The sequence below is a fragment of the Lingula anatina genome, chromosome 10 (genome assembly GCF_051362555.1).
Source record: "Lingula anatina isolate TDL-2025a chromosome 10, LinAna3.0, whole genome shotgun sequence".
NCBI classification, from domain to species: Eukaryota; Metazoa; Brachiopoda; class Lingulata; order Lingulida; family Lingulidae; genus Lingula; species Lingula anatina.
In genome coordinates this window covers 4,308,929-4,533,850 of record NC_141776.1, presented here as the reverse complement: position 1 = coordinate 4,533,850, position 224,922 = coordinate 4,308,929, and the positions used below count along the sequence as shown (strand labels likewise).

The 224,922-nt window shown below is 36.4% G+C and overlaps 20 protein-coding genes and 1 long non-coding RNA gene across 52 annotated transcripts; 6 read left to right on the top strand and 15 right to left on the bottom strand.

Moving 5' to 3' along the window:
• Positions 1-3,373: 3,373 nt before the first annotated feature.
• On the bottom strand, positions 3,374-8,352 carry LOC147759426 (dehydrogenase/reductase SDR family member 11-like). Of its 5 annotated transcripts, none has more exons than XM_086997852.1 (8): positions 8,225-8,352; positions 6,893-7,026; positions 6,506-6,709; positions 5,879-5,973; positions 5,248-5,377; positions 4,743-4,817; positions 4,048-4,113; positions 3,374-3,783 (listed from the first exon to the last, which is right to left on the bottom strand). In XM_086997852.1, exons 2-8 carry the CDS (start codon positions 7,022-7,024, stop codon positions 3,742-3,744), a joined length of 744 nt encoding a protein of 247 aa, XP_086853978.1. In that variant the 5' UTR covers positions 7,025-7,026; positions 8,225-8,352; the 3' UTR covers positions 3,374-3,741. The 5 variants fall into 5 exon arrangements, with proteins under 5 accessions (XP_086853978.1, XP_086853980.1, XP_086853979.1 ...); XM_086997854.1 differs by having other exon boundaries at positions 6,893-7,042; positions 8,225-8,341; XM_086997853.1 differs by lacking the exon at positions 8,225-8,352 and adding an exon at positions 7,892-8,184.
• Positions 8,353-9,768: 1,416 nt separating this feature from the next.
• Positions 9,769-15,432, bottom strand: LOC106155949 (dehydrogenase/reductase SDR family member 11). 3 transcript variants are annotated; one of them, XM_013530994.2, is made up of 8 exons: positions 15,210-15,432; positions 14,504-14,646; positions 13,886-14,089; positions 13,264-13,358; positions 12,026-12,155; positions 11,646-11,720; positions 10,869-10,934; positions 9,769-10,556 (listed from the first exon to the last, which is right to left on the bottom strand). In XM_013530994.2, exons 2-8 carry the CDS (start codon positions 14,633-14,635, stop codon positions 10,515-10,517), a joined length of 744 nt encoding a protein of 247 aa, XP_013386448.2. In that variant the 5' UTR covers positions 14,636-14,646; positions 15,210-15,432; the 3' UTR covers positions 9,769-10,514. The 3 variants fall into 3 exon arrangements, with proteins under 3 accessions (XP_013386448.2, XP_013386446.2, XP_013386447.2); XM_013530992.2 differs by having other exon boundaries at positions 15,229-15,431; XM_013530993.2 differs by having other exon boundaries at positions 14,504-14,637; positions 15,229-15,431.
• Positions 15,433-19,053: 3,621 nt separating this feature from the next.
• Positions 19,054-23,788, bottom strand: LOC106155948 (dehydrogenase/reductase SDR family member 11). 2 transcript variants are annotated; one of them, XM_086997850.1, is made up of 8 exons: positions 23,644-23,788; positions 23,213-23,346; positions 22,315-22,518; positions 21,849-21,943; positions 21,418-21,547; positions 21,033-21,107; positions 20,555-20,620; positions 19,054-20,250 (listed from the first exon to the last, which is right to left on the bottom strand). In XM_086997850.1, the coding sequence occupies exons 1-8, from the start codon at positions 23,705-23,707 to the stop codon at positions 20,209-20,211; spliced, it is 810 nt and encodes a 269-aa protein (XP_086853976.1). In that variant the 5' UTR covers positions 23,708-23,788; the 3' UTR covers positions 19,054-20,208. The 2 variants fall into 2 exon arrangements, with proteins under 2 accessions (XP_086853976.1, XP_086853977.1); XM_086997851.1 differs by lacking the exon at positions 22,315-22,518.
• A 296-nt stretch (positions 23,789-24,084) lies between these two features.
• Positions 24,085-58,062, top strand: LOC106155959 (steroid 17-alpha-hydroxylase/17,20 lyase). 3 transcript variants are annotated; one of them, XM_086997728.1, is made up of 13 exons: positions 24,085-24,179; positions 25,970-26,094; positions 26,400-26,555; positions 26,731-26,811; positions 27,090-27,194; positions 27,404-27,497; positions 27,628-27,783; positions 55,230-55,441; positions 55,697-55,825; positions 56,056-56,157; positions 56,367-56,501; positions 56,833-57,056; positions 57,519-58,062. In XM_086997728.1, exons 3-13 carry the CDS (start codon positions 26,405-26,407, stop codon positions 57,642-57,644), a joined length of 1,515 nt encoding a protein of 504 aa, XP_086853854.1. In that variant the 5' UTR covers positions 24,085-24,179; positions 25,970-26,094; positions 26,400-26,404; the 3' UTR covers positions 57,645-58,062. The 3 variants fall into 3 exon arrangements, with proteins under 3 accessions (XP_086853854.1, XP_086853855.1, XP_013386459.2); XM_086997729.1 differs by having other exon boundaries at positions 25,970-26,117; XM_013531005.2 differs by lacking the exons at positions 24,085-24,179; positions 25,970-26,094; positions 26,400-26,555; ... (2 more) ...; positions 27,404-27,497; positions 27,628-27,783 and adding exons at positions 51,373-52,358; positions 52,597-52,752; positions 52,947-53,027; ... (1 more) ...; positions 53,694-53,787; positions 54,556-54,711.
• Positions 28,953-31,605, top strand: LOC106155961 (steroid 17-alpha-hydroxylase/17,20 lyase-like). 2 transcript variants are annotated; one of them, XM_086997730.1, is made up of 5 exons: positions 28,953-29,164; positions 29,340-29,441; positions 29,677-29,811; positions 30,362-30,585; positions 31,031-31,605. In XM_086997730.1, the coding sequence occupies exons 1-5, from the start codon at positions 29,014-29,016 to the stop codon at positions 31,037-31,039; spliced, it is 621 nt and encodes a 206-aa protein (XP_086853856.1). In that variant the 5' UTR covers positions 28,953-29,013; the 3' UTR covers positions 31,040-31,605. The 2 variants fall into 2 exon arrangements, with proteins under 2 accessions (XP_086853856.1, XP_013386464.2); XM_013531010.2 differs by having other exon boundaries at positions 28,959-29,164; positions 31,017-31,605.
• LOC147759425 (uncharacterized) lies at positions 34,884-36,821 on the bottom strand. The gene is made up of 3 exons (XR_015331514.1): positions 36,468-36,821; positions 35,827-35,946; positions 34,884-35,288 (listed from the first exon to the last, which is right to left on the bottom strand). It is a non-coding gene; the product is annotated as an uncharacterized LOC147759425 (long non-coding RNA).
• LOC147759424 (protein glp-1-like) lies at positions 37,886-44,514 on the bottom strand. Its single transcript, XM_086997708.1, has 5 exons — positions 43,919-44,514; positions 42,315-42,445; positions 40,562-40,672; positions 40,004-40,117; positions 37,886-38,056 (listed from the first exon to the last, which is right to left on the bottom strand). The coding sequence occupies exons 2-5, from the start codon at positions 42,397-42,399 to the stop codon at positions 38,028-38,030; spliced, it is 339 nt and encodes a 112-aa protein (XP_086853834.1). The 5' UTR covers positions 42,400-42,445; positions 43,919-44,514; the 3' UTR covers positions 37,886-38,027.
• LOC106155960 (dehydrogenase/reductase SDR family member 11-like) lies at positions 46,787-51,158 on the bottom strand. Of its 7 annotated transcripts, none has more exons than XM_086997735.1 (8): positions 50,722-51,158; positions 50,313-50,446; positions 49,598-49,794; positions 48,598-48,691; positions 48,151-48,280; positions 47,770-47,844; positions 47,264-47,329; positions 46,787-46,970 (listed from the first exon to the last, which is right to left on the bottom strand). In XM_086997735.1, the coding sequence occupies exons 4-8, from the start codon at positions 48,603-48,605 to the stop codon at positions 46,929-46,931; spliced, it is 321 nt and encodes a 106-aa protein (XP_086853861.1). In that variant the 5' UTR covers positions 48,606-48,691; positions 49,598-49,794; positions 50,313-50,446; positions 50,722-51,158; the 3' UTR covers positions 46,787-46,928. The 7 variants fall into 7 exon arrangements, 4 of the variants coding, with proteins under 4 accessions (XP_086853861.1, XP_086853859.1, XP_086853857.1 ...); XM_086997733.1 differs by having other exon boundaries at positions 49,591-49,794; positions 50,722-51,153; XR_015331444.1 differs by lacking the exons at positions 46,787-46,970; positions 48,151-48,280 and having other exon boundaries at positions 47,293-47,329; positions 49,591-49,794; positions 50,722-50,859.
• Positions 58,063-60,428: 2,366 nt separating the features above from the next.
• Positions 60,429-67,299, top strand: LOC106155957 (uncharacterized). Of its 5 annotated transcripts, none has more exons than XM_086996692.1 (5): positions 60,429-61,306; positions 65,467-65,517; positions 65,724-65,921; positions 66,269-66,375; positions 66,698-67,299. In XM_086996692.1, exons 2-5 carry the CDS (start codon positions 65,496-65,498, stop codon positions 66,938-66,940), a joined length of 570 nt encoding a protein of 189 aa, XP_086852818.1. In that variant the 5' UTR covers positions 60,429-61,306; positions 65,467-65,495; the 3' UTR covers positions 66,941-67,299. The 5 variants fall into 5 exon arrangements, with proteins under 5 accessions (XP_086852818.1, XP_086852816.1, XP_086852815.1 ...); XM_086996690.1 differs by lacking the exon at positions 60,429-61,306 and adding an exon at positions 63,288-64,333; XM_086996689.1 differs by lacking the exon at positions 60,429-61,306 and adding an exon at positions 63,295-64,324.
• Positions 67,300-68,623: 1,324 nt separating this feature from the next.
• LOC106160616 (steroid 17-alpha-hydroxylase/17,20 lyase) lies at positions 68,624-121,559 on the top strand. 3 transcript variants are annotated; one of them, XM_086996682.1, is made up of 23 exons: positions 68,624-68,768; positions 69,944-70,095; positions 106,830-106,910; positions 107,127-107,231; positions 107,517-107,610; positions 108,108-108,263; positions 108,938-109,149; positions 109,353-109,481; positions 109,986-110,087; positions 110,281-110,415; positions 110,738-110,961; positions 112,092-112,144; positions 114,725-114,885; positions 115,087-115,167; positions 115,906-116,010; positions 116,796-116,889; positions 117,337-117,492; positions 117,744-117,955; positions 118,404-118,532; positions 118,916-119,017; positions 119,199-119,333; positions 119,611-119,834; positions 120,315-121,559. In XM_086996682.1, exons 2-23 carry the CDS (start codon positions 69,945-69,947, stop codon positions 120,438-120,440), a joined length of 2,967 nt encoding a protein of 988 aa, XP_086852808.1. In that variant the 5' UTR covers positions 68,624-68,768; position 69,944; the 3' UTR covers positions 120,441-121,559. The 3 variants fall into 3 exon arrangements, with proteins under 3 accessions (XP_086852808.1, XP_086852807.1, XP_086852809.1); XM_086996681.1 differs by lacking the exons at positions 68,624-68,768; positions 69,944-70,095 and adding exons at positions 103,509-103,632; positions 105,090-105,241; XM_086996683.1 differs by lacking the exons at positions 68,624-68,768; positions 69,944-70,095 and adding exons at positions 103,509-103,632; positions 105,090-105,241 and having other exon boundaries at positions 107,084-107,610.
• Positions 74,953-95,121, top strand: LOC106153942 (cytochrome P450 1A1-like). Of its 4 annotated transcripts, none has more exons than XM_086996685.1 (12): positions 74,953-75,090; positions 85,846-85,997; positions 86,972-87,052; positions 87,274-87,378; positions 87,575-87,668; positions 87,963-88,118; positions 88,872-89,083; positions 89,374-89,502; positions 92,830-92,931; positions 93,142-93,276; positions 93,612-93,835; positions 93,991-95,121. In XM_086996685.1, exons 2-12 carry the CDS (start codon positions 85,847-85,849, stop codon positions 94,114-94,116), a joined length of 1,515 nt encoding a protein of 504 aa, XP_086852811.1. In that variant the 5' UTR covers positions 74,953-75,090; position 85,846; the 3' UTR covers positions 94,117-95,121. The 4 variants fall into 4 exon arrangements, with proteins under 4 accessions (XP_086852811.1, XP_086852813.1, XP_086852814.1 ...); XM_086996686.1 differs by lacking the exon at positions 74,953-75,090 and adding an exon at positions 78,375-79,019; XM_086996687.1 differs by lacking the exon at positions 86,972-87,052.
• An 846-nt stretch (positions 121,560-122,405) lies between the features above and the next one.
• On the bottom strand, positions 122,406-129,387 carry LOC106153938 (steroid 17-alpha-hydroxylase/17,20 lyase-like). Its single transcript, XM_086996684.1, has 12 exons — positions 129,364-129,387; positions 128,327-128,481; positions 128,120-128,200; positions 127,492-127,596; positions 127,073-127,166; positions 126,484-126,639; positions 126,025-126,233; positions 125,146-125,274; positions 124,767-124,871; positions 124,082-124,216; positions 123,482-123,705; positions 122,406-123,064 (listed from the first exon to the last, which is right to left on the bottom strand). The coding sequence occupies exons 2-12, from the start codon at positions 128,478-128,480 to the stop codon at positions 122,930-122,932; spliced, it is 1,527 nt and encodes a 508-aa protein (XP_086852810.1). The 5' UTR covers position 128,481; positions 129,364-129,387; the 3' UTR covers positions 122,406-122,929.
• Positions 129,388-133,039: 3,652 nt separating this feature from the next.
• LOC147759423 (steroid 17-alpha-hydroxylase/17,20 lyase-like) lies at positions 133,040-136,719 on the bottom strand. The gene is made up of 3 exons (XM_086996451.1): positions 136,533-136,719; positions 133,684-133,907; positions 133,040-133,303 (listed from the first exon to the last, which is right to left on the bottom strand). The coding sequence occupies exons 1-3, from the start codon at positions 136,594-136,596 to the stop codon at positions 133,169-133,171; spliced, it is 423 nt and encodes a 140-aa protein (XP_086852577.1). The 5' UTR covers positions 136,597-136,719; the 3' UTR covers positions 133,040-133,168.
• Positions 136,720-140,181: 3,462 nt separating this feature from the next.
• Positions 140,182-143,805, bottom strand: LOC147759422 (cytochrome P450 2A1-like). Its single transcript, XM_086996680.1, has 4 exons — positions 143,363-143,805; positions 141,448-141,611; positions 141,234-141,314; positions 140,182-140,430 (listed from the first exon to the last, which is right to left on the bottom strand). The coding sequence occupies exons 2-4, from the start codon at positions 141,599-141,601 to the stop codon at positions 140,249-140,251; spliced, it is 417 nt and encodes a 138-aa protein (XP_086852806.1). The 5' UTR covers positions 141,602-141,611; positions 143,363-143,805; the 3' UTR covers positions 140,182-140,248.
• A 1,050-nt stretch (positions 143,806-144,855) lies between these two features.
• LOC106160662 (cytochrome P450 1A1) lies at positions 144,856-154,848 on the bottom strand. 3 transcript variants are annotated; one of them, XM_013537323.3, is made up of 12 exons: positions 154,499-154,848; positions 151,173-151,327; positions 150,130-150,210; positions 149,131-149,235; positions 148,706-148,799; positions 148,279-148,434; positions 147,813-148,021; positions 147,522-147,650; positions 147,163-147,267; positions 146,317-146,451; positions 145,711-145,934; positions 144,856-145,270 (listed from the first exon to the last, which is right to left on the bottom strand). In XM_013537323.3, exons 2-12 carry the CDS (start codon positions 151,324-151,326, stop codon positions 145,136-145,138), a joined length of 1,527 nt encoding a protein of 508 aa, XP_013392777.2. In that variant the 5' UTR covers position 151,327; positions 154,499-154,848; the 3' UTR covers positions 144,856-145,135. The 3 variants fall into 3 exon arrangements, with proteins under 3 accessions (XP_013392777.2, XP_086852805.1, XP_086852804.1); XM_086996679.1 differs by lacking the exon at positions 154,499-154,848 and adding an exon at positions 152,784-152,807; XM_086996678.1 differs by lacking the exon at positions 154,499-154,848 and adding an exon at positions 151,594-151,616.
• Positions 154,849-157,212: 2,364 nt separating this feature from the next.
• On the bottom strand, positions 157,213-162,831 carry LOC106160630 (cytochrome P450 1A1). The gene is made up of 12 exons (XM_013537280.2): positions 162,711-162,831; positions 162,172-162,327; positions 161,803-161,883; positions 161,437-161,541; positions 160,960-161,053; positions 160,436-160,591; positions 159,867-160,078; positions 159,488-159,616; positions 158,980-159,081; positions 158,576-158,710; positions 157,980-158,203; positions 157,213-157,686 (listed from the first exon to the last, which is right to left on the bottom strand). The coding sequence occupies exons 2-12, from the start codon at positions 162,320-162,322 to the stop codon at positions 157,561-157,563; spliced, it is 1,515 nt and encodes a 504-aa protein (XP_013392734.2). The 5' UTR covers positions 162,323-162,327; positions 162,711-162,831; the 3' UTR covers positions 157,213-157,560.
• A 1,596-nt stretch (positions 162,832-164,427) lies between these two features.
• On the bottom strand, positions 164,428-171,986 carry LOC106160629 (steroid 17-alpha-hydroxylase/17,20 lyase). The gene is made up of 12 exons (XM_086996452.1): positions 171,893-171,986; positions 171,122-171,291; positions 169,377-169,457; positions 169,042-169,146; positions 168,592-168,685; positions 168,241-168,396; positions 167,591-167,802; positions 167,217-167,345; positions 166,476-166,577; positions 166,097-166,231; positions 165,641-165,864; positions 164,428-164,991 (listed from the first exon to the last, which is right to left on the bottom strand). The coding sequence occupies exons 2-12, from the start codon at positions 171,270-171,272 to the stop codon at positions 164,866-164,868; spliced, it is 1,515 nt and encodes a 504-aa protein (XP_086852578.1). The 5' UTR covers positions 171,273-171,291; positions 171,893-171,986; the 3' UTR covers positions 164,428-164,865.
• A 4,608-nt stretch (positions 171,987-176,594) lies between these two features.
• On the bottom strand, positions 176,595-191,140 carry LOC106160660 (fatty acid CoA ligase Acsl3-like). Its single transcript, XM_086998262.1, has 16 exons — positions 190,926-191,140; positions 189,611-189,760; positions 186,447-186,653; positions 185,848-186,025; positions 185,478-185,584; positions 184,929-185,079; positions 184,389-184,469; positions 183,489-183,558; positions 183,091-183,149; positions 182,712-182,848; positions 182,137-182,276; positions 181,457-181,629; positions 180,914-180,988; positions 180,357-180,545; positions 179,752-180,027; positions 176,595-179,319 (listed from the first exon to the last, which is right to left on the bottom strand). Exons 2-16 carry the CDS (start codon positions 189,743-189,745, stop codon positions 179,162-179,164), a joined length of 2,136 nt encoding a protein of 711 aa, XP_086854388.1. The 5' UTR covers positions 189,746-189,760; positions 190,926-191,140; the 3' UTR covers positions 176,595-179,161.
• Positions 191,141-191,998: 858 nt separating this feature from the next.
• On the bottom strand, positions 191,999-207,999 carry LOC106153948 (translationally-controlled tumor protein homolog). 2 transcript variants are annotated; one of them, XM_086998268.1, is made up of 6 exons: positions 207,845-207,999; positions 207,687-207,754; positions 204,744-204,928; positions 203,654-203,769; positions 202,516-202,635; positions 191,999-192,531 (listed from the first exon to the last, which is right to left on the bottom strand). In XM_086998268.1, the coding sequence occupies exons 1-5, from the start codon at positions 207,870-207,872 to the stop codon at positions 202,520-202,522; spliced, it is 513 nt and encodes a 170-aa protein (XP_086854394.1). In that variant the 5' UTR covers positions 207,873-207,999; the 3' UTR covers positions 191,999-192,531; positions 202,516-202,519. The 2 variants fall into 2 exon arrangements, with proteins under 2 accessions (XP_086854394.1, XP_013383558.2); XM_013528104.2 differs by lacking the exon at positions 191,999-192,531 and adding an exon at positions 201,107-201,639.
• On the bottom strand, positions 193,658-200,284 carry LOC106153947 (uncharacterized). Of its 2 annotated transcripts, none has more exons than XM_086998263.1 (4): positions 200,033-200,284; positions 197,116-197,262; positions 195,128-195,299; positions 193,658-194,714 (listed from the first exon to the last, which is right to left on the bottom strand). In XM_086998263.1, exons 2-4 carry the CDS (start codon positions 197,248-197,250, stop codon positions 193,939-193,941), a joined length of 1,083 nt encoding a protein of 360 aa, XP_086854389.1. In that variant the 5' UTR covers positions 197,251-197,262; positions 200,033-200,284; the 3' UTR covers positions 193,658-193,938. The 2 variants fall into 2 exon arrangements, with proteins under 2 accessions (XP_086854389.1, XP_086854390.1); XM_086998264.1 differs by lacking the exon at positions 200,033-200,284 and adding an exon at positions 199,848-199,999.
• Positions 208,000-208,134: 135 nt separating the features above from the next.
• On the top strand, positions 208,135-224,613 carry LOC106153934 (kidney mitochondrial carrier protein 1). Of its 3 annotated transcripts, XM_086998265.1 has the most exons (11): positions 208,135-208,309; positions 209,277-209,382; positions 213,844-213,991; positions 214,325-214,419; positions 217,030-217,115; positions 217,918-218,016; positions 219,061-219,188; positions 219,681-219,741; positions 220,646-220,726; positions 221,735-221,815; positions 222,187-224,613. In XM_086998265.1, the coding sequence occupies exons 2-11, from the start codon at positions 209,325-209,327 to the stop codon at positions 222,223-222,225; spliced, it is 876 nt and encodes a 291-aa protein (XP_086854391.1). In that variant the 5' UTR covers positions 208,135-208,309; positions 209,277-209,324; the 3' UTR covers positions 222,226-224,613. The 3 variants fall into 3 exon arrangements, with proteins under 3 accessions (XP_086854391.1, XP_086854393.1, XP_086854392.1); XM_086998267.1 differs by lacking the exons at positions 208,135-208,309; positions 209,277-209,382 and adding an exon at positions 213,040-213,124; XM_086998266.1 differs by lacking the exons at positions 208,135-208,309; positions 209,277-209,382 and adding an exon at positions 213,144-213,377.
• The last annotated feature ends 309 nt before the right edge of the window (positions 224,614-224,922 follow it).

Below are 224,922 nucleotides of genomic sequence, written 5' to 3'. Positions count from 1 at the left end.
GATCATAGCGCCAAACGGAACAGTCCCCACAGTTTTATAGAGTAATGCCCAGACTGATGTACCTACACAGATGTCACCCCCAATGTATCAAAATCTTACCTACAGGGTACAGGGCCCACTGTCTTTCGGGATACGCTGCTGCAACTAAACAAATAACACTTAGTCCGTTCAGAACGAGGGGTAAATTGCCATCAAAATGCGTTTTTCAAAGCCCTTAGCGAACACCAAACTGGTTTTAGCAGGTAAGAACACCAAACGACCTCCGAGGCACCCACTGTAAACAGCAAAACATCGTCGTCTGTTTCTCTAATTAATTGGAGGCCATAATCGTTTCTTGGTAGAACACTGAAACAGCGTGGCTTTCTTTATTGAGGTCAGATTTCACCTGTACCGCCCAATTAGTCAAAACAGAGTTTACAGATATCCAGAAAAGGCCTACGACGAAGCATATGCCGGGTCTAAAGTGACAAGGGTGATTGACAGCGTCAGTATTTGGAGTGGATACCACATTGGTGCCAAAACACCAATGGTAGTCATCGACGAAAACCTGAACCAAATCAAATTAAGGTATAATCTCGGAACCACTTGACTATCATTTGATAGGGGACACCTTAGGAACAATTTTAGGTTGCACGGTGAGGTTGCCGGTTCACACAGAGCACTTTTAATAGCAGATAACTTACAGAACCACGGGAATGAGCAGCTGCCCTGGTCATTAAAATCGCCACATTTGAGCCACATAGACAATATTTCGGTAGGCCATTACTCGCCGAATCAACTGCCTACATGTCCTACAATAAAACTGGACCAAATTGGACAATTTTAGACCGATGCCCGGAATGTTATTCCAGATTGAACTCAAAAACCTACCCCAAGGAATGCCTTGCCGCTTGAGAGCGCTGGCAACAGCCAGAAGAGGCCAGGCGTAACAGCGACCAATACTATGACTAGCACCTGACATGAGGGTCTTTTGTGGAGCGTATAACTCTTTTACAGACGATAATTTGGAAAATATGGAGATCCAAAATACCTCTTTTAATGGAAAACGTATGACATAGAATAGGCAATGTGTTTTTGTTTTCTTCTCTGGCGAATTCCATTTATGAATTGATGTCACAGTGACATCAAAGAGATAATTTAAAGTTATTAAAACACGACTGTAATCCTTATTTTCATTTATCAGTCAGCAAAATAGGAAAAAACCGATAAAAAATTACTTGGAAAAAAATATTCCATATTAAATGTCAAGTCTGTATATCAGCGAGTTACTCACTGTCTTTGCACGGAAGACGAAAGATCAACGTGTGATTCAAAGTATAGCCACGGCGTAAGAAAAGATTTGAGGATGGAGGCGTTTTTAACTGTGAAAGTGAGTTACTATCTTTACACAGCAGACGACCGATAGACAAATGGATAAGATATATGTAAGAAACGATGGAGGTGTGATTTAAAGTAGGTTAGATGAAATAAAAGATGGGTAAGTGAAGATGGAGGCATGAACGGCAGTCGTTGTCCAGCCGTGGACCTCAGGAGGTCTTGAGGTGTTACATTTATTAATTATAATAGCAAGTTACTATCATTACAAAAAAAAAAAGACGATAGGTAGGCAAATGAATCAAGGTAGATCTGAGAAATGATGGAAATGTGAGGAGTTGAGCGGCAGCTGATTTAGGGCTCGCACCATGGAGGTGCTAAAGTGACTTTAACAACGAGTTTTCATTTTTATTACACTGAAGGCGGACAATAGAGATGTGGATTATAGTCCGTAGATATCAGAGAAATGGATGTCAGATAAAATGGCAGAGGATTAAAAATGATACTTTTTTATGGCTGCTTGTCAACAAAGCTATACAAACCCTGTAGTCAACACCAAAAAGGGCTAATTTAGTAATCTTATTTTACACTTTGTATTGCATATTTTTCCAATTTTTTCGCCACCAAAAATATTAAGATTGATGGTCAACTAGTTGATCTTTTAGTAGCTGAAAAGTGGGAGGCAATACAATTTTACAGCAGTTATAGTGGTCATATATTTTTAATCAACCATAAAAAAATTTGGTTGCTTTAAACACTTGTGTTTCGCATTGTGCGCGTGATGCTTAAAGGCGTGCGCTAGCATTAGAGATGGTAGATATTAACAAACTGAATTAGATATTTAGGTAAAACTACATTTATGCCTAAACATTTGAGGATTCTCTGTGAATAATTCCTAGTACTGATTTCAATTAAGTTTACATATGATTTGTGAAAGATGGTATTTGTGAAATAAAGTATTCTCACCCATAAGGGTGGACGATTTTTCAGCCAAGTAGTAAAATATAATAGGATGCCGCAAATGTATTAACATCGAGCTATTGAGAAATAGAGCTTAAATAACTGAAAAAAAAATCAAATGTGGTTGATATTGTCATCACGTAGAATTCAATGCAGTCCTGAGCTTCAACATGGACATACCAGACATGGCTGCTTGTTCACAAAGTTTCTATGGAATCAGAGAACCAATTAAGTAGAACATGAAAAAGGATCGATGCGTCGAGTAGAGACCCCCGACAAAATTTTCCTCGGGGTTTTTATTTTTATATCATTATCATTATCGATTGATTGTTTAACGTCTAAAGTTAAGTTAAAGCTATGAGAAGAATTTAGGAAGTAACGCAGCCAAATATAGTGGCTATTTCTTTGTTCACTATACAGAATACATGAATAACAACTTAGGCTTAGACTACAACTGCATGTGCGAGTATGTTCCAGCTATTAAAGATGTATGAATAATTTGAGAAGTATTACGCACGAGTCAGCAATGGAGGCTGTCCTAGTAAACTGTAGTTGATACATCATTTAAAATGATGAAACATTTTGGGGCCCTGAGCCTACTGTACATGCCCCCCCCCTCCTCCGATGGGTTGTTATGGCAGTCTCCATAAAATTATAAGGGTTGTAAGCCCTTAATCTATGTATCTCATCAAACCGATTTATATTTTTGTCAGATGATGAATGTAATATATCTAATAACATATATATATACATGTAATGTAGAATAATGGGCTACAGGCATTGATATAGCCCGTGCTGTCTTAGAATAACAGTTAACAGAACGTATGGTTCTCAATATGTTTTCACTTTCGTATTTATTATATGTAGCCTACCGGCAGATGTATAATGCAAAGATCTCAATCTATATGTACAGTACTGGGTACAGAGATTCGAGATAAGTCATGCATTTACCGGTAAAAAAAAATGTTGAAATTTATTGATTATTTATCAATGATGTTCTGTTGAAATATCACACATGTAGCAATTATATTTTCTTGATAAAAAAATGAAAAGATATAAAAAGAAGGATATAAAAAGAATAAAAAAGCACTGACAAGCGTTACCCTGACATGATTTTTTTTCTTTAATTTATGGAAAAATAAAGAATCTTGACAGGTACAATATGCATTAGTCAACATTTCTTCTACCTTGTTTTAATTATTAGTAGGTGTAAATAAAACTTTTTGAGATATGCTTGTTATAATTATAATTATTACAACAGTTAATCGCAGAACTACGGCAAAAATTTGGTGAATACCACTACATTAACCTTTGGACCCATAGGCCAATACGTGTGGAAATACCTTTAAATTCTTCATTGTCGGCTTTGAAGCTTTATTGTGTTATATTCTGGAGAATAAAACTGGATTTGATTATTTTAAAAGGCGTGAACTTGGCAGACGTACAAAGGCGACAGTTGTCCCGGACTTACAAGGTGTCGTGGATGGCGTGGAGGCAAATCTGGCGGACCTGAAAAATAAGGATAAAATAGACGAATAAATGCAGAAAGGCGGAAAATACACTCCCACATCCGACTTTTATGAAGGAAAATTTTGACAGGATACTTTTTTAGAAATAAAGAATTTCAATATGCCCTTGGAGGTCATTTTGTTCTGTCTCTATAGTATGTCCATAATTATTACCAACAGTGGTCTTAACTTTGCTGCCCTCGCTTCTGATTGATTTTTATGTAAGTTTTACATACGTGCAAAAGTAAGTGAAAATTATTTTTACGTTAACACATGGCGGGGCACTGAGGGCAAAGGTCACGGCGGCAGCGACATCGTCCGGTTGAAGACTCTAGCGTTAAATGGTATTACATGAAAAAAAATAGGGTGCATTTAGATTCACACATCGTAAGAGCTGGGTCAGTCCACTTCTGTGGGGAATTTTTGCTAAAGTGTAATCAGTATAACCAGCTTTATCAGCACGCGATATCTAATTACTCCCCAGCTGCTCGAGGATGCGTATCAGACAATTAAGCCAAGAAAATCCCCAGCAGAGCTGGATCATTCCAGTTAGTTCGATGTGTGGACCTAAATGCTGTCATAGATCACTTAATAATTAATCATGTTAGCTGATACAGAAGTGCGTATTCGTTTATTAGAACCATGTAAGTATTGAAACACTTTTCCATGGAAATATTATTTCATCTAATACAAAAATGTTTAAATGTACTAACATTCCATTTCAAGTTATATGAATCTACTTTTAAAATAACATCAGTTTATTAAAACTACCCTCCATACCTCAAATAACCTGTAAAGACTTGACTTGACGTATAGGCTGAGTAGATAAAATAAAGCTTTTGGTTTATACACGTATAAGAGGTAAATGTAACGTATCACAGACCTAGTATAAACTGGCCACAGACTACAACAGGTCCAAAACAGTTGAAGATTAAGCCGCAAGCAATTATTGTAGCTTACATTTTCCGGGCAAAAGAAGCTGTCATCAAGCACTCCCCTTGCAAGCGGTGTGTCGACCAAGGCAGGGCTCAGGACCTAGTGATAAAGCATGATGCATGTATTCTAATAACAGAATGATTATACTGGTCTACATTGAGGTAATCTTTAGTACTTCATTTAGGCTGGTTTGTGCTTGTCTAATTCTATTTATTTATTTATTTATTTATTTATTTATTTATTTATTTATTATTTTCATTATCATTTCATTATTTTTATCCTTATTTCATTATTATTTGTTAATCTGCATTAAAAAAGTATATAATGCTTCAGAGATTAATCATATTATATAACCGCCAATCTATGGCCGGGTAATATATATATATATATACGACCCTTGCTATTCAAATTTCAGTAGCACTCTGCTTTGTACTTGCTTATTTATCTACTATTGAATAAAAGAATTCTAGTCTGAATTGTTACCGCAGCTAATAATTATACTCTCTCTCTCTTTCTCTCTCTCTCATACCGTTGTCCGTATTTTTGTTTTCTGCTGTCTCAGCTCGTGCCGTAGACCCTCTATGAAAGCATGCAGCGCTTGCTTTGTAAGGGTATACATGTGGCACGTGGTACCTTCGTGGACAGTGTTTCCACATACACTGCAATGGAATGAAATACATAATACATTATATATGCACTCGTCAGCAAGGATAACGACATATTATTATAATCACAATAGTATACAATGACCGAGCAAACAAATAACGTTATTAAAACGTTACCATAAAGTTAATATAACAAAAAATGTTATAAAGCGTTTTCTGTGTGCTACCTTCTTCGACACACGACGACTGAAATTATAAAGCCCCTTTTACACCTGTTTTGCTACTGCTTGGAGGTGGGTTTGTCCAAACTTTCCATTTTGTCATCAATGAGCCAAATTAAAATTCCTTCTTGATCAACCTTGGTATCATAGCTAGTGGCTTTGATGGTTTCATCGTGTTTGAGGTGCAATCTTTTAGAGTTTTAACCAACTAATTGCTGGCCTGATCAGCCCATCTATTAGTAAAAAAAAAAAAAAATATATATATATATATATATAGAGAGAGAGAGAGAGAGAGAGAGAGAGAGAGAGAGTTTGAAACTGGTGTATACCTTACCTGCCGATGTTGATAATGTGCCCGTCATCCATGTTCCTTTCTTGTATGGACTGAATGGTCATCTGGGAAACGGTGATGGCAGCGAAAACATTCAACTGAAAAAAGGCATCAAACCTATTTGCGTCGATCAGTCGTCTCCGATTCACTTGAAGATATTAAATTCAAGAAACGAGAAAAAAATGAGGCGCTTCCAATTTGCTAGGATTGGCCATCCATCGCGCCACCCACATGATTTTACATTTTGGCTATACTATGATACCATCAATGAGTACAATAATTAATCTCATTCCAAATTATTAATATCCTAGTCAGACTGACGACTCACATCGGTTGACAAACACCTTTTAAGGAATAAACGCCCTGTTAACTTTCGGTATGCAAAGATATACAATGACTGGACGGAGGCATTTAATGTGCTTTGGTTAACAGTACAAAAATATTTTAAAAAGAAGCTGTAAAAAACAGAACAAAATAAGCACAAACTCAAGTAGATAATTGGAACTCAACAAACAGATATGAGCAGAATAATTTTTTTTGAAACTAGAATGTCTATTTTCACCTGGGTACTGGATCTAATAGAAATACGACCAACAGTATGCTGAAAACATATCAGTTGAGTTCTCTTACGTCAAACATTGTCTTGGTATCAGATAAAGAGCCTGTCTTGCAATCCTGACAGAAGTTAACACCAGCGTTGTTAACACAAACATCGACACCGCCCAACTGTTCCTTGATTTTTTGAAACATGGACTCGATCTCTTCCGTTTTGGTAAGATCGCACTTCATTGGAATCAAACGACCCTTTTCCTCCTCAAGTCCCGCGGCTGCTTTCTGGAATACAGATACCTGTATTTAAGCATCTTTTCACCCAAGGACAAAAAAGTAGGCCCTATCAGTCATTCAATTCGATATCCGATATCCAATTCAGTTTGCTTATCTATATTATTATCGTCATATATTATTATTATTATTATTATTATTATTATTATTATTATTATTATTGGAAATCCATACTTGCATATCTTCCACGTGTCTGGCACAACCAATCACAACCATACCATTCTTAACCAGAGCTCGAGCAATGGCTTCTCCTATCCCTTTCGATGCTCCTGTTACCAAGGCAACACGTCCTGCCCAACGATCCATTTCTGAAACAAATTCATGCTAAAAGCAAATTTTTACTGTTAAAAAATCCGTAGACTCTTTGGAGCGGGACATGGTAACAAAACGGAAAGGGGGGGGGTGGGGGTGGCTCATATACCTTCTGATAGCATGGGCATCTAAAATCGTATATATACGCAAAATAATTTAAAACACACTACTATCGGACCCTGTTGTCTGAGAGGGCATTCCCAGAGATTTAGATCGATCTTACCAGATCGACCTAACTTCCTGGGGGTTCACGCTAAATTGCAGTCAGCCGACCGCGCACGGCAGTTAATTACCCCCTTACAGCTTGTAGTAGGCGGGACGGACATTTATGCCGGTGTAGCGTGCCGTAGAATCCGGCCGGATTATCTGACAGTAATCTAGTGAGACTCCCCACTGGATAGATCGATCTAAAATCTATGGGAATGCGCCCTAACAGTACTCACGCCTATCCACGTATGTCTCACAGCTGGTGAGTCTTTTTTTCTCTACCACCTGCTTCAAGTGCCATCTTTGTTTTACACCGAAATAAGCAGTGTTTCACCTACTGTCAACGTGATAACCGCCAAAAAACGAGGACGACCGGTCAATAGGGAGGTTTCGCTATCCCAACCCGAGAACTAGCCCGCTGAGAACAATTCTCGTTCCGGATCTCGGGGCCTACATGGCCATACAAGGTTTCGCATTCCCGACCAGAGAAATCTGGCAGAATTATACAGATTAATGCAAATTTCTTGTCACGCGCCACCTACTATTTAAAAAGAATAGCAAAAACCCTAGGCTGTGCTGCTTTTGAGTGGTATATTTTTTTGTCTTTATCTATTTTTGCTAATAGGGATGAATAGGAAAATGCTAAAAGCCTACCCTAATTTGCCATTCCTTCAATGGCCCGTTTTCTAATCACTTCCTCATTTTACAAGTTCACGGTCTTTGTCTTTACTGAGTCCCAAAAATTGGACATCAGGGAGGATTCGCCCGAGAACTAGCCCGCCGAGAACAATTCTCGTTCCCGATCAGCCTTCCGACATCCAGCGCCTGCTTCTAGGAATCCGTCAACGAGAACGCAAAAACAAGCGCAAAAAGTGATGACGTTTTACGAAATTATCGAAATTATCGGCACGCTGGTTTTCGGGCGGGATAGCGAAACATCCCTATTATTAAGCGAAGAAGCCGCTCTACAATTCATTTGCCTCTTACCGTTTGTCGTCAACGTAAATGGCAGAGTTACTCTGATATAACAGAGAGGTGGATTTCCAGTGTCCTCACCAACTAAAGTTTGACCCCATTCGATACCAAACTACAACTTGACCTGAAACTGACTCTATACACATCTACATGTATCAGTTAAGGAGTGAATTGACCTCATTTTTCAGGCCAATCATTACAAACTGGGCAATATGTAGACGCTTGGATAGTCTTACAATTCACTGGCTACCTGTTACAGAAATGATTTGATTTTCGGGGTATACATTAATACAACAGAGGGTGATGGGAAATCCTACTGGGTCCAATTTCATCAACTCTGGATAGCACTATCCACTGGATAAAAATCACCTGAGGGTAAAAGCCAGTTTGCACCACCAAATGATAATATCAGAGGCACAAAGAAGTACTTATAGTGTATAGAAAACGTTACTTTATCCAAAGGACAACTTCCAAGAGAATACTAATTTCATCTAATTGATAGTGTTATCCAAAGGAAATCGTTACCGTGCAGGCCTGTAGCCAGCAAATTCAAAAGGGGGGTTGCTTATCTGAAAAAGTGGACCTTTTCCAATGACACTTATGTGTACCTAGATAAAATTTTACCCAAAATGGACCTTTTCCTGACAAAAGGGGTGGTTCTTTCGAACCCCCCGCACCCCCCTGGCTACTGGCCTGCCATGTGTTGATGATACTGGTGGCATTCAATGTAATATCCTCCGGGTAACAGGGAGGATCATTACCAAAAAGAATTTTAATGTACATCACAATAATTGAACTGAAATTAAGTCTTAATTACCGGACCGACAATATATTTTTTGCACTTTGCAAAAAGCCTTTTTTGTGCACCGGGGTTCATTCAGCTTTTATCATATGACAGCTAGCTAGGTCGACATCGATGCTGTCTCGTATTGTGAAAAAACGTACCGCGTAACGGCTTGTCGAGACCAGGGTCCTGTCAGAACTCGAAAACATTGCGTATTGCGAATAGCGATATCACATAGAGGCTACAATAAAGGGCCTATTATATGAGGCGAGTATGGGCGAGTTATGGAATCGAGACGCTTTCGAGTTACGGGGCCCAGTGATATTTGTAAACAAAACAAAAAAAGTTTGAAATGCTACAGGTGTGCGTGCCTGGGTTGAATGTGCTTGTTGATGTGCAATGGCAGTATTGAGGGGGAAGTAAGGGTAGTCCTGACCCCATCTTCGATTTCTGAAAAAGATAACACCAATAGTTTCCTCTTGAAATAACAACTTTTGACCAGTGGAATCATAGTTCGAAACAGTACTAAATGGAACCGATCGCTCTCTAAAACACCACCTTTTCAGGCCTTTTCAGCGGGCCCCGACCCCACACCCCCCTTTCAAATAATCCTGGATCCGTCCCTGGATGTGCCTCAATAGAGCCAGATTAACTCGCCAATAAATTTCAATTAATGATTGTTTCTGTTCATATGAGAAAAGAACTGCTGATCAGTGTGCAAACGGGTTTTTTATCTCACAAGAGAGAGAGAGAGAAAGAGACTACACAGATGTATGTTAAGCTTGTTCTTTTATTCTTACTAATAATGTGTTTACATTTCTTGAATTACAGATATCACTCACGTCTACTGAACATTATGGATGTTATGAATTTAAAATAGATCTTGAGCTTTAAATAAAGAATATAGGGCCTAGTATCATAAATCATAGTAACTATTATTGTTGATGTTTTTTTTTTTTTTTTTTTTTTTTTTTTTTTTTTTTTTTTTTTTTTTTTTTTTGAGATAGGGATTAAAGTTTCTGGGTGTTTGTCTTTACGGTGGAGTTCTAAAGTCTTGTTTATTACTTACTAATTGTGGCTGGCCTTGCTCTTGAATGTACATATAATGTATATATCACTTAAGTGCAGGTTTACTACTCTGCATCTTACAGGTGTAAGTCTTACCTTTTACTAATCACTGATTAATTTTAGTTTAATGGTCTGGAGTAATTCATAAAATCCCGGCTCCAGTATAGTTTTATAGTCCTTTACTATCCAGTATTTTCTCAAGAGACATTGCAGCAATATATAGTCCGGCACATATATGGGCTGTTTAGTGGCGCCATCTATTCTGATGTATAAATTTATTAAAGTAGTAAAAACGCATGATCACCAGCTCTCACATTTAATTAATATACATGAATAAAAGCATTTTGTGTTGTATGCAAGAGTATAACACACTTAGAACAAGACAATGTCCATTCAAAGGGGTGTGCAATAGAAAGACGTGCAAATCTGGCAGCACCAGTTGTCCCTGAATTAATAAGAGTCGTGTATCGCGTGGAGGCAAATATGGCGGACCTGAAAAAATAAAGTTGTTACAATGAAATAAACTGTTGCTCCATTGAAGCACATGATGAATGGGATTAAATATTATAGCTGATTCTATATCTGAGAGGACAATAGTAAGTTCAACATTTAATGATAAAGAATTCGATGTGTCCTTGGATATGAGCTCAGGCTACAGGGGTATTTATAACAAGATCATAGGAAGACTCAAGACAATAAATAACTATCATAGGCCTATGTGTTCATGCAAGACCCTTAGTCTGACTGTAACTTTAACTAGATGATATAAAGTATTGAAGACAAAAGTTTGTCATTTTTTCTTACGTTGACACATGGCGGGGCACTAAGGGCAAAGGTCACGGCAGCAGCGACATCGTCTGGTTGAAGGATCTAGCGTGGAATGATATTACGTGGAAAAATAGGGATCATTTAGATTTGCACATGGTACAAGCTTGGTCAGTCCAACTCTGAGGGGTATTCTCCCTAAATTGCAATCAGTGTAATCAGCTTTAGCAACACACGCTAGTTAATTAATCCCTAGCTTCTCGAGGAGGAGTGTAAACAAGCTGATTCCACGGATTGCACTTTAAGTGCATGTTTATACCCCGCAGAGCTGGATCGTCCTAGTTAGTTTGATATGTGAATAGATCAATTATTAATAATTTGTCATGTTAAATGAAACGGCAATGCGTGTAAAAACCATATGAAACAAATAAATGAAACAGTTTGTTTGGAAATCTTTATGTGCACTTTTTTTGGTTTATAAAAACTATCCTTCATACCTCAAATAATCTGAAAAGACTTGTAGTAAACCCTATTGGCTGATGGATTAAATCAAGATTTTGATTTATTTCAGAGGTAAAGAGACCTATCATAAACAGGCGTAACGAAACTGAGGGTCCGTTTAACATTCAGATCAAATGGTTAGGGTTAGCCCGACCTACGTGGGTTAAAATCTAAGGCGAGGCGCATTACTTGCAAAAATGGATGGGTATCGGACCCTCTATCGTGGGGGATTCTCAATCACGCTACATCGGGCACAGCCTAGTACAGGGCCAAAACGGTTGAATAATAAGCCCACAAGAATTTATTGTAGCTTACATTTTCCGGGCAAAAGAAGCTGTCATCAAGTACTCCTCTTGTCTTCGGTGTGTCGACCAATGAAGGAATGAGAACCTAGTGATAGAGCATGATATTTTAATATCGGAATGATAAAACTGGTCTACATTGAATTAACCTTTAGTACTTTACAGTCCAATCATATTATCTTACCGCTAATCGGTGGACGGGTAATACATATACGACCTTGCTACTCTACTTGTAATACTGTAAAATTTCATTAATTCTGGTCTGTACTTGTCTATTTTTTTGTGCTTATGTATCTATTATTGAATTAACGAATTATAGTCTGAACTGCCCCAGCAGCTAAATATTTTCAGCCCAAATATTACTCTCTCTCTCTCTCTCTCTCTCTCTCATACCGTTGTCCGTATTTTCGTTTTCTGTTGTCTCAGCTCGTGCCGTAGACCCTCTGTGAAAGCATTCAGGGCACACTTTGTAAGGGAATACATGTGACACAAGGCACCTTCATGGACAGTGTTTCCACATACACTGCAACAGAATGAAATATATGGAACAACATACATGTACTCTTCCACAAAGATTACATATCATTCCAGCCTCCATCACGATACTATTCAATGGCGACTACACAGCAACTATTCAATGGCGACTACACGTTATTATAACGTTACCATAATGTTTATATAACCAAAATAAAAGTTGTAAGACGTTCTGTGTTAGTTGGGTAGCTAATTTCTTCGACATAATACAGTAGTTTGAAAGTATAAAGCCCCTGTCACAGCTGTTGTAAAGTTAATTACTTACGCTTACGCTAAATACAATTAGTAATAAAAGGGAAATCAAATAGATGAAAAGTTAGAGTGCTATTGAGTGCAAATTAAGTTTCATCGAGAGTCAACAAGTGTAGAACATTTTTTTAGTGTCAGAAAAAAAGATGGAAAAGGTCAAAGTCAATAACATTAAATGTGATTGGTTAATTCATAACAGATTTTAATTTTGATCACTTTTATCACATGATAACTAAGTTTTGGACATGATTCAAAGTATGAGTAATGCAAATAGTATTTTTGATAAGTTGAAAACAAGGCTCTTAGACATTGCCTACTTAGGAAATGTTCTATGGTAGAGTCAACATGACAATGGAAAGTTTCTGAAAATCACGCCATAAACAATAAAAAGAACATAATTACACGCGTGATCGGTACGGAGATTTAGAGTATAAATATGGGTAAAATTGTAAGAAAAGTGAGTGGTGAATAAATGACTGAAGACTCCAGAACCTGGTCGTCGTTATAATACAGCTGGCTTGCTACCGCCTAGGTTTGTTTTACCCATTCTCTCCATTTTGTCATCAAGAGCCAAAATTCGTGGTTGGTCAAGCTCGGGTGTTATAGCTCAGGACTTTGATGGTTTCATCGTGTTTGGGATGTGATTTTTTAAAGTTTATATAACTTATTATATTGTTGATCTGATCATTTATCTTCTAGTAAATCATGATCATAAACATCTATACTACGGCTGACGCTTCAAACAATAGATAGCACTCTTCTATGTCATATATATACACCATGTATATATAGTGGACGACGAGCAGTTGAAACCAGTACATATTCTATTAAACCTGGCTGTGTATTACCTGCTAATGTTAATAATGTGCCCGTCATCCATGTTCCTTTCTTGTATGGACTGAATGGTCAGCTGGGATACGTTGATGCCAGCGAATACATTCAACTGAAAATAGGCTTTAGTTTTATTCGAGACGTCGGTCCTGTTTAAAATATATCAGTAAATGAAACGACAAGTCATGACCTTCATTACTTAAATCGCTGGTCATTTTTTCGTACTTGTTTTACGTTGAATTATAATATTATTTTAAAATCAGCTAACAATCAGCTAAGAAAAGCTTTGTTCATGCAGAGCATGGCTTGGCGCTAACTTAGCTATTTGCCTACGTATAAGCTATTACATGTACCCGAACTTGACGTTATGGTAACATACAGTTAGCGAAGAAATACAGGGATAGGGTGGATGCACTTATTGTAATTGATTAACAGAAATAATATATATTTGAACAAGACACTAGCATAAAGACTAACAATTCAAAACAAACGTAAGACGAACAAATATTTCCTCGGGACATAGATTCAGAATTTATCACAAAGGAAATCTGTTTTGACATTTTAGCATTTTGACACGAGTTCTGGCGCTTAAAGACAAAGGGGTGAAAGAAAACCCAAACCATATAAGAGTTGTCTTACATCATACATTGTCTTGGTATCAGATAAAGAGCCTGTCTTGCAATCCTGGAAGGTATGATCACCAGCGTTGTTAACGCAGACGTCGACACCGCCCAACTGTTCCTTGATTTTTTGAAACATGGACTCGATCTCTTCCGTTTTGGTAAGGTCGCACTTCATTGGAATCAAACGACCCTTTTCGCCCTTAAGTCCCGCAGCAGCTTTCTAGAATACAGATACATATTTTTTTTTCGTCTAAGGAGAAAAAATATCGATTCTAATATCATGTTTTTGACATCCTACGCAACTAAACGTCTATTTGTTGCAGGAAAAATGTTCGACCAGAATTATCAGACATGTAATCTATATTAAATTAAAAATCCCATGGAGACAGCAAATATGATATAAATAAAAGAGATGGATTAGGCACGAATAGTTTGGGGAGGGTGTAATTGTAATTGGCAGCTAGCTATATATGGTTCTAAATTCGTATATTTTAAAAATATAAAGGACATAAACATGCAAACAGTTCTTAGAAATTTCCCCTTGTATTCTTTATTAATTTTCCACGGATAATGTTTTCCACGGAGACATCCAATGTTTATTTTCTTAACTATATTATTATATAAAAAGACATACTTGCATATCTTCAACGTGTCTGGCACATCCAACCACCACCATACCATTCTTAACCAGAGCACGAGCAATGGCTTCTCCTATCCCTTTCGAAGCTCCTGTTACCAAGGCAACGCGTCCTGCCCAGCGATCCATTTCTGAAACAACTTAATATTAAGAACATTTAGGGTCATACAGCTGTCAAACGTGCAATAGCGATCTATCGCTGCGGAGAAAGGGCTTTCTCCGTATTGCTTGTAAAAAACAGGTATTTTACACACAGGCTTCCTCAGTTAACTTGTACAAGAGCCAGACTGTGATGAACAGCGAACCCCCCACGCTGAAAAGAACCCTGAGCGAATGTTTGACTCAGAGCGGACCTTTTCAAGGCAAGAAGGGCGGTTCGTTCAAACCCCCGGAACCCCCCCTGGCTATGTGGCTGTGCTCTTTTAACTAGGATATTTAAAATAGTACATAAAATCAAAGTATAGACACAAATCAGTTATAACACTGTACCATCCTGTAGTCAGACAGTATTCACGCGTATTCACGCGTGAGGTGCTTGTCCAAGTAGATCTCACAACAGGCAAGAGTCTTTTTTTTTCTCGACAACCACAACCCGAATCAACCACCATCTTTGTTTTGCCCCGAAATAAGCAGGGCTTCGCTTGCTGTCAACATGATAAGCACCGGTCGATATAAAGCGGAAAAAAATAGAATAGAATCTCACCTTTTTACAATCCTCTTACCTTGTAGCGTTTTCAGTAAACGTAAATGGCAGAATTACGCTGGTATAACAGAGGTATGGGTCTCCAATGTCCTCTAAAGCTTAGATTAACCCCGTCGATATCAACTACAAGGTGACCTGAAACCACCTTTATACAGATGTAACAGTTACTTTACGAGTGAATTCACCTCAGGCTTTGTAGACCAAGCATAACAACTGGGACATATCATTCTTAACCAGAGCACGTACAATGGCTCCTTCGATAATTTTGGTAACGCGCCCTGCCCAGCGATCCATATCTAAAGAAATCCCAGAGTATATGGGGGCAATAATTTCGTTGCGGTGTGGTTATTGTAATCATGATTAGTAAAATATATGTGTAAAACAGGTTTTTATATAGCAATTTCATTATTGGTATAACATGCGTATTTATATGAGTTAACATTTCACCCGTCAAAGGTGTGTGGTGATATCAGACCAATAGGATACAATATCCAGAAGCTATATTTGACTGCCATTTGGAAACCTGGATATATTGTGCATTACCGAAAACTAGGTGGTAATTTATAGTCTTATTATAAGTGGAGGCATGTGAATGTATTCTCGATTCCCACGGGTATGAGATGTGAAGTTTTGCACCACAGTTGAGGTCAAACAGGTTCCATTACATTATGTAACTGAACATGGCTATAGACTCGTGACTTGTCTGAAATTTCCCCAGGCAAAAGTGATTTATTCTACTCAGGAGATCGACTCTCTAAGCGTCAAACATTATTATGTATAATTTTGCACCACAATTCAGGTCAAACAGATTTCATCGCGTCCCTTAATTGAACATGTCTAGACACATTTTTTTCTCTGAAATTTCCCCAGGTAAAGTTCATTTATTCTCCTTAGTAGTTCTATCAGCATCAAAAACCATGAGGCAATTTCACACCATAATTCAGAGCAAATAAATACCATCACGTTGTTTATGTCTGCTCCATCTCAGTGTACCATTAACTTTCATAGCCTTATTCATAATAAGAAAGAAGACAACAAGGGATATTGATTGTTCGTGATTTGGCCAAACAAGGCCGCTTTTATTAGATAACCCCACTATCCTTATCATTTTAACAATAATAAAAATGCAACAAATTGTTGCTTGTATTAAATGTGTGGCCTTAGTGATAAAATTACATATCAAATATTCAATAAGACTCATCATCCTAAAATTATCATGTGACGAGTCAGCAAAAATTATTATTTACCAACAATATTGCACAACTTTTTTTTTGTGGGGTTGCAAAGAGGTGAAACTCAATGATAAGTAAACTGTAGGTATGAATGGTAACTTCGGTGATAAAAAAACGAATAGTTGATGAGGAAAAGAGGGTTGAATTTAGAACTAAGCTGGTTTATAATGATGTGCATATCAGACTGAGCAAGATACTCTACCTTGCTATGGTATCTACCCTGAACAGTGGAACGTCTGACTAGGAATATAGTGATAGAAGTGGGAAACTAAAAGTAGGTAACTGAATCGGCATAGCAGCTGCCCATGTCATGTGATATCCAATAAATTTCAGGGCATTGCGTCCGCTTATATCATCAGGTGACTGGAGATTCTATACGCAAAAACCCTTAATTTCTATGTACAGTCGCCGTGACCGCTGTCGGTGCAAACAAGAAACTCCTGGATAAAGACCGTTTTGTCAACGACAACTGCTAAATCGCTAGAGGAAATAATACTTACCGAATAAATGTAACAGTTGGCAATTGTAATGATGATCCTTGCTTGAAGTTGTGCAGAATCTACCACTGTCGTAAGATGTAAACGTGCTGTACGCTTCAACAGATCGAGTGAACTGCTGGAAAGTTCTAATAGAAGTAAAAGCCGGTGAATTTTTTTGAACTGAAGTTTTCAGTTGAAGATTTGAGATAACTTGTAACTTAATCGTATCGTGTGCGTCAACAGAATTAATCAAGCAGAATGGAGTCAGGCAGTGATGCCCCATGGTATAAGTAGCAACATGTGCCTTAATGGAGACCACCTCCTCTGGGGAACAATTGAGCATGTGCAGAATGCGCATGCGCGTAAATAAGCACTGGCGATTGTTGTCGCCATAACATTTCTTTGACTACGCCACACTTTTCTTTAATTGAACAGGTCTGGACTCCTTTCTTCTCTGAAATTTCCCCGGTAAAATGTTTCATTCTACTTCGTAGATCGACTCACTAATCGTCAAAAATCATGATGCATAATTTTGCACCAGAAATCAGGTCAAACAAATTCCATAACGTTCTTTTATTGGACATGTCTAGACAATTGTCTTGTCTGAAATGTCCCCAGGTAATTTTTTTATTGTACGTAGCTTCTATGCGTTAAAAACCACCAAACATGTACTCTGGGGGCAGGGCCACAAATTATGATGAATTATTTCCTTGAAGCAAAGTGACGAATTGTAGGATCGTTGCCATTGTGGGAAATGTCAAATAATGGTAGCTACATTTCAATAAAACTTCCACAATCATGAGAGAACGACATGAACCTGATCATGTGCATCGGAATAATTCTTTAATGTTTTTTTTAATCGTTTCATCGTTGTCATCCAAAGAAAAAGTAATTTTTGTTTATATATATATATATATATATATATCACATTTTAAGCATCTCTTCTTTACGAATTCTCGCATCCCCAAGAAATGCACTGCATGAAGTCACGTTTGGCCCACTGCGCATGCGTGCACTTTTAATGAGTTGCTAGATTGCCATAGGAAAACGAATGGGTTCGCCATTCGTGGGTAATTCGTGATAATTGACAAACTAACGGCCTGATGCCGATAGACAGCAACGCTGTGCTATGCTTCAAGCAACCCCTGACCAAATAACGCTAGGGTTGTTAAAAAAGTATGTTGTACACACGTGCTAAGAAGTTTGCCGTGTACTGCCTAGCTTCCCTCTGCAAAACGCACATATTTTCAGAAATAGTGATTTTAGACGGTAGATTCAGTCAGAAACAAAGGCAAAATAATTCATTGCCGATAGCACCAGCAGATAGCAGCACCATACAGCGTCTGATTAAAAACTCTCAAGGCAATTGAAGAACTCTTACCACTGTACAATGGAGTCCAAAAAAAAAAAAAAACACTTAGCACAATTGTGAAACTGCCCAGTGCAAGGCCAAGAATTCAATCAGTATTTTCAGTCATATTATCAGATTCTACATAAATTGACTGACAATATCACTACTCAGTATTTAACTAATCTCTTAATCCAAAATTCTTCTCATCATTTAATAATAATGCAAAATTCTTCTTTCAGATTGCTATTTATTTTAAATTTTAATGCTGCAACTGTTCCAAAATAATCTTGTAGTAAAGGAAAAATGCAAATAAGAAGTGGAAGACCAATTTTACACACATTATTCAATTATTGGAATATAAAAAGAATAAGATCACGATTTAACAAATTAAAACAATATTTCATGAACTCTTTCATGAATAACATATTAAACAAAATTAAAGTTATACATTAGTGGTAATGGCTTATTCTGGAATATATGACCTCTTCACATCAATAGTACCTGACTTGGTACAGTATAGTTACTTCTTGGATACAGAGTTAGATCTAATAATGTAACAATAAATACAATATATATTGCAATAAACTTCTCTGCACATGTCAGACGCTTGTTACCATGAACTAGCACTACTTGACAATGGGCTGAGCACCAGTCACAGAGTCTGTGTGCGATGCCATCGTTGTGCTGTGATTGGCTAGTTGAGTCATGTGAAGCCCTACTGTAACGCCCTCGCGTATCGCGTGAACGCTGCGCATTTCTGGTCATGGGAATTTACAAACGTATTTGTTTTGTGCATTTATTTCAAATAAGGAATATCACATATAATATGTGACTATTCCATTTAAACTACTACGATATCACACCCATATTAACTGTAAGGTACATGTTGCTTTAAATTGAAGTAGTGAAACCTTAAATAGATAGCAGCTGCAACCAGGTACTGTTTGACACTTAATTAAACCGTCATTTATTAATGTATCCCATTTCATTAAATTTCAAATGCATTGTTTTAACTTCTATGAAGTTATACAAGGCCACAGTGTCTCTTGCTTTGTTGCTTAGTGTGAAAACCAATAGTCATTTCTTGCAAAAATCCAAAATAGTTCCATGTGCTATCGCACTCCAGGTTGCTTCTGTACTGCTTCTAATGGCCTTATTTAGTCGATCCAACGCAGGTTATTTAAATCACAAAAAAAGTGTAATTACAGAAGTGAATTATATAGCAAACTAGAAAAGCACTCAGAGAGCGCAGACCTCCGCCAAGGCAGCCAAGTGTCCATCCAATGCCGTTTCACCCCTCAATTTTCGATTTTTGTTACTTGATTGATTATTGACCCGGATCACCACCAAACACAAATCATCTGTTCTTTGGCCCACATCTGGCACTTCATGAGAATTTCATCAAAATCGGCCCATAACTTAGTATTTTGATTTTTGATTATTGATTATTTATTGATAATTGATCCGGATTACCACCACAAACTAGTCATCTGTTCCTCGGCCCACTTCTGACGGTTCATAACTTTTTGAGTTATGTTGATGACAGACAGACAAACAAAACGAACACATTATTGATTATTGATTGATTATTGATCCAGATCACCACCCAAAACTATAATATCTTCCTTGGTCCTTTTCTGACAGTTCCTGAAAATTGCATCAAAATCGGTCCATTACTTTTTTAGTTATGTTGATGACAAATAGGGGTGAAAACATAACCTCCTTGGCGGAGGTAAAAATAGGAACCAACGAAATACCTTTATTTTACGCCTCGTACAAGGTCTTTTCTCTGCTAAAAGCTCTCGCACTACACATAAAATATAATTTGGTGTAGAATGCACAAGAAAAACAAATGAAGAAGAAGGCGTTTTCCCCATCCAAAAAGTGGTACTTTTCGAAGACGTGACAAGCTTGCAGCAGCAGTTGCCCTTGCTGGGTTAATACGGGTCGTGTATGGCGTGTAGGCAAATATGGCGGACCTGGAAAAGAGAGCTGTTACAATGATTGCTTCATTGATGCTTCTGACAGATGGGAACAAACAACAACAGATTCCATCTTTAGGAGAGCAAATAGTTATTTCAACATTCAATAATAAAGAATTTTATGTCCCCTGGGACTTGTGTTCAGAATACCTAACACGCAAATGAGAAGATTCAAGAAAATCAAATTTCGTGTACTATTCATTCAAAGAAATGGGTATCTTGGTTGACTCTTTTTTTTAACCAGAAAAAATGAATAAACTAAAAAGTACTGAATGCAAAAGTTAGTGAACATTATTCTTACGTTAACACATGGCGGGGCACTGAGGGCAAAGGTCACGGCGGCAGCGACATCGTCTTGTTGAAGGCACTAGTGTGCAATGACATTACATTGACAAATTTTTATGTGGAAAAATAAGCTGAATGAAGAAAACATAAACCAAAACATTTACTTTAAGACAGTGGCACATTAACAACATTTAAAGTGTCTTTTATTAAGCTGAAAGTGCTATGTGATTTAATGAATGTGACAAATAAGCCTTTTTTACGTGGATAAATTATTACAAATGAAGCAACTCCTCTGAATCTTTTATTAAATTCCAATGTCTTATTCACTTTAAATCCATCAAGCCAAAACGTTACCAAAACATTTGTCAGAATCCCAGAATCCTTATTCCACTCATAATTTCTGTTATTTGCAAAAAGCAAACGGAAGGAATGATAGAAGTAGTTTGCCACAAAACCGAGAGATTATAAGCCTACAACATTTGACTGTAGCTTACAGTTTCCGGACAGAAGAAGCTGTCATCCATGTCTTCTCTAGATGTCGGAGTGTCCACCAATGCAGGGCTAATAACCTAAAAGTAGAGCTTAATATTTCAGCAGCAAGATAACAATGTTGGGTTACATTAATAAAATGCTATATAAACTCTTCTAAAATGAAATATCTGGCCACCTATATACCTATATGTATACTAGTGCATTTCTAGAGGCGGGATATTCATAAGCGTTTCCAATACCGTAAAATTGCATTATTCTTTCGGTTCATCTGACTTATGTTTGTCTTAATTAAATTGCGAAAGGTATCTACTAGTGAAACAAGAGTGGACTGTTATTTCTTAATATATTAAATGCATCTCTCTCTCTCTCTCTCTCTCTCTCTCATACCGTTGTCCGTATTTTCGTTTTCTCTTTTCTCAGCTCGTGTCTCAGGCCCTCTGTGAAAGCCTTTAGGGCAAACTTTGTTGGGGTATACGCGTGGCATGGTAAGTCCACGTGGACCGTGCTTTCACATACACTGTAATTAAATAGAGTACACTTGTCAGAAAGAGCCCAAATTCGTTCTTGGTCAAGCTCGGGTGTTATAGCTAAGGGCTTTGATGGTTTCATCGTGTTTGGGATGTGATATTTTAAAGTTTATATTAACTTATTGTTGACTTGATCATTTATCTTCCAGTAAATCATGATAATAAATATTTATACCACAACCGGCGCTTCAAACAATTGGATATAATTCATTCTTGTATACCGCATTCAGAGGACGACGAGCAGTCATAACTAGTACATATTCTGTTTAAACCTGGCTGTACATGTATTACCTGCCAATGTTAATAATGTGACCGTCATTCATGTTCCTTTCTTGTATGGACTGAATGGTAAGCTGGGATACGGTAATGGCAGCAAATACATTCAACTGAAAAAAAAAACGCTGTAGCTTTATTTGATAGTTTGTCCCCGGTTTGAAGTATATCAGTAAATGAAACGACAAGTCGTGATCATTTTTTTTAGAGTCGCTGACCATTTACCGATTAAACAGCTAAGAAAAGCTTTGTTCATACAGAGCATGGCTCGGCGCTCAATTATATATTTGGCAAACATTTTCTCAAAGAGCATATATGCATAAGCTATGCCATGCACCTGAACTTTACGCTAAACACAAACTAAGCACAATCTCAGGTAGACAATTGCAACTCAACAAACAGATATAAAGTTTTGTTTAGATGCGCAAAATACGACCACCAATATTCTGAAAAATACATGTATATATCAGCGGAGTTGTCTTACATCATACATTGCCTTGGTATCAGATAAAGAGCCTGTCTTGCAATCCTGAAAGAGGCTGAGACCAGCGTTGTTAACACAAACGTCGACACCACCCAACTGTTCTTTTATTTTTTGAAACATGGACTCGATCTCTGCCGTTTTAGTGAGGTCGCACTTCATTGGAATCAAACGCCCCTTTTCATCTTGTAGATCTGCGGCTGTTTTCTGGAATAAAGATATTCCAAGAACCCTTCAACAAAGGATAGCACAGTGGTAATGGTATGCAGCAAGCTGTATATTGCCCACTGATTAATTCTATGGACATGGAACACTTATTTAATCTTCTTGAAAACGTATTTCATTGTCCTAAATATTATATATATATATATATATATATATATATATATATATATATATATATATATATATATATATATATATATAGAATTGCAGAGTGACACTTTATAACATTACATTCAACTTTTACTGATGTTATTATTATTATCATTACTATTGTAATAATAATAATAATAAATAATACTTATCATATATATGTATATATATATAACAGTACCCCGCAGGAAAACGCAGTAGATACTCCAGTGCAGTAGACTACTGCAATCATACTGCAAACCGCACTAGCCTACTGCAATCGTACTGCAAACATGCTTCAAATCTGCTTCGATTTGGGAGCTAATTAGCATATTTGAAACATGCTTCTGTCGTGCTGCTAATCTACTGCATTAAGCCCCTCGCTGTACAAACCTATGCACTTTTTGGAGAAGAATTGCAGTAGGCTATGCTGCATTTCTACTGCAAATATGCTCCACAACACTACTGCGTTAATGCTTTTTGCTACTTCGATACTACTGCATTTTTCGTGCGGGACATGCCAAGGAAATATCAAATTCAGCCATACTTGCATATTTTCGATGTGTCTGGCACATCCAACCACCATCATACCATTCTTAACCAGAGCACGTGCAATGGCTGCTCCTATACCTTTCGATGCTCCAGTTACCAAGGCAACGCGTCCTGTCCAGCGATCCATATCTAAAACATACGTACATCATACTGCAATAACTTTATACCAAATAGAGAGAGAGCTTGACCTGACACACACCCACATCTAATACACATATTCACACATAAGATAACTTATTGGTTCTACATTTCATTTTTAGTATCGTCAATAAACAGGTTGCGTAATAACTGAAATAGAATATCACATCTGATGACCAATTACCACCAAAATACCTCTACATTTCGTTCTTAGTATCGACAACAAATAGGGAGTGGAATTACTGAAATAGAATATCATATCGTGATGACCATGGGCCACCAAAATACCTTCAAACTGCGTAGAAAGCCACTTCCGGTGAACTGGAGTCTTTGCTGCAGCGTATCTAACCATTCCTCCTATGATACATGTATTTGGGTCAACACCTGTAGCATTTCACTTTGGTTAAAAAACGTAACGGCTTCTACAGAACAGTGATATCTAAAAATAGAACAGATATTTCAAATATGGTACGTGTTCCTGATGTCGATGTGCTTGCTGTGACAACATTTTAAGAAGACCTTAATACAGTATCTTACTTATATTTAGCCAGAATACCGTTTTAATAAAATTTTGCATATCGAATTTTACTATTGATCATCAGCCGTCACATCCTTCATTTGGCGATCGAGACGTGTCGAAAGCATCGCGCAGTGCGACCGAGGGCAAGCTTGTCGATTAGAAAAAACTCGTCCATACTCGCCCCGCTGTAGCCTCTATGTGATATCTCTATTAGCAATTGCGCAATTAATGCTTTCGACTTACGGGGCCCTGGAAAAAGGCCTTCATCAGACTGATGTGAGGAAATGCTGACTCTCACTGACCGGTACGTACCCTGTACATGTAGTATAGCGCCCAGGACCCTCCTAGAAATGTCAGATCACCCCCCCCCCCCCCATCCCCGGTCCCTATTCATGGCTGGCTGGTGACGGTTGATGTTGATAGCCTCTCGTATCTTGCGCGGGATGTCGGATGACTCGTATTCAAGAATCTTGGTTGAATTCCAGACGATACTGTTGCCAGTGTCTATTACACATACCAACCAATGGTATGAAATTATTTCGGCTTGTGTTTAATAATTTTCATTTATGACCAAAACTTGATAATTGTTTTACCCAGGGAGCGATTTAGACAATCTGCGTCACGGCAATTCCAAGCTGCCATTTTGCGAGGCAGGTTTCGGGCTTTTCTGGCTCCTGGGCACCATCGACCCGAGATACCAAATTTGGCAAACGGATGGAGTACGTGTGTTTCAGTTTGCGTTGAAATAGAACAAGGATATGGCATTTGCAGCATGGGTATTGGTTTGCTTTGGTAATTGTTATTCAAAGTAAAACATGTAAGCTCTTCAGAATCAAATAATTTGGAGGATATTAGAACTTTAAAAGGAACCATTTTTACATAATCATTTGACAAAATGATTTATTCCAATTACTTCAATGTAAATGATTCATTTTGATATTATCGGAATGAAGAAGAACGCTTTTATAGCAAATCTTTCAAGATTTTTTTTCTGACACTGGATTTTAGTTCTTGTAATTATTGTAATTAAATAGGAGTCTGTTTAGATGAGGAAGATATTTTTGAAATCCAAAGCACACATCTCAACACAAAAAAAAAAATACTGGTGTAACGTCATGTGCTGAAATTAGCAAATCCCAATGTACAGCATTTTATATTCGTCTTATCTAAGAGTATAAAAATATCCTAACTCAACGATCTCCCTTAACGCGTTCCGTCAATTTCAGGCCATCAGAGTTTTATATGACAAGCGTGTAAATGTTATTTTTTGTTTTATTTTATTATTTTTTATGTATTTATTTACTTATTCATTTATTTATTTATCTATTTAGTTAGTTAGTTTTGGTTGTTGTTGCTGTTTTTCATAGGACGCTTCTGTATGGTCATTTTTGTTTTCCCTGTGTTTTATACGCTGCGAGATAATATCAATAAATGATAATAGTGATAATTAAATATTATTTAACTATAAAAAAACGCATAGATAAATATAGCTTCGGAGTTGTAAGCATATAAAAAACACAGACAATCTGAAAATGCCATAATACGTGGCCACTTTTCCAACCAACAAGTGCTTGCATACTCGAAGGCAATATCTTGGATGAGTAAGCAGCCTATATAATGACACGAAAATGCCGCACACAAACTTTGTATTGATAAACATGTAGCTTTTCTGACTATCTTGAAGCTAAAGATCCTGACTTGACAATCTGAAAAATCCCCCCGTCGAACGTTGCTGCAGTGGTCCATATTTTGATTCGACTAGTGCACGCATGCTCAAAAGTAATGCCTTGGATAAGTACAGTGTAATCACCCCATTTAATGACACTTAGGGTGCTTTCCCAGAGATTTAGATCGATCTAAAGATTAAGTTTTAGATCGACCTAACTCCTTGGGGGTTCACGCTAAATTGCAGTCAGCCGAGCGGGCACCAAAGTTAATTACCCCCTTACAGCTTTTAGTAGGCGGGACAGACGCTTAAGCCGGTCAAGCTGACAGTAATCTAGTGAGACTCCCCACAGGGATAGATCGATCTAAAAATCTATGGAAATGGGGTGTTAAATGTCACAGACGAACTTTGTGTGTATTGACGTGTAGGTTATCTAAATGACTGGAGGCCAAGGACCCCACACCTGGGTCGAATGATACTGGAGTGCAGTTAGGGGGCCGCTGCAAACAGGTGTTTGAAAGCTGTAAAAGAGAGACGTATCCTGGAAGGAACGGTGAGCAAGGAGGGTAAAGTAGGGTTTGTATAAATGAATAAAATATCTCAAACTTTTCAATGATGTATATAAATGTTGAAGAAGATATATTTCCAACAATGACAAATGTGTGAACAAGTAAACTTGAACAGAGACTAAGATATTAACATTAGGTGAGACTAACATATGGTATTAAAAAAACGTAGAATATGGAGTTGATTTCTGTTTTTTTTTTTTTTTTTTTTTTTTCATTATGAACATTATATTATTTATCATTATAAATATAATCTTTAAAATCATCCGATGAATCAAAATAAATATTTCAGGAACGATGTTCGTCTTGAGTTTGCTGAGTTTACTAACCGTGAGGACCATCTTGGTCGGGATGGCGGTATTCCTGTTGGTAATGACATATCTACAGAGGAAGAAGTTCAAACTGCCGCCAGGACCGCCACAGCTGCCAATACTTGGGAGTTACTTTGGTCAGAGCTTCTTTGAAAACGTTTTGACAGCAACTCTATGTAAATGATTTTCAAAAAATTGAATTTGGTACATTTTCAACTGTTTTTAGCAAACAGGAAATCAATTTGGTTGTAACTTATAACTTTGGTTATATATCATTTTATATAATATTTAATTATTAATTAATTATTGCAGAATTTAGGAAAGATGGCCGACTGTACTCCGTATTTACAAAACTCGGGAAGTCATTTAGTGACTTGTTCACTGTTGATTTAGGTAAAAGCTTGTTATTCTCTTTTCCGCAGTAGTATCATCAAGGATTTTAACTTAATAAAATAAATTTAATGCTTAAAAGCAGTTAGGCAAAGCTCAATGTTTATTTTTTAATCGGCTCAGATGAGCTTTTCCGGAAGGTGTTTCTTTTTACACAAAACTTTAATAAAAATATAGGGATGGTACATGTATGCCTCGTTAGTTCGTTCATAAAAACTTGCTCTATTGCGCATCAGCACGATAAACAGTATGAAGTATATACATACGGTTGACGTTTACAGGTTTTTGGCACAACGTCGTTGTCCTGAAATCTGCGGATATTGTACACGAGGCTTTTGTTGAGAAGAAGGAGATATTTGCAGGGAGGGAAAATTTAACTTGGAAATGTAGGTATCAGTTAAATAAGCACAAGTTGAGATATCATGTTGATAGGGGATGAGACAATACAATCCTGGTCATTTAGAGGTATTCAAATGCGGCTTAATATCCATGCAAAATTACAAGTGGGGGGAACTTGCAATATTGTGAGCAGGGGGGTGTTTCTAATACATTTTTGTAAATTTAATCAAATGGTTGTTATCATACTTTTTGACAGTCAAAGTGTTCAGTGGAGGAAACAGAGATATAATTTTCAGTGACTATGGTCCAGTGTGGAGACTTCAGAGACAGATGGCTTTAAAGGCATTCAGGTAATTTGATCTAATTATTGGCTTCACAAATCACTGTTGAATAATGTTCCTAATAGATTTTAACCCATTTATATATACAGAAATAATACAACATGATGATATTGCATTGCATTATTATTTTATCATACAGGGCCTACTTAGCGAATGATAAATTGGAAACATTTGCTAGGTCTGCTTTTGATGAAGTTGCCACCTTGATCGAAAAGGAGACTGAGCCTTTTGACATAGATCCTCACTTTCAGTTACTTATCTTCAACATCGTCTGCAGAATGGCTTACGGAAAAAGGTAGGTGCCATAAAATTGGGGAATACTGTTCTACAGGAGAGTCCGGTGATTTCTTGATTTTACAATGAAAATATAAAAATTAACGGAACTTCACTCCCCAATCGAAGGGATACGAAATGACTTTTGCTATAGCAAAAATCATGACTTCGGCTTACATGCAGATCCCTTTTTTATTCATTATATTCATTCAATATTATCATGTAAACAATAATTGATTATCGGCCTTTGAATCATATTAATAAATCAGTTATTGATCCAAAGAATAATTAAAATATTTGTTGTAGATGAATGGGTAAATTAAGATAAAGTTTTATTTCGTTTTGATAACATACAAGAAACACACCTGATGAATGATTATTAGAGAATTTTCATTCAGATATAACAGAGAAAATTACAAACCCTAATTACTGTAAACACTTGGCAAAAATAAGTCGTTTTATGGTACTTTCATTATTTTCTACATCTTTTTCTTTTTTTTACCATTCTGAATATGACCATCAGTAGTTGTTGAGGATCATGTGGCAAATATAATTATAAATCTATTAAATTTTTTAAATTATTATTCCCAAAGATACAAATATTTATTTCAACATTTTTTTAAATAATCAAATAAATAAAAATAGAATAAATTAATGGGTTAGTACAGCAACAAAGGTTGATTTATATTTAAAAAAGGAAATCACTTTCAAACCTTTCCATCACTACACCTTGATTAAACATGGTCTGAATAGGGCATAGAAACCAATGAGGGCATATTTGCCCGAAGACTATAGCGATCAATATACATATTATGCATACATATAATGCATACAGTTTGATCTAATCCTTTTAGTTACAAAATTGACGAACCGGAGTTCGTTTGGCTGAAGAGCACCGTGGACAAAACCATGGAAACGGTATTTGGAAGTGTCATTCCCTCTGACGTCATTCCCGTCTTGAAGCATTTCCCTATCCCCTCATCCCTCTCTGTGAAACGACTCATAAAGAAACTGACCGACTTCCAAAATGTCAAACTGGCAGAGCACAAGACAACATTGAACTCGGGTTTGTACCTGTACCGTAGTTTATTTACATTTCACACCATATACAACTGTAGGATCACTAACGACGCTGTTGCACTGAGCCTTTCACGGAATTGATAAATAAAAGTTATTTTGATTTATGCCTTTCATTTGTGAATATACAAGCAGCATATCAATGATTTAGTTAGTAGTGTTCTTTGCTTAGATTATGACAACATTTTATTTCAAAGTGAACCTTAGAGATATTACGGATCAAATTCTGATACTGAAAGAAGAATTGGGAACCGAGGGTGATGACAACGCAAAAGAGTCTCTTACTGACACTCGCATACGTCACACCTTTCTGGATATATTCTTTGGTATAGTGACTTGATCATTCCAATTAATTACTCACTTGATACATGTGCGATGTAGTATTCTTATAATTTATTTGTCACTGCATGACAGTGCGATTGGTGCTCTTTTCATAAATAGTATTTTTAAACATAAAGCATGTACCGCTCAATATATATATATAGTGGTAGTGGTTTCTAGCTGGAACGCAGACCACGGTTGACACGTTGAAGTGGATGATTATGTATGTAGCCGATAATCCGGAGGTTCAGTCAAAACTACACAAGGAGTTAGACGCCTTAGGTATAAACAGTTCAAATTTACTCTTTTATATATGTATAAAAATATATGAATGCAAATGTTTGGCAATTAGGCCTAATTTCAGAAATCTATTTTCCAAAATATTTATTTATTTATTTTTGGAAATATTTAAATTTTCTGGACTCTTAAATATTGCTGTGAACATCTTTGATTCAATTATTGCATCATGTAAAAATAATAACAATCGTATAAAATGCTTTCATGTATCTCTTTTCAGGGGACGACATCAGTGGACTTCGTCACTGCAGACATAAGTTGCCTTACAGTGAGGCTGTTCAGCGAGAGGTTTTGCGTATGCGCCCTGTTGCTCCAGTAGCTGTAGGTCATCAAGCACTCTGTGACACCAAACTTGGTCAGACATAATCCCTCTATGATCTCAAATTACATGCAAAAATTGTAAATACATATGTTGCTTAAACATTGTACGTTATGATCGAACCGAACAAAATCACCAAAGCAGCTTCGATTGCAGTTGAATTGCTATTCCTGTTACTTAGACTGGGTTCCCATGTCTAGGTCGATCCATCTGGATCGGTCTAATTCCCTTAATTGTTGAGATTTAACCGGCTTAAATGTCTGTCACGACTACCGAATTAGCTAGGGGGTAAAGATAATTACCCCCGAACAGCTTTACTAGGAGTGACAGACATTTAAGCCGGTTAAGATGATAGCAATTTAGTGGGACTCCCCAGAGAGATAGATAGGCCCAAATATCTGTGGGAATGGTCCCTTACATACTTAAACTGAATGTTGCTCGATAGCGGCACATTTTGTATTCCATATACGTGCACTATTAGCATGTGTTTAATGTTATATGAATATAACTTTTTACCATTAGCTTAATTTCTGGCATCCGATTTTTGACATTGTCTATAAATGTTTATTCCCATCTATACATGTAGGTGCGTACGATATCCCCAAAGACACTGTGATTTATGCAAACATTATGGCAATCCACCATGACCCGAAAAACTGGATGTCACCGGAGATTTTCAAGCCAGAGAGGTTTATTAACAATGACGGCAGCTTGAAAGAGGTTGACAACAAAATATGGATTCCGTTCAGCAGTGGCAAAAGGAAGTGTGTGGGAGAATCAGTTGCCAGGGCAAACATTATGATGATTTCGGTGGGTGGAAAAGAAAACAAGTGTATATGCTGATGTTTTGATATGATTACTGTGTGCGCTCAATATTCAAAATTTCAGACTTACATTGTACTGGTAGTTTCGATACTATCAGTATCATTTTTACCATTTTGCTGTTTGCTGTTTGCTATAAGAATGAAGGTTTATGCTTATGGTGGCCTTTTTAGAAACGAATATATAACATTGAAATCAAGATTATTTTTCATAAGGTTTTATAATCATAGCGGTGACATTTTGAAATACTTTTTTATATCAAAAAATTTAATTTACCAATTTAATTTCCTGAATGTTTGAATATATACCTATATTTTATTTTGAAGACACTAACTGCATTCTAAGTCATGCATAGTATTAATATTTGTATATTAATTTATTATTTTATTTTCCAATTCTTAAGTACATTTTGTTTACAGGCATTGTTTTTCAGTCGGTTTGAGGTGAGCTTTCCACACGGACAAAAACCAGACTTCGAGCCTGCAATGGCAGAATTTGCCTGTGTACCTAAACCTCAGAAGATCGTCGTGAAGAAAAGAAAGTAATTTTTGGTGTCAGAAATGTTTTAAAACTGACCCGAAGGAAGTTTTCATTGTTTAAACCTATTAATTGTAGTTAAAACGTAACATTCTCCTGTTAAGGACACGCAGATCTAGATGACCGTGCTTTAGATAGTCTAAGGAATACTCTGGGAAGCATTCACGTATGTGGAATTAAATGGACAGGGCGATATATTGCGAGATTAAATGCAATGTAAAATATATGTAACAAGACACATTTATGTACTGGGTAACATTGAATTTCGTATACTGGTAACTTGGATATCCAACTGCAGGTTATCTTTTAAGGGGGAGGGGTATGATAGTTATGGACCAAATAAACCGTAAATTGAGTGATTTGTACGCCAATTTAAATACAGTGAAGGAAATAAAGATGCTTTATTAAAGAAAAAGAGGGGTCATGTTTATCCAATTTTGCTTGAAATAATAAAATGAAGATAACCTTGGTTTTGCCTTGTGTAAACATTTTTTTTGACCGTTTAGACAAGAAATGTAACGATATTGGTTGAATTAACTTTTACGGTCATTTGTCTAGATTTACTTAAAATTCATACCGTCTGATTTTTGGAAAATGGATTATTTCAACTCTAAAGAGTTCATTTGTACGTTTTAAATAACCCCGCACGAAAACGCAGTAGGTAGTCCGGCACAGTAGACCTACTGCGAACACACTGAGACCATACCTCAAATCTGTTCTGATTTCAGCAGTAGCATTCTTCTGTTACCATGCAAGCTTTACAACATCTCAGAAGAAATGAGGTATACTGCTTCACCGCAGTAATACATTACCGCATTTCTATTCTGACTGCAGGAATTTTGATGTAGCATGCGTTCGTTACTGGAGCAGCCTTCTACATGTACTTTAGCCAAAGCGAAGTATAATACAGCAGCCTGGTTTGATAACTAAAATTTTTGTTACTGCTCATTTTCACGGCATTATACCCTGTGTTTCAGGGCACTATAAAGGTAGCTTGCACACTATATCTTTTTATGTGTTTATTAGCTTTACAGTGCCCCTGAAGAATAGCAGCAATTTTGAATATCTGCCATTTAAAGGAACTGCTCCGCAGTGAATCTGCATTTGAATGCCATTAGTCCACAATAAAACGTAAACAGATTTAATTTAGACTTATTTGCTCAATCTTTACTTTATTTAAGATGTTAATTAAAATAAAAATAATATATTTTACAGGAAAAAGATATTCGAAATGTTTTATATTTAATTGCTTATCGAAAAACATCCTAAGATATAAACGCAATACACGTGCTTGTACATGTGCCAGGCGTGACAGCTATGGCCGATACCATTGTACGTGGTGCGCAATGGCTACACTAAAATCAGTTTGCTTCATTCTCAACGGGTATTATGCAGAATAACTTGCAGTCTCGCCAATCAATTCACAAAATATCATGCAAGATTTCGTGGAATTTAGAGGAGATTATAAGGTTAAAAATAATGGCAAACTAGCGAGTGCTTTACAACAACGAATAAAAGTTGCGATAAAAATACTGGTTACTTTTCTCAAGTCAATTACTTGGGTATTATTTAATAAAGATATATTCCCAGCTTACAGTTTCACTTATAAGTTAACCCAGATTCACAGGGATTCTAGCTCTTTCTCATATAGTCTCGCATGTAGTAACGTACTGTAGTTAGTCACTTATTATAAAATGTTATCTAGTATGGCCCTTTCGTAGTGTACCACTTGTAGCTGTCCTGAAACGTACACAGCAGTTACAATTGCTTTCTTATAATTGCTGTGGAGCTCATGTTTTGTCACTGCTGCCTGAGTGAGGTATTATTCCAGTGGTTTTCATCCCCATAACTATCGCCCTAACGAAAGCAATCATGGCTTCGTCTTTTTTATTTATCATTGTCAATTCTTGACCTATGCAGTGAATTGTCTCGGCTGTGCTGAGACATTCACCCAGCACTTGCTCCTGCATACGAATTAAGAGCTCTCTGGTATGTACCGAGGGCATCTGCATGATGTCCCTGTGCAGATATGGCACGAACTAATTCATGTATTGTGGCTGCTGTCTGTTCGTGATATTCTCCCAGTATTTTTTCCTTCATAGCCAGAGCTCTTCTGAGGACGTCCACAGCACCGTCTGCATTGCCCATCTCTATCATTTTCTGACCCATGCAATGCAGTGTAGTGGCTGTACTTTGACTTTCACCTAGCACTTGCTTCATTATACGAAGAGCTCTCTGGAATGCACCAAGAGCCTCTGCGTGGTTTCCCTGTGCAGATATGGCACGAGCTAATTCATGTAATGTGTCTGCTGAGGGCAATAGTAGAGTCAGGATGTTCACCATAGCGGTCGTATGCAAGAGCAACTGCCCGTTTATGTAATGACAAAGATTCCTCTTTTTTCCCAATGAAACTCAAAGCTACGGCTGCCCCGTTCAAAGCAGGCATACCCACTCCGTCTTCCTTACCATCTATTGAGGGTTTTGCATTAAGTATGTCATGCAAGGTGGACATAACGGCTTCCTTCTCTCCTTGTCTGACTTTGATTCCTGAAATTCCGGCCTGTGCAAGATATTTCATGCTTAAATCGTGATAAGCAAAGGCCTTGTCAAAAGAGTTGTTCAGGATATCGAGGCAGCGGGGATAATTTTCTTTTGATTCTTGCAACATTAATACCAAATAATAACAGCATTTACAATAATCTTTATATTTGCAGCGCCCATCTTGTTTCTCATACATGTCTTTTGCTTTAGACAGACACTCAACGGAAGCGGGTAAATCTCTAAGTTCGGCCTGCAAATAACCTATATTACAATACAAGAATGCCAGGTCAAAATCACTTTGTTTTCCATGCTCTATAGTGGTGTCTAGTGCTAGTTTGAAACATCTGAGAGAATCAACCAACCTGCCTATCATACTTTTTTTGCAATGCTGCATGTGCTTTCCTTTGAGACTGGTCGCATTGACTTAAAAATATCAATACAGGTCAGTTAAATATCTTTGTCTTTTTCAAACAGTTTTGTTGCACCGCGGACATTTTCTGTTTCAGCAAAGGCGTACATCCTATTTATTCTGTGCTCCATACATATCATGAATATCTGTTTGAAATGATCCATATTTTCTTCGGAAGCCTCATTTTGAGCAAATGCCTGAATAACACTATGCATAGTATACGTCCCGCTGGCTGCATCATACCCCAGAAACGAAGCGTCACAAAGGGTTCGTAGACAAGTTCTGCAATCAAACATAGAAAGACTAACTTGATGCTTGGTCAAGAGTTTGAATGCATCATCTGCATTAAAGCTTGTTGGAAAAAGTGGTAGTATCTGAACAGATTCTTGCAATTCCATGCCCAATTGCTTATAAGACAGGTTAATACAAACTCCAGCGTTTAGGTGTTCGGGAGTTAAGGGTTAAAGTTGTAGGCCAAAAACCGTTTTTGAGTCCAGCTCTTCGATTATATCAATTGTTCTCTGACCTTGGCGCAGTAAGGAACCAAGAATATGAAGCAGAAGTGCAACAAAGCCACATTTTGCACCCAAGCGTTTGCCGTCTTCACGACACAGATTTTGTGAATACGACTGCAACACAACACGTCGAACGATTGATCCGCTGTCAGAGAGTCAAGATCGTGAGTATGTACCTCTGTGTTTGGTAACTGAATTATTGGGCGAGTTGTACATAAAATGTAGGCGTTGTTACAGTTAGTATATCGCTGCAGCATGCAACCGCTGTAGAATGGTAGGGCGTTGTGTATTGTCCTCAAGAGCACTCTCACAGTTGTCTAGTATGATGAGTATCTTTTTGCCGTACGACGATATCTCTTGACAGGCCTTGGTTATTAGACGATCAACGTTGGTGGCACCACTGCTTAAACCTGCTGATGATTGTAAAGCATGAAGAAGGGACAAGGGGATATCATCTGCAAATGAAACATTCTTCATGTCAGCCATGATTGAACGTATTCCCCACTTTGACACAAAGGTGTGCCCTATTACAGTTGCCAAAGTGGTCTTACCTTGGCCTCCAAAAGTTTGTATTACGGCTAGGCGACGCATGTCCTGAAGAAACATGTCTGTAATCTTGTTAACATCTTCTTTGTGTCCCACAAAGCACGCCGGTTGCTGTGGTATAGAGCACGTCTCCAGAACGGACCCTGAAAATATGACTCATCCTATGAGGAAATATTCACAGATAAGCAGATTAGACACATATTTCTCCCATTTAACTGAAGTGACATTTTTTCTTCAATAGCGTTGATTCTCAATCTAGCTACTTGGTTTCTGTGCGACTTTTCTAGAAGGAAGGTTACCTCAAAATGACACACTAAACTGTCACGAGACGACTCTTGTCTCATGACGTATAACTTTCTCTGCTAGTGACAGGCACCCCGCTACAGCCTTGTTGACGCCTTAACAATAATTGTGGCAATGAGAGCCACATAAAGGCTTTCTAACCATTCGAAAAAAACATTCTTTCTTTAAACCTTGTCACCCCATATTGATTCTTACGGATATATGGTATTAACTAATTTGTAAAACTTCATTACACGATCAATTCACTGACCTCACCGTGCATTTAGATTGAATATTCTTTTTTTGTAGGGATAATACTACTTATAATATTGTTGTCCTCACGCGAACTGTGTGTCAGTAATCACGTATCTCCATACTATCTGTACATTGTTTATTTACCAGAGATATCAGTATGTAGTCACATGAAGCCCCCAAGATGACGGACAGGTTGAACATTATCTTTGACATCTATGGCAGGCTTGTATTTTATTCAATAACAGCTCGACTCTAGGACTTGAGCTATAATTAAAGAACGAAAATTTAATAAATATAGATAAGCGACTGCCATTGTAAAGCAACGAACGTGACCATTTTTGCATCGATAGTCAAAGAAATACAGAATCACCACCCCCCCCCCCACACACACACACACATGTATAAAACGACAGCGTTTTTTCTTTCATATCTTCAATATAACTATACAACGATCGATTAAAATATAAACAAAATGATACAAAATGATATTAAGTTATCGACTCGTGTATACTTATATTGAAGATATGAAATAAAAACGCTGTCGTTTGATCCTATACATTTAATAAGCCGTCTGGATGCCATGTATTTTTTGCTTCTGAAACGTTTTGGTGCAAAGGTAACAAATTCACTATATCGAAAGAATGCCTTGACTGACATTTTAGCTGGAGAATATTTAAGGGTAGAATAGGGCGTCTTAAAGAGGCATAACATGGCATAACATAACAGTGGCATCCTTAGATAAACTGCCTATACATTGTGCATTTATTATTAAGTTTGTCCCTTACCATTAGAGTCCTATGTATGGTAATGGTACGAATGGTAAAGAGCTTTCATTTTTTGCCTTCAAACATTATTCTTCAAATTCCCTCTTTAAACATCTCTGCTCGTGGATCTTTTATCTTCAGTGGTGTCCATTCAGAATCTAAACGGTTTGGGTGCGACTTCTTTTAGAAGGAAGCTCACATGAGAATGACGCATTAAACTGTCACGAGACTACTTTTATCTTATGAGGTATAATTTTGTATGACTGTGACTGGCATCCCTCTAGAGCCGTATCGACGCCTCATTGTGTCAATGGGAGCAAAGATAAGAATGAAGTCACACAGTTCATATAACTTTATAAGGCACGTGTGGTGGCACACGAGAAGTCATCCAATCACGATAGTGCTTATTACCACTGCCAAGGAGGTTATGTTATCTACCCCTGTTTGCTTGTTTGTTTGTTTGTCTGCCTGTCATCAACATAACTCAAAAAGTTATGGACCGATTTTGATAATATTTTCAGGAACTGTCAGAAGTGGGCCAAGGAATAGATTATTAGTTTTTGGTGTGATTCGGATAAATAATCTATCAATTATCAATAATCAAAAATAAAAAATTAAGTTATGGACCGATTTTGATGTTATTTTCAGGAACTGTCAGAAGTGGGCCACGGGACAAATGATTAGTTCTTGGTGGCGATCCGGATCAATAATTAATCAATAATCAAAAATATCGAAAATCTGAAGTGGCATTGGATGGACACTTTGTTGCTTTGGCGGAGGTCTGCGCTCTTAGAGTGCTTTTCTAGTTTGAATATTTACTGCCACACGCCGTTTGTGGGTCTTCATTGGCTTCTTTCGATCAGCATAAAGCCCGTGCTTTTATATTTGAGCTAGAAAATGTTCATACAGGCCTGGACTTCCAGCAACACTCCAGTAGCTTGGCAAACACTTGTATTGATGTAAAGCGGTAAAGGAAACTCTGGCCAACTTTTTGTTTGTCTTGTTTATTATAATGTTACCCGGTGAATTGACCCAGATCTAACGATAAAGATTTCTGATGAAATTCAGTCTCTCGCTTTCACTCTTTCTCTCTCTCGTGTGTGTTAGTGTGTGCGCCACCTAAACTGCTGGATGAGGGCAATATAGTGAGAGATAGCCAAAATCATTCAACCGGAGTTCATGGATGTCTATAACAACATTATGATATTATTATTGTTTTGCTCAGTTAAATCAAATCTACGATATCCTTCTTTCCGTGGCAGCGATCTAGCTGTCAGTTTTTTCTCCCTCCCTCTCTCACTCTTAATAATCCATTAACCGTAGCGTGTTGCCAATGTCCATTTCTGTTGGTACTAAATACGACAAGGTTTATATTTTTGGAATCATAAATAGCAAAATCAGTGAGAAGTGAATACTGTGGTGCACTAAAAAGAACCAAATGCAATGCCCACAATATTTTATTTTCAATTGATATACTTAATTCAGATATAATTTTCAATGATTATCCAAATGAATATTGATTATATATTTGGTTTTGAAATTAATCTTATAACTGTCTATCCTCTCTTGCTATTTTTTATTTCATTTTCTGGTTGTTAATTTCTTCAATTCTGAAAAAAAAGAAATGTATTTTATGAACATCTTGACCCCGTTTCTTATAAGACCACATTTTGGTGCTTTCAGTAATATATAAATAAATCTATTCAGTCATAAATGGCAATGATCAAACACAAGCCGAGAAAACTTGCATACCGTTAGTTTTGGGCCAACCTGGACGTAGGCCTTCGTCAGAATGACGTGAGTAGATATTGATACTCAGTGTCCAATAGGTGGTATAGCGGCCAGGACCCTCTAATAAATGTCAGGTAGATCGACCTCCACGACCCTATTCATTGGTGGATGGTGAAGGCTGATATTGATAGCCTCTCGTATCTTACATGGGATATCAGATGACTTGGATTCAAGGACCTTTGTTGAATTCCAATCAGTACTGTGGCCAGTGTCTATTACATGTTTAGAAATGGCAGAGTTGGTATTGTCTATATACAGTCACTGGTTGTCAGTGTTCACTAACCCTGGTCTTATATTGTCTACCTCTCTCACCAATGTAAAAAAGAATTGCAGTCATTGCAGTTGATCTCACATATAGTCCCACAATGGTCAGCTAACGGTATGAAAGTTTTCACGGCTTGTGTTTGATAATTTTCATTTATGATCCAACTACCAAGCCGATAAACATTTGTGCAAATTTATTCTGTGTTTTAATTTGTGATAAAAATGAGAAGATGAATTTGATGGTAATTATGATAGAAATAATGATCTTTAAGAGCTCCTTGTTACTTTTGACGTTTTGAGTACTTTCACATATTTCCATATCAAATGTTAAATAACGCAGAATAACAAACTCAAATGAACATGCTTTTATAAACTTTTATATAATGCTTTTATAAATTAGTACATATCTTAATGGAATACATGTACCCCTTTTTTAAAAAAAATTAATTATATATCATTGATATAGGCATTATCTGACTTCAAATTGCTAAAGTCATTATTTATAAACAAACCTGTTATTAAAAATTATCTCTAGCCCTAAAGATAATAAATAAGGACTGGACTCTTCAACCAACCCATCTTTTTTTTTTTTTTTTTTTTCACTCCTCTTTTCTTCTCAATCACTACAAATATCCTGGTGAATTGGCTACAACTGTCTTCTGACATTAAGCAAATTATCTGACGCATTCAATCCCATAAGTTTTAACTTCCTCGCTATATAGGTCTAGGAGAAAATAGCTCAACTTTCAACTTAGAAAATTAAAAGAAAAAACCATAAACACCCATCCCCGGGGACAGTTGTATCCAGAGGCATACTTAAATTCCAAAGCCCCCATGCACATCCCTGATGATAGTTTCCCTAAGTTTAATCTCCCTCTTTCTAATAGCCAAGTAAAAAATTATAGAAGTTACATTGGGGGAAGGTTCATTCTTAATTTTCACGCTGTAACTTTTGCTAACTGATCCTAGACCATAAGAGCAAGGGAAATTTAAAATTGGACATAGATAGAGTAGCAGCCCAACCTGTTTAGCTAAAATTCCGAAATGCTCATGCACATCTTTGATGACAGGTTTATCACTTCCAAAGTCTCAACTACCCAACCCTAATAGTCTACAAAAAGATAGCAGAAATTACCAACGCACCGACGCACCGGCTCACAGGCGGGCGGGAAAACGTGATCTCTGACTTTTGTCACAAAAGAGCGGGGAAAACAAATAAAAGTATGTATGTTGGCACTCCGAGACAGAATACTCAAAAATTTCAAACCATCTTAACGGGCGTTATCAACTGACTTGTTCATAAAAGGTTCACCTCATCACTTGAATATGATACCGGGTAGTTGTGTTATGGTTTATAAACAGAGATCTAGAGAGCCACAGGAGGTGATATCAACCTATAGGTAATTTCCTTTTTCTGCATGTTTTACATCTTGGAGATGTTAGCTGTTATCTGTCAGTACTCAGATAGACAGTGTATGCAGTACTTGAAAGATACGGCTTACCTTTCTCGCATGCTGCCCCATAATATCCCTTGGAACAAATGCATTTCGTTAGCCAATTTTGAGGATTAAATCCACACGCTGCACCATTCTTGCAGTAATTGAAGCCACATAGAACTAAATGAGAAATTGCAAGGCTTTTAAAATGCTTCGCATGCTCTTTCAATCGAGATATTTCAATTATTATAATCAAATTATAACAAGGTAACTGATATCTAAGGAATGTATTTTGTACAGAATTCTCACCTGACATTTTTTGTGTACTTTTGCCCAGCCATTTTTGTTACTCTTCAAAATAAAAAACTAGATGTTGCCAATAGTTTGCTAACACTGGACCACTCAGGGCCATCAAACGTACTAAAAATTATAAGCAATACAGAAATATAACTCTTACATATAGAAGAAGACACATTGCTAATGGATAATTTGTGTAAAATGAAGCATATCAATTGGTATCAATTGTTGCAGTAGTAAGCATGCTTTCTAACATTTTGCTGTACATATAACTATTTTCTGTTATCCACAAAAGTCGATAATGAGTGTCACAAGGGTATTGCTTACTAAATTCGCATCTTTCTCCGAAAAAATCAGGGCGACAAAGGCACTGGAAGCCAGACGGATCATTAACGTCTTCTAACCGAGACCCACCATTAGAGCAACTGTCAGGCTCGTCTGAAAGCAGATGTTGCAATGGAATTTTAATGGTAGGCATGCCATTCCACGCGAAGATAGATGAAACTTTTGAAATCCAAATACTTTGAATAGGTAGGTCATGCATATCGTTTCGTTTTCACACTATCACGTCTTGTACGCCTCGACCATGTCTTAATGATTTAAAAGACGTCTACGCAAGTGCTCCGTTCTGGTGCAGGAGGCGATGTGTTTTATGTCCGTGCTCTTGTCATATCAAAGACCATTATAATAGTGTCTGTTTTTTTCCTCGCTTAGCACTCAGCATGTTAAGATTAACATACGAATAAAACCTGGTCATACGGTAGTGCTGGTTATTGTGAATGCTAATTCCGAGAGCTACTTCTCCGCAGGGAGATGGGAATGATTCAGAATTGAAAAGATCCATAAACCCAGGCATGGGATTTTTGAGAACAAGCAATGTACTGGGTTTTATATGTACACTACAGGTCAGAAACGTTGCCTACCTCTAATTCAAGGGGTTTTTTTTCGTCTCAGCAGTTAAGTTTCAAAACGGATCAAATTAATGCAGTTTTTAGAATCTCAATGTATATACTATTCGTACCGCACAGTGATACCCCTGTCGGCCCTCTGAGACACAAACAGGACATGCTCAATGAGAAAACGAACGGGGTGCGTTCGCGATGCAATGCTTCGAGAACAGAAGTTCGCGCCATAAAATACTCGGTTTAAGTAATTAATTTTGAATTCCTTATCACAAAGGCCGTCGATCGAGATCAAAAACGGAAAATTTGTTTATGGACCCTAATTCTCCTTGAAACAAAGCCGAACTAGGTATTTCCAACGCATAGACCGACACATCCACCTGGTAGAAAATTTATATTGTTAGGACGTGTAAGTGGGGGTGGTTCATGTAGTAGTCATCTAAACGTTGACTGAAGAAAAAGAAGTAGACTTCTGGTGGACTGGAATGATATAAAATGTAGGCACTTTATATGAACCCAAAATATGTTTTTCAAATATCTTTGCCTTCCTGCAGTCAATGTCCCTGTCCACGCCTACGTAGCCCACAACCAGGGATCCTTTGGTCTCCACTTCAACGATCTTGGAGAACAACGAAAATAAAAAAACGCACGGGCGCACGGTAAGATGAGATACATGTATAACTAGAAAAGAACTCCTAGAGCGCAGACCTCCGCCAAGGCAGCGATTTTTTATTATTATTGTTTATTGATTGATTAATGATCCGGATCACCGCCAAAAACTATTCCTCTCTTCCTTGGCCCACTTCTTACAGTTCCTGAAAATGTCATCAAAATCGCTCCATAACTTTTTGAGTTATGTTGATGACAGACAGACAAACAAACAAACAAACAGGGGTGAAAACATAACCTCCTTGGCGAAGGTGATGACCCTCGTTTTTTTTCACAAAAAAAAAAAATGAAAATTGATACTGTATCTCGGAATTACTAACTTGCTTTTCTACATTTACATGTATGTCACGCTGGGCCCCGCGTATTGCGAATCGCTCTATCAAATAGAGGCTACAATGTATTGTATGGGACGAGTATGGGCGAGTTATGGAATCGAGACGCTTAATTTGCGCACGTGCGCAACATAGCGAACCTTTCGAGATACGGAGCCCTGGTCTCTATACACTTACACGTATGAGTCAGCTGAGTATGACTGAGAAAGACGCATGTCATCAAGGTCAGAACAAGGCTCGGGCAAAACAACAATCCCATCATTGATTGGTTGATGTTAGATACAGTACTCTTTTATACCACTTCTATCCTGGAATAAAATAAGATATTCAGAAGAGCTAAGTGGTGAAAAAATTTACAGCATCTTACATGTACGGCAATCTTAAAACTTTAAATACGGCTTAAACTACGGTTTATCCGAATGGCTTTTAAAATTCATGTACATGTAGTCTTATGGTACCTGTTTTAGAAATAAAGCTTCGGAATTTGCCAATGGAGTTTGTTGTTACAAGAGTATGATAGGCCCTATTGTTATTAAACACATTAGGGGCAAAGACAACGTCGCTGTCAATACCCATAAGGCTTAGCAGGTGTTATGAACTTTCCAGTCATGTGGACCCACCATTGTATGTATATATATAAGATGGACATAAACTAGACATAATGTGGCTTTATTAGAGAGTGCCTTTTTCTACAGAGAAACTTTGAATTAATTTGCTGGCAGACTGATAGCAGACTCATAGCAACTCTAGGGACTTGTTCCATTAAATATACTGTATACTGGTACATGTTGGACTATCTTCGGATGCTCTTGGAGAAACTGTTACAGTTAATTGAGTCAGAGACTTTAAGGACAAGTACCGGTAACAAGATAAGGACAATTTGAGATAAGCTAATTTTTGTTAAATTATACTCTCGTTTGTTTATTTTGTTAAGTTAATCGATAGTTAAATTTTAAATTATGTTATAGGTTTTTGCTGACACCTAAGGGTACTGTGACCCGTAACAAGCCATACTTGTACCTGTGTTGTTATTATTTGCTTTGGTACGAATTCTTTCTTTATTGTATTCCATTCAAATTGTCGCTAAGACTCGACAAGCTTTTTATACGGCGAAAAAATGCTATCAAGTTATTCTGCCAAATGACTCGAGATGAAAAAAATAAGATCCATTGATGTATGTAGCCTTTATCCTAGTGTTAACAAATACAAACCATATCCCCTACAGCACCCCGAAATTAGTACTGAAAAATTTGGAGACCTTGACAACTACTAAGAGCTGATACGCTGTACGGTTTTACCCCCAAGAAGCTCTTTCATCCTGTATTACCACTCAGGATAGATTAGCATAAAATGAGTACTTACACTGTATTTGCACTGCTATGCGGTTAGACTGTTGCTATGGTTTCATCACAGTTTGCGCTCAAGTGCCCCTTTACTACTCATGTTCTCTCACGATAAATCCCTAATTTACTTTCATCAAATTGTCTACGGATCTCAGTAATTGTTTTGTCACCCATGTACTTATGGTGCAGAGAATCACTAGGAGGTAGATGTAAGTCATGATGGAAGGCGATCATATCTTGTATTACTCCGTATTTGGTCGTATAGAGTTCCCAGCCAAACTTAACATATAATATATTTGAGAGGAAGCACTACCCTCCACCAGAACCACTGAGAAATAGTTCACTGTTTAGTTACCAACAATCGGCGTGTGCAGTAAATCACCATCAAGTTGCATAATTGCACCGATCAAAATATGTCTCAGTTAACATAAAGCTTACCTCGTTTTTCCTCGTTGATGTCAGGTCAGGCAGTGAAACGAATCTTTACCTACTGGTAAATAATATACTGTAAATAATATCAATGTGAAAAACTTGTCACGTGGGAAGCCATCCAATCACAATATAGTAGTGTCAAATATCTGTCATGTTGGAAATCAAATGTAAAGGGAAACATTGAGTGAAAATCTTTCACATCTTAGACTCAATCAAGGGATTTCATAATGCATTTATCGCTACAGCCTATCAAGCGAATGGATTCGAAAGTAATTGACAGTCTTTGGATGGGCTAATAGGCGCTCGTCGGTCCTGCAGGTAGGATCTCTGAGACAAATGGATTATATGTATTTCTGCTACACGAAATACAGCGGGTATTTACAGAACCTGCAAATGATCGAGACTTGATGGGTTCTCGTGTGCCACGATTATCACATAATTATTTTCGATTTGTCATTATCCCTCAATTATGTATTCTCGAGCAGATTTGGGCTAACTTTAATTCCATTCCTAAAGTGTTTTTGATTTATCTAATCCCCAAGCTTTATAGCTATTTCATTTAAACTGTTCATGGTTAATATGTGAACGCCAAAGTACACACCTGTCAGAGGGAAGGGATTACCTTATGCGTTCCGCGTGATTGGCCTTATTTTTCGAGCGTGTTGCGTTATTTGAGCCAAACATTCTGCGTGAAACGTGATTCGGGAAATCTTGAATATATCTTCCAATATTGATTGTCTTGAATATACCTTGGTGATTGGTGATTGAGCTGTCTTAATATTGTCGATCGGTGATAAAGGGGGGTATTCCCTATCTTTGTATTTGATTAATGACACGCACATAGAATGATTTTGCCGTTTATCAAATGTAAGAGTAAACATATGTTTTGATTTGGTTCGTAGAAACACATGCTTACCAAACTGTATGACAAGACAGAGGTAGTAAACAAGCATAGCTTTTCATTAGTCATATAATGGAAGTAATTCTATATTATCAAACGCGTTATAGGGGTTTCCATTTGGTTAAACTCCGACGCCCTGAATATCAGCAGCATTGGTATTAGCTGGATGATGCAAATGACATATGTGACTGGTGTGAGAGGCCTACTTTGGTTGCATTTTTTGGTTGATATTCCAACACTTTCTCGCCCTTACCTAGCTGTTTAGGCATGCGCAACACGCACACACACACACACACACACACACACAACCAAGAAAGAGAGAGGGAGATAAAAATTGACAGCTAGATCGCTGTCACGGAAATAAAAGTGTACTACATTTGATTTGACTGAGCGATGAAACAAAAATTGATTAAAAAGATTGAGTAGAGATCATTGCCTTACAGTAGGGTTCATAATTAAGTTTCTGTTGTTTTCCGTTTTATAACGTTTAAAATATTTTAATCCCTATTTTGTGAATAGAAAGGGGTGGGCAAACAATGGGCACCCTTATCAATTCCGTCAAATTTTAAACAAAATAACAGTAGATACTCCAGCGCAGTAGACTCCTGCAATCATACTGCAAAAATGCTTCGATTTGGAAGCTAATTAGCATATTTGAAACATGCTTCTATCATTCTGCTAATCTACTGCATTAATGCTCCTCTCTGTACAAAGCTATGTACTTTTTGGAATAGAATTGCAGTAGGCTATACTGCATTTCTACTGCAAATATGCTCCACACAACTACTGCGTTAATGCTTCTATGCTACTTCGATACTTCTGCATTTTCGTGCAGGGAATAGCTTTGTTGAGTGGACACCATGACGCCGGTAATTAGGTGTCATTTACAGCAGAGTACTTCAGCCAAAATATCACATTTGCTTGTTATGGTGACAAGATAGCAGTCTTAAGTGGCTAGGAGCAATGCCAACGTCTGCCACGACAATCAGCCCAAGCACTGTTTTACTATTATCGTCGGGCCCGTTGGAGTTTCATTTAGGATCCTGCCATGCGATGTTCTATATAATTCATTTTGTCCAATTAAATTGGAGCTAATATCACTGCTTTTCGCATTCTTTTTATAACATGCTGTGGCAAAATTTAAATGTATTTTTATTGTAGCAAAGACTACGTAAGAAGATACTTACTCTAGTTACTATTATTCTCTTTCAGTTGCTTTTAGCCACGTTCAGTAGTTGGAACCACTTGTTTGTATAATAAAAATGCATTAAAGTTTTCTAATTTTTATTTACTGAAAAAAATTAAGGGGCACATACACCCGTGGAGGTACTGCATACACAACAAAAGGCATCCACAGGGGTTTCCAATTAATATTTTTCCTTTTTCCTTTTATGGAGCTTTTCTATTCTGACTCATTCCCATCTCCCTGCAGAAAAAGCAATCCAAGCTGCGGCATATGTGCCCCTCGTAATGAGCATTCACAATGGCCAGCACTATTATATGACCAGGGCTCCGTATCTCGAAAGGTTCGCTATGTTGCGCACGTGCATTAGTGTCTCGATTCCATAACCGATTCTATTTCGAGATACGGGGCCATGGAATCGAGACACTTGCGCACGTGACACCTGTTTTTTTTTTTTTTTTTTTTTTTTAACATTTTTATCTATTTTTATCGATTGTCCTTAATTTGGGTAGGATATTTGGCACTGGTCATGATGGAAACCATTAGTAATCCGAGTATGGATCCGGATTTGGCGCCATAATATATTTTTCATTAAAACTTCGAGATAGGGTCATTTTTTACTAAATTACTCATAACCAAAATGAATGGAATTCTACCGGTACATGTATGAAATGTTACTGTACACAGTGAGATGGCATACAAATAGAATACGTTTCGAATCATATTATATGTGCCTTAGTTTTAAGTGAACACTCACAAGCTACAACTGTCGCACTACACGCACGTTTTTTTTTTTTTTTTTTTTTTTTTTTTTTTTTTTTTTTTTTGTGATATGCAAAAGAACTACAAATTAAATACAAAGTATTTCCCCATCCAAAATGGCGTGCTTTTGAAAGCATGAAAAGCTGCTGGCAACTGCAGTTGGCCTTAGTTTAAAATGAGTCGTGTATGGCGTGAAGGCAAATATGACGGACCTGAAAAGTAAATTGAAACAATGTACTAAATCCTTACTACCGCTTACGTACCTGATAGATGTAAGCCATATTCATACCAAATCTAATACCGGATTCGATCTTTGAGAAGGCAAATTGTAATTTCAACATTCAAAAATAAAGACTTATGTCCCCTTGGACTTGCGTTGAGAATACTTATCAAGTAAAATGACATAATTTAAGACAGCAAAGCCTCTTGTCTGACTCTTTCTCTGATCAGATAAAATGTTTTAATTATAAGTACTGAATGCACAAGTTAGTGAATTTTTTCTTACGTTAACACATGGCGGGGCACTGAGGGCAAATGTCACGGCGGCAGCGACATCTTCTGGTTGAAGACACTGTTGTGAAATGATATTACAAAAGATGGAAGATATTGAAGGGGTTTCTGATATACAAAAGATATTAGATAATTGGTGATTAAAATTATTATTGAGAAAAATTAAGGTGAATGATGGAAACGAAAACCAAAATATTTACTGTAAGACAATGACTCTTTTATTAAGCCTAAAGGGTGTTATATATAAAGTAACACATACGACACTAGTTAAACGCACAAGAATGGCACGTTAAAAGACTGAAGTATATATCATCAGTATCTTCGCTTATATTTCAATTTGTCTGATTCACTTTAAATCCATTAAAACCCAAAACGTTACCAAAAACTTTGTTCGAATCCCTTTTCCATTTACTTGGTGCCGTGATTTCTGTTATTTGCGAAAGGCAAAGGGGATTGGAATGACTGAAGAATTTTGTCATAAAACATTTTATTGAAGCTTACAGTTTCCGGACAGAAGAGGTTGTCGTTCATGTCTGCTCTTGCTTGCGGAGTGTCCCCCAATCCAGGACTAATCACCTAACAGCAGAGCATAATGTTTCAATATTGGGTTACATTAACAAAATGTTACATAAATACCACTGAATTCATATTATTCTAGCCGACCATCTACGGATATCCGTGGGTTGTGAGAGATGGGACATATATACAAATGCGATAACAATACTGTAAAATTGCATTTCATTTATATCTCAATTGTATCTCACTTTTTCTTTTGTTAATTTTCTCCGCTAAGTGTAAATAAGGAGTTATCGTCTGGACTGTAATTTCTCTTAAATACACATTTATTCTCAATTTCGGTCTCTCTCTCTCTCACATTCATACCGTCGTCCGTATTTTCGTTTTCTCTTTTCTCAGCTCGTGTCTCAGGCCCTCTGTGAAAGCCTTCAGGGCAAACTTTGTTGGGGTATACATGTGACATGAAAAGTCCTCGTGAACAGTGCTCTCACATACACTGTAATTAAATAGAGCGTACTTGTCAGAAACGATAACATGATTAGTTTCCCAGAACCATTTCATCAGTATAAAATGGCGAATAGCTACTTTTGTCTGTCACTTCACAATTTTATGGACGTTTTAACCGTTTGCAAAATGAATTTTTGCCAATTCGCACAAGGTACAATGTAGGCCTACCAGTGAGCCAAATGCATTTTCAAAGCCCGGAGTAACATCTTTGGAATGTGATTTGTTTAATTTTTTCAATAGCTAATAGTCAATTTACTTGGAAAACAGGAAAAAATATGTAAATACTGTTTGAGACCAATGTATTACCTGCTCATATTAATAATGTGCCCTTCATCCCTGTTTTTTCTTGTATGGACTGAATGGTCAGTTGGGAAACGGTTATGACAGCGAATACGTTCAACTGAAAAAAAAACGCTTTAGTTTTATTCGAGAGGCCGTTCCTGGTTGACAGTATATCAGTATAAATGAAACGACAATTCGTGATCATTTTTTCTAGATCACTTTTTCGATCACATTTTTGCACTTGCTGTCCGTTGCATAATTGTATTACTTTAAATGGATAATAACTCTTTGTATGAGATCTATATTTCACAATAAAAACATTGTAAACAACCCATAGGAATATAATATATTCTGTTTTACCACAAAAACGGCAGTTATAGCTATTATTCTGATATCTGAGCTTGTCATCGGACCACGTGACCTCCATAGATGGCTATACTTTGTTATAATCTATTGAGAGATTATAACAAAAAAACAACCTTTTTAGAAAAAAAACGGGACTAACTTTGAATGTAGAAATGGATTCATTAACCATTGGTAAGTATGGAAAAACTGTTGTTTACTAGAGGGAAATTCATTTTTTGGCCCAAAAACGAGCAGTAATTATCCCTTTAAGTGTCAGCTTAACAGCAAAAAAGCTTTGTTCATGCACAGCATGGCTTGGCGCTCAATAAGATGTCTGGCAAACATTTTCTCACTGAACATATACGTATAAGCTATAACATGTACCCGAATTTAACGCTCTGGTAATGCAGAGCCTGCGAAGAAATACAAAGTTGAGGCGGAAGCAGTAATGGTAATTGATTAAAAACAAAAATATTTTTAAACAAGAACTTAATCCCACATTCCTAGATAAAAAGTAACAATTTAAAATAAAGGAACAGACCTAAGCCGAAACATATTTTCCTTGTGACATAGATTCAGAATATATCATAAAAAGTAAAAAAAGTCTGGGTCTAAAAGATAAATGCTAAGATAAATTATAAATGCTACTAAAAAAAATATGAGTTTTCTCACTTCATACATTGTCTTGGTGTCAGATAAAGACCCTATCTTGCAATCCAGAAATAGGTCAACACCAGCGTTGTTAACACAAACATCGACACCACCCAACTGTTCTTTGATTTTCTGAAACATGGACTCTATCTCCGCCGTTTTGGTAAGGTCGCATTTCATTGGAATCAAGCTGCCTTTTTCATCTTGAAGATCTGTGGCTGTTTTCTGGAATACAAATATCCAAAGAACTCTTCAACAAACTATTGAAACTAATCATTCAATTATAAGTGATCCCTTCTCTTATACACGTATTAAAATATTGAACGGGGTGAAATATTTAGGAAATTTCGAAGCTTAATTGCCAATAAGTAAGCATTTGCTGATATTCATGTCTATTCTACATGGTCGTCATGATCGACCGAATGCACTTGGAGATAACAAATTATTTAAAGCCAGTGGAAGATATTGAAAATGAAAAAAAAAAAAAAGAAATACAAAGATTTGGTTTCAAACCTGTATAGACGGAAGACATCACAGTGGTATGCATGCACACTGAACGTTTACTTAATCTTCTGCTTGTCCTTAATATTAGATTTTTTAGAATTTCACAGTGATTCAGACTTTCACTATACCTCTAACAATCAACTTGTACTTGCAAGTAGATGTTATTATTATTATTATTATTATTATTAAACACACCTATAAAACACAAATACCAAGGAAAATATAAAATTCAACCATACTTGCATATCTTCAACGTGTCTGGCACATCCAACCACCACCATACCGCTCTTAACCAGAGCACGTGCAATGGCTGCTCCTATCCCTTTCGATGCTCCAGTTACCAAGGCAACGCGTCCTGTCCAGCGATCCATATCTAAAACATACATCATACTGCAATCAGTTTAATCCAAATACCCATCAACCCACGAAAAGAGGGGGGAGACACGGAGTATGAGGGAGGTCACAATACTTATGACACAGAGAGAGAGAGACAGAGAGAGACAGAGAGAGAGAGAACCACACCTCATATATATGCACACACTAGTGAACGTATTGGTTCTACATTTCTTTTTTTCGTATCCTCAATAAACAGGGATTGTTAATGCTGATATAGAATCATATTGCAATGACCATGGAGCACCAAAATACCTTTAAACTGTGTAGAAAGCGACTTCTGGTGCACTGGAGTCTTTGCCGCAGCGTGTTTACCTTTACTCCTATGATATCTGGGTCAACACCTGTAGCAATTCTCAATGGGTAAAAAGCGTAATACAGAACGGTGATATTTAAAAATAGAACAGATATCACAATTGCGGTACGTGTCCCTGATGTGGATGTGCTTGCTGTGACATCATTTTTTAGGAGACCGGATTTTATAGTACTTGTAATTATTGTAATTAAATAGGAGTCTGTTTAGATAAGGAAGATCTTTTTGAAACCAGAATCACAAATCTCAGCACCAAAATACTGCTGTAACGTCATCTGCTCTTATTAGCAAATTCCAATGTATTTTAGATGCCACTAATTATCTCTGAACATGGCAATGTTTATGTTAGCCTTATCTAAGAGTATAAAAATATCCTAACTTACCATCTCCCTTAACGCGTTCAGTCAATTCCAGGGAATCTACGTTTTAAATGCAAGTGCTATTTATTTATTTATTCTTTTATTTATTTATTTATTGTTGCTTTTTTATAAGACATTTTTGTATGGTCATTTTTGTTTTCCGTGTTATATACGCTGTGAGATAATATCAATAAATGATAATAGTAATGATAAAAAATTATTTTAGCTATTATAACTATAAATAAACATTTAGAAAAATATAGTTTCGGAACTGTAAGCAAATAAAAAAACGAAGACAAAGGCAATATTTTGGATGAGTAAGCAGCCTATATTATGACACGACTTGAAACTTGAAACCAAGGAGCCTGACTTGACAGTCTGAAAATCCCATCGTTGAACGTGGCTGCAGTGGTCCATATATGACGTCTTCTGCTCACATTAGCAAACCCCAAAGTATTTAAGAGGCCGCAGCTTTATCTCTGAACATGGCAATATTTATATTCACCTTATCTATATCGTATAAAAATAGCGTAAGTCAACAATTTCCCTTAACGCGTTCGGCCAATTTCATGTCATCGAAGTTTTAATGATAAGTGTGTAAGTGTTATTTTGTTGTTGGTGGTGTTGCTGTTTTTCTTGGGACACTTCTGTGTGGACATTTCTGTTTTCCCTGTGTTTTATACGCTGTGACATAACATCAATAAATGATAATAGTAATAATTAAATATTATTTTAGCCATTATAACTATAAATAAACATTTAGATAAATATAGCTTCGGGATTGTAAGCAAATAAAATACACAGATGAAGGCAATATCTTGGATGAGTAAGCAGCCTATATAATGACACGAAAATGTTGCAAACAAACTCTGTATGATAAACTTGTAGCTTATCTGACTATTTTGAAGCTAAGGAGCCTGACTTGTCAGTCTGAAAATCTTATCGTTGAACGTGGCTGCGGTGGTCCATATTTTGACCCGACTAGTGCATGCATACCCCAAGGCAATGCCTGGATAAGTATAGCGTGATCAGCCCATTTCAAGACACGTAAATATATTTGTACGTATAGACTTGTAGGTTATCTGAAGGCCTTGAAGCCAAGGGCCCCAGACCTGAGCTGAATGATACTGGAGTGTAGTTAGGCAGACGCTGCAATCAGGTGGCTGGAGGCCGTAAAAGAGAGACGTGTCCTGGAAGGAACAGCAAGCAAGGGTAGTAAAGTAGGTTTTGTATAAATGAGTTTGAATAAATATATTTTAATGATATATACATAAATGTTGAAGTGATAGCCGTGGGTTGCATGTGAAATTCAACAGGAAAACTAACATAAGATATTAAAATTATGTAAAATACAATGTTGATTTAATTTTTTTCTTTTTTAAAACATTATAATCTTTTTAATCTCTTTATCATCGTAACATTTTAATCCATCCATAAAGATACAAAGAAATATTCCAGGAACGATGATCGTCTTGAGTTTGTTGAGTTTACTTACTGTGAAGACCGTCTTGGTCGGGAGCGCGGTATTCCTGTTGGTGATGTCATATCTACAGAGGAAGAAGTACAAACTCCCGCCAGGACCTCCACAGCTGCCGATAGTGGGGAGTTACTTTGGTCAGAGGCTTTTTGTAAACCATATGTCACTCATCCTATGTTAATTATTTGCTAAAAATCTATTTAGAAATTCAAAAAAAATCTTTTTGGTTATAACTTTATTATATATAAACATTAATTTAAAAAAAATAAATGTGATATATACATTTAATATTTATTTTTCGAAATATTTAATTATTAATTAATATTTGCAGAATTTAGGAAAGATAGCCGACTGTATTCCGTATTCACAAAGCTCGGGAAGTCATTTAGTGACTTGTTCACCATTGATTTAGGTAAAAGCTTATAATTCTTTCTTTTTTTCTGCAGAAGTATCATCTAGAATTAAGCAGTTAGGCAAAAGCCAATGTTTATTTTTTGATCGGCTCAGATGAGCTTTTCCGGCAGGTGTTTCTTTTTACATAAAACTTAAATACAAATATGGTGATGGTACACGTTAGCCTCATTAGTTCATTCATAAAAAAAACTTGCTCTATTGCTCAACAGCACGGTAAACAATGTGTAGTATATGCATACGGTTGACGTTAACAGGTTTTTGGCACAATGTCGTGGTCCTGAAATCTGCGGATATTGTCCACGAGGCTTTCGTCGAAAAGAAGGAGATATTTGCAGGAAGGGAAACTCTAACTTGGAAACGTAAGTATCTGTTATATTATGGCAAGATTAATTATCGTGTTGATAGGGGCAAAGTCTTTACAAACCGGCATCTGAATACTAGGGGTATAAAATGAACTTTACATGCATTCAAAACGGTCCTAACTATCCATACAATAGTATGTGTGAGGGGTTTTGCAATAGTGTGAGGAGGGGGGTTCTAATACACCTTTTTTAGATTTAATCCAATCATTGCTATCATACTTTTTTGTGAGAAGGTTGAGATAATGTCTCTTATACACCTTTTTTAGATTTAATCCAATCATTGCTATCATACTTTTTGACAGTCAAAGTATTCAGCGGAGGCAACAGAGATATAATTTTCAGTGATTACGGTCCAGTGTGGAGACTACAGAGACAGATGGCTTTAAAGGCATTCAGGTAATTTGATCGAATTATTGGTTGCAAAACTAAGTCAGCTGAATAACGTTTCTAACAGATTTCAACTCGCTCAAATTAAATATTTCCAGTTGTAAATAAACACGACATGGGCCGTAGGCTTCTCTTTAATATTGTTTTATATTCAGGAACTACTCTGAAGGCATTCAGGCACATTAATTCAGTTGATATCTCTATATATTTTTCAGTTGAACAATGTTCCAAACACGGTTCGCTTTTGTATGCACATCACAGATACCCTTGTTTGAACCAACTTGTTTTATATCTAGATCATAGAGGCAGAAATATACTGGAATCAATGTCTGCTCTACTAATTTCTCTACCTTGTAACTCATAGCATTTTTTTAATTTGTGTAACCCTAAAATACATGATAATTAGCGAAATTCGTTGTATGCTTTATTTTAACAATAAACTTGCAAACACGTAACGAAAATGCATCATTAAGTTAAACTATTTCCATGGCTTACTTTACTAATGCATGTCCATTCTAACTTGAATCATCATATCTGCAAGTGTTTTTCTTCTCAATTTAATGATTTCCCTTTCCACTTTCCATTAGTTGGAAAATGGAAAATTGCCTGAATAATGTCATTCCAGGGGAGATATTTTTTATGTTATTTTAATTTTTTTTAAATTAACTTTTATTTATTCACTCTCAGTATTATGATAATGCAAATACCAATGAAATTGATCGTACTGCATAACGTCATTCAAATGTACCTGAATTGGAATATTATTTTATTTTTCAGGGCCTACGTAGCGAGTGATAAATTGGAAACATTCGTGAGGTCTTCTTTTGATGAAGTTGCCACTTTGATTGAAAAAGAGACTGAGCCATTTGACATAGATTCTCATTTTCAGTTACTTATCTTCAACATCGTCTGCAGAATGGCTTACGGAAAAAGGTAGGTTCCATAACATTTGGGAATACTCTTCTGCAGGAGAGTCCGGTGATTTCCTGTTTTAACAATGGATATATAAAAATAAACGAAACTTTACTCCCCAATCGAAGGGATATGAAATAACCCTTGTTACAATTAAAATCATGACTTTACAGTACAAATCCTTCATATTTTATTATGTCCAAAGATACAAGTCCTTATTCAACATTTTGTTGAAAATATAATCAAATAAACAAAAATAGAATTAATGAATGGGTTAATACAGCAACAAACGTTTATTTACATTTAAAAAACGAATCCACTTTCAAACCTTTCCATCGCTACACCTTGATTAAACGTGTACTGAATAGGGCATCAAAACCAATGAGGGCATATTGCCCGGAGATTGTAACGATAAATATACATATAATGCTTGAATGTACATGCTGTCGCGGATATAATTTTTAGGTCAAAGAAAGGTATGTACACAGATATTTTATTACTGATTTGTACCTGGTAACAGTTTGATCTTATTATTCTAGTTACAAAATTGACGAGCCGGAGTTCGTTTGGCTGAAGGACACCGTGGACAAAACCATGGGAACCGTATTTGGAAGTATCATTCCCTCTGACGTCATTCCCGTCTTGAAGCATTTTCCTATCCAGTCATCCCTCTCGGTGAAACAACTCATAAAGGAACTGAACGACTTCCAAAATGTCAAACTGGCAGAACACAAGAAAAATTTGAACTCGGGTTCGTACATGTAGTTTATTTACATTTCACACCTTATATACAACTGTAGGATCACTAAAAATATTGTTGCTCTGGGTTTTTCGCGGGATTGATAAATAAAAGAAAAACATTATTTTGATTTATGTCTTTCATTTGTGAATATACATACAGCATATGAATGATCCAGTTAGTTTTTTTTTTTTTTTTTTTTTTTTTTTTTTTTTTTTTTTTTTTTTTTTTTTTTTTTTGCTTAGATTACGACATTTTATTTCAAAGGTAACCTTAGAGATATTATGGATCAAATTTTGCTACTGAAGGAAGAAATGGGAGCCGAGAGTGATGACAACGCCAAAGAGTCGCTTACTGACACTCGCATACGCCACACCCTATTGGATATATTCTTTGGTATAGTGACTTGATTATTCCAGTTACTCATTTGATACATGCATATGCATGGTGTATTTTTTTCCAAGATTTATTTGTTACTGCATGACAGTGCGAATGGTGCTTTTTCATGCATACTGTTTTTAAACATGAAGTATGTAGCGCTCAATACAATGTATATGTGTGTGTGTGTGTGTGTGTGTGTGTGAATTATTGTTTCTATATTGATCGGTAGCGGTTTCTATATTTAGCTGGAACGCAGACCACGGTTGACACGTTGAAGTGGATGATTATGTATATAGCCGATAATCCAGATGTTCAGACAAAACTACACAAGGAGTTAGACGCCTTAGGTATAAACAGTTCAATGTTTAATCTTTTGTATATTTATATAAATATACGAATGGAAACAATTGGCAATTAAGCCTAATTTCAGAAATCTAGAAAATGTTGTCTATTTTCTGGACTCTTTTATATTGCTGTGAACATGTTTGATTCAATTAGTGCATCATGTAAAAATGATAACAATCATGTAAATATGCTTTCACTTATTCCTTTTCAGGCGACGACATCAGTGGACTTCGTCACTGCAGACATAAATTGCCTTACAGCGAGGCTATTCAGCGAGAGGTTTTGCGCATGCGCCCTCCTGCTCCAGTAGCTGTAGGTCATCAAGCACTCTGTGACACCAAACTAGGTTAGACATAATCCCTCTATGATCTCAAATCACATACAAAAAATGTAAAGAAATGTGCTGCTTAAACATTATACGTTATGGTCGAACCAAACAAAATCACCAAATCACCTTCGATTTCAGCTGAATTATTATTCCTGTTACTTACATCTTTTAATTGAATGTTGCTCGATCGCGACACCTTTTGTATTCAATATAAAGTGCGTGTTCTATGAACATGTGCTTATCGGTTGTATGAAGAGAACTTCCAACCATTTACGTGCACATGTAGCTTTTATACCTGGGATCATATTTATTACATTGCCTATAAATGTCAGTTCCCATCTACATGTAGGTGCGTACGATATCCCCAAAGGCACTGTGCTGTATGCAAACATTATGGCAATCCACCATGACCCGAAAAACTGGGAGTCGCCGGAGGTTTTCAAGCCAGAGAGGTTTATTAACAATGACGGCAGCTTGAAAGAGGTTGACAACAGAATTTGGATTCCGTTCAGCAGTGGCAAAAGGAAATGTGTGGGAGAATCAGTTGGCAGGGCAAACCTTATGATGATTTCGGTGGGTGGACAAGAAAACAATTATGTATATATTGTGTTTACCATGACACATGGTGTTTTGATATGATTACTGTGTGTGCTCAATATACAAAATTTCAGACATACATTGTACTGGTAGTTTCGATACTATCAGTATCATTTTTATCATTTTGCTGTTAGCTTGCCTATTTCGCATAAGAATGGGAATTTATGTTTATGGTGGTCTTATCAAAAATCAATATATAACATTGAAATCAAGATTATTATTTATAAGGTTTTATAATCATAGCGGTGATGTTTTGAAATACTTTTTTTATATCAATAGATTTAATTTACCTATAGGTTCCTGAATGTTTGAATACATACCAGTACCTACATTTCATTTTGAAGACACTAACTGCACTGTAAGTTTAACATAGCAGTTATGTTTGTATGTCAATTTTATTATTTCATTTTGCAATTCAAAGGTACATTTTCTTTACAGGCATTGTTTTTCAGTCGGTTTGAGGTGAGCTTTCCACACGGACAAAAGCCAGACTTCGAGCCTGCAATGGCAGAATTTACCTGTGTACCTAAACCTCAGAAGATCATCGTGAAGAAAAGAATGTAATTTTTGGTGTCAGAAATGTTTTAAACTGATCCGGAGGAAGTTTTCAGTGTTTGAACTTATTAACTGTAATTAAAACGTAACATTCTACTGGTAAAGACACGAAGATCTAGATGGCTAAGAAATATCATGGGATTGCATGCATTCACATAAATGTATCCGGAATTACATTGACAGGGTGATGAATTGCAAGATTAAATGCAATATAAAAATATGTAACAAGACACATGTACTGGGTAGCATTGGATTTTTTAATACTGGTAACGTGGATATCTATCTGCATGGGGGGTATGATAGTTATGAACCAAATAATTCGTTAATTGAATGATTTGTACGCCAATTTTAATACAGTAATGGCTTTAATAAACAAAATGTTGAGTCATGAATATTCAGTTTTGCTTAAATAAAAAAATGGAGATTATCTTTGTTGTGCTCAGTATAAACATTTTATTTCAAATTGTACCGTTTAGATAAGAAGTGGAACGATGTCGGTAGAATTACATGTAATTATTTCGGTTAAAGCCGTGTAACACTCTGCCCCCAAACGCATTGCTGTTTAACTATCAGATATAAGCCCGTTTTAAACTATATCAACACGTTATCTAATTTACAAGAATAAATACCAAAAAAAAATTATACCATAATTAAAAAAACAGTATCGGTGCTAAAGGTAAAATAAATGCAGTATTTTTGATGATGACGAGTTTGAATGGTGCACTAATTGCTTTAACCTCACCGGTGAAATCAATACTGTCACCTCAAACGCATTTCACAAAGAACTTTTGTGCTAGTAAAGCATTTTCCACCTTGTTGGCTACCGTAAGAGCGCCATCGCAAAGGTTGAACCTGTAGGCCTACATAACATTGACATTTATTCTTTGGGACATCCGTGTAATGAATATTGACCATTCAGATTTATTTACTTTTTTCATAATGCAAATCCATGTACATCCAACAAATGGCTAACTTTTGTCTGTTTGTATATAAACACGCACACCCGCAAGCCTCGTTTCAATCACTGCAAATGTGTCACTCAATATATAGAAGAACGGTGGCAAGGTGGCGTACCCATGCACAGTACTGTAGATCACCTCATGGAGAGTTTCAGCTCGACATTGAACGCGTACAGTGAACGTAGAGTAAGTTGTGGCCTACTACGTCACGATCTGTGGCCTACGGCCTCACGCATGGTCTATTCTGCTCTTTTAGTGTAAAAATGTTTCTTTTACACCGAAAATTAGAACTCGTATCCATACACCACCAAGAGGGTGTCACATCTGATACTTCGAAGCGTGTACCGACACAAAACCTGAAAACCGACTGCGCCATCCGATTTACCATACGGTGAATTCTGGATCATTCGGTGCAGCGTCTGGTAGTTGGGTAGGCATGAACTTCCTTTTAATAAAAGCTATTGAAGTACCAGTTAAAACTAAATCTGCAGTGTTTACTTCCTGTAGGCTAGCAAAATTAGAACTCGTATCTACACGCCACTGCATCGTTACAGGGGCGGACCCAGACCTTTTAAAATTGTACGCACGGATTTTCAAATTCCCAGGTACAGCTAAATGTAGACTTCCGCAACAGATAAAGGATATCCTAATCCATATGTGCCAAATATCATTGCTCAAAGCTTTCACTAGTAATAAAATCATCACAAAGTTTTAAATATTCCGGCAATTTCAGTGCTCTAATGTACTCAGTGCCTGTACACTCATTTTATAGAGAATAATATCATGGTTGGCCTAAATAATTGTACGCACAATGCATCCGTGCGTTTGCCTGGTTACGCCCCTGCTTTACTCCTCCACATTTTTAATGCTGATTCGGAAAAAACTCACTTTCGGACTGGGAAGGCGCATTTTTGATAGCATAAAAAGGTTGTACTTTCATTCAAGCTTCAAAAGTGATAATTATATGTTTATATTTCATTTTAACCGGGGGTATACAAGTGGGGGAGTAATGATTGGATGTAGAAAATACCGTTGTGTGAGACTAACGATGCGGGGGAGAAAGGGGATACAAGGGTGTCAGAAATGACAGGTACTACCTGTAAGAGGGGAAACTGGAATTATTCCATGTTCGGACATTTGTATTTATCTTTCGTAGTCAACTGTGAGTACAATATTCCGGGGGGGGGGGGGCGGATGCGAAGCCGACCCCCCCCCCCCCCCCTTGGCGTGGGGTACGGGGCCCGATGAAGGGGGGGTCCGCGGAAAATTTGGGTATTTTAGAGGGCGAACAATGCCATTTGGTACGGTTCAGAACTATAATTCGGCTAGTCAAAATTCTAATTTGAAGAGATAATATTTGGTGTGATTTTTTTCAGAAATCGAAGGGGGGTTCAAGACCCCCCTGACCCTCCCCTCTAAATCCGCCACTGTATTCTAGCCTGTGGACGCCCAAATAATGCATGTATTTCGGAGTAAAGTTTATAAACAGGAGCTGTACATTTGTTTTCGAGTTTGGGTCTCAGCCGTTAAATATTGCCCACTTGCTGATACAGCATTTATATCATGAGCGTATACATCTAAGACCGAACCGCCTTCTGTTAAAACCGATTTTGAAACAATCACTGCTTGCGACAATAAAAAGGGGCGTAACGGAAATAAAAACGGTGCCCAGATTTCCCCTGCGGTTGCTTGGATTAAGGGGTTTGTATCGCACTCTGCAGCATATCATAATGAAAATCTAAGATATACTGTATTGAACAAGCCTCTTATGCAAGATTTTAATATATGCAAGACAGTATCACGCGGAGTAGAATCTGAGATTTTGGTTTAGAATATTGATGGTGCAACAGCTGGCGCAGTGAGACAAGCTTGAATTTACAATGTCATATATTCCTCAGAAGTAGCATTCTACTGTAATCATGCATGCTTCACAAAATCTCAGAAGAAATGAGGTATACTGATTCACCGCGTTACGTTTCACCGCTTCATGCGTTACAGGAGCAGCCTTCTACTTTATGTGCGAGATAATACACTGTCACCCGAGCGATATATGCCATAACACCTCGAGCGTCCACGTGTGCTGGTCACCTCCCGCCAAATTCTTACGTAATGTCTGACCAATTTGGTCAATTTTTGCTAAATACTTGTCGTGGACGTTCAACTGGCTTGAGAAGTATTTAATCAACCGTCGACACTGACCATGCGCGTCTCAGCTGAGCCACACTTAGCTGGGACTGCTGCGGAAACAAGGTCCCAAGGCAAAACCTCTACTTTTTAGTGACATTTCTGATAAAAAAAAGGAGCGTCGGACCGGAATCTAGTCAAACTAATTTTTCACAAGTGCAAAGGAGAAAGAAATGTACTTTTTGGTGATATTTCTGACAACGAGGCAGTTTCGGAATATATTCAAAATCGACGGATGTTTATTACAAATTCACGGGAATAATAATTCTAGTTTTTATTGTCATTTCTGACGACGAGGCGGTTACGGAATATAGTCAAAATCAAACGGATGTTTATTTCAAGTCCACAGGAGTAGTAATCCTACGTTTTGGTGACATTTTTTTACCACGAGGCGGTTTTGGAATATACATGTGCTGGTTTTCAGAGCATTCATGTGCTACACGTAATTACAAGTTCAAAGGGGATATACATTTGATTTTTACCGATATATCTGGTAAAGAGAAAGAATGAACAGCTTAAAAACAAAAGGTAAATAGCACAACCCTCGTTAAAAAGTTATAGATTTACAAATAATTTGTATGCACGTGTGGCTTAAATATAAACTAATCCCCCTTTTCAAACCATACCCATATGATATGATATGATATGATATGATATGATATCATATGATATCATATGATATGAATTAGTGTAATAAAATGATAAATAATAATTGTTAAACGTGAAAAGTTTATGCTATTTTTTTTAATAGCGTGAGAGATTTTAAATTTGTCTACTGGTAGGTCTAAAACGCAAGTTGCCTCAGTTTTCGGGCCTTACAAGCTCACGGTACCCTTACCGCTGGTAAGGCCTCATAGCAGTATGTACAAAAAACTTGAGACACTTAAGTACCTCGAAATGTCCACGTTCTGACAATCTCTGTGGGTCCTCCGTTGTACCTTGTAGTATGTAAATCCAATTAAAAGTGTTTTCGTGTACCTTCAGGCACGAAGTTCATAAAGTTTTGGTCACTTTATTTCAGCTTCCTACTGCACCGACACAACAGCACGCCATATTGTGGTACACTTGCGGAAAGGACGACCACCTTTTCAAGGTTGACCTCGAAATGGAGTTGACCTGTTTCACGTTTCCAATGTAAACTTTTAGCGCCCTCGGGTGACGAGTTGTGAAAAATGGTGTTTGATCCATGTAGGCAACCTAGCTCCAGTTTATAATGTTTTACAAGCATTTGGCCATCCATTTGCGCTTCTGACGAATTTGGCCTACCTTTGCCTTAAAACCTACATGAAAAAATATTTGAGAAATTTTATAATTATAGTATTGTATAGCAATAAAAATATATTTAAAAATCACGTATTGTTTTATTTTTTATTTTTAGTAGTATTATATTTTCGCCCTTAATCAAAATAAATTCGTCAGAAGCGCAAATGGATGGCCAAATGCTTGTAAAACATTATAAACTGGAGCTAGGTTGCCTACATGGATCAAACACCATTTTTCACAACTCGTCACCCGAGGGCGCTAAAAGTTTACATTGGAAACGTGAAACAGGTCAACTCCATCTCGAGGTCAACCTTGAAAAGGTGGTCGTCCTTTCCGCAAGTGTACCACAATATGGCGTGCTGTTGTGTCGGTGCAGTAGGAAGCTGAAATAAAGTGACCAAAACTTTATGAACTTCGTGCCTGAAGGTACACGAAAACACTTTTAATTGGATTTACATACTACAAGGTACAACGGAGGACCCACAGAGATTGTCAGAACGTGGACATTTCGAGGTACTTAAGTGTCTCAAGTTTTTTGTACATACTGCTATGAGGCCTTACCAGCGGTAAGGGTACCGTGAGCTTGTAAGGCCGAAAACTGAGGCAAAAACGCAAGCAACTATTCTCTTGATGCCAAGAAGGTCACATGATCACTCTGTCTTTGGCTTTCGGCATTTAAGAGACCTCGACTGATTTAACCAAGATGTAGTCGTGAAATTCTAGACTACATCGAGGTTAAATCCGAGGTTTCCGAGAGACACTACGCAGAAATGTCGAGTGAAGCGAGACATTTTTGTGTAGCGGCTCGAGGTTGCCCTCGATCTCCACTGAAGCTTGCCCAATTGGACAGGCTTCAGTGATCATCATATCGCCACGGTCATATAACATCCCTAGGTATGTATACACTGTACTAGTGTATGCGCCAAAGAGAAGTATAAGTAATAGATAGACCCCGAGTCAGCGAGGGTCGCACGAGTGGATGTCACATAACCCCCGCTGACGAGGGGTCTATCTTATTTAGACCACGGTCTATGAACAGGTTATAACGCATTCATGCGAGACGTGCGGTTATGCAAGTTACACCACGTCTGAGTCTTTTGTTCTTCACTTTCACCGTGGTCTAAATACCTGTACAGCAGCCTGGTTTGATAACTATGTTTTTTTACTGCTCAATTTCAAGGCATCTCTATCCTGTTTCATTTTTTCATTTTTTTTTTTTTTTTTTGCAAAAACATTGCGAATATTATCAGCAGGTCTCCTCCTTAATTTCTACTTCACAGACTTAGTCATTATTTGGGCCAAGAGGTTTTTATCTAAAATCTGCAGCAAAAACATTGTGAACATTTCCTTGTGCGTAATTACTACTATGTGGACTTGTGGGCGAACAAGTTAGTACAGTACCTCAATTCTGCTGCAAAAACATTGCGAATATTAACAGCGAGTTTTCTTCCACCTAACTTCTATAACGTGTACTTATTATTAGTCATTTGTGGGAGAACAGAGATGCACATTTTTGCTTTTCGATAGCCTTCTTCTTACATTTTCTCGTGCTTATCATTCATTGTTTTACTATTAACTATCCGATAACGTACGGAATTTGACTATGTATTTCATTCACGTGGCTACGCTGTTGTCCATATGAAGGTAATAGTTGAAAGTCTTGTAAAAACTGATTGTGCCAAATAAACGAATGGTGACAATAATGTGAATGGTGACAATAATATGATATAATTAATAAAGTTAACATTTTAAAACTATTAACAGGGGTCGCTACCGATGGAAGTTGGTATAATTGTTATAAGCATGAATCAAGTCAAGTGCGAAGATCTGAAATATAAAAACGACAAAAACGGAAGAAATGCAAAATATTTGGTAATTTCTATTAGTCGGGAACTGTGAGTACAATATTCAGGTATAAGGACGCACAAGGAAAACATGTATTTCAGAGTCCAGATCCATAAACAAGATTTGTAAAACTGGTTTCGAGTTTGGGTCTGAGCCGGTCAGTATTCTAAAGATTCCCCACTGCTGATACGACGTTCATTTCATGAGTTAAGCCTACATGTAAATCAGACCGCACTGTACAGCATATCTTAATGAAAATCTTTTCTAGGGTTTTGATACATACAAGACAGTATCACGCAGAGTAGAATCTGAGATTTTGGCTTGTACTTGGACATTGTAACGAACATAATAACGAAGGGATTGGTGTCGCGGAGCGAGATTAACGGAGAATCGGTTGAGCGCGAGTTGTTCGTGAAACCACTTGCGTTTGGATCACAGGTACTGCAGGTAGAGCGCATATCGATGCGTTTTTTTATTTTTATTTTATTTAGGCGTGTAGATTTTTATTATTATTATTTATTTTTTTTTTTTTGGACTGGTAGATGGCGATAGCATGAGGCAGACCTTCGGGTGGAAAAGGCAAGAAACTTATAGGGACTAAGTAAAAGAAAAATTTGTTGTCTCAATTTGGAAGCTAGATGAAAATTTCATATGTTTGTTCATGGAGAATTGTAGTATATTTGTTTTTGACTATTATCCGATCGGAAAGTATATCTAGTGTAAAAACCAGTTATAAATCATACATCACGGACCCGTGGAGCTATCAAAACAGCTTATCTGACACAATGGGCGAATGTTTACCCGAATGCAGATGTCTTCAAATGAATTTGCCTTGTTTCAAGTCCCTTCGTAAATTTGTCCATGGTTTGGAACTTGGATGGTGCAACAACGGAATTTACAATGTCATTTCACTATTGTTGGTCATTTTTCTAGCTTAAGTTCATATTTCATACCGTCCGTCTTTTGCGAAATGCGTTATTCAACTCTAAAGTGTGCATATGTCAAATATATATGTTATATCAATGTATAGTTTTTGACTGACGATAAAATTACAGGCACAAAGGACGTGAAAAATTGTAATATTTTGGGAAATAACTGGCGACACGAGATACATCATTATCGAGGAAGAGATCATCATGGTCGATTTCCACAATGTAGTTTGCATATGCACGCATACCGAAACACAGCATTATCGGGAAAGAGATCATAATGGTCGGTTTGCACATGCAAAGTCCCTTATTCCTTATTAATTATCATCAATATAATTTAAATGCATACGTCTGATAACGGGTAGCCTCTCGTTGACCAGGCGATATAATCGGCTTTCTATTAAAGCCGGCGCGACTGTAAAAGATGGGCTAAAAAGCTCGTAGAGACGACGTACACTAGACGTGCAAGGTATATACGTCCTTCCCTTTTCTCACCAGCGACGCACCCGCAAGTAAATACAAGAAGATTTTATACTTTTCACCAGATTACACGTAATGTTAGCGATGCCATGTTTTTAGAAATGTTTTTTGTGTTGTTTTCAGCTTCTGCTATTTTACCGGTACATGCCATGTTATTTTTTGCGCTTTTAGTTTTCCAGATAAGCATTTAGCAGTGGAAAATGAGTTTACCACCCTTCACAGGTAAGTTCACCGTGGTAGTCGTACGCTCTTCAGGTGATTATAAAAGATATCTCCATACAGAAAAGTGAACAATTTTGACAACCATATCATCAGTACGTGGTAGTTATTAGTGTTGCGGCAGAAATCATCCATTTATTGTCCATTAACAGCAAGTTGAGACTTTATGGCTTTATGAATGAATGAATAAATGATGAATGTATTCCCAGGTTTTATAAACGATCTGAGCACAAGCTTATTCAGTCCTTGTTCGTCGGCGGGGAACGGCACCATTTACCCACCACTGTCTTGTGGCGATGGCACCCGATGTGTAACGAACCCGTTGTTTTCGGTAATTACGGGCTCCCCCCAGGTTTGTCTTTGTCCTCTGACGTCAATTCCGGGTCGGAACGGAATGTGTAGAAATAGTAAGTGTGTTTTTAATATTTGTTTTTATTATTTTTGTTTTTGTTCTATTAATTATTACTTTGTGATTTGGGATTGTAATAATCATGCAAGTGAATTTAGTCAGTATCCATCTCTGTACGAGAGCGACTGAACAATTAGAAAATTAGATAAAATGTAGTAGGTCGTAATTTTCTCAACGGTGCAAAACTGAATATACTTTAGTGATTAAGGGAAAAGTTAACATTCATATGATATTTATTTGCTAGGCAAAAGTCTAACACACAATGTTTACCTTTTGATGAATTTTGCCATATAGCCCGAGGTTTGGGACAAAGAAAGGCTAATTCGTTTATTTTTGTGTACGTAGTTGTGGGAACCCGCTGCGAAGTGCGCCTCGACTGCAATAACAGGTCATATGACTGCATTGGTTTAAGAAGGATGGGAGTGGAGAGACAAATAGTTGATTTCCTGATGGTATGTTGGTGGAGTTACAAACATAATGTACACATACGTACACGCCCACAAACACGCACGAAACACCAGAGGAATTTGCTATTCGTACAATAAACATACGAATAATTTTCAGGTTGCTATAACCCTACAACTCCAATGCCCTATAAAATGAGATATAAGATGGTATATCTCAGCGCTGTAAATTCATTCACTTAGTAACGTGACGTATATAACCCATTTAGACTTGGTGTTCTTTTCTTTAGCTAAAAAAAATATCGTTGACATGTAAATTCTGTTGTTTCTTTATCAGCACTCGTTTCACCTACACGTATTCCAATTTCAGCCTATCGTAACGCTTATATGTCAGCTGACAGTGGAATACAACTTCGAAATACCGCAATGGAGATGCAGAAACAACCGATGCAGGCTCCGTGGTAGAGGAGTGTCGTCGATAACACCTGTATCCGTACCAGCTGGAGGAATGCCTTTGAACTGTTCACGCAGTAACAACGCCTGGGTCGAGGTATTAAACATCGTAACCTGGAGAAGCCAAGGGAGTCCATTTGAATTTACCTGCTCCACGTAGGCTCCAGGAGTTTCAATGTTAACATACATTTAAAAACTAACTTTGTTATACACACATATATACAGGTATATATATATATATATATATATATATATATATATATATATATATATATATATATATATATATGCAATTTAAAAGACATATACTTTAGCCTTGATTAGTGCATCAGGGATAGTTTTCTTCGTAGGTAACGTTCTCTTTTCGTGGTTACTATATTGTAATATCTTAAATGTTCATACAAACCGAGCATCGGTGGATCTTGGATTCCCGTTAACGCATATAAACCAATTGTACTTGTTTCTTATACGACTCAAATAAATTCGACATGCGAAGAGATAAACTGAATCAGCCGTAAACGAGCTTTAGACTGCATTTTCTTTAAACTCGATCGATCATCACACGAGTACAGTAAATAGATAGAGCTTTTACTATTACCAGACACTACTTCTAATGCTACTGTCGTTGCTTCTGCCGCTGCTGGTGCTATGTACAGCTGCTCCTCCCCCCCCCCCCCCCCCACACACACACACACACCTACCTCATCCACTAATACTGAAAAGAATAGAGGGAGAGAAAGTATATAAACAAGCTAGCAAAGTCGTCTTATGTACAGGTATACAAAAGGAATATTGTATACAAAAGAGGTTAGTTTAACAATATAGATGCACAATACATAATGCTTAAGAGCGAGTATTATCATCACCCAAATTTCATTATATGCACTACGGGACATAACGTAATGGACCTACAGAATGTTAATATATTCTCGTGGTCTTTTTTGTGAGTTCTATCTATGCCTACATTTTGAACTCTTTGAACTCTTTCTTTCCGCTTGATGAGCGATTGTGCAATTAATTTTCTCCAAACATCGCAAAATGCGATATCCCGCTAACATGCATTTTTTTTTTTTTTCAAATCAACCCTCGTTTGAACATCTCTCATTTAGCCATTCCCATCAAAATTCATTCGCGTGTCTCTCAAGCTTCTTAATATATTCATAGAAAGAGAATAAAACTAATTTTTGTCAATATGAGTTTTAATCAATAGATTCTATGTTGCGTGAAAAATACAGCCAACAAAATACGTTTTTGAAACGGCGTCGAACATTTACGGTTTCGTAACTTGTCCAGATACGCTCGCCGATATATATCGCCAAAATTAGGACCCAAAAGTATTGTTACCGGTCTCTTTTTTCTTTTCTTTATTGATTTTGCTTACAAACGAACTTTTCTCTTCCCCATATTGTACTGGACTTCTTCACTGCTCGGCTGATGTAAGACTTATGACCTTTTACCACACACGTAATAGGCTTATAACTCATTAACTTTGCTCTGCCCCTCATGGCAACAGCCCATAGCAACAGAGGCGTGGCTTAGTCGTCAGTCTGACTGGGGCGCGTGCCGGTTGAAAAACTCATCAAAAACACATTTTGCAGTGCAAACCCCAAAAACATTATTACATCGAATATCAGATACTTTTTGATTATTATAAACACGCAAAAAAAAGCATCAAAAACGTGATTTAAAAGCAATTTAACCCTCCTACGGGCCTTAATAATATACTGCATTGCCTCTTTCATCAGTTATGCAAGCAGTACTTTTCAACACCGAATGCAGTAGCTGTTTTTAAATTTTGAAACCGGTTTAATAATTAAAATACCCACACGTACTTTGCTGTTGTGCAATTTAGGTCATGTATACGCAGGCGCACCCATGTTGCGACATACGTATTAAGACCCGCATGTGGGGGCCGGAGGGATAAGGGGAAGGTTGCTTTTAAACATTGGTACTGCCTGGTGATAACAGGGTCTTGGCATTGAGAAGAGGTGAGAAAATTGTTTTCAAAATGATCAATATAAACGTGGATTATGTAAATGTGTTATATCCAATCTTTTAGAAAAGGTGCAAAACTGACATGGTGGCATTGCATCGCATCGCTCTTTAGTTTAGTCGAATATGGAGTTATAGTCATTATATAATAAGGGTATATCAATTTACGTATTGCCTTTTTTTAATTGTGGTTCTTTTAATAGATTACAGATCAGTGACAACCCAAGCAGCCCACTGAACATAATGAAAACATTGCCTGCTTACACAACTCAAAGCAATAAAATATATGTAGGAAACACGTGTTCCTTTTTTGTCCTTATGAGCATGTGAGTTTCTTTTTAATGGGCGAGCTTAAATAAACTGGGAGCCTATCGGAAGGACATCCCACCATTAATAGGGTCAGTCCCCAAACGAATCATAATAGCAAGAGGAATTTTAACTGAACCACCGACTGATAACTTGTACACATTTATGTCTTGCTGTCAAATTTGATGGGCGCTATAACCTTAATTAGACGTAATTTGATAGGCCGTTTACAGTTGATGTAAACAAACTGATGTACGTGACTAGACTTGGACGGCTTCTTTATGATGCAATACAGGTTATACAACCTCGGTGCTCTAATGCTTACTATTTTGCAAACGGGCATGCGCTACAATCCATTTTCAGGGCCAGTCAGTAGTACAACTAACACACTGAGAATATACCATCACGCTTAGGGTCCCTTTGAATGAAACTGACCCAATTGTGTTTCCTTTGTGTATATAACCTTGAAAAATGATCAGGTCGTGGTTGAAGGCCTAAGGAAACTCTTCACTACGCAAGCATTGGAGCTTGTACAGGGTAGACAGTAGTGATAACTTTTACCGACTTCAACACAAATTTAAAAGATGAAAAAATGAATTTTACATCTGTTCATGTTCGAGAAAAGTCCATATATATTTACTAAAATTAAAGAAGTTTTGGGTCGGAAATTAATTTTTCGTGTATTTGGACTACCCTTGATGAATCTTGGTTAAAACTAGGGTAAATGTTACTCTTAAAGATATTTTATGAAATGATGAGATATATGTCTTTGTTTCCAGGGGAGGTATAAGTACAGTTTTAAGGAAAATGCTTTTACCACACGTTATTTAGATGACAACTTTACAGTTGACATATACGATTTTAGGATGATGGATGCAGCTATAATTAGTTGGCTTCCTGTGAAAACTGTCTTGGTGGGAATCATAGTATTCCTTTTGTTGATGTCATATCTACAGAGGAAGAAGTACAAACTGCCGCCAGGACCTCCTCATCTGCCGATACTGGGACACTACTTTGGTGAGATATATTTGAAAACCAGACAAATACACAAGTAAATGGGAAAAAGTAAAGAACACATAAGATCTTAGAGGGTCAGAAAATACCCAGTAAAGGAGTTCCTGGCAAGAGAGAGAGAGACAGAGTGAGGGAGATATGGATTAGGCCAAATAGCATTTTAATACTTTTACAAATGACAGATCTAGGGAAGACATACATTGTATTAAACTGGGTATTCCCCATTAGTTTCATCATAACCCCCTTCCCACGCCCTCTTCCAACCCGGTGTAACGAAACTAAGTGTCCATGTAAGAGAGAGTCCGCCTCCATGTAGTTATGATGGATAGTGTTAGCCTGACCAAAGTGGGTCAAAATCTAGGGCGATGCTTATCTGTACGAAAGAATGGGAAGCGGACAGTCTCTCTGTTACGTTACACCGGTACTAAATCAGGCATATGTCTTTCACACATCTATACTGTACACAAATTTGAAAAATTAGCCTTATATTCGTACATGTGCACCATTTCAGCTTTTAGAAACGAAGGTCGACTGTACGCCGTCTTCAATAAGCTCGGGAAGTCCTTTGATGACATTTTTACGGTGAATTTAGGTATAAATTTATTTCGATAATTAACTTATCATATCTAAACAATGTTTTATATTAGTTTAAGTAAAATGCTTATTTTCAGCATTTCAGCATTTAAATTAGTTGTCAGTGTTAGAATATGTTAATTCAGTTAGAATGTTTTGAAGTATATATAACTTTGTTCGATTTTCAATCTATTTTGGAAGGCAATAAAATCTAACAATTAAACGTGATTTGACTTCACAGGATTTGGACGCTCTGTCGTTGTTCTAAAATCTGCGGATATTGTTCATGAGGCCTTTGTTGAGAAGAAAGAGATATTTGCGGGGAGAGATGCTGAGAGCTGGAAGTGTGAGTAGCATTTTTATTGAATATAATAAATAAAGAATAGAATAGTGTACGTGTCCCATGCCTCACTGTTAATCATATGTATATAATAGTTAAAACGTCATGATGACGTACAGTTCCCACATCAAATACATAAACAAAGGAATGAATTAATTAACTGTAGTTTGTACGTTTTCAAAGTCACCAGCAGTGCTTTGGAAAAATGTAATTTAAATGAGATTTAGCTGATGAAACACGGTTTGTTTCGTCTGATTAACCCCTTTACCCATATGTTAATCAAGTTGAGCTTATCACTGACGGGTTCAAAGATATAACTTTCGCCAACTATGGTCCAGTTTGGAGACTGCAGAGACAGATTACTTTGAAGGCTCTCAGGTACGTTGACCTTATATTGGTGCGTTACATGGATTGCTTGATTGAAAAACCTGAATAAAGCCCCGTATTATTCCATTCTGCCCTGCCGTGTGCCGTGTATATTTTAAAGTACCCGTTATATATCAAGTATGAGGAATACAAGGGAGTCTTCACATGTTGTTTTGGAGTCAAGAAGACCTAGTTTATTACAATCTCAGGGTAAGTTACACATGAAAACATTAGATATAGTCACAGAGGGTTATCATTGGTTTCGTTATTTAGGACCTACTTGGCGGGAGATAAATTGGAAACATACACGAGGTCTGCTTTTGAGGAAGTCGCAAACCTGATTGAAAAGGAGACCGAGCCGTTTGAATTAGACGTTTACATCCGGTTACTTGTCTTCAACATCATCTGCAGGATGGCGTTTGGAAAAAGGTGTATAACTGCTTAAATTATATGGTTGATACGCACTCGGTCTTCTTGTAACTTTTTTCATTGGATTGTGGAAAACCAATTGATTTTCTTTCTATGGGTTCATTCCAAATGCATCTATCATTCGATCTTCTTAAATCGATCTAACTCTGTGGGGTTTCTAACTAAAAGCATGCAGATTCACATGTTTATACGCCTCCTCCTGGCGATGAGCAGAATACAGAAAAAACTGGTAATTACACTTATAAGGGGTGTGTCAGTCTGATTATCTGATAGTATCCAGGGACCGATTTACGTAGAACAAAAGACGTCGTGCGTTTCTACATTATTTTGACAACTTATCCAAAATATGTAACGGGAAAACCGAAATCTAATGGAATCACTCGTAAATGTGCCGTTTATATTTATTAAATTATTAAATTATTAAATTATTTGAATTATTAAATATTTATTTAGAAATCTGTTACTTAATGGTCAAATAAAAAATTATCATTAAGTGCCAAATGGGTACTTATTAGTCTATTATAACTAGAGTCTCGGTAGAGTCGCCAATGTGACAATAGAGAGGACGTGTGGTTAAGATGAGACGCTATCTGAAATTATATAAATTATATCTGTAAATTTATCCATCCATGATATCCCATTGGATAATCTTTGTATAGAATTGATTATTAAATATCTGCTACACTTAGATGTTGTTCGAAACTCAGAAATGAAATGTTACCCTTTTCAGCTACACAATTGACAGTCTGGAATTCACCTGGTTAAAGGACAAAATTGACGAACTTTATGAAAAACTATTGGCAGGACTCATTCCCTCTGACGTCACCCCTGTTTTGAAAAAATTTCCTATCCCATCATCCCTCATGGCAAAACAACTTACGAAGGAACTGGGTGCCTTCTTTAAAGTAAAACTCGAAGAACACAAGGTAACTATAAAAACGGGTTCGTGACCTGTTTATAAAATATATTTACAAAATGCCTGTAATCTGTTGAATTTAATATTACTGAAGTGAACATTCACCAGAAAGCAACTGGGAAATTGAAGGGATTTTCAGTCAATTTATTATTATTATTATCATTATTTTATAGTTTACTAATTGTATGTAGCCAATATAAACACTTCACAAAATGTACTATATAAATTGTGATAAATAGTTCTACTGAAAATAAGTAGCGTTTAAAGTATGGTCAGTTTTTATTTCAAAGGTGACGCAAGAGACATCACGGACCACCTTTTGCTGTTGAAAGAGGAGCTGACACCTGAAAGTGATGAGAACGCCAAGGAGTCGTTGACCGACACTAGAATCCTGCAAAGCGTATTGGACATATGTATTGGTACGGTTGATTTTTAAGATAGCACACCTGCACTATTTATATAGCACTTCTAGTATTTGGTACTTTGTCGATTAGATCCATACAAGGGCGGATCCAGGATAATGTGAAGGGGGATCCGCGCATGCGAAGTCAACCCTCCCCCCCCCCCCCAACCCTACGTGGGGTTCTGGGCCCCATTTTTTTTTTTTTTTTTTTTTTGAGGGGGGTATTTTAGAGGGCAAATGGTGCCATTTTGACGGTTTCAGAACTATTATTCAGCTAGTCAAATTTCTAGTTTCAAAAGGGGACCAGAAATCGAAGGGGGGGGGGGGGGGTCAGGACCCCCTGACCCCAATCTAAATCCACCACTGCCATACTTGCATATAACTGCAGTTGCTTTTGTATGTGAAGGTATTCCAGACGACTCAGTTGATGCCTTTTCCGTAATTAAAAAGGAATCGCAATACCAAAGTAGCTTCTGATATCACACGGGTCTCTAGATAGTTAACAAAATTTGGGCGATTCATATTTTCGAAAGGTACCACTAGTGACCCTCTTGGTCAAAGAGGAGAGTACGATAAACTCACAGATTCAGAGGTGAAGGTCATACAATGTATGACCCCATCCTCCGCGCAGTGTCAAAATCTGTTTTTCTTGCATGAAAAAAAGCCTCATTATGTGGTAAAACATTTACTTTGCCCATAGCATTAGTGTATTTTTTTTTCTATTCTCCACTTTTAACCAACATTACAGGGAGAAAGAATGAGGTACACCACTGATAATTTAACTTAGACACTTCTTATTACTTCCTTACCAAACATGTGATAGGTTTTAATGGGAAGGAAAATATATGTTTCTGTACAAAGCACATCTATTGTTGGTGTGCGATGCTCAGTATGAAACATGTAATTCATTACAATGCCTCCGATGATTATTAAGCAGACATATATCTCCCCTAGCTGGAACCGTGACTTCATCCGACACGTTGAAGTGGATGGTAATGTATGTAGCAGCTAATCCAAAAGTCCAGACAAAGATTCACAAGGAGATAGACGACCTAGGTACGTTGTAAAAAAAATCTTCTTTCTTGTCTTCATTTCAGTTACAGTTACATGTGAACATTATTGGTCACATATACATATTTTTCACAGTTCTAGAAAACGAGTGTTTGTATGAGTTCTTCACTATTTGTGCATATACTCATTATGTTAATGTCCTTCATACGATTGTTGTATTTTTAAAAAGAACTTCATTTTTTTATGTGACATATAGAAAACAATTTGGACGATCTTCGTCCCTGCAGAAGTAAGATGACTTACTGCGAAGCTGTTGTTAGGGAAGTGATGCGCATTCGCCCTGCGGGCCCAGTGGCTTTAAGACATAAAACACTTTGTGACACTGAATTAGGTAAGACATCAATTTGTCTTGCGTGCATATAAAACTTGGGTTATTGAATTTTCTATCATTATCAATATATAATTAATTTCCCCCATCCGACAAAAATAAAAATAAAAACAGGCGATGACATGAAGTTTTAGGACCACCGATTGCATAAATTTGAATTCCACAGCATCATTCGGCTTTTGCTTACATAGTACCTACTTTTTCTCGTGTAGTACATTTTTTATTGAATGACAATCTGAAAATTAATTTTACTGTCCATGTCAAATACTGACCTCTTTAGCTAGTATTATGTTGTTAGCACTGCACCGTAGGTATGACGCTACACCTTTTTTATTCATCATCATTTAGGTGGATACGATATCCCAAAAGACACTATTGTCTATGCAAACATATGGGCAATCCACCATGACCCGAAAAACTGGGAATCGCCAGAGGTTTTCAGCCCAGAGAGATTCCTAGAGAAAGATGGCAGCTTGAAAAAATTGGATACAAAGACATGGTTGCCGTTCGGCAGTGGCAAAAGGAAATGTGTGGGAGAAGCACTTGCCATGGCAGAAATCATGATGTTCATGGTACGTGTTGTTTTGTTCTTTTAAATGCGTCAGATAGTCTTGGTGAATATTACATTTTATTGATATTTATGAATAGCGTGTGTGCACTACTTACATATACATGTACAGGTATGAATAGTAATTAGTTTCTTTTCCAGGCATTGTTTTTTCATCGGTTTAGGGTAAGCTTTCCACCAGATGTCCAACCTAACTTCGAGCCTATGATGTTTGAAATAAATGCCACTCCCTTTCCTCAGAAGATAACTGTACAAAAAAGAGAATGACAATTTACATCAAAGTGGTTTTAAATGACTCAAACAATATTTGGACCGGTATTCAAATATATTTCGTGGATCAAGAGGCGTAGATGGCCGCATTAAACAAAACACTATTTACCTTAAGAAAGTAGGGTGGTTTTTGTATGTTCATGCTGTGCTCCATTTGATATTTTAAGACCCCTAGTCTTGAATTACGATTTTAATTCAGAGAAACGGTTACCTACGCCCATTCATTCCAACATCCACCCAGGTCCAAAATCCACCGAGCATGTGCGAAGTCACATTAAGGCCAATGGCGTAAAGCTACTGCAGCATTGCTTGTCGAATGGGATTTTTAAAGGAAGAACTGTTTAGCATTTTAAACGATACAGTGTATTGTACAGGCAAAACCAGTTTTAGATATACACTGGAGTAAGGCAATTGGAAAAAACCCCAGGTTTCACGAATCAACATGAAATAAAGCGATCCATTTTGGAGTTAAGTAAATGGTTGGGTAATAATGCACGAGGAGTTGTGAGTTTGGTGAGACAACGAGTAAAATCTATAAAAAGAAACCCACTTTTCCCTTACGTTCTGCTGAACTGCAATCTATTGCACCACCGTACAAATTTAAATGTTTGTTACTTTTGCCATTTTTCTCAGCATTCTCGGCGCATGTGGGTTATCGTTTAAAAGGACCCCTTTACCTGTTACTTGCCATTCAGGGACAAAGTCACACACTGAGAATAAAATTGGAGTCATTTGACTCTCTAGTCAGAGTCCAGCACCCTTGACCCTCGTGGAGTTAATTTTACTCCTATATAAGGGTCAAATTACCCCATTACCAGAGTCTTTAGACTCTCTTATCAGAGACAATCACCCCCTGGCTCTCATGGAGTCCATCTGACTCTAAAATCATTATAAAAATGCGTTCTTTTTTCAAAAAAATTGAGATCTCACGTAAGATATCTGACTGGAGAAGTATGCTGTTTCGCTACCTATTAACTCACTAGCAAGTCAGTTGCACTGCCGCATTGTGTAATATGCAGTGATTTAACTAGCTAGTGCTCCTTTGGGCTGGTCAAAGCTTGGCTTTGATGAAGCATGGTTCTGTCAAAAAATATCCATATGTCGGCAACTACTGTATGGAAGAATTTGAAATTTTGCATCTAAGCAGTCTGTTTTGCAGTGCGTAAAATGAGTTAAGCAGTGTTTTATAAAATTGTTAAGCTGTGCCAGAATGGCGCGAAAAAATACAGACATTTCCAGACAGATTATTGTTTCAAACGGAAGCTCTGTACACAGTACTATTTGGAGTGGAAACCACATTGGTGCCAAAACACTAATTGGTCAATGATGAAAACCTGAACCAAATCAAATAAAGGTATACTCTGGAAACCACTTGACCATCATCTGATATGAGGCACCTTAGGAACAATTTTAGGTCGCACGATGAGATCGCCGGTTCACACAGAGCACTTTTAACAGCAGATAAATTGTAGAACCAAGGGAATGAGCAGTTACCTTGGTCATCAAAATCGCCATATTTGAACCACATAGACAATATGTGGTAGGTCATTACTAGCTGTACCAACGGCCTGCATGTCTTACAACAAAACTGAACCAAATTGGACAAGTTTTAACCGTTGACTGGAATTTTATTCCAGATTAAACTCTAAAAACCTATTCTAAGGAAAGGAATACCTTGCCGCTTGAAAGCTCTGGTAGCAACAAGATGAGGTCTTGTGTAACAGGGACCATTGCTGTGACTAGACACTGACATGAGGGACCTTTGTGGGGCGTGTAACTCTTTTAAAGACGATAATTTGGAAAATATGGAGATCCAAAACATTGCTTTCAATGGTTGTCGCATGACTTTAAATTGGCAATGTATTTTTGTTTACTTCACTTGCGAATTCAATTAGTGAACTGATGTCACAATGACATCGAACAGATTATCAGAGTTTTTTAAAACACGATTTAATCCTTATTTTCATTTATCAGTCAGCAAAATAGGAGAAAAAAAACTGATTTATTATGAATTGGAGAAAATATGCCACATTAAATGTCAATTATGTATATATAGTTATATTTGCGTAGCTTGTAACGATATTGAAAATTTCCATTAGTGGTACTATGTTTTAGATGTTATACAAGTAGATCAAGTATAAAATAAAATAAAGCATATGTGTATATAACAAGCGTGAGTGTGGCACAGAGTGCTCAACAGTCCGGAGCATTTATGCACAATTAAAATAAATAAATAAATAAATAAATAACAAGAGACATGTAATAAGCCCGACTCCGAGTTTCACGGGCATACCCAGAAGGAATGCCCGATCGTCAGGAGGTTTATTTGAAAATGTTTTTTAGCCGTTTATCAACACGGCGTGACGACACTTACGTAGGCTTGACGACACTTTATTACTTCAGTTACGTCACCTTGTGCTGACACATGGTAATTATTTCAGTTCTTTTATTTATAGTATCTGTGTCTATTAAATTGAAAAGACGTCATCAAATGTCTCCAAATTTAAACATAATTAGCATTAGGATGTGCTTGCTAAAGGCCACGAACCTAATAGCGTGTACGTCTGCCGCGAAATTAATTATCTCCTGTAATTATCTCCTGTAGATGACGTGACAATCCTTCAACAAGGGTAATAATTCTGTTTTAATAAAGTGAAGCAGTGAAACATTGGATTTGAGGGGGTACCTGTTATAAATTTGACTAAATAATATCAAATGTATTTGTTTTCACCACTATTTTGTATTTTTTTTTTTTTAACCATTAATCATGTTAGAAGCACTAGTTATATAATTTACACCTGTGTGCTGATCATTTGTAAATAAAAGTACATGGAAATGAGGGTGGGACAACTTTTTTGACCAATGTTATATATATATATATATATATATATATATATATATATATATATATATATATATAACAAAGTCACAATCACCTCAACCTGTCTATCTATAACAGGTTACCAAGAGCTGTTAACTTTATTAACTTAACTCCATTACATTTACAGCAACTTATTCATCTTAGTGTTACAGAAGTAGTAATAATTATGTTTCCGTTGTACGACGTAGCTGATCTTGCAAGGAATTCAGTTTATTGGAATGTATTTCTGAATAACAAGTTAAGAAAATTCACTAGTTCACAAAAGACTCAAAACAACTGTCATTTTTACTTTTAAACCCTTTTGTTATTATTTTGATAAATTTAGTTACAGTATTGATAAACAAAGTATCACGTTTTCAATAATTGATATTTTAAATTACAATCCATAACTGCAAGGTTGTGTCAATTAGCAAAATATAACGTTGAGTCAATGTCACATTATGACGGCGTTTTGACCCAGCAGGCAAACGACATTGATTCTACGTTGAATCAACGTTGATCAACCAAAATGAACGTTGATTCTGCTGGGTGACGTGGCTGGATCAACGTTGATTTTACGTTGAATTTAGGTAGATCAACGGCAATTCAACGTATCAACCTGTTTTCAACGTTGATCCAACGCGACTATGCCTGCTGGGACGTTGCTACTGTGCAATTTAGGTCATGTATTGTAGGCATATTGCGCCACATGTATTAAGACTGGCGAGTGGAGGGGTAAGGGGAAGGTTGCTTTCAAAAACTGTTACTCCCTGGTGTTAAAAGGATCTTGGCATTGAGCAAAGGTGAGAAATACATATGTTTCAAAGGTGATGAATATAAATGTGAATTATGTAAAGCTGCACCTAATGCCTTATCCAATTTTTTAGAAAAGGTGCAAAATCGACATGGTGGGATTGCATCATGTCACTCTATAGTTTAGTCGAATGCAGAGTTGTAGGCATTGATGAGGATATATCAATTTACATATTGTCATTTTTTAAATTGAAAAGTAGCAGAAAAAACCTTGCATTGCTTTCACGTTTGTATTTTGTGCTTCTTTCACTAGATGACAGTTCAGGGAGAACCAAAGCAGGTCATTTAACATACATGTAATAAAACATTACCCGCACGAAAATGCAGTAGTATCGAAGTAGCAAAAAAAGCATTAACGCAGTAGTGGTGTGGAGCATATTTGCAGTAGAAATGCAGCATAGCCTACTGCAATTCTACTCCAATAAGTACATAGGTTTGTACAGAGAGGAGGAGCATTTATGCAGTAGATTAGCAGCATGATAGAAACATGTTTCAAATATGCTAATTAGCTCCCAAATCGAAGCAGATTTGAAGCATGTTTGCAGTATGATGGCAGTAGTCTACTGCAGTTTGCAGTATGATTGCAGTAGTCTACTGCGCTGGAGTATCTACTGCTTTTTCTTGCGGGTACCCGCTAAAACAACTCAGAACAGTATAATCTATGTAGGAAACCTACCGTCCTAGTATTTAGTTTGTGTATATTTTTCCCGTTTACCATTTGAAGATTAGATGCTGATTATAACGACTTTCAACACTGTATTTCTCCTCGAGAATTTCCCCATTAAGGAACATATCTCCTAATTCCCCGATTCAGAATAAACACCCCCTGATTTAGAAGGCGTGGCGATAAAATGTGTCGCTAGATCTTGTAAACTCTCAGCGAAATACACTTAGTGACTATATACAATGTGCCGTCACTTAATTGCTTTCTCGGTTTTATTAATTGACGATAGTAATGGCAGAAGACAAGGAGGAGGAAATGCTGAAGACAAAACAACGTCGGGTCTTTGCGTGACTTACTCCCATCACACTTTTATATTGCTGTTTAAGCAAAAGGCACCGAGATAGCGATCATATAAACCGCTGCCGCTGCTTTCACGTTTGTGTATTCTGTGCTTCTTTCACTAGATGACAGTTCAGGGAGAACCAAAGCAGGTCATTTAACATACATGTAATAAAACATTACCCGCACGAAAATGCAGTAGTATCGAAGTAGCAAAAAAGCATTAACGCAGTAGTGGTGTGGAGCATATTTGCAGTAGAAATGCAGCATAGCCTACTGCAATTCTACTCCAAAAAGTACATAGGTTTGTACAGAGAGGAGGAGCATTAATGAGTAGATTAGCAGCATGATAGAAGCATATGTTTCAAATATGCTAATTAGCTCCCAAATCGAAGCAGATTTGAAGCATGTTTGCAGTATGATTGCAGTAGTCTACTGCGGTTTGCAGTAGCGATCATATAAACCGCTGTCGCTGCTTTCACGTTTGTGTATTCTGTGCTTCTTTCACTAGATGACAGTTCAGGGAGAACCAAAGCAGGTCATTTATCATACAAGTAATAAAAACATTATCCGCTAAAACAACTCAAAACAGTATAATCTATGTATGAAACCTCCCGTCCTAGTATTTAGTTTGTGTATATTTTTTTCCGTTCACCATTTAAAAATTAGATGCTGATTTTAACGACAGAAAATACAATAGAGGCAGTGTGATAATGATAGGGTCGCTAAACGATTGTTGACGGAATATAGTGACTGGCCTGATCCCCTGCTGTAGGTACGCCCCCTAAGAGTACTTATGTAAACAAACGGTCTTCCGTAGCGAATTATATTTTTGTTCAGCAGCTTCGTGCATGCAGCGGATTATTTGTGTGTGTGTGACACTATAGCTAGCTGCATTTAAATGTGTGAAAGCTGTTATTTGATTCATTCTGCTGTGTCGAACGTTGGGGACCAGCCCACTGGTTCATTGACTCATTCTTTTCTGAAGATAGGTGATGCAGATTTTGAGCGCTTAATTATTAACCCTCCTTCTAACAAGAGAAAGGGGAAGGGAGAGAAACAGAGAGGGTGTCAAATGAAATGGGTAAAATGAGTAATAAAATACATTTATTAAAGGGGCTCGAGGTGGAAGAAACGATAGACTGTTTTGCATCAAGGTATGCCACTATAATCCGACATGGCCCATAACAGGAGTGATTACACTTTAAATACAGACTCATTGTTGTATGACTTATATTTGTGCCGACTTATATTTTACTCTCGTTCATTACTTGGAAATAGTTCCTAGAATACAATTATGCCTGTATAAATGTACTTTGTGACATGAAGATATTAATAAATGATTTTTCTGCAGCCTTTGAAACAATAAACCACGAAATAGTGTTCAACAGACTGAAAAATCGTTTCGGTATAGATGATATTGCATTGGCATGGTTCAAATCATACCTGACTGAGCGTGAACAATCAGTCTCAATAGGCACTCACAAATCACCGTCAACACCAATAGCTTGTGGTGTACCACAAGGCTCTGTACTCGGCCCCATCCTGTTCACTCTTTACACGTCACCAATTGACGACATTGTCCCTAAGTACGGTTTTGACCTAATGCTTTATGCAGATGACTCACAAATTTATATTGTTTGCGACAGGCTATCAGATGTAATTCCATCTATCCAGCAATGTATTATTCAGTTGAGTCCATGGCTTAATGCCAATTCACTTGTTTTCAATGATGGCAAAACAGAGGTAGTTCACTTTACCTCTCGTTTTTCTAAGAATGCAGAAAAACTAGAGCTATAAGAAATAGGAAACAGTACAGTCACGGTAAAAGATGAGGTTAAAAACCTTGGAGTAATTTTTGATAATAGGTGCGATATGGCTGCCGACATCAGTAAAAAATGCATAGCCGCTTTGGTCTTTAAAAAATTCCAAACTGTCCCATATCCTTGATAAAAGTCAAATGGAGAGGCTTGTCCATGCCTTTATAACTGCACATCTTGACTACGGAAACAGTCTACTGTATGGTCTTCCTACCTACCAAATTGAAAAACTGCAATCTGTCCAAAATGCTGCAGCACGACTATTGATCAAAACCTATCTCAGATCAAACATTTCACCTATTTTATTCGAACTACATGTACATGTACATTGGTTTCCTGTACGACAGAGAACTGTTTTTAAATTTCTGCTGTTTGTTTTTAAATTCACCAGAGGTGAATGCCTATCATATTTTAACTCAATGCTACATCCAAGTACACCCAGTCTCACCAGGTCTACCAGATCCACCTCCACTCTTTGTTTTACCAGAAATGATAATAAAAAAACAACCAAAACCTACGGCCACAGGGCATTTTCAATTGCAGCACCGATTTTTTGGAATCAACTACCCTCACACAATCGGACTATTGATAGTGTTGAGGTTTTTAAAAAAGACTTAAAAACATTTTTATTTTCACAGTATTTTAATTAATATTTTATCAGAAAAAAAGTTTTATTGTTCAGACCATTACTATTTTACCAGCATTAATTTATTTTAATTGCTTTTTTTACCTTAGCTTTTATTAGCTATATAATTAGTTGTAATCCTGATAATTTTATCTGTAAACAGCACTGAGAGTAGTGTAGTGCGGTTTTAAGAAATAAATATTATTATTGTTATTATTATTACAACACGCCTGTTGAAAGTGGGGCTTTTCGTAACTAATACAGGTCCACTGTCATGCAGGTTAAGTTGTTCAGAAAAACATCGTAGCCGTTCGTCGCCGCTACATTCAGGAAAGCGTATCCCTCGCTTGGATCACCGGCATTTTTGGTTATTTTACAAATTAAGGCAGAAGTCAATTTACGTTTTAGCTATAATGATTCTGAATTTACTAATATTTTGGACCAAATTCGATGTCAGATTCATAGCCATGACGGAAAGCTGCCAGAGTAACTGTTTGATTTTTTTACATTTTATTTCGTTTTTTTACTCTTTTATTATTATTATTATTATTATTATTATTATTATTATAAGTCGAACACTTTTCCATGTTCAACTTCTCAAACGTGTACGTACACTATTCTGGACTATTTTATTTTACCCAACTCCATATACAAATACCACTAACTGCCCCTCCCCTATAAACAGACACACGCCTCCTTGCTTACATTTTGCTGTCTTTGCGTCACTTGTTGCACACACTGAAGATCTCAGGCACGTATGGTACCATTCATTGTATGATAATCTAAGCTAGCCATTTTGCAGAGAAAATTCTTTAGACCTTTCAACACTGCATTTCTCCTCGAGAATCTCCCCATTTAGGGACATATCTCCTGTTTCCCCGATTCAGAATAAACACCCCCTGATTTAGAACGCGTGGCGATAGAGTGTGCTGTCACTTAATTGCTTTCTCGGTTTCATTAATTGACGATAGTAATTGCAGAAGACAAGGAGGAGGAAATGCTGAAGACAAAACAACGTCGGGTCTTTGCGTGACTTACTCCCATCACACTTTTTATATTGCTGTCAAAGCAAAAGGAATCGAGATAGCGATCATATAAACCGCTGCCGCTGGTTTTACAGGTAGACTTTCTCGTTTATCATTTAAATGCCCCCCTCCCCCAGCAGACCCAACTTGAGGAATGTCATAGTAGCTACACTACACGTACTGTATATCAAACATCGGGCCAAGTTATGAAAGGTTTAAGCACAAAACGATAATTTGAGGGTATTTTTTCATTAAAGACAAAATTCAGTATCTATGATGTGTGACGATATAGGGACAAAGCTTTACGTGTACTTAAATATATTCCAGTGACATACAGGTATGGAATTAGGCTCGCGACGTAATTGTAACCTCAACCTGAAGTTTCCCCGTTGAAAGCACCAGGATGAACACTGAAAAGCGGAGTACAAAAATTAACTTTTTTAAATATCGATTACAACATGCTGTCCAATGACTGAGTCTTAAGTACCCGCACGAAAACGCAGTAGACACTCCAGCGCAGTAGACTACTGCAATCATACTGCAAACACGCTTTAAATCTGCTTCGATTTGGGTGCTAATTAGCATATTTGAAACATGCTTCTATCATGCTGCTAATCTACTGCAATAATGATCCTCTCTACACAAACCTATGTACTTTTTGGAGTAGAATTGCAGTAGGCGAAGATTTGGAATAAAATGAGAAAATTTGACCAATTTTTCATAAACAATGGCGGCCATCTTGAAATCCTGCTTTGGTGTTTTTTTTTTTTTTTTTTTTTTTTTTTAGCCCACAACCTCCCTCACCAGGAGATGTGAAAAGGTCATATGATACACAATGTTTTAGGTATGTTTATCAATGATTTGTATTTTTAGAAAAAATGCAAAAAAACAGGCGGCCTTCTTGGATTTTGTCCGTTTCCATGGTTACGTAGGCAATTACCATTTCCACATCATGACTAACTTTGACCAGCAGGCTCTGATCTTTCAAATGATCTATAATTCAGGTCTGTGTATAAAGGGGACACTATAAAGTCCTTAAATAAAGCACGTTTTGGGGTTTTGCCGCTCACCTATTACTTGAATGTGTAGTGTCCGTACCCCCAGATCATAGCCTAAGGGGCGTTCTGTTAATTTGAGCGTAGCACAAAAAGTAATTAATATTGTGTTCTGGATGTCATAGTTAAGATGTTATTCTTTTTATATGTTAAAAAATTGAACAAATTCTTCAGAGTTCATTTTTCTCTCAATGTGACCCCTATTTTGTACCCCTGATTGTGAAACAACCGAAATATATAAATTGTATGTCATAAATAATCAGCATAAGAATTTTTTTTTCTTTTTTAACGATCTGCAACATTTGTTAAAGTTATCAGCAGGACGAAGTTAACACCAGAGGTAGATAGTAACTCATACCGTAATCCTTCTTGTCCATTTATTTAAACCGTATTAAAACGTTTGATACACAATGTTCATTGATGTCATACTTTTGGCGATTTGGTGAAACCATATTTGTACAAAGTAGGTAAGCATAAGTTAAGCAACAACCAGTATGAAGAACAACTCCATTTTTAAGTGAGGCAAGACAGCCTCTTTACACTGATTATAACCTTGATAAAGGCATGCAACAAGGCAAAGTAGTTATGCAAAGTTCTTTCAACTTGTGTGTGAAAGCAACACATTCTTTGTCACTTTTACAAGACAATTAATGGATGCGAGCAGTTAGAGTAATTACAATATACAATCAAAAGGAAATTAGTTAAGAAAGCTTACTTTGGTCAGCCCTTTGCTTGTTCGAAGGAAAGAGAGAGATATCGCGACACGACTCCTTTAATGATACCCCCGTCACACTAGAGGCGGACTGGATTCAAGCGCATTTTTTGTATTCCGACGGTATTCTTACAAGAATTTAGGTCCATTTGAAATATCTTCCCATATGTAGTACGAATTTTTTAATTTAGCCATTCCGGCTTGTTCTGTTTGTTTCGTGCTGATTCCATATAAGTGTGAGGGGGCTTCACTACCTAAGCATTGGTGCTTGTACAGGGTAGACCGTAACAGACTTTAAAAGATGAAAGATGTATTCTACATCTGTTCATGTGCGAGAAAAATCCTTAGATATTTACTTAAAGAAGTATTGTTTTGTAAATTAATTTGTTTTGTGTATTTGGACTACCCTTGATTTAATTTGGTTAAAAGTAGGGTAAAATGTTATTCTTAAAGTTATTTTATGAAATAATTAGATATGTCTTTGTATCCAGAGAAGGTTTAAGTGCAGTTTTAAGGAACATACTTTTACCAACGTAATTCAGATGATAACTTTACAGTTAACATATACGCTTTTAGGATGATGGATACAGCTATAATTAGTTGGCTTCCTGTGAAAACTGTCTTGGTTGGAATCGTGGTATTTCTGTTGGTGATGTCATATCTACAGAGGAAGAAGTACAAACTGCCACCAGGACCTCCTCATCTGCCGATACTGGGACATTACTTTGGTGAGATATCTTTGAAAATCAGGCAAATGCACAAGTAAATGGTTGAAAGTAAAGAACACATCAGATCTTAGATGGTCCGATAATACCACTTAAAGGAGTTGCGGACAAAGTACAGAGAGAGAGAGAGAGAGAGAGATGAGAGAGAGACTTTTAGAAGTGACAGATCTAGGGAAGACATACATTGTATTAAACCCACGCCCACTTACCTTCTTATTTAATATTTAATAGAATTAAATGTTATAAAAATGTGTACTGAACAAACCGGGACTATATCAGGCAACATGTATTTCACACATCTATACTGTACACAATTTAAGAAATTTTCCTTCGTCTACTGTTTTTTTTTTTTTCTTTTTTTCTTCTTCAGCCAAAGCTAAGCACTTTTTTATTCTCAACCTCCCCCCTCGTAAGCAAAATCTTTATCGCCACTGTCCTATATAAAACATCCGACACAGATACCGCTATCGTCAGTAAACCGAGGTGCATGATCTGTCCCTATAAAAAGAAGCGCTTAAGCTTATATCATACACGTAAATTATTAGGAAGATTGTTCATAAAAAGCTTAACTGTCACATTGTTGGCTTTTTTATTTATTTATTGTTTTTTATGTAAAAAAAATTGCTCATGACTCAGTATTGTGCAAGCCCTTCTTTTCGAGGGAAGTTCTCCAACACCCGCTGAAGTACCTACCAAGACACCATGCAGCATCATTTGTGTGACTGTTTTGGCTAAGGGTAATGTCCTGAAGTTTTCATAAAAAATACTACCCTGTGGTTGTGAGCATTATTTTAAAGACTTTGCAACTGCCGAGACTGTTTTATATGTACCAACGTTTTTCTTCCAACAACATATGGCTTTCTAGGATATAGGTATTTTTCTTGATAGGTCTGAAAACTTTGAAGAAATGGCTGCCCTAGTCACGGCTCAAATTTGAATAAATAGTCTTGTATTCGTACATGCGGGTACCATTTCAGCTTTCAGAAATGAAGTTCGATTTTACGCCGCCTTCAATGAGCTCGGGAAGTCCTTTGATGACATTTTTTCGGTGAATTTAGGTATTAGGTACATTTATTTCGTCAATTAGCTTATCATATCTAAGAATGTTTTATAGTTTAAGTAGAATGCTTATTTTTAGCATTTCAACATTTTAATTAGTTGTCAGTGTTAAAATATGTTAATTCAGTTAGAATGTTTTAAAATATATAACTTTGTTCGATTCGTAATCTATTTTGGAAGACTAGAAAATCTAACAATTTTACATGATTTGACTTCGCAGGATTTGGACGCTCGGTCGTGGTTCTAAAATCTGCGGAGATTGTTCATGAGGCATTTATTGAAAAGAAAGAGATATTTGCCGGGAGAGATGACGAGAGCTGGAAGTGTGAGTAGCATCTTTATTTATTATAATAAAATATAATAGGATAGTGTACGTACCTCATGTCTCACTGCTAATCATATGTATATAATAGTGAGAACGTGATGATGATGTAAAGTTGGAAAATGTATTTTAAATGATATTTAGATGATGAAATACTTTGTTTCGTCTCATTAACCCCTGCACTCATCTGTTGACCAAGTTAAGCTTATGACTGGTGGGTTCAGAAGTTTATCTTTCGCCAACTATGGTCCAGTTTGGAGACTGCAGAGACAGATGACTTTGAAGGCTCTCAGGTACGTTGACCTTATTGGTGCGTTACATAGATTGCTTAATTGAAAAAGCTAAAAAAAGCCCCGTAGAATTCCATTCTGCTGTGCCGTGTGCCGTGTATGTTTTAAAATACCCGTTATATACCAAGTATGAGGAATACAAGGGAGATTTCATATGGAGCGGTGAAATATGTTGCCAGTAGAGTCACAAAGTTGTTTTGGGGTCAAGAAGACCCAGTTTTTTAAAACCTCAGGGTAAATTACACATGAAAACACTAGATATAGTCACAGAGGATTATCATTGTTTTCGTCATTTAGGACCTACCTGGCGGGTGATAAATTGGAAACATACACGAGGTCTGCTTTTGAGGAAGTCGCAAACCTGATTGAAAAGGAGGCCGATCCGTTTGAATTAGACGTTTACATCCGGTTACTTGTCTTCAACATCGTCTGCAGGATGGCGTTTGGGAAAAGGTGTCTTACTGTTAAAATTATATGTTTGATACGCACTCGGTCTTCTTGTAACGTGTTTTATTGGATTGTGGAAAACCAATTAATTTGCTTTCTATGAGTTCATTCCCAATGAATATATCATTCTTCTTAGATCGATCTACCTCTGAGAGGTTTCTAACTGAAGGCATGCAGATTCACATGTTAGTACGCCTCCTCGCGATGAGCAGAATACAAAAAAAAACTGGTTATTACACTTATAAAGGGCGTGCCAATCTGATTATCCGATAGCATTCAGGGATCGAATTACGTAGAACCAAAAGTTCCATTGGGAATGAGGCTTATGAATAGATGGCGTACGTTATCTCGAACGACAAAACCTGCATTTTTTTGACAACTTATCCATAATATGTAATGGAAAAAACCGAAATCTAACGGATTCACTCATATATGTATCGTTTTCAACATTTATTTAGAAAGCTGTTACTTAATGGTCAAATAAATATTATTATTAAGTGCCAAATGGGTACTTAAACTAGAGTCTCGGTAGAGTCGCCAATGTAGACAGGGCGTGTGGTTAAGATGAGGTGAAATCTGAAATTATATAAGATTTGATATATACAAGAATGCATTTATTTGCAAAATTATCAATGTGTTGTAGATTTATCCAACCATGATATCTCATTGATTTAAAATATTTGCATAGAATTGATAATTAAAAATCTGCTACGTTTAGATGTTGTTCGAAACTCAGAAATGAATGGTTATCCTTTTCAGCTACACAATTGACGATAAGGAATTTATCTGGTTAAAGGACAAAATTGACGAAATTAATGGAAAGCTATTGGCAGGACCCATTCCCTCTGACGTCATCCCTGCCTTGAAACATTTTCCTATCCCATCATCTGTCATGGCAAAACAAATTACGAAGGAAGTGGGTGCCTTCCTCAAAGTTAACCTCGAAGAACACAAGGCAACTTTAAACACAGGTTCGTGACATGTTTAAAAAATATATTTACAAAATGTCTGTAATCCGTTGAATTTAATATTACTGAAATGAACAGGAAGCAGCTGGGAAAATAAAAGTATTTTAAGTCATTAATTATATATATATATATATATATATATATATATATGTTATATACGAAATTTTATATACGCAGTGTCAGAATCTGTTCATGAACTAGGTTATGTACTATATAATTTGTGATAAATAGTTCTACTGAAAATAAGTAGTCACTAAATTATGATCACTAAATTATGATCATTTATTTCAAAGGTGACGCAAGAGACATAATGGACCAATTTTTGCTACTGAAGGAGGAGCTGACACCTGAAAGCGATGACAACGCCAAGGAGGCGCTTTCTGACACTAGAATCATGCTCACCTTATTGGACATAAATATTGGTAGGGTTGATTTCTGAGATAGCACACGTGCACTCTTAATACAGTATTTCTGATGATATTTGGTACTTTGTCGAATAGATAAGGTATCACATAACCATACTCCCAAGTATAACGCAGTTGCTTTTTACATGTGAACGTATTTCAGACGACACAGTTGATGTTCATTCTATAATTAAAAAGGAATCGCAATATCACTGTAGCTCCTGATATCACACGGGTCTCTAGATAGTTAACAAAATTTGAGCTATTCAGTATTTTCGAAAGAGTACGATAAAGAATGTTTCACATATTCAGAGGTAAAGGTTATACAGTGTATGTCCCAAACCTCCGCGCAGTGTCATAATCTGTTTTTCTTGCAGGAAAAAAAGCCTCAAAACGTTTATATTGTCCATAGCATTAGTGTATTTTATTTTGTATCCTCCACTTTTAAACAACATTACAGGGAGAAAGAATGAGGAACACCACGGGTAATTTTACTTCGACGCTTCTTATTACTTCTATATCAAACATGTGGTAGATTTTAACGGGAAGGATATATACAGACTTGACATTTAATATGGGATTTTTTTCCAAAACATTTTTCATCAGTTTTTTTCCTATTTTGTTGACTGATAAATGAAAATAAGGATTAAAATCGTGTTTTAATAACTTTTTATTTTCTCTCTGATCTCATAGTGACATCAGTTCATTGGTTGAATTTGCCAGTGAAGCAAACAACGTCCATAAAAAAAGATATTTTGGATCTCCATATTTTCCTAATTATCGTCTGTAAAAGAGTTACACGCTCCACTAAGGCCACACTGTTTTAATTTTATGGATGACATCCTGCGCGCGCACCGATTTTCGTCCGTTCTCCAAAAAAAAAAAAAATCCCCCCCCCAAAACCGCCCCCCCCCCCCCCCCCCCCCAAGGAAGTCGGTTGTCGCAAACATCGTTATTGAATTTGCCGGAAAATGCAATCAGCAATTCTCTACTAATTCCGCAAGCTCCATACTGTCATTGTCGACTGCGGAGACATCCTAGTAGTTCCGAGTGCGGAAAATGAACTTTCTGCGCATGCGTATTATCACCACATGGAAATATGGCCGTTTTGCCGTCAACTTCATCTCTAGCATTAATTTCAAAATACACGACAATTAAAGTCATAAAGAGAACGGGGGCCGTCGTTTTGGATTGGTTTGCCATTGATATTGGACATGGAGATATCACCCTTTTACAATTATACGAAAGGCTGGCCGCGGCCAGCAATCATCGCCCGGAAAATTTCAGTGACATTCTGTCCAAAGCAGCACATACCAGTTTCTTTTTGGAGCGAAAAAAGGGTCGACAAGAGCGTCGCGGTATTTGGTGGACTGAAGGTCGGACAGGCCACCCGATAGTTGGCTGCTAGCGTGTGAGTCGAAGTAGACAAAATGGCATCGACCCAAATTACCTTAGTAGTAGGAAGCATAGGCCTATCTTTGCTTCATTTTTTAAACAATTCTGTGAAGTGTTTACAATGCTTTAATTTTCTGAGAGTACAAATAAAGACACGCTATTTATTTGATATTTGTTTTATTGGTTTCTATACCAACAGAATGCATGAAATAACCTTAAATAGATTTGGTAATATGCAGCATATATATTCATGACTTTTTACCTTTCTACGAAGTAGGCCCTATTCACAATGCTTTAATATTTTGAGAGCATGGATAAAGACATGTTGTTAGTTTGATACGTGTTTCTGTGGTAAATTAGTGTTTCCCGCTGTGTACTGAAAACATAACTTTTCTTAAGCAGTTTTTTTTTTTTTGACTGTTTTTTTTTTTTTTTTCGCCCGCTCGCACCGACTTTGGGGTCCCCAGAGGATGTCATCCATAAAAATAAAAAAGTGTGGCCTAATGACCCTCATGTCAGTGTCTAGTCATAGCAACGGTCGCTGTTACACCTGAACTCTTCTGGCTGCTACCAGCACTCTCAAGGGACAAGGCATTACTTCGGAAATGTTTTTTAGAGTTCAATAACATTCCAGGCATCGGTCAAAACAGTTGTTGTAGAACATGTAGGCCGATGATTCGTCGAGTAATGGCCTACCCAAACGTTGTCTATGTGGTTCAAATATCGCGATTTTGATGACTAAGGTAGCTGATCATTCCCTTGGTTCTGTACGTTATGTGCAATTAAAAGTTCTCTGTGTGGACCGACAATCTCACCGTGCAACCTTAAAATTGTTCCTAAGGTTCCCCCTATCAAATGATAGTCAATTGTTTCCCAGATTATTCCTTTATTTGATCTGGTGCAGGTTTTCGTCAATGACTACCATTGGTGTTTTGGCACCAATGTTGTATACACTTCAAATACTGACGCTGTCAATGCCCTAATCACTTAAGACGCGGCACACGCATTGTCCTGTAATGTCTGTAAACTCTGTTTTGACTAGTTGGGTGGTGCAGGTGAAATCGGACCTCAATAATGAAAGCCACGCGGTTTCAGTGATCTACCCAGAAACGGTCATGGTCCCCAATTCATTAGATAAACAGACGGCGATGTTTTGCTGTTTACAGTGGGTACCTCGGAGGTTGTTTAGTATTCTTACCTGCTAAAACCATTTTGGTGTTCGCTAAGGGCCTTGGAATGCGCGTTTTGGTGGCAATTTGTCCCTCATTCTAAATGGACTGATTGGTTTTTGTTCAGTTGCAGCTGCGTATCCCGAAAGACGATGGGTCCTGTACCCTGGTGGTGAGATTTCTATACATTGTATGTGACCTCTGTGTAGGCACATCAGTCTGGGCATTGCTTTATAAAACTGTGCGGACCGTTCCATTTGGCGCTATGATCTGTCTGGCAATGTCTGTCATTTTCGCGCCATTCTGCCACAGATTGATATAATTGTAAAGCAATACAAGGCTCATTTTACGAACTGCAAAACCGACCGCTTGCATGCAAAATTTCAGATTCTTCTATTCAGTAGTTGCCGACAAATGTATACTTTTTTGACAGAACCATGCTTTGCCAAAGCCTAGCTCTGACCCGCTCAAAGGAGCACCACCAAATTAAATCACTGCATATTACATAATGCAGCAGCGCAACAGACAGTGTAGTCAGTTAATTGGTAACGATACACCTGACAACACGCTTTTCCGTTCATATATCTTATATGAAATCGGATTTTTTTTAACGCACTGTTACCTATGGTTACCTTCGAAACTGAAATTTTCCATAATAAATGTCAAGTCTGTATTTTTCTGTACAAAGTACACTAAGTGTTGTTGTGCAATGCTCAATATGAAACTTGTTTTTTACTACAATGCATCCGATGAGTATTAAGCAGACATATATCTCCCGTAGCTGGAACCGTGACTGCATCCGACACATTGAAGTGGATGGTAATGTATGTAGCAGACAATCGAAAAGTCCAGACAAAGATTCACAAGGAGTTAGACGACTTAGGTACATTGTAAAAGCATCTTTCTTGTCTTTATTTCAGTTACAGTTACATGTGCATCTTATTGGTCACAAATACATGTATGTGTTTCACAGTTCTAGAAAACGAGCGGCTGTATGAGGCCTGCACTATTAATGCATATAGTCATTATGTTTATGTCCTTCATCCGATTGTTGCATTTTTAAAAATAGCCTTTTTTGACATATGACAAACAGAAAACCATTCGGGCGATCTTCGTCACTGCAGAAGTAAGATGACTTACTGTGAAGCTGTTCTAAGAGAAGTAATGCGCATGCGCCCTGCAACCCCAGTGGCTTTCAAACATAAAACACTTTGTGACACCAAATTAGGTGAGATATCAATTTGTCTTGCTCGCATATAAAACTTAGGTTATTGAATTATCTGTCATTATCAATATATAATTAATCTTCCCCATCCAACTAAAACAGGCGATAACATGAATTTTAAGGACTATATCGATGGCATGAATTTGAATTCCACAGCAACTTCAGCTTTTGTTTACATGGTACCTACTTTTTCTCGTGAAACAATTTCTTTTTATTGAATGGCAATCTGAAAATTTATCATACTGTCCATATTAAATACTTATCTCTTTAGCTAGTTTGAGGTTGTTGGCAATGCACTGATGGTATGACGCTACACCTTTTTATTCATCATCATTTAGGTGGATACGATATCCCAAAAGACACTCTTGTCTATCCCAACATATGGGCAATCCACCATGACCCGAAAAACTGGGAATCGCCAGAGACGTTCATGCCAGAGAGGTTTTTGGACAAAGATGGCAGCTTGAAAAAATTGGATAAAAAGACATGGCTGCCGTTCAGCAGTGGCAAGAGGAAATGTGTGGGAGAAGCACTTGCCATGGCAGAAATCATGATGATCATGGTACGTGTTCTTTCGTTTTGATTTTTGTTCTTTCAAATGTGTCAGATAGCCTTAATGAATATTACATGTTATTCATATTTAGGAATATCGTGTGTGCACTACTTACATATACATGTAAATGTGCAGGTATGAATAGTGATTAGTTTCTTTTCCAGGCATTGTTTTTTCGTCGGTTTAGCGTAAGCTTTCCACCAGATGTCCAACCTGACTTCGAGCCTATGATGTTTGAACTAAACAACACTCCCTTTCCTCAGAAGATAATTGTACAAAAAAGGGGATGACAATTTACATCAAGGTGGTTTAAATGACTCAAGCAATATTTGGACCGCTATTCAAATATATTGCATGGATCAAGAGGCGTAGAGGACCGCATTAAACAAAGCATGCATTATTAACCTTTAGGGTGTGGGCAGTTAATCGCAAGACATTTAAGAACTATTGTATCCACTAGTTAGTAATATGATGGTTTTGTATATACATGTTGTTCCTCGTTTGATATTTTAAGAACCCTAGTTCTGAATTGACAAATTACCAAAATGCACTGAGCATGCGCGAGGTCACATTATGGACAACCGCGTAAAGCTACTGCAGCATTTCTTGTCGAGTCGAATTTTTAAAGGCAGAACTGCTTGGCATTGTAAAAATAACTACAATGATACAGTGTATTGTATAGGCAAAACCAGTTTGAAATATACACTGGAGTAAGGCAACTGGAAAAACCCCAGGTTTCACGAATTAACATGAAATCAAGCGATCCATTTTGGGGTTAAGTAAATGGTTGGTTAACAATACACGAGAAGTAGAGAGTTTTGTGAGACAAAGAGTAAAAGCTATAAAAATACCCTTTTCCCTAAGTTATGCTGAACTGTAGTCTATTGCACCACTGTACGAATTTAAAATTATTGTCACTTTTGCATTTTTCTCAGCATTCCCGGCGTTGGGGTTATCGTTTAAAACGACCCCTTTACTTGTTACTTGTTATTCAGGTATGAAGTCACACATTACCAACAGCGTGGATAACTTTTATGCATTTATATAATATGGACAAGGGCTTTGTAAAGAATTGCTTTAAATATTGAAAAGCATGTAGAATATCAACTAAAACCTATACAAGTACAGTGCATTACTGTACAGTTGTATTTCACAAACCTAACATAAATACCAATTTTCAAATATGGAAAAGTGATGTATTCAACTTATTAAGTATTTAATTTTCAAATAAGAGTATGTTTGGAGCAGTAATTATTGTATTCCCCAGACAGTAATAAAAGAAATATGTAAACTGATACATTGTTAATTTACCACTTGGCAAAGACAGATGGTAAAATATACCATTGTACCTCGGAATGAAAACATATGTAATATATGAATTGACATGTATTATAATGATGTTTTATATCATTATTGTTAACTTTAGGAATTTTTTAACACCAAGATACGACACCTCTTCTCCTTAAGTATATAAGTGTGACAAATTGCTCAACCTTCAAAATAAGAAATTGCATATATTCGCTCCAAAATAGAAAAAATAGAAAAAAAACTGGCAATTCCAGGTTAAATCATCAATTAATATTATATGTTAAAACTGAAAAGTGGTCTTCGTTTTAAAAGGGAATTGTTGTTCTTTGGCTAACTATCTTTACTGATCAGGATGTATGAAATAATCACCATATCAGCATGTTGCAGAAATGAAAAGAATAAAAAACATTTTTCAACAAATGCATAGTTATATGTACATAGTAGGGCTGCGTACCTAAACGAAACATCATGTACAGAGGTATCGGTACAGAGGTTTAGGCACAGGTCTGGACCTGTACCTGTACCTGAACCAGTGTTCGGGCGTCCCATGGAGGACCGAAGGCCCTATCCCGAGCGGTGGATCCTCAAGCTTTCTGGGGGGGTCTGGGGCATGCTCCCAAGGGAAGTTTTGAAATTTGTAACCGTCTTAAATGCCATTTCCCGCATTTTGAGTGGCAATTAAGTGTTGAAAATGGTAAGTTTAATATGACGTAAACACTTTGACGAATTAACTCCGCTCAGCCCGGAGCCTTTAAACTTACGCGGCAAAAATGGAAAAGTGACTGACCTCTGACCTGCTTTTGAGTTTGTTGACCAATCACAACCCTGGATCAGCCACGCTGTCGTGATGCCTCGTGAGACTGAGGATCTCATATCAAAGATGGCTCTGATTTCACTTTGCAGGACGATATTTACGGTACGCAGCCCTAGTACATAGCCTAAAGCACTGGTGGGTGTAACGATGTTGAAATTGTCCGTCAGTGGTACTATGTTTTAGATGTTATAGAAGTAGCTCAGATATTCAAATAAAATAAAGCAATATCAACAGATGATATATATACAACATTGGTCAAAAAGGTTGTCCCACCCCCATTTCAATGTAATTTTATTTACAAATGATCACCTCAAAGCTGTAAATTGTTAGAAATAGTGTTTTTATTACAGACACCGTGTCTAACATGATTAATTGTTTAAAAAAATACAAAATAGTGGGGAAAATATACACATTTTATACCATTTAGAAAAATTTAAAAGAGGTATCCCCTCAAATCCACTGTTTCACTGTGACGTCTACAGATGTAAAGAAATGTCTATTTTAATTTATTTTATATATTTTATTTAAAAATTAAAAGGACGCCATCAAATGTCACCAAATTCACACACTATAAGCATTAGGGTGTGCTCGTTAAAGATTACGTGCCTAACATCGTGTGCGTCTACCGTGTACTGCAATTATCTCCCTGTAGACGGCGCGACAAGCCTTCAACACGGATAACAATTCTGTTATGTGGGATATTGTCCCATTCTTCTTAAATAAGTTGGGGGAGTTGGTCCACGTTTTATCAGGTTGGTTCCCCTTTGCACTGCACACTCCAATGCATTTCACAGTTGGTTAGTCATCACAATGAATAATTACAACCCCCTACCTATAGAAGTACAGTCATAAGATTATATATGTGTGCATTTTTTCCATCTAACGTAAGAAGATTAGATACAATTATAACGTCAGAAAATACAATAGAGGGAGTGTGATAATGATAGGGTCGCTAAACGAATTTGACGGAATATAGTGACTAGCCTAATCCTCTTGTCGCCTGGTTAGGCACGCCCCCTTAGAGTAAACAAAAGGTCTTCCATAGAGAACTATCCTTTTGTTCAACAGCTTCGCGCGTGCAGCGGATTATGTATATAGTGACGCTGTACAGCTAACTGCAGTTAAATCTGTGAAAGCTGTTATTTAATTTATTCTGCTGTGTCGGACGTTGTGGGCCAGCCCAATGGTTCATTCACTCATTCTTTTCTGAAGATTGGTGATGCATATTTTGAATGCTTAATTATTTGCCCTCCTTCTAACAAGAGAAAGTAAAAGGGGAGAGAAACAGAGACAGTGTCAAATAAAAAGGGTAAAGAGTAATATAACATGCTGTACAATGACTGAGTCGTGAAAGGGGTATTGGACTTCTTTGCGTTAAAAACAAATTCATTTCGAAATCAAAAGAGCATTATTTGAAGGGCGCGTGGGGGGAGGTAAATAGTAACTCATTCCGTAATCCTTCTTGCACATTTATTTAATCGTATCAAAATGTTTGATACACAATGTTCACTAGTGTCATAGTTTTGGCGATTTATTAAAACCATATTTGTACAAAGTAGGTTAGCATAAGTTAGGTAACGACCAGTGTGGAGAACAACTCCCTTTTTAAGTGAGGCAAGACAACCTATTCAAACTGATTATAACCTTGATAAAGACACAAGGCAAAGGAGTTATGTAAACTAGCGTGTGAAAACACATTCTTTGTCAATGTTACAAGACAATGGAGGCGACCAAGTGGAGTAATTACAATATACCCCTGTACAGTCAAAGAGAAATTAGTTATGAAAGCTTACTTCGGGTCGGCCCTTAATTTGCTTGTTCGAAAGAAAGAGATAGATGTCGCAACGCGAATCCTTTTATTAACCCTTCATGAGTTTGTGTAAAAGTGTGAAAAACAGGCAACGATCTCGAGTCGCTATTGATATTGTTCGCAATTAATATTGGAGTATACGCCTACATGTAAACATCAGACAAGGCGTTGAGATCGATAAAAGTGGGGGTTTATCTGAAAAATTAGATGCCATTTTTGTGAAATGACTTATCAAGTGATGTGCATGTACCTAACATGTTTAAATTCTTGATTTTTATTATTTGAAACATCTTCATACACGGCCTCATATTTATATTTCTCTCAAGCCATACTCATTTTATTGTATAACATGGGACTCTAAAGCACAGGGCATTGTGAAAGTTAATTGGCTACAGAGACTTGTTATCCTTCATGCAGTTTTATAGTGTGGATGAACTAGAAACAGGCTTTACTTAGCTTTACTTAATTTACGTAAATTTCAACAAAATCAATCTGCAAGGCTTGCTTTGATTTAAAAGAAGAAACATAAATATGTTGGATGGATTAAATCACCGATACCGTTCTATTTAAACTTAACGTGGTCATAAACACAGTAACACAGATGATATTTATAAGTTGTCTGTCATTCAGCACGCATTATAGGCGAGTAGCCAAACAGTGACTATGATCAATCCAAGTAAAATCTAGGCAAGTATTGTTTACAAAATAGATCATGATGAATAAACCTACGCTTTAACGCTCAATGATATCAAAAATGATTCGTCGCTTTAAAAATGGACCGGTTCAAGGGGCATTTTTTGTTTTAGCTAGGGGGACTTCAGGTAGAAGGTTCAGTGTAGGTGTTTCCTCGGATGATAGCAGCATCACACCCTAGGTCTTAGCGAGTTGACTAGAAGCTTTTTGTCCAAGCATCCTATTTCTACTACTAAACTAATAACTCTTAACCACAAAGGTTTATGCGGTAAAAATATTTAAACTAAATGAGGTGCATTGACAGAGGCACAAGTACAATCCAACGCCAACGTGCAACAGGGGAAAGTCTGACAGTGCATTACATAATATATGAAAGTGCGGTCAATATTAACAGTGTAAGACATCAGTTAAAGAGGAGGGGGTCTTACTATCTTTTGTTAAACGCGACTGTTATTATCTCTCGAACAAGCTTAAACCATGCCTTATATAATTACTGTGTCTCCGGCTGTCGTGCAGAAACGGCATGTCGAACATATTTTGCTTCAGTTACAAACAGGGAAAACTAGCGACTTAGTTGTTCTAGATCGCTCTAGTAAGAAAGCATAAGTGCGGCGGCCGGGCAAAACAATCAACTACCCGGTATAACATTCATATCTTAGCGTTTACATAGGTCGCGCAAAGAGCTAAGTACATATGACGCGCAGGGAGCTAAGCAATTAGCCTTGACAAAGTGGTCCGTTTTTAAACAACAACAAGAAAAAAGAACGCCTTGTCATAGTTATGAGACAAATCGCTTGCAACGTGCAACAAGGGGGGTGGCTGACAGTGTGGTCACACTACATGTTTATGAAAGTACGTTGAATCAAGGAGTTATAAGTTATGGCCCTGATAATGGGTTGACACTCACCGCGTTAGCTGCGACAATGATTATTTCTTCACAGCGATTTATTCATTCAATTATTAAATCATAATTTATTTATTATTTATTAATTTTATTTAATGATTTAAACCATCTTATTTTTATCTATTTTTTTTATTTGATTCTTAATGTAACCTAAGTACAGACTTGACATTTAATATGGAATATTTCAGTTTCGAAGGTATACCTAGGTAAAAATACGTTCTTTTTTCAAAAAACTCCGATTTCATATAAGATTTGTGAATGTAAAAGTATGCAGTCATGTGTGTCACTACCAATTAACTGACTTTCATGCATGTTGCGCTGCTACACTATGTAATTTGCAGTGATTTAATTGGGTAGTGTTCCTTTGGGCTGATCAAAGCTTGGCTTAGGTAAAGCTTGGTTCTGTCAAAAAAGTATCCATATTTCAGCAACTACTGCATAGAAAAATTTGAAATTTTGCATGCAAGCGGCCAGTTTTGCAGTGCGTAAGATGAGTCAAGAAGTGCATTACAAATTTGTTAATCTAAGGCAGAATGGCGCGAAAAAGACAGACATCACCAGACAGATCATAGCGCCAAACGGAACGGTCCCCACAGTTTTATAGAGTAATGCCCAGACTGATGTACCTACACAGAGGTCACCCCCAATGTATCAAAATTTTACCTCCAGGGTACAGGACCCACTGTCTTTCGGGATACGCTGCTGCAACTAAACAAAAAACACTTAGTCCGTTCAGAACGAGGGGTAAATTGCCACTAAAATGCGTTTTTCAAAGCCCTTAGCGAACACCAAACTGGTTTTAGCAGGTAAGAACACCTAATGACCTCCGAGGTACCCACTGTATACAGCAAAACATCGTCGTCTGTTTCTCTAATGAATTGGGGGCCATGAACGATTCTGGGTAGAACACTGAAACTGCGTGGCTTTCTTTATTGAGGTCAGATTTCACCTGTAACGCCCAATTAGTCAAAACAGAGTTTACAGATATCCAGAAGAGGCCTACGACGAAGCATATGCCGGGTCTAAAGTGACAAGGGTGATTGACAGCGTCAGTATTTGGAGTAGATTCCACATTGGTGCCAAAACACCAATGGTAGTCATCGACGAAAACCTGAACCAGATCAAATAAAGGGATAATCTCGGAACCACTTGACTATCATTTGATAGGGGGCACCTTAGGAACAATTCTAGGTTGCACGATGAGGTTGCAGGTTCACACAGAGCACTTTTAATAGCAGATAACTTACAGAACCAAGGGGATGAGCAGCTACCCTGGTCATCAAAATCGCCATATTTGAACCACATAGACAATATTTCGGTAGACCATTACTCACCAATCAACTGCCTACATGTCCTACAACAAAACTGGACCAGATTGGACAATTTCAGACTGATGCCTAGAATGCTATTCCAGATTGAACTCTAAAAACCTACCCTCAAGAAATGCCTTGCCGCTTGAGAGCGCTGGCAACAGCCACGAAGAGGCCAGGCGTAACAACGACCATTACTGTGACTAGCAACTGACATGAGGGTCTTTTGTGGAGCGTATTACCCTTTTACAGACGATAATTTGGAAACTATGGAGATCCAAAATATCTCTTTTAATGGGAGTCGTATGACATAGAATAGGCAATGTGTTTTTGTTTGTTTCTCTGGCGAATTCCATTAATGAACTGATGTCACAATGACATCAAATAGATAATTTAAAGTTATTAAAACACGATTTGAATCCTTATTTTCATTTATCAGTCCGCAAAATAGGAAAAAACTGATAAAAAATTATTTCGAAAAAAATATTCCATATTAAATGTCAAGTCTGTATTTACTTTATTCTTTAAATAATATTTTTATTTATTTATTTATCAAGCCCGTAGCCAGCAATTTTAAAGGGGGAGTGTCTTTTTCTGAAAAAGTGGACCTTTAACCAAAAAATCCCCATGTACAAATCCCCAGGTACTTATGTCAAATTTTACCCAGAGTGGGCCTTTTTTCAGCAAAAGAGGGGGGGGTTTTCGAACCTCCCGAACTCCCCCTGGCTGCGGTCCTGTTTATTTATTTATTTATTAAGACTTTCTAGTATTATCCTTTTTCGGATTCGTTCTATTATTTTATATAAAATGTAACTTTATGTAGTAATTGAGGCAACACGCCAGCTTGCAATGTGAATAAATTGTTTTAATAATGTTTCTTTCTTTGTTATCTCTCAACAGTAATCTATTTTTACACAGGTAGCGATGATGGAAATTTGTGTACGGAGCATCTTTAAACTTTTTGAGACGGGGTGATTTGTTGATCATGCTGATGTACGATGCTGATGCATGTCTATCAAATTCAATTTTTGACCACAGAACACTTCATGTTGAATTAAAAAACTGATACTAAATTAAACTAGCAGTTTTCTTGCAACACTTAAAACATGATCAGCTGCGTGTGCCAAGCTAGTGAACAAAAGGATAGGTGGCCACGGGAGTATAATCCTATCGCCGCAACAAACAATGGGCACCTTCTGGCTGATGTATCCTGCTGTTAATTACACCTAGTCACAGCGGATTGTCGCGCTCGCGCTGGACCACAGAAACAGGCGTCATGGGGTTCACTCGCCTAAGGTATTGTGTGTTATTACGTCTAAACTATTGTGTTTTGGCGTTCGAATTTTGAAGGGATTAGACGGGTCTCCATTGTTTGTCCGCCCCCTTCTATTCATAGTATAGGGATTAAAACGTTTTGACGTTTTTAAAACGTCGTACAACGGAAACTTAATTTTTATTACTACTGTATGCTTACATTTTTTATCACCTCAGAGTGAACATTTACTGTCATTATATATTGGCAAAGAAACAACATTTCGTCTACATGATGTCGATGTCGATGGGCAGCCCTCGCATATCCCCGAACTATGCCACGTTGTCAAGAATAACTCATCTCATAAGCCCCATCAGCTGGGTATGTATGTCACTGCCTGGGTATTGATTATTGATTACAAAATCCATAATAAAGCAACGAACATTGCTTTACCCATACGTGAAAAAAAGTGAAGATAAAAAACTAATATAAAAGGATAAGAATTATCCAATCCTAAGAAAAACGATTTGACCGCTGTTTATAATTTCGAACTGATCATTACGTTTACACATACTAGAATACGAGATAATCCATTTCATAACCATCCACAATGTAATATTTGATTTTGAATGAAAGACTCATTGTAAGGACTGAGATATTAATATTTTATTTGATCATACAGTAGCATTAGGCATATTGCTTTTCGCTATTGTATGATTTATCCAAATATTTTTTTTTATTATTATTATTTTGTCTTGACTGCAGATGTATTGTTTTACTTGATATTATTAATTTATTTAAAGTCTTTTTTATTTCTATTTGCCCTTCCCATAATGTTTTGGAGGCCATTTCTGTGTGTGTGTGGGGGGGGGGGGTGTTGGTGGGTGTGGGTGTGTTTGTGTGCAAATGACTTGCAAAAATGTAATACGTTATCGCATTTCACATGGCTGTATACATTAACATGCAATGATGAACAACAGAGTGAAGAATATATCTTTGATATAAACGTGGGGCTCTTGCTATTCATATAACAAAATTGACGGCCATCTTGAATTCTGAAAAATTACCAATGCCCCGTCCGTATCATATTGTAAAAAAGGCAAGCTTAATTGGCTTTTCTCAGTTTTGTTGGCCAGTTGACATTTTCTTAATGCAAGATAAACAGTGGCATAGCAGGCTTCCACTTACAGTGCTCGAGTGCCAAATGCACTCCCTGGAGATGACACCATCTGCCGCATCTGTTGAATGTCGAATAAGCAGTTTCTGAGCGTTAATAATCATGGCTTACAACTTATCATAAGGAATGTAGATAAAAAGGTAGATATCCTCTAAATAAGACTAAATATTTAAAAAAACGGACTTATTTTGCAGCTTTCTTTTACTTTCTGCCATATGTTTCTAAAGACGGTTTTTTAAAAATAGTTATTAGAATTGCCTGTTATGCATATAATATACAGCAATGCCTCTTTTATCACTTATAATATTATAAGCAGCATTTCCAACACTTTATGCTATTTTTAAATTCTGAAACCGGTTAACAATTAAAATACCAACACGTACGTTGCTATTGTGCAATTTAGGTCATGTATTGCAGGCGCAGCCATATTGCGCAATACATATTTAAGACTGGCAAGTGAAAACAAAAGGGATAAGGAGAGGTCGAATTAAAACATTAGTACTGCCTGGTGATAACAGAATCTTGGCATTAAGCACAGGTGAGGAATATGTTTTCAAAATGAGGAATATAAATGTGGACTATGTTAAGCTACACGCAATGTCATATCCAATCTTTTACAAAAGGTGCAAAACTGACACTGAGGCATTGTATCGTGTTGCTCTATAGTTTAGTCGAATACGGAGTTGTAGTCATTATACTATAAGGATATATATCAATTTACATATTGTCATTCTTTTTTAAATTGAAGAGTAGCAGAAAACTCTACTATTGCTACACGTTTGTGTATACTGTGGTTCTTTCACTAGAAGAGCTTAAATAAACTGGGAACCTATCGAAAGGATATCCCACCATCATATGTGCCAGTCATCAAAAGAATCATAATAGCAAGAGAAATTATAACGAGAACACGAACTGATAACCTTTACACATTTATGTCTTTTTTATTTGATTGCAAGATTATATACAAGAACTTAAGAGCATAATTAAAACAACTGACCAATAATAGTACGGCATCACTTTAAAATAGTGCAAAAATAAAATTGTATCCAAAAGGGTTGGCCTAAAGGGTCAATGACCCATGAATGAACACCCCCCAAAAAATAAACAATTGCGACATTGTGTACATCTGCAATGACTATCTCAAGCGCAATAGTTCTCGGGGTCAAAGCGCTCCGCCAGAAGAGCACCATAGTGCTCTCTGACAGATCGTCTAAACAATTTTTTTTTTTTTGCTATGTGATCCCAAGATGCAGAACTAAACTCAAGCTTTGAACGTACTAAAGAACCAAAGAGAGGCCGCATTAACCGTGGGTTCCTATTTCTGCGAAACTCTCGCCTAATAGCTGTGCATGTCTGATTTGCACGCTTAACTGTGTTATTTATATGTGTTACCAAATTTGACGGGCGCTATAACCTTAATAAGACGTAATTTAATAGGCCGTTTACAGTTGATGTACGTGACTAGACTACGGCTTCTTTCTTATACAGTGCAGGTTATACAGTCTCGGTGGTCACATGCTGACTATTTTGCAAACGGGCATGCGCTGCAATGTGTTTTTCACCGCCAGTCAAACTGGCTCAATATGATTTCCTTTGTGCAACCATGAATATGACCAGGCCATGGTTGAAAGCCTAAGGAAATCCTTCGCTACCAAAGCATTGGTGCTTGTACAGGGTAGACAGTAGTAACAACTTTTACCGACTTTAAAACAACTTTTAAAGATGACAAATGTACCCTACATCTGTTCATGTGCGAGAAAAGTCCTTTACTTTAATATTTAATTAAAGAAGTATTGGTTTGTAAATTAATGTTTCGTGTATTGGGACTACACTTGATTTACTTTGGTTAGAAGTAGGATAAAATATTATTCTTAAAATTATTTTTTGAAATAATGAAATATGTCTCCACAGAAGGTATAATTACAGTTTTAAGGAACATGCTTTTACCAGATTTAATTAAGATGGCAACTATACAGTTTACATGTACGCTTTTAGGATGATGGATACAGCTATAATTAATTGGCTTCCTGTGAAAACTGCCTTGGTTGGAATCATAGCATTTCTGTTGGTGATGTCATATCTACAGCGGAAGCAGTACAAAATGCCGCCAGGACCTCCTCATCTGCCGATACTGGGGCACTACTTTGGTGAGATATATTTAAAAATCTGACAAATGCACAAGTAAATGGGGAAAAGTAAAGAATACATCAAATCTTAGAGGGTTTGAAAATACCGATTAAAGGAGTTCAGGTGTGGCATGAATCGTTCGGAGCGTGAACCATCCGTTCTGCTCATGCGCACAAAGCGCAGGCAAATCTGAGAGACTTCTGGCGTGCACAGTTCGTCTCTATCGACTGTAATAGACATACACTGTTGAGAATATACTGCACGTTCAAACATAAGCTTTAGAAATATTCATATCGTATAGTTGTTCGCCTCTGCTGCAATTTCTCTCAGGTGGCCATATCAACACACAATTATATAGCCAAGTAAATTCAAGACAATAATACATGTAGTGGGTCAACGGCTGAATAACGACGGCCCGTCCACAGTTCATCCACAGGTTCATCCGAGCGTCGAACTGTAATTTGACGCTGATTCTCTACCAAAATTATCAATTACAAATTTTGTATTAAGATATGGATTTTACGTAGAAATATCCCCACTATTGTAAATATATAAATATATAAATATATAATGAGGTGAGAACCGAACAAGCCACATCAATGCTAAGGTGAATAACAACGGATCATTCACGGAACGGTTCATATGCGCATTCGCTGCGTGTACAGTCGGTCAGGATGGATGGTTCACGGTCAGAACGGACCGATTACGTGACACCAAGCAAAGTACAGAGAGAGAGAGAGAGAGAGAGAGAGAGAGATGAATTTGACCAAATAGCATTTTAAAACTTTTAGAAATGACAGATCTAGGGAAGACATACATCGAATTAAGCTGGATATCCCCTCCTTAGTTTCACCGCATCCCCCTTCCCACACCCACTTCCTTTCTAATTAAATATTAATAGAATCAAATGTTATAAAAACGTGTACTTAACAAACCGGGACTAAATCAGGCAATATGTATTTCACGCATCTTTACTGTACTCAATTTAAGAAATTTCCTTTGTCTACTATTTATGTTTTTTTTTTTTTTTTCGACAGCCAAAGCGAAGCAGTTTTTATACTCAACCTCCCCTACTTGTAAGCAAAATCTTTATCGCCACTGTTTTATATAAACATCCGACACATATACCGCTATCGTCAGTAAACCGAGGTGCATGATCTGTCCCTATAAAAAGAGTTTATATCGTACACGTACATTATTCGGAAGATTGTTCGTAAAATCTTAACTGTCACATTGCTGACTTCTTTTTTATTAATTGTTTTTTTTATGTAAAAAATGTTGCTCATAACTCAGTATTGTGAAAGCTCTTCTTTTCGAGAGAAGTTTTCCAACTCCCGCTAAAGTGAATGTTTTGGCTATGGGTAATGGCCGGAAGTTTTCAGGAAAAAATATCACCCTGTGGTTGTGAGTATTATTTTAAAGATATTGAAACTGTCGAAACTGTTTTATATTCACCGACGTTTTTCTTTCAACAACATATATGTATGGCTTTCTAGGATATTGGCATTTTTCTTGAAAGGTCTGAAAACATTGAAGAAATGCAAGCCCAAGTCACGGGCTCAAATTTGAAAAAAAGTCTTGTATTCGTAAATGCGGGTACCATTTCAGCTTTCAGAAACGATGGTCGACTGTACGCCGTCTTCAATAAGCTCGGGAAGTCCTTTGATGACATTTTTACGGTTAATTTAGGTATAAATTTATTTCGACAATTAACTTATCATATCTAAACAATGTTTTATAGTTTAAGTAGAATGCTTCTTTTTAACATTTCAACATTCGAATTAGTTGTCAGTGTTAGAATATGTTAATTCAGTAAGAATGTTTTTAGTTTATGATCATGTTCTATCTGCAATCTATTTCAGAAGGCTAGAAAATCTAACAATTAAACATGATTTGCCTTCACAGGATTTGGGCGCTCGTTAGTTGTTTTAAAATCTGCGGAGATTGTTCATGAGGCCTTGGTTGAGAAGAAAGAGATATTTGCGGGGAGAGATGATGAGAGCTGGAAGTGTGAGTAGCATTTTTTTATCGAATATAATAAATATATAATAAAATAGTGTACGTACTCCATGCCTCACTGCTAATCATATGTACATATATATAATAGACAGAAGGTGATGATGATGTACAGTTCCCACATCAAACTCATAAGCAAAGCAACGAATTAAAAAAAGTGTAATTTGTATGTCTTCAAAGTCACCAGCTGTGCTTTGGGAAAATATATATTTAAATGAGTTTTAACTGATGACTACTGTTTGTTTCATCTCATTAACCCCTGCACTTCTATTGACCAAGTTGAGCTTCTCACTGACGGGTTCAAAGATTTAACTTTCGCCAGCTATGGTCCAGTTTGGAGACTGCAGAGACAGATGACTCTGAGGGCTCTCGGGTACGTTGACCTTATTATTGCGTTACAGGCATTGTTTGATTGGAAAAGGTGAATAAATCACCGTATAATACCCTATAAGTTGACAGATGCTAGCACCAAATTATTTATCAAATAGAACGGTGCCGCTATACTGATTCTAAATCCAGACACACGATATTTTTCAATATTGTCCCATATAGATTGATGTGCAAGATATGTATTGCAGAATCAAAACTGACCCTATTTACAGGAAAACGCGGTCGGAAAACCTTTTATCCCTTAGTCGTTTTAGTATTTATTGTTTGTGTGTCATGTATGTTATGAAATACCAGTTATAAATCAAGTATGAGGAATACAAGGGAGACTTCATGCGGAACGGTTAAATACATGTATGTTGACAGAAAGTCACAGAGTTGTTTTTGGGTCAAGAAGACCCAGTTTATTACAGTCTTAGGGTAAATTACACATGAAAACATTAGATATAGTCACATAGGGTTATCATTCTTTTCGTCATTTAGGAGCTACCTGGCGAGTGATAAACTGGAAACATACACGAGGTCTGCTTTTGAGGAAGTCGCCGCCTTGATTGAAAAGGAGGCCGAGCCGTTTGAATTAGACCTTTACATCCGGTTACTTGTCTTTAACATCGTCTGCAGGATGTCGTTTGGAAAAAGGTGTATAACTGTTGAATTTATAAGGTTGATACGCACTCGGTCTTTTTGTAACGTTTTTCATTGGATTGTGGGAAACCAATTGATTTTCTTTCTATGGGTTCATTCCCAATGAATCTATTATTCTTCTTAAATCGATCTAACTCTGTGGGGTTTTCTAACTGAAAGCATCCAGATACACAGGTTAATACGCATCCTCCTAGTGATGAGCAGAATTACAGGAAAAAACTGATCATTACACTTGTAAGTTCAAGAAGGGGTGTGTGAATTTGTTTTGTCTGCATTCAGGGATCGAATTAGGTAGAACGAAAGTTTCTTTTTCAAAACCTGCGCTATTTAAATGACTTATCCATAATATGTAATCGGAAAACCGAAATCTAATTCATTTATGTACCATTATCAATATTTATTCAGAAATCTGTTACTTAATGGTCAAAGAAAAAAATACCATTAAATTCCAAATAGGTACTTACAACTAGAGTTATAATACACGAGGGGTTGTTAGAAAAAATATAAGATTTGATATATAGAAGAATGTATTAATATACATAACTATCAATGTGTTGTGCATTTATCCAACTATGATATCCATTGACTAATCTTTGTATAGAAAATATTAAATATCTGTTACACTTAATATCGTTCGAAACTCAGAAATGAAATGTGACATTTTTTAGCTACGCAATTGACGGTCTGGAATTCACCTGGTTAAAGAACAAAATTGGCGAATTTAATGAAAAGGTCTTGGGAGGACTAATCCCCTCTGACGTCATCCCTGCCTTGAAACATTTTCCTATCCCATCATCCCTCACGGCAAAGCGACTTTCGAAGGAACTGGATGGCTTCTTCAAGGTTAAACTGGAAGAACACAAGGCAACTTTAAACACGGGTTCGTGTCCTGTTTAGAAAATATTAATTTACAAAAAGTCTGTATTCCGTTGAATTTAATATTACTGAAATGAACATTTGCCAGTAAGCAACTATGTTTATAAATGTACTATATAATTTGTAATAAATTTGTAATAAATAGTTCTATTGAAAATAAGTAGACATTAAATTATGATCACTACATTTTGATCATTTATTTCAAAGGTGACGCAAGAGACATAATGGACCAATTTTTGCTACTGAAGGAGGAGCTGACACCTGAAAGCGATGACAACGCCAAGGAGGCGCTTTCTGACACTAGAATCATGCTCACCTTATTGGACATAAATTTTGGTAGGGTTAATTTCTAAGATAATACACCTGCACTCTTTATACAGTATTTCTGGTGATATAGATAAGGTATGGATAAGGTATCACATCACCATACTCGCAAATATAACTGCAGTTGCTTTTACATGTGAAGGTATTTTAGACGACTCAGTTGATGTTCTTTCTTTTACTAAAAAGGAATCGTAATATCACTTCGGCTCCTGATATCACACGGGTCTCTAGATAGTTAACAAAATTTGAGCGATTCAACATTTCTGAAAGAGTACGATAAATTAAATTTCACAGATTCAGAGGTAAAGGGCATACTATGGATTTTCAATCCTCCACTTTTAACCAACATTACAAGGAGGAAGAATGATGTACACCACTGGTAATTTTATTTCGACGCTTCTTATTACTTTTTTATCAAACATGTGGTAGATTTTATGGGAAAGAAATATATGTTTCTGTACAAAGCACACCAAGTGTTGGTGTGCGATCTTCAATATGGAACTTTTACTCCCGTAGCTGCAACCGTGACTACATCCGACACGTTGAATTGGATGGTAATGTACGTAGCAGATAATCCAAAAGTCCAGACAAAGATTCACAAGGAGTTAGACGACTTAGGTACATTGTAAAAACTTATTTCTTGTCTTTTTTAGTTACAGTTACATGTGTATCTTATGGGTAAAATACGTGTATATGTATCACCGTTCTAGAAAACGAGCATCAGAATGAGGTCTCCACTATTAGTGTTTATAGTCATTATGTTTATGTCCTTTTATTATTATAACTTTTTTGTTTGACATATGCCAAACAGAAAACAATTTGGGCGATCTCCGTCACTGCAGAACTAAGATGACTTACTGCGAAGCTGTTCTAAGAGAAGTAATGCGCATACGCCCTGGGGCCCCAGTTGCTTTAAGACATAAAACACGCTGTGATACCAAATTAGGTAAGATATCAATTTGTCTTGCTCGTATATAAAACTTATAAAAGGTTATTGAATTATCTATCATTATCAATATATAATTAATGTTCCCCATCCAACAAAGACAGTCGATAATATTAAGTTTAAGGACCACCGATTGCAGGAATATGAATTCCACAGCAATTTCAGCTTTTGCTTACATATACTACCTACTTTTTCTCGTGTATCAATTTTTCATTAAATGGCAATCTGAAAATTAATTATAATGTTCATGTTAAGTCAGTATTATGTTGTTAGCAATGCACCGTTGGTATGACGCTACACCTTTTTATTCATCATCATTTAGGTGGATACGATATCCCAAAAGACACTCTTGTCTATCCCAACATATGGGAAATCCACCATGACCCGAAAAACTGGGAATCGCCGGAGACGTTCATGCCAGAGAGGTTTCTGGACAAAGATGGCAGCTTGAAAAAATTGGATAAAAAGACATGGCTGCCGTTCGGCCGTGGCAAGAGGAAATGTGTGGGAGAAGCACTTGCTAGGGCAGAAATCGGGATGATTATGGTACGTGTTGCTTTGTTTTGATTGTTTTCTTTTAAATATGTCAGATAGCCTTAGTGAATATTAGATTTTATTCATATTAACGAATATCGTGTGTGCACTACTTACATTTGCATGTACAATACGTACATGTGCAGGTATAAATAGTGATAAGTTTCTTTTCCAGGCATTGTTTTTTCGTCGGTTTAGGGTTAGCTTTCCACCAGATGTGCAACCTGACTTCGAGCCTATGATGTTTGAAATACATGACACTCCCTTTCCTCAAAAGATAATTGTACAAAAAAGAGAATGACAATTTACATGAAAGTGTTTTTAAATGACTCAAGCAATATTTGGACTGGTATTCAAATATATTTCGTGGATCAAGAGGCGTAGATGCCCGCATTAAACAAAGCATTGTTTACCTTTCGGAAGTAGGCAGACCATAACAGAATGTTGTAGAAATGAAAAGAAAACAAATTCAATAATTATACATGTATAGTTATATTTGCATAGCATTAAGCACTGTTGGGTGTAACGATATTGAAATTTTCCGTTAATGGTACTATGTTTTAGATGTTATACAAGTAGCTCAAATATTAAAATACAATAAAGCTTTTTTTTTTTTTTTTTTTTTGTAGATATATGGCCATTTTAAAACATGCTCGGAAGCAGCCAAACTAATCTTTCTCATTTCGGCCGGAAGGATGCATTTCATGAAAAGAAGTTAACAGAAAAATTATTTCAGGGTTGTCGTTCTTGCTACTCGACTTATAATGTTGAGCATGATCAAAACTGAAATCGAGAAAAAATGATTAGGACCATAATTAAAAATTACCATAAATTACCAAAAATCCACAAAAGTGTGAATGGTAAATATATTATTTGGATATTTCATTGCCAGCATATGCACAGTTTTTGGCATGTGCTTTTCAAATGAAATTAGAATTGCTTCTTATTATGCATGTAACCTAAGGGTCGCCACTGAGCACTTAACGTGTGCTTACAATATACCGCAATGCCTCTTTTATCATTTATATAAGCAGCATTTCCAACACTTTATGCAGTAACTATTTTTAAGTTTTGAAACCGGTTCGACAATTAAAATACCAACACGTACGTTGCTACTGTGCAATTTAGGTCATGTATTGCAGGGGCAGCCATATTGCGCCATACATATTAAGACTGGCAAGTGGGAACAGAAGGGGTAAGAAAAGGTCGTTTTAAAACATATGTGCTATCTTGCTGTTAAATAATCACAAATGGCTAACCTGCTTGGTTTGGCAGCAAATCCTATGAGATGTCACAGGCGTAGTATGATAAGAGAGAGAATTTTTGAAGAGGTGCGTTTGTTTTTGATGCTCTGAGTGATGCTGAATCATTAGATTATATGATAGTTTTTATCGTGACCAACAGAATCCATGCAATCTCCGTGAGAGACCAATTATCTTGTTTTACTAAAGCATACTTTTAAATGTACGAAAAAATATACATTGCTATCCCCAGAATCTGCCAACCATGTCTAGTCAGCCGTTTTGTTAGAAAGTATGTCACGACCTTGCCCTTCCACTGCAAATTGTAAACATTTCATGAGGCACAACTAATGCAATGTGGTCTGTCTTAACACTGACACTAAAATGTCCCGTAGATATTATTCCCATTATTTTAATGGATATTCTATCTTGAAATATACTTATATTGTTTATTTTGGGTTATTTATTTTCCAAATATGGTATAGATAATTTTTTGTTAGCAACTATCATGGCTTTTGCAATGTTTATTGCAACAAACTGCATTAAGGGAATGTCTTTTTCAAATATGGTTTTGGATAAATTTTTATCCGCTGGATTACCATCACACTGTTTATCCAGCCTTTGAGAAACACAAAATTATACAGAGGATAACTATCCAGAGGATTAAAGATTAATACCATGGATAGCCTATCCAGCCTTTATTGAACCGGGCCCAGGTCAGTAACCGCACAAAGAAGGTTTCACTTTAACGCCAACACGCATCGTACAACATACTGCGCAAAGAAAGAAGTTATCAACTTTTCTGCTTATACCCCCCCCCCCCCCCCCCCATTTATTTGAGGGTGGTAAATGATTTACAAGATAATAATATGAATGCTGTCAATAATATACTTCTCTATATTTGTAAGTATAACTCACAAACACACATACATATGCTATATGTGTATATAAAGATAAAATAATGCAAAAAATGTCAAAATTTTAAATAATAATATATTTGAATAATCCCCGAGGCACCCCCACCCCACGCAAAAAAAGCTATTACACTGTATGCTCAATGAACACTTTCATCGGATAAATTAACTATAGAAAACAGGGTATCTAATAAAAATATATTTGTCATATGTCCTGATTAATATATCCAAATTTCACATTTGTAATGAAAATATATACATTTGCGTGAACAGCTTCAGCGTTTCACCTTCAGCACTTTAGGGTGCCGCTGAATTAATGTGTCTTACAAATACAGTTCTTTCTAAACTGTTTCGAAGGCTGAAATAGAGCGTTACACAGTCATACAGATTGTCAGACAGTGTCGATTTCGTCTTTACCCAGTTGTATGTGCAGGTGAACGACAAAAACGTCGTCGGAGTAACGCCAAGTAACCCTGAGTAACTTGAAACGACAAAGGAATGCTATAGTGTAGAGGTTTGTTTCAAGTTCTCCCTGGAGCTTGGGGGTGCGCGACGTAGACCACGTTCCGCTATGACATCAACCGTTCTTGCCATTTATTTGCCGGTAACCTATATTTCTTGTATATACTTCTTGTTTAAGAGGTAAAAACGTCATATTTGTAACGCAGGTGTATTTTATTGTTCTTTCTTTCTTTCTTTTTTTATTTGTAACAGCTGGTAGACCTCTCGTAAATAGTTGAGATATATTATTAATATAGATTTCATGAACTTGTTCTTTGTTGTACTGTTATTGGTATTAAGTATTGTCAGCTTTAAAGATTCATGGTGATTTGTAAGACATGTTTTCTCTTTTCCACACGTAATGCCCTTGCTTATATCAAGGTCAAAGCTTTATGTTTCCTTTGTTACATTGTATCCACCCCGATTTGCAGCCTTCCGCTATAAGCATAAAGAATACCAAATTAAAGTTGCTGACATGAAATGTAAGTATAATAAATTAAAGTGCCTATGAAAAAAATTAGGAGACCCAGGTTAAGTTGAAATGGTAAATGCTTGTTTTTCATTTCAGTGAATTTCTAGAAAAATGTCATCAAAATTTGTGCATAAAGTTTTAGATGTGTTGTTAACAAACAAACCAACACCAATGATTTACATGACCTCCTTTGCTGGCAGAGATAATTGAATGTCTCGTTACCCATTTTAACGTCGGATCAAATTTTGAGAGAGAAGCGCTATCATTACGCTGTCATTTCTTTGTATATAAGGGTTCCGCATAACAATGGACATGTTGTTGTTTTGAACAATCTGAAGATGCAATGATTTGGATATGTTGTCATTAAAATGGCTCCCAATATCAACCATTTAAATGTATTAGTCTGTCCTAAAAACGCCTTTTTCTTAATTTGGGATAAAATTGTAAGCCAAGCGTTTGATGTAATTTAGTACAAGCATTCACTGAAATGAATTTAATATTAATTGGCCTGAAAAATTACCGATTACTTTTTTATTAAACTGGAATGATTGATACTATAATGGTTTGTCTTATGTCAGAAAAGATTTCTTTTGTGAAACAGATTTAAGGTTAAATATATCTTTTTTTTTTTTTTTTTTTTTTTGCAGATTGAGGACAATGGATATTGACGCTATAATTAGTTTACTCACTGTGAAGACTTTTGTTGTCGGGATCACCACATTTCTGTTGGTGATGTCATATCTACAGAGGAAGAAGTACAAACTGCCACCAGGACCTCCACAGCTGCCAATACTGGGGAGTTACTTTGGTGAGAGCTTTTTTGTAAACCATTACTTCCAGAAAAAGTTAAACATTGGGACATTTTTCGTGTCTAAAATATGATGTTTTGGTTGATCATGTATGATGTGATTGAATGTTAATATTTTAATAAAATCTGCGTATCAAACTGAGCACGTTTTGATGTACTTAAATGTTTATGTTTTAATAAAATTTGCGTATCTTATTTCAGCATTCAGAAATGATGGCCGACTGTATTCTGTGTTCTCAAAACTCGGAAAATCATTTGGTGACCTTTTCAGTGTTGATCTAGGTAAATAGAATAAGGCGTTTATTGTTGCGTTTGTGCCACCATGTAATACATTAAGATACTATGCTTAATGGTTTAAGCTTTATGGTTTTCTAGCACCAGGGTGAGGTGGCAATTGGGAAATCTTCACAGTAAGACTTCGTAAGGTCTGCTGGACATTTTTAATGGATTTTAGATTTGATTTTGCTCTGTTTCCAGAGAAGATTTTCAGTGTGAGACCTCGAAGAACCTGTCTTCTCCCTTTGCCTTATTTAAAAGTAGATAATTTTGAACAAATCACAGTAAAACACCATGATTTCTTTGAAACAATTCTTGACCAAAATGTTGATCAGCATTAAAATATACTACGCTTTCTAACAGAAACTCATCTACATCCTATTACATTTCACATATGATATGTGTGACACATTAAAGCTGCTGAAGTAATGAAAACCCTAACACATTTTTCATAGCCTCAATAGAAATTCCAAAGGATATACATTAAAGTAAACCGCGAATGGATTTTAAGTATTTTAAGTACATATATCGACCAAAATTGATTAGGCTGGGCATTTATGGTCGATATATTTGATTTTTAAAAACAATGTATATCAGTTTCTGCTTAGTGCGTTATTTAACATGGCGTGGTTTTACATTTTCATTGTTTTTTTTTTTTTTTTTTAGGTGCTTATAGGGTTAACATTGACTTGCACAGTTTGGAAGCATATGGACTTTATACTTTCTGCATTATTAAATTTCCAGGTTTTTGGCACACGGTCGTGATTTTAAAATCTGCAGATATTGTGCACGAGGCTTTAGTTGAGAAGAAAGAAACATTCGCAGGAAGAGGCGTTTTGACTTGGAAGTGTATGTATCAGTTATATTGATCTCATTGTACACATGCTTTATTTTGCAATCTATTGATATTGTTTATGTGTCTTTAAATAAAAGGGTACGTTGCACAAAATACATCAATTTTAAAATACTGAGTCCACTTTTGACATGTTTAAACAGTATAAATAAAGGTTTGCAGGTTGGGAGTTAACAGAGCTTTTGTTGCCGTAAGTGTTCTGTTCAAAACTGGTCGTGTTATTCATTGAAATTTGATATCGGAGAAAAGATCTTTTCCATAGTGACATTTCGAATGGTTTCTCACAAACCGAGCATTATTATTTTAAATTTCAAATCGAATAACAGAATGAGTGAACAATAACGTACTTTTAATTTCACAGTTCAATTTCAAACCTATAACTTAAGGTATCATTTGAGTAGAAACTGCATTTCAGCTATTTTGAAAACATACAACAGTTAAGGGAAACAGCACTTAGTTCACATATGCACAAATGCATCTAAGAATATTTTACTTGATTTTCCACCTTCTGTCCTTTCTTAATTTAAGTTACATGTAAATCACGTAGATGCATATTCAAAACGCGTTTAATAAGGGTGGTTTTGAGAAATTCTGAGGGAAGGGATGTAATTACGTATATTCAGAAGCCGGCCCTTTTAATTTAAAGCCATAGATATACATTTTTATTCAAAACGCCCAGTGTTTGGGTATGATAATATGAATAATGTCTCACGTCAGTCTATACGTACAGGTTTCTGCATTTTCCTCTCTATTGATGAAATGATGTTTATCATATTGCCAGATGAGCTATTCAGCGGAAGAAAGAGAGATTTAATTTTCAGTGACTATGGGCCCGTGTGGAGACTACAAAAGCAGATGGCGTTGAAGGCATTCAGGTACTTTGATCGAATTCTATTGGTGACACAAATTAGCCAGTTTAATAATGTTCTTAATAGATTTTAACTCGCTTTCAGTTGAGCTCTGAAAGAACGCTCCAGATTGTTTTCTGTTTGCTACCTTTTGTTACATGTACCAAAAGTAACTATTTAGTTAACAGTGATAATTAAAGGGTATTAGAGCAGGCAACTTTGTGGTCACAGTCTGTTTAGACAGGTGATAACACCCCATGCTGTAATGAAATGATAAACTATTGTCTGTTGATAACGCAATGAGCAAACATACATTGTAATACAAAACTTTCATAGAAAGTAACCAGTTAAGTTCTTAAACAATACTTTTGGTAACGTCTCATTATTTCTGGGCTGAACTGTAAATATTTCCAGTTGTAAATGAACGAACTATGGGTCTTAGGGTTATCTATGATATTCTTTTTTCATATTCAGGACCTACGTAGCTAGTGATAAATTAGAAATGTTCACGAGGTCTGCTTTTGATGAAATCGCCGCCTTGATTGAGAAGGAGACCGAGCCTTTTGACATGCATGTCTACATGCGGTTACTCATTTTCAACATTGTCTGCAGAATGGCTTATGGGAAAGTGTAGGTTAATCTATGGCAACTTAAAACTACATATACCCTTGAAAAGTAATAGTAATCAGGACTGCTTATATCACATATCTACCCGAACATAAGCCGTTTGTACGTCTTTGTACAGGGGTTAGCGGAATATCGATTAAAACATGAACCGTATGAATGTCGTCCACTCTGATTTTACTTATTATTTGTACCTCGTAGTAGTTGTTTTATATTTCGAGGTCAAGTTTCATGTATATACCCCATGGTCATTTAAGTTACAAAATAAACGAACCGGAGTTCGTTTGGTTGAAGAGCACCTTGGACGAAAGCATGGAAAAGGTATATGGCAGTATCATTCCTTCTGACGTCATCCCCGTTTTGAAGCATGCCCCTATCCCATCATCCCTATCGGCGAAACGGCTTTTGCAGGGACTGATTGATTTTCAGAAAGTCAAATTGGAAGGACACAAAAGATCGTTAAATTTGGGTTTGTAAATTTTTGTATGTAAAGAAGATGATGATCAGAGTTGATGTTTTGAAAATTGATTAAGAAAAGATGAATGATAGTGTAAGATTTACCGTCTTTACATACGCATATTTAATATTCCCTTTTTTTCCAACAAATCTGTTTCAGTTGAAAATTAAGTTCATTCAACCGATAGATAGTTGTATATAAGAGACCATTCCCAGACCCTATCGTACCAAGGGGATTCTCGCTTAATTGCAATTAACTATAGCGGCTTAGATGTCTGTCACCCTTACTGAAGCTGATAGGGGGTAATTAAATATCGTTTAGCAGTTTTAACAAGAGTACCAGACATCTAAGCCACTAAAGCTGAAAGCAGTTTAGCGAGAAACCCCGATAAGATAGAGCGATTTTGTTAGATCGATCTTGGGATGGGAACCCAGTCTAGGATAACTTTTTCACGTTCAAGATGAGGCCAGAGACATCACTGACCACCTTTTGCTGCTGAAAGAGGAGCTGACAGCTGAAAGTGATGACGACGTCAAGGAGTCGCTTTCTGACCTCCGCATCCTTCACACCATATTGGATATTTTCTTTGGTATGTTAAACACTTAAGATAGCATAAAGATATTTGGCACTTTCATATGATGTATTACTCATATGTAAAACTTTACATTGCTTAGTTATAACTACAGTTTTACTTGATACGTTAAATGTTCACCTCGACAATATTTAGCATCCACATACCAGGTACATGAGTACATGATCATTTTAATTTATTATTATTATTATTATTATTATTATTATTATTAATAAAAGAAAGTACCAGTCAATGTTTTCTCGAGCTTGTCGACTCAAATTTTATGATTATTTATGTACAAATAATACTGCGACCAATATGAAATTAATAACCATTCCAAAGCAATAGCAATATGCAATAGCTAGTTGATTGTTTTATCAGAAAATAATGATATCTTGTAGCTGGAACCCAGACTACATCCGACACGTTGATATGGATGGTTTTGTATGTAGCAGATAACCCAAAGGTTCAGGCAAAGATACACAAAGAATTAGACAGCTTAGGTAAATGTTTCTCTACTTTCTCTTTTCCATATTGAAGTATATCTCAATGACAGCTTGTTTCAAAAATGTAGAAAACACTGTTTCATTTTTAAAATGCTTTTTTTATAATGCTTGAATGTCTTAATGTGATTTTTGCATCTTGAAAGAAATTATTTCAATATTTATTATTTTCACCTCAAAGGGGACGATTTCTGCGATCTTAGGCAATGCAAAACAAAGTTGCCTTACTGCGAGGCAGTTCAGAGAGAGGTTTTGCGCATGCGTCCTGCTGGTCCAGTAGCTATACCTCATAGAGCACTTAGTGACACGAAACTAGGTCAGACATCAACCTATTTGCTTGAATGTATACTTTTGCTACAAATGATCGAATATTCTTTGAGAATATAACATATGTTGTTTCAATCATTTCAATAATTTCAAATTGAGAATGACAGCCCAAAATATGGGCAGGTCTGCCCTAGCGCCATTTCCATTGGAGCAGGTAATAGTTGCCTCCGACCGAGGTGGTTCAGAAGATGACGGTGAAAAAAATTCACGCATGCGTGAAGTACGTCTTGCTTACCACTGAGTAACATATCTAACTTTCTTCCTAGGTGGCTACGATATCCCGAAAAATACTCTTATCTTTGCAAACATATGGGAAATCCACCATGACCCGAAAAACTGGGAATCGCCGGAGATTTTCATGCCAGAAAGGTTTTTAGACAAAGATGGCAGCTTGAAAGAGTTGGACAAAAAGACATGGCTGCCGTTTAGCAGTGGCAAGAGGAAATGTGTGGGAGAAGCAATTGCCAGGACAAATATTATGACAATTTTGGTGGGTAGAAGCCAACACAATTGTATTATATCTTTATATCAGGTACAATCTGGCACATTTCGTGTAAATTTAGGAAAGAGAATCTAAAAAATCAAACATGAATTTCTTTGTATTCTGAATTAATTGGCAATTCATACTGTTACTTTCATAATAAATAGGACCCTTTCGAATGATGCTTCATGTTGTTGATATATATTACTGACGTGGGTACTAGGTAATGCTAGTAGTTCCGTAACCAATATTACCATCATTATTTGTATTTAAGCCACCATTAGTGAACATTTCATTCTAATTTCAAAGGTGACCATTTGCACATGAATTTAACAGGCGATTTGTAAACATAAGTATGAATATATACTAGTATTGTTTACAGACAGTGACCGCATTCTAAAGTCCTTCAAAACATTGACTTGTATCTGTATGCTTAATTGTATTATTTTTCGGTTCTTTAGTATTAACGTTTATTTATTTATTTTACAGATATTGTTCTTTCGTCAGTTTGAAGTGAGCTTTCCGCCGGGACAAAAACCCGACTTCGAGCCTGCAATGTTAGAACTGGCATGCATGCCTAAACCTCAGAAGATAGTCGTGAAGAAAAGACAATAGTATTTGAGCCAGTGCACAAAGTGAATATATTTGGAGCTATTCATTGTAATTTGGAAGCATTTTTCTACTGATTAAGGTTTTTAACTGGTTACGTAACAGCCAAGGATAAAGCGATGTTTACGTCTCACCGTGGCAACAAGAGCTTATTTTGGCAAGGCACGCGCTACATGCTGGCTTGAGAAAAGCATCGTTTCACCTTGGTAGCGAGTTAATTTCTCATTTGCGCATCGTGCTCTTCCCTAGTATAGGCTACCATCCATAAATGGGGGGACGTCGTTGAGCATAAGCGATATTTCCGATCATCTAATTCGTTAACAATGTATTGTCTTAAAATTATTCCGATTTGGAATTAAGACGATGTGGAAATGTTTTCAGTAACCCCATTGGGGCATACGTAAAAATAATTAACATTGAGCAAGTTTCAAAATTTATTCACAGTGGGCGGGGACATTCCATCTCGGGATACCTACTTATCCTGACAAACCTCTGATAGTTATCACCAACACAAAATGTTATTTTTAAATATAATTACTAGGCCAGTCTTATTTTCAAATTTGAAACCAGTGTGACAATTAAATTCCAAGACGTTTATATATTACACCTGTGCAATTTAGGTCATATTGCGCCATACGTATATTTAAAACCGGTGTGACAGGAATGGAGCTCCGCTAGGAACCGTAGTCCGTTTTCCATTTCTCCTTACCGGTGACATTCGTCCTGTATACTGACCCCAATACCCCACTTAAACCTAACCTGTACTAACCATATGGGACCCCGGACTTCCATGAAAAGAACTACCGTTCCTGCCACACTGGTATGTGGGAGCAAGACGTAAGGAGAAGGCGCTTTCAAACATTTGTACTGCTTTGGTGATGATAGGACTTGACATTGTGCAGAGGTGCGAAAAATGTTTCCAAAATTATGCATATAACGGTGGATTATTTAAAGCTATACCCTCTGCTATATTCAGCCTTTTATATAAGGTGCAAAATTGACATGGTGGCATGGTATCCTGTCGCTCTAGTTTAGCCGAATATAGGGTGATAGTTATTATATAATATGTTTACTTCAATTTTCATATTGCCATTTTTAATTGAAATAAAGAGCTGGAAAACAGGTCACTTAGCATCAATTCATTTGTTTATTTTGTCACTTTTCAAACATTTAAGTCAAAGAGGAGGAAACATAGAATATAATAAAGAAGGGTAAAATGACAGAGAAAAAAACAAAATAATCTTAATAGACACGAAACAAAAATATTATCTCAATGTAACAAATATCATTCACTAAGATAACTCAAAGTAATGTAATATATCTATAAAATACGTGTTCTTTTCCATCCTTATGGGCAAATGAGAAGACCAACGGATGAGCTTAGATTAAGTCGGAACCCATGGGAGGGACTCCACCACGACAAAGTGGCCAAGTAACAAAACGTTTCATTTGTGTAAGGGGAATATTAAAAAAATATGGACCGATAGATACCGTACGACTCTAAGTGTTTGTCACCTTCTTGTTTGAGCGTAAGCGTGGAAAATCATTGCTTTTAAAATTTTATTTAGAATATCAAAAGAAACCATTATAAGTATATAACTGAAAATCATTATTTTTAAGGGACCTTACTTAAAGAGCGATTTTTAAAAGATGGAAAGGTGATGCATTCAATTGAGTTTGGAGCAGTACATGTATTTACTGAAATTGCCTCTGACAAAAGCAATATAAATATTAAACTTGAATAACTGTTCATTTTGGCCAAAAAATTAATTTTTTAGAGTAAACAACAATTTCTCAATGCTTACCAATGGTTAATGAACCTATTTCTACATTCGAAGCTAGTCCCTGTTTATAATTTTTTTTCAAAAAAGTTTTTTTTTTTCTAATAATCTCTCAAGAGATTATTACATAGTATAGCCATCTATGAAGGTCATGTGGTCCGATGAGAAGTAAAACAGGTAAAACAGAATATATTCTATTTCTATGAGCTGTTTACAATGTTTTATTGTGAAATATACATCTAATACGGAGATTTATTATCCCTTTAAGAACTTGTAATGCTAATTTACCAACTGAAAAGGGCGGATGGCATAATATACCTCGGATGAAAGAATATGCCATCTTTTTAATGGGAGGTGACTTTTGTGATTTGTTTGAACACCAAGATGGAATAATTGTTAACCATAGGAATTCTTTAACACCAAGAGACGGTACTACTTATCCTATTGTATACCTGTATATACATGCATTTATATGTTTGACAAATTAATCAACCTACAAAATAAGAAATTGGCAAAATATATATTTGCATCATAATAGAATGAATCAGCTTTCCTCGTTTAATCATATGTATATACAACATTAACACGTGCTTATACTCTTATTTTATATTCATATCATTGTTTGTCGTCAAAGCTTTGGTTTGGAATAATAAAGCTATCACCAAAGCAGGTCAAAATATGGACGTTACATCCTGGTTCTATTTCGTTGGCATGCTAACAAACTGTTTCCCTTTTTTCTATGATCAACTTCTGCGGTTTTGGGATGCAGTCAAATGGATACATGGCAGGTTCGAAATCCGGTTTCTGTCCTGGAGGAAAACTCACTTTGAACCGCTGGAAAAACATGGCCTGAAAAAATACGGTGAAATAGTGTATATTCAAAAGCTAGGTGATCGATATTAATACAGTAATCTTTATTGGTTCTGGCGTTCTTTTACAGCGATAATATATCAAAATAATGCTTTTAGTAGCATTTCACATAATACCGTGATGTGTTTCACTTTGTTAAAATGTGTGATTAGATGATGGTTGATAAAATTTATTAGCTCTTTCTTTCCACTATTACTTTGAATAAAATAACCATCTGTCCTTTCAACAATTTAAAACCAAGGTTATATTTCCATTCTTACCATTTTTGCCAATCAAATGCTTTCCATTTAAAAGGGCAATTTGCACGTACCGAAACAGCTTGTTTTTCCTTCTTCTTTCTATATATTCATCTAATTATTATAAAAAAACATTTGCTGCTGATATAGGGTTACGTACCATAATCATCATAATGTCAGCTTTGGCCAGACCTTCGCCGGCACATTTCCTCTTCCCAGAGGAGAACGGCACCCATATCTTGGTATCAATCGGTTTCAAATTGCCATCTTTGTCCAGAAATCGCTCTGGTTTGAAAACTTCTGGTGACTCCCAATTTCTGGAATCATGGTGTATCCCCCATAAATTTGGAAATACCACAGTCCCCTTTGGCAGGTCATAATCGCCTAGTTTGGAAGAATGATAGATATATTTCGGGCAAAACTGAAGGGATAAGTATATATGTATTTAACCGGGAAAACATCTATTGTGTGGATATTTTTACAATATTGCTTCTCGATACAACCTCATGCTCTTAGAGGTGTCGTGCACTAATGGGCTAATTGAAACATTTACAGTTTCAAAAGGAAAGTTTTAAACAGTAGGTAACCATGGAGTCATGGACAAATGCATGTGTAAAACGACAGATGAGAGTATACACGCACGTAAAGATCCACAGAGAGAGTTTCTCAGGCAAGGGCAAATGCACAAATAAAAAAGAGGAGAACTCAAACAAACACACACAAGTTTATACTTAAACAAGTGCGTGCACAATCGGCTTACCAATTTTTGTATCTCGAATCGCCTGGTGCCCGAGAGCCACCGGGGCAGCCGGACGCATGCGCATAACTTCGCGGAGAACCGCCTCGCAATATGGCAGCTTGGATTTACTGTGACGCAGGTCGTCTAGATCGTCCGCTGGGTAAATAAATAAAGCAGATACAAATTTAAGAGAAAGTAGAGTTCGGTTGATGTCGATGTTTTAGAAAAACGAAAAACTTGCCTAAGATGTGTTTCGGGCCGATTTTTATCCCTTTATGTCTGAGAAAAAACATTACTTTTCATTTTTAATCTTGTACGCATAGTTAATAACATTTATGTTTTTTCCATAGGTTTGTAGTATTCGAAAAAGAGAACAAATCACCATCCCTACATAAAGTCACAGACATGTCAAGCTCATCAACAAGTGAGAACGATGTTCTAGTACCCAATGTTTCACTTAAAATAATAAATTATTATTATTATTATTATTATTATTATTATTATTATTTTGTAACTGGCACTTGCGTTTTGGCTCAAATACAAAGGTTGAACAGGGCATACAGATTATATATGTTGGTAAATGGAGTGCATTTTATTTTAAAAAAGTGAGCGTTCCCTAATGTATGAGACGTTTTTACAGTGATACATGCACACACTGAGACAACCGCATTTGAGAGAGAGAGAGAGAGAGAGGGAGAGACCTCACCCAAAACTCCACTAATTTCCTGGTGCATCTTCTCCTGTATCTCCGGGTTGTCCGCAATATACAACATGGTCCACTTCAGTGTTTCTGTTGACGTCAAGACACCAGCTACAAAAACAAAGAAAATAATACCACCCATGCTATAGGATCCCTAAGAGACCTTCCCAATAATCTGTTTCCATGAGTTTTTCAAATGTACCATGTATTCCTTTAGTGACTCTTTCATAGGCTTTTCACTGCAATGAGTGACCCGTGGCGCAGTGCGACTGTTACATAAGTTGTTCCAAAAAATAGAAAAATGCAATAAAATTATGTAGGAATGAAGATTTCTGTATACTTGTATATGTGTTAAGACATATGGGATTAGGGGATTAAAACGTACCAAAAAACACGTCCATTATGGTCTGAATGATATGCTTGTCTGTTAATGTCTCCATCAGGGACCCGTCGCTCCCTGCGTCCAGCTCTTGGCGTACCAACAGCAGTTGGTCGGTAATGTCTCTTGCCTTTCCTGAAAAATGTCGAAATAGGTAAGCTCATATCACCGTAACATTACTAACAGTTAGCAATAGCTTTTTTAGTCATACGACTTGTAGTTCAAATTAGGTTCCAAATTTAAAGAAGTCATGGCAATAAAATGTTATATTTTAATCAGATACTGTAAATATTATTGTGTTACCTTCTCCAAGGGGGTTATGATTTTACCGAAGTTTATTTGTTTGTCAGTGAATAGCAAAACTCGAGAAGTTATGTAAGAATTTTTGATAAAATGCTCAGGATTATCGATTAAAGGAGAATTGGAAAATATTTTTTTCGCTTTATGGATGCATATCATTAAGAATCTAAATTTCTTTTCTGGATAATATCTGATGCATGGAAATGTGATGCTATGCTGAACACATACCTGAAAATATTGTGTTTGTACAACAAGTAATAAGGTAGGTAAATTGACGATATACAAAGTCGAACACAAAAAGGCCTATCTAAAGTTTCAACAAAGACAATTAAAAGGACTGTAGCGTGTCATATGTCTTTTTTATATTTTTGAGTTGTATAATCCATTTGTGTTATAATAGGATGGATGAAACACGTGTATCGTCGCCCTACATCTTTCAGGCGGGCTGGAAAATCACTGTCATAAACTAAGGTCAGCAAAGAAGTTGCCAGGAAAATATCCACCACCTAAGGTTATATGGTTTTTATACTGTGGTAAAGGGATGTACATTCGTGTTGTTATGAAGGTCATATAATAGGTTAATACCTGGTGTCAAGGTTGCCTTGTGCTCATTGACCTGAACTGTTTGGAAATCGATCAGATCTTGCATTGTTCTTTTTGCAACCTGTGTTGACTTGATAGGCACATGTTTCAAAAATGGAAGAAGATCGGCTGGTATGAAGTCTGTGAATAATCCCATCATTTCGTCCATTTTGTTTTTTAGCCAAACAAACTCTGGGTCATTGACTTTGTAGCTGAAAGTATTTTCAAAAACCTGTTTTCATTGACAAAAATAGAAATGCGCTTTCATTTTTTCACATCCTTTTTTCACATCCTTTTTTCTATCAGTTCCTAACATAGCTGATACCGTCTGATCATTTTTTTTTTTTTTTTCATTAATAAAGATTGAATTTTCAGGCTACTTGTTTTACCCTAAAGATGTAAATTGTCTTTAAAATGTGAAAAGACGTCACGACTTTCAAATAAAAGATTAAATGAAGTCACCTTTTCCCAAAGGTCATCCTGCAAATGACATTATAAACCGTCAGGCGAATATATTCGGACAAATCCACAGGTTCCGTTTGTTTTTCCAGCATCTTGGCAACCTCCCCAAAAGAAGACTTTGCAAGTTGCTCTAGCTTGTCACTAGCTATGTAAGTCCTGAAAAGTAGACTACCATCTAAGCACTATATACAGTGCGTTTAAGAGTTAAAGATAAAAATACATAAATTCGTCATTTAGTAGTGGTATTTAATCAGAAGCAATTTAGTTTCGACATTTTCTCTGAAGGACCAGTGCCGGAGTCCGTGTAACAGAGAGACCACCATCCATTAAATTATACAGGTAAGGATTAGCCTGATGTTAGTGAGTCAAAATCTGTGGCGATGCTTACTTGTGGAAATTAATGAAAATCGAACTCTCTCTCATGGGTGGGTGGGGGGGGGGGGGCTCTGCCACGTCACACTGGGTCCATATTTTCTTCTGCTACAACCATACAGTATAAAAACACGTCTTTCGAATCACCATAACTTTATATTTTCCATATCCAAAAGGGTCTCCTTGATGTACAGTTTGAAAAGACTGATTAATTTACCTGAATGCTTTCATAGCCATCCTCCTTTGCATGGTCCATAGGGGCCCATAATTAGCGAATACGATATCTTTATATCCGCCTGACAGCAGTTCAACTGTAGAAAAGGAATAATCTATCCTTATGATATCACATACATATAAATCTTATGTATGATGTGGGTAACTAAACAAAAATCTTAGCTATAACAGATTGGTATTTAATTAAAAAACATTCAAAACAATATCTTCGAAAATCTCAATTCCATTAAAAACTTAACTACACAAAAATTATTTCGAATGAAACTGCGGTATTGCAAATCATTTTATTTACTTATTGACAGTCCGATAGATTAGCTGGGCTTTTCAGACAAAACATTATAACTGCATGCGTTTTGATATAAACAGTTTTGCATCTGCATCTTTTTATCGAATCATACTTACACGACCAAAATAAATTATCCCTTCCTGCAAACACCTCTTTTTTCTCAACCAGGGCCTCGTGCACAACATCGGCTGAATGGAGGACGATAACAGTTTGACCAAAACCTGAAATGAATGGAAGAATTTAAAGGAATGTCTAAAATTTAGTCAAATTGGCTTAAATGCATAAAGAATGTACATACATGTATTTCATTTTATGGTGCGTTTACACTGAAACTACTACAGGTAGGTATTTCGTATTTGGTATTTTGGATTTTCTCTGCGGTGACTTTCGCTGAATGTAATCAGATCAAAAGACTAACATGCTTCCCCCTGGCGTTGAGTAGAATACAGAAAAGCTGCTGATTATACGAATATACGTTCGAAACAAGAGCATCAAAGGCGTCTTAATAATATCAAACTATATCTAAATTTAACTTCCTCGTTTACATGTAGACTTCATTTACCTCACTTATATTTCACGCGGTGTTGCCAGTTCTAATTCAAAATTTCCTTACCCAGTAAGTCTGTACTTATCCTGATGAAGGTACAATGTACATCATACTTGACATAATAATATTAATTATTTATTGTATGAACCATCTGACTTGTACGAAAGTAATTCATGTTAACACAGAATGGAACCGACCTAAGTTCACTGTAAATATATCGCCGTGTGTCTTTGCCATCTTCGTGAATACTGTGAACATCCGTTTGTCTTTCCTAAATGCTAGAAATAAATTAAAAACACCCGTTAAGAACATTGTGTAAAACAATAACAATTGTTATTTGGATAAACGAAGTCAGTTGTATAAATCTATATAAATGCAGATATGACATTCGCTTTTGTACTGACCTAAGTAGTTCCCCAGTATCGGCAGCTGTGGGGGTCCTGGCGGCAGTTTGTACTTCCTCCTCTGTAGATATGACATCACCAACAGGAACACCATAACGCCAACCAAGAAAGTCTTCAAAGTAAGCCAACTTAGCACAGCAGTAACGTCCATCATCCTTGGAATGCATGAAAATTGATGACATATATATATATATATATATATATATATATATATATATATATATATATATATATATATATATATATATAAGGCTTTTTTTATCTTTTCCTTTTTTAATTTAAGGGGTCTGCTTCACAAATCAATTCATACTAAAATATTTTCTATACATTTAGATCTAAATTCAGTCTAACTCAAAAATAATAGTAATGATTACTACCATCCATTTCTTAAAACCGCACTATACACATGCGTCTCAGTGCTGTTATTTATGTATATAAAATTAAAACTACACAGATAAATTAAAGACTACTATAAAAGTAATAATAACTTAAATATAATAAAGTTAACCACGGGTACCCAATAAAGATCGCGGAAAACTTCCGAGTTTTACGGAGGAGACAGGCTGCTTATAATTTATGAATAGACTAATGTTTTTCTATTTGATTATTAGGTATTCCGAACAAGAGGCTGTTGCAATAATCTAGTCTAGAGGTCACATGGATGAAATTCATTTGTATATGGTTTTTATTGGTTTACATATTGTATCCGAGAGAAGCCTTATTCAAGTCCCCGGCACTGGGCCAGTGCATTACCCCATGTACATCCTGAGCAAAAAAAACTACGGTCGGATATAAAGAAAAACAAGGATTTAACCAGTTAAACAAGGATTTAAACAAGGATATAACCAGATTTACCCAGTTAAAATTCTTATCAAATATGGTTTGAGCGCTGTGGCTTTCTATAAGGTATATATAGTATATATATGTTTCAATACCACTGCGGGTATATAAAGCTGAGCTTCTGAAAAATGCATAATTTTTCATAAGTCCATACGCCTTCAATTATGAAAAATTAACACGCTCAACTGATGTTTTACCTAAACTGCCCCGTGCTTGATTCTCTTGTTTAAACATTTCGTTTGGATCAAGTTGTTATGTTAAAACCATGTTTGATCAATGCGTCTGTTAGACTTAAACAAACATATCCGTGTAAGTCAAAATATAGGGCGTCCTGAGAAGATAAGACTATTTATCCTTTTGATTTTCGTTGTAAACTGGTAATTAACGGTAAAAAACAACATTACATCTAGATTTTTGGGGAGAGATTGGTTAATATTTTTAATAACAAAATATGCTAATAACTTTAACACCAGACTTTTCAAAATACTGTCATATACACGGTACTCGAATCTTGATCTGAAAAATGGTAATAGATACCGCTCCTCTTCCAAAATTGACACACCGTTTAAACAGCTAAATATATATTTAATTGAGTATGAAAGCAACATAGCAAAAACAATTACAATTAAATGCAATACGAAGCTTTGACTTGATCTAAAAAAATACATGGGACCAGGTGGAAATGTATGGCTTCTCAGTGGTCAGAATATATAAATTTAGACACACTGACCATAGAGCTCTGAAATTAATTCAGGACAAAAATTACATAATGTATATCCCTTACATTTATTTTCCATCTTTTTTCTTTTTACAATTGACTGTATTTTCGTTGGTTTTCCAATTATACATGAAAGCAACATATCAAAACAGTCGCAATCATTTTATTGTTATATTAATGGCAGTTAATGAGAATTGATTTGTTTTCTACATGTACTACAATGGTACCTACATATATATATATCTTAACACCGACCTATTAACAAGACGCAGGTGACCAGTGAGTGGTCAGTCTCCTCCCACCCTCTCACCCGCCGTTAAATTAAGGCTCCATTCCAGAACATATTATAGGTAAGTGTAGATATATGTTAAGTATATTGTGAATAAATTATTTTTGAGCCACAATTACTTTGTGTGAATTAACGCTAATTCAAATAAAACAAAAAAAGGTCTTTCATTGATCGAAACAAGCACTTATCAAAAGGAAAGAAAAAAAAAACCTCCCTGAATGTCAAAATCATTTATCATGATTAATTTAGATCAAATAAGAATGCCAGTATTATACAAATCTGAGTAAACTGTTGACCGTCTAGTTCGGTGGATCCACAGTTATATTTCCCTTTAATGTACTACACATATATAATAAACTTACCTCTCTGTACAACCAATGACTTTCAAACGCCCTTTTACTTGCCCCTAATATGTCTGCGCACCAGACACAAGTGTATGTGAACTAAGGACGTCTACCATAAATAACTTCATTTGGACTAGAGCTATCAGTTTGTCATCGTGTCTTAAACCCACGTCAAATGACAAGGTCAATTGATAAGATAATATAAGGCATAGCGGGGCGTGGGCAAAGACGGATTACTTATAGTTCCCTAACATCAATATGTACCTGAAGTGTAAATGAGCATCAGTCTTCAGGGACGTAGCCTGAGCAAAATGCCAGGGGGGGGCAGTAAGCGGACACGAGGGGGCTAAGCCCCCGAGGGGGGAGGGTGTGGGAGGGGGTTGTGGAAAATTTTTTAAAACTGTATGTATAATACTGCATTCTGGTGCATTTTCGCAGAAAATGATACCAACTTTGCAATTTTTACCTTTGCGATTATTATTTTTTTTTTGCACCTCAAATCCCGGGGGGGGGGGGGCAGCTGCCCCCCCGGAGGCTACGGCCCTGGTCTTGTAGCTTGTTGTCAAACATTAATAGGAAAGTTCTTCTTTAAGTAGCCAAATGTTCACAAGCACAACGAAGCTCTGTTTTTGCTCCAAAGTAAGTAAGATAAGTCCATATGACTGAAAATTGTCATTTATTAATGTCGAAAACTAATAAGATACAAAGTTACAAAACTGGGGAGATAATATAACATCCCCCAAATTATTTAAGTGGCGTAATATAAAAGTAATGAAATATGTTAATGAGTATAACAAAGATTAATCAAGAAAAATTTGAGAAATCACAACAGCTATAGGAGCAAAAAGTTGACACAAATAAAAATAAAAGGCCATAAGATGTGAGAGAAGCTCACATCCCTGCCAACCGAGGAGTGCTTGTGAAAATATTGGAATGATTAACAACATCTAACATGATATCTGAATCCTATGTGTAACTAAAATTATTATGAGCAACTACAAATCCATATCCCAGGAAGAACATGTACAAATAAAAATAAAGAAACATAAGTAATAATACAGTGTAGCTGCTAAAACGGCGGGTAAATATCTCCGCAGCTAAAAAGCTGAACGACTTCTCACTGAAGCAGCTCGATAGAAATAATTCCCAAAAACATATTTCATAAGAATAAATGTGTGTGCCTAGATACACACCAGCTAAGGCATTTTATAACCCTGGACATCTGTTATCACCTTACCTTGGGCAACTGCTTGAGGTCAAAATGTGCAGACACAAGATCCAAACTAAGACTATTTCCTATAAACAAAACGTTGATGTATTATTAACAAAGTTATTACCACCACTAGAAACAAACAATTTCCTACATAAATGCAATTGATTGTCTTAATTGTAGTTTGACAACTAGAGCGTCAAATCCACTGCATGCCAGCTTCATCATGTTCTGTGTCATATACGTGCATGTCATGCTTATCGGAATTACAGCGAGCTTTAAGATCCTTCCCGTCGCGCGGTACTCTTATCTGTATCGCAACTAATCATATGCCAATGTCCTGCTCTTCAAAAACTAAGTCACATTATAAATCACTGCATCTAGGATGTGCAAATCTCTCTTTCAGAAAATTAAGAGTGACATTGATGAGCTGCATTATATCTTAATAGCTAAAACTTACACAACATTAACGAGTTACGTACGGTGGATCCCACCCACCCAGCATATTTTCTTTTTAAATTCTTACCCAGCAATAGTAGACGACTGACTTGAAAGGGCAGCAAGTAGTTACAATGTTTACAATCCATTTTACTCTAAAGACTGGTTATTTCAGTGGTACTCGTAATTATGATTTAGTTGTATACTGGTATAGAAACGTATGGAATGTTTTAATCCCTATCCTGTGAATAGAAGGTGTGGGCAAACAATGGAAACACGTAGAAATCCCTTCAAAATTCAAACGGAATAACACAATAGCTTAGGCGGTTTAACACAATACCTTAGACGAGTGAACCCCATGACGCCGATATCTGTGGTCTAGCTCAAGCGCGACAATTCACTGTAACTTTTGCTTCATGTATTTATATTGTGGTTCTTTCCCCAGATGATCGTCCATTGGCAACCAAAACAGGTCAATTAGCATAAATTCATTTTTTTATGTTGTCGGGTTTCAAATGTTTAAGTCAAAGAGGAGACAAAACATAGAATAGAAAAAAAGAAAAGTAAAACTCGAAGTAGTGGAAAAACACGTGTTACGGACAGATGTGTTAAACGAATTAGCTTAAATAAATTTTGAACCCATCGGAGGGACCCCCACCCCACCCCCCAACGAATTCAAAGTGCCTATCACCTTTTGGTTGTTTTCTTATACGGTATCCCCTGTGTGACAGAAATGGTAGTCCTAAGAATGGATGTCCGGGATATACCTGTAATATGATTATACTGTAGGAGTATTGGGGTTAGCACATGAATATAATTTTGACAAATTACTCAACCTACAAAATAAGAAACTGGCTATTTATATTCGCATCAGTGCTTATACTCATATTTTACATTCCTATCATAAGTCGCAGTCATAGTTTTGGTTTAAAATAATATTTAGCTATACACCAAATCAGGTCAAACTATGGATGCCACATCTTTGTTCTATTTCTTTGGCATTCTAACAAACTGTTTCCCTTTTTTCTATGATCAACTTCTGCGGTTTTGGGATGCAGTCAAAGGGATACATGGCAGGTTCGAAATCCGGTTTTTGTCCTGGCGGAAAACTCACTTTGAACCGCTGGAAAAACATGGCCTGAAATAGTGAGGATTTAACTGATGATCGATATCAATACAATAACGTTCAGAGGTTCGGACGTTCTTTTACAGCAATAATGTATTAAAGGTATGTTTTATGGTACTCTCATAAGACAAAGTGATGTTTTTCACTTTGTTAAAACGTGCAACTAGACGATGGTTTATTAGCTCTTTCTTTACTGCATGCCGCTATTATTATTTTTACCAGGCATCTCTTTCAACAACATAGAACCAAGAGCCTAAAAACTTTTTACCTCTTGGTAAATTGGTTAATTCCTGTTCTTATCGTTTATTTCTGTAAACGATTTAAAAAAATGTTTTCCATGTTGCATTTGATAAAGGGGTAATGTGGTGTGATCAAACGTAATAGCCACGTACCAAAATCATTATGATGTTAGCTTTGGCCGGACCTTCACCAGCACATTTTCTCTTCCCAGAGGAGAACGGCAACCATATCTTGGTATCAGTCGGTTTCAAGTTGCCATCTTTGTCCAGAAATCGCTCTGGTTTGAAAACTTCTGGCGACTCCCAATTTCTGGGATCATGGTGTATTCCCCACACATTTGGAAATATCACAGTCCCCTTTGGCAGGTCATAACCGCCTAGTTAAAAAGAAAGATAACATGATAACACTGCAAATGTAACCATCTATTTGTGCTTCATTGTTTTACTATGGAATTACCTAGTTGGGAGGAATGATGCATGGTAATACTGCCAATGTATTCATCCGTATATATCGCTTTGTTTTACTATTTCATTAGTATTTTTAATATTTTTCCTTTTTACACTAAGTGACCTTTCCTTAAACAGGAAGTACATTTTCAAGTATTTAAACATGAAATATACTTTTAAAATACACTATTTAAAATGGTATTGCTCTGCTTTCACTTGTAATCAAATTCTATAATTTGTTACAATGTTAAAATTACATTTTACTCTAAAGAATATTTCTTAGATAGGTATTTTTATATCTGTTTTAAATATAGAGTAAATTTACACATATAAGATATATCTCGGGCAAAACTGAAGGAGTATATATATATATATATATATATATATATATATATATATATATATATATATAACTCGAAAAAACAACTATTATGTGGACTTGTATTACAGTATTGCTTCTTTAGATACCCTTTTGTATATATATTTGTACAGAAGCAATATATACAGACTTGACATTTAATATGGAATATTTTTTTCCAAATCATTTTTCATCAGTTTTTTCCTATTTTGCAGACTGATAAATGAAAATAAGGATTAAAATCGTGTTTTAATAACTTTTAATTATCTCTTTGATGTCATTGTGACATCAGTTCATCAATGGAATTCGCCAGAAAAGGAAACAAAAATACATTGCCTATTCTATGTCATACAACAACCATTAAAAGGGATATTTTGGACCTCCATATTTTCCAAATTATTGTCTGTAAAAGAGTTAAACGCTCCACAAAAGACCCTCATGTCAGTTTCTAGTCACAGTAATGGTCGCTGTTACGCCTGACTTCTTCTGGCTGCTACCAGCGCTCTCAAGTGGCAAGGTGTTCCTTGGGATAGGTTTTTAAAGTTTAATCTGGAATAACATTCCATGCATCGGTCAAAATCTGCCCAATTTGGTCCAATATTGTTGTAGGATATGTAGGCCATTGATTCGGAGAGTAATGGCCTACCAACATATTGTCTCTTTGGTTCAAATATGGCGATTTTGATGACCAAGGTAGCTGCTCATTCCCTTGGTTCTGTAAGTAAACTGCTATTAAAAGTGCTCTGTGTGAACCGGCAATCTCACCATGCAACCTAAAATTGTTCCTAAGTTGTCCCCTATCAAATGATAGCCAAGTGGTTCCCAGATTATTTCTTTAATTGATCTGGTTCAGGTTTTCGTCAATGACTACCATTGGTGTTTTGGCACCAATGTGGTATCCACTCCAAATACTGACGCTGTTAATGACCTTAGTCACTTTAGACGCGGCACACGCTTCGTTGTTGGCCTCTTCTGGATGTCTGTAAACTCTGTTTTGACTGTTGAGCGGTACAGGTGAAATCTGACCTCAATAAAGAAAGCCACGAGATTTCAGTGTTCAACCCAGAAACAGCCAAGGTCCTCAATTCAATAGAGAAACATACAACGGTGTTTTGCTGTTTACAGTGGGTTCCTCGGAGGTCGTATGGTATTCTAACCTGCTAAAACCAGTTTGGTGTTCGCTAAGGGCCTTGAAAATGCGTTTTGGTGGTAATTTACCCCTCATTCTGAACGGACTTGGTGGTTTTTGTTTAGTTGCAACAGCATATCCCGAAAGACAGTGGGTCCTGTACCCTGGTGGTAAGATTTCAATACATTGGGTGTGGCCTCTGTGAAGGTACATCAGTCTGGGCATTACTCTGTAAAATAGTGCGGACCGTTTTGTTTGGCGCAATTGCCTGCCTGGCAATGCCTGTCTTTTTCGCGCCATTCTGCCACAGCTTAACAAATTTGTAAAGCACTGCATAGCTCATTTTACACACTGCAAATCCGACGACTTGCATGCAAAATTTCAAATTTTTCTATGCGGTAGTTGCCGACATATGGATACTTTTTTGACAGAACCATGCTTTGCCAAAGCCTAGCTTTGACCTGCCCAAAGGAGCACTACCCAATTTAATCACTGCATATTACATAATGCAGCAGCGCAACAAACCTGGTAATCACTTAATTGGTAGCGACACACCTGACTACACACTTCTCCATTCACATATCTTATATGAGATCGGAGTTTGTGAAAAAAAAAACGCATTTTCACCTAGGCGTACATTCGAAACTGAAATATTCCATATTAAATGTCAAGTCTGTATATACAAACGACCCTCCCTGTAAATGTTTGCCCACCTTCCTTTTTCTGTTTTACAGTTATGAGCGGTCAGTCTTAGCCTTGTTTTTGTGTTGCTGCTAGCCGGTCATGTTCTTGCATTGTACCAATGTTTTTTATGCGCAGTAAGCTCAGGTTTATTTATTTGTACACTTTTAAAATACAGGTAGATTACCTTTTAAAATACTTGGTAAACATGGAGTCGTGACAACCGCATGTGTAAAACGACAGATGAGAGCATGCGAATGCACGCACGTAAAGATCCACAAGAGAGAGTTTCTCGGAGAAGGGCAGATGCACAAATACACAATGAGGAGAATTCACACAAACATATACAAGTGCACCTTTAAACACGCGTGTGAATAATCGGCTTACCAAGTTTTGTATCTCTAATCGTCTGGTGGCTGAGAGCAACAGGGGCAGCTGGACGCAGGCGCATAACTTCGCGGAGAACTGCCTCGCAATATGGCAGCTTGGACTTACAGTGACGTAGGTCGTCTAGGTCGTCCGCTGGGTAAAATATTGAAAGCAGGTACAAATTTAAGAGATAGTAAAGTACTGTTGCTGTTAATGTTTTAGAAAACAAAAAACTTGCTAAAGATTTGTTTCCAATCGATCCTTATTCCTTTCCTATACATCATTTTTAACTTTGTAACCCTGTATGTGCTCAACAGGTTTGTAAGATTTTTAAAAAATGACAACACTCCATTCCTACATAACGCCAGACACTTCAAGCTTTTCAACAACTAAGAACAGTGTTCTTGTACGCTATGTTTCGCTAATAAGAATAAAATTATTATTATTATTATCATTATTATTAGTATTTATATTATGTAATTGGTACTTGCATTTTGTCACAAATACATCGGTAGAAAGGGGCATACAGATTATATATGTTTGTCAATGGAGTGAATTTTATTTTAAAATGTGAGCTTTCCCTCATGTCTGAGAAGTTATTATAGTGATACATGTACATATTGAGACAACTGCGTTTGAAAGAGAGAGAAAGAGAGAGAGAGAAAGACCTCACCCAAAACTCCACTTATTTCCTGGTGCATCTTCTCCTGTACCTCCGGGTTGCCCGCAACATACAGGATGGTCCATTTCAGTGTTTCTGTTGACGTCAGGACCCCAGCTACAAAAACAACGAAAATAATACCAGCCATGCTATAGGATACCTTAGAGACATTCCCAATAAACTGTTTCCATGAGCTTTGAATGTGCCATGTATTCCTATAGTAGTTCTTTCATAGGCTTTTCATTGCAATGGGTGACCCGTGGAGCAATACGACTTACACACCCATAGGGCCAATTCCATAAAAGCATTCTAATTTAGCATGATACTAGGCCTTAGAATGATTCTTAATCCCTAGTTGTATACTTGTTAGCAATCGACTAATCTCTATTCCATAAAACCATACTAAGAAGCATTCTTACTAGTTGCTCGCTAAGATTTGGCTAGAATGGTGTCTTTATAGGAAAATCACAAAACCACAGGGTCAGTTTCGCCAAACAATAGGCAGTGACAGAGTGAAAGTTGAACTGAGTGCAGGCTGAGGGAAGTACATGTCAAGGCATATCCATGTATTCTGCAAAAGCCCTATACAGAAAATAATCAAAATGGCAGGTTCAGCTTCAGGGAAGAGACAACGAAATCCGAAATCCTTGCTACAAGAGCATTTGACAGATGATGAATCGCACGCCAAGCAGTTTGCTGGGACACTTGCAAAGGGTCCCCAACAAAATATTGGAAAGTGTTCGTTGCATAGTATTGCAGGGCTATCATTTCCTGCTGGCATGGTAATGAGGCGTGGTATTGCATGGTAGGGTCAATAATGTCATTTTTAACAATGTCAGTTATCAGGAAAATGCCTTCTCTGGAAAATCTGTATATTTTTACAAGTTCCACATCATCAAAAAAAGTCCAACGGATTCCTTCTATCCCAAAACACTCGTTCCAGCCGCATTGTTCTGCGGGGTTCCACAATTTCTACAATTCTCCTGGCCATCCTTACACCTCGGAGGTATGAGTAGAATGACTTAGAATGATACTAGTGATTTAGAAGATACCCATACCTACTCTAACTTTAGCATGAAACTTAGAACCCTGCTAGACTTAGAATGGTTTTATGGAATAAAGTTAGTATACAACTAGAGATAGAATGAAGTTTAGCAACCAACTAGGGCTTAGAATGCTTTAATGGAATTGGCTCCAGTTGTTCCCAATAATTGAAAAATACAATAATAAATTAAAGGAATGAAGGTTTCTGTATATTTGTACATGTGTTAATATATAAGGGATTAGGAGATTAAACCTACCAAAAAACATGTCAAATATAGTCTGAATGATGTGTTGGTCTGTTAATGTCTCCATAAGGGATCCGTCGCTCCCTGCGTCCATCTCTTGGCGTACCAACAACAGTTGGTCGGTAATGTCTCTTGCCTGCCCTGAAAAATGTCGAAATAAATAACATTATGTCACCGTAACATTACTGACATTACAGTAGGCAATGCATGTAGTGTAGAGCCTTCTAGTTAAAATAAGTTCCAAATGTAAAAAACCCATGACAATATATAGATAAGGTGGCTATTATTGTGTTACCTTCCCCAAAGAGGTTATTTATTGTCGAAGTTTGTTTTGTCAGTCAACGGTATAATTCAAGAAGTTATGAGCGGATTTTTGATAAAATATTCAGGATAGGCGGTTGATATTCATTATTTGTTAATTGATTAAATGATAATGCAAAATGAGTTGTTTTTTTTTTCAAATCATTTAATAGGACGGACGAAACACGTGTGTCTTTGTTCTACATCTTTGATGTAGAAAATTACTGTCATAAAGTGAGGTTAGCAAAGACATTCCCAAGGAAATATCCAATATTTAAAGTAATGTATGCTCATTGTATATACTGGGTAAAGGAACATACATATAAGTGTTGGTATGAATGTAATACCTGCTGTCAAGGTCGCTTTGTGCTCCTTGACTTGAACAGCTTGAAAATCGATAAGTTCTTGCATAATTCTTTTTGCAACCAGTGTTGACTTGATAGGCAAATATTTCAAAAATGGAAGAAGATCGGCTGGCATTAAGTCAGTGAACAATCCCATCATTTCGTCCATTTTGTTTTTAAGCCACACAAACTCTGGGTCATTGACCTTGTAGCTGAAAGTATTTTCAAAAGCCCCTTTTGATTTGACAAAAACGGAAATACACTTTCATTTTTTCACACCCCAACACCCCAACTCCCCAGCACTTGTTTTAGGTGCAAATTGCTTTTAAAATGTGAAAAGACATTACATTTTAAATTGAAGATTAAAGGAAGTCACCATTTCCCAAAGGTCATCCTGCAAATAACATTATAAACCGTCAGGCGAATATATTCGGCCAAATCCACAGGTTCCGTTTGTTTTTCCAGCAACATGGCGACTTCCCCAAAAGAAGATTTTGCAAGTTGCTCTAGCTTATCACTTGCTATGTAAGTCCTGAAAAGTAGACACTCATCTAAGTAAAAACTTCAATAAATTTTCATTTAGTGGAGGGAAATATTTAATCAGAACCAATTTAGTTTCAACATTTTCTTTGAAGGACCAGTGCCGGTGTGATGAAACTAAGGCTCTGTGTAACGGAGAGTCCAACCTGCATTTAATTATACAGATTATAGAGCCAGCATGACATAAGCGTGCCAAAATCTAGGGCGGGGCTTGCCTGTACAAATGAATGGGAACCGAGCTCTCTGTCATGGGGGCTCTCTGTCACGTTACATCTAGTCTCTGTTTTCTGTTAAAACCGTTGTATATAAAATGTCTTTAAAATAATAATTCTTTTCCATATCCAAATGGGTCTCCTTGATCCTCTCAGTTTGAAAAGACTGATTTATTTAATAATCTATCCTTGTGATATCACAGATATTCAGATCTATGGTGTGTTAACTAAACATGACAAATCCTACATAGACTGTTATCTAATTAAAACACATTCTAAACAATATCTTGAAAATCTAAATTCCATTAAAAATGTAAACTGCATTTAGGTGGTACAAATCATTTTACTTACTTATTGACTGTTCGATAAATTAACTCGGCTCTTTCGTCTAAACATTATTACATTCTGTGTGCGTTTTGACGTAAACAGTTATACGTCTGCACCTTTTTCTTGCACCGTACTCACACGACCAAAATAAATTATCCCTGCCCGCAAACACCTCTTTTTGCTCAACCAGAGCCTCGTGCACAATATCCGCTGAATGGAGAACGATCACCTTTTGGCCAAAACCTGATGTGAATTGAAGCATTTAAGTTATTTCATTAAATGAATGCATAAGACTTTGAAAAATAGCATTAACTGAGGGAAGTATATAAAGGCACATTTTTTCTATTATAGATTAAAGTAAAGCACTGAATATTTGTCAAATTGCATTAAATGGATGAAGTATGCGTACACGTATTTCATCTTATATTGCATTTACATTGAAACTATCGTAATTGGGTAGATCGGACTTACTCTGCGGTGACTTTCGCTGAATGCAATCAGATTAAAAGACTAAGAGTGCATTCCCAGAGATTTAGATCGATCCAGAGATTTAGATTTAGATCAACCTAACTCCCCGGGGGTTCACGCTAAATTGCAGTTAGCCGAGCGCGCACCATAGTTAATTACCCCCTTACAGCTTTTAGTAGGCGGGACTGACGCTTCAGCCGGCTAATCTAGTGAGACTCCCCACATGGATAGATCGATCTAAAATCTATGGGAATGGGGTCTAACACGTCTCCTCATGACGTTGAGTAGAATACAGGAAAGCTGCTGATTACACGAGTACGTTCGAAACAAGAGACGGCTTGTTAATAATATCGATCTATATCTCTTTGAATATCTCTTTTATATAGACTTCATGCATCTGACTAATTTACTCATAGTTGCCAGTTCTAAATCAAATTTCCTTACCCTGCGGGACTATACTTACACCAATGAAGGCACAAGGTAACCCATGCTTGACATAACTGTGAACCAGATAATTTATTGTATGAACCAAAAGACTTGTACGAAAGTAATTCATGTTAACACAGAATGGAACCGACCTAAGTTCACTGTAAATATATCGCCGTGTGTCTTTGCCATCTTCGTGAATACTGAGAACATTCTTTTGTCCTTCCTAAATGCTAGAAATAAAATAGAAACACCCGTTAAGAACATAATCTAATGTGATGGCTTGACAATTGTTGTCTGTTAATCGAAGACGGCTTTTTAAGAAATCTATATATTAAGGCAAAACAACGTTCATTTTGTTCTTACCTAGGTAGTTTCCCAGTATCGGTACCTGTGGAGGTCCTGGTGGTAACTTGTACTTCTTTCTCTGTAGATATGACATCACCAACAGGAACACCATAACGCCAACCAAGAAAGTCTTCAAAGTAAGCCAACTTAGTACAGCAGTAATATCCATCATTCTTGGAATGCTTGAAAATTGATAACGTTTATATGTATAGAAAGCATTTTTATCTTTTCTTTCAAGGTACCCAATTCAAATACGAATTCAAACTAAAACTTGTTCTATAAATTTAGATCTACATTCGGTCTACTTTAATAATAATATTAATAATGATGATGATGATGATGACCATGATTAAAACACATCACTTATTGAAACTGTGCTGAACAGGCATTTTAGCGCTTTTTATATATGCATATAAACACTAAAACTACATAGAAATCAATATAATTGTAATAAAAACTAAAATATAGTTAAGTTAACCGAAATTTTCTGTAAATAATTTTTCTCAATTATTTTTTTTAATGATAAGATTTATTAAGAATTATTTTTTTGAATTGTTTACAAAATGGGACCGTAAATTTTGCAGAATACAAACTCAAAACTCCTGTGACCATATGTTTCACTTTTTTATGTGTGTGTGTGTGTGTGTGTGTGTCGTTTTGCTTGAGTTGAAATTGGCCAAAGGACCGAAGAATTCTAATGGGAGTTAGAAGTTTTATCGTAATGCAAAATGGACAGTCGCCCTTTAAAAAATTAAAGGCAAGAGTAATATTTTATAGACTATGCTTTGAGGCACAGGTACCCAATGAAGATCGCGGAGAACTTATGTGGTGTGGACGGACTTCTGAGTTTTATGGAGATGTTTGATCAATGTCTCTGTTAGACTTAAACAAACATCTCCTTGTAAGTCAAAATATAGGGTGTCCTGAGAAGACAAGGCTATGTGTCCTTTCAATTTTCCTTAAAACACCGGAGATATTTGTTTTAAACTGGTATTTAACGGCTGAAAACAACATTGCATCTAGATTTTTGGGGGAGAGATTGATTCATATTTTTATAACAAAATATGTCAACACGGTTATATACCAAGTTACACTGTACTCGAATCTTGATCTGAAAAATGGTAGTAGATACCTCTTCCAAAATTGACACACCGTTGAAGCAGCTAAGGATACATTTAATTAAATATGAAACCAACATAGCAAAAACAATTACAATTAAATGCAATACGAAACTGACTTTGATCTTAAAAAAATACATGGGACCAGGTGGAAATGCATGGCTTCTCAGTGATCAGAAATTATAAATTTAGATACAGATCATAGTGATGGTAGAGTTCTGTAATTAATTCAGGAAATAATTACACACTGTATTTCCCTTTGATTTTTTCCCCATCTTTTTTTATTCTTTTTATATTTGTTAGTATTTTCGTTGGTTTTCCAACCATACATGAAAGCAACGTATCAAAACAGTCGCCAAAATTGATTTATTGTTATATTAACCGCAGTAAACGGGAAATAAATTGTATTCTACTACAAATAAACAATGGTCCCCTATATGTATACCTTAACGCCGACCTATAGGCGGTCAGTTTTGTCTGTAATGGCCCACCCTCGCAAACGCCGTTAAATTGAGAGGCTCAATTTATGTTACTTATATAATTTTTTGAGCCTATAATTACCTTGTGTGAATTAACACTAATTCTAATAAAGCACGAAGCGCTTTAATTGATCGAAACAAGCACATAGCAAAAAGAAAGAAAAGGGCCTTCCAGAATGTCAAAATCAATTATCAGGATTAATTTAGATCAAATACCCGTAAGAACGTTACTTCTAATATGGTATTATACAAGTCTGATGAAACTGTTGACCGCCTGTTCGATGGATTCACAGTTATATTTCCCTTTAATATACTACACATATATCATAAACTTACCTCTCTTCACAATCAATGCCTTTGAATCGCCCTTTCACTTGTCCCTAATATCTCCTCGTGCCAGACACAAGTGTATGTGAAATAAGGACGTCTACCATAAATAACCTCATTTGGACTAGAACTACCAGTTTGTTTGTCATCGTGTCTGAAACCCACGTCAAATGACAAGGTCAATTGATAAGATAATACAGGGCACGGTGGGTCGTGGGCAAAGACGAATTACTTATAGTTCCCTAACGTCAGTGTGTACCTGGAGTGTAAAGGAGGATCAGTCTTGTGGCTTGTTGTCAAACATTGATAGGAAAGTCCTTTTTGACAACCCGAGCTTCAAATTCACTGCATGCCAGCTTCATCATGTTCTGTGTCATATACGTGCACGCCATGCTTATCGGAATTACAGCGAGTTTTAAGATCCTTCCCGTCGCGCGGTACTTTTATCTGTATCACAACTAATCATATGTCAGTGTCCTGCTCATCAAAAACTTAGTCACATTATAAACCACCGCATAGAGATATGCAAATCTCTCTATCGGATCGGAAAATTAAGAGTGACAGTGATGAGCTGAATTATATCATTTAAAATAGCTGAAACGCAAAACATTAACGTGTTACGGTGGATCACACCCATCCGGGATTTTTTTTTTTTAAATTCTTACCCAGCAATAGTAGACATCTGACTTAAAAGGGAAACAAGTAGTTGTTAACTAGTTTTATCCCATTGCAGTATCTTATCTTTAGGCCCAATTCATAAATATTATAATATTCAATTGTTTATTTTAGTTTTTATAATCTCTAGGTGAAAAACCACTTATTAGTAATTAAAATTTTATATATTCGCATATACACCCTTACAATTTAAAATGGAATAATTATCCAAATCATTATATTTTTGATGTTTCCCTTTTAACTGAGAAATGAAAAATTTAATAGTCTAATAATAAATTATAATAATAATACATTTATTTTGAGTCTAAAATCCTTTATAACATATTCAGAAGACTTTACATATACTGTACATAAAAAAATTACTTAAGATACCAATTATTAGGAATAGATAAATGAAAAATTACAGAGCATAACGACAAAAAATTAAAAGTATTCTAGATAAAACATACGGATTCTCACATAAAAGCACTTACAGTAAATAATTAAAATATGTTTGTTAAGAAAAAATAATCAATTCTAGATTAAAAAACAGCCTTATTTGCACACAGAAAAGAATATAGGTAGAACAGCCTTATTTCTTTTAGCACAAAAAAATGCAATTACTGTAAAATTTGTAGAGTCAATTTAAAAGTGGATTAATCAAAATTTCTCCATTAAAAAAATCCATTTTGGGGTATAATTATCTGAGGATATTTTTCTGATCGGTTTCTCTCAAGAACTGCCAAATTATTCTATTGCACAGCAGTGCAAATATTCATCATGTGCCATGTGTCACTTTGGTACAGCATTACCTGTTATAATATCAAAGACGATATAATGGACGCATGTTGTTTTATTTGAATTGAATAAAAGCAAACCCCACTTCACACGGATTTTCGATTTTTCCAAGTCTCATATGACGTCGTACCCTGGCGGCGGCCTATTTTTAGAATGTTTGGTATCATGCCCATTGATGGGACAAGCTTTTTCCTTCAAAATGTTTTGTAACTTTATCATCAGTATGTCAGAATCATAACGTATCGTCATATTTTTGCTTTGAATGTCCATCACTATGAATTCAACACCCAATTGTCCCATTCTATTTTTTTTTTTTTTTTTTTTGATCTTCTAAGAAACAGTTTTCCTTTTTTCTATGATCAACTTCTGCGGCGCTGAGAGGCAGTCAAAGAAGGCCATAACAGGTTCGAAATCCGGTTTCTGTCCTGGAGGAAAACTTACTTTGAACCGCTGGAAAAACATGGCCTGAAAAATAGGATAAAAAAGCAAAGATTCAAAGGGCAATCGATACTTTTATACAATAATCTATATAGTTTCTGGAATTATTTTACAACAATAATAAATCAAATCTATTTTATGATATTTTTCATATTGACATGCAGTAATAAAGATGTATTTAACTTTGTTAAAGCTAGAGGATGGTTTATGAAGTTTAATTGCCCTTTCCTTACTGGATACCAGTATTTACTTTTGCAGTTACCATCTATAACGTTCCTATTCCTAGGCAAAGTGGTTACATTTCTGGACCAACATGATTTGCACTTGAAAATGGAAATTTACATGAACCAAGACAACATGTTTTTTCTTCCTATTTCTTTATATTCATGGAATAATTCTTTTAATCCTATTATTTTTGTGTTTGTTATAGCGGAAATGTGGTGTGGCCAAACGTAATGTCTACGTACCATAATCATCATGATATCAGCTTTGGCCAGACCTTCGCCGGCACATTTCCTCTTCCCAGAGGAGAACGGCAACCATATCTTGGTATCAATCGGTTTCAGGTTCCCATCTTTGTCCAAAAATCGCTCTGGTTTGAAAACTTCTGGCGACTCCCAATTTCTGGGATTATGGTGTATCCCCCATACATTTGGAAATACCAATGTCCCCTTTGGCAGGTCGTAACCGCCTAATTGTTAAAAAGAATGATAACATGATAACATTGCAAATGTAACCATCAAAATATGCTTCATTGTTTTACTATGACATAAGATTTTCTTTTTACACTCAACAAGGCACCCTTTCTTTCAACTTAAAATACATTTGAATGATATACCATACACGTGGTCTGCATAGTCATCTACATATTTAAAATTATTTGGTAACCATGGAGTCACGCTCAGATGCACGCACATGTATACCAAGACACATAAGTACACACATATGCGCTCTCGTAAAGATTCACTAAAATTCTCATGCAAGGATAATTGCACTATTACATAATCAAGAACAGCCCCAAACACACACAAACACGCACTCAAACACGCTCGTGACGTGCACGAGCAGTTTACCTATTTTTGAGTCTCGAATCGTTTGGTGCGCGAGGGCCACTGGAGCCACTGGACGCATGCGCATAACTTCGCGGAGAACTGCCTCGCAATATGGCAGCTTGGATTTACAGTGACGCAGGCCGTCTAGGTCGTCCTCTGGGCGAAGTATTGAAAGCAAATACAAATTTAGGAGATTGTAAATTTAAGTTGTTGTCGATAAAAAAAACGAAAAAAATTGCTAAACATTTGTTTCATATCCATCATTTTCACTTCACATCTGAGAAAAGCATGACTTGTCACTTTGTTTCCATGTATGCATAGTGCTCAACAGGTTTGAAATATCCGAAAAAAATCATTTTCCCTACATATAACGGCACAGACCATAGATAAAGTTGAAGCTTTTTAGTAGGTAAGAACCGTTATATCATATATTGACCTTATGGTAAAAATTATTATCATTATCTTTAATATTATTATTATTTTAATCATAACAGTTTGTAATGTGAACTAGCACTTTTGCAAAAATGCAATGACCAAACAGAGCATACATGTTGGTAAATGGAATAAATTTTATTTTAGTAAGTCTTTCTTTACATCTGTAAGTTTTTTTTTTTCTTTTTTATTTCAGAGATACATGTAGAAACCGATACAATCCGATCTGTTTGTTTGTTTGTGTGAGAGAGAGAGAGCAAAGGCAAGAAGAGTTCTCACCCAAAACTCCACTTATTCTTTGTAACTGTGAGTTTTTCTTTTTTTTTATTTCTTATTTCAGAGATACATGTAGAAACCGATACAATCCGATCTAAGTTTGTTTGTGTGTGTGAGACGGAGAGAGAGAGAGAGAGCGAAGGTAGGGAGAGACCTTACCTAAAACTCCACTTATTTCCTGGTGCATCTTCTCCTGTACTTCCGGGTTGTCTGCAACATACAGCATGATCCATTTCAGTGTTTCTGTTGACGTATGAACCCCAGCTAGAAATATAGAGAATAATACTTCAATATGCTTTCGGAGAACCAGCTGAATGTGTTCTAATGAGAGGCTACAAAATAAACTGGCTCTCTGCAGGCATGGATTCCAATTGCTAGTGGTTGCTGGATTTTTTATTGCAAAATGGGACCAATGCAGCAAATCAGATAAAGTTTTATTTGCCAAAGAACGGCAAACAATTCAATGGAAATTCATGCATATACGTGTTAAGACATGGAATGCAAATATTGAAATGTACCAAGAAACACGTCTAGAATGGTCTGAATGATATGTTTGTCTGTTAAAGTCTCCTTCAGGGATCCGTCGCTCTCCGCCTCCAGCTCTTGGCGTGCCAGCAGCAGTTGGTCTGTAATGTCTCTTGCCTGGCCTGAAAAACAGATAATCACCTTAAAGCCAGCATGCTATCCATGCCCATATGCCCTTTAAATCTTGTACAATACAATGTTTATGGAACTTACAAAGATGCATATTACTAGCATTACAGGATATGCAGTATTGTTGGTACGAGGGTTTAATGCTAAGTAAATACCTGCTGCCAAGGTTGATTTGTGCTCCTTGACCTGTACAGCTTGGAAATCGATCATTTCTTTCAATATCCGCTTTGCATCCAGTGTTGACTTGATTGGCACATATTTCAAAAAAGGTACAAGATCAGCCGGCAAGAAGTCTGTAAACAGCTTATCCATTTCGTCCATTTTATTTTTTAGCCAAACAAACTCAGGGTCATCGATTTTGTAGCTGAAATTATTTATTATACTCCCTGTACCTTCTCATTTAACAAAAAATATGCCAATTGAAAACACCTCCAACTTTTTACACACCTTAAGACAACAGTTACTAACATACATAGTTGCTCACAAACATTAAGTTGATGCCAAGTTATTTTCTTAAAAATAAAGATCGGGTTTTCACCTTACTTCCTTAACCCTAAAGTGTGAACTTTTCTTTAAAATGAGAAGAGACAATACTACTTTGAAATGAGATTTAGAAGGCACCTTTTCCCATAGGTCATCCTGCAGATGACATTATAAACCGTCAGGCGAATATATTGGGACAAATCCAAAGGTTCCGTTTCTTTTTCCAACAACATGGCGACTTCCCCAAAAGAAGATTTTGCAAGTTGCTCTAGTTTATCACCGGCTATGTACGTCCTGAAAAGTAGACACACTACCACATAGACGTTTACCTATTTACAGTAGAGAATGATAAAACGCATTGATCTTGGGTTAGAAATGGGGAATGGTTAATCACAACTGATTTTTTTTTTTTTTTTTTTTTTTTTTTGTCTCTGGAGGACCAATGTCGGATTCTAGTACCTTCTGTAACAACACGTTACAGTAGAATGCACACGTTTTTAAATCATCATTGTTTATTTTTTCCATTTCCAAAAGTTTATCAGTCTGACAAGACTTATTGCTGTACCTGAATGCTTTCATAGCCATTCTCCTTTGCATGGTCCATAGGTGTCCATAATTAGCGAATATGATGTCTTTATATCCCCCTGACATCAATTCAACTGCAGAAAATAAATAACATATCCTTGTGATATCACAGATACATATATGTTTTTTGTGATAACTAAATACGATAAACAATAGATAGCAGACTGTAATCGAATTTAAAAACGTCTAAAACAAAAACTCGAAAATCTAAAATCCATGAACTGAAAACAATAACTGCACCGAATTATCTGAAATGGAATATCGGTAGTGTAATGGATTTAACTTAGCGATTAACTGTTCGATAAATTAGCTGGCATCTTTCGCCAATCATCATAAGAGTCTATAGGTTTGATGTAAACGTAGTACAGTTCTATGTCTGCAACTTTCCTTATCAACCATACTTACACGACCAAAATCTATCATCCCTGCCTGCAAAGACCTCTCTTTGCTCCACCAGTGCCTCGTGCACAATATCCGCTGAATGGAGTACGATCACCGTTTGGCCAAAACCTGATGTTAATAGATAAATTTTAATTATTTATTATTAAAGACATTAACTGAGGGAAGTATATTAAGGCACATGTACGTTATTATAGATAAAAGTACTCAATAAAAAGCAATGGTTTCAGCAATTAAAGACCCATTCCCATAGAACCTATCGGTCTGAGTACACAGTTTCAACTCCGCGAGGACTTTCTATGAACGCAGTGAGTTTTACAGATTACCACGCCTTCTCCTGGCGTTGGGTAGAAAAGCTGGTATTTATACGGTATTTATACGAGTACGTTGGAAACAACATGAGGCGTGGTAACCTGTTAATGTTAGACTAACTGCTTTCAGCGAGAGTCCCCGCAGAGTTCGGTCGATCTACGTAGACCGATGATTTCAATGGGGTGAGCTCTTAGCATATTATATTTCCCCTATAGAACATCTATGATGTACTGTAGTACGAATATACGCTGTAAAAAATTGAATTGAAATTAAGTAGGCCTACTCTGTAGCCCTTCCTTAAAACTAAGGTAGCCCCCCTACCTTAAAGCAAACGCCTTGGATAGTGGATAAGATCCGCCATTTTGTTAAGGAATTTAAAGAACCACTGACGTTATAAATTCGAAGACCATGCATCACGCTTAACAGACAGTACTGGGAATGTACTTGCTTGTGGTCGCGGAACATATATTCAAATCCATTATTTAGACTTTCACACGTCGACTCAATATTGGACTAATATTTAACTAGATGCTGCATGTTTTAAATCAATGTCATCTCACTATATTACGGCTTATGGCTTTGCTAGAAGGCACATTGGATATCATACTTGAAATAACAGTACACCAGAAAATTTATTGTGTAAACCAACAGACTTGTACGAAAGTAATTATGTTAACACAGAATGGAACCGACCTAAGTTCACTGTAAATATATCGCCGTGCGTCTTCGCCATCTTCGTGAATACTGAGAACATGCGCTTGTCCTTCCTAAATGCTGAAATAAAATATAAACATCCGTTTAGAACATTTTTTGAGAAGATAGTTTGGCAGTTTTTTATGTGTGCAAGCGAAAACAGCTACCTGTACAAATCTTGAAATTGTATATTATGGACTGGTCAAAAAATTCAGCGGGCGGATAATAGTTAGGGGGGTCACAATTTCTGAGCGTGCAAAAAGGTATGGGCCAAAAAATTCAGCCATGCATTAAGAGTGGGCCACAAATTAATGAAGCATTATTTTTGGCAACAACATCGTTTTTTGAAAACAATTTGTAACTATAATACACTTGAAATAATAAAGCCTGATAGAGGTCTTACATGTACAACAACATCTGGTTCTTCTTTTTTTAACGTGCGGGTTGAAGACAAACAACAACGGTTTCTTGTGGTTATAAAACATAATATTAAGCTATTTAAATAACGTAAAACACATTCAAATCATATAAAATATAGTTGCACATTCTCGGGATAAGTCGAAAAGGGTTCAAGGTCAACCAGTAACTTCTGCAGTTCTACCCAGCTACCAGACTCGGCACCGAATGATCCTGATATGAATTCACCAGTAGATCAGACCACACTACCCGTTTTCAAGGTGTATGTCAGTACGCGCTTAGAAGTATCAGACGCGACACCGCTCTCGATCAGTACGAGATGTGACATAGCGATATGCATCTCAACTCAAAATTTGTTCAGGGGTATGATACTGTGAAATGCTTACACCTTGAAAACGGGTAGTGTGATCTGATCTCCCGATGAATTCGGGATCATTCGGTGTCGAGTCTGGTAGTTGGGTAGGCCTGTACTGGGGGTCGGGCATTTTTTTAAGGGTGTTTAAGGGTGGGGCATGGAGTTTGGTGGCAAATAAGTGAGGGTGCCATTTGCTCCTATGAGATCCCCCCCCCCCCCGTAATTTACAACCAGCCCCTAAAAGCAAAATGTCATTCAATTTTCTTCTTACCCAAGTAGTTCCCCAGTATCGGCAGCTGTGGAGGTCCAGGTGGCAGTTTGTACTTCTTCCTCTGTAGATATGACATCACCAACAGGAACACCGCGACCCCGACCAATACCGTCTTCAAAGTAAGCCAGCTTAGCACCGCAGCTGTATCCATCATTCTGGGAAGGCATTAAAAAGTGTCATAGAGATGAATTTCAGTTGGAAGAGGTAGTAGTACAACAAAAACATCGCAGCTGGGTCTTGAGAAGAATCGAAGGCAGTTTATAACTTAACTCTGAATTGAAAGAACATTGTAGAGTGAAAACATTTAACTACGAGTCTTAGATCTACCACGTTTTTCTCACAGAGCAAAACAGTTCAGTCACGATCAAAAGCTCATTTCCAACATCCACCCCGTATAGTTATAAGATTATCAAATACATACTCTCTCATGACGAAAACCACTGAATTATGAATTGAAAGCTCATAGTTCAGTGCAAACATAGCGCCTACTTAGGACAACATCGTCATACGGGAAGTTCCTTCTTGCAATCTACCCTTAATGCGCATGTGCAGAACGATTTTCTCACGGAACGGGTCTATCATGCCACACCGGATCATCTGACAGTAATCTAGTGAGACTCCCCACGGGGATAGATCGATCTAAAATCTATAATCTGTTTATCCCATCCTTTGGGAGATTCACGAATGTATCATGTTCTTACACCTAGAATAACAAAGAAGGAATGCCTTGGGGTTGCTTTTCTATATTGCTGCCCCGTGATCGGCTCTCTTGTTTAAACTTTTCATTTGTGAAGAGTAGGCCTACATATGTCCAGATCGCGTTTTATTAATGCGTTTGTAAGGAAAAGAAACACGTTTCGACTGATTGTTTTACCTCAGCTGTTTAAACATTTCATTTGATTACAGTTTATATTGCCAATGTTGTGTTTGATCAATGTCTCTGTTAGACTTAAACAAACATGTCCTTGTAAGTCAAAATATAGGGCGTCCTGAGATGATAAGACTTGTCTCTCACTATTTTCCTTCTGCCACGTGTAAACACCTTTGATACCTGTATTAGTTGATTCATGAATTTTAAAACAAAATCAACAAATGTAACATCATTATTTCCAAAATACAGTTAACAACTACAAGAAAATGTTATATGAAACTTGGACTTTGATACAAGAAATGACCTGGGTCAAAGCAAAAATACGTACGTACTAACTGGTAAAAAAATTCCATCAATTAAGACTCACAATGGGCAAAGTAAAGGCAGTTCTCGTTCTGTTCGAGCTTTAGAATCAATTCGCCAAAACAATAAAATGATTATAAATATCCCCTTAATTTTTTTCTTCTATTTTATTATTATTAATTTGGATTTTATATTGTTTTGTAAAAACAAATCTCGATTGACACAAAGACAAGAGCAAACATGCATCTCAGACGGTCAAAATCAATAATCAAGCTTAATATAGACCAAATAAGAACCCCACTTATCATAAAGCAGTATACAAGTCTGAGTAAACTGTTGCATGTCTTGTTTGACAAACCTGCAGTTAGGCCTATATCATTCCTTTTAGCATCTCGCCTCTTGTCACAGTCAAATTACCTATTATCGCGATCCTGTACCTTTAAAATGCCTTTCTACCTGACCCTTAGATTACTCCGTCCACCAGACAAAATAAGAGCGTCTACCCATCCCCAGAAATGCACTGCATGACGTCACGCCTAGTCCACTGCGCATGCGTGCATTTTTGATGAGTTGCTAGATTGCCATAGGAAAATGAATGGGTTCGCGATTCGTGGGTAATTCGTGAGAATTGACAAACTAACGGACTGATGCCGATAGACAGCAACGCTGTGCTATGCTTCAAGCAACTCCTGACCAAATATCGCTAGGGTTTTTAAAAAAATTCTGTTGTACATACGTACTAAGAAGTTTGCCGTATATTGCCTAGACTACCCTCAGCAAAACGCAAATATTTTCAGTTATAGTGATTTTAGACGGTAGATTCACTCAGAAACAAAGGGAAATTAATTCGTTGCCGATAGCACCAGCTGATAGCAGTAACATACAGAGTCTGATTAAAAAAATTCATGGCAATTGAAGATTTTTTACCACTGTACAATGGAGTCCAAAAAGAGCACTTGGCACAAATGTAAAACTGCCCAGTGCAAGGCCAAGAATTCAATCAGTATTTTCAATCATATTATCAGATTCTACATAAATTGGCTGACCATATCACTACTCAGTATTTAACTAATATCTTAATCCAAAATTCCTATCATCATTTAATAATTATGCAAAATTCTTCTTTCAGATTGCTATTTATTTAAATTTTTAATGCTGCAACTGTTCCAAAATAATCTTGTAGTAAAGGAAAAATGCAAATAAGAAGTGGAAGACCAATTTTACCCACAGTATTCAATTATTTGAATATAAAAAGAATAAGATCACGATTTAACAAATTAAAATAATCTTTCATGAACTCTTTCATGAATAACACATTAAACAAAAATGAAAGTTATATATCAGTGGTAATGGCTTATTCTGGAATATATGACCTCTGTACATCATCAGTACCTGACTTGGTACAGTATATAGTTACTACTTGGATACAGAGTTAGATTTAATAATGTAACAATAAGTACAATATATATTATAATAATAAACTTCTCTGCACATATCAGACGCTTGTTACCATGAACTAACACTACTTGACAATGGGCTGAGCACTTATCACAGAGTCTGTGTGCGATGCCATTCTTGTGCTGTGATTGGTTAGTTGAGTCACGTGAAGCCCTACTGTTGCGCCCTCGCGTATCGCGTAAATGCTGCACATTTCTGGCCATGCATAAGTGACCCCATTTGGATTAGAGCTGTCAGTTTGTTTGCAATCGTGTCTGAAACCGATGTCAAATGTAAGAGTGTTGACCACACAAGACGAAAGTGTGTTTACATGTAGTTCGTTGATAATCCTGACACTCTATCTTTTCCACACACTGTACTAAAAATAGTACTTGAACCTAGTAACTACATACATTGGGTTTCTTCGTCCCAAATGTAGGCCTACCCATTAAATATAGCACAGGTAATGAGCTTACTTTCACTGCATGTCCCGACACTAAAACTCTTAAAAGCTGGACATCAATAAGGAATAATTGAGCAACAAATTGGAAAGAAAGTCCCACATGTAGGAATGGACGTCCAGGGTCCCCTATGATTAGTAGGCCCTACAGGCTAGGGTTCGGCGGAGTATTGCGGTTAGTATATGGGACGAACGTCACCTGTAGGCCTACAAACTAATGTGGAACGGACTACGGTTCCTTGCGGACTACCATACCTGTCATACCGGCCTGCCCAGATGCTAAACGTATTTCTTGGTCATCCGTTCAACACACATGTAGTACACAGCGGTGATGTGCGGCCGTTTGTTTGTGTTCTAAGCCTCGCTTTCGTTTGGCCTTGGCTCAGCCGTGAATAAGGTCTAAGGCAAATACAAGACACAATGGGTTGCAAGTAAAGACGGATAAATTAACAAACATCAATATTCCCCCTGCGTGGAAGCTATAGGAGGGTCAGTCTTGCGGCTTATTGTCAAACATTGATGGGAAATTGAGTCCTTCATAAGGTATCCTTCAAATCCGTCAAACCCAATGCTTGCCCGCTTTGTCATGTAGGCTACCTGTAGAGTTGAGTATGTACACAGTACGTGTGCCTCCATGCTTATCGAAATCATGCAGCGATGTTCTCTTCCCGTAATGTGTTGCTTTTATCTTTATCATACAGAACAATGAAAGCAACGTTTATTATACAATGTACCTAAACCATGTACAGTGTAATCAGTTCTCTCCTTACATGAACTCGCTATCGTGGTGTAACGTGAGAATCGTGCTAAAACGTGCCCTACTTGTATCTTTCTTTACATTTTAAAAAGCTGCATGAAACTTTTTTTTTTTTTTTTTGCTGTTGTACAGGTGTCACCTGCATCTCAAATCATAATGCGCCCTAGGTATTAATCTATAATTTGATGTGCGAAGTGAACATCATGATGCAGGCTCACTTAAGTTGGCATTCCACAGGTAGATTTTATTATTGGTATGAACCCCAATGTTCCGTGACAAATAGACTATGACACCCTGACTTTATGTACAGTAAAACGGTCCCTGTGCCCTTCTGAAGTAAAATCCGTTTGGTTTTTGAAAAAAAGAGATTTTTCCGTAGTCTTACTACAGCCAGTAATTGTTGATAATGCTGTGAATAGCTTAATTAATTTTAAAGCATAACATGCATTAACACATGTGTAATTAAGTATACTACATATGTAAACATATATAAATGTATATCCTTATATATTGTGTAAATAATGTAGTCTAGAGAGCCTGCAAATGTATTCCTATCATTTAGCGCTCAATAAACTTATTATTATTATTATTATTATTATTATTATTATTATTATTATTATTATTATTATTTGTAAATAAAGGGGTATCTAATACAAAACCCTTTATTTGTAAATAAAAGGTTTTATATTAGATACCCCGCTGACATTATTGCCTGTGGTAGCATTCTACACCTTCCCTGCATCAGGTTGATATTGTGCATGTAGTGATAGTAAATTGAAGAGGTTTCACAAAAATATACTTTTGTACAGGTGTTACTTGTATCGTTTATCAAAATCCCTTTTAGATGTCCATCTTTGATTTGAAGTGCATTTATAGTGAGTAACACTGTCTAGTTGCCACTCCACTGCATCATGATTATACATGTATTATTGACAGGCAACCCGCTGTCTGCTCGACCAGAAAGACAGACCGGTGAAAGCAAGACTTATGACGCATCGACTGTGAACTGTGTGATCAGCTATAATATAGGGTCGAACACGGAGGATGGATCAATTTAATTAATTATCTTAAAAGATAATTTGGAAGACTGTCAGAAAATAGCTCCTTACACGCTATTGTTATATCCTTACACGCTATTGTTGTGTGACACAGTGACAATCCTTTCATGCAACATGTGCATATTTGATCTTTCTTTATACAGAGAGCTGGTGGTAGCAACATGAAACGCCCTTTTGTAAAGCCTTGGTCACAACCGGCCGTACGGGCTCTTACGGGCTGTTTGCGTCCAAATTTTGCGCGGAATCTCACGTCCCACGCAAGTCCTTCTTACGAAATTTCGAGTTCGCAGACAGCCCGTAAGCACGTACGGAGGTTGTTGGACATGTCCAAAAGATTCTACGAATAGCCTGCGAACAGCGAGGCCGCAAGCGTAACTTGCTCCTCTCGCACGGAGTTAGCAAGAGAGACGCGCGTTGTGCAAGACGCACGTCGCAAGCAATGAAGGAGCAAGTGCCCTTTGCGTGTTGAGTAAGGCGCACGCCCTCACAACTAACGAACAAAGTCGAGAGAACACCGGGAATGCGTCGCACGTGCGTCACCCCCACGCCTGGTGTATAAAAGGCGTGCTCACGACGCACGCTCTTGTCTTTACAATGAACGTCGACTGTGTTACGTGTACAACAATTTTCAAAATTTTCAAATTTTAGCTCGATTTACTTTCTAATATGCCTCCAAAAGGCAAGAGAAAGAAGCTTACATAGCAGGAAAAAAGGGAAGAGGAAGAAGAAAGAAGAGGAGAACAGGAAGCAAAACTGACGTACGCCGTCAGTACGTTACCACAAACGTGTGAGGCAAGTGTGAAGCAAAACTGACGGAAAAGAGCACTACTTTCGCCGTGCGTTGCATTCCCCTCGTAAGTGGTGAGTGTGTGCCACGCACACAGGAAGCAAGACAAACTCAAGAAATAAGTACAATCTCCACGGCCATCCCTCCTTGCAATTAGCGTCCCTGCTTAAAAGGACATCTCATGTGGCCCTTGCGACTCGCAAGGCAGACTTTCCTCTACCTCTACGAACTCCACGGCCTCCGCAACACCCAAAAATCGCAGAGGACGTACGATCATGAAAGTCGTGCGTCCGGTTGTGACCGAGGCTTAAATTAAACCTTTCATGCTGGCTTATGGGGATATTATAAATAAGGCGGACCAATATGATTGAGTTCAAGAAAAATTGGCCGATTTATTATAGACTTTGAAGTTTTATAAAACATCACATCAAACAATAAGTGAATGCAGCAACCGGTGGATAACGTGTATGTAGCCCATTGGGTTATTTTACAAAAGGGAATATTTTTCTATTTGCATTGTGATTTCACTTTTTTCATTTCAAGAATAAGCTTAACCTGCTGTCTTTTGATTAAAAAATGTATTTCGAGAAAAGGCCCCCATAAATGATTAACACTTGACCCTCTACATGCTAACTTATTGATTCAAATATAGAATACAGTCATTTAAGAAGGCTTGTTTTATAATAAGTATTGTAAAATATTATTCTGTGGAACGTCATATTCTATTCTGAACAACTATCTTCTGAGGCTTGGGGCTGCCATTTATTTCAAGCATCATAGGCTCGAAGTCCGGTTGGGCACCTGGCGGAAAGCTCACCTTAAACCGACGGAAAAACAATGCCTGGAAAAATATTATTGAATATTGATACTTGAATAATTTTAAAACATACAATATTTATAGATGAAAATAAGATGTAATATGAAGAAATATTGCAGAAAAAAAAGGAAAAAAACCCTTATGGGAAGATTCATTTCAAAAGTCCGAAAGCCACTTTAAATTAAAATAATGTAGTTTTTGTGCTATTTCATGTATATAAAGAAAACACTTATTCCACGAAATACATATACCGGTAATGCGTTGTAAACGTGCCCAATAGGTATTGTATAGAACATAATTTTTCTAGCTCCACCTACCATGGTCATGGTGATATTTGCCCTGGCAAGTGCTTCTCCCACGCATTTCCTCTTGCCACTGCTAAACGGCAGCCACGTCTTTTTGTCCAGTTCTTTCAAGCTACCATCTTTGTTTAAAAACCTCTCTGGCTTGAAAACTTCCGGCGATTCCCAGTTTTTCGGGTCATGGTGGATTGCCCATATGTTCGCATAAATAATAGTGCCTTTTGGGATATCGTAGCCACCTACATGTGGATTGATATAAACAGTGTACATGTAAACCGACATATCAATGATGCATTGCCAAGTATTCAAACCGCAATGGCTAAAATAAGTCTTCATATTATTATTCAGATGTGTAAAAGCATGGGCAGAGAAGAAAGTGCACGAATCGCTGTGCAATAAAAAAAGATTTAAAAAATGATACCCAAAGTAAAGAGAAATAACAAAACCTGCAGTGATATTTGAAACGTTCTTTGTCCTTTAAACTTCATATCACCCTGTATCACTTGCTTTCTAGGCTGTATGACGAATATTCGATATATATTATCACGATGGATCAGATGTAAAATCAGTAACTGTATTTTATATGCGAGCAAATGAAGTTGATACCTAACCTAATTTGGTGTCACGGAGCGTTCTATGACGTATACCCACTGGGGCTGCAGGACGCATTCGCAGTACCTCTCTCTGAACAGCTTCACAGTAATTCATCTTATTTTTGCAGTGACGGAGTTCGTCAAAGTCGTTTCCTATGTGTCAGGAGTGGGAAAACGGACATTTAGAATGTTTTACAATATGTGATAATCTTTAAAAGGACATTCACACAATATATATATAGTTCAGGCACACGATTTACCAAAACTGTGACAACAACGCAATGCGTTACAATAAAATAATATATGTAACTTTGACTTTGATCCGAGAAATGTCATAGATCAAGGTGGAATAGATATGACGTCTCAGCGGTCAAAAACCTATAAATATAGACTTCAATAACCACATGCATAGTAATGTTTACCCAAGCCGTCCAACTCCTTGTGTATCTTTGCCTGAACTTCCGGATTATCTGCCACATACATTATTATCCACTTCAGCGTGTCGGATGTGGTCTGGGTTCCAGCTACATGTACAACATATACATTTCAGCTTCTAAAAGACATCTTAATAGGCCCTACTCATAATATGGGTTTTACACTCAGCATCACATTACATGAAAAAACATTACATATGAGTTATATAAATCCAACAGACTATTTCTATTCCATAACCGACTAACATGACACGTTTATATATAGCACAAAATAAAGAAAGCAAAATTAGCTGGAAGTCACTGAAATTGATGTTCGTGTCTCAGGTTCACCGTGAAAGCGACCAACAACTTTCTACCCCATTTGGATACAACAAAATAGATCATAAAATTACGCGACAATGGTGAATTAACCACAGATAAAGCAGGTAGAGCTGTAAAACATCCTGGTTCTGTTATATTATAACTAATTCTTCGTTACATTTTATATTCAGCATACCAAGAAATATATCCATCATGGTTTGGAGGATTCTAGTGTCAGAAAGCGACTCCCTAACATTATCATCACTTTCATCTGTTAATTCTTCCTTCAACAGCAAAAGGTGGTCTGTGATGTCCCTCATGTTACCTTCATAATGAAAGGATGCCATAATTTAATTACAACTGCTGATCGAATATATATTCTCAATAAAAAGGTGTTGAGTACAAAACTCTATAAGGTATAGCTTTAACATTACATAAGTATGTATCAAGATAGTAAAACGATTCACCGGGGATAATCTCTTTCCTGATACCATAAAAAATGTTCAATACAAAAACAATCAATCCACACTACAAAATATTATGCATTTTTTATAATTACTGAGAAGGATACGAACCCTTATTTAAAGAAGTTTCGTGGAGTTCCAGTTGGACTTTGTGGAAGTCGATCAGTTCCTTCATCAGTCGTTTCGCCAAGAGAGATGATGGGATAGGCAAATGTTTCAAGAAGGGGATGACGTCAGAGGCAATGGGGCCTGAGAATAGTTTTCTGTTGATTTCCGCCAATTTGTCCTTCACGAAGACGAAATCTGGATCGTTGAGTTTGAAGCTGCAATATATATCATGCTTTAGTTTACAAAAACGTTATCTGGTGCCATGTGTTAACCCTAACGAAAAAGTCCTGTAGGATCCTATAAGATTCTATAGGATCCTACAGGAAATTGGCTCAATTTCCTATAGGATCCTATAGGATCTTATAGGACTTTTTCGTAAGGGAATTCATTTTGTTTATTCTACATAAAAGTTATTCATGTTAAAATGTACTGGTACACAAATATTTAAATGAACGTGGATGCTCATCAGGCAATGGGATGATGGTTTTCATAGGAGAAACAGTTAAAACTATAAATCGAGGTAAACTATCTTTTATGTATTAGGAAAGCATGTGATCCAGACAATAACCTACCCTTTCCCAAACGCCATTCTGCTCATGATACTGAACATAAGTAACCGAATGTGGACATCCATGTCAAAGGGCTCGGTCTCCTTTTCAATCAAGCTGGCAACTTCATCAAAAGCAGATCTCGTGAATGCTTCCAATTTATCACTTGCTAAGTAGGTCCTAAACGACGAAAAATAATGAGCGATCTTCTGTGACTTAAATAGGGTTTTAATTTACAAATGAAAATAGGTAGATGTGCAAATTAATAAAGTGTATGCTGTGTATGTAGGCATTAAGATGAATATTCATTAAACACACAAAGTGTAGACTCCTTATAACGGATTTATATTCAATATTATCAATGAAACAAAAAGGGTAACCAGCAATTTGATTGACGTCCTGAAAGCCTTTAAAGATATCACACGGGACCATACTCACAGAACATTATATCTGAATTCTACTTGTTGAATACTAGTAGTTAGAGATGTGTTTCTGTAGTTATATCCAGCTTCACAATACACGTGGCCGCTAATTAGCTTAACGTATACCTGAAAGCCTTCAAAGCCATCTGTCTCTGTAGTCTCCACACTGGACCATAGTCGGCAAATGCTATATCTCTGAATCCTTCAGTGGCAAGCTCAACTGAGAGAAAATAGGTCAAATGATATAACACACCATTCACTTTTATATTCCATGCTGTTCGATTTTAGATTTTGAATTGAAAGCTCTTTCCATTGTATTAGTTCCTCCATAATTAAATATGTACCAGAATAATCCTTTATATTGGAATATTAGGAGATGTTAAAAGCATTTAGGGTAGATCAGTGCTTACATGTTCTAGAATTTTCTAATAGTTTATAATCTATAATTTTATTTTTTATTAATTTCGTAACATTTGCATCAGCATGTGATCATTAAAATGTGGGTACAATGTAAATATTGAACAAAACTAAATGATATACTACATGATACGCTGTTTTGATTACAGGAAAAAATGTAAATAAAACTTAAAAAGTAATAATCACACTTCCAGCTCTCGTCATCTCTCCCCGCAAATATCTCTTTCTTCTCAACCATGGCCTCATGAACACTCTCCGCAGATTTTAGAACAACGAACAAGCGTCCAAACCCTGTAAACGAACATAATTAATATTAAAACTGTTAAAACTGAATGATGCATAGTTGATATAAATTTTAGGCTTCTGAAAAAATCAAAACACACAAAGTGTTATACGACTATATCACAATTTAATCAGAACATGAAAACTCAATAACCATACCATTTCAATATCTGAATCAAATGTAAATGTCAAAAAGTTTTGTTCAAGTACGGTTTGCTTGAACCCAAAAGTATTGTTTAGATATAAAAAGACAGATGCAAAGAAAAGTACCTAAATTAACAGTAAAAATGTCATCAAAGGACTCCCCGAGCTTGTTGAAGACAGCGTACCTTCGAGGTTCGTTTCTGAATTCTGGAATAATATTCAACTATTCAACTATATAGACACAAATGACACAGTGAAGCTGAGGGTAGGGTGAGTGCCCGCCGTGTGCCCCGCTTGCACCCCGCTCCCCTTCGTACTATTGCTGAATGAACATAAGGGTCATTTTGATAAACTCTCATTCCCTAAATACATAATTCACAAGACCAACGTAAGGACCCATCTGACTGGTATTTTTAACCTAATGTGATCAAAATAATGGCATTGAGCTCTATGCCATTGCTTGTTTATTTGCTCTGGTTTTCAAAGATATCTCACCGAAGTAGTGCCCCAGTATCGGCAGCTGTGGAGGTCCTGGCGGCAGTTTGTACTTCTTCCTCTGTAGATATGACATCACCAACAGGAATACCGCGCTCCCGACCAAGACGGTCTTCACAGTAACTAAACTCAACAAAGTCAATACGTACATCTTTCCTGAAATATTTGTATGCCACTTAAATACTGTGGTACTTCAATACATAAAGCAATGCGAGGCTACTTCATGCACTTATTGTATTGGTAGATAATTCATTACTTAGCAAGATGGTTTAAGAAAAATTGGTTTAAAATATTAACTGTTAACAAATACCATCTGTTTTTATGGCGTTGCAATGAGTTTGTAATCATTTTTAACTTCATGTTACAAAAGCAATGCAAACAGGCAGTTATTATTTATGACTTTGTATTTCTCATCTTTTAACACCCTTTTCTTGAAATCGAACTCATATAAAAATGAAATTGAAATATATATCCTTGAAAGGCACGAACGTTATTTCTTAACTGTCCATTTTTTTATACAAACTACACTCAATATTTACCCCGCAATGCCAACGTTGCATTCAAGTGCACGTCCCCAAGCCACCTGTTTCCAGTTCGCTCGTTAACTGCGCTCCAGTATTATCTGGGGCTGAGCTCCAGCCTGGGGTCTTGCCCTCAGGTTATTTAGATAAGTTGTATAACGTCACGTTCACATGTTCCTATGACAGATCCGCGACCTTCTTTTTGGCAGAGATTACACGCACTGGCTTGGTCCGACTTACACAATCAATTACAAGCTCAGCTCCTAGCAATCAATACAGGTACATGTTTTGTTTTTAATTACCTTTAACGAGTTTATACAGGTAATATCATGATTTTCTTTATTTTATCTATGTATATTTTATTTTTATTTATTTATTTATTTATTTATTTATTTTAACAGTAAAAAATCAGAACTTGCAAAGTGGGAGATCAGCTAACAACTCACCGTGTGCGACGGACTCTGGTCATAAAGTGTTTGTTGTTTAGTATAAAAACATACAGGGTATATTTGTGTGTAAGTGGGTACGTCGCACGTCCATTATCTTATGTACCAAATATATATAAAGCTGCAGGTCAATAACAAACTTAAATTCTGGTAATTTAGTAAATTGTTTATAAAGATACTTTTAATTAAGTCATTAAAAATCGTGTTTTACCTACATTTTGCCATGCCTCATAGAAATGTAATTACATACATGCTTAGTTTCTTTATTGTCAAACGTTTTGATTTTTTAAGCATCTGTCTGAAAGAAACTACGGAAAAATATTTCTTGTAATATTCTGAGGTATTTATGTAGGTGTTTTGAATATGAAATATTACTTTTAGTAAGCATTTGTATTTTAATACAAATAAAAATAAAAACCGTTTGCATTTGCATTTCACTTTCATTGATGTGGTATAAATATTGGTTATACGACACGCCGTACACTTTGTTGGGATTAAAAAAGAGAGGCATTTTTACAGTGAGTTTTAGTAAGGCCTAGATCTATGTTTCTAGAGTCCAAATATATGTGAAAGCATTCTCAATCTGGTAGCTTTTTATGTGCTATCACACATTATATTTTCAGATGGGGTTAGGGAAAAGATATTGCTTATACTATATCAGTATAGGGTAAAAGATATGTCAATGTATTATATATCATTATAGAGACAAGGAATGGGACATTTCATTTCAGAAGTCATAGATGCATGACAATTAGTCAAGGGCCAATGACAATGGGTCAGAGGTCACATTTTTATGACTTTTTCGTAAATTAGAATCAAAATATTTTTTTTAACATTGTTTGAATAAATGTTTTGGCATTTGAATGATTTGTGACCTGCTTTAGTCTTATACTTATGAAGAAAAATTGGATCTTCAAGTGTCTTATTTCAGAAAATTATGTACTTGAATGTGATCGTAGTACTAGTAGTCAAAATATGCCCTATTTGAAAGTGGGGGTAGGGGAGAGAAAGTGCTTACTACATCAATATGGTAAAATATATATCAATGTTTTATATATCATTATGGAGAAAGGGGATAAGACAATTAACTTCATAAGTCATGAATGGATGACAATTAGTCAAGGGTCATTGATAATGGAGAAAAGTTTAGAAGAGCTCATAATTTAGAGATCTGCAGTAAAGCAACTTTCATTTGTATAGATCCATAGAATAGTGAGTCAGCAAAGCATTCTGCGTGGATTTATTTTGGGTTGTGAGAGCTCACATATACTTGGTTCATCATACCTCAATCCGTTATTTTTGTCTTTTATTTCGAATCTTATGCAGGCTGGCATTCTTTTCTTAACAATGTAAGCAAGTTTTGCTCTGAGATGACTTAGTGGTTTGGGCACTGTTACACTGCCATCTGTTATCATCAATGTTTTAAAGCCTGTAATTTTCGTAGTACATTAATCGTCCACTGTGCTGCAGTGTTACGTAGACATCAGGTTTAAGATAAATTTCAAACATACAAATATCAAATGTTCTAAATTGCATGTGCAGAGCAACAGCATTGGGGTTTCATTCAATTGTCCGAATCGATTGTAAAAGTAAACAATGCTTTGTGTAATACCGCTCAGAGGGTGGCATCATAATCAACAGAATGTTTCTAAAAAGCACCCTATAGGTTCAATCATTGCCTGTAATCTTTGCACCAGATTGTTTTAAAACTATATTTATATTGAACTTCATTTTCTTTTCTGCACAATCAGCTTTTGTGGTTTCGGGCTGCAGGCTATCTCATACATCACTGGCTCGAAGTCCGGCTGGACACCTGGCGGGAAGCTCACCTTGAACCGGCGGAAAAACAACGCCTGTAAAAGAAATTGATAAATATACCTAACAATCATGAACAGAAACATAATATTACAATTACAATTCGAGGCGTACTGTCATTGTAAAAATTTATATCACCGTCAAGTTTTAGATTCGAGATTATCCAATGTGTAATACTCCTGTGTTAGTATAAGTATTGCTAAAGCCATTCACATTAATTGTGACTATATTACTACTAACAAGTAAGCCTCTTTTAACTTCCATACATATATGTACGTAATGACATAATAAAAAAACCTCCATGTCATCAATTACCATGATAATTGTATAAGAGGTCGTCCATATTTATCAACTTTTCTCATGTCTATACAAACTATACACTGGGGGAAGTGATAAATGTCCGCTTTACGCTTTTCAAATATTAATAAAAATGATGATGCAAATTGCTGTCAGAAGTCATCATATTTTAGCTTTTCACTTTGTATGCTATGAAGGGGGGGAGGGTCTGGAAAAACTCTACCCTTTGTAGACTTGTGAAAATGAGGATCAAAAATGGATGACCCCAAAGTGTCCAATATTGATAAAGTAATTGTTATATAATCCATGTTTCAATCTAGCACTATGTGAAAAGTGCCAATATGTATTCAACAGAAGGACATGCGTACAACTGTATAAAGCCCCTCTTACCATGATTGTCATAAGATTTGCCTTAGCAATTGCTTCTCCCACACATTTCCTCTTGCCGCTGGCAAACGGTAGCCATATTTTATGATCCACCTCTTTCAAACTGCCGTCTTTATTTAAAAACCTCTCTGGCTTGAAAACCTCTGGCGATTCCCAGTTTTTCGGGTCATGGTGGATTGCCCATATGTTCGCATAGACAAGAGTGCCTTTTGGGATATCGTAGCCACCTAGATGGTAAAACGACATATCTATGGTTCATTGGCGAACATTTTAACCAAACTGATTAAATATTCGTATACTAGAGACAGTAGAAAAAGGGCTCAGATTTTAATTCAGTTAAAAGATATGATATATGTCAAAAATAACTGAGTGGAATCCGCAGTTTGTAGTATTTGGCTTTGTGAAAGCATGCATATTGATTTTACTTTCATATGCAAGCAAATAAAGTTCATGTCCAACCTAGCTTGGTGTCACGGATTGTCTGATGACGTAAACCTGCTGGAGCCGCTGGGCGCATGCGCAATACCTCTCTCTGAACAGCCTCGCAGTAATTCATCTTGTTTCTGCAGTGACGGAGTTCTCCAACATCGTTTCCTGCAGGTTTAGTGTGGCATAACAATCATAAAATTGTTTTTTTAACAAAACACAACAGTTGAATAATAGACATACACACAATAACTGAGTGCGGATAAGCTAGCCCTTACATACCAGTTTATAGGCCTACTATTTTATGCAGAATTCAAGTACACCGTTTTCTAAAACTGCGAAATGCGTGCCTTTTCGGACAAAACACTTCTCTCTATATATTAGGATGGAATAGCGAGAGATGAATATTTACCTAAGCCGTCTAGTTCTTTGTGTATCTTTGCCTGGACCTTTGGATTATCTGCTACATACATAGCAATCCACTTCAGCGTGTCGGATGTGGTTATTGTTCCCGCTAGAATGCATAATTGCATATTTATTTTGGGTGTCACATTATAACTGAACAAAAATTAGAAGTGGGTTCAATTTCTATCCCATTTATTATTACCTATCAGAAGTGTATTATATAAAAAAAAAGAAACAATGGTTAAATAAAATGAGTTAATCACTGAAAATTTATCAAAATGGATTTTTCATTGACTTTTGTATATTCAAGGTAAAAACTAAGGTAGAAAAACATATTTCGCCTCTGGAAACAATAACCTTGTTAACCATAATTAGACGTCTTTTTTTCTTTATGACTACAATAAAGACAGATACTAAAGTTTGAGGTATGTATTCACCAAAGCTGTATCTTAGAAAGGCTTCTTAATCGCAACATCCTTTGGGTAACAAAGTAATTCAGCAATCGCGGTCATAGTCGACGTGGGTAATGTTATGTGTGATAATCGCTAAAGTATAAAATATTTCTTTAGATTGTTCAAACTGTGCTCTTATTTATAATGATATGCCCTTTCAACAATAGCTATAATCACAGTTATTACCAGTTATTACCAACGCTGTTGAAAAAAACTAAGCATTATGAATATGAGTGCAGGAAATAGCTGATGATAATTTTTCCTAAAGAATGTGCTATTTTGGGAATTTAACATACCAAAGAAAATATCCATTATAGTGTGAAGGATGCGGAGATCAGAAAGCGACTCCTTGACGTTGTCATCACTTGCAGCTGTCAGCTCCTCTTTTAGCAGCAAAAGGTGGTCCATAATGTCTCTTACGTCATCTTTAAATTTAAACGTGCCATCAAGTGATAACAACTGCTAGTTAGACGTGGTTTATAAATATAAATATATAAAGCTTATGTTAAAGTAGTCTGGGTTATACAGTAAATATGCACCAAGATAGTATAACTGCTGTCCTAATTAATATGATCACTTTCTGCTTTAATAAGAATGTTTCCATACAACAACATTCAATCATCTCCTCAATTAACGTATGTAAATTGTAATTTCTAAATATTTTGCTAACCCCTGTTTAATGTTGCCTTGTGCTCCTCCAGTTTGGCCTTGTGGAAGTCAATCAGTTCTTTCATGATCCGTTTCGTAGTGAGGGATGATGGGATAGGAAAATGTTTCAAGACAGGGATGACGTCAGCGGGAATGAGGCCTCCAAAGACCTTTTCATTGCTTTCGTCAACTTTGCTCTTCAGCCAAACAAATTCAGGCCCGTCAATTTTGTAGCTGGAAAGAATTAAAGTAGAAGGTCTTATAGTTTCCGACAAAATTTAGAAAGTTACAGATCTTCTTGCAATCACTCCTATAAAGATTCCAATCAATAATTATGTTCAATTCTTTCTCAAATGCCATTATTGATCAAGTGTTTCGATACAAAATCTAATCAGTGGATTACAAGATACAATTAACAAATTATATATATTTACTAAAGCAACTATATTGCGACAAAAAGTATTGAAGTATTTTTTTTTACATGGCAATTCCCAGTACATATACACAATCTACACTGCAAATAAAGCAAGTAAAGTGATTAGAGTTCACGCAAGGAGTCTTTTCATTTTTTAAGAAATGTACATGTTGATTTTCCACAGATTATTATGTGTTCCCTAAGATAAATTTTGAAAACGAATGTGTGTAAAGCATGTTATTTAGACATTACTGTACCTTTTCCCAAACGCCATCCTGCAGACAATGTTGAAGATAAGAAGTCGAATGTGGACATCGATGTCAAAAGGCTCGGTCTCTTTTTCAATCAAGGTGGCGACTTCCTCAAAAGCGGATCTCGTGAATGATTCCAATTTATCACTTGCTAAGTAGGTCCTGCATGTAAATGACGAAAACGATGAACTACCATATGTCGCTAAAACTGAAGTTCTGTTTTGTAACTTAACACTACAACCCAAGCTCCATCACGGCTTTTATCTGTATGTCCACGAAATATACTTAAGTACCATCTGTATATACGGTAATTTTTCTATCAAACAATTCGTGTGACCACTATTTTGATTAATATACCTGAAAGCCTTTAAAGCCATCTGTCTCTGTAGTCTCCACACTGGACCATAGTCGGCAAATGCTATATCTCTATATCCTTCGGTGACAAGTTCATCTGAAAAAAGTGAACAACTAGTAAATATAGGTAAATAATTTTCGGTCACACCAAATGAACAAACACTTATCTGGTCTGAAACTTACCAACTAACACACTATCCATATAATAATAATAATAATAATAATAATAATAATAATAATAATAATAATAATAATATTAATCCATCGAACTAAATATTGTTTTAAGTGATTTTTCTTCGACTTGACTCTAAATGTAGGCTATATTGTACGACCAATGGCATTTCATTGCATTACATCATCAAATAAGTATAATGCGTTTGAATTTCATTTTGGAACATAACATGTTCTGATGAAACTGCGTATTCTTTTTAATTCTTTTAAAATCTTATTCACATTTCCAGCCCTCATCATCTCTCCCCGCAAATATCTCTTTCTTCTCAACCATGGCCTCGTGAACAATCTCCGCAGATTTAAGAACAACGTACGATCGTCCAAAACCTGAAAATGTACTGATATATTATTGATATGAATTTTAATTTCTAGCCTTCTGAAATAATCTAAAATCCCTACAAGGTGATATACATTGCAAGCTATCCAAATACAGCAAAACTAAATATGCATACCATTTCAATATCTGCATCAAAATAAATGTTGAAGCGTTTTAAAAAAAGTATTCTATTTAAGTCAAGAACCATTGTTCAGATACAATTGCAGAAACAAATGAGTACCTAAATTAATCGTGAAAATGTCATCAAAGGCCTTCCCGAGCTTATTGAAGACGGCATACAGTCGACCATCGTTTCTGAAAGCTGAAATGGTATTCACATATTCTACAAACGCAAAGAAAGTATCTCCGAATCTGTCGGACACTTGATGGCCCGGTTTTTACTTGAACTTTGTCAAAACATTTTCAAAGTCTATTAACTGTATGATCAAAGTACTTACCAAGTATGTCAAAATGTTGAAAAAAGGTGAAGAGCTTCAATTCTCAAGAAATATGCAATCAAAAACGCTTTACAGGACTAAAGAATGAAAATAAATGATTATCACAACTACAAAATTATCAAAATCTTTTCCGGGACCTTTCGGCCATTAGGCCTATATACCCATGAATGCAGGGTGGATACTCTCAGGCCTGTTGAATACACGTTAGGCCACACTTTTTTATTTTTATGGATGACATTCTGCGCGCGCACCGATTTTCGTCCGTTCTCAAAAAAAAAAAAAAAAAAATCCCCCCCCCCCCTCCCCCAAGGAAGTCGGTTGTCGCAAACGTCGTTATTGAATTTGCCGAAAAATGCAATCGGCAATCCTCGGCTAATTCCGCAAGCTCCATACTGTCATTGTCGACTGCGGAGACATCCGAGTAGTTCCGAGTGCGGAAAATAAGCTTTCTGCGCATGCGTATTATCACCACGTGGAAATATGGCCGCTTTGCCGTCAAATTCATCTCTAGCATTAATTTTAAAATACACGACAATTAAAGTCATAAAGAGAACGGGGGCCGTCGTTTTGGATTAGTTTGCCATTGATATTGGACATGGAGATATCACCTTTTTACAATTATACGAAAGGCTGGCCGCGGCCAGCGATCATCGCCCGGAAAATTTCAGTGACATTCTGTCCAAAGCAGCACATAGGCCTACCAGTTTTTTTTTTTTTTTTTCTTTTTTTTTGTAGCGAAAAGAGGGTCGACAAGAACGTCGTGGTATTTGGTGGACTGAAAGTCGGACAGGCCACCCGATAGTTGGCTGCTACGTGTGAGTCGAAGTAGACAAAATGGCATCGACCGAAATTACCTTTTTTAGATTTGGTAGTAGGAAGCATAGGCCTATCTTTGCTTCATTTTTTTTAACAATTCTGTGAAGTGTTTACAATGCTTTAATTTTCTGAGAGTACAAATAAAGACACGCTGCTTATTTGATATTTGTTTTATTGATTACTATACCAACAGAATGCATGAAATAACCTTAAATAGATTTGGTAATATGCAGCATATATATATTCATGACTTTTTACCTTTCTACGAAGTAGGCCCTATTCACAATGCTTTAATATTTTGAGAGCATGGATAAAGACATGTTGTTAGTTTGATACGTGTTTCTGTGGTAAATTAGTGTTTCCAGCTGTGTACTGAAAACATAACTTTTCTTCAGCAGTTTTTTTTTTTTTTTTTTTTGGACTGTTTTTTTTTTTTTTTTTTCGCCCGCTCGCACCGATTTTGGGGTCCCCAGAGGATGTCATCCATAAAAATAAAAAAAAGTGTGGCCTTATTTATACAAGTTATTTTATGACGGACACTGAAGAAACTCTCTCAAAAAAGTTTTTACAAATTTTATTCGTACACATCGGTTTTTGCTTTGTTCATCTTTGGTTGGCATTTTTAAGTCTGTTCTAATCACAAAAAAAAGACGGTCATCAACTTTATTCTCCATCTAATTATGTATTGGTCTGGTTACCAAAGATATCTCACCAAAGTAGTGTCCCAGTATCGGCAGATGAGGAGGTCCTGGCGGCAGTTTGTACTTCGTCCTCTGTAGATATGACATCACCAACAGGAATATCGCGATCCCGACCAAGACGGTCTTCACAGTAAGTAAACTCAACAAACTCAGAAGGTACATCTCTCCTGTGTGCTATCTCCTGGAATAAATTCTTTAAAGGTAACTTATGTTAAATTCCTTAAAAGGCCTTTTATTCATTTAGTGCATGTCGAACAAAATGCCAAGCAAAATTTACAAGGACAAATTTAACAAAGTTGATTTCATTACTTTAGTGGTAAAGCCTAACTTTCGCTGTCAGTTCTGGACATAGAATTCATGAATAAACTAGATGGATAAAGAAATATAAATTTTGAATGTTGCAATATGTTATAATTATAAGAAGGTTTTAAAAACTTAAATAAATGTTGTTAGGCATTATGTTCTATGTTCTTTCAAAACCTATTTACCTATAATCGAACTCATTTACATATATCCTTGAAAGCTTTAATTTCCTCCGCCAAGGATTTAGTTTGTTTGTTAATTTGTCTGTCTGTTAGCAACATTATACAAAAATCTATGGACTAGTTTTGAACTGTTCATGATAGGTACGAAATTTGCTAAGCTAAAGGTGATCAGATTCTGATGATGACCCATTAATTAACCAATATTTAATTAAAAGTTGATTACTTGTCTTGACGGAGGTCTGCATTCTGTTAGCGCTTTTCTAGTTTATTTATATATACAAATATATATATACAAACCTTCCTTTGCTTACGTTGCCTTCAAGTACACGTCTCTGTCACGACAGTCCGCCGCCTGTTTGCCGTGTAACACTCCCTGTGCTACAGTATTATTCAGGTCCTAGCTGTCTGGGGGCCTTGTCCTCAAGTCATTAAGATAAGTTACGTAACGACAGGTTGAAAAATTCACATGCTACTTTTGCGCGCCGTTGCTAGGTCAAACTTGCAGGCCTAGTTACAAGCTTAGCTCCCAGCAGCATTATACATGATTCGTTTTATTAATCTAATTTATACTATCGTTAGTTTTCATTCTTTCTATTTCTATTTTTCTTCATCTATCATTTTATTTTACAGTAATCGACCCACTAGTAGTTCAAACCTTGCGGAAGTGGTACATCAGCTGATAATTTACTGCGTGAGTCGAAATTTGGTAGTAAAGTGTTTGTTTCGATAAGAGTATACGTTTACTTAGACTAGGCTCCCATGCCTAGATCGACCTAACTGGATCGACCCATCTCCAAGAGGTTTCTCACTAAATTGTTTTTAGCTTAAACGGCTTATATGTCTGGCACGCCTTCTGAAGCCGCTAAACGATAGTAAATTACCCTCTAACAGTTTCAGTGGGCGTGCGAGATATCTAAGCCGCTTAAGTTGATAGCAATTTAGTGAGAAACCCCTTGGAGATAGATTGATCCAAAGTTAGTACGATAGTCTCTGGGAATGGTCTCTTATATCCCTTGTACATGATATTGTATGCCCATGATCTTCTGTCCCAAACAGGCCTTCATAAAGCTGCAGTTTTTTAGACAATCAAAAATCCTGGCCCTTCACCAAAGGGCCTCTGTCGCAAGATTGTCTCATTGAGAGTAAACACATTAAGTGTATTTTAAGTAGGCCTATTATTACGTTAGATGTTTATTGTTATACTGAATATGTCGTTATTCAGGCGCGTAGGACGCAAATTTTACACGAAACTGATTTTTATTATTATTACACAAAAGGAAGTGAAAAAACATTTCACCGAATGGAAAGTTCAAAATGAGTTACTCGGGTGTTTTGTGACCTGGATTTTTATTGCTTATCCATCATTTTATTTTACAACTATTATTTACTTTGCTTGACCTTTATTTTATGTCTTATATTACTGTTATTGGGTGATAAATATGTATATAAACCGCCGATATCATGTTTTTAACATGGTCAAAACAGATGAATATTGCAGCTAAGAAACACATCGTAAGTGGGCTGGGCTGGGCTGGGAAAGCGGGGTGAGCATGGGCTGCCCATTCAGGAAAAACGACGTACATTTGGCTAATATCATTATATCATTGGGCAGGTCCCCCCCCCCCCCCCCCCCCCCACACACACACACACACACACCCACACACACACACACCGGTCTGAATACCGTAACAGGTAACTCATATGTTCAGTTAATTTATTTTTTACAAAATGTTATATGCCCGGTCCCACGAGAGCCCCTTTATATTAATGCAATACTCTCCGTTTCCCAGGGAAACTTTCAACTAAAAAAATATATCTGTAAGTCAAGTTTTTTATTGTACAAAAGTTAAATTAAAAAATATACATATGTACAGGATATGGTACATGTTGCTCCCTGAAATGGAGCAAAGAGAGAACACATTGCTGTTTGATATGAAAATGTTTCTCTTCCCCCTCCCCCTCCCCCAGAAAAAACTTCCTTCCCTCTTTATGCCTTACACTGGCTGTAGACACTTCTCTTCCTATCTCCCCTCCTTCTCTCGATATTTTCCTAGTTTTTATATCTTTTCATTTATTTACATAAAATGTATTTTCTTTATCACATATTATATAAGTGCCCCCTTCCTCCTCTCCCCATCCCCTTTTTTCAATATTTTATTAATAACTTATATATATATATATATATATATATATATATATATATATATATATATATATATATATATATATATATATATATATATATATATTTTTTTTTTTTTTTTTTTTTTTTTTTTTTGTATATTATATGAGCCCCCCTCCCTCCTCCCGCAACCCCTTTCTCTCCCTCCCTGTCAAAGTTCTCCCCCCTGGCAAAGTATTCACACCCTTCGCCCGTGTCTTCGAGGTTTTCGGCGGGTGCTTGGTCTAGCATCAGTGGAATTCTCGAGGCCCGCGGGACGAGGTCCGGAGATGTCGTCCAGGCCTGCACATGGGTCCCGTCGAGTGGGAGGCCGAGCATGGTGGAGAGCTCTCAGAGGATTATTCCTGCTCTGGAAATAATGGACATGGTCTTCGATGGAACGCATGGTGGTTGTCCTGTGTCCAGTGGTCAGGGAATTCTGGACTCCAGCACCACACCGTGGTCGCCTGTGGGGCCGCGCGCCTATGTCCGCAGGAGTGACAGGGCGACCCAAGGGCCGTAGAACTGATGGCCGAGGGGCCGTTGGTGGGTGAGGGGCGAGCGGCATTGGAGTCAGCCTTGGAAGATGGACCTGAGTCGCTGTCCCTCTAAATGCCATTGGCACCGGGGAAGGGGTCCTTCTTCTGGCATCAAGAATGCCTGGTAGTCTCACAGGAGAACCATTTTGGCTGAATGAAATAATTGAATATATATATAGTTTTGAGACAAAAAAGGAGCGAAACGGGGAGATAGAGAGAGGGAGTACAAAATGACGAGATGAAATCAACCACTTATCTTTGAGCGTAACCTCCTTGTCAATATGAAACATCTTACAGACATTGTTTCAATTCTTCAAAACTTGCAAATAATCTAATTCTTCAATAAACTGACTCCAAAAACTGAAATTGATATGTAAAAAATAATTAATAACTTTCCTTCCTCTTTATGCCTTACACTGGCTTCAGACACTTCTTCCCTTCCCATCATCCCACCCTCTTCCGATATTTTCTTATTTTTTATATCTTTTAATTTATTTATATAAAAGTCCATTGCTAAAGCGATGGAGAAAGGTTCCGTACATAGATACATCCCTTTTACACTTAACTTCTCAGTTACGCTCCAACCGGTATAGACCTTGCAAAAACACAAGTCCCAATTTTCTTTTTTAATTAATAGGCATGGCGTTAAAAAATAATACACAAATTAACTTACCTTTCCCGTAAATTTCTAAAGACGAATCTCTGCAAATTACTCATTTTTATTAAGTCTTCTCTGACACAACTAAGCAGTGACAGCGCAATCGAGCTATCCAAACTTGGGATGGCGGTCGACTGAAGATGACGTCACAATGCTGACGCGAGAATAACGCTTTTTCGCGATTGAAAAAAATATTTAAAAAACCTAACTCACTTAAAAATCGTCCTTTATTATAAATAAAATTTCGCTCCAGTTTAGTCGTTATTATTCAGGTAAAATAGCGAAGCAGTAAGGTCAATATATCTTATGCCGTCTAAAATATACTCGATGAAGTCGACATTATAAAAATGAAATACCCATAGTGACGTCACAATGACAATTATATATAAGTTCACATAGATCAAATTTCGCTCATAATGTCAAAAAAACATTATGTCAGAAGCAATGAACGTGAGCCTTCTCAGTATTGAAACAACAATCAATTGTTTAGTACTTTCCTTCGCGATATTTTCATTAATCTTCAAGATTCTTGAGGGGGCAGTAATTAAATAAAATAAATTCCTTACAAAGACAGTTAACAAGCACGCATGAAGTGCCGCAAACCCATGGGCTACTGTGCCCACCAATACAACTTACAATCTTGATTACGATAATGATAAAAAGAAAATACTACTGAATAAATAAATAAATAAAACAATTTACACATGAAATAGCTTTCTTTAAATAAAGAATGGAATAAAAAGAAAAAACATTTTAATCTAAAAGAAGTAAAATAGGTTGTAAAAACTCGCGAAAGGATGAATTTATATATTCAAATTACTACGGATCCAAAGATATTTTCTGACAGTCTTCCAAATTATCTTTGTTAATCCTCCATTTTAACCGTCTTCCGACTGAAAAAATTAGATGCCCATCAATGTAAACTTCAAAATCTGACCGTATTCCGGAAGACCCAGAAGACGGCCTCAATAGTCTATTACATGAATATTTTAAAGTACATACACACCGGTTAATGACCTAACGTTATCGCTAACCACGTCCCCGGCCTCCTCTACTTAATTTATAACCCTTTTGGGTCAAAATCTGGCCCATTTAGGGAAACAAGCACGGCAGCAGCACGCGGTAAAATGCTAAGTACATGCAGAAGATGTCAGGGGTATAATTCTAAGTCCATTTTTGGACGTGTATTCAAGTTTCCTTAGAATTGAATGCCGCCGTTCCCTCCCCCCCCCCCCCCCCCCCCCCCCCCCCCCCCCCCCCCCCCCCCCCCCCCCCAAACTCTTCTCCCAACGGCGCACTCGAGAAAACCCACAAAATTGAACAATTATTTTTGGCCGAGACGTACAATTCCTTTTCAGTGTTAGTTAATGAATCAAAGTAATTCGAGAGTGAGAGTGGCGTTAATTATAATTTCATTATTTGATTTGACCAACTGGCATTCATACACGTACCGGGTATATCCTACCAAGAACACGTGTAGGCCTACAGGGTCATGATCACGTGGCCAGGTAGTTTTGATTTTTTATTTAAAATTCATTACTATTATTATTATTATTATTATTATTATTATTATTGTAATTAATATTTCACTTTTACATACATTTGTGACGAATTGCCATTGATCAATGGATACAAGCGAACTTGTTTGGAAACATCGTTTATTATCCCTTTAATAGGTTACAAAATGAGCAACATAAATGCATACATGTATCTGCCTGATATAATATTGATTCATTCTGATATGCACTTACATGAAGACTACGCTGAAGCATTTCTTTAACATACTGTGTTCTTGAGTGTGCGCGCTCGAATGTGTGTGTGTATGTGTGCTCATCTTTTGAGCTAGAATAGCACAACATGTATGTTTGCGAGCATGCATGAGAGTATTTGCGTATGTCCATGTACGTTCCAGTGCACGCCTGTCCACGTGTGTGTGCGTGTGCTTGTTATCATTTGACCTTTGTGCAAACACAGACTAGTATAGTCCAACTTATCAGCTTAGTTGTGAAAGCAAGATATTCCATCACGCCTTAGACTATATACCCGTTACATCATGAAGAACAGGACGCGGAGAAGCTCACTCCATATACATATATTAGGGAATAAAAAGCGTCATGTATTATTCTTCACTGAAAATTTTTGAGCAACAAGCCGCGACCAAAATACAGATCACGTAACAATAAACACTTTTTTAAAAAAATGCACCGAAGAGGACTTCCATTTGGATGGAACAATGCTGGACGACTGTTTGTGATCAAGTGAACAGTGAAGCTGCAAAACAGCCACCAAGCACGGTATTTTGCATCTACATTTTACATGTACACAAAAAGAATCTTTCCCTCAGCATTACTACATAATATAAGCTCCAATAGAGGTTTCTGGACTGATGGAAACAACTGGCACTATTTTTCCTACATCAACATACAGGACATAATATAATATATAGAAATATACTAACAGCACCAGGGGCGGATTTAGGCCGTCTTCTGGGTCTTCCGGAAGACGGTCAGATTTTTAAGTTTACATTGACGGGTATCTAATGTTTTCTGTCGGAAGACGGTCAAAAATGGAGGATGGATTAACAAAGATAATTTAGAAGACTGCCAGAAAATATCTCTGGATACGTCCCTGAACTGCAAACTGCACTATCCCCAACGGTCATCTTGGGATTCTACTAGCACCACCAGAAGCACTGTGATAACAGTATCAAACCTAGCACAAAAATAGATATGGAATATGACCTGTATTACATTTAAAGTATATATATATATATATATATATGCTGACATAGGGCTCATTCCAAATAATACTATCGTTCTATGTAGATTGATCCAACTCCTTTAGTTTACAGCAAACATATATAATCACCAGCTTTACTGCATTCTACTGAGCGCCAGGAGGCGGCGTTGATCTGTTAATCTGATTGCATTCAGCGAGAGTCTCTGCAGAGTTGGATCGTTCTACGTGAATGATAGTTTAATTTGGACTGAGCCCATAAAAGCGAAGTGTAACTGTAGTGACAATGCTTACAATAACAGTAACAATAATAATAATAACAGAGCATGAAAGCTCAAAAAGCTGATATTAAGCTACAATAATGTCATAAATATTACAGTGGTCATTGTTATTACAATAAAGCAACAGTCAATTTTTCAAACAATGGCAACATTTTTGCCATTCTAATCAAAGACGTATTTTGATAGAAGCCTAAAAATGTAAAAGTTACAAAATCCACTGGATGTGGTTGGCTAGGGGTAAAAAACTGTAGAATTCCCCTAAACTGAAGACTTGAATATCATGAACACTAGCATGTATGAATTTTTTATCATTTCAAATGCACTTCAAAAGAGAAATGGCCAAATATCTGGCAGACTGAAAATAAATAAAGCCTAGTTTTACACAAAAGTATGTTTAAATTTTAAATCTTGGCACCCTTAAAGGCAGTGTTTGTTCAATTCCACAATTCCAGGCTCAGCAATGAGCAGTAAATAACTACTAATGTATTTTCCAAAACAGAAACTTTCTATAAAGATAAGTCAACTTTATATTACACTGAAAAAGACATCAGCCAAGGTGGTTTATTGTTGTTTTACCTACATTTTTATAACTAGCGTCAAGAGAAATCCTTACTGCTTACAAAATAAGTGTTCAGAATGATTGCTTTTCTCATTCCTCACTTGATTCTAGTCAAAGTGTCACTTAATGCTGTTCAACAAGTATTTAAAAGTGTCACTAAAGAAAAAAATCCCTGTCCAAGTTAACAAAAATTACACAAAAGCTGCACTAGGATACAATCTATATAAAAATTTTTATCCTCCTGAAAATTTGATCTTCATGAGCAGTTTGTTCTGAACAAATAACAGGCACAGTTTGATGCAAAATTTACAAATACATCGAAAATAGGTCTTAACCTTAAGACAAAAAATACAGTCATAGCTTAATCCAGGATAAATCTTTAGTCATTCACAAAAAATAGAGCAACTGTTGACCTAAATTATGTCCAATACTCACATTATTTAGTTTACCCACTTTAGATTAATCTGTGGTCAAAGTAGTTAAAATGTACAGCCTTAAAGATTAAAGACCAATTTTTGGCTTCTTATAATACAGTTCTAGAATAGCACATAACATCTACTAGTACATAACAATTGTCACCTTATATGAACATAACGCCAAACCCTACATACAGAGTTTTCTACCAAAAAATGTTACTTAGAATTATACATAGCCTTGATCAAGCCTTCATATTTATTAAAGATGGGTTTTCTCTTCAACTTAAAGGCGTCCGTGACCAGTCCCTCATCCGGTGTCCACTGGTCACTGACCACGGTCACTTTCTGTGGTATCTCTGACCTGTTTAGCTTGGCTGGAAGAGTGAGTTATGTAAATAAATAAATAAATAGTATAAATAAACAAATAGATGGCTGATGTATGTGGAGAGAGAGAGAGTGAGGGAGAGAGACAAAATTCAATTGTTAGAAATGAGATAGTTACACAATGAATGAATAAATTTTGCCATTCGAGATGAGACAGGTTCTTTTCTTATCTCTTGAGTAAAGATGGTATAAAGATAAACTGTTTCTAATTACACTCAGCAGTTCAACATTTTTGGCCCACTAGGCATGACAATCATTTGCTTATCAAACTTCACACTAAATAAGTGAAAAACCTGACTTTATTTAGAATATTTTTTGTAAATGATTTACTTTTTAACCATATTATGACCGATTCATTAATATGTTATCCTGTCAAAGAGAGAGAAAGAGATGGAGAGAGAGAGAGAGAGCAAAAATTTCACCTTTCTTCCCCTCCTCATTAACTGCCTTCATCATTTCCTTCTCCACTATCTTACTGTGACACACACTGTCCATGTCCCCAGTGTCCAGCCCCAGACCACTGGCCAGCTGCTTCAAGTTCTTCATGTTGGGACATATGAGGGCCACCGTGTAGTTCTGACCGCTGTCCCCGTACAAACACACGTTATCAATGAGCGGGTGCATTTTCAGAGCTGTTTCCACTTTGCTCAAGGAGACATATTCTCCAGCTTGAAGCTTGACCAGGTCCTTCTTACGATCTAGAACATGAAGATTTTGTAACTATTACATAACTCAATATCATTATACATTATGCAATAAACTAATTTTTTTTCCAATTTTTTAAGAAAAATTGCTACTTTATAAAAAAAAAAATTTATATCAAAACTACTGTTTGTATTTGGTACATACAGCTGATATATTTCAGACGCAAGTTTTTATTTATACTAGTATATGGTTTATAGCCATGAGGTAAATGTGGACCATAGTCTTTAAAAAATATTATTTTTATTATTATTATTACTGTTGTTGTTGTTGTTGTTGTTGTTGTTGTTGTTGTTGTTGTTATTATTATCAAACCAAGCCCTACCAATAATCTGTAGACACCCATCCTCCTTGAACTCGCCAATATCCCCAGTGCAGAAGTAACGGATCCCATCAATTGTCAGAAAGTCTTCCGTGGTCTTCTCCTCATTCTTGTAGTAACCCATGGCAACATTACCACCACCAATCAGGATCTCTCCTCTAGGATTGGGCTCATCATAGGGAGTGTAGCCACCTGGTGGTAAATCAGTGAGAAGTGCATATGATGTATCATTCACACAAACTGATAATTAAATTAGGTATACGTTTTAGCTAATACAAACATCGTAAAATTTCTGGATTTTGGGTCAATACCAAGCAGTAGTAAAAGACACAATTTATAAGAAATTAGTGCATTTACCTACCCAAATGGGCCAACATTATTTTCTCTTCCATGATTCTGACATTTCAATGACTTTTTAACATTCCACATTTTTATGATGGCTGGCACCTGAGGGGAAAACTTGCAAGATGAAAATTGTGATCCCAACTTGACTCCATCCAGTCTATAAACAAGAGACCCCTCCCCCCACAACCCCCCACCCCACCCCACTCCCCACCTACCTTCCTCCCAATCCCTCAGTAAGACCTGGCAGCAGATGACTGGGGCTCCTACTCTGCCTGTGCTACGGTCTGTGGCTAAAATCAATCAATCAAATATTAATAAATAACAAACTGATAGAATATTTCCATTTAACAATAACAATGTCCAAAAGATACATTTCAAACTAGAGTTTGTGACAGAATTCAATTTCTAATGTACATTTAGTCTATATGCTATAAATATAAATCATCATTTTTATTATTATAAATAATATCGTTGATTATAAGTCTCATCTAATATTGGCATATTTTTAATACAAATCTTTCAGTATTATCATCATCATTACTGTAATCAATTTTTCCAATTCATTACTATCATAATTTATTATTAATATCACACTCTTATTATATGTCTCCCCCCCCCCCCTTCCCAAGTATGTACCACCAACCTTTATGCACTGTCCCAGCTCCAGCAGTTTCAGTTAACCCATATCCCTGACCCACTGGACAACAAAATAAAATATTCATGAATCTTTGAGAGTCCTTCAAGTATGTACCACATACCTTCATGCACTGTCCCAGCTCCAGCAGTTTCAGTTAACCCATATCCCTGACCCACTGGACAACAAAACAGAATATTCATGAATCTTTGAGAGTCAGCAGAAAGAGGGGCACCGCCGCACAGCATTAGACGCAGCCGTCCTCCCAGGATGGCACGCACTCGCTTGAAAACCAATCTGGCATAATAAGAATAAGAATTTTGTTAATAACATTTATTTCAAGTCAAAAATCCATTAAAATGTTCAGCATACCTTAAGTTTACAAAGTAATGATTTAAGAAATGTAAACAATATTAATGAGAAGAGTTCAAATTAAATTAAAAAGTAAAAAATTAAACAGCCTAAATATTAAGATAAATAAAAAGTACAAAATGAAAATCCTGACTCTCATTAAAATTCACTCCATTCTAATATAGTTTTTTTTTGTGTGTGTGTGTGTGTGTGTGTGTGTGTGTGTGTGTGTGATGAGATGATAAGCAGGTGAAAGAAAAGAGCACCTTTCACTTTCAAAGATCAGATCAAATGCCTCCCTGTCTGAGTTTGGTGTGCTGAGATGGGTTATAGTTGTGCAAAATTAGTCAGGCTCAAATCTAATGGAGACAGGCATCATCACTTAATTCTTGTCAATGCTGGGATGTTGTGAGTAAGGTAGGCCTAACTCCAATGGAAACAGACATCACTCACCTGTCAATGATGGGGGTGCTGTTCCCAGACTCATATTTTGCCAGTTTATAGTTGTACGCAAAATGAAACAGTTTTCTGCTGAATAGACTTCCCTCGTTTACTTTCTCCCAAACATTTTTATACAGGCGATCTGCAATCAGCTGGAACATAATTCAAAAATGAGCTTTTTACCACCTGTCAAACACAGTCACATCATTAAGGCTTTTTTAAAGGTGTAAAAAAAGTCAAGTCTCATATTAGGTAAAAATTTGACATTTTCTATATAGTGCATTGTGATCTTAAATAAAATGTGCCATAAAAATTTTAGCACCATTAATAATATTTCTATTATTTAGAAACAATATACTTTTGACTACATTTCTCAAAAAAGTATCAAAGCCAGTCATGTGCACCTTTCTCAAGATGTAAAAAAGTCAAGTTGCATATCAGATAAAACTTGTACATTTTCTGCAAGTTGCATTGAAATCTATGAAATATGCCATAAAATAATTCATTATAAAAATCAATATTCCCATTATGTACTTAAAACAGTATGCTTTTTGACTACATTTCTCAAATACTATCAAAGCCCCTACCGGCACAGCAGCCAACAGAGTGGGCTTCAGTACAGTGGCATCCCCTTTACTTCCTCTCTTGATCCGCGTCGACTGGTCCGTGATTGTTTGCGGCGAGGAGTATCCAAGGGCGACACCATGGGCCAAACAGGCAAGCTCTGGATAGAAGAAGCTTTATCATCATACAGGAAGCACCTCATGTATGAGACTTGAGTATTTATTGGTGGAGGTGGAATCATGGGTGATGTGGTACGATGTACTTATTTATTACTTTAGTACTTACTATCTTTTAATTTTTAATAATAATATTTTTTTTTACATTTAAATTGGTAATTCTGATTGGCATATTTATTCCTGGTCCCACTAAAGCCATATTTAAATTTATATTTGCAAGCTTTACCTGCTGTCAATTCCAAAACATGAGCAAGTGGCAAATAGGCAATATAAACATCTCCAAGCCTGAAATTAAAGAAAACATTATGAGTACAAAATATGTTTAAATCAAGTTTTATAACTCATTTCATGAAAATAAATTATATAAACAATTTGCACATGGCATGCAGCTCTGTTTTAACAGAAAAACATCTTTCTGGGAATAATTTGCTCATGTAATTTGAACTACATAGAAAAAATAATGAATTAAGATATGAAATAAAGTATTTGGTAAACAGATAAAATAAAATCAATGTTCACCGACTTTGAACTATTGTGGAAATTCAGAAAATGATTGTCAAATAAACAGACTATCAGAAGGGTTTTTCAAATGCCTTTTTTTCAGAGAGATTTTGTGGCACCTACCCAAGATGGCCGACCCTGTTACACTGTCCTGCTATGGCAGACATAAGGTTACCATGACTCAGCAAAACCCCTGTAAATTGCAGTTCACAACAGATACATGAATTGTATGAAAAAGAGTCAATGCATTTGATAATTCCAACTTTATATTTAACAGTCTTATTTTTATTTTAACACAAACTAGCATCTACAAGTAACTCTTTTTATTAGGACAATCAAAGTATCTTAAGAATTTCTCAACGTTTTCCCCAAATCTCAATAGAAAATGCAAAAGCACATTCTAATGTTCTTGCAACTTATTTACTACTTCATACTTGTAACTATGTGCTAACACAATCTTTCACTGTCTGGTACAGTAGTGCTACAGTAGAGGACAAGAATCGCCTCAATTGCGTAGTAAAAACTGCCAGGCGCATTGTAGGTAGGGACCTGCCGTCTATTGAATGTTTGTATACGAGACGAGCGCTCAAGAAAGTAAAGTCAATCACGAGTGACCCTGGTCACCCAGCGAATAGCCTACTTATGCATATGTCAACAAGCCGACTGCGGTCATTAAAAGCAACCTCCACGCGCACTAAGAATAGTTTTTATCCATCAGCAGTACGTATTTTTAATGAACAAAATGTATTTTAATAATTCCACTGTATCACATTTTATCGACAGATCATACCAATTTTCATTTTATATTTGTATAAATATGACAATAAATTATTATTATTATTATTATTATTATTATGTCATTAAAATATGCCAACTGTACTTATCGCGGCCATATTGTAAGTGGAACCTCTTCCAATGATATCACAAAGTTAACATCAAACTAGTTGGCTATCTGAGTTAAGAGGTCTGAGAGAGAAATTTGTGTTGAAATGGTTATATCTACCAGAAATGGGAAAGGCATACCTTTGGGAGGACCTGTAGATCCACTAGTGTACATAATGACTGCCAAGTCACTACTCTTGGTCTTTGGGCAAGTCCCTTCCTCTTGAAAAACAGAAAACAGAAATTATGATTTTAGTTTTCATACCTGATGTGATATGATGTAGTGTAATGTGATGTGGATTAAGAACTAAATAAATAATTATTTTAATGTACTACCCATGAGCTCAATATACACGTGTATATCACGCTAGGGGTAGCAGTGCAAGATTTGTCCTATATACAAAGGAAAATGTTTACGTTTCCCACCCAAGCCCCCTAATTTTGAATGGAGTTTTATGCTGATATCACCACATTGATATTACCATACATAGGGTAATATTACCATGCATACCGTGATATGGTGATATCAAAATACACAATTTTTGCTACAAAATGTACCTCACAGTTAGAACATATGAGCAATACAATTCTTTTACTAGCATATCAGTTCTTTTTTTCAATAATGAAAAATATTCTACAAATTAAACAAAAGGTTTCAAATTGCCAAAAATTTCCCCTAACCAATCTTGTTGTTGGCCCCCTCCTGTTCTACATCCAGCATGGAATGTACCCTGACATTGGTGGGGAAGTCCTTGGTGTCAGGAGTCTTAGAGTGATCAGGGTGCTCAATGTAGATTATGTGTTGCACAGTCGGCATGTTGGGGAGCGTATCCTAAATATTTAACAGAAAAATTTCTTCATTATTTAGAGGTAAAACCGTATTTCTGAAAGCAAATGCCAGATTTAGAAAATAAATTTTATAATAGCAGGTGATTTTAAAAGTGTTCTGAAGGAAGTAGTGTCTACTGTTTCACAAATTTTTAATTCCTTTTTAATGTTAGTCTAAAGTCTTAGACCAAACTTAAGTCTATTTTGACACAACGATCAAATGAAATATTATGAAATACATGTTTAAATAAATATTTCTGATAAATACTTTGAAGTGAAATACTACTGGTTATCTTGAACAAAAGTAGACCAAAATTTTGGTTTAAATGAAAGACAATTTTTTTTTTTTTTTTTGGGGGGGGGGGGGGAATTTTTTAATATTTAACTTAATACCATACGTACCTTAAATTTATGGACCTGTGCGTAGCTGGTGATGACTATACTGACTTCTGTCTCGTTGACTCCATACTGCACAGCCTCTTCACCCAAAGTGGCATATAAAGTGACGACTTGAAAAAATTTAATTAAACATTAAAAATTTAAGATAAATAACTATACCAATACTGAAGCATTAAAAACCGAAGAGCAATCCATAACCGCAACCCTCCACCAAGGTGAAAAACAATAAAAAATTATTTTAGAATATCAGAAGACTTGGATTTACTTGAAATTGTTACCCTTTTTCCACATCTGAATAATATAAATGTATAAAGGTATAACATTCACTGTTTAACTAAAATGAGATAGATAGTTTTGTTGATAATTAACTCACTTGGGAAGTTGTACTTCAGGCACGCCTGAGCTGCTATAATCCACTCGGGAGATGTCTCTGCAAATATGACGATCTTCTCCCCTGGTTTTAGTCCCAGCAAGAGCAGACCTGCGCCAAAATTTGTCACTTTTTCATAAACTTCTTCATAATTCCACCAGCTATATTTGCCAAATATGGCCTAGAAATATGAAGATGAAGTCAGAGACTGAAGTGGACCTCTTCAAAAAAATGCAAGTGCATCTCAACCTCTTCACAATCCCTTTACCAGTAAATATATTATACATATGTACTCAGTTTTACCATAATAGTGTAGTACACAAATTTTCAAAAACTTGTCAACAAGTTTTGACAGCACAAAGTTACAAATACCTATTCACATTTTGGGGAAAAGGCTTACTCATTTAATTCAGCCATTGATAAAAGGCTTTCAAATTGATGAAATCAAATGCACTGTTTCATATATAGGTAAAAAATACTCTTGACACAAAATTAATTTATTTTTTCATCATTATATAGGAGCCAAAGAAAAAATAACCTCATCCATAAATTGCTCCTCATATTAAGATTTATTCAATGCCACATCTAATATACTAGCCTACCTTCTTAAAAACTTTCCCACTGGGCTGTTTCTCATCCTCTTCACTCAGCAGTTCCCTCTTTCCCAAGCACCTGTTTGGTCCATAATTGTCCACTGCCCTCTTGAACAGTTCGTCCACTGTATCACAGCCAGGGATCAGGGTGGTCACAAGGTGGTCTGAATCAACTGACCGCCACGGCTTACCAGGGTCATCATTCTCTGGTCTTGCCTGAAGAAAAAAGGTTAAAACTTTGGCTGAAAGTTATGTGAAATAATTTGATAATAAGCATTATCTGGAAAAGAGGGAGGTGTATGAACTTGAAAAGGTCTCTCTGAAATATTGAAATTACTTTTTTTTTTTTTCAGTTTTTACAAAATGCTAATAGTCTGTCAATATACTGTTTTATTTATTTATTTTTTTATTATTATTATTTTTTTATGAATGGTTGAAATATGAATCTACCAAAGAAATTGAACATATTTTTTTAATTATTTGGCACATCTGTCAGTTTACAGCTAAGAGAAGAATGCTTTTTAGTCAATGACTAAGACAGAAAACATGTTTCCATGCTGGGAGAAGTCTTCACTTGCTCTACAAATGTTACACATTATAGCACCAGTATACAGTAATGACTCAATCTTTTCCACGGGGAAAATTCATCAATCTCTCAGATATTTGATCTTGAAATCACTTTTCTATATGGCATCTTTGGTAATATTACTGTAAAGACTAAAACAATTACATGAAGGTAGAGTGTTTTCACAATCGGAATGTTACGTTGTCCTTTTAGGAATTTTTGACTAAAACAATAGTACTAGAACAGTATCAGTAAAATTAACAATTTTCCCAACTGAAAATACCAAGTTACCAATGTTATACTTTCAGGGTTTGGACCACCTTCACAAAAAATTGCAATTAACTTTCAGAACAAACATTTTGTCTGACTTGATTCCATATAAAGTCAGTTAAAGTCTGCAGATTTATGATCTGTTTAATAATAAGATATACCTGCTGAATGTTTCAGACCAATTCTCACTTACATATGTACTTATTCAATTATTTATTCAATTGTACTACTTAGTCTATGGATTTATCTTGGGGGAGGGGAGCTAGGGGAAGGGGTTGGCTGTTTAAAGTTATTCTTCATCCCCCAAATTTCTAAATAGTGGGCCCACTGCCTCCGAGTTTCCATAACCCAGATGCTGTGAGATAGCATGTCAAATTTCAAATCATTTATGTAATTTTCATTACTCAGGTACACTGTACACTACTGTGCTACCAGCCTGACACATGCTTGCTTCTAACCAGCAAATATCAATTTGCAACATGAATAACAGGCTTTCTAAACAGATTAGGCATTTGTGACCCTTGCCTCAGATTTGTGGGCACAAATGCCCAAATTAACGACTTGGACCAGGAACTACGTACTAGTACTGTAAGAACCCCAACTATAATAGAACAGAAAAGCAGCCATGAGGACAGCAAAGCACACCCAAAATTTGTAAATCCAAATTGTTTTGTGTGCTCCAAGCCCATCCTTATAGCTAGTAATTTTGCGCTGAGGTACTTAATATCTAGACTCTTGTCATTTTTGCTCACAAATCTAAGGCTCATGTTAGCAAGTGGCAATTATCATTCATGAAGCCTGAAAAAGATGATTCACTCACTTACTGTTGGAGTCTACAGAAAATGTGAGATTGATCAATATTTCAGATCATTCTTCATCATCTAAGAATAATTTGACAAAACTAAATCAATAAGATAGATTAAACTCAAAAATTGCATAAGAGTATATAACAAAGATTTTGCCTTTTATGACATTGGCTACTACCAATATAAACTTAGAATTGGTTAGATCATTTTAATGATAATAACTCTTCTTAAAAAATCAATTTAGAGAGTAATTAACTAGTGATACATTTCAATGATGATGATTTTAAAAAAATCAATCAATTAAGGAAGTAATTAGCTAATAAATAATAATGCGAACAGAGCTGTGATGGCAGAGCTTGGTCTCAGCCGTGTGCTTTCCTAGTTGAAATTAAAATGGCTCCACTATACATATATGTGTGCATATTTACACATGCCCTCAGCTGAATGTTAAATTCATATATACACACCTGTCTACATACATAATAACTAGATATACCTTGATATACTCAGCTTTTACCTGTATGCTGATATTGAACAAATGTTGAACATTTATACACCAACAGCTGCTCGCCCTGTGTCCTAGATAGTAAAAAAATATAGACAGGGCAATTTTATCTCTCTCATTCATTTCAGCAAATTTGCATTAATGTCCTGCATCCTTTAGTGATATCAGTCTCAGTTTTTCAAAAATAAAACCAACAACTATATTGGCCTCCTCCATATCTGAGCTTCCAAGCTATGATGCTATTTAGACATTTCTTTAGACTTTATCCAGGGCACACACATGCCATCTTGTTTTGATTACTGATTAGTTTGCAGCATACTAGTACATGACCCCTGTCAATGCAAAGTCCCACATTTGATGTCCCCCCCCCCCCCCCCAAGTTTGAGAAGGGGGTATATATAAGACTGGGTTCTCATCCCTAGATCGATCTTACAGGATAGGTCCATCTTTCAGCTTACGTATGTAGCTTAGGTGTCTGGCATGCCTGCTGAAGCTGCTAATTAACGATAGTTAATTACCCCCTATCAGTTTCTGTAGACATGACAGATATCTTAGCCGCTAAAGTTAATTGCAATTAAGCGAGAATCCCCTTGGAGATAGTTCGATCCAAAGTTAGTACAATAGTCTCTGGGAATGGTCTCTAAATTTCTGTATTGGAGACATTTGTACATATTGATGGTAATGGTGAATGCCAGGAAATTAAACATTTTGATATGTGGATGTGCAGTGAAATTGGGCTGGTAAAAAGTGTGCCCTTCCAACATGCATCCTCTCTCTCTCTCTCTCTCTCTCTCTCTCTCTCTCTCTCTCTCTCTCTCTCTCTGGTCCTAGTTCAGGCACCGTTTTTATTTTCTTAATTAAATTTTTTATGAGGATAGTCTCTTTAACTCCTTCATTCTCCTGCAGCTGGCATTCCTCCTTGGACAAAATCCTGCTGTTATATTAATTAGCTACCGACTGCATGATGCTTATATTAAGACAATTTACTTTTTCAAGTTCAATAACCTTTGTGCAGTTCATGACTTACCTTAATTCTGTTGGATTTACTCAATTTATAGACAGGACTGAACACCAGGAAATAAATGGGCCATGTCACAAAATCATATGCATAGACCAGTCCTTTTATTATTCCTACAGCGACATTGGCAAAGATATCAGGCATAATTGTAGGCTATATCTGAAAGAACAAAGGAAGAACATCTGTGAGTATTTTCAGTATGCAACTTTACAGTACGTGTCACTTGGGGTTTCAGTCTTTGGGTATTGGGGTAGGGTGGGGAGAGAGCATAAAGATTATTTATTTATTTATTTATTGATTTATTTATTTCTTCTTTGTCTTGCCGCGCTGAGCATACCGGTATATGTAAATGGTAGAATTAAAAATACAAATTTACTGTCATATGATGTATGCATGCAGACACTGAGATGGAAAATTTAATTGGATTTGTCTCATTTGCTTGCAACACCATAAAGTTAATTTTTTTTTTTTTTTGGGGGGGGGGGGCAGGGGAGGAGATATTATTCTTCAGCTGGGAGGAGGGGGGAGAGTTGGTGGGGGGGGGGGGGAGAGAGAGATGCAGCCTATATAGCTGAAAATGCACAAAGCCAATAGCTAGTGGTGTTCCATGTAAAAACAAATTTATGCTAATTCTTTTTGCAATAATGCTTTTAAAAAATATTGACTATTATAAATTAAATGCTGCTGAATCAAACTCATTGGAAAAACTAGTACATACACTAGCTGGCATATGCTGCATGCAAACAGAAAACAATTCAATAATACCCTCTTGTTATAAAACATATATACTATAGTATTTATATTATTGAAAACTATGTCTTGTTGAATGAATGAAGGAAGGAATGAATGGTGCCGCATCGCATTATTTCCACCAGTAGCAAAATGGCAATGGAAACAGAAATACTGAGAGGGGGGGGGGGGGGGGTCGTAAAGGCTAACATTTAAACCAGTGGCACTACACGTAACACGTATGATATGCACCCTCTTGATTTTTCACAAGATTTTCATAGATTCGTCTTTATATAAATAGACGGTCATTTTACTCTCTCTGGCTTTTGGTAATTTTCCCTGTACATAATATATCTGCCACCCTGGTAGAGTGTATCATATATGTAGATACAAACGAATCCTGAGCTTGCCTTGTCACGTGGGAATTTGCACACGCTTGTTGGGTTTTATCCTTGTCTGTCATTGTAATTGATAAATACAGAAATCCTTCTAGTGAATGATAAACTGAACCAAATTAACCACACGCAGAAACACCTGAAAAAGCTTCAAGGGCCCATTTTCTATAAGATTACTTGCTTAAGGATATGACACTCACCTCTCTTCTGGCAAGGTTACTCACATCTCAGATATCAACACGAACGGGAAGCCAGCAACACTACGAACTTTGAACCGGATTCATATTTTACACAGCCTACGAAACCTGAAGTAATATGCTGGTTCTTCAAATCAAAAATTCGGGGATTTCGTGAAAACATAGATAGGTCTTTTAGTTTTGCTATGATAGGTAACACCACAATATCGCACATTGTTATTGTGAATGGCAAAATTATAATACGGGTCAAGGACAGAATATAAAAAAATATATATTTTACAGAAATGCTACAGATGCGCAAGGAGCACAACCAAGAGTGTGATGATGATTAAAAATCTCACCTAACACAACGGTGGCTGGACTCCTGCGTTCGGCTGCCTCCAGGTTGAGGAATCTTAGGCTGTATTCCCAGAATTTTTAGATCGATCTATCCCCGCGGGGAGTCTCACTAGATTACTGTCAGATGATCCGACTTAAATATCCGTCCCGCCTACTACAAGCTGTAAGGGGGTAATTAACTTTCGTGTCCGCTCGGCTGACAGCTATTTAGCGTGAACCCCCAGGGAGTTAGGTCGATCTAAAGTAGATCGATCTAATCTCTGGAAATGGGGTCTAAAGGCGGTGTACTTCAACTTCTAAAAACGACTGTTCAGCTCATGCCAAATGTTAAAAAGAGCTCAAGAACTCAAAACAGGTAGTTATTTTCAGGCAATTCTTAAACAGGCATCAAGTCGACATCTGTCTCAAAGCGAAAGGGATAATGATGTAATTTCCAGGACAGGACTTATCCTGTATTCTGCTTTAAGATCGATGAAAAATTTCAACGGGTCATCAAAATAGGGGGAGTGGGGAGGTAAGTTGACCTTTACAATAGTGTTAATTTCTATTTTTAAAAGGGATTTGCTATATGCAGAACTTTTCATCATGTCTAATTTTCTTTTCAAAGAATAAATAAATAAATAAATTTAAAGACTATTTAGGTTATACAGTCATTTCAATACCATTAGACTATAGAAATTTTCAGGGCAGCACCTTGCAAACAATACATTCCACAAAGACAGCAGAATCAACCAACATTTCTTTGAATCCATTTTTTATTGTTATTATCATTATTAAATTTATTTTTTTTTTTTTCGTCATTCTGTACAAGTAAAAGACATTCAATAATTTATGACTGGGGTCCTTCAAACATGGTCTATTCACCATTCCAAGAGCTTGTCAAAGAAAAAAAGAAATAAACAAAGATTTCGATCTCACCCTTTGTAAGTGCATATAAAAATTCAGTTTCATCTTGTTCAGTTAACAGGTTTACACATGGCATAATATGTATACTAGCACAGAAAAGGGAAATGGCAAATTTTACAATGGATGCAGCAATGCATTCTTAGAATTCACTTTTTTTTTTTTTTGTTCTTTTTACATTCATACACACACATATAAATATTATATATGTAATGCCTAGTATCGAAAGTGCTTTTAGACAAAAATAAGTCCATTTCCTCAATAGAATTTGAAAAGTGGCCAAACAGGAATAACTGCCAAGCAGCCATGTCCTTTTAATTCTGTTTACTCAAAGTTGTTATTTTATCTTTCCTGGGACAGTTTCTTCCTGAAAAAGTAAAAAAAAAAAATTGATATAAGTTCAATGAATAGACTACGTGCAAGCAGTTTTATAATAGCTTTTTAATGTGTGGATCTCTCCTTCAAAATATTCCACTCCTAAAAGTTTACAAGTGGCACTCCACACAATGAAGCTGTTACTACAGCTAACAAATGCAAAGCCACAAATAGTCTAAAACCACACAAAATTAATTACTATAAAGAAGGTAAACAAATTTAAGAATATTTTGTCAGTAATTCATAAAATTAAATAAAAGGAAAAAAAGAAAGCTATAAACAAATAGTAAAAAAAATATTTATTTAGGATGTGCCACTATTGTTCATTTTATATGTTTTATTCAGATTTGGTATCCATGCTTCCACAGTTTCAAGAATCTGCATCACCTACTTCGACTTCATGTATCGAGGTCTACGTGATGTACCAATATGGCCCCCCAGGGATGTTGTCCATGAGTTTATGCCACAGTGCTTCAAACAGGAGTATCCAAGTACCCGCATCATTCTTGACTGCACTGAAATCTATATTCAAACCCCCTCACACTTCCGTGTTCAGTCAGAAACCTACTCCTCATATAAGAGCCACAACACTGCAAAGGGTTTAGTTGGCATTGCTCCAAATGGGTTTATTACTTTGGTTACTGATTTAGTTCCGGGTAGAATGTCCGACAAGGAAATTACTGTGAAAAGTGGACTTATTGACGGACTGGATGAGCAGGACTCAGTCATGGCTGACCGTGGATTTTTAATTGATGAATATCTGGCACGCAAAAAGGTGAAGTTAAACATCCCACCTTTTTTGCAGGGCAAGGAACAGCTGTCTGTTGAAGAAGAGGATGAAACTAGGAGTATTGCTAGATTGCGTATTCATGTTGAACGCGTGATAGAACGTATTAAAAACTTTCGATTGTTACAGTTTGTATTTCCGAACTCCATGGCTACAGAACTGAATAAAATCTGGGTTATATGTTGTTATTTAGTAAACTTCACTTGTAAACCCATTGTTGGAGACAATGAATAAACTGAAGGATTGACATGTAATGCAAAGAAGCTCTTGATTTTTCATCTATCTTTTACTAGGTGTTTCTAAACGTAGTATAAATTTCAACACTATGTAGTAGTTTACCAATTTTTTTATTTATACTCAAAGTGAAAACAGTAATAAATGCTTCTTATGCAATCATATATCACCAGCAGTGTATAATAATACAGATATATATAACAATAGCACCTCCAGGGCTTGACATAAGAGTATCACCCCAGCAACAGTATAGTGCTGTTAGAGCATTTATTTAAAAAGTATGTATCTGTTGTTAATAAACAAATCCACAGACTATTTACTTCTAAGATAAGATGTCTGTTTCATTTCTTGTGTTTTCTTAATCTCATGTTATTTTTACTACTTGTATTTGTATTTGCTTGAGTTTGGATAGAGCTTTCTCCCATTTTTCACTCTTTGGGTAAGAAGCTCAGGGACAATGCCTGTCAGATAAAATTTGTGAAACTTGGGTACAAGTTCATTTTGATAAAAACATCGGTCAAACAATACCCTTTGAATAAATAATTGTCCAGCAACATTGGGAAGTCTGGTTTGATCAACCAGAAAGACCACAAAATCACACCACTGCCTGTCTGTCACACCCATTTGAACTTGAATCTGTATGTAATAGTTGTGAGCAGTGTTTATATTGAGATTACAATCAAGAGTGTTCACATATACCATATCTTCACACCTAAATGAATACATCTTTGGGCTTTCTAAGTACTGATCATAACTTGACTGACAATCAGATTTAGCAGACAAATAAAAAGATTTTCTTTCAATGGCCAACTCTTCTAAGGATACATTCTGCTCAACATAAGGACATTTAATTTCTAGGTTACCAGCCTGATGTGAATCTGCATGTGATTTAACAACACCGTCAACACTTGCAGCAATGAATTGATTGTTAAAGTCAATCGTCACTCCACTTGGTAACACATCTACAACATTTCCACATGAAGACATAACTATTTTATACATGTCCACTGCGACAGTTTCATACTTTTTCCCATGTTCCAGAGCTTTTAAGTTCAGTCTTGGCTGATACTGGAATATCTGCTTTAATATACCATCTGGTGGAGTGCAGTCCCGCTGTTTGTAGATGGCACCAGCTAGGGAAGCTGTTATCCTGCCTATAAGTTGATTAAAAACATAAATTATTTTTCTAGCTATACATATGTGACAGCTTTGCAACTGAGAGTAACTTATATTATCAGCCTCTGCATCATTTGCTTGCTAATATACATTTTAACCAACAAAACTTTTTTTACTAATGTTTAATCAATTTAAACTACAACTTGAGCTACTAGACGTTCTATTTAAAAGGATGGACATTATTTTAACTCTCTTGTAACTCAAAAATACTTTTGTAAATTCATCAAAAAACATCAGCTTGTGTCTTTTTTATATATATTTTGCTATGTCAGTAGAGAAGGCAAATACACTGTATTACTAATAATGGAAAATGCAGTTAGGACCGGATAAAAAATATAGGCATATGCAAATACAGACAAAAAGTACTCAATATTATTGACTGAAGAATAACCTTTGCGATGTTTGAACCAATTCTCGTTGTCTGCCTGCCCTCTTGTCTCCTTTTCCACTTGGTCAATCTCATCTCTGGTCAGTTGTTTCAGTGAAGATGCATATCTGGAGCATCTCTTTTTAAATTCAATGCTTTCTAGGTCTTCTGGTACTGATGGATTTATTGGTAAGTTCTGAAATGAGGCAAGGTTATTAATTAAACATTAAAAGGCAAAGGACTGGCTTGAGAAAAAAAAACAAGGTGGCCATAGATATATGAATGTAGATTTTGGGGTAATGGGGAAATACATGTGGTCCATCCGAAATTGTGCATGTTAACATCATCAGGTAGGGTTTCTTCTTTTAGAGCTATTGCATCGGGATTTATTATTTTGTTACATCTAGCTTTGTCGTTTCTGTATATGTAACACCTGCAAAAGAAATAAATAAATATTATTGTATATTATCTAGTATTTCTTTCATTTCAATCACTGTCTTATTTTATAGTATTTATTTATTTCATTTCAATCACTTTGGGCTGTTGAACAGGTCATTCAGTGCTTAAGCACTGCACCATTGTCACATCCAGTTTTTATTTATCCGACTTTTAATATCAGATTTCTGTGAAAATCGGGGAATGACAATAATGAGTCCTGGACTGGGAAAACATGTTACAACTTGAAAATGTACACAAACATTCCCGGCGGACACAAACATTTCCCGGCGGAATCACTTCAAATGGAAATATAAAAGAGCAAATTGTTTAAAATACTTCATCCTTCAGTAGAACATTCGAAAAAAAAATAATCAGAAACGATATACAAGCAAGCAACCTGCCCGGGGCAACCTGAAACTTGGTACATGTTTTCATTCACGACTGCAACGATAATTCATAAAACTATTCACCTCTCAACAAGTTCCTTTTTTCGTCCAGATACGGACGCTCCCCGACATCGAAGCCACCTCTTCAATTCAGGTACAGTGCAGCCTTCAAAAGCCCCAGTTATCACTGAACCTGGTACATTTTGTACTTCACTGTCCATTGAATCTTGCATCGTCTGCATATGGCGCTAACTACAATCTCTCCCAGCATTCCCGGTGCAGGAAGCTCGCACGCGCAAGCGCACTTTTGATTGCAAGTCCGCTATTAAGCTGTCTCCCCTTACACATTCTCCTATTGTGAGCAGAGGTGTCCTCTATATTGTGAGGGGAGGCATCCCCGCATTGTGAGGGGAGGAAACTGCTTGACCACTTACTTTAAGTAAATGTTAGATCATTTCTGATCTTAAAGGCAGATTCAGCCCATTTTAAGACTACGTACTGCTGTAATTATTAAGATCGTGTAAGATCACTTGTGAACTTAAATTGCACTTTAAGACCAAATCTAACCCACTAGTGTAGGTTCTCATCCCTGGATCGATCTAACAGGATAGGTCCATCTTTCAGCTTAGGTATGTAGCTTAGGTGTCTGGCATGCCTGCTGAAGCTGCTAATTAACGATAGTTAATTACCCCCTATCAGTTTCTGTAGGCATGACAGGCATCTTAGCTGCTTAAGTTAATTGCAATTTAAGCGAGAATCCCCTTGGAGATAGTTCGGTCCAAAGTTAGTACGATAGTCTCTGGGAATGGTCTCTAAATTTCTGTATAATGGAAATTGGAGACATTTGTACATATTGATAGTAATGGTGAATGCCAGGAAATTAAACATTTTGATGTGTGGATGTGCAGTGAAATTGGGCTGGTAAAAAGTGTGCCCTTCCAACATGCATCCTCTCTTTCTCTCTCTCTCTCTCTCTCTCTGGTCCCAGTTCAGGCACCGTTTTTATTTTCTTAATGAGGATATTCTTTTATGAGGATAGTCTCTTCAACTCCTTCATTCTCCTGCAGCTGGCATTCCTCCTTGGACAAAATCCTGCTGTTATATTAATTAGCTACCGACTGCATGATGCTTATATTAAGACAATTTACTTTTTCAAGTTCAATAACCTTTGTGCAGTTCATGACATACCTTAATTCTGTTGGATTTACTCAATTTATAGACAGGACTGAACACCAGGAAATAAATGGGCCATGTCACAAAATCATATGCATAGACCAGTCCTTTTATTATTCCTACAGCGACATTGGCAAAGATATCAGGCATTGTTGGCTATATCTGAAAGAACAAAGGAAGAACATCTGTGAGTATTTTCAGTATGCAACTTTACAGTACGTGTCGCTTGGGGTTTCAGTCTTTGGGTATATATTGGGGTAGGGTGGGGAGAGAGCATAAAGATTATTTATTTATTTATTTATTTATTTATTTATTTATTTTTTCTTTGTCTTGCCGCGCTGAGCATACCGGTATATGTAAATGGTAGAATTAAAAATACAAATTTACTGTCATATGATGTATGCATGCAGACACTGAGATGGAAAATTTAAGGGATCTTGGATATTAACGAAAAAGTCCAAAACTAATGCAGCTAATGAAATTTCCTATTAACTTAAAGAAAAGGTCTAGCAAGCCAAACAATTTTTCAAAGTTTGTAGTCACAGTGTAACACGAGTGACATAATATCAGCGTTTTGAGGCTAAAATTGTCTTTTTTTTAATCAAGAATTTCTCTTAAACAAAAAGCCCTATTAATACGATTGAAATAGCTATCTAAAGGTTAGCACAAACTCCATTAAACTCTGTCAGGATTTTCTCTTTTTATTTTTACTTTTGATTTTATTTTGATAAAACGTGAATTTTACGAAATATATATGGACCTTCCAATTTCAGTATTAATCACTTCAAAAATAAAAGGTCAATCCAAAAACCAAGACTCAGACGACTAGATATTATACTGAAACAGAGACACATCAAATTTCATGTCAATCTGACAGTTACAGAATGAGATATGGGGATTGAAGTTTAGACTATGTTATCAATCTTCAAAGCTGAGAAATCGCTCCTAAACCATTTTGCTCAGGTAATTGGGCTATTTAAGCAAAATAATTGCACCTCCACCTTACCTGTTATCATCTTGTTGATCGGGAAGGTCTATACACCATTACGTGTTAAAATTGGGTTGTTTGTTTCTATCTAGATGCCAGAAATCTTACTTTTGTACGCAAACTTATTCGTACCACGAAAGTCGCTCTTCCCTGGGAAATGATTGACAGCTGAGTAGGTCTACCTACTCTCGTTTCACTGACGTAATTAATCATAATTGTGTCTGACGCAGTAGGAGTCTGTGCACTGTCTAGGAAGTGTCTAAGGAAGCGCTTACAAACAAAAAGAGGATTACTTGGTGTGCCAGCAGAGGACAATGCCACCCGTCGTGCGTGGGCGCCGCTCTACACACCAAGACGCGAAAATTGAGAAAGTAAAGCAAGATTTACTCCGAGAAATGGCCGAATGTGGGTACGTATATGCCATGATGCCACAGAGTGCCAAGACCGTAATATGCGAATTTGAAAATGTTTTGGGTGGCAATATTACTTTAAAACTTGCTTGCTATTACAATCTTTATTGTGCATAAAATGATTGCCTAACGATTTTTTTCTGACAACCCTAGACGTTGTACGAATACTCAGCAGTTCAAGTGTGATCTCGAGTCTTTACCGCGGGGTTTCTCCATCCACCAGAAGCACTCTCTTTCAAAATTCTCTTGCTTTCCTCGCTCATCCGTTTTCTCACGACTTTCTTTCTTCCCATGACTGTGTATATAACTGTGGTCTGCTTAGCTGACGTAAGACTTATGAGCTGTCAGGGCACGCGTAACAGCTTAAGAAGTAAGACAACCATTCTTGCTCCGCCCCCATAGTAACGGTGCTTGACAACGGAGGCGGAGCCTAAAGCCTGCCACCCGTACCAGTCAGGACAGGTAGAAAAACTCGTCCAAATGTATATTTTTAGTCCGTGTTTCACAAATATAACTTAATTGAGTATTAGATACAAAATTGATTATTTCTAACGTATAAAAAACTAAAAATCGAGTTTTAGACGTATTTTTAATACCCTAGACCCCTTAATTGGATTTGTCTCATTTGCTTGCAACACCATAAAGTTAATTTTTTTTTTTTTTTTTTTTTGGGGGGGGGGGCGGGGCGGGGGAGGAGATATTATTCTTCAGCTGGGAGGAGGGGGGAGAGTTGGTGGAGGGGGGGGGGGAGAGAGATGCAGCCTATATAGCTGAAAATGCACAAAGCCAATAGCTAGTGGTGTTCCATGTAAAAACAAATTTATGCTAATTCTTTTTGCAATAATGCCTTTAAAAAATATTGACTATTATAAATTAAATGCTGCTGAATCAAACTCATTGAAAAAACTAGTACATACTGATACACTAGCTGGCATATGCTGCATGCAAACAGAAAACAATTCAATAATACCCTCTTGTTATAAAACATATATATACTATAGTATTTATGTCTTGTTGAATGAATGAATGAAGGAATGAATGGTGCCGCATCGCATTATTTCCACCAGTAGCAAAATGGCAATGGAAACAGAAATACTGAGGGGGGGGGGGGGGGGGGGGGTCGTAAAGGCTAACATTTAAACCAGTGGCACTACACGTAACACGTATGATATGCACCCTCTACCAGGGCCACAGATTGATTTTTCACAAGATTTTCATAGATTCGTCTTTATATAAATAGACGGTCATTTTACTCTCTCTGGCTTTTGGTAATTTTCCCTGTACATAATATATCTGCCACCCTGGTAGAGTGTATCATATATGTAGATACAAACGAATCCTGAGCTTGCCTTGTCACGTGGGAATTTGCACACGCTTGTTGGGTTTTATCCTTGTCTGTCATTGTAATTGATAAATACAGAAATCCTTCTAGTGATTGACAAACTGAACCAAATTAACCACGCGCAGAAACACCTGAAAAAGCTTCAAGGGCCCATTTTCTATAAAATTACTTGCTAAAGGATATGACACTCACCTCTCTCCTGGCAAGGTTACTCACATCTCAGATATCAACACGAACGGGAAACCAGCAACACTATGGACTTTGAACCGGATTCATATTTTTTACACAGCCTACGAAAACTGAAGTAATATGCTGGTTCTTCAAATAAAAAATTCGGGGATTTCGTGAAAACATAGATAGGTCTTTAACTTTTGATATGATAGGTAACACCACAATATCGCACACTGTTATTGTGAATGGCAAAATTATAATACGGGTCAAGGACAGAATATAAAAAAAAATATTTTACAGAAATGCTACAGATGCGCAAGGAGCTCAACCAAGTGTGATGATGGTAAAAAATCTCACCTAACACAACGGTGGCTGGACTCCTGCGTTCGGCTGCCTCCAGGTTGAGGAATCTAAGGCTGTATTCCCAGAGTTTTTAGATCCATCTATCCCCGCGGGGAGTCTCACTAGATTACTGTCAGATGATCCGACTTAAATATCCGTCCCGCCTACTACAAGCTGTAAGGGGGTAATTAACTTTCGTGTCCGCTCGGCTGACAGCTATTTATCGTGAACCCCCAGGGAGTAAGGTCGATCTAAAGTAGATCGACCTAATCTCAGGAAATGGGGTCTAAAGGTGGTGTACTTCAACTTCGAAAACGACTGTTCAGCTCATGCCAAATGTTAAAAAGAGCTCAAGAACTGGAAACAGGTAGTTATTTTCAGGCAATTCTTAAACAGGCATCAAGTCGACATCTGTCTCAAAACAAAAGGGATAATGATGCAATTTCCAGGACAGGACTTATCCTGTATTCTGCTTTAAGATCGATGAAAAATTTCAACGGGTCATCAAAATAGGGGGAGTGGGGAGGTAAGTTGACCTTTACAATAGTGTTAATTTCTATTTTTAAAAGGGATTTGCTATATGCAGAACTTTTCATCATGTCTAATTTTCTTTTCAAAGAATAAATAAATAAATAAATAAATTTAAAGACTATTTAGGTTATACAGTCATTTCAATACCATTAGACTATAGAAATTTTCAGGGCAGCACCTTGCAAACAATACATTCCACAAAGACAGCAGAATCAACCAACATTTCTTTGAATCCATTTTTTATTGTTATTATCATTATTAAATTTGTTATTTTTTTTTCGTCATTCTGTACAAGTAAAAGACATTCAATAATTTATGACTGGGGTCCTTCAAACATGGTCTATTCACCATTCCAAGAGCTTGTCAAAGAAAAAAAGAAATAAACAAAGATTACGATCTCACCCTTTGTAAGTGCATATAAAAATTCAGTTTCATCTTGTTCAGATAACAGGTTTACACATGGCATAATATGTATACTAGCACAGAAAAGGGAAATGGCAAATTTTACAATGGATGCAGCAATGCATTCTTAGAATTCACTTTTTGTTGTTGTTGTTGTTCTTTTTACATTCATACACACACATAAATATTATATATGTAATGCCTAGTATCGAAAGTGCTTTTAGACAAAAATAAGTCCATTTCCTCAATAGAATTTGAAAATAGGCCAAACAGGAATAACTGCCAAGCAGCCATGTCCTTTTAATTCTGTTTACTCAAAGTTGTTATTTTATCTTTCCTGGGACAGTTTCTTCCTGAAAAAGTAAAAAAAAAAATTGATATAAGTTCAATGAATAGACTACTTGCAAGCAGTTTTATAATAGCTTTTTAATGTATGGATCTCTCCAACAAAATATTCCACTCCTAAAAGTTTACAAGTGGCACTCCACACAATGAAGCTGTTACTACAGCTAACAAATGCAAAGCCACAAATAGTCTAAAACCACACAAAATTTTAGAAATACTTCCATTATGTTTGTTTTCTGAATTGGAATACCATTTTGAAAAATCCCTGAGGGAAAGATATTTTCTAAAGTTTTCCAGATTCAAAATCTTAATCTTTACATGCGGAGTAAATCCAAGATGGACAGAATCTAGTTTGAAAGTTTAATACTAATGAAAGCTTGATGCTAAAAAAATATTCAAATGCTCCACACTTTTAAAACCCCACATTTTCTTCTCCCTGACCCATCACCCTCACAACCAGGCCCTGGTTTCACAAAAAAAAAAAAAAAAAAAAAAAAAAAACCTTAAGTCTGGTTCCCTCTGGCTAAGAACTTAATTACCAAAGTTATGTGGTCACATGGGCATATCTTACCCTATCAGGAGCAGTGTAACAGCACTCTCATGGAAATCCTAGTCAACTAAGCCAGGGGACCGACTTGTTTTTTTTTTCTTTGAAACGGGGACCAGGCTACAGGAGTTACTTCAAATTTTTTGTTTTCTTTTTCGGATTTTTCATTGTTGATTAAAGACAACAAACCCGTTTTATACAAAACCAACTTTCCTAAACATCTGAATAAGTATCTGTGATGTTAGTATCACTCATGATGCATTTCACATATAAAAAATTATTAATTTTGTTGGAACTAATGTAGTAATCGATATATTTTTTTAAACCTTGTACGTACCATTTCAAAGCTTTTCCTCAGACAAACCATCTTTAAAGAAGTAAAATACGGGTACCTCTTCACCATCTTTGTCAATGTATTCCTTTAAAACTACCATTCCATCTGGATCCATACTATTGCCTGAGAAAGAAAAAGAAAAACATCGATTTATGAATAATTCAAATTAATTCATATGAGCATGATGATATTCTAAGAGAGCACAAAATAAGGAAAATACACAAGTGAATACAAACAAGGCAGCAACTCTGCCCAATGTACCTATGAAAAGCGGAAAATACTGATGTACAAAATATTTTGTCAATTTTAATAGTACATAATGCTAAACAACAAAATCCACACCAAACAACAAGGAACACAGACATTAAGAATATGTAACTGTCATAGGATTTCAGGCCCATGAGAATTCAAATTTACACGCTCAATGTCTCAGTAAATTAAAAAAGAACATTTTATATTTAAAAAAATCATGTAACCCCAAAAATAAGAAACTAATCAGGCTGGCTTGCCAGCTCAAGATGCACTACAGCCCTAAAATCCCACTTGACAGTTTCAGCAAATTACGTAAGCTTCCCTTTATATTGCTTATGGTGGCAGTGCACAAAACAGGATTTTGGTCAATTTTGATGCCATATTATCATATAATGCTTAACAGCAAAATCAACACTAAATTTTAATCATGCACAACAGGTAACACATATTTAGACTGCAGGATCAGAGCAGTGATACCACCTCAAGACATTGCACCACCATCAAGATTAAGTTCATACCAGTAAAATTGTAGGTATGGACGTAATTGTGTCTGTTCATGCCCACTTGTTTGCCTCTTTTCAAATGGCTACCTTCCTTTTTGAGAAGGGCCATAAGCGCGAAGAAGAATGTTTGCTGTTGCATCCTTAGCGGCTGACAAAACACGAGGAGGAAATGTCAGCTATTAGAGAATGCTTTGTACTCAACCTGTCAGATAGCTTACTCTACCGGCTACCGTCACAATAGGTAGTCAAAAAACCCTTCCTTCCTTCCAAACCTGCAAAATGGTATGCTTCAAATTGCCAACTTCAAGGCAAGCCTCGCTTTCAAAACATAACATCAAGTAGGCTCGAACGCCAAAGTGAGGCTAAGACAGGCAACATAAATGTACCTGTGTAAAACTCTAGATCTTTGAATCTTTTCAAAAAACCGGCAACCTGTGCACTGGCCTCCTGTTTGAATGGTGCCACTCTATCTGGATTTGTTGTCTTTAAGTGCTCTTCAATCCTGAGAACAAAAAAAAAATCATTTCAATTTAAATACAATCTTAGAAGAAACTGCTTCACTTATTAATAAGGGCACAAAACAAAAAAGCGGAACACCAGGTGTGGTGTATCCCCCCCCCCTCAACCCCCATCATGCACCAATATAACTTGCATCACATCTGGGTCTATTTAGTTCTCGACTTCTGCCATAGCTGAAGTGTCAGTGAGGTGTATGCATCTTCCATATGTGCTTTGAACTCATGCATATGACATGCCACTTTCTGATGCAAGTTGTACCTGTTACTTGGGAACATGTAAGTCAATTTTCAACCCAGAGAAGGATTTTCAGCGAACCGTCCAGCCATCCTTTGGACTGACGCATCATCAGAAGGCTTACCATGTTTTGTTTTTTTGTTTTTTTGAAAAATGACAGCTTGGCTTCATTATATAAATTATTTATTATTGGGTCACCATGGCCCATATATATATATATATATATATACCTTCTGCCATCCCAGGAGTCTCTACTAGTATAGCCTGTTTCAATAATTTTACAAGACATTCAAATATTTCAATGCAAGCTTTCGGCCAATTTGTGGAAAAAGAAAATTTGCTGTCTGACATCACTGCTGTATGTGTGTCATTAATTAATGTTGAAATGAGCACCAGTAGAGCATGGATTTTCAATAAAACATAAACCACTTTTACTAGTTTCTTTTGACTCAAATAGTCACACCACGCCAAGGGATATAATGGGATTAACCATTCAATCAGCTATAAGAGATTTAAACTGCACCTTCCTCGTAAATTTGACCTGCTTATTGGACCTATCAATCTTCCCCATTGATGATGAAAAGAGGTTTTTAGGGATTTCTTTAAGTTATGCTAGTTGAAACTACAATAACATTGTGGCATTTGGTAAGCTATTTTGTCAAAAACTTGAATTCAAATGCATTTTTAACAAATTGTTAAAACTCCTTTTAGGTTAGCACTTACTTTTTCATGTACGTCTTGATATGAGTCTGATAATCTTTTTTAGAGAACCCCGTCTCTACAAGATTATTGGCACTGACCACATTCAGCTTCCATTGCACGGAGTCATCAAGGTCCTCTGCCCCGCCCTCTGCGCTTTTATTCCCACCAATGAGGGCATCCGAAACACTCGAGTCCTCTGGAACAAGCTAGAGCAAAAAAAAAAAAAAGAGAGAATAGTAATTCAGAGAAAATAATTTTTGCTGTTTCTTGTAATTATGAGAAACAAGTACATCTTTTTCCTAACAGGCAGCAGGCCTGCAGCCAGCAATTTCAAAAGTGGGGTTCTTTGTTTAAAAAAAATTACCATAACACTGTTAACAGGACTCAACAATAAGGATTGCCTGATTGCGCAGGGCAAGTAGACATCGATGTCGGACAAGTTCACTCACCTGAATGCTTGCCCGATCGGGCAAGTGTCAAAATAAAGTAAAAGAACAGATATTTAATCGCATAAAATCGTGAAATCTTCTCAAATAGTTAATCAAATCTTCACTTTCGGTTCGTACAATCGCATAAAATTTAACCTGCGCCATTAATAGCGCGTACAAATAGCAGATACTTTTAAGTTTTTGCCTAATAAAGATCTACAGTGGACATTAGCTGGGGATAAGTGAAATTTGTCTGCAGTAAGCTGGACAGGTCACCTGAAAAATAAGTGTCAAGCCCCGCAGCAGTGTAATAATCACAAATACTTAATGTGTAAATTCATTAATAGATATGACAACTAATTTTAGTAATGTTATATAGTTGCTTGCTAGATTTTATGTAAATATAGATATATGTAAGACGGGTTTCTCTCACCTTAGACCACTGCTTAATTATTTTCAGGTTAAAAAATGAATGCAAATATTTCGAAAAATAAAAATTCATTTCAGAGCTATGCCTTTTTTTTTACAATAAAAATGGAAATTGTAGACTTTTTCTATGCAGTGTCATTATTCAGCACAGTACAATTATGAATTTAGAATTTTTTTAAATTCATTTCTCAGACAGAACAGTTGATAAATAAAATAATAGATAAAATAAGATGCCTACAATATATGTAAATAAAAATCCCATGTTTGCCACTTTATAAATGACAGCAAATGGGAACTTTACTTAGGAACAAAATACTCCATTTGACTGAATATAGCTGACAGCCACGTCCTAAGTTACATTCATTTATAACACTGTAAGCAGTTAACTTTGATATCACTATACTATTTCAGATATTTCACAGAATAGAAACGCCAAGCACCAAAATAAAATTGAAATTGAAAAGAAAGATATAAACACTGTTCATTTTTTGTATGGTAAAATTTTGGGCAAGTGAGTTTCCAATTCGGGCAAGTAGATTTTGCCGGTCAATTGCCCAAAGGGCAAGTGGCTGAAAAAGTTATTGAAGAGCCCTGCATAAAGCCCTTCCAGTACCTAGATAGAGTTTTACACAGAGGGAACCTTTTTCTGGCAAAAGGGGGGGGGGGGTTCCTTTGAAACCCCTGCACACCCACACCCCCCCCCCCCCCCCCGCCCTGACTATAGACCTGGGCAGTGATGTGACCAATGGTCTTTTATGATAGGTCAATTCTTCATACTTCAATGGGGGGAAAAAAGACAAATTTTCTACATAAACAGTTTATGGTTACCATCACGCTCGGCTGTCACCTTGATTGGATAGTAAACGATTGTCGTAAAATCGCTAAATGATATTAAAACCGGGTGCATAAACTTGAAAACCACCTACAACAACCTTGGACTACCACATTAATCCAATACAATGCAAACATAAACTATAACAAGTGGTTAAAGCCTTCAAACCGAATGTCGTAAAGTCCCCATATACCTCCATAGAGACAATAAAATAGAATGAGCTTGAGAAACAAGAAAAATCCAGTTCCAACAGAATAATCGAAATAAAATACTGCCGGGCATCGGAGCGGCCTAAAACTTGGCACGCTTACCGCTAATACTGCAGGCTACATCATTCCGTCGCTCGTTTGTAAATTCCGTGCATGGCATACGCACCATCAAACCGTAAAAAACAAATTCTCGGGGTGTCGTTGGCCAGGTCCACTCTAACCTACCATTACGAAAAAGAAGCCATGCCATTGGACAATGCGACCTCTGCGGTTACGTCATTTCCTGAATTGGATTGTTGAGTGGACCTAGCCAACGACACCCCGAGAATTTGTTTTTTACGGTTTGATTGTGCGTATGCCATGCACGGAATTTACAAACGAGCGACGGAATGATGTAGCCTGCAGTATTAGCGGTAAGCGTGCCAAGTTTTAGGCCGCTCCGATGCCCGGCAGTATTTTATTTCGATTATTATGTTGGAACTGGATTTTTCTTGTTTCACAAGCTCATTCTATTTTATTGTCTCTATGGAGGTATATGGGGACTTTACGACATTCGGTTTGAAGGCTTTAACCACTTGTTATAGTTTATGTTTGCATTGTATTGGATTAATGTGGTAGTCCAAGGTTGTTGTAGGTGGTTTTCAAGTTTATGCACCCGGTTTTAATATCATTTAGCGATTTTACGACAATCGTTTACTATCCAATCAAGGTGACAGCCGAGCGTGGTTACCATCAACATTCTAACTTAATTTTTGAAACGTATCTATATTCGAAAAACTTACAGCTGTTTAAGATTACGTGGCAATAGAAACCATCTTATACTGATTCTAAATGAAGTGAAGCTGCATAAAACACTCCTCACTAGACTGAATCACTGCCGGGCGTGGGAGGCACCCATGGAAACATATTGCCATGAAAAAATTAAAGTACAAGACCGACTGACAAAATATCATACGAGATACAAAAAAAAAAAGATCGTATTCACGAGATAACGAAAGAAAGATCATATTCCCTTGGTACTATAATACTAATATCTAGTAAATTTAAGAAACAGAATTTGAATTACCTTGGCTTCAACCTGGTAGACACATCCTAGGTCTTTCATGGGTAGGGCATCGGTTAAGAGTTCATCACCTGAATTAAAACACAATATCTTATCAATCAAGAATCATTATCAGCTTTGTTTTGCTTCAGTATCGAGGAAAAATATTTCTGTTTCTTTACCTGAGACGACGTCCCTAAAAAGCTTCATTTTGGATCAGATGTGAGTGGATTCTTTCTCACAAATATTTACGTGTTCGACTCTGTTCTAGCCGAACCGGAAAAAGGAAAGTATGGAGGTTACACAAAACTGAGAATCGTTTCGTTGTCAAGTAGAGGTTTATTCAAACAAGCACTCAAAATTATATTTCATAAATTATTCAAGGACTTATCGTTGCATTGTAATTTTCTATGCATCAATCTGAGGAATCAATATATTCTATTTTTTTTATTATTCCAGTAAACGTTTTGTTCTTCATTTTGATAAATACCAAGCAATCGAAACTTCCGGTTTAAGAGCAGGCGAACTCGGTGAGGCAAACTGAAGTACGGACGCCTGGCGGCTCTCGGGGAATTCGTGCGCATTTTCGAGGTCACACAAATCGATTTAAGTAATTATTTCCCAATGTGGTTAGCGAAGATAATAAGGTAAGATATTATACCATTTTAAGATTAATATTCGCCTATTTTCATTGACAAATTTGGATTGCCGCGTTGCTATTATATGACCCAATTTTAGGTTTGACATGTGCATATATGATATCTTTGCTGTACACGAGTAAATCACATGTGCCGTGAGAAGTTTCATAACTAGAAAAATAAAACAATTATGAAAATACAGTATTATATTTGGTCAACTCATTGAATATTTAGCCCTGTAAGCTTGAGATTGATTATTTTATGTATTAAATCCCTTTGCTAATCCGATTTTTATTCAAATAATTTTCTCTTTTAGAATTTTAATTATTGGTGAGATCTAGTGAATTTTAATATAATATTAGAAATCGGATTATTAACAATAAATTGACATAAACCAATCAATAAATAAAATTCTTAAATCAACTATTAATAAAGAAAATTATTTGAGTATAATTTAAAATGTATTAATTATGGAGGTTGTTTTATATTAAAAATGCAGTGTTCATTTATTATTATTATTATTATTATTATTATTATTAATGATGATTATGATGATGATGAGCATAATTGAACATGTGAACCCTGCCACAATCATAATGCCACCAACTTAAAACTGGTCAAATTCATCAAATATATGTGAGCAGTTGAAAATCCAAGTAGAACTAATATGACTGAAGATTTGCCAAATGTGATGATGATTTTTATCTTTTTTAAATGAAAGATTATTAAAAAGTGTCAATTTTAGGTAAAAGGAGGTTTTTTCATGATCTTTCGCGTCAAGGTGGGTCATGCCTCATTGGTTAAAAAAGAAAGCAAAAGTGATTTTCTTTATGGAATTTCAAGAATTTTAATTCATTTGTGATAGGCCCCATGGCAGCTCCTGTACACCTGACCTACCTAGCATTTGAACCCATGCTGAATAAAATGAGAGTTTGATCCTTCACCAGTATTTATCAGTTTTGATGATTTATTTCAGGTTTGAATAATTTAAAGGAAATCCGAGTAAAACCAAGGAGTGAGTGTTATGAGGGACTGGCGGCCATTCTGTTACGGAGGGGTGGCTTCTGTGATAGCAGAATGTGGTAAGTTGAATTTGATCATTGGCTCCATCAAGGAAGTTATGTTTTTGCTTTTGCTAGTTATCGGCCTAATTCAGAAGCTACCCACGGATTTGAATAAAAATTTCAGGATGTGTCATAATGTCAATGTCAGAAAGGGGCTAACTTAGAACTGATATAAATTTGGTGGCTATCCATTGATATATTTATTAAAATCTGGTGGTGTGCACTCTCTGGCTGCTAGTTTTTCTAGTTTTTAATCTGAATTTGTTATGGAAATGGAGAAATAGAGGCACGTCTATGAAAACAGCAGAATGGAGCAAGTTTGGAGTCATTAGAACCATAAAATGATAAATTAAATTAAATATTTATCTTGGAAATGTGTACAATATAGTTGCAATAACAGCAGCATCTGATGTTTTTTCACAAAATTTTCGGGATAGACGTCCTCAGTCCTTAGTAAGGTATTTAAGGGAGCAACAATTTCAACTAAATTCAGTCTTCTGATATTTAAATTTAATTTTATAAATTGCTTTTTTTTTTTTTTTTTTTTTTTTTGTATACAGATTAAAACCACTGTCACTGTGATGTTTAAAATTTCTAGTAAGCCCCAATAATTGATGCACGTCCTTCCACCTTATAATACCACAGAGGCTTGTTCATTTCACACTGCGCCTCAGGCAGTGAGTCATTGTGTGGGTTTTCATGGAACCTGAACATAGACATGTTTAAAAGAAATACATGCCTCACCTCATATAGGGACAATAAGAGATCCCTGTGTAAAAGAAAGTGACATGCAATTCCTGTTAAGTGATTTGCATTTGAAAAGAGAAGCCGATCCCTTTTGACCGAACATATGTGACAGAACATCAATATGCGGGTGAAAATGCCACCAGGAGATTTCTTTACAATCTGGGTCTGGTTTTATATAGGGGAAGTGTAGCCTAAAATTTGTCTACACTTTTAGACCAAATATTTAGTCTCTGTAAGGAACAGTGATGGTAGACTGCTATATTGAAATATCTATTTTTGGTCTGAAATATTAGGACTCCATTCCCATACCTAGATTGTTCTAGCAGGATCAACTCATCTCTGAGGGGTTTCTTGTTAAAGTGCATTCAGCTTAAGCAGATGTCTGGTATGCCTACTGAAGCTGCTTTAGAAACGCAATTTAATTATCCCCCTATCAGCTTCAGTAGGCATACCAGACATCAGAGCTTATTACTATAAGCTAATGCAGTTTAGCAAGAAGTCCCTAGCAGATGGGTCGATCCTGTTAAATCAATCTAAGTATGGGAACGGGGTCTAGCTATCTTATATATGAACAAGTCATCCTTGTGATAAAAAAGGTTCTGTGTTTCTTTTTGTTGACAACTGTTGTTTTATCTTTGGTCAAAGAAGGCTGAAGTAATATTTTCAGAAAAGTTTGAACCATTCTCAACCTTACTTTCTTTTATGAGCCAGGCTTCTGGTTTAAATTTTTCAGGGTAGAATTGAAAAAGACATCTTTCTATCTTCTCTCACAAATCATTGCGCCACTTGCTCCGCACAGGTTGCACTAGAAAACAATGTCCAAATGGAACATGTGCAAATACTGTTCAAAACAAACCTTTACATTTCACCCATTTTAGATCACCTTTCTATTAACATTATTTGTTTATTTGTTTACTTAATCTTTGTATTTGTCAGGTGTGCCTCAAATGTAGCACAGGTGTTGTGAACGAGCAATTGAGAGTGAACAACAACACAACTTTTATTATTGTGACTTGTTTTCTTTATTGTTGATTTTGTTGGTTTACAAAGACTGAACACAATGGATTTTCAAGGTGACCCATTGCTATTTAGTTAGCCTAATCAGTAAGAAAAAATGCCAGTGCCTATTATATATTCTTACTAGTTTGATTATCAAGCTGCGGTCATTTCAGAGCAAAATCCCATTGCGACCTTGAGTACAGAAATATAGCCATTTTGCAAAAAGATTTTAAAATTAAGGTTTACTTAAGTAATGGACATTAAATTTTTTAATGAGTTAACAAGCTATGACACCTCTGCTAGTGTTAAAAACTGTTAAACGTTGTTATTGTACATGTAATTTCCAAAGGTTAAAGGGATAATAACTCTTCGTTTTGGCCAAAAAATTAATTTTCCTGGAGTAAACAACAATTTTCCCGTACTTACTAGTGGTTAATGAATCCATTTTTACATTCAAAGTTAATCCCTGTTTTTTTCTTAAAAGTTTTTTTTTTTTTGTCATAATCTCTTAAGAGATTATAACAGAGTATAGCCATCAATGGAGGTCACGTGGTCTGAAGACAAGCTCAAATATCAGAATAATAGCTTAACTGCCATTTTTGTGGTAAAACAGAATATATTATATTTCTATGAGTTGTTCACAATGTTTTTATTGTGAAATATAGATCTCATACAAAGAGTTATTATCCCTTTAACACAAGTTTAAAAGATAACTGTTCAGTCATTTATTTTTACCAAAGAAAGTGCTAGGCTTTGCAGCTGCTCTATCCTTATCAAGATTAGTTTCCTTGGAGGTTTGGCAGTAGTCCAGAATAAATATGAGAGGCCGAGATTTTGCATTTCAGTTTTTCTTTTTGATTTTGAAGTTCCTCTCCTTTTCAGTATATGATGGTATATTATGGTAAATAATAATGTCCATACTCTTGTTTGTCTTGACCACGTAAAGTGAACATTATACAAAGCAAAATGTAAGGCAAGAAAGAATTATTATTATTAAAGTAGGGAAAAAGGCTGATAATGAATCCTGTTAATGAATTTAACTCTTTATATAAATGTTGCTAAGGTTTGAAGTGATTTGAGTTTGCTATATTTTTTCAAAATATAAAGTAAAGCATGCTTTACTTGTAAAACATTTTTAATTTTAAGCTATAAATTTCTACTCCAAATGAGTGAATTTTTTTCCCTCCTATAGTTTGGTATCTGCTGTGACTGTCACTTGTTTTATCTCCTCTATATTAGTCCAGCTGTGATTTCAACAGTAAATGTCACAGTGAGCGTACTGCATGATCACTGTGACATTTCTGCTGTAAGTGGAGGCATTATGCAATGTACACAGTTTGTAACCTCCTTCGTGCTGTGTCCCATTTTAGTGCCATGTCATTTATCACCCCAGATGTCAGAGTTGGAATGTGAATTCCCCCCCTTCCAAACCCCCCCCCCCTTTCCAACAAGCCATATCCTCAAACTCCCTCAGTTTTGATCAATTTCAGCAATTTCATTTTGGCAAAAAGAAAGTACGTTACAGGAAAGAAGACCGCGTAAAACTGGGTGCCCTATAATTCAATTTTTTGTATATTTAAACAAATTTTGTGGTACGATTTTTCCCTTGATATTTGCTGAATCCTTAAAAACATTGCCTTTATTGAATCTTTGCCTCAAAGAAAAAATTTTTCAGTCCTAAAGTGTCTGAGATATGTGACGTATTCTGTCTATAGGCTGGAAACTTGACAAAGCTACACAAATTTTTAGTGGTGAAATATCTTTGTGTCTACTGTATTATCTTTGGATTTATAAATAGAGCAGACAATGAGGTCAGAGATGTGCACTTAGTGTACTCAGTGTAATTGTTATAGTTAGTCATACATATGATGCAATGTCAGTTTGCACTACTATATACCAACAGTTTCATAGGTCACAGACAGTGAAAACTCGCCTCTCAAAGGCTCAGCATTTCCTCTACGTACCGTGCACGGCCACAGATTGACTTAAGATTTTTTGCTGTATAATGGCAGATGTATGTTTCAGACAAATTCATAACACAATGATCCACTGCAGTGGGACAGAAAAGTGCACATGTTAACCAGAAAAATATCTTCAAAAATCTAGTGAAAAACTGATCTGTGGCCCTGGTAGAGGACTTTTTTCACAATGTCTCTACTTTTAACCGATGTGAGCTTACAGGAATCTCCGAAACTCAGGCGACTGGGTCCAGGCTTTGCGTTGTAAAACTACTATTACTAAGTCTGTGCCCAGGCAGTAACTTAATTGTGTGTACACATAACAATAATTTACCGATTGGCCTCATTTCATAAAGTAGCATGCATTCATTTCATCTGACTGGCCTGTTTAACAAAATGACTTGTGTGACAAAGTGTGCTTTTAATTTTAGCCCACTAAATTGAGTTTCACAGAAAATATCAGTTAGAATTTAAGCTGATTGCCTGATAAAAAGTCACCTCAGGTTTTAATGCTGGTAGACCATGCAAGAATTTTACCTGCTCTTTTATTATTTGGCATCCCGCATACACAGCAACCTGTGGTTGTCCTAAGAGTATTTCTTTTATTATTTGAACTATGAACATACCATTCCTGAATTGATGACATGATCTCTTTCATTATTTATTTGTTTATTACCAGTCATCGTTACTAACTTGAAATCATACCACTTTTTTATGTCCTAAAAGTAAGTATTTGGTTTTTATTGATTATTCTTATTCAATTCTTTCACATCAGGCACATTCCCAATAGATACAACCAAGACGCGCCTCCAGATCCAGGGACAGAAGATCGACGCCCAGCATGCTCAGCTCAAGTACAGGGGGATGATGCACGCTGTCATCAGAATTTCCTCAGAGGAGGGGTTGAGATCTCTATACTCAGGGTGAGTATGATGTACTCTGTACACAGAGGAAGGGTTGACATCTCTATACTCAGGGTGTGAGTATGGTGTAGTCTGTACACAGAGGAAGGGTTGAGATCTCTATACTCAGGGTGATTATGGTGTAGTCTGGAGGTATTGCAGCAAGTTGGGCCATTTTATCAGTTTCTGGAAAGAACTTTTTCTTTGTGAAATAATTTTTTTTTTAGCAAATCTCTCTCTTTCTCTCTCTCTCTCTCTCTCTCTCTCTCTCTCTCTCTGCATTGTTTAGTTCTTGTGAATTAGTTATGAAATGAATTTACCAATGATTTTTAATTTTGATACTTTAAATTCCAGTATTGCACCAGCATTGCTTCGCCAAGCCTCATATGGGACAATAAAGATTGGAATTTATCACTCAATGAAGAGATATTTTTGCGCAGATCCTAAAGGTAAGTAATAGATTGCTTTCTTGATTGTTGGTTAGATGTCTCTGCCTTGATTTATAAACACTGATCACATTCAGACTTAGGTAAACAACCAAATTATTTATATTTATTTTCTTCATCAATTTCTGTGGTGTACAAATTAGAAAATCCACAAGAGGACAAAAAATTATTTTGCTTTTCTGCAAGTTTTTTCATGACTGTAGGAGGGAAGGCCAGTATTATGTGTTCTTTAGAAGGATCAACACCCTCGAACACTATAATTTAATTATGGCCTCATTTTTAGGCCACTTGCCTTAAATAGAAAAACACAACATTAAGCTTTTGGCACTGGGGATCTGACCCAGATTGAATGCTGTAACTTTGCAAGTGTTCAGAAAGTTTACTGTTTTGAACCAGAATTTGAAACGCTCTGCTTACTGTCAGCAATGCTCCAAAGCAGTTCAGTATATTAAGTTTTTTTTTTTGGTTGTTTAAACATTCTGCTAACTACAAAAGTCCAGAGGCCTGTTTTCCCAAATACAACTTGAGACAGAAAGTTTGTCTTAACTTAAACACTGAAAGTTTCAGTCTACTTTTTGATCCAGTAGTAGTTCATGGAAGTGAAATATTTTTTAATAAAAAATGGTTAATATTTTTGTCAGATGGCTACTTTGTTAAAGTTGGCTGCTGAGAATTATTCCAGAATTAAAGGTGAAGACAAATGTGATTTTTAAAGTTCAGATCAACTGGTAATCCTAAGTTATATTTTGAGTTGAACCCTTGGTCTTTACCCCGACTTCAGCTAATGTTACAAGGTCCGGGTGTAGACATACAGCTGTATATTAAAGCATTAGGTATTTGCTGTTTGAGGTTAGGCCAGGCAGACGTGCAGACAGGCCCTCATATTTAGAATAAGAGATTTTTTTTTCCTTTTTTTTTTCTTGTGTGTGTGTTGGTTTAGTAAATGGAATTTTTTTGCAATTGACCCCTTAAAGCTGATAATTTATGTTCATAAATCAATCATATTGTGGCTATGACATTTCCCCCCGCCATAAATTAAATAAAAGAAAAGGATAACAACTAAACTGACTGTTCTGACATTTAGTTGATATGCCTGATAAAAATTGTATGTTAAGAAAACACAAATTTCGGAGAGTCATCAGTCTTTAACCAACCTATAGACAGTAAGTATAAAATCAATAAATGATAGGAAATTAGTAAATAAAATATCCATATGGACAAAGGCCCAGGAAATGAAATATTCTCAGTTGTTACAATTTACTGAAATAACAGTGCATGTATATACAAGCTTTTACCTTTGTTTGTACTAAATGAAAAACAAGTCTCTACAGCCATCAAATAGTTTAAAAACTGTTAATTGAATGGTTTTATATTGATGCACAAATGGAGTAGGATTTGTATCTTTTATTAACAATATCAGAGAGAAATGGTTAAATGCAATAAGTTAACACTGATAAAGATTTAAAGATATTAAAAACTGAGCGCAGTTATGCTGGTATATGTAAATTAGATGAAGAATTACATCAGGTTCTTTTTCTTACCCAGTTCAAATAAAATTGGCCAAGCATATTTATTAGCTCATACTTGAGTTAGACATTCTGCCCCCCCCCCCACCCCAACCCAAAAAATTTAATAATAATAGTAAAATAAATGATGATATACTAGTGATAATGATAAAAGATTTAGTGACCAATGTATATCAAATAACAAGGTATTTATTATGCTAAATGCTCCACAGGTGGTTTACCTGTATCTACTGGCCAGGGTATTTATGTATATATATCATCTATCACAAGTTGTCCATATTTAACTGACCTCTCAGAGCCAGTGGAGGCAGTATCTTGTTGTAGTATACATACAGTACCATAATATGTATATATTGAACTACGGTCTACCTGAAGATTACCCTTCATCTTGAGACTGGCATTCATTATGTGCTGTGTGTGTGTCCAAGATATACTTCCTCTGGCTCATTTGTTTTTGACTTCCTCCATAACTGCTGTTTTAAATACACACACACACACACACACACACACAATTTGTGCTATTGTACTGCCTTACAAAGTTTGGTATATTTATGAAGAAATTTGAAATAGATTTTGTCCATTTTGTTTGTTAAAACAAATGGAGAAACAAACTGTTGTGAAAATATAAGCCTTTTCTAAGGCAGTAGTTTCGTGTGTGTTTGTGGGAGGATGGGGGAGGGAGCTTTTCTCCTGGATAGGACCAATTCACCTGCAAATCATAATTCCCAGTTATTTTTATTCTCACAGCTGATGAAATTATTCTCTGAGGGTAATTAATTATGATCTTCTGTGGAAGAGGTAATAAGTGTCAAGAAGATATGACTTTGTCCTATATATATATTGTAATCTATTATGTAACCTCACTCCGAGATCTCGGTCAATGTATTCAGTTTTGTGATGAGGTATGTTGAAATCTGTGATGGTGACCTGGTCCAGAAAGGTAATGGGCAAATATTTTTGAAAATACCAGCCTTGACAAGTGCCTCAATTGCTTCAGTCTTAACTTAGGGAAGACCATGGTTATTTATTTATTTATTTATTATTATTATTTTTATTATTATTATTATTATTATTATTATATTTGCAGATGAGAGTCTCCTAGTCAATGTGTTCTGTGGTATAGTAGCCGGTGTTGTTTCAAGCTCACTTGCCAATCCCACAGATGTGCTCAAGGTGAGATTTATTAGTTATTAAATGTGTCTCAGCTCTGTCACAACTAATGCAATCCCAGAGATGTGCTCAAGGTGAGATTTATTTATTAAATGTGTCTCAGCTCTGTCACAACTAATGCAATCCCACAGATGTGCTCCAGGTGAGATATATCATTTAGTAAATTGCATGTCTCAGCACTGTCACAACTAACACAATCCTACAGATGTGCTCAAGGTGAGATTTATTTATTAAATGTGTCTCAGCTCTGTCACAACTAATGCAATCCCACAGATGTGCTCCAGGTGAGATATATCATTTAGTAAATTGCATGTCTCAGCACTGTCACAACTAACACAATCCTACAGATGTGCTCAAGGTGAGACATCTCAGTAAATTGTATGTCTCAGCACTGTCACAACTAACGCAATCAATGTGCCACAATTAACAAATTGTTACACAATACTTTTTACGTACTTAAGAAAGTATATAGTGCATTCCAGGCATGCATATAGGAAAGAAAATCAATTTTCCCAGAAAATCAACCAATTTTACTTTCAGAGTATACTTTATCCTTAACTGCTCAGAATATTTCAAGCAATAAATCCAATTAAAGGTTCAAAGTTTTCTAACTTTTACTGTTACGAAAACTCAAATACAGGTTTTTTATGGTTATTCATATGTGTCATACGTATATTGGTGATAAAGAAAGAAATGCTGAAATTTCCAGAAAAAATCATTTACTTGTGACTTTTAAAGGTGTAACACCTGATTGCCATTAAACATTAGACTCTTAAATTATCACACTAATTTTTCCCTTTCCCAGGTCCGTATGCAGGCCCAAGGTCACTCCAGTGAACAACTAGGGGTGTTCCAGTCTTTTAAAGATATCTACACCAAGGAGGGGGTTAAGGGGCTTTGGAGGGTGAGCACTTATTTATTTATTTTTTTTTTTATTTTTTTTTTTTATTTTTTTTTTTTTTTTGTGCACATTCTTCTTGGCTGCTGAGAAAAGGAAGTTGAAACGATGTTAAGATCATACAAAGGTTTGCAGTTAGAAGAATCACTTGCTGATGCATGATAATATTTATAAATTAATTTAATTTTTAGCTCATTTAGAAATAGAGAATGTTATATCTTGAAATTATGCAGCATAAGGGAAAATTCTTTAAAAAGATTTGACTATAATATAAGTAACAAATGCCAGTACAAATTATTATTTAAATGACCAAGTAATTTAAAATTCAATATTCAAGTATCAAAATACAATAGTCCTGCAAAATCTGATGTGGTTGTTTAAGATTTCTCACATAGAAGCATTGTTATATGATAATGGTGTCAAGCACAAAAGATCTAATTATGCCTTATCTCACATGCATGAATACCTGTTACTCGCACCTGGGTTGTTTGTTCTTGACATCTGCCAAAGACCGCATTCAGAACAGCAGAGTAACAAATCCGCAGATCAAATATGGCTGACCCACTTGAATGCTTGTTGCGTAATCCCCGCAGGAACCCTGTTTAGTGTCTAATCGGGAATTAAACAGCAAGCTATTTTATTAGGTCACTGTTCTGAATGCGCTCATAGTATTACATTGTTCAGAAATTCTCTCATCAGAACCATAGGGACAATTCAGATCGAGAAGAGCCCAGTGCTAGTAAGGCCGCGACCTAAATATGGCAGACCTACATGAAAGGAAGACCGCTAATCCTGTAATGGTTTTTCCGCCTCTCACATGCCTCCCCACGCTTCGTCCCTGCAGGGGCACAGTAATTAAATCTTGGCTCAATTCAACTGGTCGAGGGACAACGGGAGGAATGTGAGAGGCAGAAAAACCATTACAGGATTAGTGGTCTTCCTTTCATGTAGGTCTGCCATATTTAGGTTGCGGCCTTACTAGCACTCGGCTTTTCTCGATCTGAATGGTCCCGTATACACCTCACAGACATAAATGTGGCCTGTTTACAGGGAGTGAGTTGCACCGCCCAGCGAGCAGGGATCGTAGTGGGTGTGGAACTACCGATATATGATTTAGCTAAATATCTTTTCATCCACAAGTATGGCATCATGGGTGACACCCCATCCACACATTTTATGTGAGTATCAGGAGTATAGCCAGCTAAAGAGCTGTTGATTATATTGATATCAATCTTGAAAATTGAAATATATGTATGTAATAAAAAAAGCAATTTGAAAATGTTTTTATCTGTTATGTAATGTTATTATATAAGTAATTAAGTATGTTTTGAATTTATTTCTCTTAAAGTTGGAGTAATATGTGAAAAGATATGAATGATATGAATATTTTAGTAATGACACATATTTGAATTGTAAGATTTTATTGTAAACAAATGCACCAAACAAATGATGATTCTGTACAATATGTATAGAAATTTGTGTTAAAAATAGTTGTAGACAAATATAAGAATAGCACACAGCCTTTGTTCACTGTAAGGGCATCATCTCGGTTCTTAAAAATATATTATAGAGAAACAATTTGTTGGTTCAGATATGACAATAAAACAGTTAAAGCAGAGAGCCAATAAAAAAAATTCAAAATTCTATTGATTATTTTCCTTTATTTTCAGATCGAGCAGTATAGCTGGTCTAGCTGGTGCTATAGCCTCTAACCCTGTTGATGTAGTTAAGGTTAGTACTATAGTGAGGATATAGTACATGTAGTATAGCTGGTCTAGCTGATGCTAGAGCCTTTTAACCCTGTTGATGTGGCGATGGTAAAAAGTGTAGAGAGGATATAATGGGCAGTATAGCTTTTGGTGGTTCAGTTTGTTATTTTTTGTGCTTCATATCATCATATGTTACAATAGTTGCATTTTGTTCTGTTCTTGTTAATTTTCTTTTATCTATTTGATCACTAAAAATAACTTGGAATTTTATTGATTCATGTTATGTTTTAAATTAAAGTCCTAATAACTCTTCATTTTGGCCAAAAATTGGATTTTCCTGGAAAAAACGGCAATTTTCCCGTACTTACCAATGGCCAACGACCCCATTCCTGCATTCAAAGTTAATCCAGGGTTTTTTTCCTAAACGTACGGTTTTTTGTTAAAATCTCTTAAGAGATTTTAACTGACGGAGCTCTCTCTGACACTGCAAAGTCTGGTGACCTACTTAAAACCGCGGGAAAAGCAGACAACAACAGCACTATATAAGATTCATGAGATATATTCGTCTTTTTGTTAAAAAATGCATTTATATCCACAATGTGTGCCATTCTGGGCTTTTCGTTATCCGACGCACTGTACAAAAACTCGCAACTTATGTCTGAGGGTTTCCCGCCATGTTATTTTGGTCTCGAATGAACGTGAGAATCCGCGTGACACCATTACGTCATTAGCAACGAATGCACTTGTCGACCGGAAAAAAAGGGATCGAAAGCCCTATTGACAAGCACAGATTTTAGTTTTCCTACAATAACGGCCGTTTTAGTGGTAAAATACAATAGAATATATTTCCATGCGTTGTTTACAATGTATTTCATGCGGATTTTTGAATCTCAAAGGAAGAGTTATTATTGCTTTAACCGTTTCAGACTCGGATGATGAACCAAAGAAAACTAAAGGGAAAACAAGCCAAAGCAATTTACAGTAGTTCAGTGCAGTGTTTGGTACAGGTAAGCCACTAACACACACACACACACACACACACACACACACACACTTAAAGATGCATACAAAGTCAATTTTTTGTCACAAAATCCAACCAAAAGCCAGCATATAGTTTCAAGTAGTATAACTAAGAGAATTACCAAAAGGCATTGTTTAATTTTACCCAAAAATGATGTTTGAACAGATTTTTCTGCTGGCATTCTAAGCTGTATGTCAATGGGGCAGAAAAGTAGGTCAAGGAAGTAGGTTAAATTTACAACCATAAATTTAAAGAAAGGAGCAGTCTAAAGGTCTTTTACGGCTGATGGAGTGATCTATTCAGTTTATCCCTTGGCATGTCAAAATTATTTGAGTCAAATAAGAATCTAGTAGAAGTGGTTTACATGTGTTACTTGGAATCCACACTCCACCAATGCTCGGTTCGTATGTACCTTTAAAGGGAAATACGGCTAAACAATACTTGGTGCACTTAAGCTTGAGCCACCCACGTACACACATATATACACACTTACACATACAACATGCAAACATACAAATGCCCCTTAACATAATGTGTCAGTTAAGAAGCATTAAGATTTTTCTCAAATTTGTTGTAATCTTTACTTTAGCCTTAATTAAAATACATCACTGCCTTCACTGAAATGAAACTAGTGTGGTTCAAATAAATGGAAGCTTTTTTAACAAGTAAAGACAAAAGACTTTCAAATTAGACCTTTAATTTAGTTATGATTACATTTGCCTTAGTGTGAGGCTGTGTTTTCATCTCTGGTCATTGTCTATCTATTTGTGGGTGAACAAGATATCTCATGAAGTTCTGCACAAATCTTGAAATTTTCAAGATAGACAGTAATTCAAGAAATAAAAAAGAAAGAGGCACTCACAAATTAAACCTTCCACTCTTAATATTTTCTAAAGAATTTTATTGCCTTTTCCTTGGCAAATGTTCACTCTTGGAGTCCTATCATTTTATTTTATTGTTATTTTTTTCAATGGCTGTACTATTTATTTTTCAGACCGTCAGGACAGAAGGTTTTTTTGCACTGTACAAAGGATTTATACCTACGTGGGTTAGGTTAGGTCCTTGGAACGTAATTGTATCCTTTTTATTTAATCTTTTATATATTTTTACCTAATTTGATTTTTCGTCATTTATTTATTTTGGTTTGTTCCCCTTGAATGGATAAAATTGAGCCAAGAAATACACTTCAATGTTAATTTTCATTTCTTTCATGTTTTGATTATTTTCTACAAAGGAACTTTAGATGCAGACACATGTCTGTACATTTGACTGCTTCTGCTGTCTACCAGAGTCGAGTCAAGCAGAGTTTTTTGGTTTTGTTGAACAATTTAATTAACTTATTCATGTGTCTTTGATTGTAATCAGTCTAATTAAGACATATAAGATTTTATTTTGAAATCAGAAAAAAAAATACTGAGAAATATTTTTCTTAACCCATTTTTTCAGTTCTTTATGGCTTATGAACAGCTGAATAAAGTATACTGACCACAAAGAAAGCATTTTCTCATCCATATATCATGAGCACTGACAGACCACCGTGAATAACCAAGAATTATAACGTTATTATATAATTTATCACAAGTTCACCACCATCGGGTCATCAACAGGTGCTTGGCTCTTGTTATGCAGGAATAACATTTGGATCTGAATCTCTTCAGATATCAGATATCAGCATTTTGCTTTCATTCCCCATTGAGGAGTAGCCGAAGGTGCAGCTTCATTGAAGAAAGCCTATGGAGAGTTTGTGAAGGATGACAATATGTTTGGGATGTTGTCTGTCAAAATTTGTGTCTTTACACATGGAAGTTGGGGACAGTCCCTGTTCCATTTGTGTCTAAGACTGGGTTATCATGCCTAGATCAATCTAACAGGATCGATCCATCTCCAAGGGGTTTCTCGCCAAATTGCTGTTAGCTTCAGTGGCTTAGATGTCTGGCACGCCTATTGAAGCCACTGAACGATAGCATCAGTGGTCATATGAGATGTCTAAGGGTGCATTCCAAGAGATTTAGATAGATCCAGGGATTAAGATTTAGATCGACCTAACTCCTTGGGGGTTCACGCTAAATTGCAGTCAGCCGAGGGCGCACCATAGTTAATTACCCCTTTACAGCTTTGAGTAGGCGGGACAGACGCTTAAGCCGGCTAAGCTGACAGTAATCTAGTGAGACTCCCCGCAGGGATAGATCGATCTAAAATCTATGGAAATGGGGTGTAAGAAGCTTTACTTGATAACAATTTAGTGAGTATCCCCTTGGAGATAGATCGATCCAAAGTTAATACAAAAGGCTCTGGGAATGGTCCCTAAATGCAGCCTTTAGTGAGAATCCCCTTGGAAATAGATTAATCCAAAGTTAATAGGATAGGCTCTGGGAATGGTCCCTAAATGCAGCCTTTAGTGAGAATCCCCTTGGAGATAGATCGATCCAGAGTTAATACAATAGGCAATTGGAATGGTCCCTAAATGCAGGTTAGATGGGCCAGTCCTGTATGTCAGCTGTGGTGAAAAATATTTGCCACTTGCATGTACCACTGTTATTACAAGATTTTCTTGCCACAATGAATTGCGTGTTTACAATGCAGATAGTTTGTAACATTGTAAGTTACTATTCTCTCAAATCAATGGCTTCCTTGCACAAAAATTAAAGAAAAAAATATGTAAAATGAGGTCAACATTTTTTTTTCATAATTGCACCATCTTAGAAAATGTTGACATTATGCAGAAGTTCAGAAAATATCAGTTTTCTGAATGATTCCAAATATATATATTTTTTTTCAATAATTGAAACTCTGGTTACACAACATTGTAAGATGTCATATTCAAAATGGTGCTAAAGTTCTTGGTGTCTCAAATGGGAGGGCAGGGCCCAAATTTTTCAAGAAGAATGTTAGTGACATAACTAAAATGAAGAAATATTAATATGTACATATTAATATTAGGCAGGATGCAAGTAAAATTTGATTTGCTACAATGTAATTTATAGAATCCATCTATTTTTCCATCAGCATTTTACTTACTGTTAAGATTTCTTAGTGCTTACTTTCCTTTGGTTTATTTTTGTTATAATAGCAAAATTATGATTGGAGACTCTCTCTCTCTCTCTCTCGGCAAGTGAAGTGAAATAGGTTTTCATTGTTATATGTAAAGAACCTTGAAATTTACTTTTACATTGTTTTTAGTTGAAGTACTAGAACTAGAGAATGAAGATATGTTTACTGCCATTCTTGTAAAATTATTATTTATTGTATTATCTTACATAATATTGTGTTTATTTTATTTAAATTATTATATGGAAAGGTTCTATCTACTATCTTTTCAGGAGAAAATGGTAAAAGATATTGATGTTATCTTGAAGAATTAATAGTGTTTTGATAACTTTGCCAGTAAAAAAGTTTTATCAATTTTTTAAACAAAAGGTAAAATGTTTTGTGTATGTTGATGATTTATTGAATTAGAATTACGTTTTGTAAAGAGTTGGGAGATTTATACTTGTAAGCAATGTATAGTTTTTGTTCATAAGAAATTATGTTTCCAAAATTTACTTGCCAGACTCAGTCAGTGAACAAACTCCACAGCAATAACGCAAAATGCACAATTGAAAAATGAATCCGACAAAATTTATTGTTTATTAAAGTACAATTTTTCAGATCACAGTATTCAGTAAACAATTCCAACTTCGTTTTTTTTTTTTTTTTTTTTTTTTTTTTCCTTTTTTTTTTTAAGATAAGTTTTGGTCTGAATTTAAATATGGCAAAAATAATTATTTTGATTAAACAGTAACTTGACAGTTGAATTTTTTTAACAACATGTACCTCTTTACCACGGCTAAGTGATAGGGTCATTTTTTATCTGGATTAAATATGTAAATTCTGGAGGTGTTTCGTTTCATTTTCTGCATGTGTTTTTTTATTCATTTGAATGAGAGGAGAACTAAAGATATCTTTGATTTAAACAGTTTTAAAGAACTCCTATTTTAATATTTGATTTATCAAGAATGTTCTTCGTTGATACTGTCATTTCACAAGTGTTGATAATACATCAAAAGATAACTGCCAAGTCTATAGTGCCGGTGTGACTGGTATGGCAGTTCGCTAGGAACTGTAGTCCGTTTTCCATTACTTTGCACAGTGACATTCTAATCATATGGGACCCCGGACTTCCATTCCTAGGATTACCATTCC

Coding starts and splice junctions, on each gene's coding strand:
- LOC106160630 (XM_013537280.2), bottom strand. CDS start 162,322: ATGTACGTATTGACTTTGTTGAGTTTAGTTACTGTGAAGACCGTCTTG. Junction 161,884..162,171: donor GATACTGGGGCACTACTTCG/GTGAGATATCTT, acceptor ATATTATTCCAG/AATTCAGAAACGAACCTCGA. Junction 157,687..157,979: donor CAAATATCACCATGACCATG/GTAGGTGGAGCT, acceptor ATATTTTTCCAG/GCATTGTTTTTCCGTCGGTT.
- LOC106160662 (XM_086996678.1), bottom strand. Junction 147,651..147,812: donor CAAATCAACCTTGGCAGCAG/GTATTTACTTAG, acceptor TCTGTTTTTCAG/GCCAGGCAAGAGACATTACA. Junction 147,268..147,521: donor CATTCTAGACGTGTTTCTTG/GTACATTTCAAT, acceptor CTATATTTCTAG/CTGGGGTTCATACGTCAACA.
- LOC106160629 (XM_086996452.1), bottom strand. CDS start 171,272: ATGTACCTTCTGAGTTTGTTGAGTTTACTTACTGTGAAGACCGTCTTG. Junction 169,458..171,121: donor GATACTGGGACACTACTTTG/GTGAGATATCTT, acceptor ATACCATTTCAG/CTTTCAGAAACGATGGTCGA. Junction 166,578..167,216: donor TATAATGGATATTTTCTTTG/GTATGTTAAATT, acceptor TATGCATTCTAG/CGGGAACAATAACCACATCC.
- LOC106155959 (XM_086997728.1), top strand. CDS start 26,405: ATGTTCGTCTTGAGTTTGCTGAGTTTACTAACCGTGAGGACCATCTTG. Junction 26,812..27,089: donor CTTGTTCACTGTTGATTTAG/GTAAAAGCTTGT, acceptor TGACGTTTACAG/GTTTTTGGCACAACGTCGTT. Junction 27,195..27,403: donor GGAAAATTTAACTTGGAAAT/GTAGGTATCAGT, acceptor ACTTTTTGACAG/TCAAAGTGTTCAGTGGAGGA.
- LOC147759422 (XM_086996680.1), bottom strand. CDS start 141,601: ATGATGGATATTACTGCTGTACTAAGTTGGCTTACTTTGAAGACTTTC. Junction 141,315..141,447: donor GATACTGGGAAACTACCTAG/GTAAGAACAAAA, acceptor TTTTATTTCTAG/CATTTAGGAAGGACAAAAGA. Junction 140,431..141,233: donor TATATTTACAGTGAACTTAG/GTCGGTTCCATT, acceptor AATTCACATCAG/GTTTTGGCCAAAAGGTGATC.
- LOC106153942 (XM_086996685.1), top strand. CDS start 85,847: ATGATGGATACAGCTATAATTAGTTGGCTTCCTGTGAAAACTGTCTTG. Junction 85,998..86,971: donor GATACTGGGACATTACTTTG/GTGAGATATCTT, acceptor GTACCATTTCAG/CTTTCAGAAATGAAGTTCGA. Junction 92,932..93,141: donor CAAGGAGTTAGACGACTTAG/GTACATTGTAAA, acceptor TATGACAAACAG/AAAACCATTCGGGCGATCTT.
- LOC106153947 (XM_086998263.1), bottom strand. CDS start 197,250: ATGCCTGATATCTTTGCCAATGTCGCTGTAGGAATAATAAAAGGACTG. Junction 195,300..197,115: donor GTAAATCCAACAGAATTAAG/GTATGTCATGAA, acceptor GCCTCATTTCAG/AACTTACCAATAAATCCATC. Junction 194,715..195,127: donor TTGGTTCAAACATCGCAAAG/GTTATTCTTCAG, acceptor ATCAACTTATAG/GCAGGATAACAGCTTCCCTA.
- LOC106155960 (XM_086997731.1), bottom strand. CDS start 50,444: ATGGATCGCTGGACAGGACGCGTTGCCTTGGTAACTGGAGCATCGAAA. Junction 49,795..50,312: donor GACACGTTGAAGATATGCAA/GTATGGTTGAAT, acceptor TTTGTATTCCAG/AAAACAGCCACAGATCTTCA. Junction 48,692..49,590: donor ACACCAAGACAATGTATGAA/GTGAGAAAACTC, acceptor TTTTTTTTTCAG/TTGAACGTATTCGCTGTCAT.
- LOC106155948 (XM_086997850.1), bottom strand. CDS start 23,707: ATGGTTAGATACGCTGCAGCAAAGACTCCAGTTCACCGGAAGTGGCTT. Junction 22,519..23,212: donor GACACATCGAAAATATGCAA/GTATGGCTGAAT, acceptor TCTTTATTCCAG/AAAACAGCCGCAGATCTACA. Junction 21,548..21,848: donor CACATTATTAACATTGGCAG/GTAATACATGTA, acceptor ATTTAATTACAG/TGTATGTGAAAGCACGGTCC.
- LOC147759423 (XM_086996451.1), bottom strand. CDS start 136,596: ATGCGCCTGCGTCCAGCTGCCCCTGTTGCTCTCAGCCACCAGACGATT. Junction 133,908..136,532: donor GATTAGAGATACAAAACTTG/GTAAGCCGATTA, acceptor CTTTTTAACTAG/GCGGTTATGACCTGCCAAAG. Junction 133,304..133,683: donor CTAACATCATAATGATTTTG/GTACGTGGCTAT, acceptor TCACTATTTCAG/GCCATGTTTTTCCAGCGGTT.
- LOC147759426 (XM_086997852.1), bottom strand. CDS start 7,024: ATGGATCGTTGGGCAGGACGTGTTGCCTTGGTAACAGGAGCATCGAAA. Junction 5,974..6,505: donor ATACCAAGACAATGTTTGAC/GTAAGAGAACTC, acceptor GCCTTTTTTCAG/TTGAATGTTTTCGCTGCCAT. Junction 4,114..4,742: donor GCTTCTTTTGCCCGGAAAAT/GTAAGCTACAAT, acceptor ATTTAACGCTAG/AGTCTTCAACCGGACGATGT.
- LOC106155961 (XM_013531010.2), top strand. CDS start 29,014: ATGACAACATTTTATTTCAAAGTGAACCTTAGAGATATTACGGATCAA. Junction 29,442..29,676: donor CAAGGAGTTAGACGCCTTAG/GTATAAACAGTT, acceptor ATCTCTTTTCAG/GGGACGACATCAGTGGACTT. Junction 29,812..30,361: donor ACTCTGTGACACCAAACTTG/GTCAGACATAAT, acceptor CTATACATGTAG/GTGCGTACGATATCCCCAAA.
- LOC106153948 (XM_086998268.1), bottom strand. CDS start 207,872: ATGAAGCTTTTTAGGGACGTCGTCTCAG. Junction 203,770..204,743: donor ATCAAGACGTACATGAAAAA/GTAAGTGCTAAC, acceptor TTTTGTTCTCAG/GATTGAAGAGCACTTAAAGA. Junction 202,636..203,653: donor AGATCTAGAGTTTTACACAG/GTACATTTATGT, acceptor TTTCTTTCTCAG/GCAATAGTATGGATCCAGAT.
- LOC106153938 (XM_086996684.1), bottom strand. CDS start 128,480: ATGATGGACGTTACTGCTGTGCTAAGTTGGCTTACTTTGAAGACTTTC. Junction 124,217..124,766: donor GGAAATTAGTGGAGTTTTGG/GTGAGGTCTCTC, acceptor TTATTTACCCAG/CGGACGATCTAGACGACCTG. Junction 123,065..123,481: donor CTGACATTATGATGATTATG/GTACGTAACCCT, acceptor GTATTTTTTCAG/GCCATGTTTTTCCAGCGGTT.
- LOC106160660 (XM_086998262.1), bottom strand. CDS start 189,745: ATGCCTGATATCTTTGCCAATGTCGCTGTAGGAATAATAAAAGGACTG. Junction 186,654..189,610: donor GTAAATCCAACAGAATTAAG/GTAAGTCATGAA, acceptor TTTTTTCTTCAG/GCAAGACCAGAGAATGATGA. Junction 180,028..180,356: donor TGGGTGTCTACAGATTATTG/GTAGGGCTTGGT, acceptor TTCATGTTCTAG/ATCGTAAGAAGGACCTGGTC.
- LOC106153934 (XM_086998265.1), top strand. CDS start 209,325: ATGAGGGACTGGCGGCCATTCTGTTACGGAGGGGTGGCTTCTGTGATA. Junction 219,742..220,645: donor ACCCTGTTGATGTAGTTAAG/GTTAGTACTATA, acceptor TAACCGTTTCAG/ACTCGGATGATGAACCAAAG. Junction 221,816..222,186: donor TAGGTCCTTGGAACGTAATT/GTATCCTTTTTA, acceptor CCATTTTTTCAG/TTCTTTATGGCTTATGAACA.
- LOC106160616 (XM_086996682.1), top strand. CDS start 69,945: ATGATGGATGCAGCTATAATTAGTTGGCTTCCTGTGAAAACTGTCTTG. Junction 106,911..107,126: donor CATTTTTACGGTTAATTTAG/GTATAAATTTAT, acceptor TTGCCTTCACAG/GATTTGGGCGCTCGTTAGTT. Junction 107,611..108,107: donor ATGACTCTGAGGGCTCTCGG/GTACGTTGACCT, acceptor TTCGTCATTTAG/GAGCTACCTGGCGAGTGATA.
- LOC106155957 (XM_086996692.1), top strand. CDS start 65,496: ATGAGTTTACCACCCTTCACAG. Junction 65,518..65,723: donor GAGTTTACCACCCTTCACAG/GTAAGTTCACCG, acceptor ATGTATTCCCAG/GTTTTATAAACGATCTGAGC. Junction 66,376..66,697: donor AAATAGTTGATTTCCTGATG/GTATGTTGGTGG, acceptor TTCCAATTTCAG/CCTATCGTAACGCTTATATG.
- LOC106155949 (XM_013530994.2), bottom strand. CDS start 14,635: ATGGATCGCTGGGCAGGACGCGTTGCCTTGGTAACAGGAGCTTCGAAA. Junction 11,721..12,025: donor AAACGAAAATACGGACAACG/GTATGAGAGAGA, acceptor CTCTATCACTAG/GTTCTCATTCCTTCATTGGT. Junction 10,557..10,868: donor GTGCCCCGCCATGTGTCAAC/GTAAGAAAAAAT, acceptor TTATTTTTTCAG/GTCCGCCATATTTGCCTCCA.
- LOC147759424 (XM_086997708.1), bottom strand. CDS start 42,399: ATGATGGGATTGTTGTTTTGCCCGAGCCTTGTTCTGACCTTGATGACA. Junction 40,118..40,561: donor CGGAGAAAGATGCGAATTTA/GTAAGCAATACC, acceptor TTTCTCATTTAG/TTCTATGTGGCTTCAATTAC. Junction 38,057..40,003: donor TGGGGCAGCATGCGAGAAAG/GTAAGCCGTATC, acceptor CTTTTTTTTCAG/AATTGAAGAAATTAACAACC.